This window comes from Pleurodeles waltl, chromosome 9 (genome assembly GCF_031143425.1).
Source record: "Pleurodeles waltl isolate 20211129_DDA chromosome 9, aPleWal1.hap1.20221129, whole genome shotgun sequence".
NCBI classification, from domain to species: Eukaryota; Metazoa; Chordata; class Amphibia; order Caudata; family Salamandridae; genus Pleurodeles; species Pleurodeles waltl.
The window spans coordinates 769,531,635-769,819,992 of NC_090448.1; the positions used below are offsets into that span (position 1 = coordinate 769,531,635).

Sequence of the window (288,358 nt, forward strand, 5' to 3'; positions counted from 1 at the left end):
TTAGGGGCACCATTTGTACTGGCTGTAACATGCTTTCTCTTGCTACTGTGTCCGCCATGGCGTTTCCTTTGGCTATTTTGGTGTTAGCCCCTGTATGTGCCTCGCATTTTATGACTGCTATTCTGTTGGGTAGTAGTATTCCTTTTAACAAGTTCTTTACTAAAAGGCCATTTTGGATGGGGCGCCCTGCTGCTGTTATGAAACCACAATACTGCCACAGCTGGCCAAAATCGTGGACATCTCCAAAGGCATAACGTGAGTCAGTATAAATGTTAACAGTTTTCCCCTTGGCTAGGATGCATGCTCTTGTTACATCATACAGCTCAGCTTGCTGGGCAGATGTGCCAGGGGGCAGAGCTGCACTTTCAATTATGGTGTCTACTGTTGTTATCGCATACCCTGCTCTGTAATTGGTGTCTGTTAGTCTACTGTAGGAACCATCAGTGTGCCACTCATAGTTTGCCTTTTCTAAAGGTGTCTTTTGTAAATCTGGTCTGGGTGTGGTGCATGTTTCTACTACCTCAACACAAGCATGGTCAGGGGTCTCATCAGAATCACCTATTGCAGGTAATAATGTTGCCAAATTAACAGGTGGGCATTTTTTAATGGTAATATTAGTGTTAGACAACAACGTGACTTCATAACCCATGCGCCTGGTTGCCGAAAAATGCTGTGTTGCTGCTGATGACAACAACAACTGTACCGAATGTGGCACATATACAAAACAAGGGTAGTCCATCACAATGGGAGCCGCCCTCTTTACCATCACCGCGGCTGCCGCCACTGCTCTCAAACAGGCTGGATTCCCAGTCACTGCCGAAGGCAAAGTCACAGAGTAATACGCCACAGGTCTTCTTCCAGAGCCATGCAGCTGTGTCAGTACACCATTTGCAATGCCATTTTGCTCTGACACATAGCGATGGAAGGGCAGTTTGTAATCAGGCAGCCCCAATGCTGGGTCCGTACACAAAGTCCCTTTCAGTCTCTAGAAACATTCTGCAAGTTCATTAGTCCATACAATATTGTTAGGTGCATCTTGTAATGTGCATTTCCTCAAGAATGCATCATCTGTACTGAGGGATCCACTGGCGGCAGTAGTTCAACATCCCAGGAAGGACATAATTCTGCCATTCATGCTTTGAATCATTTTTATCCTGTCAGGTGACATGCAGCGTGTACCTTTGGATACCACATAACCAAGGTAAGTCACTTCTTTTTGGCAGCACTGACATTTTGACAAAAAGGCTTTGGGGGTGATTCTAACCCTGGCGGTCGGTGATAAAGCGGCGGCCAACCCGCCAACAGGCTGGCGGTCCAAAAAATTGAATTCTGACCCTGGCGGGAACCGCCAGCACAGCCCGCCACATTAACACTCCGCCGGCCACGGCGGTACAGACAAACAGCGCGGCGGTCACCGCCAGCAGACAGGCGGCAGACAATGTACCGCCCACAGTATCATAACTCACCAATCCGCCACCTTTTCCGGGGCGGGAGCCCCGCTGATAAAAACACGGCGGAAACAGACTACGAACGGGAAAACGCTCACCTCTACGCACTCCACGAGGAAGGAGGACAGCATGGAACCCGAATTAAACATCCTACCTGCTCTCGTCTACCTGCTCATCTACCACGAGTACGAACGCCGGCGCAGACGACAACGGTGAGTACAGCACCTACGACACACAGGAGGGAGGAGGAGGAAAGCTTACGGCACACACATATGCGACCCCCACCTCCCCAAACTATGTACACACCAATGCAGAGCAACAAGTCACAGTGACACCACCCAAACCCCCCTGAAAAATGCAAAGACATAATTAAATTGTGAATAAAAATTTATGTACAAAATAGGCTCTGAAAAGTAATGGTCAACTAGCCAAAAAATCAATATCAAAATAATTCTATATACAGTGCAATGGATAACCGAGGCAATTAGTCCTGCACATCAAAAGAAAATCGAAGTGTCCGTGGGCCAAAATGTAACAACACAAGGGCAAAGCCCACACAGGAGACCTGAGTCCTCTGGAGAGAACACTGCAGGGGCATCTGATGAAAAAACTACAGGCACCTCAGGGGGAAGGGAAGGGGGGTGCACCACAGCCACATGAGTCCACGACGCCAGATCCACGAAGGGGCCACCATGCCTACTGTGCCATCCTGGGGAGTGCAAAGCCACAGTCTCTCAAGTCTCTACAGTAGGTGGGTTGCCCACTGTTCCATCCTGGGGAGTGCAAAGCCACAGTCTCTCAAGTCTCTACAGTTGGTGGGTTGCCCACTGTGCCATCCTGGGGAGTGCAAAGCCACAGTCTCTCAAGTCTATACAGTAGGTGGGTTGCCCACTGTTCCATCCTGGGGAGTGCAAAGCCACAGTCCATCAGGTGGATTAGTCTCCACTGGTCAAGGAGGAGGCATGGTGGGCACAGTGAACCGTTAACAGTGCATGCAGGAAGGGCCCAGCGGAGCGGTGGTTGAGACGGCGGGGCCCAGCGGAGCGGTGCTTGACAGGAAGGGCCCAGCGGAGCGGTGCTTGAGACGGCGGGGCCCAGCGGAGCGGTGCTTGACAGGAAGGGCCCAGCGGAGCGGTGCTTGACAGGAAGGGCCCAGCGGAGCGGTGCTTGAGACGGCGGGGCCCAGCGGAGCGGTGCTTGACAGGAAGGGCCCAGAGGAGCGGTGCTTGAGACGGCGGGGCCCAGCGGAGCGGTGCTTGACAGGAAGGGCCCAGCAGAGCGGTGCTTGAGACGGCGGGGCCCAGCGGAGCGGTGCTTGACAGGAAGGGCCCAGCGGAGCGGTGCTTGAGACGGCGGGGCCCAGCGGAGCGGTGCTTGACAGGAACGGCCCAGCGGAGCGGTCCTTGACAGGAAGGGCCCAGCGGAGCGGTGCTTGAGACGGCGGGGCCCAGCGGAGCGGTGCTTGAGACGGCGGTGCCCAGCAGAGCAGTGCTTGACAGGAAGGGCCCAGCGGAGCGGTGCTTGAGACGGCGGGGCCCAGCGGAGCGGTGCTTGAGACGGCGGGGCCCAGCGGAGCGGTGCTTGACAGGAAGGGCCCAGCGGAGCGGTGCTTGACAGGAAGGGCCCAGCGGAGCGGTGCTTGAGACGGCGGGGCCCAGCGGAGCGATGCTTGACAGGAAGGGCCCAGCGGAGCGGTGCTTGACAGGAAGGGCCCAGCGAAGCGGTGCTTGAGACGGCAGGGCCCAGCAGAGCGGTGCTTGACAGGAAGGGCCCAGCGGAGCGGTGCTTGACAGGAAGGGCCCAGCGGAGCGGTGCTTGAGACGGCGGGGCCCTGTTCAGCGGTGCTCTTCTGCACGGCGGGGCCCTGTTCAGCGGTGCTCTTCTGCACGGCGGGGCCCTGTTCAGCGGTGCTCTTCTGCACAGCGGGGCCCTGTTCAGCGGTGCTCTTCTGCACGGTGGGGCCCTGTTCAGCGGTGCTCTTCTGCAGGCGGGGCCCTGTTCAGCGGTGCTCTTCTGCACGGCGGGGCCCTGTTCAGCGGTGCTCTTCTGCACGGCGGGGCCCTGTTCAGCGGTGCTCTTCTGCACGGCGGGGCCCTCTTCAGCGGTGCTAGTCCAGTGAGTCAAGGGAGCCAGACCTGGCCTGGACTCCCTGCTCAGTCGCCCTCCGACCGTGCTGTTGCTGGACCCTTCGGTGACGGAGTCCTGGGCCCTTTGGTGTCCTCCCTAACACCCGGGATGGGGCTTGTGGGCCCCTCCTGCTCCGCGCTCCTGCTGGCTGACTTCTCCGCCCTGCTGCCCTTTCGCTCGTAAGATGGGGCTCTCGGGCCCTTGCCTCCTCTAGATGTTGTGGCTGGTGAAGTGGGCGAACTTTGCTCCTTGGGGGCAGCCGTGTCAGTCCTTTCACGGCGGCCCTTTAGTTTCCTGGTCCTCTTGCCTGGGGGGGTGGTGGCTGTCCCCTTGCTGCTGATTGAAGTGTCACTGCTGGCAAAGGGTGGACTCCAGAACCCATGCACCACAGTGACACTCGAAGCTGGGCTGGTGGTGGCTGAGGTGCTCTTGGGACTCTTTGCAGATGGAGGGGGTGGGTCAGTGGAGGGAAAGAGGTTAAGATTAGCGAGGAAAAGTTTTTTAGGACCAAGGTAAAGGGTAGGAGAAGTGGTGATGGGAGTGGAGGAAGAGGATGTGGTTGTAGGAGAGTCAGGTGTGCTGTCTTTGGGTGCAGGTGCTTGTGCTGGAGGCTGTCGTGAGGTGGATGGCTGTTGGGTGGGTGTCTGCCTGCATTTGTTTGTCTTGGAAGAGGGGGTGACAGACACAGTGGGAGAGGACACAGGGAACGTGTAAATGGTAGTGGGGGTGGTGACTGCACGTGTGCGGACTGTACTGGAGGGTGTGCTGGTGATGGAAGCACTGGCTGATGGTGGTGTGCATGCAGGTGTGAGTGTAGACGTCACAGGGAGGGAGGAGGGAGACGAGGAGGAGGGGGACACAGAGGTGGTAGTGACTGTTAGAATGTCTGCATCTGGATGTTGCTTGCGTGAATGCTTGTGGGTTCTGTGGTGCTTGTGTCTGGATGAGCTGCCCTTGGGTGTTGAGGTGTGTGCAGGCTGGTCTGATGGTGTGGATGGGATAGGCTGAGGAACAGGAGACAGAGACAGGGTGGAGGCAGTCAGAAGAGGGAGGCTGGAAACTGGGACAATGGCTGCCGTCAGTGCTGAGGCCAGAGCATTGAATGATTGTTGATGGGCAGCCTGACCCGAATGAATGCCCTCCAGGTAGGCATTGCTCCGATGCACCTCCCTTTCTACCCCCTGGATGGCATTCAAAAGGGTAGTCTGCCCAACAATGATGGTCCTCAGGAGGTCAATGACCTCCTCACTGAGGGCAGCAGGGGTAACAGGGGCAGGGGCTGAGGTGCCTGGGGCGAAGTAGACGCCCGCCTTCCTGGGCGAGCGGGCACGGAGCGTAGGCTGAGGGGCTGCTGGGAGGGCGGGGCTGGTGCGCTGGGTGGCGGCTGTACCTGTAGAGGCGGGGGGCCCGGATGTTGCCGCCACCACTAGGGAGCTCCCATCCGAGGACGTGTCGGTGTCGCTGGTGTCACCACCGGTCCCCGTTGTGGTGCTCCCCTCGCCCTCCGGATCACTGGTGCCCTCGGTGTCTGTTCCTGGGCCCACCGGGGCCTTGTGACTTGCAGCTCCCTCGTGCTCCGATGCCAATTCTCCTCCGCCTGATGATGCTAATGCACACATGCACAAGAAGATGAAGAAGAAGGGTGGGGGGAGAAAAACGAAGACCAGGTTGAGTGCATGCAATGTCAACACCGTTGGCGGAGAGGACAGACACAGGAGCCTCATGCACTAAGCCGCGCATTCGGGGTACACTACTCAGTACTTCTGACTAGGACAACAGGTCTAGAGACGACAAACGCGCACATGTGTGATGCTGGACCATCAATAGCTGTACTTGTCACCCTACAGAGGTGGGGGCCGGGAGCACAGGGCCATGCCTAAAGGAGAGGACTACACTACAGAAAGCGCCCTGGCCTAATGTCACCCACAACCCTCCTCCCCCACCCAGACGCCTCCACTGCGCAGAGAGATAGCAGAATGTGCTGATACTCACCCCCTTGTGTCTGCTGTGATGTCCTCAAGCGCCCATCCAAATCAGGGTAGGCCACCGCCTGGATCCGGGACATCAGGGGGGTCAGCGTACGACTGGCACCCCTCCTAGGTTGGGAGGCCATCCCCAGCAGTGACTCGGCGGTCTTCCTGGTCCCGCGGCGGATGTTCTCCCACCTCTTGCGGCAGTGGGTGCCCCGTCTGACGTGGACCCCCAGGGCCCGGACTTCCTTGGCGATGGCACGCCAAATGTCCACTTTCTGATGGGCGCTGACCTATTTGACATGTACAGGGTGGGAAGGAAAAATTCATCAATTTTCTGCATGTTAGATGCGATTGGCCCCCCCTCCCCAACCTTGCCATATGGCACATGCTCTCATCTGTCGTGCGTTGCACTCCTCATTCGCCCCCCACCCCACCAACTTACATCCACCCCACTCCACACAAGCATAGCCCATTCAATGTGCACCCAGTGTACTTACCTGTTGGTCTGGAGGACCGTAGAGTAACGCATACTGGGGGAGGACCCCATCCACAAGTTTCTCCAAATCCTCAGACGTGAAGGCAGGGGCCCTTTCCCCAGTCGCAGCAGCCATTGTCACTTCCAGACCGAGGTCACAGCAGCACTTGCAGTATAGGTCCTCTCCTGTGGATGATCAGGTCTCGAGTGATTAAGCAGATAGAAAATGGCGGTCACGCCCGCGGCGGTGCGTACCGCGACCGCCGGCGCACCTCGTCATTGGCTCCTGAAACCCATAGGCTTCAATGTTAGCCAATGCGGCTTCGTATAGCGGTCTTCGACCGCCTACCGCCACGGTGTGCCACGCCAGCGCATTGACCTCACATCCCATTGTCCCACTTCACAGGTCAGGCAGCCGCCATTTCAAGGGCCCACATGGCATAATTTGTACTGCGTCACACAGGCCTAGGCCTTGCATTGCCACACATACACGCCTTTCAATACATAGATAATCGTGTGCTCGGCATGCTGTGGTGAACGTACCTGTGATTTGCTTGACTCTGTGCTCCATGTTGTCCTTCCTAGGCACCGTCCGCTGGGACTTGCGAGGAGAAGGATGAATCCTCGCGTGTACCGACCGCTGGTGGACCTGTCGACAATGGAAGAACGCCATATCATACTACGATACCGACTTGACCGAGCCACTATACATGAACTGTGTGCCCAGCTGGAGCCAGCCCTGATGTCCCCCATCCGCCAACCCACAGGAATTCCCCCTCTAGTGCAGGTTCTGTCAGTCCTCCATTTTTTGGCAAGTGGCTCATTCCAAACAACAGTGGCCATGTCATCTGGAATGTCTCAGCCTATGTTTTCTAAAATTTTGTCTAGAGTGTTGTCTGCCCTGACGAAACACATGCGGAGCTACATTGTATTCCCTGAGGAGGTTGATTTGGCCACTGTGAAGGGTGATTTTTATGCCCTTGGACATATCCCCAACATAATTGGTGCCATTGATGGGACCCATGTGGCTTTAGTACCCCCAAAAGACGATGAGCAGGTGTACATAAACAGGAAAAGTTACCATTCTATGAACGTCCAGGTGGTCTGTTTGGATGACCAGTACATCTCCCATGTGAATGCCAAGTTCCCTGGGTCAGTGCATGACACGTATGTGATGCGTAATAGCAGCATCCCTTATGTGATGGAACAGCTACAGAGACAACGTGTGTGGCTAATTGGTGACTCTGGTTACCCCAACCTGCCTTGGCTATTGACCCCAGTGAGGAATCCCCGGACCAGGGTAGAGGAACGGTACAATGAGGCCCATGGGCGAACTAGGAGGATCATAGAAAGAACCTTTGGCCTCCTGAAGGCCAGGTTAAGGTGCCTGCATATGACAGGGGGATCCCTGATGTACTCACCAAAGAAGGTGTGCAGATCATCGTGGCCTGCTGTATGCTTCAAAATCTGGCATTGCGACGTCAGGTGCCTTTCCTGCAGGAGGATGGTCCAGATGGTGGTGTTGAAGCAGCTGTGGAGCCTGCGGAGAGTGAAGAGGAGGAAGACGAAGAGGACGACCCAGACAACAGGGACAGAGTTATCCAACAGTATTTTCAGTAGCACACAGGTAAGAATCACCCACGCCATTTAACATTTACTGAAAGCCCCCTGCATCTTTACTTTGTGTATTTCCCCCCAGTTCTTTTAAACTGATGTTTGATTTTCCCTTCCCTTTTCAGTGCTGTATGACCCACTGCGTGACTTCTGCTTGGTTAGCCCATGGACTAATGCTTATTGACATCGGTATGTTGTCATCACAAAAATAACAGAACATTATTGATCAGTAATGTGTTATACATTTGTAAATAATACAGGCTGACTCCTGAATGATTTCAGTGCAATGAGTGATTTATTTATAGTGCTAGATATTGGTACATGATATTAAAACGGTGATGGGTGAGGGTGGAGTTATGTCCATGGCAGAGCCCAGTTCTCAGTTTCACAGGTGCATTTTCCATATGCCTGTGGAAGGATGGAGCAGGGGCAGTTCAAGGTTGGACAGGGTGACACTGTGGGTCAGTGGGATGACATCAGGGGGTATCTTATGCTGGCGGGGGTCTTGGCATCCTACTCTGTCTTCCTGTGAGATCTCAGGTTCCTCTTGCGGGGTGGTTGTTCTTCAGCAGGAGGTGGGGTTCTGGTGGGCCGTCGTTGTGTGGGGGCCTCCTGACCACTAGCGCCGGCGGAGGTGGTAGGCTGTTCCTGGCTAGTGACAGGGGCCCTTTGTGGTGCCACATGGTCCCGCAATGTGGTTTCTATCCGGTTGAGTGCCTGGACTATGGTCCCCATAGCGGTAGCGATGTTCCTGAGTTCATTGCTGAACCCCATGTACCGTTCCTCCTGCTGTGCCTGGATCTCGGTGAACCTGACCAGTACCGTCGCCATCGTCTCCTGGGAGTGATGGTATGCTCCCATGATGGTGGTGAGGGCCTCTTGGAGAGTCGGTTCCCTGGGCCTGTCCTCCCCCCCCTGTCGCACAGCAGCCCTCCCAGTTGCCCTGTTTCCCCGGGCCTCTGTCCCCTGGACGGTGTGCCCACTACCACCGCCCCCAGGTCCCTGTTGTTGTTGGGGTGTTGGGTCAGCCTGGGTGCCCTGTAGTGGCGGACACACCGCTGATTGACGCGTCCGCGAGACAGAGGCATGGGTCCGCTGGGTGGGAGCTGTGCTGGTGTTCCCAGAGGGGGTTGGGTCTGCTGTGGCCTGTGTCTGTGTGTGGGGAACCGACTGTCCAGAGGTTCCCAATGGTCCGGGCTGGTCATCAGGTTCTAGGTCGACAGAGCTGCTGTCCTCGCTGGGGGCCTGTTCTGGGGGTGGGATGGACAAATCTGGACCCTCCGTGGCGGTGTGTTGGCGTTCGGGCCCTGCAGGGGTAAAGGAGTATGGTTATTCTTTCTGTGTGTGCCATGGCGTGCATTTTGAGTGCCCTTGTCCCCCAGTGCTGGCATTCCCTTGTGGGAGATGTTGTGAGGGTGGTGGGGGGGGGGTGTATGGGTATGTGCAATGGTCTTGCTTTGGTGGTGGCTGTCTATGGTTTGTGTTGGCATTCAGGGGTTGGTGTTGTTTAGGGTGGGCTGTGCTGGTGAGACATTGGCAGGGAGGTTGTGTGCTGGGGGGTTGAGATTGGGGGTGAGGGAGGGGGTTGGCATGCTGGTGGTTGGGGGGGTGAAGTAGTTGAGATTCGACTTACCAGAGTCCATTCCTCCGTGTACTCCAGCGAGGCCATCAGGATGCAGGATGTTTACTACCTCTTGCTCCCATGCTGTGAATTGGGGTGGAGTGGGTGGGGGTCCGCCGCCAGTCTTCTGCACAGCGATGTTGTGTCGCGACACCATCGAGCGCACCTTCCCCCGTAGGTCGTTCCACCGCTTTCTGATATCTTCCCGATTTCTGGGATGCTGTCCCACAGCGTTGACCCTGTCTACGATCCTTTGCCATAGCTCAGCCTTCCTTGCTATAGTGGTGTGCTGCACCTGTGTGCCGAAGAGCTGGGGCTCAACCCTTATAATTTCCTCCACCATGACCCTGAGTTCTTGGTCCGAGAACCTGGGGTGTCTTTGGGGTGCCATGGGGTGGTGTGGATGAGGTGTGGGGTGGTGTTTGTGGTGATGTGCGTGGTGATATGTGGTGATGTGTGCGTAAATGTGGTGTGGGTGATGAAGTTGGGTTCCTGTGTGTGTTGGGGTTTTCGATTGCTGTGCTCGCTCTCTCTATCTCTATCTCTCTCGCCTTCTCTCCGATTTCCAACTAGTGGGGGTTTGTGGGTGATGTGGGTGTGTGTTTTATTGTTGATTGGATGTGTGGGAGTGTTGTTTGTATGTGTGTCAGGTGTGTGTATTTCAAATTGTCCAATGTGGCTGTGTTTTGGAGCTGTGTGTGTATTTTGAGCGCGGCGGTGTGTACCGCCAATGGAATACCGCGGTTGAAAGACCGCCGCGTGGATTCGTGGGTCAGAATGGCATGGGCGTGTTTGTGTTGCCGTGACGGTGGAGGTTTGGTCATCTCCAGTTTTCCGCGGCCCGCTGATGAGGCGGCCTTCCTTGGATGTCGGATTTTTGGCGGTTTCACAGTTGGTGGTCAGAATGACCGTGGCGGTTTACCACGGCCGCGGCGGTAGAATGGCGGACTTCTGACCGGCAGTAAGGGCCTTTTACCACCGAGGTCAGAATGACCCCCTTTGTGTCCTCTCTCCTGGAGGTGGTTCAGCGGAGCTACAGTGTCTTTTTTCACAAGCCTCAAGTGATGGTGATGCCACAAGGAGATCATCAGCGTACTGCAAGATGACACTGCTGCCTTCTAGGTGTAGGCTGTCCAGGTCTTGCTTTACTGTCTTTGCATAGACCGTGGGACTCTCTGTGAAACCTTGGGACAGTCTTGTGAAAATGTACTGGGTATCTTTCATTGTGAAGGCAAAGAGGTACTGACTCTCTGGATGGACTCTAATACTGATAAACGCACTTGCGAGACTTAACTGAAGCGTACTCTGCTTCTGTAAGTATAGAAGATAATATAGTATTGGTGTCAGGCACAACTGGTGCTAAGGGAACCACGATGTACTTTATCTGGCGTAAATCCTGTATGACTCTATATTGCCCAGTGTTGCCCTTGGGCAATGGAATTATTGGACTATTACAGGGCTACTGGTCTTTATAATGATACCCTGCTGTAAAAGTGATGCATCACAGTTTTTATTCCCTCCTCTGCCTGAGGTGACAGTCTATACTGACACACAAAAGGTAGTTCTGCATTCTCCTCAAGCGTCACTTTATGGGGATGGCATGTTTTTAATTATCCTACCTCATTTTTCTGTTTGCCCAAACCTCTGAGTTCAGTTGTTCTAGGATCTTGTTTTTTTTTTTAGTCAGCTGCAAAGTCATATTCCCTTCAAGCTTGTCAAAAACTACAGCCCTGTCATTTCTGAGCATACACAACATTCAACACCATCCTTCTCCATCTCCCAACACAGTCACAAATCCCAAAGGAAATGTAAAATTCTTAGTTACCATGGGGCCCAAATTTTTAGGGTAGAATCCTGGTGCTACAGCTATAGGCATGTGTTGTTCTGAAGCTGGCCCTAACAGAATTGCTCTTCCTGTGGTCCTAGGTCAATGCTCACTGCTGCAGATTGTGCTATGTTAATCAATTCTAACCTGCGCTCAGGTGCTTGTAAGTAAATTCCATTTCTTGAAAGCATATACTGTTGCAGAAATAGTGGCAGATGAGGTATCTCTCCAGCAAATTGGTGGGGCACATCCACATTGAAATTAAGAAATCAACAATTTTATCTCCTACCTTAATTGGAAACATTGTATTCTCTTCAGGTGTGTCAGATACCTCCATTATAAAGCACTGAGTTCATCGTTTTTTTGCTGCTTGGGTCATCTCTCTCTCTGCGTCATCCTATGTTCCTACTTGTTTTCTCTGGAAAGCGTTCCTTATGTAGTGCTTTTTCTTCTGTAAGCCTCTTGGCATGGGCAATAATAACACTGATCCCTACTCTTGTCTCCTTGCTGGCATCCTTGTCCTACATCTTATCTACACTGTGCCCCTTGATAATGTTATTCAATAATGTAAGCCCTACCTTGCATATCTCCTACAAAGGTACTATTCCTCAAGAAAACAGGAAAAACTCTGCCCTTTCACTAACAGAATCTGCAATTCTTCCTTTATCCAATCTTCTTAGTTGCATATTGACGGTCCCTCAAGCAAGTTACAATCCAGTGAGACACTGGCTCCTTCTTTTACTTACGTTTTTATTGACACTGCAAAATGCATCATAAGGGGGTCAATTACTTTCATTCTTGGACCTAGAATGGACCTGTGTTATTCAATTTAGTTTCAAGAGGGCTGAATCAAGGCCAGAAATGTATTGCTACCACTCTGCAAATTCTTCCATTTATTAAATGTATCTAAATTACTAATGATGCTATTCTAACACAGTTTACATGTATTCAGCATCAATTTGAACCTCTTCTTACTAAGCAGAAGGGCTTTCTTTAATATATTAGCTCTTTTTACCTGATATGTTCTGGTTTGTATATTACTCGTAGTGGGTTCTCATACCATGGAATAGTTAGGAAATGTAGGAAATTAAGTTATTCTTAACCTACTCATCAAAATTACAAGCATACATTATATATTTTTTTTCTTTGGTCTGTAGTACCAATTTAGAACAAGTTGCACTCCAGTGTGCGTTTTTCTTCTTCTTTTTTTTTTTTACTTTTAGGAAATTGTGCTCATTCAGTGTGGTGAGAGCTAACATGACACTGCACTGTTTGCACGTATGTGGAAGAGAGCCGTCTCAAATGAGGACAGAGCTGCAAGCCTCCCTACACAAAGCATCTGTTGCAAACTATAAGAAATAGAAGCAAAACTGCTGAAAAGAAGTAGCCAGTCTTCCAAACTAGCTCCCCCTTTTCATTTTCTTTAATATTATTACAAGGGGTATATACTAAATGTACAAATTGCATTAGTACAATTAAAAATGTACATGTATGTATACATATGTATCTCATATTTAAAATATGGTGATGACCTGCAGTCATGCTTTCACAGTCTAATGTAGACCCTTCAGCAGTTTGCCAAGCTAAGCGTGTACATGTGTCCCTTTCAAATCATTTAGATAAAACCAGTTTAATCAGTGTACTGCTAAACATCTGGTGTAAAATAGGACTGCCACAGTTGTCATTACTTATTTGCATAACTTTGAATGAGGAAATGTTCAAAGCTACCTTGAGTATTTTGTTTTGTAACAGCAGTGCAAGTCAGGGTTAAATACAGAAGCTTAGCATCTGACACTTAAACCTGCTGTGTAAATTCACATCCCATGTCCCAGCACAGTTAACAACTGCTGTTTAGTGTTTTAGTGTTTGTCCTATGTGAGAGTCTCATCAGAGTTCTGCAGGGCCAGAAGCATGACTGCTTAACATCCACATTTTCAGTCTTTGGAAAGGTAGGATTTAAACTAGGCTGTTTTTGTATTTCTGTGCAATGCGCTCTCTACCACCAATTTACATCAGTAGGGAAAGGTAACCATCCAAGAACTGGCTCAAGAAAATTTAGAATGCCAGTATGCGCATAGAAATCCTGTGCAAAAAGCAGGCCAGGAGCTGGGGTACTTGAGAAACACTGCAGCCATGAGGCCACATTGAAACTAAAGCTCACATTTTAATTTTGTCTCTAAGATACAGGAACATTGGCATTGTTAGAGCTCAAAATCATTATATTTTGTACTCAACATATGTACCTATTTATACACATAAATCTGAGTGTGTAATTTGAGAAAAATGACACAGAAAAGTAGCAGCACCTTAAAAGTGTGCTTGAAACAGTAGAACTGCAAAATATTAACTGCTTCTTAATAAGATGTTATAACAGAATACTTATGAAAAGGATGATTTAAAATAATTATGTTAACAGAATAATGCAACTCTAATGATGTGCCTTAGCCTTTCTGTTGCCTTGCATTGTAGTACACCATGAGAAGAAAGGGGTGCAAACATTTATGGGAATTAGTTACATAGCTGATATTTAAAGTAGTGATATTAGACATCAAAAACATCATAAAAATGCAAAATCGATTTTAGTAAAATTAATTTTAAGTATCATTTACATGTGTGTATGTTGAGCAAACATTGTGGTAGTTGGCCATATTCAGCCTTGGTCATTACTGAATAATGTTTTAAGGTCTTCAAGCTGAAGCTTCACAGTGTAATAAGTGTTTATTCAGAATTTACATTTTAGGTTGATCTCTTTATTGCTGCGAAGATGATCCCTTACTAAATCCTAGAAATGTTTATTTTATCCTTTAGAAATAAGTAATTATTTCCCATCCAACCACAAATATAGTTGAAAGATCTTTTTTTTTTTTTTAAAGTAGTTTACCAAGTGCCCAGGGCCAGTAAATTAAATGCTACTAGTGGGCAGTAGTACTGGTTGTGCCACCCACAGATGTAGCCTTTCAACCCTGTCTCAGGCCTGCCACTGCAGCCTGTGGGCGCAGTTTACTGCTACTTTGACCTAGCATTTAAAACTGTTTGCCAATCCTTAAAAATCCCTTTTTGCTACTTATAGGTCTCCCCTAAGGAAGGCGCAAGGTAGGCGGGGCATGTACTTTTAAGTTTACATGTCCTGGTGGTGTCACGCACAAATCTGTTTTAGTTTTTTTCTTTTACTACTGTGAGGTCTACTCCTCTTAAATTGAGTGCAATTTTACCATTAAAGTTAGTTTTATCATCACTATGTTATAAATGTCACTCCTAAAATGTAGATATTTGTCTGCTGCTACAGTTTTGTGTGCATGTAGCCTGTCTTTAATACTCAAGGCTTTGTTACAGCTACACTCTGCGTTCCCTCTCTCTGTCCACATTAGCACACAAACTACTTTACATTTGTTAGACAGTATCTGTCCTTCTCATCTTGCTCTATGGGGCTATCTGGTCAAAACATTTCTCTCCTGTCACCTGTTTAAACAACTTTTTAGTCTATTTCCGCATTCTAGGGCTTACCACTATTACGTTTCCTTTAGAAGTGCCGCTGCCCATTGTGCCCTTCCCTCTCAATTTTACAATCTGGAAAAAATAAACACAATGGTTGTATCCAGCAAAAAAAATTGTTAAACAGGGAAAGAAAATTGTTATTCAGTGGTGGATAGACAGAGAGATAGAGAAAACAGGAGCTGTTGACAATTTAGAGGCACAACATAAAACAGTTTTTCTTGTCTAATGTAGTGCTGCACTACTTTACATGTAATTCAAAAACATTGCAATGAAACATAGTGGCACATTTACACTTAAACAACACACAATTCAAATACAGCCATTGATCAATGACAGACTATTTGTTTGTGCACATGTCAAAATCATTTCCTGTGTTCCAGTGCCAGCTGATAAAATGCCTCCCAAGCTACACTCCAAGAACGGTTTTAATTAATTAATTAATGTATATATTTTCTCTCTGGGATTCCTGTAAAAAAACAAAATTCTCTTCTTTCTGTTCAGGGTCTTCTGCGTGGAATTACAATTCGCCATACAAATATGCCACTATCATTTAAAGTAATGATACAGGTAACTTAGTTACTCCTCAGTCACCTATTTAAGAAATAAATTATCTTCTGTCTGCCCAGGTTCTCCTGCGTGGTATTACAATTCGCCGTACAAATTTGCCACTATCATTTAACGTAATGATACGGGTAACTTTGTTACTCCTCAGTCACCTATTAAATAGCCAGCTATATTTTTATTTACATCAATCCCTAGTTTAACTCTTAGCTAAGCGTTGAAAGGCCACAACAGCGAGGCATTTAATTAACTTACGGTAGTGGCATTTCACGCATCCCACTTCTGACGCCATTTGTTAGGAAACTATTTTTCAACCCTCCTCACAGTGACGCAAAGAAAACACAAACACCAGGCAAGGCTCTGGAACAGATGAAATGTTTCTTGAGGTATCAAGGTTTATTGGTAGGCCAAGGCAGAAGGCAGACGCACATCCCAGTGTTACGTCTTACAATCTGGCATCTTCTGCCTTGAAGCATATAAGTCAGGCACTTATATATGTTAATAAGTGCTGTCACAGCACAACCCCAAAAGGGGACACAGTCCAAACATGGGCATGCACATACAAAAGAAATGCTGCATATACAAAACTTAAAGTCCATAGTGTAAAAATATACATAATGCAGTGTGAGCATGAACAAGTGAACAGACAACAGGTGGTCCCAAAAGAAAAGGGGGCTGGGTTGCTGACTGGCTGAACTTAAAGTGTGAGACCGAGCTAAACTTAACAACGTGGCTTGGAGAGGTTTGTTTGTACAACTGGCATAGGTGTCAGAGAGGTCAGTAGGGAAGTCTTACTGGGATTCAGATAATGGAGGAGAGAATTGGAACTAAAGTATCATATCTATAGGTACATACATGTGAATATATATTTTTCCCAACACCATCCTCCAGAACCAGTGGGCAAGTCACCCACTTGAGAGACTGTGGCCTTGCCCTCCCCAGGATCAAGCACAGGGCATGCTGCCCCCTCCAGAGCTAGTAGGCAAGTCACCCAATTGAGAGACTGTGGCCTTGCACTCCCCAGGACCAAGCACAGGGCATGTTGCCCCCTCCAGAGCCAGTGGGAAAGTCACCCACTTGAGAGACTGTGGCCTTGCACTCCCCAGGACCAAGCACAGGGCATGTTGCCCCCCCCCCAGAGCCAGTGGGCAATTCACCAACTTGAGAGACTGTGGCCTTGCACTCCCCAGGACCAAGCACAGGGCATGTTGCCCCCTCCAGAGCCAGCGTTGTACCATCTTCCAGCTGAGGAGCCCCCCCATTCCCCGTCCCCCTGAGGTGCCTGGCTATTTTCGACTTGATACCCCTGCAGTGTTCTCCCCCTGTTGTTGCAGGAGTGAGGTGGGGCCTTGGACTATGTGATGTGGCTCTGTGGCCCACGGACATTGAGGACTGGGCAGTGTCCCTACATTTGTAAATATGTATATACTTGTTGATTTGGATGCACATATTTATAGTATTTTATCTTATTACACTCACTTTAATCAATTCATTTTGTCCTTGAATTATTCCTGAGGGGCACGGGGTGAATATATAATGTTACTGCATCTGCTTGTGTGTATTGGGTTGGGGTGGGGGTGTTGCGTGTGTATGTCACTCTCTTTTTGCTCCCTCTCTCTCCTGTGTGCTAGGCAGCAAGACTCAATGTGGTCGTCTTCGCCGGCGTTGGTGTTCGTAGTGGAGCAGAACGTAGAAGAACATGGGGAACACATGCAACTCAGGCTCCATGGCAGCGTGGTTCTTCCTTGAGTCTCCAGCGGTGAGTCGTTTCTCTTCTGTGCAGCGTTTCCACCAGGCTTTTGATGTCCTTGGTACTGCCCCGGAAAAGGTGGCGGAGTGGTGTGTCATAATACAGTGGGCGGAACATTGTCTTCCACCTGGCTGTAGGCGGTTACCGCTGTGGTGCCTGTTGATTTCGCCCTGGCGGTCGGTGTGTTAAAGTGTCTGTCTGTCTGAGCGGTTTCCGCCGTGGTCATAATTTCATATTTATTACCGCTGGCCTGTTGGCGGTATTACCGCCGCTTCATCACCAACCGCCAGGGTTGTAATGAGGGCCAAAGTATTTCCCTGCTATTTCTGCATCCTTAAAATAAGGAGTCTTGTTCAAATGTTTAAATTAAGTAACTTCTGGAAGAAATAAATCATAGTTCAGAAAATAATAGTGGAAACCTCCCTCTTGTTAAAATATGCTCAATGAAAGACTGCAAGAAATTCTATATGTCAAAGGAAGGTGATGTTAAGTGATGCCCTCAGAAACAGAAGCAGGTAATTGCATGCACACATAGCAATCCATTGCACCCATAGTGTCAATATACTCATAAAGCAATCTAAAATATACATTTGCAGAATAATCTCCTCTAGAATCATCTATGTGTAAAGCCTTTTTATCTTGCCTATAAAAATTACTATCTCTAGGACTCAGTGTTTGCAGGGATGCACTAGGTGGTAACTCTTTCTCTATAAGGGTGCAAGGGAAAATGCTGTTATTAATAGCACTACTACTACTACTACAAGAGAAATAAGCAATACTTCACCTAATATGTGCCTATGTCTACTTTTCTGATTTGCTTCCATGATTTCACTTAAAATCTGTTCTTTTAGGATTGAAAGCAGACGCAACAAGGTATTCTCTATCAGCTCCACCTGAGCAAAATTGCAAAACAAAGTCCAAATGATAAACAACAGAGATGTTTACAAAATCTTTGTGAGACTTTCTTACCCCTGCTCTGTAATTGATGCAAAGTCTTTAAAATATGCACAGTTCAAAGTCACTGATAATCGCATCCAGAATAAAATGTCTCAATCTGTCTAAAGCACAGGAACCTCAAAATACCATTTAAACCCAATGTTCTGTTAAAGGAGTTTCAGTTGGGTCAGCAGTGTTATCCCAAAACTCCTAAAACTTTCTCTCTCTGTCATTTGCAGCAAAGTATGTCCATTCAGGTGAAGAGTACCCCTGACAAGGCAAGCTTGTTCTCTTTGATCTCCTCAGTGCTAATCTTTCATTCTCGCATTCACTTTGATCAGAGTTCTCAATGTCCATTGCAATTGTTTGAGACACACATTCTTTAGGCAAACTCAGTTTCTCTATTTCTTGCCTTCTGGGCCATTGGTCTCCAGCTTTCACTCGCTTTCTCAGAGCACTAGCACCATTGTCAGGGTCTGAATCTGAGTTTGACTTGTTCACCACCACAGGATGGGATTCAATTGCTTCAGATTCAGCTGTGGTTCGCTCCAGACCCCCCCTCAGACCAATCCTGTGTTGCTGCAGGCTCAGTCTGAACCCCAACATCTTGCTTAACCTGCTCCTGTCGTCCCTCTGTCACCACGGCTAATCTGGAAGAGGAGCTGTCACATCAGGGGGACACTCAACTCTGTGAATATGGGAAGCACAAATCCAATTAGGGAGACCTCCACACTTCACAGCAGTTTGCCACCTGCGATGACTTGGCCAAATAGTTTTTCTGCACCAAGACCCAGTCACCAGGACCAAGGTCATGGCACTGCTGTTGTTGTGGATGAGCTGCAGCTGCTCCAACCTGATGAGACACTGAATGCACCACATCATCTAGCCCTTTACACTAGTCAAGGACCACATCATCTGTGATGTTCACAAGTGCATTTGCAGGAATTGCTGACAACCTCATCGCCCTCCCCATGACGATCTCATTGGGAGACAGTCCTGTCTTCTGATCAGACACACTGCGAAGTCTTATCAGAACAAGCGGCAAAACATCAGGCCATCCCAGAGATTTCTAAGCACACACATTTGACAGTTTGGATTTCAATGTCCCATTCACCAGTTCAACAAGACCTGAAGCCTCAGGTCTATAGCTGCAATGTAATCTCTGTTCCACAGATCTCTGTGCACAATAGTCTCAGGACCTCATTATTAAAATGAGTCCAGCAATTTGATTTCATAGAAGTCGGGAAGCTGAACTTCGGTATAAGCTCCCTCACCAGCAATTTTGCTACAGTGAGACTGTCATTTCTGCTGGTCTGATAGGCTTCGACCTAACTCGAGAAGATGCAAACAATCACCAGGACATATCTCATCCCCTTACACACAGGCATCTCGATAAAGTTCAACCTCATCATGTTAAAGGTTCCTCCTGGTCTCCCTATGTACACAGTATTACTGTAGTTCTCTTTCCAACATTTTTCTGTTGACACACAACACATCTGTGACACAACACTTCAGCCATAAACCTGACCTTGGGATTAAACCACATTTTCCTAAACATTACACCATGACATCTCTACCAACATGAGCTGGACCGTAAAAATGCCTAGCCACTGGGGGTACTAAATTATTCGGTAACCCTGGACTTCCATCCATTGAAAACCAAGTGTCATCCTCTCTTTTAACACAGCCTGCTCTGATCCAACTCAGCTGTTCTTCCCCTGACACGCCTTACTGAAGCCTCTCTACCTCTTCCCATGTATCTTTAGTTGTTAACAAAAGTTTGTAATTGGTCTCATCCATTCCCTCGTTTGCATATTGTCAATTAAAGGTAAAAACATTGTGAGCACAGTACTTTGCAACCTCATCTTCATAATTATTACCCAATGTCACATGATAAATCCCACTACGGTGTGCAGGGCGCTTGACCACTGCAACTTTTTCAAGTAACTGCAGTGCTTCAAGGAGATTCGTACTTGCTCGGTGTTAGAAATGGGGTCTCTAGTTGGCAGTCGGTTTGCACCCTGTCCAAGTAGGGACTCTCACTCTAGTCAGGATAAGGGAGATACCCGCTCAGATAACCCCTGCTCACCCCCTTGGTAGCTTGGCACGAACAGTCAGGCTTATCTCAGAAGCAATGTGTAAAGCATTTGCACATAACACACAGTAATAAGTGAAAACACTACAAAAGGACACCACACCAGTTTTAGAAAATTAGCCAATATTTTTCTATATAAAACAAGACCAAATTCGATAAAAAATCCAACATACAGTAATAAAAATATAAATGCTGCAAGATGTACTTAACAATACAGTTCCTTGAAGTCGATAGCTCCACCTGGAGTTATCACGGCGTTGTGAACAACAAAACCAAAAGTTCAGGCTGGCCTCGGCGTCGCGGGCCAGCTGCGGTGTCGGGAAGACCCACAAACCGTACCTTGGATTTGCAGGGCATCGTGATCCTCTCGGTGAGCTCCGGAGAGCGGCGTCGCTGGCGTCGGTTCCAGAGTCGGTGCAGGAGTCGTCGGGCCCTTGAAGTCACGCTCATCGGGGCTCAAACTTCGGGCTGATGAAATCAGGTGCGCTGGCGGGGATGGCTTCGGGGCTGCGGTGCGAAGCGGGACGATGCGATGTGCGGTGCCCACAGGTCACGGTACAGGCAACGGCTCGGTGACGGCGTCCAGCGGCGTCGGTGAGACCAGGGCTGTGGTGTGAAGCGGGGCGGTGCAATGTGCGGTGTCCACAGGTCACGGTGCAGGCAGCGGCGGCATCGTTGCGGAAGCGCTGTCGTCTGTAGGCCCAAGCCAGCGTAGCGGGAGGGGACGGTGCTTCGTGACCCTCACAAGCGGTGTCCACAGGCCACGGTGCAGGCAGGATGCCTGGTGATGACACAGGAGTCGATGGCGCTGGTGTCGGTGGGCCGGGGCTGCGGTGCAGGATGGGACGTGCTTCGTGTACCTCACGAGCGGTGTCCACAGGCCACGGTGCAGGAAGCGGCGCCGGTGTCAGCAGGAGCGTCGTCGTCGGGGATGCCCAGGCTGCGGTGTGAGCAGTGGCTCGGTGAAGTCATCCGATGACGGCGTCGGTGAGACCAGAGTCGCGGTTCGAAGCGGGGCAATGCGACTCCGTGTGGCATCGGCAGGTCACGGTGCAGGCCAGCGGCGTCATTGGCGTCGTCGCAGTGGTTTCTCCTCTTGAACAGCACAAAACACACAGTTCCAAGTGCTGCAGGTCGAGGAAACTGAAGTCTTTGGTGTCCCTGAGACTTCCAACAGGAGGCAAGCTCTACTCCAAGCCCTTGGAGAATTTTCTCAAGCAGGACACACAGCAAAGTTCACCCTTTGCACTCTTTTCAGGCAGAAGCAGCAACTGCATGCCAGTCCAGCAAAGCAACACAGCAAAGGGACAGTACTCCTGCTTCAGCTTTTCTCCTGGGCAGAGGTTCCTCTTGATTCCAGAAAGATTCTAAAAGTCTGGGGTTTTGGGTCTGCTTCTTATACCCAGTTCAGCCTTTGAAGTTTGCAAACTTCAAAGCAAAGTCGCAAGTGTTTGCAAGATCCTTCCTTGTCCAGGCCAGGCCCCATACACTCACCAGGGGGTCAGAGAAGGCATTGTGTGAGGGCAGGCACAGTCCATTCAGGTGTGAGTGACCACTCCTCCCCTCCAGGACAGATGGCTAATCAAGATATGCAGGCTACACCCCAGGCCCCTTTGTGTCACTGTCTAAAGGAGAGGTGTGAACAGCCCAACTGTCAAACTGACCCAGACAGGGAATCCACAAACAGGCAGAGTCACAGAATGGGTTAAGCAAGAAAATGCCTTTACTAAAAGATGTATTTTAAAATTGTGAGCTCAGAGACCCCAAACTCCACATATCCATCCGCTCCCAAAGGGAATCTACACTCTAATCAGATTTAAAGGTAGCCCACATGTTAACCTATAAGAGGGACAGGCCTTGCAACAGTGAAAAACGAATTTAGCAATATTTCACTGTCAGGACATATAAAACACATTACTATATATCCTACCTTAACCATACACTGCACCCTGCCATTGGGGCTACCTAGGGCCTACCTTAGGGGTGCCTTACATGTAAGAAAAGGGAAGGTTTAGGCCTGGCAAGTGGCCACTTGCCAAGCCGAAGTTACAGTCAAAACTGCACACACAGACACTGCAGTGGCAGGTCTGAGACATGATTACAGGGCTACTTATGTTGGTGGCACAACCAGTGCTGCAGGCCCGCTAGTAGCATTTGATTTACAGGCCCTGGGCACCTCTAGTGCACTTTACTAGGGACTTACCAGTAAATCAAATATGACAATCACTGATAAATCAATCAACAGTACAATTTCTACAGGGAGCAATTGCACTTTAGCACTGATTAGCAGTGGTAAAGTGCACAGAGACAATAAGCCAGCAAAAATGGACCTGAAAAAATAGGAGGGAGAAGGCAAAAAGTTTGGGGACAACCCTGCAAAAAGGGCCATTTCCAACACTCGACATTCCAGACTGTTGAGCCAGAAGATGTACAGCATATGCAGCTCTCAGACTTCCTTTACTGTTTAGTAAACAGGAGACATCAACATATATCATAAAATCAGATCCAGGTATTGGTTCATTTCGTATATCTGGTGTCAGTTTGGTGCATAAATCATTAACGTCAAGACAATCATGGTCCACTTCACACTTCCATTACATTTTCAAGATCAGGTACAGGTTACAAGGTGGAAGGATTTGGAACACCACAGCTCTTGACAGTCACAATTGTCCGCTGCAAGAATGATCTGTTCATACTTAGTGAGGTGGCTACCCATCAGATGCTGAGTTGTAGTCCTTGTACATAACAATTCCACAGAATGGGGAACATATACAGTTAATGGTTGACCCATTACTACATTTCCACACCTCACAATGCTGAAACTAACAGCTGCCACCAATTTAAAATCAAATCAAATCAAAAAACATTTATAAAGCGCTCTACTCACCCGTGAGGGTCTCAAGCCGCTAGGGGGAGGGGGTTACTGCTGCTCGAAGAGCCAGGTCTTAAGCTGCCTCCGGAATGCGATGTGGTCCTGGGTGGTCCTGAGGTTGGTGGGGAGGGAATTCCATGTCTTGGCCGCCAGGTAGGAGAAGGATTTCCCACCTGCCGTGGTGCGGCGGATGCGAGGGACGGCGGCGAGTGCGAGGTTGGCGAAGCGAAGTTGACGGGTGGGTGTGCAGAAACTGAGGTGACTGTTGAGGTATTCGGGACCCTTGTTGTGGAGGGCTTTGTGTGCGTGGGTGAGGAGCCGGAAGGTGATCCTTTTGTTGACGGAAAGCCAGTGCAGGTGTCTCAGGTGGGCGGAGATGTGGCTGTTGCGGGGTATGTCGAGGCGGGCGGAGGCGTTTTGTATTCGCCGCAGACGTTTTTGGAGTTTAGCGGTGGTTCCTGCATATAGGATGTTTCCGTAGTCCAGGCGGCTCGTGACGAGGGTGTGGGTCACAGTCTTTCTGGTGTCGGCGGGGATCCAGCGGAAGATCTTTCGTGTGAGGAAGCAGGAAGATGATACAGCGTTGACTTGTTTGGTCATGGTGAGAAGCGGGTTCAGGATGAATCCGAGGTTGTGTGCGTGGTCTGAGGGGGTTGGTGCGGTGCCAAGGGCCGTGGGCCACCAAGAGTCGTCCCAGGCGGACGGGGTGTTTACGAGGATGAGGACTGAGACGTTTTTTCTGAGTTCAGTTTCAGACGGCTGAGTTTCATCCATTCTGCGACGTCTTTCATTCCATCTTGTAGGTTGGTCTTGGTGCCAGTGGGGTCCTTGGTGAGGGAAAGTATCAGCTGAGTGTCATCAGCGTAGGAGGTGATGTTGATGTTGTGTTTGTGTACGATGTCAGTGAGGGGGCTCATGTAGACATTGAAGAGAGTCGGGCTGAGCGAGGAGCCTTGTGGGAAGCCGCAGATGATCTCGGTGGGGTCTGAGCGGAACAGAGGGAGGTAGACTCTTTGGGAGCGGTTAGAGAGGTAAGAGGAGATCCAGTCCAGGGCCAGTCCTTGGATACCGGTGGCAGGCGGTGTCGAAGGCAGCCGATAGGTCGAGGAGGATGAGGGCGACTGTTTCTCCGTTGTCCATCAGAGTTCTGATGTCGTCTGTGACTGAGATGAGGGCGGTTTCTGTGCTGTGATTGGCTCAGAATCCGGACTGAGAGGGGTCGAGTAGGTTGTTGTCTTCAAGGAAGTTGGTAAGTTGCTTGTTGACGGTCTTCTCTATGACTTTGGCAGGGAAGAGGAGGAGCGAGATGGGGCGGAAGTTCTTCAGGTCGCTGGGGTGCGCCATAGGTTTCTTCAGTAGGGCGTTGACTTCTGCGTGTTTCCAGCTCTCGGGGAAGGTGGCAGAAGCAAAACGAGCTGTTGAAGATGGTCTGGAGATGCGGGGCGATGATGTCGTCGGCTTTGTTGAAGATGAAGTGTGGGCAGGGGTCTGAGGGGGCACCGGAGTGGATGGAGTTCATGGTAGCTTTGGTCTCCTACGTGCTGATGCGAGTCCAGGCATTGAGGGTGATGGCTGGGGTTGTAGGTTCTGTGGTGGTTGGCTGGGTCTGGTGTCCGAAGCTGTTGTGTAGGTCAGTGATCTTACGATGGAAGAAGGTGGCGAGGGAGTTGCAGAGGTCTTGTGAGGGCGTGATGGCGTTGGAGTTGGCGTTAGGATTGGAGAGCTCTTTGACAATGTTGAAGAGTTCTTTGCTGTTGTGAATGTTCTTGTCCAGTCTGTCTGTGAATGAAGTTCTTTTGGTGGCGCGGATCAGTTGGTGGTGTTCGCGGGTGGCGTTTTTGAGGGCAGACATGTTTTCTGCGGTGTGGTCCTTGCGCCAGGCTTTCTCGAGGGTACGGCAGTTTTTTTGGGATTCCTTGAGGGTGTCTGTGAACCATTGAGGTTTCCTGGTGCTGGTCTGTCTTGGGAGGCATCTGAGGGGTGCGAGGTTGTCCGCGCAGTTTGTGATCCAATGCGTGAGGCTGAGGGCTGCGTCGTTTGGGTCGGTGGAGAAGGTGGGTTGGTTGTCGCTGAGAGTGGAGAGAAGCTGTTCCGTGGGGATTTTGTTCCAATGTCTGCGTGGGATGGGTAGTGTGCGGAGGTGGAGAGTCTCGCGTCTGAAGGTGAAGTGGACACATCTGTGGTCGGTCCAGTGTATTACGGAGGAGTGGCTGAAGAATACGTGGTTGCTGGCAGAGAAGATGGGCTCGAGCGTGTGTCCGGCGATGTGGGTGTTCACCAGTTGCTTGAGACCGAGGTTGGCGAGGTTGGCGAGCAGGGCGATGGTGTTGGGGTCGTTGTTCTGTTCCAGGTGGAAGTTTGAGGTCACCGAGGAGGATGTAGTCCGGCGAGGCAAGGGCGTGCGGGGAGATGAAGTATGCGATAGATTTGCTGAAGAGGGCGCGTGGTCCAGGGGGATCTGTAGATGAGAGTTCCTCTGAGGGTGGTCCTGGGGTCGGTGTGGATCTGGAAGTGCAAGTGTTCGGCGGCGAGGGGGGTGTCTTCGGTGGAGGTGGTGACGTTGATGGAATCCTTGAAGACGATGGCGATTCCTCCACCGACTTGGTTGGTGCGGTCTCTCCTGGTGATCTTGTAGCCGTCGGAAATGGCTATGGCGATGTCGGGGGCCGAGGAGGCGTTCATCCAGGTCTCAGTGATGAAGGCGACGTCCGGTGCGGTGGAGTCCAGGAGGTCCCATAGTTCAATGGCGTGCTTGTGGACGGAGCGTGCGTTGACCAGGATGCATTTGAAGTGGTTGTTGGTGCGTGAGCTGGCGGGCGGGGTGGAGTCGGGGTGGAAGGTGAGTTTGCAGGTGAGGCATGCGAAGGGTCCATGGGTGCGTTTAGGGTTGGGTTGGAAGCAGGTTCTGGAGCGCCCTGGGTTGAGAGCGTGGAGGGAGTTGGGGTCGTAGCGGTGCTGTGGGGTTTGGGAGTACTGGGGGCCAGGGGTCGTGGCGCTGGGCGCGGTCCAGGCCCGGACGGGCGCAGACGGGCTTGCCTTTGGCGTGCCAGCGGCGCGGCCGCCATAAGAGGGAGGAGGGGGGGGAGGAGGGGTCAGCTGGGGGCGGGAGGCGGGAGGTGGGGCGATGAATGGGAGCAGGGGGGGGCGGGCCGAGCAGGAGGTGGCGGCGGGAAAGCAGAGGGTGGGGGGGTCAGGTAGAGGGGAAGGGAGAAAAGATAGGGAAGGGGGGATTACAGAGGAGGAGAGGAGTCAGGAAAAACAGAAGAGGAGGAGAGAGAAGAGTTAAGAGAGAAGAGTCAAGAGAGAAGAGGAGAGAAGAAGAGGAGAGAAGAAGAGGAGAGAAGAGTCAAGCAGAAGAGGAGAGAAGAGTCAAGAAGAAGAGGAGAGAAGAGTCAAGAAGAAGAGGAGAGAAGAGTCAAGCAGAAGAGAAGAGTCAAGAAGAAGATGAGAGAAGAGTCAAGCAGAAGAGGAGAGACCAGAGAAGCAGAGGAGGGAAGCGTCCAGAAGATGAGGAGAAGGCCACAGAGGAAGAAAAGGAACACGCAGAGAAGAGTACAGAAGAAGAAAAGAACATGCAGGACGGGGTGCAGAGGAGAAAAGAAGAACACAGATGAAGAGCAAAGCAGGAAGAGAACGCGGTGAGGAAGAGGAGAAAAGAAGAAGAACACAGGTGAAGAGCAAAGCAGGAAGAGAACGCGGTGAGGAAGAGGAGAAAAGAAGAAGAACACAGATGAAGAGCAAAGCAGGAAGAGAACGCGGTGAGGAAGAGGAGAAAAGAAGAACACAGTTGAATGGCAAAGCAGGAAGAGAACGCGGTGAGGAAGAGGAGAAAAGAAGAACACAGATGAAGAGCAAAGCAGGCAGAGAACGCGGTGAGGAAGAGGAGAAAAAAAGAAGAACACAGATGAAGAAAGAACACGCAGGACGGGGTGCAGAGGAGAAAAGAAGAACACAGATGAAGAGCAAAGCAGGAAGAGAACGCGGTGAGGAAGAGGAGAAAAGAAGAACACAGATGAAGAGCAAAGCAGGAAGAGAAGGCGGTGAGGAAGAGGAGAAAAGAAGAAGAACACAGATGAAGAGCAAAGCAGGAAGAGAACGCGGTGAGGAAGAGGAGAAAAGAAGAAAAAACAGATGAAGAAAGAACACGCAGGACGGGGTGCAGAGGAGAAAAGAAGAACACAGATGAAGAGCAAAGCAGGAAGAGAACGCGGTGAGGAAGAGGAGCGGAGCACAGAGGAAGAGCAGAACACGCAGCAAGTGGGCTGCAGAAGAGGAGCAGAGAGCGGAGGAAGATGGCTACCAGAAGAAGGAGCAGAAAGCGAAGGGAAATGAACAGCAGAGGTGCGGAGAAAGGTTGGGGGAGAGAGCGGAAGGCAGAAGACAGAAGTTCAGGGAAAGAGAGGTGAGTAGCGCGGGGCTGGGCGAGCGGCTGGGCGGGGGGAGTACATACGGTTTTAGCAGGTCTTGCTGGGAGGTGTCAGGAGCCTGGGCTGGTGGAGCTGCAGTGGCACGGGGAGCGACCTACCCTAGGGTCAAGAGTCGCTAAGGCAACCAGGCAGCGCAGTAGCTATGGGATCAAGATTAGCCACAGGCCTTCTGTAAGCAGGCATTCCTACTGCAGGAGCATGACAGAGACTTCCTCTCAGCTCTAGAAAGGCGGTTAAGCAATTGTTATTCCAGGGGTACAGGATCAGACACATCCTTGTTTGTTAGCCTCTGATAAGGCTTAGTCACTAGGGAGAAGTTGGATATCAACTGGTGGCAGTAGCCCAGTATTCCCAAAAACATCCTGACTTATCTCTATGTAGCTGAAGGATTCATTTTCACAATGGCTGAAATTTTCCCTGTGACAATTTCCTTGCTCATATCTCAGTGTGATGTCCAAGATACTGAACATATTTCTGACAATACTGCAACTTTCCTGGAGATACTTTATGTCCGTTCTCAGCCAGGCGCTTCAACAGCGCAATAGTTTCTCGTTTGCAAGCTTCTTGAGTGCTCACCACGAGTAGATTGTCGATGTATTGTATTAAGTCTGAGTTACAGGGCATAAGCAGGGAGTCAGTACTTTTCTTAAGAGTCTGGTTGAAAATGAAGCGGCTCTCAGTATACCGCTGTGGGACGCAGCACCATGCCAAACTATGATTTACAAACCAAAATACGAAGAACTGACTGTTCTCATGCAATTGTATTGAGTAAAAGGCTTGGCACATTCAGTGACAGTGAACTACCCAGCCTCACATGGAATTTGAAAAAACATCATAGCTGGATTCGGTACCATGGGACAACAAGGAACAATAATGTTGTTCACCCTTCGTAAGTCCTACATAATTCAGTGTTTCCCACTGGTTTCTGTAATCCCATAAAGGGTGAATTGCAAGGATTTCGCATAATTTCTTTCAAGATCCCCTGTTGGATCATGGACTTCATCATTGGAATAATCCTAGCAATTGTTTCGGGTGTCAGATTGTATTGGGGTGTACTCAGATGCTCAGTATTTGGTTTGACTGATTCAGACAGGCACAACACCTTTGATCAGTCCGATATCTTTTCCTGAAAGATCCCTCACTTCAGGCTAAAAAATGTCTTTAAGCTTTGGCGATAAATCATCAATTGTTAACAAGGGAATCAATGTACTGTAATATCCATTGTTCGCCAACTTAAAGACAACATTCTCATCATGAGTCTGCATCTCTATGCCTGTCGGCGTACAATAGATGATACAGTTCAACTTACAAAGAAGATCCCTTCCTAGAAGACTCACTGGGCTGGAATTACACACCACAAATCAGTGATTCTCTTAAAAAGATCCTATTTTCACAAGCACTTCTGTGGTCTCTTGGGTTGTCATCCATTTATTCGCCACTCCTTTAACTTGGACCATTTTTCCCTATGGGGGTAGGTTTGTAACTTCTACTGTTCTTAAAGTAGATCACCATCTACAAATGGACCACTCTGGTCTACCTCCAAGACTGCACCAAGTACACAATCTTCCTGCCCTCTCAGTCACCATCAAGCTGACTGGTCGGAACCACAATTCTCAACAGTTTCAAACATGAGAAACTGTTGAAAAAGATAATTGTCTTGAAACATATTTGTATTTATATTCAGGACTTGGTATGAATTCAGTCTTGGACCATTTGTATTTTGCTGTGGGATCAGGGGTTGTGAAACCTTCATCACTGGAATTCGTGGCACATTGTAATTCTGTCCTCTCTGTCTTTGAACATTTGCTATTTGAGGGGGTTGTTATTCTGAGGTGGTACAAACCCTGAATTCTGAAGCTGATGAGCTAAGTTAAGACAGCATTCTCTTTTCCAATGCCCTAACTTTTTGCAAAAATGGCAATGAGTTGTCTTTTTCAAGCTATTGACATCCATCCCTGTGCTAGGATCAATTGGGGCTCTTCAACCTCTACCCTGCGTTTGATTTGGTTCCTACTGATACACTCCTTGCATAGCACAGACATTCCCTACAAATGGCTCAATATTCCTCTGAGCAGCTTTCATCTGAGCAACCATTAACTTCTCCTTCAGCTTCTTCTGCTTCATCTCAAGTTCATCACTACAATACTTTGCATACCTCAAAATCTCATCAACTGATTTATTCTGCCGACAAATAAATGTTGCTGACTCATCATGCTTCTTTATGGTATCAATCCTGTCAGACACCTAAACACAAAGGCCCTCCTTTGGAACATGGCGGTTCGGCCTGCTATGCCGGCAGTGGCGGCTGAAGCCCCCAGCTGGCATGGCGGGCCGAACCACCATATAATGAACAGGGTGATGCCCACCAGCGGCAGCCGTCACCCGCCGCCAGGCTCCCACCATCAGGCAGCCTGGCGGCAGGATGAAACACCATCCGCCAGCGTAGCGGCGCTACCCTGCGTATAATGTTTCATTTGCCGCCAGCCTTTTCCTGGCGGGATATAGCTGGCGGAGGGGGTGCCCCTGCACTGCCCATGCATTTTGCATGGGCAGTGCAGGAGCCCCGGTGCAATGCCCCATCGCGCTGGTCACTGTCTGATTTTCGGGCAGTGATCTGCGCGACAGGTACAACTGCACCTGCCGCACAGAGGCACTGACGGCGGCTCCATGTGGAGCCGCCATCAATGTCCCGGCCGAGCCTGGCTCTCAGAAATGTTCATTATCTGGCCGGCGGGTACCGGGGTCGCTGGCGGTCAGTGTTTTGACCGTCAGCATGAACACTGCGGTTGTTTCCGCCGTGTTCATAATGACCCCCAAAATGTCCCATTTCTTTTGGTTCAAGCATCTCCATTCCACTATACTGCTTAAATGCTTGCAACAATCTCTCACAGTAAGCATGAATCGATTATTTGGGGTCCTGAGTCAATCTATCAATTTCAATCCAATCTGTATCATGGGAGGGTACTTTTGAATTCAAAAATGTCATCACCTGCTAATATTTTTTCATCACGAACCTTGAAGGACTTTTTTTCATAAAACTTCTTGGCGATTCTGATTCAGGCCACTGAACAGACACTTTACATTATGCCCACAGGTCACTCAGAGCCACAACGTCAAACAGAGTGTTCAAATCAACCTACAATACCTGCAAAATGTTCACAAACCACTCAAGCTTATACCACTCCAGCGATTTTTCTCTCAGTTTTAGGAAATCATTAGTTAATGAAGCAAGGTCACTCCAAGGCACATTTACATAACCTCCACCGTGAACTTCTCTCAACAGGAAATTTGTTGCGCCCACCTCTCCCTCTACAGGAGGGGGTTCCCCTGTGGATTTCCTTGAATCTTTTTTCCTCGTGCATCGATCTTCCCATTTGTCCAACTAATTCCATTTCCGGATGTTTTGAGTCAGTTCTTTAGCTTGTGTTTTCACCCCTGGAATTCTCATATTGATTATATCCTCTTCCTTAAAACATACACCAAAACTCCTCTGTAAAGCTTTGGTCTTGTTTAAGTCTACCTCATATTTCTGACCTAACTCCACTAATTTGTCATAAACCTGTCCTACACATCGGGTAATGTCCTTACACATGAAAATCAAATTCATTTTCATGATAAGTACCTAAACAACATCTCGGCTAGTTCTATTTTTAATTTCCCCACATCTACTATATTTTCTCTTGTTGGTGAATCAACTCCATACTCATGCTTTCCGTTGAAGGGGTATTAGCATTAGAAGCTTTTGCCCACTCATCTATTTCCTTTGCACTAAGACTCTGTGTAACTAAAGGGATTTTAGCCATAGTTCCATCTCCCTGGGCACCCACTACTAAGATGTAATGATAGCTTCCGTTTGGGTGTTCCAGTAGCTGGCATTCTTGGCATGTACCTATGGAACTACACCCGGAACGATTTAAAGTCTAATCTGCACTCGCCACACGTGGAGAACGTGTGTGCATTGGAACCAAAGGAAGAAATCCTCTTCTATCAGGACTCGCTGCAACTTTATCTGCTCCACCTACTGTACCTGGGACAGCCAAATTATAAGTTATCTCTCCTGGTCCTTCAGCCTCATAAATAGGGGCCACAGGACCAATAGAACTGGGAAAGTAAGAGCATCAACAGTGTTTGGGGCAGAATCAGCTGGAGCATGAATTCTTGAACCCTCTCCCCGTGGTTCATAATATACATTCTCCAGAGTGACCCCCACAGGAGCAGGAGGCACATTTACCAGGGCAGTAACCTTTCTACTACCACCTTTCTAAAACCAGATTTCCACTCTCCTCAGAGTCTCATTATATGGGTGTGGACGTTCAGACAACACATCTAAAAGGATGTCTCCAGAATCGCTATCACTTGCCTTACTCATATCATCTTGTTCCTTTTGCTTTCCTTCTTTTTGTTTCTTGTCTTTTTTCTTTTTCTTCACTCCCTCAAATGTTTTGCTCGTCAAGGTTGGATACAATCTAACTCCCTATTTCACATCAGTCATCTGTCTTTTCTATTCAGCAACCCATCTAGCATCTGCATAAGTACGCACTGCTCTTCAAGCTCTACCATGATATTTTTCTCTCCCTAGCGTGAGCAGCATGTTCCCAAGCATTAAGTACTTCATACTGTGCAGGTCCAGGGGGTGGTTTAATCTCGTACAACATCTCCTCACGTTTTGTGAATGTATTACCACCAGTTTGATACTAGTTGTAAAGTATTACTGTTTTGCAACCGCAATTTGTTTGCAAAACAGTAATACATACCATACCGATTCAGTATTTGTAAGCGATACACTAAATAGGCCTCTTCCAAATACCGAATCGCAAAAACAGAATGCAACTCAGTAACAAGTTACCGAATCGCAATTTGCGTTTTGCACATTGGAAAAAGCCGTTTTCTGGTGGCAAATGGCCCAATGGGTAATTTGCCACCAGAAAAATGCTTTGTATGTTTGCCCATCGTCTCAAGAGAATTTGCTGTAGCCAGAGAATAGAAAGGGTCTGGAATGTGTAACTCCTATTAGACTTCATCCCACAAACCAAACATCACAACAACCTTGGGTACCTCCCTGATCCAGGAGCTCACTAAAAAGTTCTTCTTTCTTCCATTTATCAGCGCTCCTTGTCCTTTCCAACATATCCTCCCATACTCCATTTATTTTGAATATACAACATGCTTTCCATTAACTGTAGACCTGTGCTGGTGCACCTGCAAATAAAAGAAATACAACACGAGCAAAACAACGTTGAAGGTAAAGCATAAGAAAACATTTCAGGCCTTCACTTGAGTCAACATAACAAGCGGTTCAATGCACATTCAGAATACGTAGTTATACATGTATTTTTCCTCATGAGCATAACATATAGTGAATAAATGTGATTATATAACTTCCAACTGCAATACAATAATTCCTTAATTATTAGCTTGCCACCATATCCAACAAATCGGCCCTTCTGTAAACTTTCCTACAATTCAGAATTGTAACACACTAACTCTTTTTCAGTGAAAGGGTAAAACTTCTGCCAAACCAAATGATGTACTCAAAATAATCAACAATTGAGTGGAGCCACAGCCCCTCTCTCATTAGTGTTTTTTTTTTAAACTAAGGCAGGGCAGTATAAAGTACCAAAAAGCACTGAGGCCCAGCAGCAGACCAGCCCTCGCTAAAAAAGAATTGTACATAAATAATGGATCAGTGGTTTGGGGGTGGTAGTAATGAAAGTGATCCACTTTCATAAAGTCCTGACAGAGCAATAACAAAATAGTCCCATTTTGTCAACAGTAGAAGGATGCAAGTTATCAAATGAAAAACACCATAAAGCAGCAATACTCCAGGGATGGAGCAAACACAAGAATAAGGAGCTTAGTCATTAAATAAGATGTAGAGAACCGAGGTAAAAAGGAAAGCAATGAAATCACAAGCAAGAGATTGCCCAAATTTTATGTATATTCTTTTGAAGACAATAGGTCTTCATAAATAGGAAGCTAAAGTTGTTTGTGGGGCAAGTCCTAAAAATCGCTACTGGTCTACCATTTAATTGCCAATGCAATCTCTAGGTGAAGTCTATTGTACAGTTTCACTTAGAAGTCAACTGTGGGATTATTTTAGCCTGAAAAATAATATTCTGGGTGGGATAATAGACCTCCTGTGTTTCCAATTAAAGCTAAATAGAGCCCGCCTTGTCAGTTTAACTGACTGTTTTCTCTTTCCAGTAAGGAAACAAAGTCAGGTTATCTTCCAATAGGATTCTAAGATAATTGTATTCATACTGGTGAAGGCGTATACTATTTAGCCAAACCTTACCACAAATCTATCTGACCAAAAACCATTATCTTTTTTTTTAATTTTATTTTTTAACTACTTGTCAAATGGAAATCCTTCTATCTCGACCTAACTACTGCAATTCCCTGCGTTTTGGGATATCCAGCCATCAGCTTCAATGGCTACAAACCATCCAAAATGTGGCAGCCAAATCCATTGTTTTGCCACTCGGTGTTTCTTATTCACTTCATTGGCTACCACTGCCAAAAGAATTCAATTGAAATCCTTTTCCATTGTTTACAAAAGCTTACATAAAGACGCTTCTGTGTTCCTGGCAATCAAAGCTGTTAAATATATCTCCACTGTCTTTGGTCCTTCCCTGCAGCCTTCTTGATTATTCTGTCTTTCAGCAAGCAATCTGTGAGGGCAGTTTCTGCACAAATGTAGAACACCCTGCTCCGTGACCTGAAGACTGTCCCCACCTATTCTGCTGTCAAGAAAAATCTTTGAACGTTTCTTTTTAGGCAATAATTTTCTTAGCACTTCCCTATCTTCCAGTTTACCTAGCTCCAAGAGGCCCAGACATGAACCTTGCACTGTGAAAAGGATGCTTAACATAATTTGAGGTAAGGGAGATTGACTAATGAGCAAATAGTTGATTAATAATCTGTAAGCATGTGAGCGAATGCTGCACCCTGATATTGGAGAGCCTCACAAGCATAATGCTATCTGCATAATAAAGTGCTGACAACCATTTCCCACTGATACTTAGAGCTTTATGCTCCTCAACTTTTGGTTGAAATTAACAATAACAATGTAAATCTGCAATGGAGCAAGCATTCATCCTTTTTTCGCACCAAATTATGCAATAAATTACTGCAACACTCTATATAGCTGATTGTTAGATACAGCGGCAGCTGCCGCAAATCTCAAGTAGAGGTGCGGGGGCAGAGGCGTAAAATAAAAAAAATATATATATTTAAAAACTTAACTTGCCTGAGACGGCCAGCCAAACACACATGCGCACTTAGGTGCACTCCATTCATTCTCACCCCTCTCACCTCCTGTTACTCTGTCCCGCCCCTCCCTGCACTGCTGGGTGAGCCAGTAGCAGAAAAATAAAATGATAGTGAACTATTGTTTTATTTTTCTGCACCTGGCTCAGCCAGGGAGTGGCAACGTTCTTTCTCCATAGAGAAGGAGCTGCCCCTGGTTAGATAATCCTCTGCTTAATCTGTTACGATAACCAAACTTCTTTTAACAGTCAGAAAACCCATGTTTAAATGTGCATCTTGAATATTGAATCTATAATCTCGAGTCATGCAAATATGAAGGACAAAATATCGAAAGGTAAGTTTTCTAGGTAAGTCGATATGGCGTTCGGAATAATAAGTTTATACTTCCCTATGTGCACTTAGCTTTTGACATTTTGTCCCTCAATATTCTGTCCTTGATATTCATGCCTGTTGATATTCTTGTGCTCGGAATTCAGTAGTATAATACAATTCTTTTCTAGTTTTGACTAATGTACACAACAACTGAAATGTCTAAGTGCTTTGTATTGTATTGCACCATTGATATAGTGCGTACTTCCCCTATGTGAAGCACTAAAGTGCTTGCCTAAATGGGCAGCACATTACAATGTGTAAGGTGTGTGACTGGAAGGATGTATTCTTTATTCTGAGGAGAGAAGTTTTTCCATGTGATATGTGATGACCAATAGGTGCTGTGATCGTGTTATGGGACTCACCAAGTAGCAGTATGTTGAATGATGAAGTGTGAGAGACAGATATGAAGTATTACTGTTTTCTGTATGCTGGTTGCTTTAAACAGCTCAGCTGACCCATTGATGGTATTTCATACGATATAGTCAGCATAGCTGGTTTCTGTATTTGGTTGTCCAACTTGAGATGTTGTGTATATTTGTGGTCCTGAGCTGGTTGGTGGGAGAAAGAAGCAGAGTGATCTGTAGAGATGGGCATTCTATTATCAGCCCAAATGTGTGTTTCTTTGTAAAGGTGCGAAGAAATAGTCAGATTTCATAGATATTTGGGATCTGCAGTGGAGTACTACTGTATATTTAAGTCCTCCAAATTGTCCAGCAATGTGTGACACCTCATCAGCTATTCCATGACTATTTATTTGCTGATATTTATTTATTTGACTGCACAATGCTGGTGATGGACAATCCTCATAGTAGATGTGTCTTATGTTAATGCGCTTTTAGTATCTATAAAACAGTATTAGACTGGACAGTGACAGAACTGATTGAGCCAGACAGGAAATCATAAGGGTATTGTGCAACGTACAGCATTCTTTGTGGAATTCAAGTTTGGGTTTTTGGCCTGCAGGTTCTCCACCTTGCAATGGCAGCCTTAGGCACTCCATTGCTGCTTCAACACAGCTATGAGTCACCACAAAGTAGTCGGAGTAGCAGAGATGCTTGATCCCACTTAACATCTACACGAGGCAGCCCATTAGCTTCTGAGAAGGCATGGTAACCCGATAAAGGCCCTCATTATGACATTGGTGGTAAATCCCGCTTTCCGCCGCGATGACGGCCACCAACATACCGCAGCGGAGGCGAACATCCGTTCACCAGATTATGACACACACACACTAAATCGACAGAATACTGCCACAAACACGTATCCGCCAGACCAAAGTTAAGTGTCAAACTGTTGTTATGAACACCCACACTGTCACGCCAACAAAAACAACGCCCTCCACATTACGACCTACGAATCACCACGGCAGACATTCAACAGCAGCAAACCATTGGTGGTACACACCGGCACAGTCAGAATGGCCACCCAAATACAAAACAGCACAACATTGGCCAATACCAAAAACACATACCTGACACTAATACACACACACACACACACCCCATGCACTATAAAACACACACCCATATTACCCACAACCCTTTACAAACACGAAAAATAACCAAGAGACAGACACGCAAATGACAGACACAACTACACACACCACTAACACCCAGCCATCCGTCACGCACCCTACACCCCACCACATTGTTCAACACCCACTGCACAACACACACCACACAACACCCATGTCCCCACAAAGGCACCCCCATTTCACGGATGAGGAGTTAAGGGTCATGGTGGAGGAAATAGTCAGGATAGAGCCACAGCTGTTTGGAGCACAGGTATATCAAATATCCATAGCAAGGAAGATGGAGCTATGGTGGAGAATTGTGAACTGGGTGAATGCCGTGGGACAGCATCCACGAACAAGCGACGACATCAGGAAGAGGTGGAACGACATACGGGGGAAGGTATGTTCTATGGCAGCAAGGCACCAGCTGGCCATCCAAAGGACTGGCGGTGGACCCCCACCTCCTCCCTCACAGCTGACAGCATGGGAGGAGCAAGTCTTGGCAATACTGCATCCTTAGGGAGTCACTGGAGTTGCCGGAGGACTGGACACTGGTGAGTCAACATTTACGACCTATCACCACCCCTCATACCTGGATGGCATCCCAACCCCTTACCCTGACTCCCATCACTCCACTCCATCCCACACAGTGCACCTACACATATGACTATCCCCAATGCCAAGCCCTGCATGCCATACCCATTGCGTGTACAGCCCTCCCAGCCCTGCATGTACACCCACCAACTATGAATGCACAGCATGGAGAACTAGCAATCCCACAATCCATCGCCATACACAAACAAAGGTGACAGGGCACCAGCGATGATATAGAGGAAGATAGAGATGTAGAATATGTCACAGACATGATGCATAATACCTCACTTACATCCCCACAGGTGCCCCAGCCAATCCTAGCGGCAAGGAGATGCCACGGCTATCCAGTCCCCCAACAGAAGATGCCCACAGTGATGACAGTAACTCTAGACATCTGGATTAACTTAATGGCCCATCACGGACCACTGGTCAGTCGGCCACCCAAGCCCACTTCCAGTCCACCACAGAGCCTCCACCCTCAGTATCCAGCACCACATTACCCACCCAATGTCGCCACACATCTGTCCCCAGGACACGTCAACCAGTAGTGTGCCCACCTCTACAGGGACCCCAGTCCACACCTCACAGCCAAGACAACCAAGGTCCTGGGTTCAGTGGGCACACCATTCAGGGGACACAGGCACCGGGGGACAGGAACACTGGGAGAACAGGTGTGCGCTAGAGGGAGGTCAGGCTCAGGGAACCAACTGTCCTGGAGGCACACACTAATGTCCTGGGAGCTTACCAACAATCCCAGGACAAGATGGGCCAGACTCTTGACATCATGCAGGAGAACCAGCGGCTGTAGGAGGTGCACCATCAGGAGATCAGGAAAGATTTGCAGGCCCTCAACACCACCATGGTCTCCATAGTAGGGGTGCTGGCTGACATGGCCGACATAATGAGGGAATATACAGCAAACCAGCGGGCCCCTTCAACTAGCTAGTCAACTGAACCACCCACCACATCTGCTGCAGCTAGTGGACAGGAGGCCCTGCCACAGAAACCACAGGCCACCAGCACCCCTCCCCCTGCAGAAGGTGAACCACCCCCCAAACGTTCCCTGCAACCCAGACAGATGCCAGAGACACTTGCCAAGACCAAGACCACTGCCAGGAAATGAGACCCTCCTGAATGTCCCCCTTGTGTCCCAATCTGTGCTACAAACAGACTGGACCAATACCCTGGACTTGCCTCTACCATAACCCCATTCCATTGCACTATTCTGTCTATAACTTTCACTACAATAAACACCCTTGAACACAACTTGACTGATAGTGCTTTATGTGAAGGAAATGTGCAATTTTGGTAACAGTTACATCTTGTGCAAATGACATGAACTCTGTGATAGCATACAAATAATGACCTGTAACTGTCTGCAGTCACCAAATCAGTACACAGTTGTTATAACACCAACATCTGCAAAATGAGAAGGCATAGGTGACAGTCAGTTGAGATGCAAAGGAATTGACTGTCATCATGCAACAGCCACACTGAAAGGATAAATAATTAAAGGGATGGTCAGTTCCACTTTCTCACCTGTGTAATTGGAAGTACTGCAGTATAACTGATGTTCTGTTGTTGTCCACATCCTCATCCTCTGCCTCCTCATCCTCACTGTCCTCAGGGTCCACTGCTGCCACAGGGTCATTTCCAATCTCCTCTTCCTGCAGATAAGGCACATGTTGTCTGAGGGCCATGTTGTGCAACATGCAGCATGCTACAACTATCTGTCAAACCTTCTCAGGGGAGTAGCACAGGGCTCCACCTGTCAGATGGAGGCATCTGAACCTGGCCTTCAGGAGGCCGAAGGTACGTGCATCTTCATACTGATTCTCAGCCCCTGCCCTGGCATTCCTCACAGGGGTCAGGAGCCACGATAGGCTTGGGTAGCCAGAGTCAGCTGCAAATATTGAGGGACAAACATTAGCCTTCCACAATGTTGTGGGGGATGAGTCCTGAGGGCATATACTGACATACATAGGGTGGGGGCTCTGGCTCACCTATTAGCCACACCCTGTGCCTCTGTAGTTGTGCCATCACATTTGGGATGCTGCTATTCCTCAGGACAAAGGCGTCATGCACCGACCCCGGGTACTTGGCAGTGACGTGGGAGATGAACTAGTCCGCCAGACACACCATTTGCACATTGAGTGAGTGGAAACTCTTCTTATTCCTCAATACCTGTTCATTGTGCCAGGTGGGACAAATGCAATATGTGTTCCATCAATTACCCCAATAATATTTGGTATATGTCCAATTGCATAGAATCCAGCCTTCACAGTGGCCAAATCTTCCACTTGGGGAAAAGCGATGTAGCTGCACATGTGTTTGACCAAGGCAGACAACCCCCTTGCCAGTACTATTGAGAATATTGGCTGTGACATTCCTGCTGCCAAGCCCACTGTCACTTGGAAAAAACCAGTTGCCAGGAAATGAAGCACTGATAGAACTTTCACAAGAGGGGGTATCCCAATTGGATGACGAATAGCTGATATCAGATCAGGCTCCAATTGAGTACACATCTATGATTGAGGCCCTGTCCTGTCTATAGGTCAGTGTTATGTGCCTGTGCTCCAGTGTAGCCAAGTCCACAAAGTGTCTGTACACAGGGTCTTGTCTCCTCCTCCTATTCCTCTGCAGTGGTAGGTATCTAAGGGACACAAGAGTGAGTAGGGTGTCACAAATTGAACAATGATACTACCACCTCAGTGTACTGGATTGTATGGTTAATGGTGTCCTCCTGTCTGTATTATCTCTGCAGGTCAGCGCCCATCCGAAGAAGGGATTGCGGCGAGCCATTGCCAAGGACGTGCGGACCCTGGAGGTCTATAGCAGGTGGAGCACCCACTGTAGGAAAAGGTGGGAGGACCTGAGATGCTGGGCCCGGAAGACCGCGGAGGCCCAGCTGGCAATGGCCTCCCAACGAGGTTGGGGTGCCTGTCAGAACCTTACCCCCCTCATGGCCCACATACTGGCAGTGGCCTACCCAGAGCTGGATGGGTGCTTGAGGGCAGCACAGCAGCCACAAGGGGGTGAGTACAGTGAGTGTGACAACAATTACTTTTGGGTGGCATGGGATCCTGGTGGTGGGTTTCAGTTAGTGGGTGCCCCTTAATGCCAGCTCAGCCATTGATGTGTGATCCAGCTCAAGGTAAATGGGTGTATAGCAAAACCTGGTAACCTAGATAGGTAGCATTCCATGTCAGACAGGCTTAGTGGGTCCCAGGAGGGGTGCAGTTGGCGGTGGTTGGCTCTCATCTTGCTGTGGCACTTAGCCAGAGTAATGCCAGTGCGATGCATAGTGCTCAATCCTGATCCCTGTGTGTTGAGGTAATATGTATGCCAACTGTGGTGTTGGTGCTGTAATTGACCCAGTGCTCCCCTTTCTCTCTCCCCTCCCCCCATTTTCTTCTGTCATCCTGTCCATGTGTGCATTAGCATCTTCTGGCAGAGGAGAAGGGGCACTGATGACTGAGGGAGCTGCATCCCACAGGTCCCAGGAGGCAGAGTTTACCGACACCGAGGGGACCAGTGGGACGGAGGGCGAGGGGAGCACCAAGGCGGAGACAGGAGGTGACAACACTGACTCTGATTCCTCCTCCTATGGAAGCTCCCTGGTGGCAGCGGACACCTCTGGAACCACCCGAGCTACAGGTACAGCCGCCACCCTGTACCAGCACTGCCCTCCTAGAAGCACCCCACAGAGTTGCCAGTGCCTGCTCACCCAGGAGGGTGGGCATCTCCTTCGCTCCAGGCACCTCCAGCCCTGCCCCAGTGAGCCCTGCTGCCCTCAATGAAGAGGCTTTTGACCTCCTGAGATCCGTCTCTGTAGGGCATTCAACCATTGTGAATGCCATCCAGGGGCTGGCATCCCAGATGCAGCACTGGAATGCATACCTAAAGGGCATCCACAGTGGGTTGGTGGCCCTACAGAGATTGTTTCAGGCTCTGGCTTCCTCTACGATGGCAGCCAGTGTCCCTGTTCCTACCGTCCCCCCTCCAACTACCACTTCCCAGTCCCAGTCTCCTCAACCCTAACCCATCCCAGGCACAGATACAGACAAGCATGCACATGAAACATCCCACAAGAGTAGCACAGTCAAACACAGGCAGGCCACTTCAGTCCACAAGCACTCACACAAACAACAGACAGTTGCACACACAACCACATCCATTGCCTCCACTGCCTCCCCCTCCTCCTCTTCCCTTACAGTCACATCCGCACTCACACCTGCATGCACTATATCAACAGCCAACACCACCCTCACCACATGAAGCAACACACACACCTCACTTGCAGACACCTCCACACCATACATCCACATGTCCCCTTTGTCTTTTCCCACCCTGTCTGCCCCCCAAGAGAAACAAACAAACGCACTCAGACACCCAATAGCCATCCACCTCACACACGCACACTGTCCATGTACCTGCACCCAAGTCCAACGGACGTACACCTCCGACAACCACTCCCTCAACCTTCACTCCCATCCCTCCTCCCACATCCCGCCCCAACTTCCCTAAGAAGCTTTTCCTTGCCCAACTTGATCTCGTCCCTTCCCCTCCATCCCCCAGGCTGCCAGCAAGAGCAGGGTCCCAATGACCCAGCCCAGCACCTTAGCCAAACAGTCTGCCACTGCTCCCATCAAAACCTCAGCTGCTGGCACAAAGGGGCCCCAAAGTGTGACGGCTGCCACTCCTACTGAGGGCACACCTCCAGCTCAGAAAGGGAGGACTAGGGTGGTGAAAAGTAAGGGACAGGAGACAGGGACAGTGGAGGCAACTCCTAGTCCTGGAGGCAAGGGCACAAGTGACATGTCAAAGGCCAAGGGGAGCCGTCACAAGAGGGAACACATGGATTCCCCTCCACCAGCAAAGAAAGTGAAGGTTCCCCCTCCACCTGCAAAGAAAGTAAAGGTTCCCACTCAACCACCAATGAAAGGGAAGGTTCCCACTCAACCACAAATGAAAGGCAAGAGGCCCACTCCACCAGCAGAGGAAAAGGGGCCCCCACCTCCAGCACAGGCACAGCAGCCCTCATCTCCAGCGGAGACGCAGAAGCCCTCACCTCCAGCAGAGGGCAAGGAGCCCTCACCTCTAGCAAGAACAAGGAGCCCTCACCTCTAGCAGAGGGCACGGATCCCCACCTTCAGCACAGGCACAGAAGCCCTCACCTCCAGCAGAGGGCAAGGAACTCTCACCTCTAGCAGAGGGCAAGGAGCCCTCAACTCTAGCAGAGGGCAAGGAGCCTCCACCTCCAGCAGAGGGCAAGAAGCCCTCACCTCTAGCAAATGCACAGCAGCCTCCCCTCCAGCAGGGACACGGCAGCCCTCACCTGCAGCAGAGGGACTGTTGCACCAGGAGCCCCCTCCAGAACCAGTGGGCAAGTTCCCCACTTCAGAGACTGTGGCCCTGCACTCCCCACCAATGACAAATGAGCCTGGAGCCCCCTCCAGAACCAGTGGGCGAGTTTCCCACTTCAGAGACTGTGGCCTTGCACTCCTCAGCAAAGACAAATGGGCATGGACCCACCACGAGAACCAGTGGGCGAGTTCCCCACTTCAGCTGAGGTGACCCCCACCGCCCCCCTCTCTCGCCTGCCCTGAGGTGCCAGCCCATTTCCAACATGATACGCCTGACAGTGGATTCCGGAAGTTGACAGGAGACAAGTTTGGCCTTGGACTGTGCCTTGTGGGCATTTGGCCATTTTGTACTTTGGACTGGCCATTGGCCGATTCTGAACATTGTCACCTGCATTTGGACAATATGGTGGCTGTTGTCATAAATTTTTACAGTGTTTGCTGATTCTCATAGTGGTCCTTGTTTTATTTTAACGTCTGTCCTGTGACATTGGTTTAACTCTGCAGCTGGTTCTGTGTATGGTATGTGTGTGTCACTCTCCTTTTCCTCCCTCCCTCCCTTGTGTGCTAGGTGGCTGTACTCACTGTCGTCGCCATCTTCGTCAGCGTTGGTGTTCCATGAGGGCCATGGCGTAGAATAGCATTGGGAAGACTTGAAGTTCTGGTTCCATGGAGGCAGCGGAGTCCTCTGTGTACCTGTTGGTGAGTCTTTCATTTTCTGTGTCAAGTTTCTGCCAGGGTTTTGATGGTGTTGGTTCCGCGCCGGAAATTCTGGCGGTTTGCTACGTCATAATATGGTGGGCGGTACCTTGGCTTCCGCCTGGCTGTTGATGGCTACCGCCGCAGTCAGTGGTGTTAACGCCCTGGTGGTTGGTGTGGTACATTGGCTGTCTATGGGAGGTATCACCGCCATGGTCATAATTTAGGCTGGTGGTATTACCACCACTTTATCACTCACCGCTAATGTCATAATGACCACCAAACTGACCTGGATTATATGTTAGATGGGATTTTGTTATCAGCTTTGGGACAAGTGAAGTATTGACGCAAAACAATAACACCTTACCTTGAAGGAGCTTGGCATTATGTTCTGAAGATTATTGGACCTGTATCTGATAAATATGTTGATCAGAAATGTTTGTTTCCAGAAGAATAGGTTATGGTCAATGGAGAGTAGTAGTTCAAATTGTCTGTACACAAGATAGGGGAGCACAAACTCACGTTAGATTTGCCGATTTATGCCTTCTTATCAGTGATAAAAAACAGATGAAGCTAATCACACGATTTTTGGTAGCTTCACTGGATAGACAAGGGGACTCTCAGACTGTTTGTATAACAGCTAAATAGGTCTTGAAAATATTTGATTTGTAAACCTAACTCAGGAAGGTGCCTGTAAAACGTTGAAAGCTTTGATTTCGAAGCCCTACTCAGCCAAGTACTTGGAAAATGTTGAAAGCTTTGATTTGAAAGCCCGGATCAGTGAGGTGCTTGTAAAATGTTGAAAGTTTTGGTTTTGAAAGCCCAGCTCAGCGAGGTGCTTGGAAAATGTTGAAAGATGGGTTTTGAAAGCTCAACTCTGCAAGGTGCTTGGAAAATTATACGATGTTATCCACAGAACCAATGAGGTAATTAACCACCTTATAAGAGCCTGGTGGCAAATATGTAGGCACTTGCTTCTGTACTGAAACTAGATCACAGCATCCAACATGGCATCCTCAGGGCTAGATGAGCTGTGGCTTTTTAATTTGCTACCATATGATCAAGTTAAGCAACTGTGGAGCGATACAGAGACTTTTTCTTTGCCATTTGCTACGAGAAGAGCTCTTTCCTCCTCAAGGCATAGGAGTTCTTAGAAATAATAGAGGAAGTCAGGTTAGATCCATTAGGATTAAAGACAACCGAAGTCTTGCCTTACATTTAGTTTTTGTTTATTGTAAAACAGCAAAAGAAAACATTTTAGTACATAGGATCAAATGCAAAAATGGATAGGGCAAGAAATTGTAAACAATGAATATAGCAAGAACAAATTAAAATATAATTAAATATATGGAAAGAAATGCAGTGCATCTATGCTGAAGAATAACAGAATTAGAAAAAGATTAAAGGGGGAGGGGAAATGGTAAGGAAAAGGAGAAAATATCTAATCATGTTGAAAGGATATAACCAAATATACATAAAAAACTGTAAACATTAAAACAAGCTAAGTATGATCAACTATAAACGTGCAAATTTAACATATAAAGATATCAGTATAAAGCGTAGTAACACAATTGTTCAGGGTGGTTTTCTTATTTCAGCTGATAAAGTAATAATTTTGATAAAGGGTGTGGAGATTAGGGAAAGATAAATAGTTAGCGGAAGCATAATAAATCTCTCTTTATAGCCAATGAATCAGGGGAAACATAGTTAGTGTGTGATGAAAACAAACAGCATTCCACCAGGCTCAGAAAGTTACACAACTGGCTTGTTTCCAATTTGAAGTTATTAAATGCAATGCAATGCAACTGCTAACAGTATATCTATCAGTTTATACTTCAAAGTTACATCAAGGCTGTGTGAGGCCAAACTACCAAGAAAAATATTTGTGAGGGAAAAGGGAACATTGATTTTTAAAATCTTGTTAATTTGTCACCAGACTAATATCCAGAATAGGGAAATGGGAGGACATTCAAATAACATATGTTTTAGGTCTGCATTTGGATGTGAACAAGACCGACACAAAGGGCTGCTACTTGTAGGGAAGGAATTAAGAAATGTAGGAGTGAATAACAGTCTGTGGTAGACAAAATAAAGTGTTTGTGTAGTGTTAGCCGCTCATGTAGTTTTATGGATTTTAAGCCATAATTTGTCCCATAAAGCGGTTGGCCAACATTCAGCTAAATCCTTTTCCCATGCCAATTCAGTCTTAGACTTGATTCTAACGAGGTCCAAAAGTAGAGACTTGTAAATAGCAGGTGCCAAGGGACTAGTGTGTAATAAGGAAAAAAGGTTAGTTGACCAAGAAGGAGGATAAGGTACCAATGACAAAGTGGAAATGTACTAAGCAATGGAGGTGAGTAAAAGAGAGTATGTCTTTTGAAGATCTGTAAAAGATATTGCCTGATTATGAGTAAAAACTTGTGATAACCAGTGTAACCCTCTGGAGTGCCATGATTTCCAATACATAGACCGATTGCTGACTCGTATTAGTTAATTATGCCAAATAGTTTGTTGTAAAAAGTTGGCACTTGGGGGACAGGCTGAGGGCAGTAGAGGTGATAGAAGTTTGCGACTGTGGGAAATAACTGGTGTATGGAACTGGGCTAAATTGGCTGTAAAAGCAAGAGATTCTTTAAACTCAAAAGGAGAAATAAGAGATTTCTCTAGTTGTAACCATACCGGAGGGTGTAACGGTAAATTAGAGGAGATCCACCTATCAATTTGTTTTAAAGAAAAGGCATGATGATATTTTTTGAAGTCAGGAAATCTAAGACCTCCACTTGACTTATGTTTTTTAAAAGAGACAATGCGATAAGGGGGGTTTGCCTTTCCATAGAAATTTGGAAATTAAACAGTCTATTTTTAAAAATAATAGAGAGGAATATGGGCAGGAAACATCACAATTGTATATAATACCATGGGGGAAAGCATCATTTTAGTAGAGTCAAGCCTGCCCCACCAGGAGAGAAAAAGTGGATGCCAACGAGTGACATTATCATTTAATATTTTCAAGATGTTTTTAGAATTTAATTTTATAGGTTCACTAATAGTTTGTGAAAACCATAATCCTAAATATTTTATTTTAAAGGGCTGCCAAGTAAATCCAGTGGAAATAAAAAGTTGCTTATGACACAGAACATTTAAAGGTAATATCTCACATTTATCAGTATTCAGTTTATAACCAGAAAGATGAGAGAAAGTAGTAGCCTGATCGAAAAAGGAAGGCAGAGAGGACGTGGGATTAGAACAGCATAAAGGAATATTGTCAGCATAAACCGACATTTTACTTTGATGAGATACTAATTGAAAACCTGAGATATGTGAATTTTAGTGAGAAAAGGTTTGAGTGCTATGATAGACAATAGAGGAGATAATGGGCAGCCTTGACATACCCCTCTTAATAAGGGAAAATAATCTGAGAGCAATCCATTAACAAAAATGGTAACTTTAGGGCCTGAATATAAGGATATCAAATCAATTAGTTTGGGTGGGAGCCCAATCCACTTTAATGCTTGAAACATGAAACTCCATTCCATCTTAGCATCTAAGGCAATAGCTGCAATTGGGTGGTTTAACGTAGAAGCCTTGGCGAGGATACTAAAAAGAACTCGGGCATTGTTGGAGGCTAATCCAAAACCTGAGTGTTCAGGGCCTATAAGATCATGTAAGATGGGATCAATTTGTAGAGCCAAGATTTTTGCGACTATTTTATGATCTGTATAAACTACAGAAATGGGACGGTAATTTTTATAAAGTGTGTTACTCTAATATTAAAACCGGGTAAAGACCCTACGATTTGTGAATCATACAGACCAATCTCTTTGCTAAATAACGACTATAAATTATTTTAAAATATTTTGGCGAAAAGGCTCCGTAGTATGGTTGGGAATCTGACTGAGGAAGACCAGAAGGGTTTGCTAAAGGGGAGACATATGCATGAATTATCTCAGGAGTTAATTGGATCTATAGATCTGGCAACTGCAAATAAGACCCCACTGGCTATAATCACCTTAGATGCTACCAAGGCCTTTGATAAGGGCAATTGGGCGTACTTAAACTTTGGCGGTCGCCGCCCGCCTGGCGGGAACCACCGAATGACCGCACCGCGGTCAAAAGACCGCAGCGGCCATTCTGGCTTTCCCGCTGGGCCGGCGGGCGACCGCCAAAAGGCCGCCCGCCGGCCCAGCGGGAAAGACCCAGCAACCATGAAGCCGGCTCCGAATGGAGCCGGCAGAGTTGCTGGTGTGCGACGGGTGCAGTGGCACCCGTCGCGATTTTCAGTGTCTGCAAAGCAGACACTGAAAATCATTATGGGGCCCGTGGCATGGGAAAATCATTATGGGGCCAGTGGCATGGGCAGTGCAGGGGCCCCCAGTGGCCCCACAACACCCGTTCCCGCCATCCTGTTCCTGGCGGTACAAACCACCAGGAACGGGATGGCGGGAAGGGGGTCGGAATCAGCGCCGCCATGGAGGATTCCCTGGACCAGGGGAAAACCGGCAGAAAACCGCCGGTTCCCCTTTTCTGACAGCGGCTTTACCGCCGCGGTCCGAATAGCCCAGGAAGCACCGCCAGCCTGTTGGCGGTGCTTCCGCGGTCCCCGGCCCTGGCGGTCATGGACCGCCAGGGTCGGAATGACCCCCTTTATCTTGATTAATTGGAACTTTAGGGAAAAGTTACGTAGGGTTCTCAAGGACATTTGTAAAAAACCCTATGGCTAGAATATTGCTAAATGGACACCTAACTACAGACTTCAGGATCACTAGGGGAACCAGACAGGGTTGCCCACTCTCCCCATTATTACTCAAACTATATATCGAACCGCTTGAAGAGAAAATTAGGAGGGATCCGTCTATTAATCCTTTTTGATATGCTGACTGGGATAAAAAAATATAATTATTTGCAGATGATATAATGGTCTACACAAGTAACTTGAGCTCCACTTTCTAAAGTTTAGAGCATTTGACACAGGAGTTTGGGAAGATCTCAGGATATGCAGTCAATATCTCCAAAACTGAAGTCATGACTTGGAATATTGAGGGGGTGCACAGCGTAATCGAAAACTAACTAAAACATCTGTGTATTAGAATCTGTAATAGTATGGAATAGATCTAGACCTAAGTGCGGCCTTTGATACAGTTGATTTAAATATCCTTATAGAAAGGATACAAGGCTGTGGAATTGCTGGGTCTGCGTTAGACTGGATTTGCTCCTTCTTACATGGAAGGTCTTTTCAGGTACTTGACAGAGAATGTATCTCTAGGAGAACTTTTAGCAGCTGTGGTGTTCCCCAGGGCTCGGCCTTGAGCCCATTACTTTTTAACATCTACATGAGGCCTTTAGCAGGCATAGTCGAGCCCCTTGGACTGAACATAATTTCTTATGCCGATGATACGCAGCTGATAGTCTCCTTTTCCAACTCCCATCCGGATATGGGCAGAGCCCTAGGCCCTTGTATGAAGGCAGTTGCAACTTGGATGGCTGATAGTAAACTAAAACTTAATGATGATAAAACGGAGGTTATGTTTTTTGGAAACAAAATTCCTCCTTTTAACTCCAGCTTACTGAGAGGAATATCGACCCTTCCCCCCCCTAAAGGTCTGATTAAAAGCCTCGGGGTATGGCTCGATCCCCTTCTCTCAATGGCCCAACATGCAAATAGAGTAGCGGGAACCGCCTTTGCTCTGCTAAGGACCTTGAGAAAGGTCTTAACTATTCTACCTTTCGCAGCGAGGAGATTGGTTGTCCAGGCACTGATTGGGTCCCGGATTGACTATGGAAATGCGTTGTTCATTGGTTCCCCGAAATATGTAATTCAGAGACTGCAAAGAGTACAAAATGCAGCGGCTCGTCTGTTACTAGACATCCCTAAACATCACGCAATACGACCAGTAATTGTTTCTTTACACTGGCTCCCGGTAGCTGAAAGGATTCAGTTCAAGACCCTGTGCCACATTCACAGATCTATATTTGATAAGGGACCTGAAATGTTGAAAACTCTTTTTCAGGCTTATATTCCAGCAAGATCTCTTAGATCCTCATCAGCTAATCTGGCTAAAGTTCCAACTACGAGGAAAGCCAGATGGGGAGGAAGATCGGTAGCTTACCAAGGTGCTCTACTTTGGAATAATCTTCCTCTCAAGTTGAGAGTTAATTCTCAAGAGTTGTTGTTCAGAAAAGAACTGAAGACCTGGCTATTTAAAACTTAAATCTTTTGAATAATTCTTTGAGCAGTATGTCATCACTATGGCTGTATAAGCGCTACGAGGCCGTTGGCAGTTTGGCGCTATATAAATCTCTATAACATAACATAACATAACATAACATTGCTGAAACAAATATTATTAGTGTTAGGAAAGAGCTTAATAGGTCTCTCTTAAGTTGGTCTCAACTTCCACTTTCCTGCTATGGAAGATCTAATTTAATAAAAATGTAAATTTTGACTAAGGTTACTTTTCTTTTTAATATGATAACCCTGCACTTCAAGAAGACTTGGATACAAAAGTTGCAAGGGAGAATAGATTCTTTTATCTGGGCATCCAAAGGAGTTAGAATTGCCCAGAAGAAATTGAGGAAGATATATGATAAGGGGGGAATAGTGCTTCCTGATATCCAGCTGTATGGCTGGGCCTTCCAGTTAAATAATGCGAAGGATTTGCTATCTGGGGTTGGAGGGAATTGATTAAGGGACACTATGCTCAAGTAGGATGCTGGAGGTGGATTGAAAGTCATGTATAAAATTGGACATCCCAGAATCTACAAAAAAGTAAGATTAAAAGTATTGCAGGCATCTGCTCAGCTATCGGACCAGATACGGAAAATAACAAATTTAACATACTATAGAAAGCATGCCCCAGTGTGGGACTCCCCTGGAACACCAGAATGTCTCTAAGACAGTTTAGCATCCCCTTTGAGGGACACAGGTATCACCGAATGGAGGCGGTTGTTGCAAGATGGAAGAATTCTCTCTTGGGAAGAAGTAGCGGCTAAAAGCCAGGGAGCCCTATCAAAATTTAAATATTATCAACTGCTGAGCTGGGCCCGATCCCTGTGAGAAATGGGAATGGACACAAACAATTTGGAGGAGAAGCTAGTTTAAGTCCCAACTCAGACAGTTTACTGTGGTTTACTTTTGGACGTCTTGGATCAGGATAAGGACCCCGCAGTTTCTATATGGCGGAAGTTTTCCCAAATGTAGACATCTCTCAACTATGGCTGACGTCTTGGCGCTTATTATATCAAGTAGTAAAACCAGCATATTTAAGAAGGAATCATTTCTTCACTCTTCACAGAGCATACTATACTCCCAAGAAATTAGCAAAATTAAGTGAAGTGGAAAGCTTCAATTGTAGAAAATGCGGCCTCAGTAAGGCGGATGATTTACATGTGGTTTTTTTCTGCCCCCAGATCCAGGTCTTTTGGACAGAGATCAACAGGGTAAGTAAGCAGCCTAAACAGGCACACATCAAAGTTGCTGTTTTACTTGATGTTGTTGGGCAGAAGGGAAGTATGTAGGCAATGGACATCCTTCAAGGCCCCTGCTAAGCATGACTGGCTAAAAGCAGTATCCTATACTTGCAGAATATATTGTAGCTGCATTAACACAAATAAGGCCAGAATGATGTGGGCCCCCTGGTTAAGGTGGTGGGAGAGACAGGCGAGACCTGGTCTCAATACGCCTATCGTGAAGTATGGTGTCTGATGATTAGGAACGTATGAGACCAAGGTATGGCGTAACTCTGGCTCCCTCTTTCCTGAGCTTTGCACTGTGAAAACCATGAATCTTCCTAGGGCTGTTCTGTATACCAACAGGGGGAAGATCCTGGGTGGATAGTATGGAAGCATAATGAGGCAAATGAGGACACCAAAATGAAAAACAAAATGTGGGATCCTTATTATGTTTTGGGATTAAACAAATCATAGCCTCCTGAAAGGTGCCATAGGAGGAGCTGGTTTTGGCAAAAGAATTAAATAATTGAAGAAGGTTAGGTGAAAGGGATTTAGCAAAGTGACTATAAAATTCGATAGTAAACCCATCAGGACCAGGGGCTTTCCCTCTACGAAGAACAGAGATTTTGTGAGATGATTCTGAGAGTGTGATATCTGAACCTATGAGCCTAAGTCAATATGTTGTGAAGAGGGATGGGCAATTGATTGAAGTATGTTGATAAAAATGGTTGGGATGAGTGAGTATCAGAAGAATGTAAATTGGTAAAAATTAACAAATTCCTGCAGTATATCTTTATCTTTATAAATAACATTCCCAGTTGTATTTCGTAGGGATTCTATTATATTCCTTTCTCTCCTGATTTTTATATAATTAGCAAGTAACTTTCCCATTTTGTTTTAGCCCCCATACTATCTTCCACTACTTTGTAAGAGATACGTGGAATCCACGTTCATAGTCAATCTATTAAATGTAAATTTGGCTTAAATAAGAGAACCTTATGATGCTTCACTATTAGAATAATAATAGTCATATTCAAGTTTTTTAATTATTTTAAGTAATTGCGTAGTTTGGGATGCTATATGTTTTTTCTTAGAGGAAACAAATGTGATTATAAAACCTCTGGCTGCTGTTTTATAAGAGTCCCAAATAGAAATAAAAGAGATGTCAAGTGTATTATTTAAAGTAAAGAATTCATTGGTAAATGTTTCAAATTTAGAAGTGAATTTAGAATCTGAAAGGAGTGTGTTGTTAAAACACCACCTGCCTGCATGAGGTGTAAAAGGAATAAGGTCAATATATGTATAAACTAGTGCATGATCTGAAATCAAACTGGAGCCTATGTCTGATTGGAGAACATTTTGGGTAAGAGATTTACTGAAGAAGAGGTAATCTATCTGAGATTGTGAGTGATGTGGGTGTGAATGAAAGGTATATTCAGAGAGGTCTGGATGACATAATCTCCAAATATCAACTAAGGAGTTACGGTGTATGCAAGATTTAAATTGAGAGTGCATCTTGGAATGAACAAACTTAACTGTTGAGCGTCGGTCCAGTACAGGATCCAGAATTTGATTATAATCTCCACCAAATATAACATTCATCATCACATAAATGTAATTTATCTGATATATTGGACCAAAATATATTGTCTACCCAAACCGGACCATAAACATTATAAATAGTCAAAGGTATATTATTTATCAGGATTTTAGCAATAATCCAGCGCCCTTCAGAATCAGTTTCCTGATGAACTAACGAGAGATGCAACTTTTTATAGCAAAGAATTACTACTCTGTTTTCTTCCCCAGAGCATGAGAAGCAAACACATTGCTTACCCAACACTTTTTTAATTTAATAACTTCTGTCTCAGAAAGATGCGACTCTGGAAGAAGTGCGAAATCGGTTTTTAGTTTGGCTAAAAGAGATAACAACCTTTGTCGCTTAACAGGATTTCTTAGTCCTTTGATATTCCATGTAGTAATCCGGAATGTAACATAAAAACATTAGTAAGTACATATTGTATGTTTACAGTATCATAAAAATTTGTGAGAAAAGATACAAAATGGGAAGAATAAAAAAGTTGATGAACAAAGGGAAAAAAGAGGAAAAGAATGAGGGGAAGAAAATAAGAAAAGGCAAGAGATAGGTTAGAAACATAAAGTAAAAAGATAGAAAGTTGCAAAGGTCAAAGAGGCAGTACAAGTCAAACAAATGACGACTGAGAGACATACCTATGAAAATACAGAACAGAAGGGGAGGGTGGCACCACCAGAAGATGACGACGACAGCCATCAAGGTCTACAGAAACAAAAGCGCAGCCTCAACTTGGATGAAAATGTCACATGAAAAGTGACATACAGGAAACGAAACGTGAGTACATATACCTATAATAAAAGATAAAAGAGTATATTGAATTAAGATTATAGCAATGGGAGAAAAACAATAGAAACAATTAATAATCTTAAAAATAAGTCCAAATTAAGTGACTTTTGAAGTGTCCATCTTTTCTGCTCTATGCTGTTGAAAGAATTGTTTAAGTGCGTCCGGACCTTCAAAAGTGGTTATTTTCTCTTTGCATGTCACCTTGAATAAACATGGATCAAGAAATCCTAGTCTGACATTTATGGCTCTCAATTGAGGATGCATGTCCAAACATTTCTTGTGCCGATCAGCTGTAGCTTTGGCAACATCTTGAGAGAAATACAGTCTGTGACCATTCCAAATTATTTGTTTTTTAGCTTTTACCACAGACAAGGCTTGAAGTAAATCTGTGTATTGCAAAAAGAATATAATGACTGCTTGTGGTTTATTAGAGATTTTCAGACCCAGCCTTTGAGCCCTCTGGATATTAAAGGAATTGGTTGATGACAAATCCAGCAGTTTTGGAAATAAGATTTGAAAGTAGATAGTTGGATTTGAGCCGGCTGTGTTTTCAGGTAAACCATATAAGCGTAGATTGTTCATTTTCTTTCTATTTTCAACATACTCAGTAGGCTTCTTAAGTAGTGAAATTTCAAATTCCAGGTTTGAAATACGCGAAGCTGCTTGTTGAATATTTTCTGTTTTCTGTTCCACCCGCAAAACTTGTGATTCCAAGGAAGACCATTTATCATCTAAGTGCTGCAAAGTTTTTGTAGTCTCCGCCATAAAGGGTTTGAACACACGGATTTCTTCTAAAATCAAATCTATAGAGGTTTATGAGGACTTCCCTGGGGAAGGAGGATCTTTTTTAGGTTGTTTGTTTGAACCTGTTGGTTATTTGTTTGAAGAGGTCGTTTTTGGAATGGTTCATGATTGGGCTCAGATTGTGACGAGGCCGTGTCATCCATGCTGTCACTGTTTGAGTCTGAATCTGACTGAGGAATAACTTGAGGAGTGTTAGAAAACTTAAGGCTCCTTATTTTTCCCATAAGCTTCAACTTGGAGCAAAAGGATATGTAAAACAAGAGTAAATGCACTTGGAGTCAATGTTGCGCCAAAAAGATGTTAAGTAGCTGTAAAAAAAAAATCCTAATAGTTGTGTGACAGAATCCAATAAAGTAGTTAATGGTAATTCAGCGTCATCTTAACAGTCACTAAATAAATAAGAATCAACACCTCCAAGATGAAGGAAAAAATAAAGAAAATAATCCTTTTCTTATTCTCAAGCAATTGTAGAAAAAACAGATAACAAAGTGGATTTGCCGCAATTTTAAAAGCAGAAAATAAATCAAGCTGAAGCAGTTCTGAGGACAAAACACATTTGTCAGCATTTAAAAATGGCAGACATGTCTCCATTCTTGAGGAAAATCCCCCGGGCCTGCCACACAAGCAAATATAAATAAATAAAAAGTCGCTCCTGCGACTCACCGATACATCTGGAGGAGATGCATGTTCGTCTCCTCCGTGAAAGAAATGTCCAGCGGCATTTCTGAAATGCAAGGCCTCCGTCCCCAGAGCCTCGATGTTACGCTGCCATATCGGTCGAAGCCATAACCACGCCCCTTACATTTTTTAATAACTCTCCCATGGCACAAAACGCATTGGGAAGCATAACAAGTAAAAAGAATCCTAAGAGGATACCTAATCATGTTCTTCAAAAAGATAAACCAATACAGAAGTTCAGATTCGGAAATGAATGCAGAAAAAAGTCCTGCAAAAAATCATAGATTTATGACATCAAAAGTAAGACATAGAATCTTGTCAGAGATAAGTGCGGACTGTTGATGTTACATTTAATGCCACTGCTGGACTAGATTAATATGTATGGAGCACATCTGCAGATTAACATTGTGGCTCTGAAGTACATGAAGCCACAAGACCATAAGTGAGCTGAGTCTGAAGAAGAGATTTACAATATGTTTAATGGGCATCTGTCTCTTATTGAAGAGAAGGTCCTTGCAAGACAGTTGTCTAGAAACAACAATTAACTACATTATTTTGGATGTGACAAGTTGGGTTTTTAGAAACTGACAGACTGTCTTATGTGGAAACAGTCCTATAATGTTGGTGCTCTAATGAAACCTGCAAAACAGTCCTAAGATCTAAATGCTGGCTGTCTAAATGCTGGCTGATGAATTCCATTTTGACCCTTAGGTCCAAAATGTTAATTGAGGCAAAGCCAAAGCAGCCTTCCAGCCTTCTGAGATTGGTAAATTGAGTATCTTTATATTGGATACGAGTGACACTTCTTATTTACAGCACTTAGAGATGGCAAAAACTGTGACATTAATCGTTATAAGAAAACCCTGTTGCTATCAGTTAGCAAACCAGAAATGGATAGCAGTGGAACCACTGGAGCCCCAAGAAACAGGTCACTTTGGCTAGAGGTTTGATGAATACCCATGGAACACTATTAAGATAAAAAGTGAAAGTCTTCTATTGGCATCCGCTAACATGCCAAACGTTGGGATGACTGTCCTTAGCATGCCGTGTGAAATTGTGCTGCCCCACACTTGTACATTTTCTGGCCATCCTGTTGGATTTTCCCTAAGTGAGCTAGAAATTAAGGAAAGCCCACCCCAGGTATTCCTGTTTTACTGATGTGAGACATGAGAACTGTGTTCCTGTTTAGAGGGGATATTGAAATAGCCCACTATATGTGAAAGAAATTTGTGTGCTCTCATACCAGGCTAAGAGAGACTGACAAAGGTGGCAGGGTAATCTTTATGGTTGTGATATAAGCCTTTTTACCTGGACTGCTATAGATGAATGGCTTGTTAGTGCATGCCATAAAAAGACTATGGGGCTGATTTAGAATTAGGTGGAGAGCACTCACTTGCAACAAAGTACCCTCTTCGTCAAACTGAATGCCCACCTGCCTGATTTGCAGTCGGGCAGACCTTAAAAATGTCAGAGAAACTTATTACCCCAGCTCCGTTATTGACATACTCTTCTGATGGCCAGATGGTGTAAAGGCCATTGGATGTTTGGTCATTCAACTGACCAGCTGATTTAGAGTGGGCTGTAGAAATCACAGTTTATACTTTCCCCTACAGCAGTGAAAAACATGGCATGATGGACTGTAAAAACATTTAACATGGAATTTTGTTTTTAAAAATAAAAAATGTTGAAAGCGTAACCTATGACTCTGTCAAGTTGACAAAGCTGTCCATCTAACTCTCAATGCTTGTACAGGAATCACGTTATTGGTGGCTCCTGAAAACATCTCTAAATTTGGCGGGCAGAGTACCTTTGTACTCAGAGTACCTTTGTCATGCCAGGAGTAAAGTAATCCTCTATGGCAATGGTACATACTTCGTCTGCCAAACTCTAAATCAGGCCCAAAGTTTTGTTTGCCATGGAATGCTGACTGCAGAATAAATGAGGTTTAGGGAATGGACGCTATAGTTTGCATTACAATGCTACTCATTTACTATCACCTTTGAACTAGTAATATGAGTATATTGTAGGTGAAAGCATTAGCATATACGTTACATTGAGCATTCCATCCCCTGTTACGTAGGTCACCATAAATTATGTTTCTTACATCTGCTTTTTTCAGTGATAATGGTAATTCATTCAGGATATATCATATTTTAGAAGGGCTTCGCGTTTATATTTTGTTTCCTTCACCCAAAGTATTATGTTTAAACGCTTAGACTTCGGAAACATGAGCTTCACATCCTCAACGGTGTGTTTCAAATTAGTCAAATTCCTAACATCTCTAGTAAGCATAACTCCCAAGTACTTTAACTTTTGTCTTGGTCACCTGGCATTCCACTCAACAAAGTGATCCTCATAAAATCCCTCGAAAATGGGAAAGATTGCTGGCTTCCACAATTATGTGCTTTTCCAATAGGTAATGCACAAACAATGAAGGAGAAACATGTCTGCAATTGCATCAAGCAAAATAGCTGTTTCTCTTTAATGCATACCTCATTATATTCAACATTTATACCTTGATGTTAATTTATTTATCTTGTATGCCGTGATGGAGCCCCTATGGTTGCAGGTACCCCTGCAAGTACAACTTCATTCTCAGAAGTCTTGCCACTTGGGTGGCATCATTCCCTGCACAAAACACAATTTTGATTTTTTATTTTAAATGTTCAGTTTTTTACTCAAGCTTCTATATCAACTTCATCTTTTTTCAATTTTTCACAGATTTTCCTTCGGTTAATCTATTACAGCCTCAAAAAACATAGGCCGAAATGCTGGCATGTTTTGTATTTCTAGTCCACAGTCCTTCACTTGCACCCATCAATGAAAAAAGAGGAAATGAATATCACAAAATGTTTATGAAAAAGCAGCTCAAACATAATAATGAATAAACAGAGAATTTTCTAAACAACATCTTCATTATGATAAGGCTTGAAATTCCCAGAGATATCGACTACCAACAGTGCATTAATGGAAAAACTAAAATGGTTGCTTAATGAATGATCTTTTACTACAATCAGATATTCAGAATACAAATGAACTCAATCGAAAGGAATGCAAAAAGACAGAGAATTAGGGGTGGGTGATACATTTCACTCTGTTGGTGGAATTGGCGGAGTTTTGGCTACTCAGCCTTTCTCACGTAAAATGGAGTTCTGGCCAAATTCTGTCGACCACCGCATGGTGGAGTTTTTTCTCATGTGCAACCCGTAAACTCTAATTTGGCACGCGTGATCGAGAATTGGCATCCTCTAGCATGATTTCTAGGTGCTAGAAGACCACCTGGCGAGATGTTCCCAACGCGGGCAAATGCGACCATTTGCGTTGACAAAGCAGCTGCTCAAGCAGAAAATCTACTAGAGCGGCAGCAAAACAAACTTGAGCAGCTGCACCCTCTGGCTCGCTGTATGAATGTTCAGTGCAGAACAAGCCCCTGATGCTAACAAACCAGTGCAGGGACCACAACATGACGATTTCCGCCTGCCAACGGGATTCAGTGGAATCTTGCGGACCTTTCATGTAACTCTGTGGGGTGAAACTCCGCAAGATCCTCCCATCCGTACAAAGAATTACATGAAGGAAATTATGAACGCAAAGTAAGGAAGAGATTGATATTTCTAATGAGGAAGAACCCAGTGAGGTATGAAATGAATTGAGGATCTTGTTGTATGACAATTATTTAGGGGAAATAAAGAAAAGAAAGCTTTGAAAAATTGATGAATAGAAACTTAATACATCAGCTTAAAATATAAACATATAATTAAGATTTCTGGAACAAAGTTAGTAATGTTTATTGCTGTATTTTATGGTACCTGGGCAGGGAAATGAGTATGAATGAAGTTGTTGTTTCATTAACTTCATCACGTGCAGATGAAGGAGTAGGTTGCAAGGTGGTATCCCGAAATAGCGACATGCAAAATGTTGTATCCACATTACAGACTACCACTACATTGTGAAGATAAAAGGAGTAGTTCATCAATACTTGCTTACACATGCATCTTACCTTGAATATATGTGTTATTTTGTGAATGCAATATTTTAGCTGGTCGACATTGTCTTGATACTGAACGGATATCAGCGTGTTCGAAGTGATGCTGATGGCCCTCACATGTTTGAATTGTATGACAGTGGTCAAAGGGCAGAGTTGTTTGAACTGATAAATCGGGATAGCGGCTGGCACAAATTACATTTCGCAGCTCTCATGTACCTGTTGTGTTGAGCTACAGTTACTTTATGCATAAATGGATACTTATCTTTTGCCCTTATATTAGGAATTGACTAGATTATAAAACTGAAATTGCCTACATTAAAAATGACTTAATTAATATCATATGTTTCTAGATTCATACTTGCCTTTGCTTTTCAAAATCATTTTGCGTTTATAGGATACCTTGCACTGCCTTCACTCTAATCAAACCCAGCCAGACTCAAAATTGCATGCAGGCTTTTACTCTGAAAATACAACTTTGGCTGAACGTTTTTAAGGACAATTGTAAATTTGTTCACAATTCTTTGCTGCAAGTTTACATTTTGTTGACCTTTCCTATGCCTGGTGGCAATGTGCAGAAGAACATTATGAGGTCATTAAGAGGTAATTGGTAAGGAGTCCCTTCCAAAAGCCAGTTGATGTCCTTTCCACCCATCAAGCTTTTCTCCTGCCTTATCAACATGTTTGCGTCTTTGTTTCCGAAAGGAGGGCCTTAGTCAGTTCTGTCACCAGCCGCAGCAGAACTTCAGGCATCATTGGCAGTCATGTATAGGGTTTGGCTTCCAACACCATTTTTACCAGAACAGGTTTGGAGGAGGAAAAACGGATATCTGACAGATAGCTCTCGACAGGTCAGGCACACTGAACTTTCGTTTTTCAGATACCAATTCTTGTGTTGAAGGTTGTTTTTAAAAATAAAAGGTTGGCCATCCCACCATGCCCGATCACATGGCGGGCCATATAGCCATAATTTATATATGTATTTAAATTGCACATAATTATTACATAAAATAATGGTCCAGGTGACATGGTGCAATGCATGAATAATTATTACACAAGATATTAACATAAAGTATTATGTAGTTGACTAGAAGGTCCTCAAATTAACAATGGTTTTGAGGAGTTGGGGAGAAATGTTAGTTGTTAGGTTTTAGAGCTGGTCCTCGGATTTAGGTTGGTTTTAGGAATTGGGGACAGGTACTGGATGTTATAGCTTGCCCTCAGATTTAGAATGGTATTGAGTGGAGTGTCCTAAGGCTCGGATTTGAATGCAACAGTGGAGGATATGACTCCATGTTCACCAAGCAGGGCATTCCACTAGACTGATGCAAGTGACCTACAGATGGAGCACATAGTAGCTTACGCACAGATTGGTGCAGATAGGCTGCTGATCTGGAGCATTACAGAAAATATTGTGGAAAAGGAAGAGGGGTGAGGTGGTGTCTATTGTCTTGAAGGCAAGCGCTACAGTTTTGCAGAGGGATTTAGGAGATTTGCAACCATCCTTGTGGCAGTAGTTTAGGTGCTTGTGTTCAGGGTGAGTATGTAAGGTTTGATTTTGCAAGAGAAGAAAAATATACACCTACTACAGAAGATCATGCAGTCATCAGGTTTGTACTCAACATGGTGATAATACTGGATTCCAGAGAGTATTAGAAGCGTGTGGCCACTTTTGTTGTATATTCAATGTCTGGAACCATGAAACGTCCGCCCTGGACCTGATAAAGGAAACCATTTGGTGCCGGAGGCATTCATTTCTCAAAATGTAAGCCCAGATTTCCAGCAGAGGGAGAGTATGATAATTTGTCGGTAGTCAAGTTATTCTGAGTGTAAGGGGGGATGCAGGACAGAGGCTGCCAGGAAGCAGATTATTTCTGTCTTCATTGAGGTGAGGATGAGGAGTAGACAGTCCTCTAATATCTGAAGACTATGAGATAGTTAAGGACTATGGTCTGGATGTGAAAGATGGAGGAAATGGAGAAAAACCTATGAATGCCCCCAGTCAATAGGTGACAATAAAAGCCATATGAGAGGGTAACATTGCCAATTGAGGTGTTGATGAGAAAGAAGTGGAAAGCCTCAACTTTTAGGAATATCCACCGACTGAAGGGTCAGCATTTGTATTTTTGTGGAGTACTCATACAAATACCTTCTTGGCACCATATGAATACGACGTGAAGAGATTAGAAGCTGAAGGAGAAAGGCATCCGTTTAGTTACTGGGAAAAAAAAGAGGGGCAGTCATGCTAAGGCGTCAATAAAACATCATACTGAGACATTGATAAAACTTTCACACTAAGACACTGATACAACAATCCAGTACCTCCGATACACCTGGGGAGACTCACAAGAAAACACTGAAAGAGCACCAAGAGAGGTAGGAAGTGAGTCAGGTGAACCAAGTGAGTGCTGTGCCTCAAATGAGGTTAAGTATCTATCTGGGGGAAACGTCTAATAAACTTAAATGTTTCGGCTGTTTGTGGTTGAATGACTAATAGGCAGTGGGTTGCTTCCTTCTTTGTCTGCTGCTTTAAGTCTTCGAGGTCTAACACAGGTCCTAGAGGCCATGTGGTTCCTTCAGAGGTAATTTAACATTCTGGCTGAGTCATCTCTCAGAGAAGTGTTGTGTCTTCCTGGGTGACTATTGGGAATGTAACAATAACAGATGTGTCTGGTGTGTTTGCAATGCGCTGTGCAAGTGAAACACATGCTTGAACGTATGTGCAAAAGACCACACAGAGAGGTGTGCTTACGGGAGGAGAAGCGCAGTAAGAGTGATATGGGCCCTAAAGAAAGCAGGGAAATGTGCTTACCTAGATGTATATTGGGTGAGTAGTTGAAAAAAGAAGGCAGAAGTGGGGCGCAGGACCCCCACACATTGCTGGGCTCAGGTGCCACGGAACTTGCTGCACAACGGATGGTTGTGCCTCCAGTGCTTGAAAGGGGAAATTAGAAGTGCAGGTACTCTGTACCAGAGTACCTGCTTGTTTCTGAGAAGTGCTGGTACTCTCCAATTAAAAGTACTGCGTTTTTCTTGAGAAGAGCAGGTACTCTCCCTCTCAAAATAAAAAAAAGTGCCCGGTACTCCGTACCGGCCAGTACCGGCCCATTTAATGCACTGTGTGCCTCTGTATATATGCTCTCACTCTAAAGGTCCGGCGCTGACGTCTGAAAGAAACGCTCGTGCTCCGTCAGAAAGACCTACACACCCCTGCATTTTCTCTTGTTGATCAGATCTCCCCCGGACACAGCCCGGTGCTCGTTTCATTTCAAAATCACTACCAGCTGTCCGTTCCCAGTCAGAGAGCGCCTTTCGCAGATGGCCTCTTTAAACCGACGTGAGGAGGCGGCGAGGAGACGACTGCGCAGTACAAATAATCAGAACAAAGAAAGGCCTTCGTGAGTGGGTGGGAGAGCACAGATAGAGTGACCGTGGCATTCATTCCACCGGTCCGCGCCCCTCGCAGAAGCCATACATATGGAATAATAAGACGGTGCTCCTGGCGCGGATGTTATAATCGACAAACAGCAACTGGTCTAGACTTTCTAAACCTCCTTGAATTAACTTTTGCAAGGTCAGATTGGGACAGAAGAAAAGCGGCAGCACCAAAATAAAAGTGGACCCCTAATAGCGAACCAGGTAGTTAAAAAAGTGGTCTATGTTTGCAAATCAAGGCAGTTTTGGACTTGTAAATTAAGCTGTATATGTATTTTGCAAGATATGGGTGGCTGCATGCATTTGTGCTTGCTACAGGCAATGTTTGTGCTAAAACCAGAAAAAAACGTCCCACTAGATCATAAAACAGGCCCACAAACACTCAAAAAACGAGCCACGCACTGGCCTGTTAGACCAGCCCTCCAGGAACTGCCAGCTTGCCCAATAGGCCAGTCCAACCCCAAACGCTTGGCGTAATGCTTGAAGACAGAGACAAACCGGAGGTTGTCTTCAGCGGGCAGGGATGGTATATGTTTTAACCTCTGGAAGGAGTAATAGAAACTCTGTTGGATTTCTGTGAAATAACAAAAGGTGATTGGTGAATGATTGCAAAAGTCTCAGCCACAAGCAACCGCTTGGGCCTCGTCGCAGTTCATTATTTTTTGCCCGCTGCACCACTCCAGGCGGGGAACAGCAATCCAGCCTTGGCCCTGCTCCAATAGGAACACCCTAAATTGAACTTCCAGACAACACATTTCTGTGACCATGGATTGGACGCTGGATGCAGGTCAAGAGTAAACAACCCTGAACCGTATGGGCTGCCTTCATTGAAAGACAATGATAGAACAATAATTGGATCCACGTTAAAAGTGAAAATAGGACTTTATGACCAAAAAAAAAACTATAATGGCCTGCTGAAAGTCATGCTGTGCTGAATTAACATTAGGCAACCTGGATCCGTTCCAGCATGTGTGACACAACTCTGCCACATTAGACAGATTGTGCTGTCAGATTTAGAGTTGCCCACTTTTCTTGCAGACATTAGCTCACCAATGGCTCTCACATACCTGGCTGGAGCTGCGGCGTACGATGGGTTGAGACGACTGCCTGTCTGCCATGTCATGATGGCTTGCCAGATCTGTGGTAATTTGTGTTATTTCTTTAGGTAGACTTCAGTCTTCACAAATACAATAAGTAATGTCCTCCTTGAGCTGGAAGTTTTCTCCCAGTGCCTGGGGGGCATTCAATGACTGTTTTTACCTGGCATTGCCATGGTTTACACGGTGGTCCCAGTCAGACAGTGCCAGTGTTAATGCTGTCAGGGGGCCATCTTAAATTGGGTACCTCATCCTCACTATTCCCACCCATGGGAGTATGCCATAAGGGTGATCCCAAAGGCAGAATTAGCAGTGGTTTCACCATCAGAAATCCCATCTCCCACTGTACTCTAAATGTGGTGGGTTAGCCAAGTGGAAGTCGGGCAGGCCATGAGCCTCTTTTCTTAAAATGACACCATAAAACTTAGATAGCGAACCTAGGGTTCCTTGCAAGGCTGATCATTTATTTGCGTTGGAGAGGAGTGGCCAATTGCCTTCCAAGTTTTACGGTGTCATTTCGAGGAAAGAGGCTGTTGGCCTGCCCGACTTCCCCTAAGTTCAGCCTCCACATTTAAAGTACAGTGGGAAATGATGAAGCATGACACCCATCCGGGTGTGTGAGGGCTCTTGGTTCTGAGCAATCAGATTCCCTGATCTGCTTGCCCAGACTCCTCCTGACCTACTGCCTGTTCCGTTTCCTTTTTCTGGTTCTTTTAGGAACTTCATTCTCCATTTGCATTCATGTATATTTAAGGAGCTTGTATGCTGGACCTAGACAGATTCAAAGTCCCCCCATTATTGTGTCCTGAACATGGAAAACACTATGCACACAGTTCAGACTGAAACCCAGCTATAGTTAATTGTCTACTAACACAGTAATCAGCAAGTAGCTTTAATCTAACTGACAATTTTGTTGACTGTATTCTTTGAGCACTCTTCTTCTCAGTGCTATGTGTCAAAAAAACATATATTCTATGCACTTTTCTCATGCCTCTCATAATTTTAAACAATTGGCGTGGTTTGTGCATTTAGTAATAGTTATACTAACTGTACATTTTCCATATGCTGCATCCTGTTATTTCCCCTTTGTTCTGATAAATGTTGAATATCTACTATCTAATACATACATTAATACAATGTTATTTGGTTTATTTATCGAGTAGACTCGAAATTAGCACATACAAAAGATGCTCAGTGATCAATTTTAAGAATACTTTGCTTGTGCCGGTGGGGGTATTGGGACGCCCTGCTAGACCATCCTGACAGCTCTGGTGAAATTGGGGCCACCTGGTTTTCTTCCAGATTCACTTTGTAAATGTGTAAGAGGATGCTTGATCAAGCCCCAAACTCCTATCTCTGCACACCATTCTCCCCTGTGAACAGACATGGCTACAGGGACTCAAGTAGAGGGAAGAGTACAGCCGATAATAGGGTGGAAATAAAGCCAGGAGCTGGTAGTGCAGGACAGGACACCCCAGGGACAGGTGGGAACCAAGGAGGAGCAGATTACAGTTGCTAAGGTATGGTACCAGAATAACGTAACCAAAATATAATGATAGAAGTACTGTGTCGTAAATATTACCCACAATAATATGACCCGATTGAAGCTATTAAGTGAACATCTACACCCAATGAGATTATATTTTTGTAAACAATATTAAGGACTCAATATTGCTTGCTACCATATGCTATTTTTGCTAACAGTATTCTGATATACATTTAGGCTGTTGGGCTACACTCAATAGGATGATATACATGTATACGATATTTAGGGCTCAATATTTCTGTCAGAAATTTCTGCGAAGGCTATTCTAATCTATAATCAGGCTGTTGGTCTTCAGCACGTGACCTTACAAACACTGCTGTTAGAAATGGATTTCTGGTTGGCTAGGACATGCACCTCAGCCAGGCAGAACTCACCATTCTAGTCAGGGCGAGGGAGTTACACACCCAAGATAACCCCTGCTCACCCCCTTGGTAGCTGGGCACGAGCAGTCAGACTTATCCCAGAGGTCATTTGTAAAGCATTTGCACAACACACACAACACAAGTGATACAATAAATGCATCACAAAGGAAACACAACAGCATGTTATATAAAAATAAACTGAACTGATCAAAACAACATTGGACCAAACGCAACCTGTATCAGTAATACCCTGCTACTCAAGCAGTTGTCAGTACATCATGTAGGTTACTAGTACTATGCAAGAACAAGCAGTAGTTAGGCAAACATATAGGTTACTGGAACTCTGCCACAACAGCAGTAGTCAGGTTGTCAGTATCCAGAGAAATGCACATGTCATAATAAATATATAATCAGAGATACCAAGACACTATCATGAATGTACATAAAAATGAAACATTCCCCTCTGGCACATGTCATAATAAACATGTTGTCATGAATGCCAAGATTTCATTCTGAATGCACATAGAATGAATAAATTGTCCCCAGTGCAGGTAATGCAGATTCTGAAATGCTAGTTAGTACAGCAAGGCAAAATGACATCACAAATTAGAGCATATCCTCCAGCATAGGTAATGAGGAAAATAGTCCAATGGGTAAGGGCAACATGTACAGGAACCAACAAAAGCACCACCTACATGAAGGTGTCAAAACATCATAAGTACAAAACATTACTGTGCAAAGAATGTGGCTAACAAGGAGTGAGGGTACGAAAACCATCACGGGTCACCATAAACACCCCCATTGGGATAACTAGAATTAGGGGTAGGGGGCAAAACACCTGTGTGCCCTCTTCACTCCACTGAGTGAACTACGGGCAGCGAGCTGAACCAATGTCCCCCCCCCGGATGTCTTCAGAGTGGGTGGGAGGGACTCGCCTGCTGCCAACTTCAGCGGTGAGACCCCAATAGGTCCCCCTCATCTGCACAAACCGTAGAGGGTGGGGGTAGCTGCCTGCAACACACGGTGCAGCTGCCCCTAAAACACCTGGTTTGTGGTTCCTGCTCTGGGTTGGAGTGGGGTGCGGGTCGGCGGGCTTTGGCCACAGGACCTGCAGGTTCTAGTTTGTGCACCTTGAAGATGTCCCCTAAAAGTGTGAGCTCTGAGTTTATTGCTAATAAATATTAATGAATTTTGAGTTGAGTTTGCATCGAAATAGGCTAACATAAAAAATAATGGGTGACTTGGACAATGTGCCCACCTGAGTGGCCGTCATTAATCACAAAGTGTTATTATTAATTGCATATCAATGTTATTTAAAGTGTTCATATTAAGGCAATAAAGCTCCAAATCTAAGATTCTACTAAACTATCGTTCACACGTCGAGTATTGGCACCTCTTTTCCTGTTCCCATCACCAGACTCATCAGGTAACAATTTTGTATCGGTCCACATGCTGGTCAGTGCCTCCATTGCCATCTCCTAGGAACATCGCTTTCTCACACACTAAACTATACATTGTTTCTGTTACTGTGACAAGATTATCTAACAAGCAATTCTCAAAAGAAAGTTATAACTGCTATGTTTGGTCAACTCAGCTAAAACAATGCATGTATTAATCTTTCGAAGCATACATTTCTCATAGTAAAACTTTAAACAGTGCAGCTTAACATGAGACTGTGCAAGTAGGCCCAGACCTTGCTAACCTACGGTCCTACAATCATTAATAAAGCCAGATACATAACACATAATCATTAGTTTAACAAATTACTACAAATGTGGCCCGCTCACCAGGCCCTGATAGTGGAAGAGGGCCTGGGGAGCAGAGTGCGGCTGTCTCCCTAGCCCTGACTTTGGAAGGGAGCACCTGTTTGTGCCCCGGGGGCACTTCACCTTGAAGAACCAGAACCTTATGGGCCTGGCGGCGCAGGGTACGCCTGAAATCTCCTTGGATTCACCTGCCTCAACTAACAGAGACACGGGACACTCTGTCAGGCGTAAAAGATCAGATTTTATTAGCTGCAGCTAGTACAGTTGTCCAAGAAGTACACAAGGTATGTTCTCAGGAGACTGCCACTTTACTTTGTGGCGCACAATCTTATATACCGTATAAAAACCATTTATTAACTACATACACTCCCAGAACACATAGAAAGGAGCCAGTAAGAATAATGTAAAGATAGAACAGAGCCAATAGAAATGTCGGAAAACAAGACAGAACAAAGTATCAAGTGACTTAAGGTTGCCTCCCCTCCAGCTGTGTTTGTCACCCCTCCCTTGAACTAATTCATTAACTGATCCACAACGAAGTTGCATGTGGTGCGATAAGTTTTGTGTGCGTTTGGAGGACAGTTGTGAAATGAGAGAATACTAGCAAAGGACAGCGAAGGCCAGACGATAAGATAAGATCGGCGGAGAATAGTGTGAGCCCACAGATAGTTGAAACAAGGATTAGAAAACCAGACAGGGATTAGTGTACTCGGTCAGACCTTAATACCAGCCTTGTAAAGATAGAGGCAGAAGGCTGTTTTGAACACCATGTTGCAGAATAAGCAGAAAAGGCAGAATGGACTTCGTTCGCTGTGCTGCCTGAGTGAAGGCAACATAAAATGGCGGCGGGCCACAAAATGGCGGGTCGATACGATCGTATTAAAAATCGAATTTCCTCAGACCCTCCTTTTGCCAGAACTCAGGCAAGATACACAAACTCATGTTAATCTGAGTCGATGTCTATGGCCATGAGGTCATCAAGCTGTTGCTGTACCATCATTTTGATATTCTCTGCTCTTTGTGACTTGGGTTTGGGAATACATGCAGTAGCACATAGGTTGCAGATGGCAGGACCGCAGTGCATACAAAGACAACAAGAGAATATAAAAGCTAAAATTACTCCAAAGAATGTCAATACCTTCCAACCCCATTTGGACAGTAATTCCCAAAACCACTCTGAAAAGGACCAATCTCCTTCGTCCTGATGAATCGACTCGGAGATTATGTGTAACTTAGAGATAGCTTGGTATACTGTCGGAGCGTCATTAGGTATGAAAATACAGCAACTTGATCTGATCAATTTGCATACTCCACCACGGTCCGCAAGAACAAAGTCTAAGGCAACACGGTTCTGCAAGGTCATAAGACGATCAGCCTGTAGTTCAGCTGTAATGTTACTTAAAGCTCCTACAGTGATGTCTATGGTGGTTTCTACGACACGAACCAATTGCCTTATATTTCTGCTGTTGGCCATTGGACCCCAGAAGGGAAGAAATCCTTTGAGGAAATCTCCTCCCTCTTGTCCTGCTGTGTCTTTCGAATCCACAATCCCTCTGCCATATCTATTTTTATGATGGTTCGCAGGAGCGGTGTATGTAGGGGGAAGAAGAAAGGCTATATAACAAGTACCAGAGAAATCAGCTGGCAACCATGTATAAGCCCTATCGTGGCAAACGAAGTATGTACCTTGAGATGGTACTAACGGCAGTGAATTCAGGGCTGAATAAACATATGTATGGGAACATAAACTTTCTCTTTGTCCGGTGTTTGGAGTTCTACCATTTATTTGCAGACAGAAATTTCCTTGTTGGGGTATGACCCGTATCGGAGGAGATTTTCCTTGCTTAACCTTATCATTGAGGCTGGAAATGTAATTAGTTATGTTCCAATTGGTGTATGCTTTTCTTTCATCTATGGAAGCTTCACTTTTTTCCATGATTTTAGCCATAGCTACCATTCCCTTTATCAATAAACTATGACTGAAATCTGAACCAACACTATGTGAACTGACAGGTTGTTTAATTTTACTTTGATATGCATTATTGAAAATGACAAAATAAGCCCAAGCGGAACCTTCATAGGAGAATGGAAGAACTAAATATGGCATTCCTTTTTCTACCGTATGTGGTATGAGTCCACACACCCAACAGTCAGTTGTATTGATCACTAACTGATGTTGATGTAACAACTGGACGAAGGAATTGTTAAAGTATTCAGTTCTTCTGATGAGTTCATGCTGGGGAAGAGTGTGAAATAGGTGCGGAGAGATAGTAGAAGAAGATGTAGAGGTAGGAGAAGAGACAACTTTTTGCTGCAGAGTAATAATGATCCAGTTTACAGATGCCAAAAGAATACACGACAATATAATGACGCATAGAGCAATACTACAACGACTATATATTTCTTTACAATTATTCTTTATATTTTTACTTTCTCTTTTATCTAATGTAGCCTCCATCTTTCTAAGTGGATGCTCACAGCAATCTTCCTCAATCACTGTAGTCACGATTATCTACCGTCCTATGACACTGTGAGGTCCTGCAGGCCTATTGCCACTTACTCAGGTCGTAACTAAGACTCCTACCGTGACCCTGCAACCGGGATAGAGTACTACATAGGAGAGAAATTTACAAGTTCTTTGGTCTTGGTCTCAAATTATAGCGTTCCTGTCCAGAGGCAGTCTGGTTTTGAAACAATGTTCCTGGATTTGTCGTGTTCAAGCGACGATGCGATGGTATTGCTTCTTGAAGGATGTCGTCGTCCTCTTTCTCAGAAAGTGTTCCAATTAGACGCGCATCACTGAATGGTACAAATTGCGGAACTTTCTCACTTTCAGAGTCACTGATGCCTCTACGGACCCACTGATCGAAAGGCAAGGGCAAAGGCACTTTCTTGCAGTGCACGGCATGCACCCAGTTTTTCTTTCCTTCGACTTTAACTGCTGTTCTTGTGGTCAAAAGAACCAGACGTGGCTCTCTCCATCTGGGCTCCAAATTTCTCTGTCGTTGGAAATTTTTCGTGCAGACCCAGTCACCTGGTCGGATGGAATGACCTGGGTCTGTGGAAGCCTCTGGTAGAGCACTCTGAACCTGTTGATGAAGAACACGCAATTTAGTTGTAAGGTCATGCAAGTAGTCAATCAACATCGGGTATGGCAAGTCTGAGTATTTCTTAGGGCGAGGAACTCCCCATACATTAGCTGGGCGACCAAATATCACTTCGTAAGGGCTAAGCCCCAAACGAGAGTGTACTGCTGTTCTGGTGGACAGAAGAGCCAATGGTAAAGCATCAGGCCAATTAAGTCCTGTGCTAGCTTGCACCTTAGCAATTTTAAGCTTCAAGGTTCCATTGTAGCATTCTACTAAACCAGCCGACTGTGGGTGATTCGCCGCGTGGAACTTCTGTTTTATGCCAAGACCTGCACAAACTTTTTGCATGACTTGACCCACAAATTCGCTCCCATTGTCACTCCAGACAATGCGCGGCAAACCAAACCTAGGGAAGAATTCTTTCAAAAGTATTTTGGCAGTTGATAAAGCAGTATTGTCCTTCAGAGGGTAGGCTTCTACCCATCTAGAAAAAGCACATACTACCACCAGAACATATTTGAGGTTGTTGCATCGTTCCATGTGAATATAATCGATCTGCAACACCTCAAATGGATATGTCGGAGGAGCAAAATGACCTGCTGGAGTTGGGGTTCCCTTTCCCGGATTGTACATCAAGCAAACAATACAATGTTTTACTACATTATTTGCACACTTTGGGATCCCCTCATTTTGCCACACTGGAGCCAGAAGTTTACATATTCCTTTTGCACTTAGGTGAGCTGGACCATGTGCCATAGTAACTACAGGTAGTACATAAGCATCTGGTAACAGCCAACGTTGATGTTCTGATAATTCAACCCAACATCCCATCTCATCTAACATTCCTGTACTTTCCTTCCACTTTCTCAACTCATTCTCCGTAGCCTCTCCTTGAATTGATTTCACACTCTCTACTGTATCTTCACACATTCCCTTTTCTCTTACGCAGTTTGCGGGACCTGCAACATACATTCGACTTGTGTTGTCTCTGGCTGTCTTTTTCGCTACCTCATCTGCAAATGCATTTCCTCGACCAACATCGTCCACAATCTTTTTGTGTGCACTACACTTCACGATCGCTATCTGAGTAGGCATTGTAAGTGACTCAAGAAGTTCAGTCACTAATTGACCATGTTGTATCTTAGTACCATGGGAAGTAAAGAATCCTCTTTCCTTCCATAAACGCCCAAAGTTAAACGCTACACCAAAAGCGTATTGGCTATCAGTGTACACGTTTACTCTTTTTCCTTTGGATAACACACACGCTCTAGTTAAGGCTATCAATTCAGCTGCCTGAGCTGAATTATGTCTAATGCGTGCTGTCTCCACAATCGTATGCAAAGTAGTAATAGCGTAGGCTGAAACTGTATCTCCATTCGGGAGCTTGAAACAAGAACCATCTACCCATAGTGTTCCATCTGGATTCACTAATGGCGTGTCTTTTAGGTCAATTCTACCCTTAGTCTCTTCTTCAGTACGGAGAAAACAATCATGCTGTTCAGAGACATCTCTCTCTTCTGGAAGAGGCAACAAAGTAGCTGGATTCAGGGTATTACATCGTTTGATGTGTATGTGACTAGCCAAAAGCGTCAGCTCATATCCGGACAACCGAGCACTCGTAAGATGCTGCGTTTTTGTCCTATTTAGTAAAGTATCCACTGCATGTGGCACCATAACAATGAGAGTATTATCTAGCACTACTCCAGCAGACTGTCGAATAGAAATTGCTGCTGCCGCTGTCGCCTTAAGACAACTAGGCAATGCTTTAGCTACTGGATCTAACGTAGCTGAGAAATATGCGCATGGTCGCTGTTGATCTCCAAAACGCTGCGTTAAGACTGACAATGCACAACCCTCTCTTTCGTGGACATAGAGCGTAAAGGGCTTACTGTAATCAGGAGTACCCAATACAGGAGCAGAACACAAAGCAATACGCAAATCAGTAAAACTCTTCTGACATTCGTCAGTCCACGGAAGAGGCTGAGGCGTATCTTTTAAAGTTAGCGCCAACAGCGGTTTAGCCAATAAAGAGAAACTCGGAATCCACTGTCTACAATAAGAAGTAATGCCCAAAAAGGCACGTACCTCTCTTTGTGTGGATGGCACTGACATTTGTGCAATTGCCTGAATTCGTTCGGGGGTCAATCGTCGTCCCTCCTTTGACAAGAGATGACCCAAATAAGTCACCTCGCGACAGACATATTGTAATTTAGAAGGAGAAACCTTGTGATTTAGATCAAACAAATGACGCAACAGTGCAACGGTCACGTTTTTGCAAATCTCCTCTGAATCAGCGGCAACTAATAAGTCATCCATGTACTGAATGAGAGCGGCACCGGACGGTAAGGAAAAGGCATCAAGATGACATTTTAGAGCTTGACTGTAAATAGAGGGACTTTCACAATAACCTTGAGGTGCGCGTTTAAACCGGAAGCTTCGGCCTCCGAGGGAAAAACCAAAAATATCTCTACTCTCTTCGGCGATGGGAATACTAAAGAAAGCATTCTTTAAATCAATAACTGAAAACCAAGTCGCTGTAGAAGGTATCATCGTCAACAGAGCAGTGATATCTGGGACTACAGGAAACTGCGGTACGACAATCTTGTTTACCTCCCGAAGATCAATTACAAAACGATAAACAGGAGGCTGAGAAGGATCAGTGCGTTTAAGAACCGGAAGAACAGGACTGTTACATGTATTTCCTCTCGTTTCCTCAACCACACCCTTCTGAATCAAATCATGGACAATTTCCAGAAGTGCTTTCTCACCTTCAGTAGAGATTCTGTATTGCGGAATACGTGGCATTTCAGCATTGGGCTTAAGAGTAACAACATAAGGTGGGATCTCAAGACAACCAACGTCATTCGGACCCGTAGCCCAAAGCGTTTCGGGAAGAGAAAGCAATTCAGGTGGGAATTGATCTTTTGATAAGTACATTGGACTAGTCATTTTCTGTCCTAGAGTGAGGTATACACCAGAAGGTGAACAATATATCGTAGCATGCATTCTTTTTAATAGATCTAAACCCAACAGATTTTCACCACAACCATTCGTCAGAAGAAGCGGAGCTTCTAAATCATAAGGGCCTATTGAAACAGGCAAAGGGCAAGAAACTGGATTGCGAACAGGGGCGCCAGAAAATCCTACAGATACATTCGTTAAGCCAGACAAAGGTGCGCCAGGGAGTTTAGAATGAATGATAGAGCTTCTCATGGCACCAGTATCTAAAAGAAATGGCTCTGAAACACCCATTGTAGTGACATTAACATAAGGTCCATTCTGATCCACTGGAATTGACGTAACCCCCTTACTTTGTCCATGGCTGTCCTATTCAAAATGAAGACTTTCATTCCCTCCTTCAATATACTGATCCTCACTGTAATACTGTGTAGACCTAACATTTTGCTGATCAAAGTAATTTCCGGAATTTGGAGGAACAAAAGAACGCTGCCCTTGGGTTAACACACCTCGACCTCTACCTCTATTTGCCGACTGAAGACCACCACGACCTCGTGAAGCAGATGTTGCTCCATTACGCTGCAACAATGCCGGACAACTGTTCTTAAAATGACCTTCCTCCCTACAATAAGCACATTGATTGGGACCTAGCAAAGGTCTTGGAATGAATGGTTCAGGCTTTTGATACAACCTCTGAAACTGCGGAGGCTGTTGAAACTGAGGCTGAACATAACGAGGAGGATAAGCCTGTTGCAAGAGAACTTTAGTTTTTAATTCTTTCGTCTTTTTCTCTTGTTTTTCCCTTTCTTCTTTGTCTCTATTTTCATAATATTGTGCAGTAGCCAATATCTGGGCGGAAGAAGAAACTGCCCATGAACTCTCGGAGTCTTTTAGCTTGTGTGATAGTTCAGGAAGCAAGTTATATACGAACTTATCCACAAATAATCGCTGTCCCCCTTCTGTAGCCATATCTTGACCACTGTGATCAATGAATGTCTCCTCGAATCGGGTAAAGAAATCGGAAACACTTTCATCTTTCTTTTGTTTACATGCTGCTAGCTTATCCCAATTAACTCTCAAAGCAGGCATCATTGTTTTCATTAATGTAATAATCCTACCAGGGAGTTCTGAGATCAAAGCATCGGGCTTTGCACCACCTACTTGACCTCTATCTGCGGCAATAATAGCGTTCCAATCGCCGCTTAATTCTTGAGCGTGATCCTCTCTACGAATTTTAGCCCATATTGTCTGTGGAACTACATTTCCCATCAACATGTCAATATCTGCTAGATTCATAGTACATGCATCAACTGTTTGCGACAACTCTTTATAGTAACCAGCAGGATTTTTGCGTGGATCTGGTAGTGACTGTTTAAGTGCTAAAACTTCAGACCTTTTCCAGGGGACATGTATCCATATGCGCTGAAAATGCGCAGGAATAGCTGGATTAGCACCTGCTGCTGCAACTTCTTCCTTCCATATTGGAGAAACCTCTCTCATGGGATAGTTTTTCAGTGCTGTCCTAACTGAAGGATCAGAATCAGGAAAAGTCTGTGAGAACAATAGGGATCTGAAAGAAATAAGTGTTCTGACAGCGTTTTCAACCTTAGGACCCACAATAAGTCCTTTGTCAAAGTCAGCCTGAACATCTAACAGATCCTGTGGGACCGAACCCAAATTCATATCCTCCCATTCTTTAGCGAGAGTATCGCACATAACTTTAAAAACATATCTCTGCGTAGGTGCATTCCATTGCAGAAAGGTGGACATAATATCAGACGTACTATATTGGGGACCCTTCTTGATCCATCTACAAGCAAGTGAGTCCAATTTTTCTCGCTCTTCGGAGTCTGGGAATTGACTACGAGACTGTCTTCGAGAAAAAGCTGGAGACACGTTTAAAGCTTCAAAGAAAGGTGATAAGAGACCAGAGACAGTATCTAAAAATCGCTTACGCATAGATGGAGAATTTGACATAAGGATAGGGGACAAGGTATTAGGTGAATTAACTAAAGGAGCATTAGGAATTGCCAAAGGAGCAGAAGGCAAAGGAGTTAAAGGCAAAGCTGGCATAGGCAATACTTGAGGAGGCAAATGTGGAAAAGCTGGAGCAGGCGGAAGCACAACTGGCGGCTGAACAGGCTGTAACATCGGGGGTGCATTAGCACCTTGTACATAGGGCGGAGGCAATTTCAATAAGTGGGACATTAAGGAATCTTCCTCAAAATCTTTTCTCTTATCAAGGGAAGAGATAGGCAACGTCGGATAGCATTTATCTATTGCCATTCGATGCTGTCTGTCTGAAATTTCCATTGCATTATCTATTTCATCATCTTTGAATTGCTGAGCAGCCTGTATAATCGTCATTCCCTGTGTTTTCCTATCTCGTTTCGCTTGTTTAATTTCTCTCTGTTTGGCTTCCTTACGCCAAAGGCGAAAAGAGTCAAACATTGCCGGCCGGGCTTTTCTTTTAAATAACGTTGCTTCTAAATTATCTAGCACATCAGTTTCGAAACTACCATTTTCTGGCCATTTTAAAACACCATCTTTCTTTGTATATCGGGTCCATGTCTTATTAAAGGCAATAGGACCAACACCATGTTTAGAATAGAGCTCATATGTGGGAGTTCCAACCGAAGGAATCGGACAGGAGTCCTCAAGCTGGGAGTCCCTATTACAACCAAAGCAACAAAGTTTTCCAAACTTAGTCAGACCAGACATCTCACGATTTTTACTGGCTGTTCACAAACATCAAGGGGGTAAAACTTTCAGTTTACACAGCACAAATGCACTTACCCCTCGGCTTTGGCCACTGCAATGGCCAAATCTAAGGACCTAAGGACAAAACAAAGACCAAAATTTGTGGGCGCGACCCACCAAATACTTAACTAAGGATGTCTTCTTACACCAACAGAGGCCCGTCTATCGTCTCGCTTTACCATACATCATCAAAGAAAGGGCCAAGGCAGGGCGGCAGTCAGGGCAGCAGTCGTCAGTAGCCGTCAGGAAGGAGTAACCGCGTTGAAAAAGACCTTCGGACCACTTCGACATACAGGGGTCGCTTGACGTGGCTCGCGATTCCTCCAGAATTTTCTTGCGGGGTTCCTCACGACCTTCAGGCAGAACCGGTACCGCTGAAGCCGCCCCACGTTGGGCGCCAGTTGAAGAACCAGAACCTTATGGGCCTGGCGGCGCAGGGTACGCCTGAAATCTCCTTGGATTCACCTGCCTCAACTAACAGAGACACGGGACACTCTGTCAGGCGTAAAAGATCAGATTTTATTAGCTGCAGCTAGTACAGTTGTCCAAGAAGTACACAAGGTATGTTCTCAGGAGACTGCCACTTTACTTTGTGGCGCACAATCTTATATACCGTATAAAAACCATTTATTAACTACATACACTCCCAGAACACATAGAAAGGAGCCAGTAAGAATAATGTAAAGATAGAACAGAGCCAATAGAAATGTCGGAAAACAAGACAGAACAAAGTATCAAGTGACTTAAGGTTGCCTCCCCTCCAGCTGTGTTTGTCACCCCTCCCTTGAACTAATTCATTAACTGATCCACAACGAAGTTGCATGTGGTGCGATAAGTTTTGTGTGCGTTTGGAGGACAGTTGTGAAATGAGAGAATACTAGCAAAGGACAGCGAAGGCCAGACGATAAGATAAGATCGGCGGAGAATAGTGTGAGCCTACAGATAGTTGAAACAAGGATTAGAAAACCAGACAGGGATTAGTGTACTCGGTCAGACCTTAATACCAGCCTTGTAAAGATAGAGGCAGAAGGCTGTTTTGAACACCATGTTGCAGAATAAGCAGAAAAGGCAGAATGGACTTCGTTCGCTGTGCTGCCTGAGTGAAGGCAACATAAAATGGCGGCGGGCCACAAAATGGCGGGTCGATACGATCGTATTAAAAATCGAATTTCCTCAACCTGCACTCGGTGGAAGCCCCCAGGAACGACAACGGGATTCCTCTTTCTTCTGCAGCCTCTCCTCTGGAATGGGAGACGGGCCTCGCTGCCCCATCCCTGGGGCTATAGCAGACAACACTTTGTCCTTGTGCTCTTGGGCAATGCAGAGGGCAATGCTCAACCTGTGCTGGAAACTGTGGAGGACAAAGCGGGAGCACCCTTACCTCCAAGTGCAAATCACATCAGTTTATACAAGAAGTGCCCTTCTTGGATTGAGGCACATTCACATATGGGAAAATGTAAAAGATGGTTGATTTATAAATAATAATGATGCCTTTTTGATAATGCTGTTTTTATTTGCCAGTAGCTTTTCTCCCATAGCAAGCACTTGGCTTCAATGCCACTAATTGACAGGTCCTAAAACTGCTTTACCAAGCTGTTGTTTCAAATCCATAGGCAGACAGTTCTCTGCATGTGTGGTCTTCCAGTGCACGGTAACAACCCCTTTTGCCACAAAGGTGCGTATCCTTGATACGTTCCTCATTAGCGCGCAGCCTGTTGATTTAATGGAATTGACCAGCGACAGACAGGTATGAAGTGCATGAGTAATGGGATAAGGAAAGAGTTCATGGATGTGTAGTAACAAACACAGTGTCTGGCAACTGTTACTAAACTTCTACATCCTGGCACTCTCTTACTCCAGAATGTGGGTAGATTCACCTGCAAGAAAGAAGAATCAGGGCGTAAGACAACCAGGGACTTAAATAAATACATTTATTAAGTCTTCGTAGCCAAACTGAAAGTTACCACATTAAGAAGCTTCTCAAGAGTACTTCCTTCAGAAAGCAGGTGGGGTAGCTCATGTCCCTGCACTGCAGATCTAGCTCATGGGCAATCCATATTGAGTGCAAGTGAAGGTTTCATGATTTTTGTGGAAAATGAAAATATATTCAAGGAAAGAGGCCCCTGCAAAGAGTACCAATGATTGATACAGCAGGTTTTTTTTAGCTGGAAATAGTGATTTTTCACCAGAGTTGATCATACAATCATAGCTCAGTCTTCTTATACTGATACTATATTAAGAGAGAAACTATTGTTCATGTTGTGCTGGATCTTATCAGCAGGGGTGTCGCGTAGGCTCTCATTATTCTAATGAGACTACTGGATTTTGAGTGTCAGAATCGCCCTCAGCGTGGGAGACTAAGTCTGACCCACTGTGGGTGACACCTGTCGTTCCAATCCAGGTTTTGCTCCGGCTAACTAGCAGTGCCTCATCTCTACCCAAGGGCAGGGATGATTGGGCAGCCGAGCGCATGACATAATTGGTTTCTCAGTGAAGCCGTGGTCACTCAGGTCTCATCCGTTTCTCTCAGTTACCTTAGTCTCATATATAAATGACAAACAGAGGCGGTATATGTTCCAATAATGATTTTAATAAAACAACTGGATCTTAGATATCAAAGCGTGAGCTGCAATAACCAGGACGACACAACATGACAAAATGGTGACGAGAAGAGTGAAGCAGAGAAATAGCGCTATCATATTGTCACTATGGTCAATAGACTAATTCCTACCTAGGCTATAATAGAGCACAGCATGTTAAGCTCTAATTCTGTCCTTCAGGTTCCCCTGGGAAGATATAATCCCTCATACCTGAGCAAAGGCCTGCGATCTGCGTTAGCATCAATAGTGAGGCATTCGGCAATCAGCATACAGTTGTGGTTTTCTGGCTGGAATCTCCCTCTAACATGTAAGGGACAAGAAAGTGTTTTTATAACAACACAGCTGATGTTCTGAGAAAATGTCCCTATGTAAGGATGTGTATTTTCTACAAATGTTGGAGACTAAACTTCTACCGCGTTCACCGGCAATGTACCATGCTATAGCCTTGGAAGAAGCACAGAGTGAGCAAGAATGTATTGTTTGAGAACAGAGTGCTGGCCTAGGCAAAAACAGATAGATATCCAGAAAATTAAACAAGACTGTGAAAGTGGCTATTGTAACAATAATAAAATAAAGCAGAATAAAAATATATCTAGTTTAAAGTGCACAGCGGCCTAGCCTAGTATGTTAAAATAACGCGCAGGGAGCTATTGCTAAAATGGTTGCACAACATCCTCCCCTTATCGGCTGAAGGTGGTTCAAAGCCTAAAGACATATAAAATTACTGCTAAAAGCTCAACCTAAGACATATGAGTAAAAAATCAATGTCGAATATGACAAGTCGAAGAGACACGTGAGCATGTAGAAGGACAATTTCAAATTTGAACATGTGGCAAAAAAGACGGAATTTAAAAAGGCAAAGTTATTTTTGAAAACTTCCAATCGATTCTGGGACCATAGAGGACAGGAAGTCGTCCACTTCGGCTAGTGTTAAAGTCGGAAAGGCATCGCCAAGAAGGATCAAGAAGCATTCGTGTTCCATATCCTCAGCTTCACCCAAGGCAGCATTCCGTGGTGTGCCCAATGATGAGTCACGAGCCACATCCTCCAGGAAGGGCAACTCATAAGTAGCTTTCGGTAGCAAACGCAACATCAACGCGCATGTCCGGTAATGAGCCTTCAACAAGCACATCAACAGATCAGCATCCAATGAAAGCAAGCGCTGCATAGAAAGACAAATTTCCAATGTGTGTTCGAAAGAGCACGGGAGGTACCGAAACACGGGCTGCACACATTGTAAAACCAGTCTTAATGACAGAGACCAGCCATGCTCCAATTGCTCCAGGAGTGTTGCTCCAAAATACTGCATCATGCGTTCACGACACAGCTGCGCTGATGGGAGCGCTTCCATTCCTCCTTCTTGCGGAGGGACAGCCATTGCGCATAAAAAATAGCAACAGCAAAATGCCAGCTAATAAAGCCAAAGTTATTGGAAATCCCCCGAAAATACTAGAAAAAACTGAATGGATGGCCCATGGTATCAAACCAAATATGGAGGAGAAGGTGTGAATGAAACCAGAACCATCAGCCTTAAAAAAATGTGCGATTCCAGTTGTACTGGACGCATTAAATATCCGTCCCACAAGTTCACCAAAGTGTCTCGGAAAGTTTGTACTTAAAAGGGACTGTATTTTTACTGGCAACCTTGCCACCTGAAGTGCATAGGTCTCACGTGCAGATGTAAGGGCCACATGCTTTTGAAACAATAAAGCCTTGAGTCTGCTCAACTTGTCAAAATTCACATTGGAAGTAGCAACGTGAGGCCAAATGTCAGCTACCGCTTTTATTTTAGTGGGGGTATAAAAGTACATTTCCGCAGCATGTAACGACCTTAGAGACCGAAACAACATAAACTATTCCGGTCCGCATCCCACAACAGTCTTCACCGTTGAGGAGGACATTGCTGCTGTTTGAAAGCACCTAGAACGCAGGTCTAATCAAGGGGACTGGAACTCCCTTCAGATACGCCCCATGCAAGGACAGCTGTTTACAAACCATCGAATGGCTGACTAAAGTCTCACATTCATTACCACTAAGAAAGACTTCTTTCATGCCACTGAGGAATTTGTATGAGAAGGGAAGCTCCCACACCTCATGGATGTAACTATCTCCCAGCCTTTCATATCTGCCTACCAGAATGTGTTTTAAAAAGGAGGTGAATTGAAGTGTAGAAATAGGCAGATTGATGACCCTGTGTATTAGCCACTCAGCAGTTGGTATTTCAGCCACAGTAAAAGGCAACTTTTTGAATTTCTCAATGTTTAGCATGACAAAAGTTGCTTCTTTCTTAACCATTAGTTGTTGTTGTCGCGTTAAATTAAAGGAGGAAAATATTTCCCTTGCGCTGACATTCTGCCAGGGAACGCAACCCGCCTTCAATCTTTGAAGTATTCAACCCAACTGCATAATGGACCTTAGCTGACTCTGTCCATGGTGTAAAGAAGACATATCTGTTTGTATAATGTCTATAGCAGAAGAGACAATGTTATTTAAGGTGTATATTCGGTCGGACAGGGTATTAATCCCATTATCCACAACAGCTAATGGCTTTTTCAGATTTTCCAGGTCTATTTGCTTTAACCGGGCAGATGCTTCTTGTGGGGAAAGCTTCCAAATTTCATTCTATACTTCATATAAGAAATGCTTTCTGCTGTGTTTTCTGGGGCATAACAGGAAATTCTGTAAATCAGTATTAATAGACAGGAGACTGAGGTGTTCTCTAACCGCATCTAGTGAGGAAGTTCTTAACCATTGCTGGCATAGTTTCCCTGCACTGTATGTTGTAACTATACCTGCATGTTCAGATGATATATAGCGAGGGTGTGCCCTATTAGTTCTAAAACGCCCCGAGAAGTTAATAAAACGTTGGTGACACCCATTGCTATCTACTGGCCACAATAACCACCCGCCAGGACGTGTCAGTGAAACATCAAATGTACCATTCTGGACCCATTCATCGAGCTGGTCTTCAGATGCATTTGTATATTTTTGTCATTTATAAAGTTTTGCAGGGGCTGGTATACTGGGCGTATTTAATTCTTTAATCTTTTCTAAGCCTAGACAACTTGTTTGTTCTACTGTTTCATTTAAGAATATCGTTTGTATAGGAATCAGGCATTCTCTGAAAAAGGCTTCCTTCCCCCTTATTTGCCAATGTCTAGTTCCCCATACACTTTTTAAGTCAATTGACTTTAGCCACTATTCATAGCCTTCTGTAGCCAACCGGGAAACAAAGGATTCTGAATATATAAATTTCGTATTTGTCAATGATATATGTATATCTTTAGTAGGTGGTAATTTAAAATAATAGGACTCAGCATTTTTTGCATTATGCCCAGAAAAATATGTAAACTTTTCAGAATATGTTTTTGATCTCCCTTGTAGTGGAGTCGGACAATGTTCCCATTGTGTATAATTAAAAACAGCTTTGAGGCTGCTCGCTCTGTGTATGAAATGGTGCCCATAATAATTATAGCAAAACATATCACCATAATTTTCTTTAGATTGATAAAAATCTTTGTTTTCAAATACAGTATATTACTGTAATTCAGTCATCCTAGAATCAACTGTTTTCACATCCCAATCATCAGACACAATACCTGGTATTATTATAACATTCATAGATAGTTTGAACACATATGGTATTTGAATAACCTCTGTGGGATCGTATAAATCAAATATTACTTTATCCCAAACAATCCCATCAGGAATTGGTATTGCGGAAATGTTCACAAAAGATAAGTCTCTTCAGACTTTGTGTGATGAAAAATGTGATTTTAAGACCTCATCCACCAATTCAACTGTTGATTTTGCAGGAAGAAAATGGCCATGTATTAATAAAAAGAAAGTGGTAACAAAGCCAATCCAAAGCAGGAAGGCTAGTACAGTCAAGGAAAGCCATAGATAGTTCCATGGAAAAATAAAGTATGTTATTTTAAGCCAGTTCATTAGCTTGCGTGTTCTTGACTGTTCAAGTGTTGAAGAGGCGAATGAGTCTGAGACGTCGTCATTGATGTCAGTCAAATATCCAGAAGCAGTTTGTGCAAAAGCTGGAGCTGTGTTAGTTGGTGGAGTTGGTGTTTCTCGCGGTGGCACAGAAAAAATAGCACCGTCCGTTTTTGTGTTGAAGCTGTATCAAATCGATCAATTATCTCTGTATTATTCGATGTTGGTGGAACCAATGCAAGATCATTTTCCACCCTCCCCAAGCTCGGAAAGATGTCAGTGTTGCTACTTACACCTTGTAAAGGAACTTCTTGACCAATAGTGAGAGGGATTTGGGAACTACTGGCTGTTCCTTTTGGTCTGCTGTGCAGGATCGGCCACATGGTGTAGTTTGGCATTGTCGGTGGAGACAAAACGATTTTCTATGGCACCTGCCAACGGTGGTAAAATTACAGTTCTGATGCCATGTATCCCCAAGACTGGGACTGGGGCTCGGTAAAAAGGACCTAATTGCTTTTTCACAGCAACCTTTTCACGTACTAGATCCCTGATTCTAGGAATCCAGCCGGTAGGCGAAACAGGCACATCCTTGATTCCTGTGGAGGCAGCACTGATAGAAGAATTGTCATCACGGAACTGTTGCAATTCCTGTAAGACAGTAACACGTTCATTTATGTCAAAAGGTGTTTCTGCCGCCCCCACGGTAGGACCATCAAGCTCTGGAACATACATTTGAGTTCCGAACAGGCACTCATTTGAAGTACGACCCCCTAGGGACCTTCTAGGCAGATTGTTAAGTGCTCTCTGAACTCCATACAGGTGATTAACCAACTGTGACCCATACCTAAGACTGTGGCTGTTAAGGATTGCTTTAAATCACAGTTTAATCACTCGACAACACTATTTCCCTCAGGATGAAATGGAGACAAGTACTAGAGTTGGATATCCAACAAAGCCATGGTGTCCCTGAATGCCCTTGAGGCGAAAGCAGGGCCCTGGTCCGAGTGGAAAGCCACAACCGCATATGTACCGATAATGACTTTCAAATCTTTAATAACAGTCCAAACGTCAGCAGAGTGTTGTGGCCACGCCCATAAAAATCTGGAGCAGGAATCAACAGCGACTAATATATACTTGTATGCACTATCCGCAGTGGTCCAAGTACACACCTTGTAAGGGTTTGTTCGAAATCAAGAGGTGTGTCTGCGGCGGGCATTTGGCAGTTGAAACTTTAATCTGTTGGAAGATGTCACAGCAAAGGACATACTGCTTGGTCTCTTTGTAGAGGGCTGTCCACCAATAACGTGCTTGTGCAATTGAGGATGTAGCTGCCACACCAGCATGAGCAGATGCCACCCCTTCATGTGCTGCTTTAATCAATTGTGATCTTATATCTCTGTTGGTAATATCTCGTACTCCTACGCTTGGTATATTAACTTCAGCGATCAGCATAGCTCCCATTCGGTAGGAATATTTGTCAGGAAATCCTTTTGGATAGGGCGTACCATTTGCCATAGCTGTCAAAGCAGCCCATATGTCTGCGTCCGTTTTTTAAACTCAAACGAGTTACTGCAGCAACAGCAGCCACAACCACTGCTGACTTTGCGGCTTCATCAGCCAATGTATTCCCAGCAACATGTATTCCAACGTGCTGGTGTCCAAGTGCGTGTACAACATGGACATTTGGTAGCGTTTCGTTCAGATCTGCTACTTTCCCCCACAGAACTCTGTGTTTAATGGTGTTGCCTTTAGAATCTATGAACCCATTCTGGCGCCGGTAATGCAGGTATTCATTAAAGGACTGGACACAATAGTAGGAATCACAAACAATCAGCGTCGGCTGTGCAGGATCCGTGTGTTCCAGTGCCATCAACTGAGCTTTTAGTTCTGCCAATTGGGCTGTGCAATCCCCTAGGTTTTGCGTAAATGTATGTAGGGTTACAAAATGTATTGTCCTCCATATAGCCGCTTATGACTGCGCAAGCAGCAGAATATTGGTGCTTTGTGCCAATTGCAGGTTGTGCAGAGCCATCGTTGTACATGACTCTATGATATTGTTCGATAGGCAGTGTGTTTGCTGGAACTGGGTATTCTAGTTCATACTGCAAAAATTCTTGAGTTTGTAATTTTGGGTCAAAAAATGTACTCTACATCAGTGGCTGTCAAAGACATGGCCCATTGTATCCAGCGTGGATGTAATGGTTTTGCGTTTGGTACGCTGGCTTTTGTAACAGCATCTAGGGCTGGAATTGGGGAAACTATGAATTTGCCCTGGGCTAGAGGTCTTTCTTTAAGGACCACCATCTGTACAGCAGTGAGTATTTTCTCTGTGGGAGCAAAGCGTTGTTCTGCTGCTGAGTACAAGTGTGATTTGTATGCAATCGGGACTGTCTCACCTTCATTAAATGTCACATAGCTGAAATCGATGGTACCAGCAATTACTCTGATGACCAAATGAGTTTTATTGTCCCTTGTGTGTAAATGTTGTGCTGCAAGCATGTCTGTCTGCAGTTCTCTAAGAATGCATGTGTGTTCAATTGTCCAAAATTTACTCAAAAAATCAGGATGTTTCAAATCTTATAAAGGTTTTATGTGTGAAGCATAATCTGGAATGTAAATTCTGCCAAAATGTAAGAAACCCAATAGTGATTCGAGTTTTTTTATCGTGCTTGGAGGTTGTAGTTGTGCGCATTTTTCCAAGAATTGTGACGCTAGGCTCTTTCCTTCACTTGACAGTTCATATTCCAGGACACTGAGGAAGGCAATTTTAGTTTTTTTTAAAGTTAAACTTGTAGCCAAATTCAGCAAATCCAACAACAATGCGGGCTACCCATCTTAAATGTTGTAGTAATTCATCATCCGTAAGATAAATATCATCTACATAGGACAATGCTTCAGGGTCATTCTTGTGTAAAATTGCAGTAACACGTGCTGCGAACAGTCCTGGGCTGTTCTTATACCCGTGGGGTAAACAACAGATTTTTTTTCTGGGAGCTTAATGCACTGAAACTTTTTAAGTCTCTACTCTCAGGTGCTATATTCTGGCAGAAGAAACAATTGGAAATGTCCAGTGTTGTTTTGTATTTTTTACACACTATATTGTTCATTAGTGCTGTGCTATGTGAAGTTTGCATAGCATATGTGCATGTATGACTGCTTAAGTGTCTGTAGTCTAAGACTATTCTATATGAATGGTCCGGTTTAGCTACTAGGAATAATGGATTTCAGAGTTCAATTACGCCCTGGTACTCTAATTGTGTGAGTATTTTCCCTCACAGTTGCTTTTGCATTACGTTTTATCGGATACTGAGGTTGTGGTTGATTTTTAATATGAATTACATGATATAACGCAGGTACCTGGGCCAAAGCCCAATCAAAGGCATAGGATTCAGCGAGTTCCTCCAGAAGGGGCAAGAAAGAAGGTTTAATAACATCTTCTCCATATGGGCAGGTATGGACAAATTCAGGTGGCCAATCCTGTTCAGCCAACAAAACATCATATATGTTCACTACGCGATCCCAAAAGATTGTATCTATTTTGCGCTCAATGTCTCCTTCTAGCTGTAGCGTTGCTTTATAACCCTATCAGGCTTGGAGACACGCATGTCCACAGTTTCTACTTGTATAAAGTCATCAGTTGCTTTCACCTCCAAATGCTCTTGAAGACTCCGGCAAACTATTGTGACCTCTGCCGCGCTGTCTAGCAGTGCTAGTGCCCACTTCTCGTTCTTCAAGAAGACCCTCTTCCTGAGTGGCTTGTCGAATTGTGACTGCCGCCACCTTTTTCTTTTTGAATTGGGGTTTTTGTTGGGCAGGTTTTTCTTCCTTTTTAACAGAAACCTCAGATGAGCGTTGTGATTCCTGTCTCGGTTTAACGTACTCTGATCGCCCACCTCTCTCATTTTGTTTTTCCGATGAGTCCTGAAAGGAACGAGATTGGCGTGTATCAGTATATAGATATCTAGCAGGCGTTTTTATATTATCTCTAATTCTGAGATTTTATCTATTCTGCGGAGTCTCCATACGTGGAGATTCTCCCCTCTCTTTTTTAGGAGTTTGTTGTTTTTTATCCCAGCGTTTCTTATTACCCTCAGGAACTTGCATGGAAAAATCTTTATTAGATTTGCCCTAAAACTGTGGTTTAGTTGGTCTGGCCCTTAAACTAACTTGACCAATGCTAGAATAGGTGTCTGCGATAACCTTAGGCAGCTTGCATTCCTGACCCTGTTGAGAAACGTCATGGAGCTTCATGCGCACTGCTAGTGTGACCGCTTCCCCTTTAAGATTACTTAAAATAATTGAGGATACTGTGGCAAAATTGCCCACTAGTTGCATCCCCAAGTCCAGGGCCGGGGCAGCCCTGTATTCATCCTGAATTTGTTTCAACACTTCGGCAAACTGGCAAGTGTCGGTGTACCATGTGCGGTTGTCTAGAGCGCGGCAAATACAGTGCCCCAAGTATTACAGTTATCCACTGTAGGGACCATCCCAAATGGCAAGCACATTGTTAGAATTCTATGTTTACCCTGAGGTCCCGTATGGGGAAATACTTCTACCAGCGCATTTATTTTTTCTGCCAACCAAAACAGAGTTTCCTCTCGTTTGGCGGGTACTTTACCCATAATCGAATGTACAGTCACAGGGTTTATGCCTGGGGTCGCTTCATGTGGTTGTGCTGGTGAAGCACGTGCTGGGTTTGTATTTAATGTTTGCATCACAAACTGTACTAATCGTCTATATGTCGCTGTTAATTTAGTATTTAAGCAACAAACCTCAACTACTGCTAAATTTGCTACTGCAGGATTTGCTGTATAGGTGGCCAATAAAGGCCAGGTAGGACCATCATTACTTAGAGGACTTAACCTTACTGGTAATATTGTGTGGGGTAGGGCACCATCTAGCCAATTATTATGTTCCTGATAAGATAATGGTATTTCTAAATATGCATATGCCCTGTATTGTCCAGGTACGTTTGCAAGTGTATAATGATGAAATGTGTTTGTGTTCCCATCAACTGCTGGAAATGTGACCCAAGAGTAGAAGAGTTCTGTTCTATAAGCTGGATGGGCGTCCACCACAAATGTGACTTGACCCCCCTGGGCCGTAAGACCATTTGCTAGTAAATGTGCAGTCAAAGGTTGTCTCATATTGACTGCTATTGCTACCTGCTGCGGATTCGCCATGTTAGATAAAAGATATGTTCAGAGAAGGCACACCAAATAGTGTTTTTACTTTTTAAAGTTCAAGCTTGAACAACCTCCAGCCTCTGATAGGATAGCCTACGTAGCTGGAGTGGAAATCCTCAGTACCACGGATGTCTCTGTATACGGTACTGTGGTATCATTGTATATATTGAGACAGAGATACTCCAGAGGACCCGAAAACTAGAGCCTGACCAAACGTTGGAGGCGCCATGTCGTGTAGGCTCTCATTATTCTAATGAGACTACTGGATTTTGAGCGGCAGAATCGCCAGCGGCGTGGGAGACTAAGTCTGACCCACTGCGGGTGACATCTGTTGTTCCAATCCGGGTTTTTCTCCGGCTAAGTAGCAGTGCCTCATCTCTACCCAAGGGCAGGGATGATTGGGTAGCCGAGAGAATTACATAATTGGTTTCTCAGGGAAGCCGTGGTCACTCAGGTCTCATCCGTTTCTCTCAGTTACCTTAGTCTCACACATAAATTACAAACAGAGGCAGTATATGTTTCAATAATGATTTAAATAAAATGACTGCATCTTAGATAGCAAAGCGTAAGCTGCGATAACCAGGATGACACAACATGACAGTATCAAAATTGTGACAAGAAGAGTGGAGCATAGAAATAACGCTATCATGTTGTCACTATGATCAATAGACTAATTCTTACCTAGGCTATAATAGAGCACAGCATGTTAATCTCTAATTCTGCCCTTCAGGTTCCCCTGGGAAGATATCATCCCCCATACCTGAGCAAAGGCCTCTGATCTGAGTTAGCATTGATAGCGAAGCAGTCGGCAATCAGCATACACTTGTGGTTCTCTGGCTGGAATCTTCCTCTCACGTGTAAGGGACAAGGATGTGTTTTTATAACAACACAGCTGACAATCTGAGAAAATGTCCCTATGTAAGGATGTGTATTTTCTACGAATGTTGGAGAATAAACTTCTACCACGTTCACCGGCAATGTACCGTACTGTAGTCTTGGAAGAAGCACAGAGGTGGCAAGAATGTATTGTTTGAGAACAGAGTGCTGGCCTAGGCAAAAACAGTTAGATAAACAGAAAATTAAACAAGACCGTAAAAGTGGCTACTGTAACAATAATAAAATAAAGCTGAATAAAATATATCTAGGTTAGAGTGCACAGTGGCCTAGCCTAGTACGTTAAAATAACGTGCATGGAGCCATAGCTAAAATGGCTACACAACAAGGGAACTATGACCATTTGGAATGTGATTCTGTAGATACACCAACGGGAATTCCTGCAACCTTTTTGGACTTTTGTGAGTTAACAAATTTTGTAAAGTGTATAAGTTCTCCTTGTGGTCTCTAAGAAGCACTGGAGCATTATAATCAGTTCAAGAGTAGAAAGATATAGTTAGCTCGTTATGTGCTGTGTTTTGTTAAAGACAACTGAATGTGAGGGATCTTTAATAGTCAACACAAAAGTATTCCCGCCCAACCTGAATTTCTTCAGACTCTCCTCTCAGTTCAAAGCAAGCATAAACAATTCTATATCAAGTGTCTTTCAATCCTGGATCGCAACACTGCACAGAATATCCTGCACCTCTTCCATTTTCGGGATCAGACTCGACACCGTTTTCCGAGTGTGGCGCTGTCTTATGAGACCTGAAGAAGGCATTTGATATGCTTTCATGGGACTATCTTTTCCGAGTGCTCAAACTCATGGGTATTGGGTGATGATTACTTGCATACAACTGGCTGCTCTATCGGAATCCAATGTCCTGAATACGACTTGGCCCCCTTTGTCTCAGATCCTTTTCCTTTTCGTCACAGCATCCATCAAGGCTGTCCACTTTCTCCCTTGCTTTTTGCCCTGGTGATGGAAGCACTGGCTATAAGGCTCAGACGGGAGAATCAGTCCTGGGGTATTCTTTTGGTGGCCCGCACACATGCTGTCTCGATGTATGCGGATGACTTCTTATCTTCAGGGTGTGGAGACAGATCATACCCTGCTTCATGTTACCCTGTCTAACTTTGCAGCTGCCTCTGGATTATGGGTGAACTGATCCAAATCAGCAATTTACTAACTTTGCTCTAATTGACCCACGCTTAACATCTATCTTTGAGATATGCAACTGAAGTGGTGTCCAGAGGCAATCCGCTACCTCAGTGTCCAGCTATTTCATTCTCCTACAGACCTGTACAAGGGGGACTTACGTAGAGCCCTTACAGGTATTTATTTGCAAATTGAATTTTGGCAATCTCTACCACTTGCACCAATTGGCAAATTATCTTTGGCAAAAATGATTGTTTTACTCAGATTTATTTACTATTTTGCTAATCTCCCTCTCATTCCTTCACACTTTTTCTTTGCAGACCTAAATTCCCTTCTATGCACATTAATATGGGGCACCAAATGCCGTCATGTGGCTCTGAAGAATTTACAGCTTCCGGTGGGTTGTAGTGGACTTGGTACTCCCTCATTCAAGGCATATTTCCTACTAGCAGCATTACAGTGGCTTCCTCTATGGACGGCGAGACGTTACGTGGGTGAGACCTGTGATTCTCGAGGAATTTTTCCAACTGCGACTCTACAAAACCTCCTTCTTCCAGGGCTACTGCCTCCCTCCCCCTGGTCCCTCCAGATGACAGTGGCATGCACATGTATGCTCAAAACCCATTGCCTTTCCCGCGGCAAACCAATGTATGCACCCAACTTTCCTCTAGTAGGCCTTCCCCCATTTCCAGGCTTTTTATCTCGGCAGACATGGCAATGTGGACATTACACTCCCTGCCTACGACCGGGACTGTATTTCAATGGCCAGTTCCTTTCATTTGACCAAATTACTGCAGGATATAGTCTACCTGCTGGTCAGTTTCTGACATATAGACAGCTCCGCAGTATCTACCGCACCTTATGGGGCGTTCCAGATTCAGAACCACCTGCCCACCCAGTACTCCAAACTATCCTGACGATGGACGCAGGTGGCCACCTTATTACCTGACTTTACAAACATTTGCGACCTCTTGGACGTTCTTCTCACTTCACTGCAAAAGAAATGGGAGGAGGACTTTGGGAGGGCTATACCCAACAATGAATGGGAGCAGGAGTTATTACATCCATACAGATATGACGATATTCATACTTCAAGTTTAACACATTAGATACTGCATACCATACATCACTCCGTACGACTGCACTATTACTCTGATGCACACATCACCTGTCCACGCTGCCATGCCCCAGATGCAGACCTCAAGCACATCCTTTGATCTTGCACTGCGCTACAGGGATTCTGGCATTCGATACATACTACACTACAGGTGATCACAGAGCTCATGGATCTGTGAACATGGGATGCATTTGTTAATGGCATCATTAGGCGCAGGTAGAGACACAAAGTGTGCACCCGATTCACAGCCATGGCACTCCTCCTTGCTAAACGCACTTTCACAATACACTTCCTTTCTCCAACCTCGCCACTGGTGGAGGCCTGGCAAGGGGCCCCTCGCAAGTGGGGCACAGCCAAAGAGGCGCCACTCCGCTATGAGGAAGCCTGCGGCCTCCTAAGGCACCCCATCTGTCTGCACTGGGCTACCTTATTAACCGATTTCCAACAGAAAGAGCTGCCACCTTGAAACTGCCCACGCATGCTTCATTGCTGGCTGCAAAACCACAACTCGTGGCTCAATCAACATCCCTTGCATATTACTCATTTGAATGCCGTTACACCCCCCTACTTCCCTTCTCCTTTGCCCCCCACCCTGACCCTGCCATGCGCCCCTCCATATAACGTCCAATTCTATGACATACCATTGTCTCCTGTTGCATGCCTCTCTATGCCCTGAACCTCTCTCACAATGCGACGTATACGAGGTTAACGCCTTCCCTCACTCACTGCCCCTTCCCCCAGCTGTGCGGTTTTTCTGTCAGCTAGATGTTTGAAAACGCTTTGCACCCACCCCTTACCAACTTACTAAGCACACTGCAATACCACATTAAGCTGCAGCAATGCAGCATAAACAGATTTCTTGTTGTCAAATGTTTATGACTTGCTTAAGCTCCATTGTGTGCAATGTCTTTAAGTCTGTAACTGCAGAGCATCTAACATGCTCTATGCCTTCAATCCCCTTTTTCTAAAAGCCCAATAAAAAAATCAAGTGTCTTTAAAACACTGGTGATTGGGTTCGGCCCTAAGAGAGGGACTCTGACTGTAAAAAGAGATTTGGTTCTCCTAGGGATTTTTTTTCTGTGTTTCAAGTGTTTAAATCCTTTTGATTTGAGTTGTTAGGAAGTTGGCGAGAGTCTTGAAGCCCCATCTATGTTATCTAGCTGGTGAATATTCTATGATACCTTTCTAGGCGAACGTCTGTCCTTAGCTGAGTCTTGTACTAATGATGGAGGTGGGGATTCCGCCATTGTGGGAACCAGATCCTGCTCAGGTACGTCAAATATTTTCACCCAAAATACAAAAAACGAAATAGCCAATGCAAAGATAAAAGCGGTTGAGTGTGAGCTTGTTGTTGAGTGCCAAAGTAAAGCTGAATAACTATGATGTTCAACAGTAGTTCAACATTAACCGTCTCTTTGACAAATGCCTTGGTGTGAATGGTACCTTCCTGATGCCAAGCAACCCTCATGATCAAACGTTCTGATCAGCTCCCATTGAAAAATCAGTCAGAGACTTGTGGTGTCATCTCAGTTATTTGGCTGTTGGACCATGGATGCTACCTGGGTACAATGTGGGCTGAGTCCTGTCCTTCCCTAAGCCTCAGCCTGGTAATGTGATGGAGATATGTGTCTCTTTGATCTTAATGGCTCTTCCTTGGCTGTGTTAATGATGTTCACCTTAGATACAGGAGAAAGAAATTAAATAGGTGAAGTAATAAAAGCAGGTGCAATTAAGCCAGATGCCCCAAATCCATGCCGATAAACTTGTGGTCTTTAGCGGTGTCTCTTCACTAACCGTCTTACCTCCAAATGTACAATACCGAAGGCAGCTTAGACTACAGCAGCACCTTCTGAGGACAAGTGCCTTCTCAATCTTGAACATTTTGTTGGCCAAGATCTCACCATCTGCTGGCAAACGACAGTGAAAGAGAATGTGAACCAAATCTGAATTAAACAGTGTTCACCTCACAGATGGGCTAATGGGTACCTGTGGGAAACTGAATAGGACGTGCTGGTGTACGGCTTCTCCCTAGTTGCCTGGAAGAAGTCTGAGCTTTTTCCTGTGTTTCTGTGCTGCAGGATGAGGTCATACGAGCCACTGTGTGAATAGACAACAACCCCACATGTATTGAAGAGATCTTCTTATCCTTCTCCTCTGGGTGTTGTATGGCACTTTTTTTTAGCAGTGCCTATTTCCATCCACGTGGTGGTACTCTGACAACAAAATATACAATATCACCCATTTGTGCTTAACTATCACACAAAGGTTAGTAGACAGACGCCATTTTAACAGTTAACAGAAATTGAGACCTGGCTCAAGAAAAAAAGTTTACTGCGGGAAAATAGAATGTAATAACGGAACAGTAACTGGGCTTCAGAAAACAAGATGCAACGATACAACGTATAGAAACTGGAAGGGAAAGAAGACTGGGTACATTTGAGCAGTCCTTCGAGTAAGGAAAAGACAATCTCAGGTCTGGACTGATGCGGCGGATTGAGAATACTGCAGGATGGCATCCTTAAAGGTAAATCGTGCCTATTACCTATGGAACTTTTGTATTTGTGTTTACATTGCTAGGAGAAAAACCCTGAGGTAAATACATGTAAATAATATGTAGACAATCCTCTTAACAGGATGGGAATTGCAGACAATGGGCTTCGAGAGTCTCATTTCGACTTCATGTTAGGTTTAATTCTCTTCAGCAGACTTTGACGCAGAACAAGGAAGAGAAGGCAGAAAAGGAAGGAAAAAAGTGGAAGAGCATGACAGGAAAGCAGCGCCAAAGAGAGAAAGGTGGGGAACCTGAGAATGAGAGATAAAAGAAAAAAAAACAGTGAGTGTGGGTGGTGGGAGAAAAGGGTATGAGGTATACTCAAGACCAGACAGCCCTGGTATTTTCAGCAACCCTGACATTCAGCTGCACTAGCAGTCGGCTCCTAAGAAACATTTTGGGCCCCTGACCTGGACCTATTATTGTACTACATAAGCCGCGGGTTCTTCTAAAGCCCCCCCCTCCCACCCAGAACCTCACACCCACTCCCCCCCCAATAGGATTTAATTGAAGGGGAAGGTGACAGAAGTTCTGTCTTTGGGTCTGGGAAGCAGACACTGGACTCATGTTGTCCAGGGGGCAGGGGCGTAGCTTCAGGGCGGTGTTTGGGGTTTTACACCCCCCTAATACATGCATTTTCTGATTCATATTTGGGTACAGGTGCTCTCAGTCGGGTTTAGTGAGGTGTCAGTCGGATTTTATAAGGAATTTTTAAATACAGACAAAAACGCACACACACCCTCTCTATTTTAAACGTCCTCGAAAATGGTCGTCATTTCACAAAATATTGGGGGTCATTCTGACTCTGGCGGCCGGTGGCCGCCAGGGCCACCGACCACAGGAGCACCGCCAACAGGCTGGCGGTGCTCCCACGAGCATTCTGACCGCGGCGGTTCAGCCGCGGTCAGAAGCGGAAAGTCGGCGGTCTCCCGCCGATTTCCCGCTGCTCGGGGGAATCCTCCATGGCGGCGGAGCGCGCTCCGCCGCCATGGGGATTCTGACACCCCCTACCGCCATCCTGTTCCTGGCGGGTCTCCCGCCAGGAACAGGATGGCGGTAGGGGGTGCTGCGGGGCCCCTGCAGTGCCCATGCCAATGGCATGGGCACTGCAGGGGCCCCCGTAAGAGGGTCCCACTGTGTATTTCAGTGTCAGCAATGCAGACACTGAAATACGCGACGGGTGCAAACTGCACCCGTCGCACCCCTGCAACTACGCCGGCTCAATTCTGAGCCGGCGTCCTAGTTGCAGGGGCATTTCCTCTGGGCCGGTGGGCGCTCTTTTGGAGAGTGCCCGCCGGCCCAGAGGAAATGTCAGAATGGCTGCCGCGGTCTTTTGACCGCGGTGCGGTCATTTGGCGGCTCCCTCCAGGCGGGCGGCACCCGCCGCCCGCCGGGCTCAGAATGAGCCCCATTGTCTCTTCTCTAACTTAGTACCTCTACCAATCCTGTTCCTCTCTCTTACCACTGCCCCTCAGGCCCCTGCATGCACCCTGCTTGCGGTACAAATGTATTTTGACATTTTATGCCTGTGTGGTTGTTGGGAAAATCTGAAGCCCCTCCAGTCTTACTGACCAAGCTACGCCCCTGGGCAAGGGCCCCACTGCAGGCTTGACATAAGATGATGCTCGGACTCTCAGCCACCTGGGAACCAGTAGAGAGGTGGAAGGACAGACGCGCGGGGTTTTGGCCGGAATATACCTGCGCAGCTATTGTTAGCCACGAGGTCGCAGTCCCAATGGGCCCCTCTAATGAAGATGACAGAACTTCCGGTATCGGGTATTGCTCTAGTGCAGGGCTCCAGGAAACCAGCCGGCAAGAGGCCAGGAAAATTAAGGGAGACGTGAGGACGCGGCATGCAAGCTTTCGTCTTTTCACGTGCCGACACAGGATACGAGGGACAGTTCAGATATCCCCCCGTGGAGCAGCGCTGGATGGTGACCAATGGCTACCGAGCTGTCTCAGATCCAGAGAAGTGATGACATTACACAAGGGAAGTTTCCTGCTTGGGGTTTGCGCTAATCAGGGGAGTAGCTTCAGAGATGGGCGTTTGGTGTGTTGCACCCCCTAATAAATGCATTTTCTGCTAAATAGCTGTGTAAGCTGCTTTCAGTCCAGTGAAGTGATGGGTCTAGTATTTCTCCTGGAAATTTGACATGCAAGTAGACAAAAGGCACCTATAAACTGGTTTGAAAGTCTTGGAAAATGTAGGTTAGTTTACAAAATATAGTGTTTCCCTCAATTGGAACCCTACAACTCTGCATTCCTCTTCTTTTCCACTTTCAATTAAGCCCCTCTCATGCGCCCTGCTTGTCATATACTGTATTATAGCATTATATGTCTGCGTGATTGTTGGGAAACCTGCAAGCTCCCCCCCCCCCCCCCCCCCCCCCCCCCCCACCCCCAATCTTACTGTTCAAGCTACGCTCCTGGCTTTGATAACCTATAGAAAGCAAAAAGACGATCCGTAATCTGTTCTGAAGTGGACTATTAATTGGAGTCGTGGGGAGGAAGGGGTATTCCAAATCGAAAAAAAAGAGGGGCCATCCTTGATAGACATTGGCGTAGGTTTGCGGGGACCCTGGCTCTCTGTATGCAGGATCGGAGGGTTGTGCATGTGGTCTCAATACTGGAACAGCAAAGGATGCTGCAGGCCCTGCGTTGCCAGGGGACCTGGAGTTGCATTCCTCCTGACACTCTGTATCCCTTCACTGTGACAGGACATAATGTGGGCGCAGTCCAAACGAGCCCCAATAACCTTCACCTGTAGTCCCAATGCGCTGTGGACTATATCATCTGTTTTGCAATTAATCTGCTACTTTACATTTCCATCCTGTCCTGTGCTTGTTAGCTGAAGTGCTCACGTGCAATGCATTGTGGTAATTGTAGTTGTTCATGTGCTGTTCCATTTCGTGCACGATGCATCAATGTAACCTTTACTCTCAAGCTCGTGGTAATATTTCCTCACTTTTTGCCTCAATGGAATGCCATAAACATAAAAAGCGTAGCAGTTTCAAAGTAGTTAATTGTAGCAGAACAATGGCGTAGGACCTGCTCAGTAACACCTCCCAGGAAGCCCAACTGACAGACATAAATGGGTGCTTTCCATGAACAGGCCTTGTTTGCCATCGCGTTTATTTTTCACCTTTTTAGCCCTTCCTCTTTAAGGCCCCCGAATGCATTTTGGACCTAGCAGGTAAATATGTTATAGTTAAAGTGCTACATCAAAACCCATGCCATCAAGCAAGTCCAAAGCATTACGGTCATCGTCGTTCTTTATGTTGTAGTACCGGGCCTCACATTTTGTTTCAGTGCCACTTATGTTCTGGAATGTAATTATTTACAATGTAACATTTTCTTGCGTCCTGCATCAATGCCTTTGTTACTTAGACCACCATTTTTTCTCATCCAGAGGAGTGTGAAAGTGCCAGTTAAAACGTGTTACATATTTACAACATACATCCTCCGAAATGGAATGAAACCTTGATTGCCTTCAGTTACAAGGTGCTCTTTAATACCCTGGTCGCTTGCGCGGTGTTTTAAGAAAAGCACACAGCGGAGGACTAGTCATTTTGTACCGTAATGAGGTGAAAATCTATTTCTAACCACGCGCCCCAGTGAAATCAGGGACGTAGTTTCAAGGTGGGTGTGAGGGGCGGAACAACCCATCCAATATTTATTATCGGTCGGGTGACGCCCCGTTTGATTGACAGGTTGGGTCTAGTGTGTGCAGGGTGACTGTTCAACTGTCGCGGAGGATGACTTTGCGAAATGACTCAGGACTGCGAAATGACTCAGGCCATGTACTGTGTTCTGAAATCGGTGCTGTGCCCGGGCGGCAGTGCTTAATTTGTGCTTGCTGATTCCGGTGCTGAGCACCGGCACTTATTTGTGAGGGCCGGGGCTTATTCTTATGCCTCAACAATTGCTGCGAGCAAAAGACACATATGTGAAAGACGGAAAAAGGACAAACTAAAAAGAGTCATAAAGGGAGAAAGTAGAAAGTTGCATGATGAGCTGAAGGGGCAAGGGTGGCCGTAAATGGATTGAAGAGGCCCGAGATGGCTTCAGGATTAGCTGTCTCAGTATTCAGTGCTGGCAGATTTAATTACAGCAGCCTCGTGTTTAAGAGAAGGGCTTTGAGCACGGGCACCTTTTAATTTACAAATTAAGCACTGCCGGGCGGGCTCCTGTCACACTGACCCCATGTAAATGGTCGGAGTCACAGACAAAACGCTTTTGAGTGATCGAGTTTCCTCTACCTCTCACCAAAATAGCTTCAGAATAAAACAACCAGACATTTGTGCGAGCTCGATCCAGGGAGCCCTTGGCTGAGTCATTCGCCCTGCTCTGTTCTTCCTGCACCCCCTGTCTAACATTCAGTCTGGGGTCCAGCTTTCCGAGTACCCTGCTCCTTTCAATCTGTGGGGTTCAGGGAAGGCCTAGTGGTCCCCGGGGATGACGATGGGACTGCTGATCTGCTGCCACAGAAAAAATACAGCAAACTAAAAACTATTTAATGTTGTTTGTGTGTAAATGTGAGTTAGTGCATCCACAAAATAAACTTTGACTACTATTTAAAGATTGCCAGATGCAAGATATTCACCAAAATGAGTGGATGTCCACCAACTCTGTTTAGGTACATAGAAATGCATATTAAGAGTGTTTACACTTCTCTATACCAGGAATAGATTAGACAAGAAAAGTATCATGTTTTGGTGACTGTCCTTCATCCCCGATCTAAACACACCCCTTTGTTCTTCCACTCTCAAAGAGCTTTCTATACTGAGCCAGAATCTTCTACAATGACTCCAGCACGCTGGGCCTCATGTCTGGGTATTGAGATCTTCCCCGTGGTGGGCTTTGAGGGTGAGTGAAAACACATAGGATATTGTAATAACTTACCAAGTTTATAGAGTACAACACTGGGGACTCCCGCAAGTCTTGAACGGGATCAGCAAATAGTTCTGTGGAGACTATCAGGGAGGACTGAATGCCTCGCTCGTTATCAGCGTTTTTGTACAGGGGATGGTGCTGGCAGGGTGTGATGATCAGAGAAGAGGGTCCAAGGTGAATATATGTAAGCTTGTCTAAGTACACATCTGGATTCTATAAATGCCATGCACTGCTTTTAGATCTGTGGCCTTGCAATGGCCATTTTTTTAAAAACTTTGAATGGCCTATTTTAAAGAACGAAGTTAAAAAATCCAAAATTCAATTACTCGAGCAAAGCATGCACCATGGTCCTGCCTCGTGTGCATTCCTGCTAGTGTGTTCCTTATGAATCTAGCTTTGCATTGTGCCTCTTTGTAAAAGCGGCACAGTGTCATGTGCTTGGCTTATACAATTGTCAAGCACCGATTCATTATTCAATTGGTCTTGATCGTATATACTGGGGCGCAAAGCAGTTTCGTTAGCTTATGGTACAATGTATTTATTAATGCAACCAAAAACGTTCCTTACTTTTCCAAACACCAAACGAATTCCCCTAACTCAGCCACAACACAAACCATGCCCCACACCACCCTCAGTCCTTTTAGGAGGGTACACTATGTTGCTTGTTGGGAAGTCTCAGGGCCCTACTCACAAAGGTAACTTACACTTTGGAGTAAGTTTACTACTTTTCTGTAGTACAAAATGCCCAAACTGCCACTGGAATTGTGTGATTGTGCGGTCGTGTTTTGTTCCGAATGATTATAATTGTGCTGCATTTTCCACACAACCCATCATCTGTCACTGCATATTTTCAGACAACAAAACATTCACAAAATTTTTGTTTTCAAAAGACATCAAATGAATGTGAAGAATGTGCAAAAGTAAAGGTGAAAAGGGCCACATGCTGGGCATTCCTTTACAAAAAGACCCTGAAAAAACAACTGAAACAACTTCCATTGCAAGTTATGTTGGGATATTTGAGCTGATTGCTACCTTCAATGCACTGTGTGAAATTTCATCTCTGTGGAGCTGCTCCTTATCTATCACCATTTACCTCATTTCATTTTAATTATTGTTTTCTTTCTAAATACACTTAAAAATGTTAACCTCAAGCACAGATTTTTTTCATAAAGGAAATTGTAAACCTGAATTCGAGAGTTTAAAAATGAAAATACATAAAAATTCACTTAATTGTGAACAGATGCAAAAGCTGCAAGACGTCTGGTTTTCATTTATGTTTTTGTAGCCCTTCTTCATGCTGTAGCATCTCTGCGTTGTTTCTCAGAGTTTTGCTAATCCTATTGATTTTCTGCAGGCCAGGGTGATGTAAAGATCTGATTAAGGCGAGATCTCCCCCCTCCACAAACCCACTGGGAGAAGCCATGTCAGAGTCTACTTTCAAAAGAAAAGAACTTTCAATTATTAAAAGAAAACGTGGTGGTTCCGCTTCAACTATCCATCACAGATGGATCATAGAAGATTGTTGAATATCAAAAGCAGCAAGCAAGAGAGATAATTCATTCAGCAACCTGTCTCTTGCCACCCGCTGAAGTGCTGTCTCAACCAATGGGCAATCCCAGTCACTGGGGAAGGGTTAGCGTCTCACTGTGAATCCTGTTGGCGTCACCTGGTGGCGCTGTGGAAAAAAAAATGCCTTGTGGTACTAAAGGGTGCTAATGGGTGGAAGACCCTGACGTCAAGAAACATGGTGGCATTTCACTGAAGCTCTGCCAACTCCACCCATAATAAATTGAAATAAAGAAGTTTTTTGAGAACACAAACACCGAAGAGAAGTTTAAAAATTAATTTGGAGAACTGGTCAGTGCCGTTAAAGTGTGATGCTTCAAATCAGCAGTGGGGTGCTGGAGGGCAAAGGCATCAGTGCTCGATCCCTGAAACGACACAAGCATTGCGCAAGTCCGTGGTGGTGTGGGCTGGCCTCTAACACACAACAGGACATTCTCCTGCCAGGAGACAATATTGAGGAGACCTGCTAGATTTCCAGGCTTTTTACGCCCTGACACTGCAGTAACACCCCCAGTGCAAACCTTAAGCTGCATAGATGTCAGTGGTGCTACAACATCACTTCATGAGTATAGTGAGATATCAGAGGCTGGCTGTCAGTCTGCAACAGCAGACCTCACAAGACTTTACATTGAACTCTATAGTGTTCAGCATCACATATAACTAGTGCCTAGAGGCAATAGAATCTCAGAAAAAAACAACATTGCTCTCTGGAAAAGGGCATGCCAGAAAGGAATGAAGCGGGATAATACTGTCTGCCCCAAGTTTATCATCTCTCCCTCCTCCTCCCATGAACAACCGGACTCACTCTGAAATCCTCGCGATTAGGGAACTGAATGGTGTAGACTGCCCTGAAACGCTGTCTCAGGATGTCATGCCCAATCCTTATCCATGATGAAAAGATTCCTCAAATCACATTTGTGATTACCTCAGGAACAACAATATGTAACACAAGATCCCAGAAGGGTAAATAACCATTGCTTATTCCATGATATTTTGGCCTCGTTTTTAAAGATCAAGGTAGCGAGGTGATTGGTGATTCACCATCAGACATTACTTTCAAAACATTTGCAGACATCCAGACAGACTGTAACCTCCTGTGCACACGTTTCTGGAGTTACTACCACCTATGATAATGTTTAGGGACCACGTTGGGCTCTATCAATGTACAAGTTGACAACTCGCCCATTTTGAAATACCTGTAAATGGGAGACATTCAAGAGGCTGTCATCTTATTTTTATGGACTTCTCATTGACCCTACATTTTCATAATTACTAGCTGACAGGTTACACCACTGTTGGGAACACAGACATGCACTAGAGATCGGCAAAATAGGATTGGGGTAATGTATCGGTTTTCAATAATAGTTGACTTAGGGAGGCTAAAAGGAAGTTGTGATATTTTAAAATACTAGATAGGTGGCATTGGTCTCCACAAGTTATTTTGACAAATAAATGAATGTCATCTCTTTGTTGGAAATGTCTCTCCCCTCTAGGTGGCACAGTACACATGTCCTGAGATTGCCTGAAACTAGGCCACTACTGAACTCAAATGCAGGGCAGGATCAGAACATAAACATATACAGCCACAGAGTGTCATGCACAAAAATTCTTACTTCACAATACTTCTAGTCTTCTTACAATGACTTCTCAACGTTGGAGATGTTTTATGATTTTCTTGACCGAGGTTGTGGGAACCTTACAGCTTTGGAAGATGCCTCATATACCACAGTTTGATTAATGGTTGATGGGCATGTACCAAATGGCAACATATGAAAAGACATTTTGGGCACTCAATAATCAACTTGCGAAATCTGAAAATATTTGGATTCATTTTCAACAAATCTGACTCACTAATGCTTAGTCATGAACAAATAAAGATGGAAAGCATTTATTATAATGAAAGTCCGACTGAACTGTATTTTTGAGAAGTATTAGTAATACTTCAATCATAATAACAATCTATATTCGAATGTTATTTTTTGTTGCATCAAGGAACACTGTGTTGTAAATGCTGAACAGAAATTTAGGGTCATCCTACAATATAATGGTCATTTTATATGTTGAGCCATAGCATAATACGTTTCCACTGTAGATTATATGCAGGGTTTGTTGTGCTAAGGTAACCTGCATTGTTCGAAAAGTCAAATAAAATGTTATACTGCAGGTTGCTTACAGGTAGTTCTTCTAGTTAGTGTATCGTGGAAATCTTTCATAAATTTGCGAATCTGCGTGCAGTATTTTGGAACACTTTTTTGACTACTGCCAATCTCTTGCCTCTCTGCCCTTTCACAGTCGTCCTCTGTGATTGCTGTTTTTAGTTATTCTGACATTTTTCCTGGTAACTCTGCAAACTATTTTTTTACATTTTTGTCTTCTCCTCTTTTTGCTTGGTACTACCCTATGAACCTTTATTTTATTTATTTCTTTCACCCCAGTTTTCTCTCCCTCTATAACTTGCTCCATCTCCCGTAATTCTTTGCTTCTTTGTCTACACGCAAAAATAATCTCAGCCACTATTCATTAAGATTGCCTACTGTAGTGGCATTCGGACTCCTCCACCTTTTAATCTCTTTTCCTTTCATAGTTTCTTCCTTTTTCCACCATAGCTCAGCTGCATCAGTGGCTCCTCTGCAATGGTGGAGGAGTATCGCCCCACTGGCTAAGAGCCAGCAGACGAAAAATAAAACAATATTTCATTTTATTTTCAGCTGCTGGCTCAGCTGGCATAGTGTGTGGAGGGAGGGGCGGGGCTGGGCCATGGGAGTGGGGAGGAGGTGTGGAGTGCACTTAAGTGTGCATGTTAGTTTGGCCCGCTGCCTTAGGCCATCCACACTGACAGGCGCACTTAGGTTTCTCCAACGTGGCTGTGTTACACAGTTGGAGAAACTGCACAGACTCCAATGCAGTGTCAGCAGCAGACCAAGCCACTCACACAAATCTTGGCGCTGCTTTCATGATATGTATAGCATGAGAGCAGCACCAGGTTTACGTGGGGAGCCTGTACTGGTGTACGAGGGACTGCTGGGACACCATCAGAAGAGGAGCATCAGGTGGTCGGCAGCGTTGGAACTGGTATGTTTTTTTTTATTTACCCGCTATGCCGCCCACTCAAATTTGACTTCCCCCTTGAGATTTTGCAGCAGCCGCTCCTGCTCATCTGTCTGTATGATATATCTGCTCTGGTCTGTAATTCTTATGTTGTCTCATATCCCACTCTCCTACTAGGTGCTTCATATTTTGTTCTATTTGACTGTACTCTCATACTGTTCTCATGCTTATTTTCTATGTCATTTACTGTGAGCATTCATCTATGACTGCCTTCAATTATGAGTGGCCCGATGAGTAGGTCAGATATTGGAGTTACTGATGCATCACAACTATTTTTCTATTCTTTTTTTTAATGATGTTGCAAAGCATCTGGAAAAGCATTTTGCTTTTCTCCATGATGCTCTACATTATCAGGAAAATCTATTTACAAAGCTGAGGGGGTCCCAGAGGCAAAACCTTTCGGCCTTTCCATTATTTGAGTCCAAACTGTCGTTCCTCGTGGAAACTTCCACATTTGGCTCAGTCAGAAAGGAGTAGATAGCATAACGGCTCCACATCAAGCACTTCAAACTCAAAAAAGGTGAAATGAACCTTTTTTAGGTCTCGCCCACAGACAGCTTGCGTCTGTCTGTTGTCGACCGATTGTGAACTTCAGGCCACCCATTGCTTACTTCTGGTTGGCTTTCTTGTCACTCTTATTTGCTTGCCTCTGGTTTTGATGTGTTTCTTTCATCTTCTTGTTTGTGTTCCTCCCCTAGAAGAGAGCCTCTTTACTGTTATTGTGATGGAATGACTTACACCAGGGAATTACTTTTTAACCCGCTGCTTCCTCCTCATATTCGCACACCAGTCCACGCTCTCCTTCCATCTCCCAAACCCTTGCCGGACCTCCAAAAAAGCACAGACATATTTTTATTTTTTCAGGTTTGAAAAAAGTCAGACTTCATCGGGTTGGGATTCTTTTATCTCCTGAATTTCACATGCTGCATGAAAGCCCTGGTTTTGGCACACAGAGACAACTTTATGAGGATGGAAAAGCAGGGTGCAGTTGCACTCGCTCAGCCGGAATCTGAGGCAGAGTATACTAAGAGTGGCTAGATAGGAGATGCCTCTTGTTCCAGAGAGTTTACACCTACTTTCTGGGCTGCTGCAGAGACCAAATACCCTGAGTATTTATTACAGTTCAAAGTCTTGTAGAAAGTAAATGACAAGCATTTTCCTTTAAATTCTGATGTTTCTTCAGGCAGTTATTAACTTCTTCCTAGCTTACATTTATGGTGCATTATGGAAAAAAGGCTTTATAAATTATGTTCTAAGTTTATTGTGTGAAGTTTGAAAAATAAGCCAAGCCGTTTTTATAGACTGCAAATATTGAATTCGATGTTCAATTTTGTGGGACCTTAAAATATGCTTTCAATTTTCCCCTAGTATTTCCTATTTTATTCTTTTACTTTTTAAAACAATGCTTTAAAAACAAGCCTTTGCTAAAGGCAATAGCTTAGCACTCACATAATAAAGATGAGGTATGTTGGCTTTAACATCCCCATTCCCACACCAATGAGGCAGTATACAAAAATAAATCTCCCATTTCCCCCATAAATATTTTTGATTGACTTACTATCCTATGCCAATACCACTCTTATGCCTTTTATGAGCTGAAAATAAATGGTTTTCGAAACAGCAATTTGGTATAAGGATTGGCAATTTATATACAAATTACTGAAAATAGTATGATGAATTGGCTTAATTGATATGAGCCCAATATAATAACCAAATTTTCAAGTATTTAAAAGATTCAGGGACTTATTTAGAAGTGACCTTGTTGTGCTGCCCAGCGCCACAGGGAAAGGGCAGAAATGTGCCGTATTTACAAGTCACAGTGGGTGCATTTCTGTCCTCTTTGCCTGCACAAGCACACAATCGGCTGCCTAGTGCCTACGCTGGCACCCTTGCACCATGGTGAAAGTGTGCCTGAATTGCATGCAAGATTGTTTTTATGCAGGAAGGGCAACCTTCCTGAACGAAAACAATCCAGAGAGGCACATTCCTCTTTCTATGTGTGCTGCAGAATGCCGCACACATAGAAAGAGGAAGTAACAAGGAGAATTAAAGATACTTCTCGTTACGCCTCCCCTGGGACAGCGTAGCATTTTGGTGCATTTCCAAGTTTACTACTTCTTCTAAATCTGGGAATGCATCACAATCCATGGGAGTTACATGGAAAAACCCACGCAATGCCCATGGAACACCTTCCCAGGGCAGAGTAACACAATACAGCGATCTTTGCCGTGTTGTGTTACTCCAGATTTAGGAACCCATACAAGGCCACCTTGTGGCTTGAGGTGGCCTGTGTGGCTTCATAAGTTTACCGTAGCAGTTTCTTCCATCTTGCACCACATTACGTGGTACAAGAGTGGCACAACCAGGGACGTAAATATGGCCCTCAGTCTTTTTTCCCAGCAGTGTTACAGACTTCTGGAGAGCAGAATAGGGAGAAAGTGAGGATGTGGTCAGCTTTGTTCTTTTCTGGGGTTGTAACATGCAGCCCCTTTAAAAGGACATATCCTTGTTGATCTTATCCAGGGAATTTGTTACTTGTCTCTGTAAAGGGTAATTCAATGGCCTCACAAGCTGAAGTCCTGCTTTAAACTCAAACCCTCAACTAGTGCCACTTTGCTTGATATTATGTAAATGTTCCAGTATCTGCATGGCCAATTTCTTAATACTCTCTCTTTCCTCAACAATAATGCAGAGAATCAATACCTAATCTGTACTTGTGTTCTTGACAATAAATCGTCTCTAGACCCTACAACCCTATTGCCTGCCTCATTTTCCTCCAAATCACACGTAAAAAACTATAGCCCAGCTTCAAACCAATCACATCATAGATCCATGAAATTCGGCTTATGTTGGAAACACAGCAAAAGCCATTCCTATCACTTTTCGGAGTTACATCCTTCTGCCCACCAATGACACACAAAATGCTAGCTCTGCTTGATCTTTTGCCAGCATTGAATGCAATCATCTCCGTTTATCTGTTGAGTAGACTGCAAACTACGACTTTGATCTACAGGCCCTCTGGACTCTCACTTCTTCATTGGTGGAAAACAACTTTAATTAAAATTAATTATAGTTCAGATGTTTGACGTTGACTCAGTTTAATTTTATAATTTTCAGTCTTCTGTTAATTTGATTTTGTTTCTGAGTAGACTTGGTTGCAGAGGAATCTATGAGTTAAAACGGAGATTTCTGGGTGTGGTTTCTTTTTAGGTTAGTCAACAGTCTGTTCTTTTTTACTATACTTGCAGGTTGGGGGAATTAATCCTTCCGCACCCTGCCTGAGCACAGGTTGCTGGAAGCTGCCTTCCACACTCATGTTAAGACCGAGTTAATCTTAGACTACAAAAAGTTCCCAACCTGTTGCTAAATATTCCATCCGTATGTAGTTCTCAACCCAAAAACATTAACTTCCTGAAACAATTAAAAGATTCTCCAGTTTTCAGCTCCTTTCACCTCAGTCAAATTGGACTCCCACCTCTACCCGGTTGACAAACGTACTACCTTAACTAGTTCGCTATGCAGTATTTTAATTATTTCAATGTCGCTTGTTAAACATGAAACTGTGGTGCATAATTATATAGAGCAAATAGTAGATATTGCTCATATCCAAGAAACATGGTTAAAAGGTAATTCTAAAGTGATTTTGGAGAAAGCTTTACCCCGTCTTAGAATATTCTACACTGCGACTCCCAGGAGAAAATGGATAGGGGGTCTAACCATTGTCTATAAAGATTTTTCTTGGTAGATTTCTCTCCTCTCACACCTTCTAGATTCACCCAAAAAACAGTGGCTCAGAAATTTTGATAGCAGAGCTTAACCTAGGCACTGATCATGTTATAAAGCTTCTCTTGTTGTATTGAATATCAACTCATACTTGTTGGCAATTTTTTATACTTTCCAGCTTCTACTTCTATTAGTTCTATCCACCTCATTGCCTTTGATTTTAATTTTAATGGAGAGAATCATGAGGATAAGAAGGCTATCTTCCTTTTACAGCGATGCACAGCTCTTACTCTTACGTATAATTTCCTGTGTCTAGCCCACTCTAAACAATACGCTAGACGTTCTATTCTTCTCAGCTAATCTCATCTCTAATTGTCTCTCTCAATCAGTTCAATGGCCCAATAATCTGTATACATGTTTGTCATTAAATAATCCTACTTTTGTTTTAAACCCTCCCTCAAAATATGCAGGATGAAATACGGTGGCATAAGCGTTCCATCGCTGAAGTACCAGAGTTTTTAGAAAGACGTGCCAATTTATTTAAGACTCCTAGTCACCAAATGTTAAAGTACATGTTCAGGCCTTTAGCAACTGCACAACTAATGCCCTTGAAATGAATGAAGGGAAGGTCCCTAGTCTAAATCTCAGAATGTGATGCGGATAGGTGAGAAAAAGTGTCAGCTAGGACCCAAAAAGATCTCCGAATACAGAAGTTAAGCATAAAGCTTCAGAATCAAATCTCAAATATTCATCAAGTTGATCCTCCCATAAAGAAAAGTTCTTGAAACTCGGTAGTGTCTCTGAGCAGTAACAATTTGGTCAGAGAGTGAATGTGTTTGGAGATAAATAGTCTCTGGCCAAAGAGTGTGGGAAAAGTGTCCCGGCAAGAATGTACTAAAGAAAAGTCCTAAACTACTGTAGGAACGCACACTAATATAAAATGCCATACCTAACCTTTTGCAACATGTATCAGCTTCCTTCTCATCTCAGCCAATCAGCAAACGATGGTTTAATGGGAGCAGGAACATTTCACTGTCATCTCATCGTACAAACAATAGTTCTTAGACAATGTCTATGTGCTACAATTTTATAAAAAATAATTTACTTCAAAGTAGTTTCCCATTGTTAACTCTGCTTAAAGAAAACTTCAGTTGAGGGTTAGGCTTTTACATTATTCAATTAAATCACAAGCTACCTATTGATTCTAAGACTAAGCCATTGTTCATTTTGAAATATTTCACAGAATGAAGCTAATTCATTTTAATACATTAATATAATCATACAAAATATGCCTATGAGAAGGTTAAAATTAACTTTCTTACATTAAGTCATTATGTTCTCAGGATGTTAGTTTAACATTTAACATTCCTAACCTACGTCAAGTTTGTAAACTGCAGTATCAGCCTAATTTCTATTATTTTTTTAATGCTTTCTTAGTTGAGACATGCCGTGGTAGGCCCCTTCCAGAAAAAGCCAACAGCTGATCCTAAAACTTTAGCTAATTTAAGGTCAATCCTGCTGCTTGCTGCATCTTCTTACATTATCCAGTTGTATGTCTATGATCAGCTTGCCTAATTTTTGGAGTGAAAACAATATTTTGACTCTGCACAATCTGACTTTTTCCCAGGTTTTAGCGCTGAATTAGTATCACTGACATGTTAAATGAGTTGTGACTATGCCTAGACTCAGGAAGTGGGACAACCTTAGTAATACTTGATTTATAAGGTACCCTCGATACAGTATCACATACCATCTTATTTCATTGACGCAAGCCAAAGTTGTGGGTATGATGTGACATGGCTATCATTCAACTTAGCCAACAGGGCTTACAAGGTTGCACCTTTCAATCAAGCTTCAAAAAACTGAAGTGGGGTGTCGACACAGGGCTCAGTACAAAGGCCAACCCCTTTATATGCATCATCCCTCTTATGACTATTATATGTGGGCATGTATATATCATAGGCAGATATTGAATACAGACAGTACCCAATTTATTATCACACTGTATGGCGATATTCATGACATTCAAACCAGGAGCCGCCTTTGCATGTCCACAATAGCTGACTAGATGAGTCTAAATACTTTTAAGCTTAATACTTCTATGAACAAAATTAAACTCTCCAGCAACCCATCCATCTGAAACATGTGGGGCCTGACAAGCTGTCACCCCAAGCATTCCTTTGCCCAGTGCTAAAAAATCAAGGATTACTGTTTGAATTTAAGCTTACATTTTAACAAAGTGCAGCTACGATAGCCTCTACGTGCTTCTTTCTTTTATGGTGTTTGAGGAAAGATCTGCTGCATTTTCCCAGAAAGAGCTGGAAACTGTAGTCCAGGATGCAAAACCTTCCACAGTAGATTATTGCAATGTCATACTTCTGGGTCTCCATAAAAAGGCTCTCAATAAATTTCAGGTTATTCTGTTGTTAGGTATTAGAAAATTCAACTCAATAACCCTTCCTCTTCAGTGCCTGCACTGGGTTCCTATTGAGGGAAAAAAAAGTATATTATGTGCGTCTGCCTTAAAGTTCTTCACCATCATCATATCTGAGGGTGATCTTTACTAAACATATCCCATATTATATCCTAAAATCTGCAAATGATGATCTCATATTTGTTTCCAAGAAGACATTTTTTTTATATGGGGGCCGCTCTTTCTCCTTTCTTACAACCACCTTATAGAACAGGCGTTCCTGAAACCTACCACACATGCATCCCTATCTCTCTTCCCAAAAGCATCTCATAGCATATCTTTATTCTTAACCAGTTCATTATTCCACATCAATTTCTGCTTAAGTATTAAAGACTGGACACCCACTGGGTAACACTAGAAGTCATATATTCAATCAAAGACGAAAAACCTTGACTTTTGTACAGCAGATTTTACCTGTCTGCTTCAACGTTCTTAGAAGTGTGGTCTTCTCATTAATCTTATTAAACTTATCCATGAAATATTCTTTGCTATTCATAAATATTTGAATACTTCGGCCTCGGTGCTGGATACCCGAAATGATATTAACAGAAAATTGTTTCATAGAGAGAACATGGGTACAAAATGTAATACTGTCAGTTAAATGCTTAAACTGCGAACAATATTTGGCCGAAAATCTCATTAAAATTTCCCCAAAAAGAAAGAACAAGTCAAGAAATAGGGCCTACAAGCATTACAATTTACAAGAATTTTGACTCTGCTGCTGTAAGGATTTCTATAGGTCCTACACGACTGTATGGAAAAGGCCCTGGGCCCAATGGCTCCAACTGACTGACTCTTTTTGTGGAGGTAGACTTTTAATTTTATCTTCATTAGTAACCACACCCGTTACCTGTGGCGGCATATGCTCTTGAATTGATGAGGAAAAATCGATATGATTTTAATTATATGTTCTTATAACATAATATTGAGTATTGTGACAATTCAGCATATGCAATTTAAGATACTGAAGTACAGATAGGGGTATAAGTTGAGCTTTGTAGGAAAAGGAAAGGATCCTGTTGAATTTAATGATGCATGACAAAATCAAAGATGATTTCTCTGTAAGCTTTACTTCAGCTGTATTAAGGTTCAAAAACAGACGTATGTTACTCAGTGGATACTGCTTTAGGGCCTGGAGACCTGCTCAGCTCAGAGGTCAACACAAGCTCCTAACTAACACACACCGAATATTTACATGAGGAACTTTCCAGACACCAAAACTCCAGTTATTCCACAACCAATCACTAAGGGAACAGATTATACAGGATACTCCACAGCCCACCACTGAGGGTCCCATGTTAGCAAAAGCGTCAGTGGAGGGATACTTCTGCTGCAGAGGTTGGTGATGCACAGGGAGGTCTCTCAGACCGATGTTGCCTTCATTCTCACTCTTGCTCTACATTGAGATTGAGTTCACCATTGAAAGCTTCGCTATGGACTTGCTATTGAGAGCTTTTGTTAGATAAGAGGTTTCTAGTTGGCTAGGGTATGCACCTAAGCCAGGCAGAACCCACCACTACAGTTACGGCAAATTAGACCACTTTAAAGATCACCTGTGCTCACCCTCTGGTAGTTTGGTGCAGAGCAGGCAGGCTTATTGTAGGAAGTTGGCTCTGTATGTGCTATTTCAAAGTAAGGAATAGCATGCACAGAGTCCAAGGGTTCCCCTTAGAGGTAAAATAGTGGTAAAAATAGATAATACTAATGCTCTATTTTGTGGTAGTGTGGTCGAGCAGTAGGCTTATCCAAGGAGTAGTGTTAAGCATTTGTTGTACATACACATAGACAATAAATGAGGTACACACACTCAGAGACAAATCCAGCCAATAGGTTTTGTATAGAAAAATATATTTTCTTAGTTTATTTTAAGAACCACAGGTTCAAATTTAACATGTAATATCTTGTTTGAAAGGTATTGCAGGTAAGTACATTAGGAACTTTGAATCATTTCAATTGCATGTATACTTTTCAAGTTATTCACAAATAGCTATTTTAAAAGTGGGGACAGTGCAATTTTCACAGTTCCTGGGGGAGGTAAGTATTTGTTAGTTTTACCAGGTAAGTAAGACACTTACAGGGTTCAGTTCTTGGTCCAAGGTAGCCCACCGTTGGGGGTTCAGAGCAACCCCAAAGTTACCACACCAGCAGCTCAGGGCCGGTCAGGTGCAGAGTTCAAAGTGGTGCCCAAAACGCATAGGCTTCAATGGAGAGAAGGGGGTGCCCCGGTTCCAGTCTGCCAGCTGGTAAGTACCCGCGTCTTCGGAGGGCAGACCAGGGGGGTTTTGTAGGGCACTGGGGGGTACACAAGCCCACACAGAAATTTCACCCTCAGCGGCGCGGGGGCGGCCGGGTGCAGTGTTAGAACAAGCGTCGGGTTCGCAATGGAAGTCAATGAGAGATCAAGGGATCTCTTCAGCGCTGCAGGCAGGCAAGGGGGGGGCTTCCTCAGGGAAACCTCCACTTGGGCAAGGGAGAGGGACTCCTGGGGGTCACTTCTGCAGTGAAAGTCCGGTCCTTCAGGTCCTGGGGGCTGCGGGTGCAGGGTCTTTTCCAGGCGTCGGGACTTAGGTTTCAGAGAGTCGCGGTCAGGGGAAGCCTCGGGATGCCCTCTGTAGGCGGCGCTGTGGGGGCTCAGGGGGGACAGGTTTTGGTACTCACAGTCGTAGAGTAGTCCGGGGGTCCTCCCTGAGGTGTTGGTTCTCCACCAGCCGAGTCGGGGTCGCCGGGTGCAGTGTTGCAAGTCTCACGCTTCTTGCGGGGAGATTGCAGGGTTCTTTAAAGCTGCTCCTTTGGAAAAAATTGCAGTCTTTTTGGAGCAGGTCCGCTGTCCTCGGGAGTTTCTTGTCGTCGTCGAAGCAGGGCAGTCCTCAGAGGATTCAGAGGTCGCTGGTCCCTTTGGAAGGCGTCGCTGGAGCAGAGTTCTTTGGAAGGCAGGAGACAGGCCGGTGAGTTTCTGGAGCCAAGGCAGTTGTTGTCTTCTGGTCTTCCTCTGCAGGGGTTTTCAGCTAGGCAGTCCTTCTTCTTGTTGTTGCAGGAATCTAATTTCTAGGTTCAGGGAGAGCCCTTAAATACTAAATTTAAGGGCGTGTTTAGGTCTGGGGGGTTAGTAGCCAATGGCTACTAGCCCTGTGGGTGGGTACACCCTCTTTGTGCCTCCTCCCAAGGGGAGGGGGTCACATCCCTAATCCTATTGGGGGAATCCTCCATCTGCAAGATGGAGGATTTCTAAAAGTTAGAGTCACCTCAGCTCAGGACACCTTAGGGGCTGTCCTGACTGGCCAGTGACTCCTCCTTGTTATTCTCATTATTTTCTCCGGCCTTGCCGCCAAAAGTGGGGGCCGGGGCCGGAGGGGGCGGGCAACTCCACTAGCTGGAGTGTCCTGCGGTGCTGTGACAAAGGGGTGAGCCTTTGAGGCTCACCGCCAGGTGTTACAGCTCCTGCCTGGGGGAGGTGTTAGCATCTCCACCCAGTGCAGGCTTTGTTACTGGCCTCAGAGTGACAAAGGCACTCTCCCCATGGGGCCAGCAACATGTCTCTAGTGTGGCAGGCTGCTGGAACCAGTCAGCCTACACAGATAGTCGGTTAAGTTTCAGGGGGCACCTCTTAGGTGCCCTCTGTGGTGTATTTTACAATAAAATGTACACTGGCATCAGTGTGCATTTATTGTGCTGAGAAGTTTGATACCAAACTTCCCAGTTTTCAGTGTAGCCATTATGGAGCTGTGGAGTTCGTGTAAAACAGACTCCCAGACCATATACTCTTATGGCTACCCTGCACTTACAATGTCTAAGGTTTTGTTTAGACACTGTAGGGGCACAGTGCTCATGCGCTGGTACCCTCACCTATGGTATAGTGCACCCTGCCTTAGGGCTGTAAGGCCTGCTAGAGGGGTGTCTTACCTATACTGCATAGGCAGTGAGAGGCTGGCATGGCACCCTGAGGGGAGTGCCATGTCGACTTACTCATTTTGTTCTCACTAGCACACACAAGCTGGTAAGCAGTGTGTCTGTGCTGAGTGAGGGGTCTCTAGGGTGGCATAATACATGCTGCAGCCCTTAGAGACCTTCCCTGGCATCAGGGCCCTTGGTACCAGAGGTACCAGTTACAAGGGACTTATCTGGATGCCAGGGTGTGCTAATTGTGGAATCAAAAGTACAGGTTAGGGAAAGAACACTGGTGCTGGGGCCTGGTTAGCAGGCCTCAGCACACTTTCAATTCAAAACACAGCATCAGCAAAGGCAAAAAGTCAGGGGGTAACCATGCCAAGGAGGCATTTCCTTACACAACCCCCCCCCCCAAACGAAAGAGGATGAGACTAACCTTTCCCAAGAGAGTCTTCATTTTCTAAGTGGAAGAACCTGGAAAGGCCATCTGCATTGGCATGGGCAGTCCCAGGTCTGTGTTCCACTATAAAGTCCATTCCCTGTAGGGAGATGGACCACCTCAACAGTTTTGGATTTTCACCTTTCATTTGCATCAGCCATCTGAGAGGTCTGTGGTCAGTCTGAACTAGGAAGTGAGTACCAAAGAGGTATGGTCTCAGCTTCTTCAGGGACCAAACCACAGCAAAGGCCTCCCTCTCAATGGCACTCCAACGCTGCTCCCTGGGGAGTAACCTCCTGCTAATGAAAGCAACAGGCTGGTCAAGGCCATCATCATTTGTTTGGGACAAAACTGCCCCTATCCCATGTTCAGAGGCATCTGTTTGCACAATGAACTGCTTGGAGTAATCTGGAGCTTTTAGAACTGGTGCTGTGCACATAGCTTGTTTCAGGGTGTCAAAGGCCTGTTGGCATTCTACAGTCCAGTTTACTTTCTTAGGCATTTTCTTGGAGGTGAGTTCTGTGAGGGCTGTCACAATGGATCCATATCCCTTCACAAACCTCCTGTAGTACCCAGTCAAGCCAAGGAATGCCCTGACTTGAGTCTGGGTTTTTGGAGCTGCCCAGTCCAGAATAGTCTGGATCTTAGGCTGGAGTGGCTGAACTTGGCCTCCACCTACAAGGTGTCCCAAGTAAACCACAGTTCCCTGCCCTATCTGGCATTTGGATGCCTTGATAGAGAGGCCTGCAGATTGCAGAGCCTTCAAAACCTTCTTCAGGTGGACCAGGTGATCCTGCCAGGTGGAGCTGAAGACAGCAATATCATCAAGATAAGCTGCACTAAAGGATTCCAGCCCAGCAAGGACTTGATTCACCAACCTTTGGAAGGTGGCAGGGGCATTCTTTAAACCAAAGGGCATAACAGTGAACTGATAATGCCCATCAGGTGTGGAGAATGCTGTCTTTTCTTTTGCTCCAGGGGCCATTTTGATTTGCCAGTACCCTGCTGTTAAGTCAAAGGTACTTAAGAATTTGGCAGCCCCTAATTTGTCTATTAGCTCATCAGCTCTAGGAATGGGATGAGCATCTGTCTTGGTGACAGAGTTGAGACCTCTGTAGTCCACACAAAACCTCATCTCTCTCTTTCCTTCTTTGGTGTGAGGTTTGGGGACTAAGACCACTGGGCTAGCCCAGGGGCTGTCAGAGTACTCAATTACTCCCAATTCCAGCATCTTGTGGACTTCCACCTTGATGCTTTCCTTAACTTGGTCAGACTGTCTAAATATTTTGTTTTTGACAGGCATGCTGTCTCCTGTGTCCACATCATGGGTACACAGGTGGGTCTGACCAGGGGTTAGGGAAAAGAGTTCAGCAAACTGCTGCAGGACCTTCCTGCAGTCAGACTGCTGTTGGCTAGAGAGGGTGTCTGAGTGGATCACTCCATCTACTGAGCCATCGTTAGGGTCTGATGAGAGGAGATCAGGGAGAGGTTCACTCTCAGCTTCCTGGTCCTCATCTGTTACCATCAACAGATTTACATCAGCCCTGTCATGGAAGAGCTTAAGGCGGTTCACATGGATCACCCTCTTGGGGCTCCTGCTTGTGCCCAGGTCTACCAGGTAGGTGACCTGACTCTTCCTTTCAAGTACTGGGTAAGGGCCACTCCATTTGTCCTGGAGTGCCCTGTGAGCCACAGGCTCCAGAACCCAGACTTTCTGCCCTGGTTGAAATTCAACCAGTGCAGCCTTTTGGTCATACCACAACTTCTGGAGTTGTTGGCTGGCCTCAAGGTTTTTACTTGCCTTTTCCATGTACTCTGCCATCCTTGAGCGAAGGCCAAGTACATAGTCCACTATGTCTTGTTTAGGCTCATGAAGAGGTCTCTCCCAGCCTTCTTTAACAAGAGCAAGTGGTCCCCTTACAGGGTGGCCAAACAGAAGTTCAAAGGGTGAGAATCCTACTCCCTTCTGAGGCACCTCTCTGTAAGCGAAAAGCAGACATGGCAGGAGGACATCCCATCTCCTTTTGAGTTTTTCTGGGAGCCCCATGATCATGCCTTTTAATGTCTTGTTGAATCTCTCAACAAGGCCATTAGTTTGTGGATGATATGGTGTAGTGAATTTGTAAGTCACTCCACACTCATTCCACATGTGTTTTAGGTATGCTGACATGAAGTTGGGACCTCGGTCAGACACCACCTCCTTAGGAAAACCCACTCTGGTAAAGATACCAATGAGGGCCTTGGCTACTGCAGGGGCAGTAGTCGACCTAAGGGGAATAGCTTCAGGATACCTAGTAGCATGATTCACTACTACTAGGATGTACATATTTCCTGAGGCTGTGGGAGGTTCTAGTGGACCAACTATGTCCACACCCACTCTTTCAAAGGGGACCCCCACCACTGGAAGTGGAATGAGGGGGGCCTTTGGGTGCCCACCTGTCTTACCACTGGATTGACAGGTGGGGCAGGAGAGGCAAAACTCCTTAACCTTCTGGGACATATTGGGCCAGTAGAAGTGGTTGACTAACCTCTCCCACGTCTTGGTTTGTCCCAAATGCCCAGCAAGGGGAATATCATGGGCTAAGGTCAGAATAAACTCTCTGAAACCCTGAGGCACTACCACTCTCCTAGTGGCACCAGGTTTGGGATCTCTTGCCTCAGTGTACAGGAGTCCATCTTCCCAATAGACCCTATGTGTTCCATTTTTCTTGCCTTTGGACTCTTCAGCAGCTTGCTGCCTAAGGCCTTCAAGAGAGGGACAGGTTTCTTGTCCCTTACACAACTCTTCCCTTGAGGGTCCCCCTGGGCCCAAGAGCTCAACCTGATAAGGTTCCAGCTCCATAGGCTCAGTTCCCTCAGAGGGCAGAACTTCTTCCTGGGAAGAGAGGTTCTCTTTTTGGTGTTGTGTTGCAGCTGGTTTCCCAGCTGACTTTCCTTGTCTCTTGGTAGGCTGGGCCATTTTTCCAGACTCCAGCTCTACTTTTTCACCCTGTGCCTTGCACTGTGCCCTAGTCTTGACACACACCAGTTCAGGGATACCCAGCATGGCTGCATGGGTTTTTAGTTCTACCTCAGCCCATGCTGAGGACTCCAGGTCATTTCCAAGCAAACAGTCTACTGGGATATTCGAGGAGACCACCACCTGTTTCAGGCCATTGACCCCTCCCCACTCTAAAGTTACCGTAGCCATGGGATGTACTTTAGTTTGATTGTCAGCATTGGTGACTGGATAGGTTTGTCCAGTCAGGTATTGGCCAGGGGAAACCAGTTTCTCTGTCACCATGGTGACACTGGCACCTGTATCCCTCAGGCCCTCTACACTTGTCCCATTAATTAAGAGCTGCTGCCTGTATTTTTGCATGTTAGGGGGCCAGGCAGCCAGTGTGGCTAAATCCACCCCACCCTCAGAGACTAATGTAGCTTCAGTGTGACACCTGATTTGCTCTGGGCACACTGTTGATCCCACTTGGAGACTGGCCATTCCAGTTTTAGCTGGATGGGAGTTAGAAGTGGTATCTTTCTTGGGACAGGCCTTGTCTCCAGTTTGGTGTCCAGACTGACTACAGTTTCGACACCAGGCCTTTTTGGGATCAAAGTTTTTACCCTTGTACCCAGGATTGTTTTGTGAAGAGGCTCTGGGCCCACCCTCCTGTGCAGGTTTTTGGGGGCCTGTAGAAGACTATTTACTATTTTTATTTTTGGCTGTCTCACCACCTTTCCCCTGGGGAGGTTTTGTGACCCCTTTCTTTTGGTCACCCCCTGTGGAAGTTTTGGACACCCTAGTCTTGACCCAATGGTCCGCCTTCTTTCCCAATTCTTGGGGAGAAATTGGTCCTAGGTCCACCAGATGCTGATGCAGTTTGTCATTGAAACAATTACTTAACAGGTGTTCTTTCACAAATAAATTGTACAGCCCATCATAATTACTTACACCACTGCCTTGAATCCAACCATCTAGTGTTTTTACTGAGTAGTCTACAAAGTCAACCCAGGTCTGGCTCGAGGATTTTTGAGCCCCCCTGAATCTAATCCTATACTCCTCAGTGGAGAATCCAAAGCCCTCAATCAGGGTACCCTTCATGAGGTCATAAGATTCTGCATCTTTTCCAGAGAGTGTGAGGAGTCTATCCCTACACTTTCCTGTGAACATTTCTCAAAGGAGAGCACCCCAGTGAGATTTGTTCACTTTTCTGGTTACACAAGCCCTCTCAAAAGCTGTGAACCATTTGGTGATGTCATCACCATCTTCATATTTAGTTACAATCCCTTTAGGGATTTTCAACATGTCAGGAGAATCTCTGACCCTATTTATGTTGCTGCCACCATTGATGGGTCCTAGGCCCATCTCTTGCCTTTCCCTTTCTATGGCTAGGATCTGTCTTTCCAAAGCCAATCTTTTGGCCATCCTGGCTAACTGGATGTCCTCTTCACTGGAGTTATCCTCAGTGATTTCAGAGTTGTTGGCCCCTCCTGTGAGGGAACCAGCATCTCTGACTATTATTTGTGGAGTCAGGGCTTGAGAGGCCCTGTTCTCCCTAAATAGGACTGGTAGGGGGGAATTTTCCTCCAAGTCACTATCTTCATCCTCTGTGTTGCCATCCTCAGAGGGGTTGGCCTTTTCAAACTCTGCCAACAGCTCCTGGAGCTGTAGTTTGGAAGGTCTGGGGCCCATTACTATTTTCTTTATTTTACAGAGTGACCTTAGCTCCCTCATCTTAAGATGGAGGTAAGGTGTGGTGTCGAGTTCCACCACATTCATCTCTGCACTAGACATTATGCTTCTAAAAGTTGGAATACTTTTTAAGAATCTAAAACTAGTTCTAGGTTCTAATTCAAACTTTTACCAAACTTTTAAACTCTAAAAGAAATGCTAACAGGGACTAACACAAGGCCCTAGCAGGACTTTAAAGAATTTAGAAAACTTTTCAAATTGCAAAAATCAATTTCTAATGACAATTTTGGAATTTGTCGTGTGATCAGGTATTGGCTGAGTAGTCCAGCAAATGCAAAGTCTTGTACCCCACCGCTGATCCACCAATGTAGGAAGTTGGCTCTGTATGTGCTATTTCAAAGTAAGGAATAGCATGCACAGAGTCCAAGGGTTCCCCTTAGAGGTAAAATAGTGGTAAAAATAGATAATACTAATGCTCTATTTTGTGGTAGTGTGGTCGAGCAGTAGGCTTATCCAAGGAGTAGTGTTAAGCATTTGTTGTACATACACATAGACAATAAATGAGGTACACACACTCAGAGACAAATCCAGCCAATAGGTTTTGTATAGAAAAATATCTTTTCTTAGTTTATTTTAAGAACCACAGGTTAAAATTTAACATGTAATATCTTGTTTGAAAGGTATTGCAGGTAAGTACATTAGGAACTTTGAATCATTTCAATTGCATGTATACTTTTCAAGTTATTCACAAATAGCTATTTTAAAAGTGGGGACAGTGCAATTTTCACAGTTCCTGGGGGAGGTAAGTATTTGTTAGTTTTACCAGGTAAGTAAGACACTTACCGGGGTCAGTTCTTGGTCCAAGGTAGCCCACCGTTGGAGGTTCAGAGCAACCCCAAAGTTACCACACCAGCAGCTCAGGGCTGGTCAGGTGCAGAGTTCAAAGTGGTGCCCAAAACGCATAGGCTTCAATGGAGAGAAGGGGGTGCCCCGGTTCCAGTCTGCCAGCTGGTAAGTACCCGCGTCTTCGGAGGGCAGACCAGGGGGGTTTTGTAGGGCACCGGGGGGGACACAAGCCCACACAGAAATTTCACCCTCAGCGGCGCGGGGGCGGCCGGGTGCAGTGTTAGAACAAGCGTCGGGTTCGCAATGGAAGTCAATGAGAGATCAAGGGATCTCTTCAGCGCTGCAGGCAGGCAAGGGGGGGGCTTCCTCAGGGAAACCTCCACTTGGGCAAGGGAGAGGGACTCCTGGGGGTCACTTCTGCAGTGAAAGTCCGGTCCTTCAGGTCCTGGGGGCTGCGGGTGCAGGGTCTTTTCCAGGCGTCGGGACTTAGGTTTCAGAGAGTCGCGGTCAGGGGAAGCCTCGGGATGCCCTCTGCAGGCGGCGCTGTGGGGGCTCAGGGGGGACAGGTTTTGGTACTCACAGTCGTAGAGTAGTCCGGGGGTCCTCCCTGAGGTGTTGGTTCTCCACCAGCCGAGTCGGGGTCGCCGGGTGCAGTGTTGCAAGTCTCACGCTTCTTGCGGGGAGATTGCAGGGTTCTTTAAAGCTGCTCCTTTGGATAAAGTTGCAGTCTTTTTGGAGCAGGTCCGCTGTCCTCGGGAGTTTCTTGTCGTCGTCGAAGCAGGGCAGTCCTCAGAGGATTCAGAGGTCGCTGGTCCCTTTGGAAGGCGTCGCTGGAGCAGAGTTCTTTGGAAGGCAGGAGACAGGCCGGTGAGTTTCTGGAGCCAAGGCAGTTGTTGTCTTCTGGTCTTCCTCTGCAGGGGTTTTCAGCTAGGCAGTCCTTCTTCTTCTTGTTGCAGGAATCTAATTTCTAGGTTCAGGGAGAGCCCTTAAATACTAAATTTAAGGGCGTGTTTAGGTCTGGGGGGTTAGTAGCCAATGGCTACTAGCCCTGAGGGTGGGTACACCCTCTTTGTGCCTCCTCCCAAGGGGAGGGGGTCACATCCCTAATCCTATTGGGGGAATCCTCCATCTGCAAGATGGAGGATTTCTAAAAGTTAGAGTCACCTCAGCTCAGGACACCTTAGGGGCTGTCCTGACTGGCCAGTGACTCCTCCTTGTTATTCTCATTATTTTTTCCGGCCTTGCCGCCAAAAGTGGGGGCCGGGGCCGGAGGGGGCGGGCAACTCCACTAGCTGGAGTGTCCTGCGGTGCTGTGACAAAGGGGTGAGCCTTTGAGGCTCACCGCCAGGTGTTACAGCTCCTGCCTGGGGGAGGTGTTAGCATCTCCACCCAGTGCAGGCTTTGTTACTGGCCTCAGAGTGACAAAGGCACTCTCCCCATGGGGCCAGCAACATGTCTCTAGTGTGGCAGGCTGCTGGAACCAGTCAGCCTACACAGATAGTCGGTTAAGTTTCAGGGGGCACCTCTAAGGTGCCCTCTGTGGTGTATTTTACAATAAAATGTACACTGGCATCAGTGTGCATTTATTGTGCTGAGAAGTTTGATACCAAACTTCCCAGTTTTCAGTGTAGCCATTATGGTGCTGTGGAGTTCGTGTAAAACAGACTCCCAGACCATATACTCTTATGGCTACCCTGCACTTACAATGTCTAAGGTTTTCTTTAGACACTGTAGGGGCACAGTGCTCATGCACTGGTACCCTCACCTATGGTATAGTGCACCCTGCCTTAGGGCTGTAAGGCCTGCTAGAGGGGTGTCTTACCTATACTGCATAGGCAGTGAGAAGCTGGCATGGCACCCTGAGGGGAGTGCCATGTCGACTTACTCATTTTGTTCTCACTAGCACACACAAGCTGGTAAGCAGTGTGTCTGTGCTGAGTGAGGGGTCTCTAGGGTGGCATAATACATGCTGCAGCCCTTAGAGACCTTCCCTGGCATCAGGGCCCTTGGTACCAGAGGTACCAGTTACAAGGGACTTATCTGGATGCCAGGGTGTGCTAATTGTGGAATCAAAAGTACAGGTTAGGGAAAGAACACTGGTGCTGGGGCCTGGTTAGCAGGCCTCAGCACACTTTCAATTCAAAACATAGCATCAGCAAAGGCAAAAAGTCAGGGGGTAACCATGCCAAGGAGACATTTCCTTACACAACCCCCCCCCAAACGAAAGAGGATGAGACTAACCTTTCCCAAGAGAGTCTTCATTTTCTAAGTGGAAGAACCTGGAAAGGCCATCTGCATTGGCATGGGCAGTCCCAGGTCTGTGTTCCACTATAAAGTCCATTCCCTGTAGGGAGATGGACCACCTCAACAGTTTTGGATTTTCACCTTTCATTTGCATCAGCCATCTGAGAGGTCTGTGGTCAGTCTGAACTAGGAAGTGAGTACCAAAGAGGTATGGTCTCAGCTTCTTCAGGGACCAAACCACAGCAAAGGCCTCCCTCTCAATGGCACTCCAACGCTGCTCCCTGGGGAGTAACCTCCTGCTAATGAAAGCAACAGGCTGGTCAAGGCCATCATCATTTGTTTGGGACAAAACTGCCCCTATCCCATGTTCAGAGGCATCTGTTTGCACAATGAACTGCTTGGAGTAATCTGGAGCTTTTAGAACTGGTGCTGTGCACATAGCTTGTTTCAGGGTGTCAAAGGCCTGTTGGCATTCTACAGTCCAGTTTACTTTCTTGGGCATTTTCTTGGAGGTGAGTTCTGTGAGGGCTGTCACAATGGATCCATATCCCTTCACAAACCTCCTGTAGTACCCAGTCAAGCCAAGGAATGCCCTGACTTGAGTCTGGGTTTTTGGAGCTGCCCAGTCCAGAATAGTCTGGATCTTAGGCTGGAGTGGCTGAACTTGGCCTCCACCTACAAGGTGTCCCAAGTAAACCACAGTTCCCTGCCCTATCTGGCATTTGGATGCCTTGATAGAGAGGCCTGCAGATTGCAGAGCCTTCAAAACCTTCTTCAGGTGGACCAGGTGATCCTGCCAGGTGGAGCTGAAGACAGCAATATCATCAAGATAAGCTGCACTAAAGGATTCCAGCCCAGCAAGGACTTGATTCACCAACCTTTGGAAGGTGGCAGGGGCATTCTTTAAACCAAAGGGCATAACAGTGAACTGATAATGCCCATCAGGTGTGGAGAATGCTGTCTTTTCTTTTGCTCCAGGGGCCATTTTGATTTGCCAGTACCCTGCTGTTAAGTCAAAGGTACTTAAGAATTTGGCAGCCCCTAATTTGTCTATTAGCTCATCAGCTCTAGGAATGGGATGAGCATCTGTCTTGGTGACAGAGTTGAGACCTCTGTAGTCCACACAAAACCTCATCTCTCTCTTTCCTTCTTTGGTGTGAGGTTTGGGGACTAAGACCACTGGGCTAGCCCAGGGGCTGTCAGAGTACTCAATTACTCCCAATTCCAGCATCTTGTGGACTTCCACCTTGATGCTTTCCTTAACTTGGTCAGACTGTCTAAATATTTTGTTTTTGACAGGCATGCTGTCTCCTGTGTCCACATCATGGGTACACAGGTGGGTCTGACCAGGGGTTAGGGAAAAGAGTTCAGCAAACTGCTGCAGGACCTTCCTGCAGTCAGACTGCTGTTGGCTAGAGAGGGTGTCTGAGTGGATCACTCCATCTACTGAGCCATCGTTAGGGTCTGATGAGAGGAGATCAGGGAGAGGTTCACTCTCAGCTTCCTGGTCCTCATCTGTTACCATCAACAGATTTACATCAGCCCTGTCATGGAAGAGCTTAAGGCGGTTCACATGGATCACCCTCTTGGGGCTCCTGCTTGTGCCCAGGTCTACCAGGTAGGTGACCTGACTCTTCCTTTCAAGTACTGGGTAAGGGCCACTCCATTTGTCCTGGAGTGCCCTGGGAGCCACAGGCTCCAGAACCCAGACTTTCTGCCCTGGTTGAAATTCAACCAGTGCAGCCTTTTGGTCATACCACAACTTCTGGAGTTGTTGGCTGGCCTCAAGGTTTTTACTTGCCTTTTCCATGTACTCTGCCATCCTTGAGCGAAGGCCAAGTACATAGTCCACTATGTCTTGTTTAGGCTCATGAAGAGGTCTCTCCCAGCCTTCTTTAACAAGAGCAAGTGGTCCCCTTACAGGGTGGCCAAACAGAAGTTCAAAGGGTGAGAATCCTACTCCCTTCTGAGGCACCTCTCTGTAAGCGAAAAGCAGACATGGCAGGAGGACATCCCATCTCCTTTTGAGTTTTTCTGGGAGCCCCATGATCATGCCTTTTAATGTCTTGTTGAATCTCTCAACAAGGCCATTAGTTTGTGGATGATATGGTGTAGTGAATTTGTAAGTCACTCCACACTCATTCCACATGTGTTTTAGGTATGCTGACATGAAGTTGGTACCTCGGTCAGACACCACCTCCTTAGGAAAACCCACTCTGGTAAAGATACCAATGAGGGCCTTGGCTACTGCAGGGGCAGTAGTCGACCTAAGGGGAATAGCTTCAGGATACCTAGTAGCATGATCCACTACTACTAGGATGTACATATTTCCTGAGGCTGTGGGAGGTTCTAGTGGACCAACTATGTCCACACCCACTCTTTCAAAGGGGACCCCCACCACTGGAAGTGGAATGAGGGGGGCCTTTGGGTGCCCACCTGTCTTACCACTGGATTGACAGGTGGGGCAGGAGAGGCAAAACTCCTTAACCTTCTGGGACATATTGGGCCAGTAGAAGTGGTTGACTAACCTCTCCCACGTCTTGGTTTGTCCCAAATGCCCAGCAAGGGGAATATCATGGGCTAAGGTCAGAATAAACTCTCTGAAACCCTGAGGCACTACCACTCTCCTAGTGGCACCAGGTTTGGGATCTCTTGCCTCAGTGTACAGGAGTCCATCTTCCCAATAGACCCTATGTGTTCCATTTTTCTTGCCTTTGGACTCTTCAGCAGCTTGCTGCCTAAGGCCTTCAAGAGAGGGACAGGTTTCTTGTCCCTTACACAACTCTTCCCTTGAGGGTCCCCCTGGGCCCAAGAGCTCAACCTGATAAGGTTCCAGCTCCATAGGCTCAGTTCCCTCAGAGGGCAGAACTTCTTCCTGGGAAGAGAGGTTCTCTTTTTGGTGTTGTGTTGCAGCTGGTTTCCCAGCTGACTTTCCTTGTCTCTTGGTAGGCTGGGCCATTTTTCCAGACTCCAGCTCTACTTTTTCACCCTGTGCCTTGCACTGTGCCCTAGTCTTGACACACACCAGTTCAGGGATACCCAGCATGGCTGCATGGGTTTTTAGTTCTACCTCAGCCCATGCTGAGGACTCCAGGTCATTTCCAAGCAAACAGTCTACTGGGATATTCGAGGAGACCACCACCTGTTTCAGGCCATTGACCCCTCCCCACTCTAAAGTTACCATAGCCATGGGATGTACTTTAGTTTGATTGTCAGCATTGGTGACTGGATAGGTTTGTCCAGTCAGGTATTGGCCAGGGGAAACCAGTTTCTCTGTCACCATGGTGACACTGGCACCTGTATCCCTCAGGCCCTCTACACGTGTCCCATTAATTAAGAGCTGCTGCCTGTATTTTTGCATGTTAGGGGGCCAGGCAGCCAGTGTGGCTAAATCCACCCCACCCTCAGAGACTAATGTAGCTTCAGTGTGACACCTGATTTGCTCTGGGCACACTGTTTATCCCACTTGGAGACTGGCCATTCCAGTTTTAGCTGGATGGGAGTTAGAAGTGGTATCTTTCTTGGGACAGGCCTTGTCTCCAGTTTGGTGTCCAGACTGACTACAGTTTCGACACCAGGCCTTTTTGGGATCAAAGTTTTTACCCTTGTACCCAGGATTGTTTTGTGAAGAGGCTCTGGGCCCACCCTCCTGTGCAGGTTTTTGGGGGCCTGTAGAAGACTCTTTACTATTTTTATTTTTGGCTGTCTCACCACCTTTCCCCAGGGGAGGTTTTGTGACCCCTTTCTTTTGGTCACCCCCTGTGGAAGTTTTGGACACCCTAGTCTTGACCCAATGGTCCGCCTTCTTTCCCAATTCTTGGGGAGAAATTGGTCCTAGGTCCACCAGATGCTGATGCAGTTTGTCATTGAAACAATTACTTAACAGGTGTTCTTTCACAAATAAATTGTACAGCCCATCATAATTACTTACACCACTGCCTTGAATCCAACCATCTAGTGTTTTTACTGAGTAGTCTACAAAGTCAACCCAGGACTGGCTCGAGGATTTTTGAGCCCCCCTGAATCTAATCCTATACTCCTCAGTGGAGAATCCAAAGCCCTCAATCAGGGTACCCTTCATGAGGTCATAAGATTCTGCATCTTTTCCAGAGAGTGTGACGAGTCTATCCCTACACTTTCCTGTGAACATTTCCCAAAGGAGAGCACCCCAGTGAGATTTGTTCACTTTTCTGGTTACACAAGCCCTCTCAAAAGCTGTGAACCATTTGGTGATGTCATCACCATCTTCATATTTAGTTACAATCCCTTTAGGGATTTTCAACATGTCAGGAGAATCTCTGACCCTATTTATGTTGCTGCCACCATTGATGGGTCCTAGGCCCATCTCTTGCCTTTCCCTTTCTATGGCTAGGATCTGTCTTTCCAAAGCCAATCTTTTGGCCATCCTGGCTAACTGGATGTCCTCTTCACTGGAGTTATCCTCAGTGATTTCAGAGTTGTTGGCCCCTCCTGTGAGGGAACCAGCATCTCTGACTATTATTTGTGGAGTCAGGGCTTGAGAGGCCCTGTTCTCCCTAAATAGGACTGGTAGGGGGGAATTTTCCTCCAAGTCACTATCTTCATCCTCTGTGTTGCCATCCTCAGAGGGGTTGGCCTTTTCAAACTCTGCCAACAGCTCCTGGAGCTGTAGTTTGGAAGGTCTGGGGCCCATTACTATTTTCTTTATTTTACAGAGTGACCTTAGCTCCCTCATCTTAAGATGGAGGTAAGGTGTGGTGTCGAGTTCCACCACATTCATCTCTGCACTAGACATTATGCTTCTAAAAGTTGGAATACTTTTTAAGAATCTAAAACTAGTTCTAGGTTCTAATTCAAACTTTTACCAAACTTTTAAACTCTAAAAGAAATGCTAACAGGGACTAACACAAGGCCCTAGCAGGACTTTAAAGAATTTAGAAAACTTTTCAAATTGCAAAAATCAATTTCTAATGACAATTTTGGAATTTGTCGTGTGATCAGGTATTGGCTGAGTAGTCCAGCAAATGCAAAGTCTTGTACCCCACCGCTGATCCACCAATGTAGGAAGTTGGCTCTGTATGTGCTATTTCAAAGTAAGGAATAGCATGCACAGAGTCCAAGGGTTCCCCTTAGAGGTAAAATAGTGGTAAAAATAGATAATACTAATGCTCTATTTTGTGGTAGTGTGGTCGAGCAGTAGGCTTATCCAAGGAGTAGTGTTAAGCATTTGTTGTACATACACATAGACAATAAATGAGGTACACACACTCAGAGACAAATCCAGCCAATAGGTTTTGTATAGAAAAATATCTTTTCTTAGTTTATTTTAAGAACCACAGGTTCAAATTTAACATGTAATATCTTGTTTGAAAGGTATTGCAGGTAAGTACATTAGGAACTTTGAATCATTTCAATTGCATGTATACTTTTCAAGTTATTCACAAATAGCTATTTTAAAAGTGGGGACTGTGCAATTTTCACAGTTCCTGGGGGAGGTAAGTATTTGTTAGTTTTACCAGGTAAGTAAGACACTTACAGGGTTCAGTTCTTGGTCCAAGGTAGCCCACCGTTGGGGGTTCAGAGCAACCCCAAAGTTACCACACCAGCAGCTCAGGGCCGGTCAGGTGCAGAGTTCAAAGTGGTGCCCAAAACGCATAGGCTTCAATGGAGAGAAGGGGGTGCCCCGGTTCCAGTCTGCCAGCTGGTAAGTACCCGCGTCTTCGGAGGGCAGACCAGGGGGGTTTTGTAGGGCACGGGGGGGACACAAGCCCACACAGAAATTTCACCCTCAGCGGCGCGGGGGCGGCCGGGTGCAGTGTTAGAACAAGCGTCGGGTTCGCAATAGAAGTCAATGAGAGATCAAGGGATCTCTTCAGCGCTGCAGGCAGGCAAGGGGGGGGCTTCCTCAGGGAAACCTCCACTTGGGCAAGGGAGAGGGACTCCTGGGGGTCACTTCTGCAGTGAAAGTCCGGTCCTTCAGGTCCTGGGGGCTGCGGGTGCAGGGTCTTTTCCAGGCGTCGGGACTTAGGTTTCAGAGAGTCGCGGTCAGGGGAAGCCTCGGGATTCCCTCTGCAGGCGGCGCTGTGGGGGCTCAGGGGGGATAGGTTTTGGTACTCACAGTCGTAGAGTAGTCCGGGGGTCCTCCCTGAGGTGTTGGTTCTCCACCAGCCGAGTCGGGGTCGCCGGGTGCAGTGTTGCATTCTCACGCTTCTTGCGGGGAGATTGCAGGGTTCTTTAAAGCTGCTCCTTTGGATAAAGTTGCAGTCTTTTTGGAGCAGGTCCGCTGTCCTCGGGAGTTTCTTGTCGTCGTCGAAGCAGGGCAGTCCTCAGAGGATTCAGAGGTCGCTGGTCCCTTTGGAAGGCGTCGCTGGAGCAGAGTTCTTTGGAAGGCAGGAGACAGGCCGGTGAGTTTCTGGAGCCAAGGCAGTTGTTGTCTTCTGGTCTTCCTCTGCAGGGGTTTTCAGCTAGGCAGTCCTTCTTGTTGTTGTTGCAGGAATCTAATTTCTAGGTTCAGGGAGAGCCCTTAAATACTCAATTTAAGGGCGTGTTTAGGTCTGGGGGGTTAGTAGCCAATGGCTACTAGCCCTGAGGGTGGGTACACCCTCTTTGTGCCTCCTCCCAAGGGGAGGGGGTCACATCCCTAATCCTATTGGGGGAATCCTCCATCTGCAAGATGGAGGATTTCTAAAAGTTAGAGTCACCTCAGCTCAGGACACCTTAGGGGCTGTCCTGACTGGCCAGTGACTCCTCCTTGTTATTCTCATTATTTTCTCCGGCCTTGCCGCCAAAAGTGGGGGCCGGGGCCGGAGGGGGCGGGCAACTCCACTAGCTGGAGTGTCCTGCGGTGCTGTGACAAAGGGGTGAGCCTTTGAGGCTCACCGCCAGGTGTTACAGCTCCTGCCTGGGGGAGGTGTTAGCATCTCCACCCAGTGCAGGCTTTGTTACTGGCCTCAGAGTGACAAAGGCACTCTCCCCATGGGGCCAGCAACATGTCTCTAGTGTGGCAGGCTGCTGGAACCAGTCAGCCTACACAGATAGTCGGTTAAGTTTCAGGGGGCACCTCTAAGGTGCCCTCTGTGGTGTATTTTACAATAAAATGTACACTGGCATCAGTGTGCATTTATTGTGCTGAGAAGTTTGATACCAAACTTCCCAGTTTTCAGTGTAGCCATTATGGTGCTGTGGAGTTCGTGTAAAACAGACTCCCAGACCATATACTCTTATGGCTACCCTGCACTTACAATGTCTAAGGTTTTGTTTAGACACTGTAGGGGCACAGTGCTCATGCACTGGTACCCTCACCTATGGTATAGTGCACCCTGCCTTAGGGCTGTAAGGCCTGCTAGAGGGGTGTCTAACCTATACTGCATAGGCAGTGAGAGGATGGCATGGCACCCTGAGGGGAGTTCCATGTCGACTTACCCATTTTGTTCTCACTAGCACACACAAGCTGGTAAGCAGTGTGTCTGTGCTGAGTGAGGGGTCTCTAGGGTGGCATAATACATGCTGCAGCCCTTAGAGACCTTCCCTGGCATCAGGGCCCTTGGTACCAGAGGTACCAGTTACAAGGGACTTATCTGGATGCCAGGGTGTGCCAATTGTGGAATCAAAAGTACAGGTTAGGGAAAGAACACTGGTGCTGGGGCCTGGTTAGCAGGCCTCAGCACACTTTCAATTCAAAACATAGCATCAGCAAAGGCAAAAAGTCAGGGGGTAACCATGCCAAGAGGCATTTCCTTACACAACCTCCCCCCAAACGAAAGAGGATGAGACTAACCTTTCCCAAGAGAGTCTTCATTTTCTAAGTGGAAGAACCTGGAAAGGCCATCTGCATTGGCATGGGCAGTCCCAGGTCTGTGTTCCACTATAAAGTCCATTCCCTGTAGGGAGATGGACCACCTCAACAGTTTAGGATTTTCACCTTTCATTTGCATCAGCCATCTGAGAGGTCTGTGGTCAGTCTGAACTAGGAAGTGAGTACCAAAGAGGTATGGTCTCAGCTTCTTCAGGGACCAAACCACAGCAAAGGCATCCCTCTCAATGGCACTCCAACGCTGCTCCCTGGGGAGTAACCTCCTGCTAATGAAAGCAACAGGCTGGTCAAGGCCATCATCATTTGTTTGGGACAAAACTGCCCCTATCCCATGTTCAGAGGCATCTGTTTGCACAATGAACTGCTTGGAGTAATCTGGAGCTTTTAGAACTGGTGCTGTGCACATAGCTTGTTTCAGGGTGTCAAAGGCCTGTGGCATTCTACAGTCCAGTTTACTTTCTTGGGCATTTTCTTGGAGGTGAGTTCTGTGAGGGCTGTCACAATGGATCCATATCCCTTCACAAACCTCCTGTAGTACCCAGTCAAGCCAAGGAATGCCCTGACTTGAGTCTGGGTTTTTGGAGCTGCCCAGTCCAGAATAGTCTGGATCTTAGGCTGGAGTGGCTGAACTTGGCCTCCACCTACAAGGTGTCCCAAGTAAACCACAGTTCCCTGCCCTATCTGGCATTTGGATGCCTTGATAGAGAGGCCTGCAGATTGCAGAGCCTTCAAAACCTTCTTCAGGTGGACCAGGTGATCCTGCCAGGTGGAGCTGAAGACAGCAATATCATCAAGATAAGCTGCACTAAAGGATTCCAGCCCAGCAAGGACTTGATTCACCAACCTTTGGAAGGTGGCAGGGGCATTCTTTAAACCAAAGGGCATAACAGTGAACTGATAATGCCCATCAGGTGTGGAGAATGCTGTCTTTTCTTTTGCTCCAGGGGCCATTTTGATTTGCCAGTACCCTGCTGTTAAGTCAAAGGTACTTAAGAATTTGGCAGCCCCTAATTTGTCTATTAGCTCATCAGCTCTAGGAATGGGATGAGCATCTGTCTTGGTGACAGAGTTGAGACCTCTGTAGTCCACACAAAACCTCATCTCTCTCTTTCCTTCTTTGGTGTGAGGTTTGGGGACTAAGACCACTGGGCTAGCCCAGGGGCTGTCAGAGTACTCAATTACTCCCAATTCCAGCATCTTGTGGACTTCCACCTTGATGCTTTCCTTAACTTGGTCAGACTGTCTAAATATTTTGTTTTTGACAGGCATGCTGTCTCCTGTGTCCACATCATGGGTACACAGTTGGGTCTGACCAGGGGTTAGGGAAAAGAGTTCAGCAAACTGCTGCAGGACCTTCCTGCAGTCAGACTGCTGTTGGCTAGAGAGGGTGTCTGAGTAGATCACTCCATCTACTGAGCCATCGTTAGGGTCTGATGAGAGGAGATCAGGGAGAGGTTCACTCTCAGCTTCCTGGTCCTCATCTGTTACCATCAACAGATTTACATCAGCCCTGTCATGGAAGAGCTTAAGGCGGTTCACATGGATCACCCTCTTGGGGCTCCTGCTTGTGCCCAGGTCTACCAGGTAGGTGACCTGACTCTTCCTTTCAAGTACTGGGTAAGGGCCACTCCATTTGTCCTGGAGTGCCCTGGGAGCCACAGGCTCCAGAACCCAGACTTTCTGCCCTGGTTGAAATTCAACCAGTGCAGCCTTTTGGTCATACCACAACTTCTGGAGTTGTTGGCTGGCCTCAAGGTTTTTACTTGCCTTTTCCATGTACTCTGCCATCCTTGAGCGAAGGCCAAGTACATAGTCCACTATGTCTTGTTTAGGCTCATGAAGAGGTCTCTCCCAGCCTTCTTTAACAAGAGCAAGTGGTCCCCTTACAGGGTGGCCAAACAGAAGTTCAAAGGGTGAGAATCCTACTCCCTTCTGAGGCACCTCTCTGTAAGCGAAAAGCAGACATGGCAGGAGGACATCCCATCTCCTTTTGAGTTTTTCTGGGAGCCCCATGATCATGCCTTTTAATGTCTTGTTGAATCTCTCAACAAGGCCATTAGTTTGTGGATGATATGGTGTAGTGAATTTGTAAGTCACTCCACACTCATTCCACATGTGTTTTAGGTATGCTGACATGAAGTTGGTACCTCGGTCAGACACCACCTCCTTAGGAAAACCCACTCTGGTAAAGATACCAATGAGGGCCTTGGCTACTGCAGGGGCAGTAGTCGACCTAAGGGGAATAGCTTCAGGATACCTAGTAGCATGATTCACTACTACTAGGATGTACATATTTGCTGAGGCTGTGGGAGGTTCTAGTGGACCAACTATGTCCACACCCACTCTTTCAAAGGGGACCCCCACCACTGGAAGTGGAATGAGGGGGGCCTTTGGGTGCCCACCTGTCTTACCACTGGATTGACAGGTGGGGCAGGAGAGGCAAAACTCCTTAACCTTCTGGGACATATTGGGCCAGTAGAAGTGGTTGACTAACCTCTCCCACGTCTTGGTTTGTCCCAAATGCCCAGCAAGGGGAATATCATGGGCTAAGGTCAGAATAAACTCTCTGAAACCCTGAGGCACTACCACTCTCCTAGTGGCACCAGGTTTGGGATCTCTTGCCTCAGTGTACAGGAGTCCATCTTCCCAATAGACCCTATGTGTTCCATTTTTCTTGCCTTTGGACTCTTCAGCAGCTTGCTGCCTAAGGCCTTCAAGAGAGGGACAGGTTTCTTGTCCCTTACACAACTCTTCCCTTGAGGGTCCCCCTGGGCCCAAGAGCTCAACCTGATAAGGTTCCAGCTCCATAGGCTCAGTTCCCTCAGAGGGCAGAACTTCTTCCTGGGAAGAGAGGTTCTCTTTTTGGTGTTGTGTTGCAGCTGGTTTCCCAGCTGACTTTCCTTGTCTCTTGGTAGGCTGGGCCATTTTTCCAGACTCCAGCTCTACTTTTTCACCCTGTGCCTTGCACTGTGCCCTAGTCTTGACACACACCAGTTCAGGGATACCCAGCATGGCTGCATGGGTTTTTAGTTCTACCTCAGCCCATGCTGAGGACTCCAGGTCATTTCCAAGCAAACAGTCTACTGGGATATTCGAGGAGACCACCACCTGTTTCAGGCCATTGACCCCTCCCCACTCTAAAGTTACCATAGCCATGGGATGTACTTTAGTTTGATTGTCAGCATCGGTGACTGGATAGGTTTGTCCAGTCAGGTATTGGCCAGGGGAAACCAGTTTCTCTGTCACCATGGTGACACTGGCACCTGTATCCCTCAGGCCCTCTACACTTGTCCCATTAATTAAGAGCTGCTGCCTGTATTTTTGCATGTTAGGGGGCCAGGCAGCCAGTGTGGCTAAATCCACCCCACCCTCAGAGACTAATGTAGCTTCAGTGTGACACCTGATTTGCTCTGGGCACACTGTTGATCCCACTTGGAGACTGGCCATTCCAGTTTTAGCTGGATGGGAGTTAGAAGTGGTATCTTTCTTGGGACAGGCCTTGTCTCCAGTTTGGTGTCCAGACTGACTACAGTTTCGACACCAGGCCTTTTTGGGATCAAAGTTTTTACCCTTGTACCCAGGATTGTTTTGTGAAGAGGCTCTGGGCCCACCCTCCTGTGCAGGTTTTTGGGGGCCTGTAGAAGACTCTTTACTATTTTTATTTTTGGCTGTCTCACCACCTTTCCCCTGGGGAGGTTTTGTGACCCCTTTCTTTTGGTCACCCCCTGTGGAAGTTTTGGACACCCTAGTCTTGACCCAATGGTCCGCCTTCTTTCCCAATTCTTGGGGAGAAATTGGTCCTAGGTCCACCAGATGCTGATGCAGTTTGTCATTGAAACAATTACTTAACAGGTGTTCTTTCACAAATAAATTGTACAGCCCATCATAATTACTTACACCACTGCCTTGAATCCAACCATCTAGTGTTTTTACTGAGTAGTCTACAAAGTCAACCCAGGTCTGGCTCGAGGATTTTTGAGCCCCCCTGAATCTAATCCTATACTCCTCAGTGGAGAATCCAAAGCCTCAATCAGGGTACCCTTCATGAGGTCATAAGATTCTGCATCTTTTCCAGAGAGTGTGAGGAGTCTATCCCTACACTTTCCTGTGAACATTTCCCAAAGGAGAGCACCCCAGTGAGATTTGTTCACTTTTCTGGTTACACAAGCCCTCTCAAAAGCTGTGAACCATTTGGTGATGTCATCACCATCTTCATATTTAGTTACAATCCCTTTAGGGATTTTCAACATGTCAGGAGAATCTCTGACCCTATTTATGTTGCTGCCACCATTGATGGGTCCTAGGCCCATCTCTTGCCTTTCCCTTTCTATGGCTAGGATCTGTCTTTCCAAAGCCAATCTTTTGGCCATCCTGGCTAACTGGATGTCCTCTTCACTGGAGTTATCCTCAGTGATTTCAGAGTTGTTGGCCCCTCCTGTGAGGGAACCAGCATCTCTGACTATTATTTGTGGAGTCAGGGCTTGAGAGGCCCTGTTCTCCCTAAATAGAACTGGTAGGGGGGAATTTTCCTCCAAGTCACTATCTTCATCCTCTGTGTTGCCATCCTCAGAGGGGTTGGCCTTTTCAAACTCTGCCAACAGCTCCTGGAGCTGTAGTTTGGAAGGTCTGGGGCCCATTACTATTTTCTTTATTTTACAGAGTGACCTTAGCTCCCTCATCTTAAGATGGAGGTAAGGTGTGGTGTCGAGTTCCACCACATTCATCTCTGCACTAGACATTATGCTTCTAAAAGTTGGAATACTTTTTAAGAATCTAAAACTAGTTCTAGGTTCTAATTCAAACTTTTACCAAACTTTTAAACTCTAAAAGAAATGCTAACAGGGACTAACACAAGGCCCTAGCAGGACTTTAAAGAATTTAGAAAACTTTTCAAATTGCAAAAATCAATTTCTAATGACAATTTTGGAATTTGTCGTGTGATCAGGTATTTGCTGAGTAGTCCAGAAAATGCAAAGTCTTGTACCCCACCGCTGATCCACCAATGTAGGAAGTTGGCTCTGTATGTGCTATTTCAAAGTAAGGAATAGCATGCACAGAGTCCAAGGGTTCCCCTTAGAGGTAAAATAGTGGTAAAAATAGATAATACTAATGCTCTATTTTGTGGTAGTGTGGTCGAGCAGTAGGCTTATCCAAGGAGTAGTGTTGAGCATTTGTTGTACATACACATAGACAATAAATGAGGTACACACACTCAGAGACAAATCCAGCCAATAGGTTTTGTATAGAAAAATATCTTTTCTTAGTTTATTTTAAGAACCACAGGTTCAAATTTAACATGTAATATCTTGTTTGAAAGGTATTGCAGGTAAGTACATTAGGAACTTTGAATCATTTCAATTGCATGTATACTTTTCAAGTTATTCACAAATAGCTATTTTAAAAGTGGGGACAGTGCAATTTTCACAGTTCCTGGGGGAGGTAAGTATTTGTTAGTTTTACCAGGTAAGTAAGACACTTACAGGGTTCAGTTCTTGGTCCAAGGTAGCCCACCGTTGGGGGTTCAGAGCAACCCCAAAGTTACCACACCAGCAGCTCAGGGCCAGTCAGGTGCAGAGTTCAAAGTGGTGCCCAAAACGCATAGGCTTCAATGGAGAGACGGGGGTGCCCCGGTTCCAGTCTGCCAGCTGGTAAGTACCCGCGTCTTCGGAGGGCAGACCAGGGGGGGTTTGTAGGGCACCGGGGGGGACACAAGCCCACACAGAAATTTCACCCTCAGCGGCGCGGGGGCGGCCGGGTGCAGTGTTAGAACAAGCGTCGGGTTCGCAATGGAAGTCAATGAGAGATCAAGGGATCTCTTCAGCGCTGCAGGCAGGCAACGGGGGGGCTTCCTCAGGGAAACCTCCACTTGGGCAAGGGAGAGGGACTCCTGGGGGTCACTTCTGCAGTGAAAGTCCGGTCCTTCAGGTCCTGGGGGCTGCGGGTGCAGGGTCTTTTCCAGGCGTCGGGACTTAGGTTTCAGAGAGTCGCGGTCAGGGGAAGCCTCGGGATTCCCTCTGCAGGCGGCGCTGTGGGGGCTCAGGGGGGACAGGTTTTGGTACTCACAGTCGTAGAGCAGTCCGGGGGTCCTCCCTGAGGTGTTGGTTCTCCACCAGCCGAGTCGGGGTCGCCGGGTGCAGTGTTGCAAGTCTCACGCTTCTTGCGGGGAGATTGCAGGGTTCTTTAAAGCTGCTCCTTTGGATAAAGTTGCAGTCTTTTTGGAGCAGGTCCGCTGTCCTCTGGAGTTTCTTGTCGTCGTCGAAGCAGGGCAGTCCTCAGAGGATTCAGAGGTCGCTGGTCCCTTTGGAAGGCGTCGCTGGAGCAGAGTTCTTTGGAAGGCAGGAGACAGGCCGGTGAGTTTCTGGAGCCAAGGCAGTTGTTGTCTTCTGGTCTTCCTCTGCAGGGGTTTTCAGCTAGGCAGTCCTTCTTCTTGTTGTTGCAGGAATCTAATTTCTAGGTTCAGGGAGAGCCCTTAAATACTAAATTTAAGGGCGTGTTTAGGTCTGGGGGGTTAGTAGCCAATGGCTACTAGCCCTGAGGGTGGGTACACCCTCTTTGTGCCTCCTCCCAAGGGGAGGGGGTCACATCCCTAATCCTATTGGGGGAATCCTCCATCTGCAAGATAGAGGATTTCTAAAAGTTAGAGTCACCTCAGCTCAGGACACCTTAGGGGCTGTCCTGACTGGCCAGTGACTCCTCCTTGTTATTCTCATTATTTTCTCCGGCCTTGCCGCCAAAAGTGGGGGCCGGGGCCGGAGGGGGCGGGCAACTCCACGAGCTGGAGTGTCCTGCGGTGCTGTGACAAAGGGGTGAGCCTTTGAGGCTCACCGCCAGGTGTTACAGCTCCTGCCTGGGGGAGGTGTTAGCATCTCCACCCAGTGCAGGCTTTGTTACTGGCCTCAGAGTGACAAAGGCACTCTCCCCATGGGGCCAGCAACATGTCTCTAGTGTGGCAGGCTGCTGGAACCAGTCAGCCTACACAGATAGTCGGTTAAGTTTCAGGGGGCACCTCTAAGGTGCCCTCTGTGGTGTATTTTACAATAAAATGTACACTGGCATCAGTGTGCATTTATTGTGCTGAGAAGTTTGATACCAAACTTCCCAGTTTTCAGTGTAGCCATTATGGTGCTGTGGAGTTCGTGTAAAACAGACTCCCAGACCATATACTCTTATGGCTACCCTGCACTTACAATGTCTAAGGTTTTGTTTAGACACTGTAGGGGCACAGTGCTCATGCACTGGTACCCTCACCTATGGTATAGTGCACCCTGCCTTAGGGCTGTAAGGCCTGCTAGAGGGGTGTCTTACCTATACTGCATAGGCAGTGAGAGGCTGGTATGGCACCCTGAGGGGAGTGCCATGTCGACTTACTCATTTTGTTCTCACTAACACACACAAGCTTGTAAGCAGTGTGTCTGTGCTGAGTGAGGGGTCTCTAGGGTGGCATAATACATGCTGCAGCCCTTAGAGACCTTCCCTGGCATCAGGGCCCTTGGTACCAGAGGTACCAGTTACAAGGGACTTATCTGGATGCCAGGGTGTGCCAATTGTGGAATCAAAAGTACAGGTTAGGGAAAGAACACTGGTGCTGGGGCCTGGTTAGCAGGCCTCAGCACACTTTCAATTCAAAACATAGCATCAGCAAAGGCAAAAAGTCAGGGGGTAACCATGCCAAGGAGGCATTTCCTTACACAACCCCCCCCCAAACGAAAGAGGATGAGACTAACCTTTCCCAAGAGAGTCTTCATTTTCTAAGTGGAAGAACCTGGAAAGGCCATCTGCATTGGCATGGGCAGTCCCAGGTTTGTGTTCCACTATAAAGTCCATTCCCTGTAGGGAGATGGACCACCTCAACAGTTTTGGATTTTCACCTTTCATTTGCATCAGCCATCTGAGAGGTCTGTGGTCAGTCTGAACTAGGAAGTGAGTACCAAAGAGGTATGGTCTCAGCTTCTTCAGGGACCAAACCACAGCAAAGGCCTCCCTCTCAATGGCACTCCAACGCTGCTCCCTGGGGAGTAACCTCCTGCTAATGAAAGCAACAGGCTGGTCAAGGCCATCATCATTTGTTTGGGACAAAACTGCCCCTATCCCATGTTCAGAGGCATCTGTTTGCACAATGAACTGCTTGGAGTAATCTGGAGCTTTTAGAACTGGTGCTGTGCACATAGCTTGTTTCAGGGTGTCAAAGGCCTGTTGGCATTCTACAGTCCAGTTTACTTTCTTGGGCATTTTCTTGGAGGTGAGTTCTGTGAGGGCTGTCACAATGGATCCATATCCCTTCACAAACCTCCTGTAGTACCCAGTCAAGCCAAGGAATGCCCTGACTTGAGTCTGGGTTTTTGGAGCTGCCCAGTCCAGAATAGTCTGGATCTTAGGCTGGAGTGGCTGAACTTGGCCTCCACCTACAAGGTGTCCCAAGTAAACCACAGTTCCCTGCCCTATCTGGCATTTGGATGCCTTGATAGAGAGGCCTGCAGATTGCAGAGCCTTCAAAACCTTCTTCAGGTGGACCAGGTGATCCTGCCAGGTGGAGCTGAAGACAGCAATATCATCAAGATAAGCTGCACTAAAGGATTCCAGCCCAGCAAGGACTTGATTCACCAACCTTTGGAAGGTGGCAGGGGCATTCTTTAAACCAAAGGGCATAACAGTGAACTGATAATGCCCATCAGGTGTGGAGAATGCTGTCTTTTCTTTTGCTCCAGGGGCCATTTTGATTTGCCAGTACCCTGCTGTTAAGTCAAAGGTACTTAAGAATTTGGCAGCCCCTAATTTGTCTATTAGCTCATCAGCTCTAGGAATGGGATGAGCATCTGTCTTGGTGACAGAGTTGAGACCTCTGTAGTCCACACAAAACCTCATCTCTCTCTTTCCTTCTTTGGTGTGAGGTTTGGGGACTAAGACCACTGGGCTAGCCCAGGGGCTGTCAGAGTACTCAATTACTCCCAATTCCAGCATCTTGTGGACTTCCACCTTGATGCTTTCCTTAACTTGGTCAGACTGTCTAAATATTTTGTTTTTGACAGGCATGCTGTCTCCTGTGTCCACATCATGGGTACACAGGTGGGTCTGACCAGGGGTTAGGGAAAAGAGTTCAGCAAACTGCTGCAGGACCTTCCTGCAGTCAGACTGCTGTTGGCTAGAGAGGGTGTCTGAGTAGATCACTCCATCTACTGAGCCATCGTTAGGGTCTGATGAGAGGAGATCAGGGAGAGGTTCACTCTCAGCTTCCTGGTCCTCATCTGTTACCATCAACAGATTTACATCAGCCCTGTCATGGAAGAGCTTAAGGCGGTTCACATGGATCACCCTCTTGGGGCTCCTGCTTGTGCCCAGGTCTACCAGGTAGGTGACCTGACTCTTCCTTTCAAGTACTGGGTAAGGGCCACTCCATTTGTCCTGGAGTGCCCTGGGAGCCATAGGCTCCAGAACCCAGACTTTCTGCCCTGGTTGAAATTCAACCAGTGCAGCCTTTTGGTCATACCACAACTTCTGGAGTTGTTGGCTGGCCTCAAGGTTTTTACTTGCCTTTTCCATGTACTCTGCCATCCTTGAGCGAAGGCCAAGTACATAGTCCACTATGTCTTGTTTAGGCTCATGAAGAGGTCTCTCCCAGCCTTCTTTAACAAGAGCAAGTGGTCCCCTTACAGGGTGGCCAAACAGAAGTTCAAAGGGTGAGAATCCTACTCCCTTCTGAGGCACCTCTCTGTAAGCGAAAAGCAGACATGGCAGGAGGACATCCCATCTCCTTTTGAGTTTTTCTGGGAGCCCCATGATCATGCCTTTTAATGTCTTGTTGAATCTCTCAACAAGGCCATTAGTTTGTGGATGATATGGTGTAGTGAATTTGTAAGTCACTCCACACTCATTCCACATGTGTTTTAGGTATGCTGACATGAAGTTGGTACCTCGGTCAGACACCACCTCCTTAGGAAAACCCACTCTGGTAAAGATACCAATGAGGGCCTTGGCTACTGCAGGGGCAGTAGTCGACCTAAGGGGAATAGCTTCAGGATACCTAGTAGCATGATCCACTACTACTAGGATGTACATATTTCCTGAGGCTGTGGGAGGTTCTAGTGGACCAACTATGTCCACACCCACTCTTTCAAAGGGGACCCCCACCACTGGAAGTGGAATGAGGGGGGGCCTTTGGGTGCCCACCTGTCTTACCACTGGATTGACAGGTGGGGCAGGAGAGGCAAAACTCCTTAACCTTCTGGGACATATTGGGCCAGTAGAAGTGGTTGACTAACCTCTCCCATGTCTTGGTTTGTCCCAAATGCCCAGCAAGGGGAATATCATGGGCTAAGGTCAGAATAAACTCTCTGAAACCCTGAGGCACTACCACTCTCCTAGTGGCACCAGGTTTGGGATCTCTTGCCTCAGTGTACAGGAGTCCATCTTCCCAATAGACCCTATGTGTTCCATTTTTCTTGCCTTTGGACTCTTCAGCAGCTTGCTGCCTAAGGCCTTCAAGAGAGGGACAGGTTTCTTGTCCCTTACACAACTCTTCCCTTGAGGGTCCCCCTGGGCCCAAGAGCTCAACCTGATAAGGTTCCAGCTCCATAGGCTCAGTTCCCTCAGAGGGCAGAACTTCTTCCTGGGAAGAGAGGTTCTCTTTTTGGTGTTGTGTTGCAGCTGGTTTCCCAGCTGACTTTCCTTGTCTCTTGGTAGGCTGGGCCATTTTTCCAGACTCCAGCTCTACTTTTTCACCCTGTGCCTTGCACTGTGCCCTAGTCTTGACACACACCAGTTCAGGGATACCCAGCATGGCTGCATGGGTTTTTAGTTCTACCTCAGCCCATGCTGAGGACTCCAGGTCATTTCCAAGCAAACAGTCTACTGGGATATTCGAGGAGACCACCACCTGTTTCAGGCCATTGACCCCTCCCCACTCTAAAGTTACCATAGCCATGGGATGTACTTTAGTTTGATTGTCAGCATCGGTGACTGGATAGGTTTGTCCAGTCAGGTATTGGCCAGGGGAAACCAGTTTCTCTGTCACCATGGTGACACTGGCACCTGTATCCCTCAGGCCCTCTACACTTGTCCCATTAATTAAGAGCTGCTGCCTGTATTTTTGCATGTTAGGGGGCCAGGCAGCCAGTGTGGCTAAATCCACCCCACCCTCAGAGACTAATGTAGCTTCAGTGTGACACCTGATTTGCTCTGGGCACACTGTTGATCCCACTTGGAGACTGGCCATTCCAGTTTTAGCTGGATGGGAGTTAGAAGTGGTATCTTTCTTGGGACAGGCCTTGTCTCCAGTTTGGTGTCCAGACTGACTACAGTTTCGACACCAGGCCTTTTTGGGATCAAAGTTTTTACCCTTGTACCCAGGATTGTTTTGTGAAGAGGCTCTGGGCCCACCCTCCTGTGCAGGTTTTTGGGGGCCTGTAGAAGACTCTTTACTATTTTTATTTTTGGCTGTCTCACCACCTTTCCCCTGGGGAGGTTTTGTGACCCCTTTCTTTTGGTCACCCCCTGTGGAAGTTTTGGACACCCTAGTCTTGACCCAATGGTCCGCCTTCTTTCCCAATTCTTGGGGAGAAATTGGTCCTAGGTCCACCAGATGCTGATGCAGTTTGTCATTGAAACAATTACTTAACAGGTGTTCTTTCAGAAATAAATTGTACAGCCCATCATAATTACTTACACCACTGCCTTGAATCCAACCATCTAGTGTTTTTACTGAGTAGTCTACAAAGTCAACCCAGGACTGGCTCGAGGATTTTTGAGCCCCCCTGAATCTAATCCTATACTCCTCAGTGGAGAATCCAAAGCCCTCAATCAGGGTACCCTTCATGAGGTCATAAGATTCTGCATATTTTCCAGAGAGTGTGAGGAGTCTATCCCTACACTTTCCTGTGAACATTTCCCAAAGGAGAGCACCCCAGTGAGATTTGTTCACTTTTCTGGTTACACAAGCCCTCTCAAAAGCTGTGAACCATTTGGTGATGTCATCACCATCTTCATATTTAGTTACAATCCCTTTAGGGATTTTCAACATGTCAGGAGAATCTCTGACCCTATTTATGTTGCTGCCACCATTGATGGGTCCCAGGCCCATCTCTTGCCTTTCCCTTTCTATGGCTAGGATCTGTCTTTCCAAAGCCAATCTTTTGGCCATACTGGCTAACTGGATGTCCTCTTCACTGGAGTTATCCTCAGTGATTTCAGAGTTGTTGGCCCCTCCTGTGAGGGAACCAGCATCTCTGACTATTATTTGTGGAGTCAGGGCTTGAGAGGCCCTGTTCTCCCTAAATAGGACTGGTAGGGGGGAATTTTCCTCCAAGTCACTATCTTCATCCTCTGTGTTGCCATCCTCAGAGGGGTTGGCCTTTTCAAACTCTGCCAACAGCTCCTGGAGCTGTAGTTTGGAAGGTCTGGGGCCCATTACTATTTTCTTTATTTTACAGAGTGACCTTAGCTCCCTCATCTTAAGATGGAGGTAAGGTGTGGTGTCGAGTTCCACCACATTCATCTCTGCACTAGACATTATGCTTCTAAAAGTTGGAATACTTTTTAAGAATCTAAAACTAGTTCTAGGTTCTAATTCAAACTTTTACCAAACTTTTAAACTCTAAAAGAAATGCTAACAGGGACTAACACAAGGCCCTAGCAGGACTTTAAAGAATTTAGAAAACTTTTCAAATTGCAAAAATCAATCTCTAATGACAATTTTTGAATTTGTCGTGTGATCAGGTATTGGCTGAGTAGTCCAGCAAATGCAAAGTCTTGTACCCCACCGCTGATCCACCAATGTAGGAAGTTGGCTCTGTATGTGCTATTTCAAAGTAAGGAATAGCATGGACAGAGTCCAAGGGTTCCCCTTAGAGGTAAAATAGTGGTAAAAATAGATAATACTAATGCTCTATTTTGTGGTAGTGTGGTCGAGCAGTAGGCTTATCCAAGGAGTAGTGTTAAGCATTTGTTGTACATACACATAGACGATAAATGAGGTACACACATTCAGAGACAAATCCAGCCAATAGGTTTTGTATAGAAAAATATATTTTCTTAGTTTATTTTAAGAACCACAGGTTCAAATTTAACATGTAATATCTTGTTTGAAAGGTATTGCAGGTAAGTACATTAGGAACTTTGAATCATTTCAATTGCATGTATACTTTTCAAGTTATTCACAAATAGCTATTTTAAAAGTGGGGACAGTACAATTTTCACAGTTCCTGGGGGAGGTAAGTATTTGTTAGTTTTACCAGGTAAGTAAGACACTTACAGGGTTCAGTTCTTGGTCCAAGGTAGCCCACCGTTGGGGGTTCAGAGCAACCCCAAAGTTACCACACCAGCAGCTCAGGGCCGGTCAGGTGCAGAGTTCAAAGTGGTGCCCAAAACGCATAGGCTTCAATGGAGAGAAGGGGGTGCCCCGGTTCCAGTCTGCCAGCTGGTAAGTACCCGCGTCTTCGGAGGGCAGACCAGGGGGGTTTTGTAGGGCACCGGGGGGGACACAAGCCCACACAGAAATTTCACCCTCAGCGGCGCGGGGGCGGCCGGGTGCAGTGTTAGAACAAGCGTCGGGTTCGCAATGGAAGTCAATGAGAGATCAAGGGATCTCTTCAGCGCTGCAGGCAGGCAAGGGGGGGGCTTCCTCAGGGAAACCTCCACTTGGGCAAGGGAGAGGGACTCCTGGGGGTCACTTCTGCAGTGAAAGTCCGGTCCTTCAGGTCCTGGGGGCTGCGGGTGCAGGGTCTTTTCCAGGCGTCGGGACTTAGGTTTCAGAGAGTCGCGGTCAGGGGAAGCCTCGGGATTCCCTCTGCAGGCGGCGCTGTGGGGGCTCAGGGGGGACAGGTTTTGGTACTCACAGTCGTAGAGTAGTCCGGGGGTCCTCCCTGAGGTGTTGGTTCTCCACCAGCCGAGTCGGGGTCGCCGGGTGCAGTGTTGCAAGTCTCACGCTTCTTGCGGGGAGATTGCAGGGTTCGTTAAAGCTGCTCCTTTGGATAAAGTTGCAGTCTTTTTGGAGCAGGTCCGCTGTCCTCGGGAGTTTCTTGTCGTCGTCGAAGCAGGGCAGTCCTCAGAGGATTCAGAGGTCGCTGGTCCCTTTGGAAGGCGTCGCTGGAGCAGAGTTCTTTGGAAGGCAGGAGACAGGCCGGTGAGTTTCTGGAGCCAAGGCAGTTGTCTTCTGGTCTTCCTCTGCAGGGGTTTTCAGCTAGGCAGTCCTTCTTCTTGTTGTTGCAGGAATCTAATTTCTAGGTTCAGGGAGAGCCCTTAAATACTCAATTTAAGGGCGTGTTTAGGTCTGGGGGGTTAGTAGCCAATGGCTACTAGCCCTGAGGGTGGGTACACCCTCTTTGTGCCTCCTCCCAAGGGGAGGGGGTCACATCCCTAATCCTATTAGGGGAATCCTCCATCTGCAAGATGGAGGATTTCTAAAAGTTAGAGTCACCTCAGCTCAGGACACCTTAGGGGCTGTCCTGACTGGCCAGTGACTCCTCCTTGTTATTCTCATTATTTTCTCCGGCCTTGCCGCCAAAAGTGGGGGCCGGGGCCGGAGGGGGCGGGCAACTCCACTTGCTGGAGTGTCCTGCGGTGCTGTGACAAAGGGGTGAGCCTTTGAGGCTCACCGCCAGGTGTTACAGCTCCTGCCTGGGGGAGGTGTTAGCATCTCCACCCAGTGCAGGCTTTGTTACTGGCCTCAGAGTGACAAAGGCACTCTCCCCATGGGGCCAGCAACATGTCTCTAGTGTGGCAGGCTGCTGGAACCAGTCAGCCTACACAGATAGTCGGTTAAGTTTCAGGGGGCACCTCTAAGGTGCCCTCTGTGGTGTATTTTACAATAAAATGTACACTGGCATCAGTGTGCATTTATTGTGCTGAGAAGTTTGATACCAAACTTCCCAGTTTTCAGTGTAGCCATTATGGTGCTGTGGAGTTCATGTAAAACAGACTCCCAGACCATGTACTCTTATGGCTACCCTGCACTTACAATGTCTAAGGTTTTGTTTAGACACTGTAGGGGCACAGTGCTCATGCACTGGTACCCTCACCTATGGTATAGTGCACCCTGCCTTAGGGCTGTAAGGCCTGCTAGAGGGGTGTCTAACCTATACTGCATAGGCAGTGAGAGGCTGGCATGGCACCCTGAGGGGAGTGCCATGTCGACTTACTCATTTTGTTCTCACTAGCACACACCAGCTGGTAAGCAGTGTGTTTGTGCTGAGTGAGGGGTCTCTAGGGTGGCATAATACATGCTGCAGCCCTTAGAGTCCTTCCCTGGCATCAGGGCCCTTGGTACCAGAGGTACCAGTTACAAGGGACTTATCTGGATGCCAGGGTGTGCCAATTGTGGAATCAAAAGTACAGGTTAGGGAAAGAACACTGGTGCTGGGGCCTGGTTAGCAGGCCTCAGCACACTTTCAATTCAAAACATAGCATCAGCAAAGGCAAAAAGTCAGGGGGTAACCATGCCAAGGAGGCATTTCCTTACACAACCCCCCCCTCCCCCAAACGAAAGAGGATGAGACTAACCTTTCCCAAGAGAGTCTTCATTTTCTAAGTGGAAGAACCTGGAAAGGCCATCTGCATTGGCATGGGCAGTCCCAGGTCTGTGTTCCACTATAAAGTCCATTCCCTGTAGGGAGATGGACCACCTCAACAGTTTTGGATTTTCACCTTTCATTTGCATCAGCCATCTGAGAGGTCTGTGGTCAGTCTGAACTAGGAAGTGAGTACCAAAGAGGTATGGTCTCAGCTTCTTCAGGGACCAAACCACAGCAAAGGCCTCCCTCTCAATGGCACTCCAACGCTGCTCCCTGGGGAGTAACCTCCTGCTAATGAAAGCAACAGGCTGGTCAAGGCCATCATCATTTGTTTGGGACAAAACTGCCCCTATCCCATGTTCAGAGGCATCTGTTTGCACAATGAACTGCTTGGAGTAATCTGGAGCTTTTAGAACTGGTGCTGTGCACATAGCTTGTTTCAGGGTGTTAAAGGCCTGTTGGCATTCTACAGTCCAGTTTACTTTCTTGGGCATTTTCTTGGAGGTGAGTTCTGTGAGGGCTGTCACAATGGATCCATATCCCTTCACAAACCTCCTGTAGTACCCAGTCAAGCCAAGGAATGCCCTGACTTGAGTCTGGGTTTTTGGAGCTGCCCAGTCCAGAATAGTCTGGATCTTAGGCTGGAGTGGCTGAACTTGGCCTCCACCTACAAGATGTCCCAAGTAAACCACAGTTCCCTGCCCTATCTGGCATTTGGATGCCTTGATAGAGAGGCCTGCAGATTGCAGAGCCTTCAAAACCTTCTTCAGGTGGACCAGGTGATCCTGCCAGGTGGAGCTGAAGACAGCAATATCATCAAGATAAGCTGCACTAAAGGATTCCAGCCCAGCAAGGACTTGATTCACCAACCTTTGGAAGGTGGCAGGGGCATTCTTTAAACCAAAGGGCATAACAGTGCACTGATAATGCCCATCAGGTGTGGAGAATGCTGTCTTTTCTTTTGCACCAGGGGCCATTTTGATTTGCCAGTACCCTGCTGTTAAGTCAAAGGTACTTAAGAATTTGGCAGCCCCTAATTTGTCTATTAGCTCATCAGCTCTAGGAATGGGATGAGCATCTGTCTTGGTGACAGAGTTGAGACCTCTGTAGTCCACACAAAACCTCATCTCTCTCTTTCCTTCTTTGGTGTGAGGTTTGGGGACTAAGACCACTGGGCTAGCCCAGGGGCTGTCAGAGTACTCAATTACTCCCAATTCCAGCATCTTGTGGACTTCCACCTTGATGCTTTCCTTAACTTGGTCAGACTGTCTAAATATTTTGTTTTTGACAGGCATGCTGTCTCCTGTGTCCACATCATGGGTACACAGTTGGGTCTGACCAGGGGTTAGGGAAAAGAGTTCAGCAAACTGCTGCAGGACCTTCCTGCAGTCAGACTGCTGTTGGCTAGAGAGGGTGTCTGAGTAGATCACTCCATCTACTGAGCCATTGTTAGGGTCTGATGAGAGGAGATCAGGGAGAGGTTCACTCTCAGCTTCCTGGTCCTCATCTGTTACCATCAACAGATTTACATCAGCCCTGTCATGGAAGAGCTTAAGGCGGTTCACATGGATCACCCTCTTGGGGCTCCTGCTTGTGCCCAGGTCTACCAGGTAGGTGACCTGACTCTTCCTTTCAAGTACTGGGTAAGGGCCACTCCATTTGTCCTGGAGTGCCCTGGGAGCCACAGGCTCCAGAACCCAGACTTTCTGCCCTGGTTGAAATTCAACCAGTGCAGCCTTTTGGTCATACCACAACTTCTGGAGTTGTTGGCTGGCCTCAAGGTTTTTACTTGCCTTTTCCATGTACTCTGCCATCCTTGAGCGAAGGCCAAGTACATAGTCCACTATGTCTTGTTTAGGCTCATGAAGAGGTCTCTCCCAGCCTTCTTTAACAAGAGCAAGTGGTCCCCTTACAGGGTGGCCAAACAGAAGTTCAAAGGGTGAGAATCCTACTCCCTTCTGAGGCACCTCTCTGTAAGCGAAAAGCAGACATGGCAGGAGGACATCCCATCTCCTTTTGAGTTTTTCTGGGAGCCCCATGATCATGTCTTTTAATGTCTTGTTGAATCTCTCAACAAGGCCATTAGTTTGTGGATGATATGGTGTAGTGAATTTGTAAGTCACTCCACACTCATTCCACATGTGTTTTAGGTATGCTGACATGAAGTTGGTACCTCGGTCAGACACCACCTCCTTAGGAAAACCCACTCTGGTAAAGATACCAATGAGGGCCTTGGCTACTGCAGGGGCAGTAGTCGACCTAAGGGGAATAGCTTCAGGATACCTAGTAGCATGATCCACTACTACTAGGATGTACATATTTCCTGAGGCTGTGGGAGGTTCTAGTGGACCAACTATGTCCACACCCACTCTTTCAAAGGGGACCCCCACCACTGGAAGTGGAATGAGGGGGGCCTTTGGGTGCCCACCTGTCTTACCACTGGATTGACAGGTGGGGCAGGAGAGGCAAAACTCCTTAACCTTCTGGGACATATTGGGCCAGTAGAAGTGGTTGACTAACCTCTCCCACGTCTTGGTTTGTCCCAAATGCCCAGCAAGGGGAATATCATGGGCTAAGGTCAGAATAAACTCTCTGAAACCCTGAGGCACTACCACTCTCCTAGTGGCACCAGGTTTGGGATCTCTTGCCTCAGTGTACAGGAGTCCATCTTCCCAATAGACCCTATGTGTTCCATTTTTCTTGCCTTTGGACTCTTCAGCAGCTTGCTGCCTAAGGCCTTCAAGAGAGGGACAGGTTTCTTGTCCCTTACACAACTCTTCCCTTGAGGGTCCCCCTGGGCCCAAGAGCTCAACCTGATAAGGTTCCAGCTCCATAGGCTCAGTTCCCTCAGAGGGCAGAACTTCTTCCTGGGAAGAGAGGTTCTCTTTTTGGTGTTGTGTTGCAGCTGGTTTCCCAGCTGACTTTCCTTGTCTCTTGGTAGGCTGGGCCATTTTTCCAGACTCCAGCTCTACTTTTTCACTCTGTGCCTTGCACTGTGCCCTAGTCTTGACACACACCAGTTCAGGGATACCCAGCATGGCTGCATGGGTTTTTAGTTCTACCTCAGCCCATGCTGAGGACTCCAGGTCATTTCCAAGCAAACAGTCTACTGGGATATTCGAGGAGACCACCACCTGTTTCAGGCCATTGACCCCTCCCCACTCTAAAGTTACCATAGCCATGGGATGTACTTTAGTTTGATTGTCAGCATTGGTGACTGGATAGGTTTGTCCAGTCAGGTATTGGCCAGGGGAAACCAGTTTCTCTGTCACCATGGTGACACTGGCACCTGTATCCCTCAGGCCCTCTACACTTGTCCCATTAATTAAGAGCTGCTGCCTGTATTTGTGCATGTTAGGGGGCCAGGCAGCCAGTGTGGCTAAATCCACCCCACCCTCAGAGACTAATGTAGCTTCAGTGTGACACCTGATTTGCTCTGGGCACACTGTTGATCCCACTTGGAGACTGGCCATTCCAGTTTTAGCTGGATGGGAGTTAGAAGTGGTATCTTTCTTGGGACAGGCCTTGTCTCCAGTTTGGTGTCCAGACTGACTACAGTTTCGACACCAGGCCTTTTTGGGATCAAAGTTTTTACCCTTGTACCCAGGATTGTTTTGTGAAGAGGCTCTGGGCCCACCCTCCTGTGCAGGTTTTTGGGGGCCTGTAGAAGACTCTTTACTATTTTTATTTTTGGCTGTCTCACCACCTTTCCCCTGGGGAGGTTTTGTGACCCCTTTCTTTTGGTCACCCCCTGTGGAAGTTTTGGACACCCTAGTCTTGACCCAATGGTCCGCCTTCTTTCCCAATTCTTGGGGAGAAATTGGTCCTAGGTCCACCAGATGCTGATGCAGTTTGTCATTGAAACAATTACTTAACAGGTGTTCTTTCACAAATAAATTGTACAGCCCATCATAATTACTTACACCACTGCCTTGAATCCAACCATCTAGTGTTTTTACTGAGTAGTCTACAAAGTCAACCCAGGTCTGGCTCGAGGATTTTTGAGCCCCCCTGAATCTAATCCTATACTCCTCAGTGGAGAATCCAAAGCCCTCAATCAGGGTACCCTTCATGAGGTCATAAGATTCTGCATCTTTTCCAGAGAGTGTGAGGAGTCTATCCCTACACTTTCCTGTGAACATTTCCCAAAGGAGAGCACCCCAGTGAGATTTGTTCACTTTTCTGGTTACACAAGCCCTCTCAAAAGCTGTGAACCATTTGGTGATGTCATCACCATCTTCATATTTAGTTACAATCCCTTTAGGGATTTTCAACATGTCAGGAGAATCTCTGACCCTATTTATGTTGCTGCCACCATTGATGGGTCCTAGGCCCATCTCTTGCCTTTCCCTTTCTATGGCTAGGATCTGTCTTTCCAAAGCCAATCTTTTGGCCATCCTGGCTAACTGGATGTCCTCTTCACTGGAGTTATCCTCAGTGATTTCAGAGTTGTTGGCCCCTCCTGTGAGGGAACCAGCATCTCTGACTATTATTTGTGGAGTCAGGGCTTGAGAGGCCCTGTTCTCCCTAAATAGGACTGGTAGGGGGGAATTTTCCTCCAAGTCACTATCTTCATCCTCTGTGTTGCCATCCTCAGAGGGGTTGGCCTTTTCAAACTCTGCCAACAGCTCCTGGAGCTGTAGTTTGGAAGGTCTGGGGCCCATTACTATTTTCTTTATTTTACAGAGTGACCTTAGCTCCCTCATCTTAAGATGGAGGTAAGGTGTGGTGTCGAGTTCCACCACATTCATCTCTGCACTAGACATTATGCTTCTAAAAGTTGGAATACTTTTTAAGAATCTAAAACTAGTTCTAGGTTCTAATTCAAACTTTTACCAAACTTTTAAACTCTAAAAGAAATGCTAACAGGGACTAACACAAGGCCCTAGCAGGACTTTAAAGAATTTAGAAAACTTTTCAAATTGCAAAAATCAATTTCTAATGACAATTTTGGAATTTGTCGTGTGATCAGGTATTGGCTGAGTAGTCCAGCAAATGCAAAGTCTTGTACCCCACCGCTGATCCACCAATGTAGGAAGTTGGCTCTGTATGTGCTATTTCAAAGTAAGGAATAGCATGCACAGAGTCCAAGGGTTCCCCTTAGAGGTAAAATAGTGGTAAAAATAGATAATACTAATGCTCTATTTTGTGGTAGTGTGGTCGAGCAGTAGGCTTATCCAAGGAGTAGTGTTAAGCATTTGTTGTACATACACATAGACAATAAATGAGGTACACACACTCAGAGACAAATCCAGCCAATAGGTTTTGTATAGAAAAATATATTTTCTTAGTTTATTTTAAGAACCACAGGTTCAAATTTAACATGTAATATCTTGTTTGAAAGGTATTGCAGGTAAGTACATTAGGAACTTTAAATCATTTCAATTGCATGTATACTTTTCAAGTTATTCACAAATAGCTATTTTAAAAGTGGGGACAGTGCAATTTTCACAGTTCCTGGGGGAGGTAAGTATTTGTTAGTTTTACCAGGTAAGTAAGACACTTACAGGGTTCAGTTCTTGGTCCAAGGTAGCCCACCGTTGGGGGTTCAGAGCAACCCCAAAGTTACCACACCAGCAGCTCAGGGCCGGTCAGGTGCAGAGTTCAAAGTGGTGCCCAAAACGCATAGGCTTCAATGGAGAGAAGGGGGTGCCCCGGTTACAGTCTGCCAGCTGGTAAGTACCCCCGTCTTCGGAGGGCAGACCAGGGGGGTTTTGTAGGGCACCGGGGGGGACACAAGCCCACACAGAAATTTCACCCTCAGCGGCGCGGGGGCGGCCGGGTGCAGTGTTAGAACAAGCGTCGGGTTCGCAATGGAAGTCAATGAGAGATCAAGGGATCTCTTCAGCGCTGCAGGCAGGCAACGGGGGGGCTTCCTCAGGGAAACCTCCACTTGGGCAAGGGAGAGGGACTCCTGGGGGTCACTTCTGCAGTGAAAGTCCGGTCCTTCAGGTCCTGGGGGCTGCGGCTGCAGGGTCTTTTCCAGGCGTCGGGACTTAGGTTTCAGAGAGTCGCGGTCAGGGGAAGCCTCGGGATTCCCTCTGCAGGCGGCGCTGTGGGGGCTCAGGGTGGACAGGTTTTGGTACTCACAGTCGTAGAGTAGTCCGGGGGTCCTCCCTGAGGTGTTGGTTCTCCACCAGCCGAGTCGGGGTCGCCGGGTGCAGTGTTGCAAGTCGCACGCTTCTTGCGGGGAGATTGCAGGGTTCTTTAAAGCTGCTCCTTTGGATAAAGTTGCAGTCTTTTTGGAGCAGGTCCGCTGTCCTCGGGAGTTTCTTGTCGTCGTCGAAGCAGGGCAGTCCTCAGAGGATTCAGAGGTCGCTGGTCCCTTTGGAAGGCGTCGCTGGAGCAGAGTTCTTTGGAAGGCAGGAGACAGGCCGGTGAGTTTCTGGAGCCAAGGCAGTTGTTGTCTTCTGGTCTTCCTCTGCAGGGGTTTTCAGCTAGGCAGTCCTTCTTCTTGTTGTTGCAGGAATCTAATTTCTAGGTTCAGGGAGAGCCCTTAAATACTAAATTTAAGGGCGTGTTTAGGTCTGGGGGGTTAGTAGCCAATGGCTACTAGCCCTGAGGGTGGGTACACCCTCTTTGTGCCTCCTCCCAAGGGGAGGGGGTCACATCCCTAATCCTATTGGGGGAATCCTCCATCTGCAAGATGGAGGATTTCTAAAAGTTAGAGTCACCTCAGCTCAGGACACCTTAGGGGCTGTCCTGACTGGCCAGTGACTCCTCCTTGTTATTCTCATTATTTTCTCCGGCCTTGCCGCCAAAAGTGGGGGCTGGGGCCGGAGGGGGCGGGCAACTCCACTAGCTGGAGTGTCCTGCGGTGCTGTGACAAAGGGGTGAGCCTTTGAGGCTCACCGCCAGGTGTTACAGCTCCTGCCTGGGGGAGGTGTTAGCATCTCCACCCAGTGCAGGCTTTGTTACTGGCCTCAGAGTGACAAAGGCACTCTCCCCATGGGGCCAGCAACATGTCTCTAGTGTGGCAGGCTGCTGGAACCAGTCAGCCTACACAGATAGTCGGTTAAGTTTCAGGGGGCACCTCTAAGGTGCCCTCTGTGGTGTATTTTACAATAAAATGTACACTGGCATCAGTGTGCATTTATTGTGCTGAGAAGTTTGATACCAAACTTCCCAGTTTTCAGTGTAGCCATTATGGTGCTGTGGAGTTCGTGTAAAACAGACTCCCAGACCATATACTCTTATGGCTACCCTGCACTTACAATGTCTAAGGTTTTGTTTAGACACTGTAGGGGCACAGTGCTCATGCACTGGTACCCTCACCTATGGTATAGTGCACCCTGCCTTAGGGCTGTAAGGCCTGCTAGAGGGGTGTCTTACCTATACTGCATAGGCAGTGAGAGGCTGGCATGGCACCATGAGGGGAGTGCCATGTCGACGTACTCATTTTGTTCTCACTAGCACACACAAGCTGGTAAGCAGTGTGTCTGTGCTGAGTGAGGGGTCTCTAGGGTGGCATAATACATGCTGCAGCCCTTAGAGACCTTCCCTGGTATCAGGGCCCTTGGTACCAGAGGTACCAGTTACAAGGGACTTATCTGGATGCCAGGGTGTGCCAATTGTGGAATCAAAAGTACAGGTTAGGGAAAGAACACTGGTGCTGGGGCCTGGTTAGCAGGCCTCAGCACACTTTCAATTCAAAACATAGCATCAGCAAAGGCAAAAAGTCAGGGGGTAACCATGCCAAGAGGCATTTCCTTACACAACCTCCCCCCAAACGAAAGAGGATGAGACTAACCTTTCCCAAGAGAGTCTTCATTTTCTAAGTGGAAGAACCTGGAAAGGCCATCTGCATTGGCATGGGCAGTCCCAGCTCTGTGTTCCACTATAAAGTCCATTCCCTGTAGGGAGATGGACCACCTCAACAGTTTAGGATTTTCACCTTTCATTTGCATCAGCCATCTGAGAGGTCTGTGGTCAGTCTGAACTAGGAAGTGAGTACCAAAGAGGTATGGTCTCAGCTTCTTCAGGGACCAAACCACAGCAAAGGCCTCCCTCTCAATGGCACTCCAACGCTGCTCCCTGGGGAGTAACCTCCTGCTAATGAAAGCAACAGGCTGGTCAAGGCCATCATCATTTGTTTGGGACAAAACTGCCCCTATCCCATGTTCAGAGGCATCTGTTTGCACAATGAACTGCTTGGAGTAATCTGGAGCTTTTAGAACTGGTGCTGTGCACATAGCTTGTTTCAGGGTGTCAAAGGCCTGTGGCATTCTACAGTCCAGTTTACTTTCTTGGGCATTTTCTTGGAGGTGAGTTCTGTGAGGGCTGTCACAATGGATCCATATCCCTTCACAAACCTCCTGTAGTACCCAGTCAAGCCAAGGAATGCCCTGACTTGAGTCTGGGTTTTTGGAGCTGCCCAGTCCAGAATAGTCTGGATCTTAGGCTGGAGTGGCTGAACTTGGCCTCCACCTACAAGGTGTCCCAAGTAAACCACAGTTCCCTGCCCTATCTGGCATTTGGATGCCTTGATAGAGAGGCCTGCAGATTGCAGAGCCTTCAAAACCTTCTTCAGGTGGACCAGGTGATCCTGCCAGGTGGAGCTGAAGACAGCAATATCATCAAGATAAGCTGCACTAAAGGATTCCAGCCCAGCAAGGACTTGATTCACCAACCTTTGGAAGGTGGCAGGGGCATTCTTTAAACCAAAGGGCATAACAGTGAACTGATAATGCCCATCAGGTGTGGAGAATGCTGTCTTTTCTTTTGCTCCAGGGGCCATTTTGATTTGCCAGTACCCTGCTGTTAAGTCAAAGGTACTTAAGAATTTGGCAGCCCCTAATTTGTCTTTTAGCTCATCAGCTCTAGGAATGGGATGAGCATCTGTCTTGGTGACAGAGTTGAGACCTCTGTAGTCCACACAAAACCTCATCTCTCTCTTTCCTTCTTTGGTGTGAGGTTTGGGGACTAAGACCACTGGGCTAGCCCAGGGGCTGTCAGAGTACTCAATTACTCCCAATTCCAGCATCTTGTGGACTTCCACCTTGATGCTTTCCTTAACTTGGTCAGACTGTCTAAATATTTTGTTTTTGACAGGCATGCTGTCTCCTGTGTCCACATCATGGGTACACAGTTGGGTCTGACCAGGGGTTAGGGAAAAGAGTTCAGCAAACTGCTGCAGGACCTTCCTGCAGTCAGACTGCTGTTGGCTAGAGAGGGTGTCTGAGTAGATCACTCCATCTACTGAGCCATCGTTAGGGTCTGATGAGAGGAGATCAGGGAGAGGTTCACTCTCAGCTTCCTGGTCCTCATCTGTTACCATCAACAGATTTACATCAGCCCTGTCATGGAAGAGTTTAAGGCGGTTCACATGGATCACCCTCTTGGGGCTCCTGCTTGTGCCCAGGTCTACCAGGTAGGTGACCTGACTCTTCCTTTCAAGTACTGGGTAAGGGCCACTCCATTTGTCCTGGAGTGCCCTGGGAGCCACAGGCTCCAGAACCCAGACTTTCTGCCCTGGTTGAAATTCAACCAGTGCAGCCTTTTGGTCATACCACAACTTCTGGAGTTGTTGGCTGGCCTCAAGGTTTTTACTTGCCTTTTCCATGTACTCTGCCATCCTTGAGCGAAGGCCAAGTACATAGTCCACTATGTCTTGTTTAGGCTCATGAAGAGGTCTCTCCCAGCCTTCTTTAACAAGAGCAAGTGGTCCCCTTACAGGGTGGCCAAACAGAAGTTCAAAGGGTGAGAATCCTACTCCCTTCTGAGGCACCTCTCTGTAAGCGAAAAGCAGACATGGCAGGAGGACATCCCATCTCCTTTTGAGTTTTTCTGGGAGCCCCATGATCATGCCTTTTAATGTCTTGTTGAATCTCTCAACAAGGCCATTAGTTTGTGGATGATATGGTGTAGTGAATTTGTAAGTCACTCCACACTCATTCCACATGTGTTTTAGGTATGCTGACATGAAGTTGGTACCTCGGTCAGACACCACCTCCTTAGGAAAACCCACTCTGGTAAAGATACCAATGAGGGCCTTGGCTACTGCAGGGGCAGTAGTCGACCTAAGGGGAATAGCTTCAGGATACCTAGTAGCATGATCCACTACTACTAGGATGTACATATTTCCTGAGGCTGTGGGAGGTTCTAGTGGACCAACTATGTCCACACCCACTCTTTCAAAGGGGACCCCCACCACTGGAAGTGGAATGAGGGGGGCCTTTGGGTGCCCACCTGTCTTACCACTGGATTGACAGGTGGGGCAGGAGAGGCAAAACTCCTTAACCTTCTGGGACATATTGGGCCAGTAGAAGTGGTTGACTAACCTCTCCCACGTCTTGGTTTGTCCCAAATGCCCAGCAAGGGGAATATCATGGGCTAAGGTCAGAATAAACTCTCTGAAACCCTGAGGCACTACCACTCTCCTAGTGGCACCAGGTTTGGGATCTCTTGCCTCAGTGTACAGGAGTCCATCTTCCCAATAGACCCTATGTGTTCCATTTTTCTTGCCTTTGGACTCTTCAGCAGCTTGCTGCCTAAGGCCTTCAAGAGAGGGACAGGTTTCTTGTCCCTTACACAACTCTTCCCTTGAGGGTCCCCCTGGGCCCAAGAGCTCAACCTGATAAGGTTCCAGCTCCATAGGCTCAGTTCCCTCAGAGGGCAGAACTTCTTCCTGGGAAGAGAGGTTCTCTTTTTGGTGTTGTGTTGCAGCTGGTTTCCCAGCTGACTTTCCTTGTCTCTTGGTAGGCTGGGCCATTTTTCCAGACTCCAGCTCTACTTTTTCACCCTGTGCCTTGCACTGTGCCCTAGTCTTGACACACACCAGTTCAGGGATACCCAGCATGGCTGCATGGGTTTTTAGTTCTACCTCAGCCCATGCTGAGGACTCCAGGTCATTTCCAAGCAAACAGTCTACTGGGATATTCGAGGAGACCACCACCTGTTTCAGGCCATTGACCCCTCCCCACTCTAAAGTTACCATAGCCATGGGATGTACTTTAGTTTGATTGTCAGCATTGGTGACTGGATAGGTTTGTCCAGTCAGGTATTGGCCAGGGGAAACCAGTTTCTCTGTCACCATGGTGACACTGGCACCTGTATCCCTCAGGCCCTCTACACTTGTCCCATTAATTAAGAGCTGCTGCCTGTATTTTTGCATGTTAGGGGGCCAGGCAGCCAGTGTGGCTAAATCCACCCCACCCTCAGAGACTAATGTAGCTTCAGTGTGACACCTGATTTGCTCTGGGCACACTGTTGATCCCACTTGGAGACTGGCCATTCCAGTTTTAGCTGGATGGGAGTTAGAAGTGGTATCTTTCTTGGGACAGGCCTTGTCTCCAGTTTGGTGTCCAGACTGACTACAGTTTCGACACCAGGCCTTTTTGGGATCAAAGTTTTTACCCTTGTACCCAGGATTGTTTTGTGAAGAGGCTCTGGGCCCACCCTCCTGTGCAGGTTTTTGGGGGCCTGTAGAAGACTCTTTACTATTTTTATTTTTGGCTGTCTCACCACCTTTCCCCTGGGGAGGTTTTGTGACCCCTTTCTTTTGGTCACCCACTGTGGAAGTTTTGGACACCCTAGTCTTGACCCAATGGTCCGCCTTCTTTCCCAATTCTTGGGGAGAAATTGGTCCTAGGTCCACCAGATGCTGATGCAGTTTGTCATTGAAACAATTACTTAACAGGTGTTCTTTCACAAATAAATTGTACAGCCCATCATAATTACTTACACCACTGCCTTTAATCCAACCATCTAGTGTTTTTACTTAGTAGTCTACAAAGTCAACCCAGGTCTGGCTCGAGGATTTTTGAGCCCCCCTGAATCTAATCCTATACTCCTCAGTGGAGAATCCAAAGCCCTCAATCAGGGTACCCTTCATGAGGTCATAAGATTCTGCATCTTTTCCAGAGAGTGTGAGGAGTCTATCCCTACACTTTCCTGTGAACATTTCCCAAAGGAGAGCACCCCAGTGAGATTTGTTCACTTTTCTGGTTACACAAGCCCTCTCAAAAGCTGTGAACCATTTGGTGATGTCATCACCATCTTCATATTTAGTTACAATCCCTTTAGGGATTTTCAACATGTCAGGAGAATCTCTGACCCTATTTATGTTGCTGCCACCATTGATGGGTCCTAGGCCCATCTCTTGCCTTTCCCTTTCTATGGCTAGGATCTGTCTTTCCAAAGCCAATCTTTTGGCCATCCTGGCTAACTGGATGTCCTCTTCACTGGAGTTATCCTCAGTGATTTCAGAGTTGTTGGCCCCTCCTGTGAGGGAACCAGCATCTCTGACTGTTATTTGTGGAGTCAGGGCTTGAGAGGCCCTGTTCTCCCTAAATAGGACTGGTAGGGGGGAATTTTCCTCCAAGTCACTATCTTCATCCTCTGTGTTGCCATCCTCAGAGGGGTTGGCCTTTTCAAACTCTGCCAACAGCTCCTGGAGCTGTAGTTTGGAAGGTCTGGGGCCCATTACTATTTTCTTTATTTTACAGAGTGACCTTAGCTCCCTCATCTTAAGATGGAGGTAAGGTGTGGTGTCGAGTTCCACCACATTCATCTCTGCACTAGACATTATGCTTCTAAAAGTTGGAATACTTTTTAAGAATCTAAAACTAGTTCTAGGTTCTAATTCAAACTTTTACCAAACTTTTAAACTCTAAAAGAAATGCTAACAGGGACTAACACAAGGCCCTAGCAGGACTTTAAAGAATTTAGAAAACTTTTCAAATTGCAAAAATCAATTTCTAATGACAATTTTGGAATTTGTCGTGTGATCAGGTATTGGCTGAGTAGTCCAGCAAATGCAAAGTCTTGTACCCCACCGCTGATCCACCAATGTAGGAAGTTGGCTCTGTATGTGCTATTTCAAAGTAAGGAATAGCATGCACAGAGTCCAAGGGTTTCCCTTAGAGGTAAAATAGTGGTAAAAATAGATAATACTAATGCTCTATTTTGTGGTAGTGTGGTCGAGCAGTAGGCTTATCCAAGGAGTAGTGTTAAGCATTTGTTGTACATACACATAGACAATAAATGAGGTACACACACTCAGAGACAAATCCAGCCAATAGGTTTTGTATAGAAAAATATATTTTCTTAGTTTATTTTAAGAACCACAGGTTCAAATTTAACATGTAATATCTTGTTTGAAAGGTATTGCAGGTAAGTACATTAGGAACTTTGAATCATTTCAATTGCATGTATACTTTTCAAGTTATTCACAAATAGCTATTTTAAAAGTGGGGACAGTGCAATTTTCACAGTTCCTGTGGGAGGTAAGTATTTGTTAGTTTTACCAGGTAAGTAAGACACTTACAGGGTTCAGTTCTTGGTCCAAGGTAGCCGACCGTTGGGGGTTCAGAGCAACCCCAAAGTTACCACACCAGCAGCTCAGGGCCGGTCAGGTGCAGAGTTCAAAGTGGTGCCCAAAACGCATAGGCTTCAATGGAGAGAAGGGGGTGCCCCGGTTCCAGTCTGCCAGCTGGTAAGTACCCGCGTCTTCGGAGGGCAGACCAGGGGGGTTTTGTAGGGCACCGGGGGGGACACAAGCCCACACATAAATTTCACCCTCAGCGGCGCGGGGGCGGCCGGGTGCAGTGTTAGAACAAGCGTCGGGTTCGCAATGGAAGTCAATGAGAGATCAAGGGATCTCTTCAGCGCTGCAGGCAGGCAAGGGGGGGGCTTCCTCAGGGAAACCTCCACTTGGGCAAGGGAGAGGGACTCCTGGGGGTCACTTCTGCAGTGAAAGTCCGGTCCTTCAGGTCCTGGGGGCTGCGGGTGCAGGGTCTTTTCCAGGCGTCAGGACTTAGGTTTCAGAGAGTCGCGGTCAGGGGAAGCCTCGGGATTCCCTCTGCAGGCGGCGCTGTGGGGGCTCAGGGGGGACAGGTTTTGGTACTCACAGTCGTAGAGTAGTCCGGGGGTCCTCCCTGAGGTGTTGGTTCTCCACCAGCCGAGTCGGGGTCGCCGGGTGCAGTGTTGCAAGTCTCACGCTTCTTGCGGGGAGATTGCAGGGTTCTTTAAAGCTGCTCCTTTGGATAAAGTTGCAGTCTTTTTGGAGCAGGTCCGCTGTCCTCGGGAGTTTCTTGTCGTCGTCGAAGCAGGGCAGTCCTCAGAGGATTCAGAGGTCGCTGGTCCCTTTGGAAGGCGTCGCTGGAGCAGAGTTCTTTGGAAGGCAGGAGACAGGCCGGTGAGTTTCTGGAGCCAAGGCAGTTGTTGTCTTCTGGTCTTCCTCTGCAGGGGTTTTCAGCTAGGCAGTCCTTCTTGTTGTTGTTGCAGGAATCTAATTTCTAGGTTCAGGGAGAGCCCTTAAATACTCAATTTAAGGGCGTGTTTAAGTCTGGGGGGTTAGTAGCCAATGGCTACTAGCCCTGAGGGTGGGTACACCCTCTTTGTGCCTCCTCCCAAGGGGAGGGGGTCACATCCCTAATCCTATTGGGGGAATCCTCCATCTGCAAGATGGAGGATTTCTAAAAGTTAGAGTCACCTCAGCTCAGGACACCTTAGGGGCTGTCCTGACTGGCCAGTGACTCCTCCTTGTTATTCTCATTATTTTCTCCGGCCTTGCCGCCAAAAGTGGGGGCCGGGGCCGGAGGGGGCGGGCAACTCCACTAGCTGGAGTGTCCTGCGGTGCTGTGACAAAGGGGTGAGCCTTTGAGGCTCACCGCCAGGTGTTACAGCTCCTGCCTGGGGGAGGTGTTAGCATCTCCACCCAGTGCAGGCTTTGTTACTGGCCTCAGAGTGACAAAGGCACTCTCCCCATGGGGCCAGCAACATGTCTCTAGTGTGGCAGGCTGCTGGAACCAGTCAGCCTACACAGATAGTCAGTTAAGTTTCAGGGGGCACCTCTAAGGTGCCCTCTGTGGTGTATTTTACAATAAAATGTACACTGGCATCAGTGTGCATTTATTGTGCTGAGAAGTTTGATACCAAACTTCCCAGTTTTCAGTGTAGCCATTATGGTGCTGTGGAGTTTGTGTAAAACAGATTCCCAGACCATATACTCTTATGGCTACCCTGCACTTACAATGTCTAAGGTTTTGTTTAGACACTGTAGGGGCACAGTGCTCATGCACTGGTACCCTCACCTATGGTATAGTGCACCCTGCCTTAGGGCTGTAAGGCCTGCTAGAGGGGTGTCTAACCTATACTGCATAGGCAGTGAGAGGCTGGCATGGCACCCTGAGGGGAGTGCCATGTCGACTTACTCATTTTGTTCTCACTAGCACACACAAGCTGGTAAGCAGTGTGTCTGTGCTGAGTGAGGGGTCTCTAGGGTGGCATAATACATGCTGCAGCCCTTAGAGACCTTCCCTGGCATCAGGGCCCTTGGTACCAGAGGTACCAGTTACAAGGGACTTATCTGGATGCCAGGGTGTGCCAATTGTGGAATCAAAAGTACAGGTTAGGGAAAGAACACTGGTGCTGGGGCCTGGTTAGCAGGCCTCAGCACACTTTCAATTCAAAACATAGCATCAGCAAAGGCAAAAAGTCAGGGGGTAACCATGCCAAGGAGGCATTTCCTTACACAACCCCCCCCCAAACGAAAGAGGATGAGACTAACCTTTCCCAACAGAGTCTTCATTTTCTAAGTGGAAGAACCTGGAAAGGCCATCTGCATTGGCATGGGCAGTCCCAGGTCTGTGTTCCACTATAAAGTCCATTCCCTGTAGGGAGATGGACCACCTCAACAGTTTTGGATTTTCACCTTTCATTTGCATCAGCCATCTGAGAGGTCTGTGGTCAGTCTGAACTAGGAAGTGAGTACCAAAGAGGTATGGTCTCAGCTTCTTCAGGGACCAAACCACAGCAAAGGCCTCCCTCTCAATGGCACTCCAACGCTGCTCCCTGGGGAGTAACCTCCTGCTAATGAAAGCAACAGGCTGGTCAAGGCCATCATCATTTGTTTGGGACAAAACTGCCCCTATCCCATGTTCAGAGGCATCTGTTTGCACAATGAACTGCTTGGAGTAATCTGGAGCTTTTAGAACTGGTGCTGTGCACATAGCTTGTTTCAGGGTGTCAAAGGCCTGTTGGCATTCTACAGTCCAGTTTACTTTGTTGGGCATTTTCTTGGAGGTGAGTTCTGTGAGGGCTGTCACAATGGATCCATATCCCTTCACAAACCTCCTGTAGTACCCAGTCAAGCCAAGGAATGCCCTGACTTGAGTCTGGGTTTTTGGAGCTGCCCAGTCCAGAATAGTCTGGATCTTAGGCTGGAGTTGCTGAACTTGGCCTCCACCTACACGGTGTCCCAAGTAAACCACAGTTCCCTGCCCTATCTGGCATTTGGATGCCTTGATAGAGAGGCCTGCAGATTGCAGAGCCTTCAAAACCTTCTTCAGGTGGACCAGGTGATCCTGCCAGGTGGAGCTGAAGACAGCAATATCATCAAGATAAGCTGCACTAAAGGATTCCAGCCCAGCAAGGACTTGATTCACCAACCTTTGGAAGGTGGCAGGGGCATTCTTTAAACCAAAGGGCATAACAGTGAACTGATAATGCCCATCAGGTGTGGAGAATGCTGTCTTTTCTTTTGCTCCAGGGGCCATTTTGATTTGCCAGTACCCTGCTGTTAAGTCAAAGGTACTTAAGAATTTGGCAGCCCCTAATTTGTCTATTAGCTCATCAGCTCTAGGAATGGGATGAGCATCTGTCTTGGTGACAGAGTTGAGACCTCTGTAGTCCACACAAAACCTCATCTCTCTCTTTCCTTCTTTGGTGTGAGGTTTGGGGACTAAGACCACTGGGCTAGCCCAGGGGCTGTCAGAGTACTCAATTACTCCCAATTCCAGCATCTTGTGGACTTCCACCTTGATGCTTTCCTTAACTTGGTCAGACTGTCTAAATATTTTGTTTTTGACAGGCATGCTGTCTCCTGTGTCCACATCATGGGTACACAGTTGGGTCTGACCAGGGGTTAGGGAAAAGAGTTCAGCAAACTGCTGCAGGACCTTCCTGCAGTCAGATGCTGTTGGCTAGAGAGGGTGTCCGAGTAGATCACTCCATCTACTGAGCCATCGTTAGGGTCTGATGAGAGGAGATCAGGGAGAGGTTCACTCTCAGCTTCCTGGTCCTCATCTGTTACCATCAACAGATTCACATGGATCTCCCTCTTGGGGCTCCTGCTTGTGCCCAGGTCTACCAGGTAGGTGACCTGACTCTTCCTTTCAAGTACTGGGTAAGGGCCACTCCATTTGTCCTGGAGTGCCCTGGGAGCCACAGGCTCCAGAACCCAGACTTTCTGCCCTGGTTGAAATTCAACCAGTGCAGCCTTTTGGTCATACCACAACTTCTGGAGTTGTTGGCTGGCCTAAAGGTTTTTACTTGCCATTTCCATGTACTCTGCCATCCTTGAGCGAAGGCCAAGTACATAGTCCACTATGTCTTGTTTAGGCTCATGAAGAGGTCTCTCCCAGCCTTCTTTAACAAGAGCAAGTGGTCCCCTTACAGGGTGGCCAAACAGAAGTTCAAAGGGTGAGAATCCTACTCCCTTCTGAGGCACCTCTCTGTAAGCGAAAAGCAGACATGGCAGGAGGACATCCCATCTCCTTTTGAGTTTTTCTGGGAGCCCCATGATCATGCCTTTTAATGTCTTGTTGAATCTCTCAACAAGGCCATTAGTTTGTGGATGATATGGTGTAGTGAATTTGTAAGTCACTCCACACTCATTCCACATGTGTTTTAGGTATGCTGACATGAAGTTGGTACCTCGGTCAGACACCACCTCCTTAGGAAAACCCACTCTGGTAAAGATACCAATGAGGGCCTTGGCTACTGCAGGGGCAGTAGTCGACCTAAGGGGAATAGCTTCAGGATACCTAGTAGCATGATCCACTACTACTAGGATGTACATATTTCCTGAGGCTGTGGGAGGTTCTAGTGGACCAACTATGTCCACACCCACTCTTTCAAAGGGGACCCCCACCACTGGAAGTGGAATGAGGGGGGCCTTTGGGTGCCCACCTGTCTTACCACTGGATTGACAGGTGGGGCAGGAGAGGCAAAACTCCTTAACCTTCTGGGACATATTGGGCCAGTAGAAGTGGTTGACTAACCTCTCCCACGTCTTGGTTTGTCCCAAATGCCCAGCAAGGGGAATATCATGGGCTAAGGTCAGAATAAACTCTCTGAAACCCTGAGGCACTACCACTCTCCTAGTGGCACCAGGTTTGGGATCTCTTGCCTCAGTGTACAGGAGTCCATCTTCCCAATAGACCCTATGTGTTCCATTTTTCTTGCCTTTGGACTCTTCAGCAGCTTGCTGCCTAAGGCCTTCAAGAGAGGGACAGGTTTCTTGTCCCTTACACAACTCTTCCCTTGAGGGTCCCCCTGGGCCCAAGAGCTCAACCTGATAAGGTTCCAGCTCCATAGGCTCAGTTCCCTCAGAGGGCAGAACTTCTTCCTGGGAAGAGAGGTTCTCTTTTTGGTGTTGTGTTGCAGCTGGTTTCCCAGCTGACGTTCCTTGTCTCTTGGTAGGCTGGGCCATTTTTCCAGACTCCAGCTCTACTTTTTCACCCTGTGCCTTGCACTGTGCCCTAGTCTTGACACACACCAGTTCAGGGATACCCAGCATGGCTGCATGGGTTTTTAGTTCTACCTCAGCCCATGCTGAGGACTCCAGGTCATTTCCAAGCAAACAGTCTACTGGGATATTCGAGGAGACCACCACCTGTTTCAGGCCATTGACCCCTCCCCACTCTAAAGTTACCATAGCCATGGGATGTACTTTAGTTTGATTGTCAGCATTGGTGACTGGATAGGTTTGTCCAGTCAGGTATTGGCCAGGGGAAACCAGTTTCTCTGTCACCATGGTGACACTGGCACCTGTATCCCTCAGGCCCTCTACACTTGTCCCATTAATTAAGAGCTGCTGCCTGTATTTTTGCATGTTAGGGGGCCAGGCAGCCAGTGTGGCTAAATCCACCCCACCCTCAGAGACTAATGTAGCTTCAGTGTGACACCTGATTTGCTCTGGGCACACTGTTGATCCCACTTGGAGACTGGCCATTCCAGTTTTAGCTGGATGGGAGTTAGAAGTGGTATCTTTCTTGGGACAGGCCTTGTCTCCAGTTTGGTGTCCAGACTGACTACAGTTTCGACACCAGGCCTTTTTGGGATCAAAGTTTTTACCCTTGTACCCAGGATTGTTTTGTGAAGAGGCTCTGGGCCCACCCTCCTGTGCAGGTTTTTGGGGGCCTGTAGAAGACTCTTTACTATTTTTATTTTTGGCTGTCTCACCACCTTTCCCCTGGGGAGGTTTTGTGACCCCTTTCTTTTGGTCACCCCCTGTGGAAGTTTTGGACACCCTAGTCTTGACCCAATGGTCCGCCTTCTTTCCCAATTCTTGGGGAGAAATTGGTCCTAGGTCCACCAGATGCTGATGCAGTTTGTCATTGAAACAATTACTTAACAGGTGTTCTTTCACAAATACATTGTACAGCCCATCATAATTACTTACACCACTGCCTTGAATCCAACCATCTAGTGTTTTTACTGAGTAGTCTACAAAGTCAACCCAGGTCTGGCTCGAGGATTTTTGAGCCCCCCTGAATCTAATCCTATACTCCTCAGTGGAGAATCCAAAGCCCTCAATCAGGGTACCCTTCATGAGGTCATAAGATTCTGCATCTTTTCCAGAGAGTGTGAGGAGTCTATCCCTACACTTTCCTGTGAACATTTCCCAAAGGAGAGCACCCCAGTGAGATTTGTTCACTTTTCTGGTTACACAAGCCCTCTCAAAAGCTGTGAACCATTTGGTGATGTCATCACCATCTTCATATTTAGTTACAATCCCTTTAGGGATTTTCAACATGTCAGGAGAATCTCTGACCCTATTTATGTTGCTGCCACCATTGATGGGTCCTAGGCCCATCTCTTGCCTTTCCCTTTCTATGGCTAGGATCTGTCTTTCCAAAGCCAATCTTTTGGCCATCCTGGCTAACTGGATGTCCTCTTCACTGGAGTTATCCTCAGTGATTTCAGAGTTGTTGGCCCCTCCTGTGAGGGAACCAGCATCTCTGACTATTATTTGTGGAGTCAGGGCTTGAGAGGCCCTGTTCTCCCTAAATAGGACTGGTAGGGGGGAATTTTCCTCCAAGTCACTATCTTTATCCTCTGTGTTGCCATCCTCAGAGGGGTTGGCCTTTTCAAACTCTGCCAACAGCTCCTGGAGCTGTAGTTTGGAAGGTCTGGGGCCCATTACTATTTTCTTTATTTTACAGAGTGACCTTAGCTCCCTCATCTTAAGATGGAGGTAAGGTGTGGTGTCGAGTTCCACCACATTCATCTCTGCACTAGACATTATGCTTCTAAAAGTTGGAATACTTTTTAAGAATCTAAAACTAGTTCTAGGTTCTAATTCAAACTTTTACCAAACTTTTAAACTCTAAAAGAAATGCTAACAGGGACTAACACAAGGCCCTAGCAGGACTTTAAAGAATTTAGAAAACTTTTCAAATTGCAAAAATCAATTTCTAATGACAATTTTGGAATTTGTCGTGTGATCAGGTATTGGCTGAGTAGTCCAGCAAATGCAAAGTCTTGTACCCCACCGCTGATCCACCAATGTAGGAAGTTGGCTCTGTATGTGCTATTTCAAAGTAAGGAATAGCATGCACAGAGTCCAAGGGTTCCCCTTAGAGGTAAAATAGTGGTAAAAATAGATAATACTAATGCTCTATTTTGTGGTAGTGTGGTCGAGCAGTAGGCTTATCCAAGGAGTAGTGTTAAGCATTTGTTGTACATACACATAGACAATAAATGAGGTACACACACTCAGAGACAAATCCAGCCAATAGGTTTTGTATAGAAAAATATATTTTCTTAGTTTATTTTAAGAACCACAGGTTCAAATTTAACATGTAATATCTTGTTTGAAAGGTATTGCAGGTAAGTACATTAGGAACTTTGAATCATTTCAATTGCATGTATACTTTTCAAGTTATTCACAAATAGCTATTTTAAAAGTGGGGACAGTGCAATTTTCACAGTTCCTGGGGGAGGTAAGTATTTGTTAGTTTTACCAGGTAAGTAAGACACTTACAGGGTTCAGTTCTTGGTCCAAGGTAGCCCACCGTTGGGGGTTCAGAGCAACCCCAAAGTTACCACACCAGCAGCTCAGGGCCGGTCAGGTGCAGAGTTCAAAGTGGTGCCCAAAACGCATAGGCTTCAATGGAGAGAAGGGGGTGCCCCGGTTCCAGTCTGCCAGCTGGTAAGTACCCGCGTCTTCGGAGGGCAGACCAGGGGGGTTTTGTAGGGCACCGGGGGGGACACAAGCCCACACAGAAATTTCACCCTCAGCGGCGCGGGGGCGGCCGGGTGCAGTGTTAGAACAAGCGTCGGGTTCGCAATGGAAGTCAATGAGAGATCAAGGGATCTCTTCAGCGCTGCAGGCAGGCAAGGGGGGGGCTTCCTCAGGGAAACCTCCACTTGGGCAAGGGAGAGGGACTCCTGGGGGTCACTTCTGCAGTGAAAGTCCGGTCCTTCAGGTCCTGGGGGCTGCGGCTGCAGGGTCTTTTCCAGGCGTCGGGACTTAGGTTTCAGAGAGTCGCGGTCAGGGGAAGCCACGGGATTCCCTCTGCAGGCGGCGCTGTGGGGGCTCAGGGGGGACAGGTTTTGGTACTCACAGTCGTAGAGTAGTCCGGGGGTCCTCCCTGAGGTGTTGGTTCTCCACCAGCCGAGTCGGGGTCGCCGGGTGCAGTGTTGCAAGTCTCACGCTTCTTGCGGGGAGATTGCAGGGTTCTTTAAAGCTGCTCCTTTGGATAAAGTTGCAGTCTTTTTGGAGCAGGTCCGCTGTCCTCGGGAGTTTCTTGTCGTCGTCGAAGCAGGGCAGTCCTCAGAGGATTCAGAGGTCGCTGGTCCCTTTGGAAGGCGTCGCTGGAGCAGAGTTCTTTGGAAGGCAGGAGACAGGCCGGTGAGTTTCTGGAGCCAAGGCAGTTGTTGTCTTCTGGTCTTCCTCTGCAGGGGTTTTCAGCTAGGCAGTCCTTCTTGTTGTTGTTGCAGGAATCTAATTTCTAGGTTCAGGGAGAGCCCTTAAATACTCAATTTAAGGGCGTGTTTAGGTCTGGGGGGTTAGTAGCCAATGGCTACTAGCCCTGAGGGTGGGTACACCCTCTTTGTGCCTCCTCCCAAGGGGAGGGGGTCACATCCCTAATCCTATTGGGGGAATCCTCCATCTGCAAGATGGAGGATTTCTAAAAGTTAGAGTCACCTCAGCTCAGGACTGGCCAGTGACTCCTCCTTGTTATTCTCATTATTTTCTCCGGCCTTGCCGCCAAAAGTGGGGGCCGGGGCCGGAGGGGGCGGGCAACTCCACTAGCTGGAGTGTCCTGCGGTGCTGTGACAAAGGGGTGAGCATTTGAGGCTCACCGCCAGGTGTTACAGCTCCTGCCTGGGGGAGGTGTTAGCATCTCCACCCAGTGCAGGCTTTGTTACTGGCCTCAGAGTGACAAAGGCACTCTCCCCATGGGGCCAGCAACATGTCTCTAGTGTGGCAGGCTGCTGGAACCAGTCAGCCTACACAGATAGTCGGTTAAGTTTCAGGGGGCACCTCTAAGGTGCCCTGTGTGGTGTATTTTACAATAAAATGTACTCTGGCATCAGTGTGCATTTATTGTGCTGAGAAGTTTGATACCAAACTTCCCAGTTTTCAGTGTAGCCATTATGGTGCTGTGGAGTTCGTGTAAAACAGACTCCCAGACCATATACTCTTATGGCTACCCTGCACTTACAATGTCTAAGGTTTTGTTTAGACACTGTAGGGGCACAGTGCTCATGCACTGGTACCCTCACCTATGGTATAGTGCACCCTGCCTTAGGGCTGTAAGGCCTGCTAGAGGGGTGTCTAACCTATACTGCATAGGCAGTGAGAGGCTGGCATGGCACCCTGAGGGGAGTGCCATGTCGACTTACTCATTTTGTTCTCACTAGCACACACAAGCTGGTAAGCAGTGTGTCTGTGCTGAGTGAGGGGTCTCTAGGGTGGCATAATACATGCTGCAGCCCTTAGAGACCTTCCCTGGCATCAGGGCCCTTGGTACCAGAGGTACCAGTTACAAGGGACTTATCTGGATGCCAGGGTGTGCCAATTGTGGAATCAAAAGTACAGGTTAGGGAAAGAACACTGGTGCTGGGGCCTGGTTAGCAGGCCTCAGCACACTTTCAATTCAAAACATAGCATCAGCAAAGGCAAAAAGTAAGGGGGTAACCATGCCAAGAGGCATTTCCTTACACAACCTCCCCCCAAACGAAAGAGGATGAGACTAACCTTTCCCAAGAGAGTCTTCATTTTCTAAGTGGAAGAACCTGGAAAGGCCATCTGCATTGGCATGGGCAGTCCCAGGTCTGTGTTCCACTATAAAGTCCATTCCCTGTAGGGAGATGGACCACCTCAACAGTTTTGGATTTTCACCTTTCATTTGCATCAGCCATCTGAGAGGTCTGTGGTCAGTCTGAACTAGGAAGTGAGTACCAAAGAGGTATGGTCTCAGCTTCTTCAGGGACCAAACCACAGCAAAGGCCTCCCTCTCAATGGCACTCCAACGCTGCTCCCTGGGGAGTAACCTCCTGCTAATGAAAGCAACAGGCTGGTCAAGGCCATCATCATTTGTTTGGGACAAAACTGGCCCTATCCCATGTTCAGAGGCATCTGTTTGCACAATGAACTGCTTGGAGTAATCTGGAGCTTTTAGAACTGGTGCTGTGCACATAGCTTGTTTCAGGGTGTCAAAGGCCTGTGGCATTCTACAGTCCAGTTTACTTTCTTGGGCATTTTCTTGGAGGTGAGTTCTGTGAGGGCTGTCACAATGGATCCATATCCCTTCACAAACCTCCTGTAGTACCCAGTCAAGCCAAGGAATGCCCTGACTTGAGTCTGGGTTTTTGGAGCTGCCCAGTCCAGAATAGTCTGGATCTTAGGCTGGAGTGGCTGAACTTGGCCTCCACCTACAAGGTGTCCCAAGTAAACCACAGTTCCCTGCCCTATCTGGCATTTGGATGCCTTGATAGAGAGGCCTGCAGATTGCAGAGCCTTCAAAACCTTCTTCAGGTGGACCAGGTGATCCTGCCAGGTGGAGCTGAAGACAGCAATATCATCAAGATAAGCTGCACTAAAGGATTCCAGCCCAGCAAGGACTTGATTCACCAACCTTTGGAAGGTGGCAGGGGCATTCTTTAAACCAAAGGGCATAACAGTGAACTGATAATGCCCATCAGGTGTGGAGAATGCTGTCTTTTCTTTTGCTCCAGGGGCCATTTTGATTTGCCAGTACCCTGCTGTTAAGTCAAAGGTACTTAAGAATTTGGCAGCCTCTAATTTGTCTATTAGCTCATCAGCTCTAGGAATGGGATGAGCATCTGTCTTGGTGACAGAGTTGAGACCTCTGTAGTCCACACAAAACCTCATCTCTCTCTTTCCTTCTTTGGTGTGAGGTTTGGGGACTAAGACCACTGGGCTAGCCCAGGGGCTGTCAGAGTACTCAATTACTCCCAATTCCAGCATCTTGTGGACTTCCACCTTGATGCTTTCCTTAACTTGGTCAGACTGTCTAAATATTTTGTTTTTGACAGGCATGCTGTCTCCTGTGTCCACATCATGGGTACACAGTTGGGTCTGACCAGGGGTTAGGGAAAAGAGTTCAGCAAACTGCTGCAGGACCTTCCTGCAGTCAGACTGCTGTTGGCTAGAGAGGGTGTCTGAGTAGATCACTCCATCTACTGAGCCATCGTTAGGGTCTGATGAGAGGAGATCAGGGAGAGGTTCACTCTCAGCTTCCTGGTCCTCATCTGTTACCATCAACAGATTTACATCAGCCCTGTCATGGAAGAGATTAAGGCGGTTCACATGGATCACCCTCTTGGGGCTCCTGCTTGTGCCCAGGTCTACCAGGTAGGTGACCTGACTCTTCCTTTCAAGTACTGGGTAAGGGCCACTCCATTTGTCCTGGAGTGCCCTGGGAGCCACAGGCTCCAGAACCCAGACTTTCTGCCCTGGTTGAAATTCAACCAGTGCAGCCTTTTGGTCATACCACAACTTCTGGAGTTGTTGGCTGGCCTCAAGGTTTTTACTTGCCTTTTCCATGTACTCTGCCATCCTTGAGCGAAGGCCAAGTACATAGTCCACTATGTCTTGTTTAGGCTCATGAAGAGGTCTCTCCCAGCCTTCTTTAACAAGAGCAAGTGGTCCCCTTACAGGGTGGCCAAACAGAAGTTCAAAGGGTGAGAATCCTACTCCCTTCTGAGGCACCTCTCTGTAAGCGAAAAGCAGACATGGCAGGAGGACATCCCATCTCCTTTTGAGTTTTTCTGGGAGCCCCATGATCATGCCTTTTAATGTCTTGTTGAATCTCTCAACAAGGCCATTAGTTTGTGGATGATATGGTGTAGTGAATTTGTAAGTCACTCCACACTCATTCCACATGTGTTTTAGGTATGCTGACATGAAGTTGGTACCTCGGTCAGACACCACCTCCTTAGGAAAACCCACTCTGGTAAAGATACCAATGAGGGCCTTGGCTACTGCAGGGGCAGTAGTCGACCTAAGGGGAATAGCTTCAGGATACCTAGTAGCATGATCCACTACTACTAGGATGTACATATTTCCTGAGGCTGGTGGAGGTTCTAGTGGACCAACTATGTCCACACCCACTCTTTCAAAGGGGACCCCCACCACTGGAAGTGGAATGAGGGGGGCCTTTGGGTGCCCACCTGTCTTACCACTGGATTGACAGGTGGGGCAGGAGAGGCAAAACTCCTTAACCTTCTGGGACATATTGGGCCAGTAGAAGTGGTTGACTAACCTCTCCCACGTCTTGGTTTGTCCCAAATGCCCAGCAAGGGGAATATCATGGGCTAAGGTCAGAATAAACTCTCTGAAACCCTGAGGCACTACCACTCTCCTAGTGGCACCAGGTTTGGGATCTCTTGCCTCAGTGTACAGGAGTCCATCTTCCCAATAGACCCTATGTGTTCCATTTTTCTTGCCTTTGGACTCTTCAGCAGCTTGCTGCCTAAGGCCTTCAAGAGAGGGACAGGTTTCTTGTCCCTTACACAACTCTTCCCTTGAGGGTCCCCCTGGGCCCAAGAGCTCAACCTGATAAGGTTCCAGCTCCATAGGCTCAGTTCCCTCAGAGGGCAGAACTTCTTCCTGGGAAGAGAGGTTCTCTTTTTGGTGTTGTGTTGCAGCTGGTTTCCCAGCTGACTTTCCTTGTCTCTTGGTAGGCTGGGCCATTTTTCCAGACTCCAGCTCTACTTTTTCACCCTGTGCCTTGCACTGTGCCCTAGTCTTGACACACACCAGTTCAGGGATACCCAGCATGGCTGCATGGGTTTTTAGTTCTACCTCAGCCCATGCTGAGGACTCCAGGTCATTTCCAAGCAAACAGTCTACTGGGATATTCGAGGAGACCACCACCTGTTTCAGGCCATTGACCCCTCCCCACTCTAAAGTTACCATAGCCATGGGATGTACTTTAGTTTGATTGTCAGCATTGGTGACTGGATAGGTTTGTCCAGTCAGGTATTGGCCAGGGGAAACCAGTTTCTCTGTCACCATGGTGACACTGGCACCTGTATCCCTCAGGCCCTCTACACTTGTCCCATTAATTAAGAGCTGCTGCCTGTATTTTTGCATGTTAGGGGGCCAGGCAGCCAGTGTGGCTAAATCCACCCCACCCTCAGAGACTAATGTAGCTTCAGTGTGACACCTGATTTGCTCTGGGCACACTGTTGATCCCACTTGGAGACTGGCCATTCCAGTTTTAGCTGGATGGGAGTTAGAAGTGGTATCTTTCTTGGGACAGGCCTTGTCTCCAGTTTGGTGTCCAGACTGACTACAGTTTCGACACCAGGCCTTTTTGGGATAAAAGTTTTTACCCTTGTACCCAGGATTGTTTTGTGAAGAGGCTCTGGGTCCACCCTCCTGTGCAGGTTTTTGGGGGCCTGTAGAAGACTCTTTACTATTTTTATTTATGGCTGTCTCACCACCTTTCCCCTGGGGAGGTTTTGTGACCCCTTTCTTTTGGTCACCCCCTGTGGAAGTTTTGGACACCCTAGTCTTGACCCAATGGTCCGCCTTCTTTCCCAATTCTTGGGGAGAAATTGGTCCTAGGTCCACCAGATGCTGATGCAGTTTGTCATTGAAACAATTACTTAACAGGTGTTCTTTCACAAATAAATTGTACAGCCCATCATAATTACTTACACCACTGCCTTGAATCCAACCATCTAGTGTTTTTACTGAGTAGTCTACAAAGTCAACCCAGGTCTGGCTCGAGGATTTTTGAGCCCCCCTGAATCTAATCCTATACTCCTCAGTGGAGAATCCAAAGCCCTCAATCAGGGTACCCTTCATGAGGTCATAAGATTCTGCATCTTTTCCAGAGAGTGTGAGGAGTCTATCCCTACACTTTCCTGTGAACATTTCCCAAAGGAGAGCACCCCAGTGAGATTTGTTCACTTTTCTGGTTACACAAGCCCTCTCAAAAGCTGTGAACCATTTGGTGATGTCATCACCATCTTCATATTTAGTTACAATCCCTTTAGGGATTTTCAACATGTCAGGAGAATCTCTGACCCTATTTATGTTGCTGCCACCATTGATGGGTCCTAGGCCCATCTCTTGCCTTTCCCTTTCTATGGCTAGGATCTGTCTTTCCAAAGCCAATCTTTTGGCCATCCTGGCTAACTGGATGGCCTCTTCACTGGAGTTATCCTCAGTGATTTCAGAGTTGTTGGCCCCTCCTGTGAGGGAACCAGCATCTCTGACTATTATTTGTGGAGTCAGGGCTTGAGAGGCCCTGTTCTCCCTAAATAGGACTGGTAGGGGGGAATTTTCCTCCAAGTCACTATCTTTATCCTCTGTGTTGCCATCCTCAGAGGGGTTGGCATTTTCAAACTCTGCCAACAGCTCCTGGAGCTGTAGTTTGGAAGGTCTGGGGCCCATTACTATTTTCTTTATTTTACAGAGTGACCTTAGCTCCCTCATCTTAAGATGGAGGTAAGGTGTGGTGTCGAGTTCCACCACATTCATCTCTGCACTAGACATTATGCTTGTAAAAGTTGGAATACTTTTTAAGAATCTAAAACTAGTTCTAGGTTCTAATTCAAACTTATACCAAACTTTTAAACTCTGAAAGAAATGCTAACAGGGACTAACACAAGGCCCTAGCAGGACTTTAAAGAATTTAGAAAACTTTTCAAATTGCAAAAATCAATTTCTAATGACAATTTTGGAATTTGTCGTGTGATCAGGTATTGGCTGAGTAGTCCAGCAAATGCAAAGTCTTGTACCCCACCGCTGATCCACCAATGTAGGAAGTTGGCTCTGTATGTGCTATTTCAAAGTAAGGAATAGCATGCACAGAGTCCAAGGGTTCCCCTTAGAGGTAAAATAGTGGTAAAAATAGATAATACTAATGCTCTATTTTGTGGTAGTGTGGTCGAGCAGTAGGCTTATCCAAGGAGTAGTGTTAAGCATTTGTTGTACATACACATAGACAATAAATGAGGTACACACACTCAGAGACAAATCCAGCCAATAGGTTTTGTATAGAAAAATATCTTTTCTTAGTTTATTTTAAGAACCACAGGTTCAAATTTAACATGTAATATCTTGTTTGAAAGGTATTGCAGGTAAGTACATTAGGAACTTTGAATCATTTCAATTGCATGTATACTTTTCAAGTTATTCACAAATAGCTATTTTAAAAGTGGACACAGTGCAATTTTCACAGTTCCTGGGGGAGGTAAGTATTTGTTAGTTTTACCAGGTAAGTAAGACACTTACAGGGTTCAGTTCTTGGTCCAAGGTAGCCCACCGTTGGGGGTTCAGAGCAACCCCAAAGTTACCACACCAGCAGCTCAGGGCCGGTCAGGTGCAGAGTTCAAAGTGGTGCCCAAAACGCATAGGCTTCAATGGAGAGAAGGGGGTGCCCCGGTTCCAGTCTGCCAGCTGGTAAGTACCCGCGTCTTCGGAGGGCAGACCAGGGGGGTTTTGTAGGGCACCGGGGGGGACACAAGCCCACACAGAAATTTCACCCTCAGCGGCGCGGGGGCGGCCGGGTGCAGTGTTAGAACAAGCGTCGGGTTCGCAATGGAAGTCAATGAGAGATCAAGGGATCTCTTCAGCGCTGCAGGCAGGCAAGGGGGGGCTTCCTCAGGGAAACCTCCACTTGGGCAAGGGAGAGGGACTCCTGGGGGTCACTTCTGCAGTGAAAGTCCGGTCCTTCAGGTCCTGGGGGCTGCGGGTGCAGGGTCTTTTCCAGGCGTCGGGACTTAGGTTTCAGAGAGTCGCGGTCAGGGGAAGCCTCGGGATTCCCTCTGCAGGCGGCGCTGTGGGGCCTCAGGGGGGACAGGTTTTGGTACTCACAGTCGTAGAGTAGTCCGGGGGTCCTACCTGAGGTGTTGGTTCTCCACCAGCCGAGTCGGGGTCGCCGGGTGCAGTGTTGCAAATCTCACGCTTCTTGCGGGGAGATTGCAGGGTTCTTTAAAGCTGCTCCTTTGGATACAGTTGCAGTCTTTTTGGAGCAGGTCCGCTGTCCTCGGGAGTTTCTTGTCATCGTCGAAGCAGGGCAGTCCTCAGAGGATTCAGAGGTCGCTGGTCCCTTTGGAAGGCGTCGCTGGAGCAGAGTTCTTTGGAAGGCAGGAGACAGGCCGGTGAGTTTCTGGAGCCAAGGCAGTTGTTGTCTTCTGGTCTTCCTCTGCAGGGGTTTTCAGCTAGGCAGTCCTTCTTGTTGTTGTTGCAGGAATCTAATTTCTAGGTTCAGGGAGAGCCCTTAAATACTCAATTTAAGGGCGTGTTTAGGTCTGGGGGGTTAGTAGCCAATGGCTACTAGCCCTGAGGGTGGGTACACCCTCTTTGTGCCTCCTCCCAAGGGGAGGGGGTCACATCCCTAATCCTATTGGGGGAATCCTCCATCTGCAAGATGGAGGATTTCTAAAAGTTAGAGTCACCTCAGCTCAGGACACCTTAGGGGCTGTCCTGACTGGCCAGTGACTCCTCCTTGTTATTCTCATTATTTTCTCCGGCCTTGCCGCCAAAAGTGGGGGCCGGGGCTGGAGGGGGCGGGCAACTCCACTAGCTGGAGTGTCCTGCGGTGCTGTGACAAAGGGGTGAGCCTTTGAGGCTCACCGCCAGGTGTTACAGCTCCTGCCTGGGGGAGGTGTTAGCATCTCCACCCAGTGCAGGCTTTGTGACTGGCCTCAGAGTGACAAAGGCACTCTCCCCATGGGGCCAGCAACATGTCTCTAGTGTGGCAGGCTGCTGGAACCAGTCAGCCTACACAGATAGTCGGTTAAGTTTCAGGGGGCACCTCTAAGGTGCCCTCTGTGGTGTATTTTACAATAAAATGTACACTGGCATCAGTGTGCATTTATTGTGCTGAGAAGTTTGATACCAAACTTCCCAGTTTTCAGTGTAGCCACTATGGTGCTGTGGAGTTCGTGTAAAACAGACTCCCAGACAATATACTCTTATGGCTACCCTGCACTTACAATGTCTAAGGTTTTGTTTAGACACTGTAGGGGCACAGTGCTCATGCACTGGTACCCTCACCTATGGTATAGTGCACCCTGCCTTAGGGCTGTAAGGCCTGCTAGACGGGTGTCTAACCTATACTGCATAGGCAGTGAGAGGCTGGCATGGCACCCTGAGGGGAGTGCCATGTCGACTTACTCATTTTGTTCTCACTAGCACACACAAGCTGGTAAGCAGTGTGTCTGTGCTGAGTGAGGGGTCTCTAGGGTGGCATAATACATGCTGCAGCCCTTAGAGACCTTCCCTGGCATCAGGGCCCTTGGTACCAGAGGTACCAGTTACAAGGGACTTATCTGGATGCCAGGGTGTGCCAATTGTGGAATCAAAAGTACAGGTTAGGGAAAGAACACTGGTGCTGGGGCCTGGTTAGCAGGCCTCAGCACACTTTCAATTCAAAACATAGCATCAGCAAAGGCAAAAAGTCAGGGGGTAACCATGCCAAGGAGGCATTTCCTTACACAACCCCCCCCCCAAACGAAAGAGGATGAGACTAACCTTTCCCAAGAGAGTCTTCATTTTCTAAGTGGAAGAACCTGGAAAGGCCATCTGCATTGGCATGGGCAGTCCCAGGTCTGTGTTCCACTATAAAGTCCATTCCCTGTAGGGAGATGGACCACCTCAACAGTTTTGGATTTTCACCTTTCATTTGCATCAGCCATCTGAGAGGTCTGTGGTCAGTCTGAACTAGGAAGTGAGTACCAAAGAGGTATGGTCTCAGCTTCTTCAGGGACCAAACCACAGCAAAGGCCTCCCTCTCAATGGCACTCCAACGCTGCTCCCTGGGGAGTAACCTCCTGCTAATGAAAGCAACAGGCTGGTCAAGGCCATCATCATTTGTTTGGGACAAAACTGCCCCTATCCCATGTTCAGAGGCATCTGTTTGCACAATGAACTGCTTGGAGTAATCTGGAGCTTTTAGAACTGGTGCTGTGCACATAGCTTGTTTCAGGGTGTCAAAGGCCTGTTGGCATTCTACAGTCCAGTTTACTTTCTTGGGCATTTTCTTGGAGGTGAGTTCTGTGAGGGCCGTCACAATGGATCCATATCCCTTCACAAACCTCCTGTAGTACCCAGTCAAGCCAAGGAATGCCCTGACTTGAGTCTGGGTTTTTGGAGCCCCCCAGTCCAGAATAGTCTGGATCTTAGGCTGGAGTGGCTGAACTTGGCCTCCACCTACAAGGTGTCCCAAGTAAACCACAGTTCCCTGCCCTATCTGGCATTTGGATGCCTTGATAGAGAGGCCTGCAGATTGCAGAGCCTTCAAAACCTTCTTCAGGTGGACCAGGTGATCCTGCCAGGTGGAGCTGAAGACAGCAATATCATCAAGATAAGCTGCACTAAAGGATTCCAGCCCAGCAAGGACTTGATTCACCAACCTTTGGAAGGTGGCAGGGGCATTCTTTAAACCAAAGGGCATAACAGTGAACTGATAATGCCCATCAGGTGTGGAGAATGCTGTCTTTTCTTTTGCTCCAGGGGCCATTTAGATTTGCCAGTACCCTGCTGTTAAGTCAAAGGTACTTAAGAATTTGGCAGCCCCTAATTTGTCTATTAGCTCATCAGCTCTAGGAATGGGATGAGCATCTGTCTTGGTGACAGAGTTGAGACCTCTGTAGTCCACACAAAACCTCATCTCTCTCTTTCCTTCTTTGGTGTGAGGTTTGGGGACTAAGACCACTGGGCTAGCCCAGGGGCTGTCAGAGTACTCAATTACTCCCAATTCCAGCATCTTGTGGACTTCCACCTTGATGCTTTCCTTAACTTGGTCAGACTGTCTAAATATTTTGTTTTTGACAGGCATGCTGTCTCCTGTGTCCACATCATGGGTACACAGTTGGGTCTGACCAGGGGTTAGGGAAAAGAGTTCAGCAAACTGCTGCAGGACCTTCCTGCAGTCAGACTGCTGTTGGCTAGAGAGGGTGTCTGAGTAGATCACTCCATCTACTGAGCCATCGTTAGGGTCTGATGAGAGGAGATCAGGGAGAGGTTCACTCTCAGCTTCCTGGTCCTCATCTGTTACCATCAACAGATTTACATCAGCCCTGTCATGGAAGAGCTTAAGGCGGTTCACATGGATCACCCTCTTGGGGCTCCTGCTTGTGCCCAGGTCTACCAGGTAGGTGACCTGACTCTTCCTTTCAAGTACTGGGTAAGGGCAACTCCATTTGTCCTGGAGTGCCCTGGGAGCAACAGGCTCCAGAACCCAGACTTTCTGCCCTGGTTGAAATTCAACCAGTGCAGCCTTTTGGTCATACCACAACTTCTGGAGTTGTTGGCTGGCCTCAAGGTTTTTACTTGCCTTTTCCATGTACTCTGCCATCCTTGAGCGAAGGCCAAGTACATAGTCCACTATGTCTTGTTTAGGCTCATGAAGAGGTCTCTCCCAGCCTTCTTTAACAAGAGCAAGTGGTCCCCTTACAGGGTGGCCAAACAGAAGTTCAAAGGGTGAGAATCCTACTCCCTTCTGAGGCACCTCTCTGTAAGCGAAAAGCAGACATGGCAGGAGGACATCCCATCTCCTTTTGAGTTTTTCTGGGAGCCCCATGATCATGCCTTTTAATGTCTTGTTGAATCTCTCAACAAGGCCATTAGTTTGTGGATGATATGGTGTAGTGAATTTGTAAGTCACTCCACACTCATTCCACATGTGTTTTAGGTATGCTGACATGAAGTTGGTACCTCGGTCAGACACCACCTCCTTAGGAAAACCCACTCTGGTAAAGATACCAATGAGGGCCTTGGCTACTGCAGGGGCAGTAGTCGACCTAAGGGGAATAGCTTCAGGATACCTAGTAGCATGATCCACTACTACTAGGATGTACATATTTCCTGAGGCTGTGGGAGGTTCTAGTGGACCAACTATGTCCACACCCACTCTTTCAAAGGGGACCCCCACCACTGGAAGTGGAATGAGGGGGGCCTTTGGGTGCCCACCTGTCTTACCACTGGATTGACAGGTGGGGCAGGAGAGGCAAAACTCCTTAACCTTCTGGGACATATTGGGCCAGTAGAAGTGGTTGACTAACCTCTCCCACGTCTTGGTTTGTCCCAAATGCCCAGCAAGGGGAATATCATGGGCTAAGGTCAGAATAAACTCTCTGAAACCCTGAGGCACTACCACTCTCCTAGTGGCACCAGGTTTGGGATCTCTTGCCTCAGTGTACAGGAGTCCATCTTCCCAATAGACCCTATGTGTTCCATTTTTCTTGCCTTTGGACTCTTCAGCAGCTTGCTGCCTAAGGCCTTCAAGAGAGGGACAGGTTTCTTGTCCCTTACACAACTCTTCCCTTGAGGGTCCCCCTGGGCCCAAGAGCTCAACCTGATAAGGTTCCAGCTCCATAGGCTCAGTTCCCTCAGAGGGCAGAACTTCTTCCTGGGAAGAGAGGTTCTCTTTTTGGTGTTGTGTTGCAGCTGGTTTCCCAGCTGACTTTCCTTGTCTCTTGGTAGGCTGGGCCATTTTTCCAGACTCCAGCTCTACTTTTTCACCCTGTGCCTTGCACTGTGCCCTAGTCTTGACACACACCAGTTCAGGGATACCCAGCATGGCTGCATGGGTTTTTAGTTCTACCTCAGCCCATGCTGAGGACTCCAGGTCATTTCCAAGCAAACAGTCTACTGGGATATTCGAGGAGACCACCACCTGTTTCAGGCCATTGACCCCTCCCCACTCTAAAGTTACCATAGCCATGGGATGTACTTTAGTTTGATTGTCAGCATTGGTGACTGGATAGGTTTGTCCAGTCAGGTATTGGCCAGGGGAAACCAGTTTCTCTGTCACCATGGTGACACTGGCACCTGTATCCCTCAGGCCCTCTACACTTGTCCCATTAATTAAGAGCTGCTGCCTGTATTTTTGCATGTTAGGGGGCCAGGCAGCCAGTGTGGCTAAATCCACCCCACCCTCAGAGACTAATGTAGCTTCAGTGTGACACCTGATTTGCTCTGGGCACACTGTTGATCCCACTTGGAGACTGGCCATTCCAGTTTTAGCTGGATGGGAGTTAGAAGTGGTATCTTTCTTGGGACAGGCCTTGTCTCCAGTTTGGTGTCCAGACTGACTACAGTTTCGACACCAGGCCTTTTTGGGATCAAAGTTTTTACCCTTGTACCCAGGATTGTTTTGTGAAGAGGCTCTGGGCCCACCCTCCTGTGCAGGTTTTTGGGGGCCTGTAGAAGACTCTTTACTATTTTTATTTTTGGCTGTCTCACCACCTTTCCCCTGGGGAGGTTTTGTGACCCCTTTCTTTTGGTCACCCACTGTGGAAGTTTTGGACACCCTAGTCTTGACCCAATGGTCCGCCTTCTTTCCCAATTCTTGGGGAGAAATTGGTCCTAGGTCCACCAGATGCTGATGCAGTTTGTCATTGAAACAATTACTTAACAGGTGTTCTTTCACAAATAAATTGTACAGCCCATCATAATTACTTACACCACTGCCTTTAATCCAACCATCTAGTGTTTTTACTTAGTAGTCTACAAAGTCAACCCAGGTCTGGCTCGAGGATTTTTGAGCCCCCCTGAATCTAATCCTATACTCCTCAGTGGAGAATCCAAAGCCCTCAATCAGGGTACCCTTCATGAGGTCATAAGATTCTGCATCTTTTCCAGAGAGTGTGAGGAGTCTATCCCTACACTTTCCTGTGAACATTTCCCAACGGAGAGCACCCCAGTGAGATTTGTTCACTTTTCTGGTTACACAAGCCCTCTCAAAATCTGTGAACCATTTGGTGATGTCATCACCATCTTCATATTTAGTTACAATCCCTTTAGGGATTTTCAACATGTCAGGAGAATCTCTGACCCTATTTATGTTGCTGCCACCATTGATGGGTCCTAGGCCCATCTCTTGCCTTTCCCTTTCTATGGCTAGGATCTGTCTTTCCAAAGCCAATCTTTTGGCCATCCTGGCTAACTGGATGTCCTCTTCACTGGAGTTATCCTCAGTGATTTCAGAGTTGTTGGCCCCTCCTGTGAGGGAACCAGCATCTCTGACTATTATTTGTGGAGTCAGGGCTTGAGAGGCCCTGTTCTCCCTAAATAGGACTGGTAGGGGGGAATTTTCCTCCAAGTCACTATCTTCATCCTCTGTGTTTCCATCCTCAGAGGGGTTGGCCTTTTCAAACTCTGCCAACAGCTCCTGGAGCTGTAGTTTGGAAGGTCTGGGGCCCATTACTATTTTCTTTATTTTACAGAGTGACCTTAGCTCCCTCATCTTAAGATGGAGGTAAGGTGTGGTGTCGAGTTCCACCACATTCATCTCTGCACTAGACATTATGCTTCTAAAAGTTGGAATACTTTTTAAGAATCTAAAACTAGTTCTAGGTTCTAATTCAAACTTTTACCAAACTTTTAAACTCTAGAAGAAATGCTAACAGGGACTAACACAAGGCCCTAGCAGGACTTTAAAGAATTTAGAAAACTTTTCAAATTGCAAAAATCAATTTCTAATGACAATTTTGGAATTTGTCGTGTGATCAGGTATTGGCTGAGTCGTCCAGCAAATGCAAAGTCTTGTACCCCACCGCTGATCCACCAATGTAGGAAGTTGGCTCTGTATGTGCTATTTCAAAGTAAGGAATAGCATGCACAGAGTCCAAGGGTTCCCCTTAGAGGTAAAATAGTGGTAAAAATAGATAATACTAATGCTCTATTTTGTGGTAGTGTGGTCGAGCAGTAGGCTTATCCAAGGAGTAGTGTTAAGCATTTGTTGTACATACACATAGACAATAAATGAGGTACACACACTCAGAGACAAATCCAGCCAATAGGTTTTGTATAGAAAAATATCTTTTCTTAGTTTATTTTAAGAACCACAGGTTCAAATTTAACATGTAATATCTTGTTTGAAAGGTATTGCAGGTAAGTACATTAGGAACTTTGAATCATTTCAATTGCATGTATACTTTTCAAGTTATTCACAAATAGCTATTTTAAAAGTGGGGACAGTGCAATTTTCACAGTTCCTGGAGGAGGTAAGTATTTGTTAGTTTTACCAGGTAAGTAAGACACTTACAGGGTTCAGTTCTTGGTCCAAGGTAGCCCACCGTTGGGGGTTCAGAGCAACCCCAAAGTTACCACACCAGCAGCTCAGGGCCGGTCAGGTGCAGAGTTCAAAGTGGTGCCCAAAACGCATAGGCTTCAATGGAGAGAAGGGGGTGCCCCGGTTCCAGTCTGCCAGCTGGTAAGTACCTGCGTCTTCGGAGGGCAGACCAGGGGGGTTTTGTAGGGCACCGGGGGGGACACAAGCCCACACAGAAATTTCACCCTCAGCGGCGCGGGGGCGGCCGGGTGCAGTGTTAGAACAAGCGTCGGGTTCGCAATGGAAGTCAATGAGAGATCAAGGGATCTCTTCAGCGCTGCAGGCAGGCAAGGGGGGGCTTCCTCAGGGAAACCTCCACTTGGGCAAGGGAGAGGGACTCCTGGGGGTCACTTCTGCAGTGAAAGTCCGGTCCTTCAGGTCCTGGGGGCTGCGGGTGCAGGGTCTTTTCCAGGCGTCGGGACTTAGGTTTCAGAGAGTCGCGGTCAGGGGAAGCCTCGGGATTCCCTCTGCAGGCGGCGCTGTGGGGCCTCAGGGGGGACAGGTTTTGGTACTCACAGTCGTAGAGTAGTCCGGGGGTCCTACCTGAGGTGTTGGTTCTCCACCAGCCGAGTCGGGGTCGCCGGGTGCAGTGTTGCAAATCTCACGCTTCTTGCGGGGAGATTGCAGGGTTCTTTAAAGCTGCTCCTTTGGATACAGTTGCAGTCTTTTTGGAGCAGGTCCGCTGTCCTCGGGAGTTTCTTGTCATCGTCGAAGCAGGGCAGTCCTCAGAGGATTCAGAGGTCGCTGGTCCCTTTGGAAGGCGTCGCTGGAGCAGAGTTCTTTGGAAGGCAGGAGACAGGCCGGTGAGTTTCTGGAGCCAAGGCAGTTGTTGTCTTCTGGTCTTCCTCTGCAGGGGTTTTCAGCTAGGCAGTCCTTCTTGTTGTTGTTGCAGGAATCTAATTTCTAGGTTCAGGGAGAGCCCTTAAATACTCAATTTAAGGGCGTGTTTAGGTCTGGGGGGTTAGTAGCCAATGGCTACTAGCCCTGAGGGTGGGTACACCCTCTTTGTGCCTCCTCCCAAGGGGAGGGGGTCACATCCCTAATCCTATTGGGGGAATCCTCCATCTGCAAGATGGAGGATTTCTAAAAGTTAGAGTCACCTCAGCTCAGGACACCTTAGGGGCTGTCCTGACTGGCCAGTGACTCCTCCTTGTTATTCTCATTATTTTCTCCGGCCTTGCCGCCAAAAGTGGGGGCCGGGGCTGGAGGGGGCGGGCAACTCCACTAGCTGGAGTGTCCTGCGGTGCTGTGACAAAGGGGTGAGCCTTTGAGGCTCACCGCCAGGTGTTACAGCTCCTGCCTGGGGGAGGTGTTAGCATCTCCACCCAGTGCAGGCTTTGTGACTGGCCTCAGAGTGACAAAGGCACTCTCCCCATGGGGCCAGCAACATGTCTCTAGTGTGGCAGGCTGCTGGAACCAGTCAGCCTACACAGATAGTCGGTTAAGTTTCAGGGGGCACCTCTAAGGTGCCCTCTGTGGTGTATTTTACAATAAAATGTACACTGGCATCAGTGTGCATTTATTGTGCTGAGAAGTTTGATACCAAACTTCCCAGTTTTCAGTGTAGCCACTATGGTGCTGTGGAGTTCGTGTAAAACAGACTCCCAGACAATATACTCTTATGGCTACCCTGCACTTACAATGTCTAAGGTTTTGTTTAGACACTGTAGGGGCACAGTGCTCATGCACTGGTACCCTCACCTATGGTATAGTGCACCCTGCCTTAGGGCTGTAAGGCCTGCTAGACGGGTGTCTAACCTATACTGCATAGGCAGTGAGAGGCTGGCATGGCACCCTGAGGGGAGTGCCATGTCGACTTACTCATTTTGTTCTCACTAGCACACACAAGCTGGTAAGCAGTGTGTCTGTGCTGAGTGAGGGGTCTCTAGGGTGGCATAATACATGCTGCAGCCCTTAGAGACCTTCCCTGGCATCAGGGCCCTTGGTACCAGAGGTACCAGTTACAAGGGACTTATCTGGATGCCAGGGTGTGCCAATTGTGGAATCAAAAGTACAGGTTAGGGAAAGAACACTGGTGCTGGGGCCTGGTTAGCAGGCCTCAGCACACTTTCAATTCAAAACATAGCATCAGCAAAGGCAAAAAGTCAGGGGGTAACCATGCCAAGGAGGCATTTCCTTACACAACCCCCCCCCCAAACGAAAGAGGATGAGACTAACCTTTCCCAAGAGAGTCTTCATTTTCTAAGTGGAAGAACCTGGAAAGGCCATCTGCATTGGCATGGGCAGTCCCAGGTCTGTGTTCCACTATAAAGTCCATTCCCTGTAGGGAGATGGACCACCTCAACAGTTTTGGATTTTCACCTTTCATTTGCATCAGCCATCTGAGAGGTCTGTGGTCAGTCTGAACTAGGAAGTGAGTACCAAAGAGGTATGGTCTCAGCTTCTTCAGGGACCAAACCACAGCAAAGGCCTCCCTCTCAATGGCACTCCAACGCTGCTCCCTGGGGAGTAACCTCCTGCTAATGAAAGCAACAGGCTGGTCAAGGCCATCATCATTTGTTTGGGACAAAACTGCCCCTATCCCATGTTCAGAGGCATCTGTTTGCACAATGAACTGCTTGGAGTAATCTGGAGCTTTTAGAACTGGTGCTGTGCACATAGCTTGTTTCAGGGTGTCAAAGGCCTGTTGGCATTCTACAGTCCAGTTTACTTTCTTGGGCATTTTCTTGGAGGTGAGTTCTGTGAGGGCCGTCACAATGGATCCATATCCCTTCACAAACCTCCTGTAGTACCCAGTCAAGCCAAGGAATGCCCTGACTTGAGTCTGGGTTTTTGGAGCCCCCCAGTCCAGAATAGTCTGGATCTTAGGCTGGAGTGGCTGAACTTGGCCTCCACCTACAAGGTGTCCCAAGTAAACCACAGTTCCCTGCCCTATCTGGCATTTGGATGCCTTGATAGAGAGGCCTGCAGATTGCAGAGCCTTCAAAACCTTCTTCAGGTGGACCAGGTGATCCTGCCAGGTGGAGCTGAAGACAGCAATATCATCAAGATAAGCTGCACTAAAGGATTCCAGCCCAGCAAGGACTTGATTCACCAACCTTTGGAAGGTGGCAGGGGCATTCTTTAAACCAAAGGGCATAACAGTGAACTGATAATGCCCATCAGGTGTGGAGAATGCTGTCTTTTCTTTTGCTCCAGGGGCCATTTTGATTTGCCAGTACCCTGCTGTTAAGTCAAAGGTACTTAAGAATTTGGCAGCCCCTAATTTGTCTATTAGCTCATCAGCTCTAGGAATGGGATGAGCATCTGTCTTGGTGACAGAGTTGAGACCTCTGTAGTCCACACAAAACCTCATCTCTCTCTTTCCTTCTTTGGTGTGAGGTTTGGGGACTAAGACCACTGGGCTAGCCCAGGGGCTGTCAGAGTACTCAATTACTCCCAATTCCAGCATCTTGTGGACTTCCACCTTGATGCTTTCCTTAACTTGGTCAGACTGTCTAAATATTTTGTTTTTGACAGGCATGCTGTCTCCTGTGTCCACATCATGGGTACACAGTTGGGTCTGACCAGGGGTTAGGGAAAAGAGTTCAGCAAACTGCTGCAGGACCTTCCTGCAGTCAGACTGCTGTTGGCTAGAGAGGGTGTCTGAGTAGATCACTCCATCTACTGAGCCATCGTTAGGGTCTGATGAGAGGAGATCAGGGAGAGGTTCACTCTCAGCTTCCTGGTCCTCATCTGTTACCATCAACAGATTTACATCAGCCCTGTCATGGAAGAGCTTAAGGCGGTTCACATGGATCACCCTCTTGGGGCTCCTGCTTGTGCCCAGGTCTACCAGGTAGGTGACCTGACTCTTCCTTTCAAGTACTGGGTAAGGGCAACTCCATTTGTCCTGGAGTGCCCTGGGAGCAACAGGCTCCAGAACCCAGACTTTCTGCCCTGGTTGAAATTCAACCAGTGCAGCCTTTTGGTCATACCACAACTTCTGGAGTTGTTGGCTGGCCTCAAGGTTTTTACTTGCCTTTTCCATGTACTCTGCCATCCTTGAGCGAAGGCCAAGTACATAGTCCACTATGTCTTGTTTAGGCTCATGAAGAGGTCTCTCCCAGCCTTCTTTAACAAGAGCAAGTGGTCCCCTTACAGGGTGGCCAAACAGAAGTTCAAAGGGTGAGAATCCTACTCCCTTCTGAGGCACCTCTCTGTAAGCGAAAAGCAGACATGGCAGGAGGACATCCCATCTCCTTTTGAGTTTTTCTGGGAGCCCCATGATCATGCCTTTTAATGTCTTGTTGAATCTCTCAACAAGGCCATTAGTTTGTGGATGATATGGTGTAGTGAATTTGTAAGTCACTCCACACTCATTCCACATGTGTTTTAGGTATGCTGACATGAAGTTGGTACCTCGGTCAGACACCACCTCCTTAGGAAAACCCACTCTGGTAAAGATACCAATGAGGGCCTTGGCTACTGCAGGGGCAGTAGTCGACCTAAGGGGAATAGCTTCAGGATACCTAGTAGCATGATCCACTACTACTAGGATGTACATATTTCCTGAGGCTGTGGGAGGTTCTAGTGGACCAACTATGTCCACACCCACTCTTTCAAAGGGGACCCCCACCACTGGAAGTGGAATGAGGGGGGCCTTTGGGTGCCCACCTGTCTTACCACTGGATTGACAGGTGGGGCAGGAGAGGCAAAACTCCTTAACCTTCTGGGACATATTGGGCCAGTAGAAGTGGTTGACTAACCTCTCCCACGTCTTGGTTTGTCCCAAATGCCCAGCAAGGGGAATATCATGGGCTAAGGTCAGAATAAACTCTCTGAAACCCTGAGGCACTACCACTCTCCTAGTGGCACCAGGTTTGGGATCTCTTGCCTCAGTGTACAGGAGTCCATCTTCCCAATAGACCCTATGTGTTCCATTTTTCTTGCCTTTGGACTCTTCAGCAGCTTGCTGCCTAAGGCCTTCAAGAGAGGGACAGGTTTCTTGTCCCTTACACAACTCTTCCCTTGAGGGTCCCCCTGGGCCCAAGAGCTCAACCTGATAAGGTTCCAGCTCCATAGGCTCAGTTCCCTCAGAGGGCAGAACTTCTTCCTGGGAAGAGAGGTTCTCTTTTTGGTGTTGTGTTGCAGCTGGTTTCCCAGCTGACTTTCCTTGTCTCTTGGTAGGCTGGGCCATTTTTCCAGACTCCAGCTCTACTTTTTCACCCTGTGCCTTGCACTGTGCCCTAGTCTTGACACACACCAGTTCAGGGATACCCAGCATGGCTGCATGGGTTTTTAGTTCTACCTCAGCCCATGCTGAGGACTCCAGGTCATTTCCAAGCAAACAGTCTACTGGGATATTCGAGGAGACCACCACCTGTTTCAGGCCATTGACCCCTCCCCACTCTAAAGTTACCATAGCCATGGGATGTACTTTAGTTTGATTGTCAGCATTGGTGACTGGATAGGTTTGTCCAGTCAGGTATTGGCCAGGGGAAACCAGTTTCTCTGTCACCATGGTGACACTGGCACCTGTATCCCTCAGGCCCTCTACACTTGTCCCATTAATTAAGAGCTGCTGCCTGTATTTTTGCATGTTAGGGGGCCAGGCAGCCAGTGTGGCTAAATCCACCCCACCCTCAGAGACTAATGTAGCTTCAGTGTGACACCTGATTTGCTCTGGGCACACTGTTGATCCCACTTGGAGACTGGCCATTCCAGTTTTAGCTGGATGGGAGTTAGAAGTGGTATCTTTCTTGGGACAGGCCTTGTCTCCAGTTTGGTGTCCAGACTGACTACAGTTTCGACACCAGGCCTTTTTGGGATCAAAGTTTTTACCCTTGTACCCAGGATTGTTTTGTGAAGAGGCTCTGGGCCCACCCTCCTGTGCAGGTTTTTGGGGGCCTGTAGAAGACTCTTTACTATTTTTATTTTTGGCTGTCTCACCACCTTTCCCCTGGGGAGGTTTTGTGACCCCTTTCTTTTGGTCACCCACTGTGGAAGTTTTGGACACCCTAGTCTTGACCCAATGGTCCGCCTTCTTTCCCAATTCTTGGGGAGAAATTGGTCCTAGGTCCACCAGATGCTGATGCAGTTTGTCATTGAAACAATTACTTAACAGGTGTTCTTTCACAAATAAATTGTACAGCCCATCATAATTACTTACACCACTGCCTTTAATCCAACCATCTAGTGTTTTTACTTAGTAGTCTACAAAGTCAACCCAGGTCTGGCTCGAGGATTTTTGAGCCCCCCTGAATCTAATCCTATACTCCTCAGTGGAGAATCCAAAGCCCTCAATCAGGGTACCCTTCATGAGGTCATAAGATTCTGCATCTTTTCCAGAGAGTGTGAGGAGTCTATCCCTACACTTTCCTGTGAACATTTCCCAACGGAGAGCACCCCAGTGAGATTTGTTCACTTTTCTGGTTACACAAGCCCTCTCAAAATCTGTGAACCATTTGGTGATGTCATCACCATCTTCATATTTAGTTACAATCCCTTTAGGGATTTTCAACATGTCAGGAGAATCTCTGACCCTATTTATGTTGCTGCCACCATTGATGGGTCCTAGGCCCATCTCTTGCCTTTCCCTTTCTATGGCTAGGATCTGTCTTTCCAAAGCCAATCTTTTGGCCATCCTGGCTAACTGGATGTCCTCTTCACTGGAGTTATCCTCAGTGATTTCAGAGTTGTTGGCCCCTCCTGTGAGGGAACCAGCATCTCTGACTATTATTTGTGGAGTCAGGGCTTGAGAGGCCCTGTTCTCCCTAAATAGGACTGGTAGGGGGGAATTTTCCTCCAAGTCACTATCTTCATCCTCTGTGTTTCCATCCTCAGAGGGGTTGGCCTTTTCAAACTCTGCCAACAGCTCCTGGAGCTGTAGTTTGGAAGGTCTGGGGCCCATTACTATTTTCTTTATTTTACAGAGTGACCTTAGCTCCCTCATCTTAAGATGGAGGTAAGGTGTGGTGTCGAGTTCCACCACATTCATCTCTGCACTAGACATTATGCTTCTAAAAGTTGGAATACTTTTTAAGAATCTAAAACTAGTTCTAGGTTCTAATTCAAACTTTTACCAAACTTTTAAACTCTAAAAGAAATGCTAACAGGGACTAACACAAGGCCCTAGCAGGACTTTAAAGAATTTAGAAAACTTTTCAAATTGCAAAAATCAATTTCTAATGACAATTTTGGAATTTGTCGTGTGATCAGGTATTGGCTGAGTCGTCCAGCAAATGCAAAGTCTTGTACCCCACCGCTGATCCACCAATGTAGGAAGTTGGCTCTGTATGTGCTATTTCAAAGTAAGGAATAGCATGCACAGAGTCCAAGGGTTCCCCTTAGAGGTAAAATAGTGGTAAAAATAGATAATACTAATGCTCTATTTTGTGGTAGTGTGGTCGAGCAGTAGGCTTATCCAAGGAGTAGTGTTAAGCATTTGTTGTACATACACATAGACAATAAATGAGGTACACACACTCAGAGACAAATCCAGCCAATAGGTTTTGTATAGAAAAATATCTTTTCTTAGTTTATTTTAAGAACCACAGGTTCAAATTTAACATGTAATATCTTGTTTGAAAGGTATTGCAGGTAAGTACATTAGGAACTTTGAATCATTTCAATTGCATGTATACTTTTCAAGTTATTCACAAATAGCTATTTTAAAAGTGGGGACAGTGCAATTTTCACAGTTCCTGGAGGAGGTAAGTATTTGTTAGTTTTACCAGGTAAGTAAGACACTTACAGGGTTCAGTTCTTGGTCCAAGGTAGCCCACCGTTGGGGGTTCAGAGCAACCCCAAAGTTACCACACCAGCAGCTCAGGGCCGGTCAGGTGCAGAGTTCAAAGTGGTGCCCAAAACGCATAGGCTTCAATGGAGAGAAGGGGGTGCCCCGGTTCCAGTCTGCCAGCTGGTAAGTACCTGCGTCTTCGGAGGGCAGACCAGGGGGGTTTTGTAGGGCACCGGGGGGGACACAAGCCCACACAGAAATTTCACCCTCAGCGGCGCGGGGGCGGCCGGGTGCAGTGTTAGAACAAGCGTCGGGTTCGCAATGGAAGTCAATGAGAGATCAAGGGATCTCTTCAGCGCTGCAGGCAGGCAAGGGGGGGGCTTCCTCAGGGAAACCTCCACTTGGGCAAGGGAGAGGGACTCCTGGGGGTCACCTCTGCAGTGAAAGTCCGGTCCTTCAGGTCCTGGGGGCTGCGGGTGCAGGGTCTTTTCCAGGCATCGGGACTTAGGTTTCAGAGAGTCGCGGTCAGGGGAAGCCTCGGGATTCCCTCTGCAGGCGGCGCTGTGGGGGCTCAGGGGGGACAGGTTTTGGTACTCACAGTCGTAGAGTAGTCCGGGGGTCCTGCCTGAGGTGTTGGTTCTCCACCAGCCGAGTCGGGGTCGCCGGGTGCAGTGTTGCAAGTCTCACGCTTCTTGCGGGGAGATTGCAGGGTTCTTTAAAGCTGCTCCTTTGGATAAAGTTGCAGTCTTTTTGGAGCAGGTCCGCTGTCCTCAGGAGTTTCTTGTCGTCGTCGAAGCAGGGCAGTCCTCAGAGGATTCAGAGGTCGCTGGTCCCTTTGGAAGGCGTCGCTGGAGCAGAGTTCTTTGGAAGGCAGGAGACAGGCCGGTGAGTTTCTGGAGCCAAGGCAGTTGTTGTCTTCTGGTCTTCCTCTGCAGGGGTTTTCAGCTAGGCAGTCCTTCTTCTTGTTGTTGCAGGAATCTAATTTCTAGGTTCAGGGAGAGCCCTTAAATACTCAATTTAAGGCGTGTTTAGGTCTGGGGGGTTAGTAGCCAATGGCTACTAGCCCTGAGGGTGGGTACACCCTCTTTGTGCCTCCTCCCAAGGGGAGGGGGTCACATCCCTAATCCTATTGGGGGAATCCTCCATCTGCAAGATGGAGGATTTCTAAAAGTTAGAGTCACCTCAGCTCAGGACACCTTAGGGGCTGTCCTGACTGGCCAGTGACTCCTCCTTGTTATTCTCATTATTTTCTCCGGCCTTGCCGCCAAAAGTGGGGGCCGGGGCCGGAGGGGGCGGGCAACTCCACTAGCTGGAGTGTCCTGCGGTGCTGTGACAAAGGGGTGAGCCTTTGAGGCTCACCGCCAGGTGTTACAGCTCCTGCCTGGGGGAGGTGTTAGCATCTCCACCCAGTGCAGGCTTTGTTACTGGCATCAGAGTGACAAAGGCACTCTCCCCATGGGGCCGGCAACATGTCTCTAGTGTGGCAGGCTGCTGGAACCAGTCAGCCTACACAGATAGTCGGTTAAGTTTCAGGGGGCACCTCTAAGGTGCCCTCTGTGGTGTATTTTACAATAAAATGTACACTGGCATCAGTGTGCATTTATTGTGCTGAGAAGTTTGATACCAAACTTCCCAGTTTTCAGTGTAGCCATTATGGTGCTGTGGAGTTCGTGTAAAACAGACTCCCAGACCATATACTCTTATGGCTACCCTGCACTTACAATGTCTAAGGTTTTGTTTAGACACTGTAGGGGCACAGTGCTCATGCACTGGTACCCTCACCTATGGTATAGTGCACCCTGCCTTAGGGCTGTAAGGCCTGCTAGAGGGGTGTCTAACCTATACTGCATAGGCAGTGAGAGGCTGGCATGGCACCCTGAGGGGAGTGCCATGTCGACTTACTCATTTTGTTCTCACTAGCACACACAAGCTGGTAAGCAGTGTGTCTGTGCTGAGTGAGGGGTCTCTAGGGTGGCATAATACATGCTGCAGCCCTTAGAGACCTTCCCTGGCATCAGGGCCCTTGGTACCAGAGGTACCAGTTACAAGGGATTATCTGGATGCCAGGGTGTGCCAATTGTGGAATCAAAAGTACAGGTTAGGGAAAGAACACTGGTGCTGGGGCCTGGTTAGCAGGCCTCAGCACACTTTCAATTCAAAACATAGCATCAGCAAAGGCAAAAAGTCAGGGGGTAACCATGCCAAGGAGGCATTTCCTTACACAACCCCCCCCCCCCAAACGAAAGAGGATGAGACTAACCTTTCCCAAGAGAGTCTTCATTTTCTAAGTGGAAGAACCTGGAAAGGCCATCTGCATTGGCATGGGCAGTCCCAGGTCTGTGTTCCACTATAAAGTCCATTCCCTGTAGGGAGATGGACCACCTCAACAGTTTTGGATTTTCACCTTTCATTTGCATCAGCCATCTGAGAGGTCTGTGGTCAGTCTGAACTAGGAAGTGAGTACCAAAGAGGTATGGTCTCAGCTTCTTCAGGGACCAAACCACAGCAAAGGCCTCCCTCTCAATGGCACTCCAACGCTGCTCCCTGGGGAGTAACCTCCTGCTAATGAAACAACAGGCTGGTCAAGGCCATCATCATTTGTTTGGGACAAAACTGCCCCTATCCCATGTTCAGAGGCATCTGTTTGCACAATGAACTGCTTGGAGTAATCTGGAGCTTTTAGAACTGGTGCTGTGCACATAGCTTGTTTCAGGGTGTCAAAGGCCTGTTGGCATTCTACAGTCCAGTTTACTTTCTTGGGCATTTTCTTGGAGGTGAGTTCTGTGAGGGCTGTCACAATGGATCCATATCCCTTCACAAACCTCCTGTAGTACCCAGTCAAGCCAAGGAATGCCCTGACTTGAGTCTGGGTTTTTGGAGCTGCCCAGTCCAGAATAGTCTGGATCTTAGGCTGGAGTGGCTGAACTTGGCCTCCACCTACAAGGTGTCCCAAGTAAACCACAGTTCCCTGCCCTATCTGGCATTTGGATGCCTTGATAGAGAGGCCTGCAGATTGCAGAGCCTTCAAAACCTTCTTCAGGTGGACCAGGTGATCCTGCCAGGTGGAGCTGAAGACAGCAATATCATCAAGATAAGCTGCACTAAAGGATTCCAGCCCAGCAAGGACTTGATTCACCAACCTTTGGAAGGTGGCAGGGGCATTCTTTAAACCAAAGGGCATAACAGTGAACTGATAATGCCTATCAGGTGTGGAGAATGCTGTCTTTTCTTTTGCTCCAGGGGCCATTTTGATTTGCCAGTACCCTGCTGTTAAGTCAAAGGTACTTAAGAATTTGGCAGCCCCTAATTTGTCTATTAGCTCATCAGCTCTAGGAATGGGATGAGCATCTGTCTTGGTGACAGAGTTGAGACCTCTGTAGTCCACACAAAACCTCATCTCTCTCTTTCCTTCTTTGGTGTGAGGTTTGGGGACTAAGACCACTGGGCTAGCCCAGGGGCTGTCAGAGTACTCAATTACTCCCAATTCCAGCATCTTGTGGACTTCCACCTTGATGCTTTCCTTAACTTGGTCAGACTGTCTAAATATTTTGTTTTTGACAGGCATGCTGTCTCCTGTGTCCACATCATGGGTACACAGTTGGGTCTGACCAGGGGTTAGGGAAAAGAGTTCAGCAAACTGCTGCAGGACCTTCTTGCAGTCAGACTGCTGTTGGCTAGAGAGGGTGTCTGAGTAGATCACTCCATCTACTGAGCCATCGTTAGGGTCTGATGAGAGGAGATCAGGGAGAGGTTCACTCTCAGCTTCCTGGTCCTCATCTGTTACCATCAACAGATTTACATCAGCCCTGTCATGGAAGAGCTTAAGGCGGTTCACATGGATCACCCTCTTGGGGCTCCTGCTTGTGCCCAGGTCTACCAGGTATGTGACCTGACTCTTCCTTTCAAGTACTGGGTAAGGGCCACTCCATTTGTCCTGGAGTGCCCTGGGAGCCACAGGCTCCAGAACCCAGACTTTCTGCCCTGGTTGAAATTCAACCAGTGCAGCCTTTTGGTCATACCACAACTTCTGGAGTTGTTGGCTGGCCTCAAGGTTTTTACTTGCCTTTTCCATGTACTCTGCCATCCTTGAGCGAAGGCCAAGTACATAGTCCACTATGTCTTGTTTAGGCTCATGAAGAGGTCTCTCCCAGCCTTCTTTAACAAGAGCAAGTGGTCCCCTTACAGGGTGGCCAAACAGAAGTTCAAAGGGTGAGAATCCTACTCCCTTCTGAGGCACCTCTCTGTAAGCGAAAAGCAGACATGGCAGGAGGACATCCCATCTCCTTTTGAGTTTTTCTGGGAGCCCCATGATCATGCCTTTTAATGTCTTGTTGAATCTCTCAACAAGGCCATTAGTTTGTGGATGATATGGTGTAGTGAATTTGTAAGTCACTCCACACTCATTCCACATGTGTTTTAGGTATGCTGACATGAAGTTGGTACCTCGGTCAGACACCACCTCCTTAGGAAAACCCACTCTGGTAAAGATACCAATGAGGGCCTTGGCTACTGCAGGGGCAGTAGTCGACCTAAGGGGAATAGCTTCAGGATACCTAGTAGCATGATCCACTACTACTAGGATGTACATATTTCCTGAGGCTGTGGGAGGTTCTAGTGGACCAACTATGTCCACACCCACTCTTTCAAAGGGGACCCCCACCACTGGAAGTGGAATGAGGGGGGCCTTTGGGTGCCCACCTGTCTTACCACTGGATTGACAGGTGGGGCAGGAGAGGCAAAACTCCTTAACCTTCTGGGACATATTGGGCCAGTAGAAGTAGTTGACTAACCTCTCCCACGTCTTGGTTTGTCCCAAATGCCCAGCAAGGGGAATATCATGGGCTAAGGTCAGAATAAACTCTCTGAAACCCTGAGGCACTACCACTCTCCTAGTGGCACCAGGTTTGGGTTCTCTTGCCTCAGTGTACAGGAGTCCATCTTCCCAATAGACCCTATGTGTTCCATTTTTCTTGCCTTTGGACTCTTCAGCAGCTTGCTGCCTAAGGCCTTCAAGAGAGGGACAGGTTTCTTGTCCCTTACACAACTCTTCCCTTGAGGGTCCCCCTGGGCCCAAGAGCTCAACCTGATAAGGTTCCAGCTCCATAGGCTCAGTTCCCTCAGAGGGCAGAACTTCTTCCTGGGAAGAGAGGTTCTCTTTTTGGTGTTGTGTTGCAGCTGGTTTCCCAGCTGACTTTCCTTGTCTCTTGGTAGGCTGGGCCATTTTTCCAGACTCCAGCTCTACTTTTTCACCCTGTGCCTTGCACTGTGCCCTAGTCTTGACACACACCAGTTCAGGGATACCCAGCATGGCTGCATGGGTTTTTAGTTCTACCTCAGCCCATGCTGAGGACTCCAGGTCATTTCCAAGCAAACAGTCTACTGGGATATTCGAGGAGACCACCACCTGTTTCAGGCCATTGACCCCTCCCCACTCTAAAGTTACCATAGCCATGGGATGTACTTTAGTTTGATTGTCAGCATTGGTGACTGGATAGGTTTGTCCAGTCAGGTATTGGCCAGGGGAAACCAGTTTCTCTGTCACCATGGTGACACTGGCACCTGTATCCCTCAGGCCCTCTACACTTGTCCCATTAATTAAGAGCTGCTGCCTGTATTTTTGCATGTTAGGGGGCCAGGCAGCCAGTGTGGCTAAATTCACCCCACCCTCAGAGTCTAATGTAGCTTCAGTGTGACACCTGATTTGCTCTGGGCACACTGTTGATCCCACTTGGAGACTGGCCATTCCAGTTTTAGCTGGATGGGAGTTAGAAGTGGTATCTTTCTTGGGACAGGCCTTGTCTCCAGTTTGGTGTCCAGACTGACTACAGTTTCGACACCAGGCCTTTTTGGTATCAAAGTTTTTACCCTTGTACCCAGGATTGTTTTGTGAAGAGGCTCTGGGCCCACCCTCCTGTGCAGGTTTTTGGGGGCCTGTAGAAGACTCTTTACTATTTTTATTTTTGGCTGTCTCACCACCTTTCCCCTGGGGAGGTTTTGTGACCCCTTTCTTTTGGTCACCCCCTGTGGAAGTTTTGGACACCCTAGTCTTGACCCAATGGTCCGCCTTCTTTCCCAATTCTTGGGGAGAAATTGGTCCTAGGTCCACCAGATGCTGATGCAGTTTGTCATTGAAACAATTACTTAACAGGTGTTCTTTCACAAATAAATTGTACAGCCCATCATAATTACTTACACCACTGCCTTGAATCCAACCATCTAGTGTTTTTACTGAGTAGTCTACAAAGTCAACCCAGGTCTGGCTCGAGGATTTTTGAGCCCCCCTGAATCTAATCCTATACTCCTCAGTGGAGAATCCAAAGCCCTCAATCAGGGTACCCTTCATGAGGTCATAAGATTCTGCATCTTTTCCAGAGAGTGTGAGGAGTCTATCCCTACACTTTCCTGTGAACATTTCCCAACGGAGAGCGCCCCAGTGAGATTTGTTCACTTTTCTGGTTACACAAGCCCTCTCAAAAGCTGTGAACCATTTGGTGATGTCATCACCATCTTCATATTTAGTTACAATCCCTTTAGGGATTTTCAACATGTCAGGAGAATCTCTGACCCTATTTATGTTGCTGCCACCATTGATGGGTCCTAGGCCCATCTCTTGCCTTTCCCTTTCTATGGCTAGGATCTGTCTTTCCAAAGCCAATCTTTTGGCCATCCTGGCTAACTGGATGTCCTCTTCACTGGAGTTATCCTCAGTGATTTCAGAGTTGTTGGCCCCTCCTGTGAGGGAACCAGCATCTCTGACTATTATTTGTGGAGTCAGGGCTTGAGAGGCCCTGTTCTCCCTAAATAGGACTGGTAGGGGGGAATTTTCCTCCAAGTCACTATCTTCATCCTCTGTGTTGCCATCCTCAGAGGGGTTGGCCTTTTCAAACTCTGCCAACAGCTCCTGGAGCTGTAGTTTGGAAGGTCTGGGGCCCATTACTATTTTCTTTATTTTACAGAGTGACCTTAGCTCCCTCATCTTAAGATGGAGGTAAGGTGTGGTGTCGAGTTCCACCACATTCATCTCTGCACTAGACATTATGCTTCTAAAAGTTGGAATACTTTTTAAGAATCTAAAACTAGTTCTAGGTTCTAATTCAAACTTTTACCAAACTTTTAAACTCTATAAGAAATGCTAACAGGGACTAACACAAGGCCCTAGCAGGACTTTAAAGAATTTAGAAAACTTTTCAAATTGCAAAAATCAATTTCTAATGACAATTTTGGAATTTGTCGTGTGATCAGGTATTGGCTGAGTAGTCCAGCAAATGCAAAGTCTTGTACCCCACCGCTGATCCACCAATGTAGGAAGTTGGCTCTGTCTGTGCTATTTCAAAGTAAGGAATAGCATGCACAGAGTCCAAGGGTTCCCCTTAGAGGTAAAATAGTGGTAAAAATAGATAATACTAATGCTCTATTTTGTGGTAGTGTGGTCGAGCAGTAGGCTTATCCAAGGAGTAGTTTTAAGCATTTGTTGTACATACACATAGACAATAAATGAGGTACACACACTCAGAGACAAATCCAGCCAATAGGTTTTGTATAGAAAAATATCTTTTCTTAGTTTATTTTAAGAACCACCGGTTCAAATTTAACATGTAATATCTTGTTTGAAAGGTATTGCAGGTAAGTACATTAGGAACTTTGAATCATTTCAATTGCATGTATACTTTTCAAGTTATTCACAAATAGCTATTTTAAAAGTGGACACAGTGCAATTTTCACAGTTCCTGGGGGAGGGAAGTATTTGTTAGTTTTACCAGGTAAGTAAGACACTTACAGGGTTCAGTTCTTGGTCCAAGGTAGCCCACCGTTGGGGGTTCAGAGCAACCCCAAAGTTACCACACCAGCAGCTCAGGGCCGGTCAGGTGCAGAGTTCAAAGTGGTGCCCAAAACGCATAGGCTTCAATGGAGAGAAGGGGGTGCCCCGGTTCCAGTCTGCCAGCTGGTAAGTACCCGCGTCTTCGGAGGGCAGACCAGGGGGGTTTTGTAGGGCACCGGGGGGGACACAAGCCCACACAGAAATTTCACCCTCAGCGGCGCGGGGCCGGCTGGGTGCAGTGTTAGAACAAGCGTCGGGTTCGCAATGGAAGTCAATGAGAGATCAAGGGATCTCTTCAGCGCTGCAGGCAGGCAAGGGGGGGGCTTCCTCAGGGAAACCTCCACTTGGGCAAGGGAGAGGGACTCCTGGGGGTCACTTCTGCAGTGAAAGTCCGGTCCTTCAGGTCCTGGGGGCTGCGGGTGCAGGGTCTTTTCCAGGCGTCGGGACTTAGGTTTCAGAGAGTCGCGGTCAGGGGAAGCCTCGGGATTCCCTCTGCAGGCGGCGCTGTGGGGGCTCAGGGGGGACAGGTTTTGGTACTCACAGTCGTAGAGTAGTCCGGGGGTCCTACCTGAGGTGTTGGTTCTCCACCAGCTGAGTCGGGGTCGCCGGGTGCAGTGTTGCAAGTCTCACGCTTCTTGCGGGGAGATTGCAGGGTTCTTTAAAGCTGCTCCTTTGGATAAAGTTGCAGTCTTTTTGGAGCAGGTCCGCTGTCCTCGGGAGTTTCTTGTCGTCGTCGAAGCAGGGCAGTCCTCAGAGGATTCAGAGGTCGCTGGTCCCTTTGGAAGGCGTCGCTGGAGCAGAGTTCTTTGGAAGGCAGGAGACAGGCCGGTGAGTTTCTGGAGCCAAGGCAGTTGTTGTCTTCTGGTCTTCCTCTGCAGGGGTTTTCAGCTAGGCAGTCCTTCTTGTTGTTGTTGCAGGAATCTAATTTCTAGGTTCAGGGAGAGCCCTTAAATACTCAATTTAAGGGCGTGTTTAGGTCTGGGGGGTTAGTAGCCAATGGCTACTAGCCCTGAGGGTGGGTACACCCTCTTTGTGCCTCCTCCCAAGGGGAGGGGGTCACATCCCTAATCCTATTGGGGGAATCCTCCATCTGCAAGATGGAGGATTTCTAAAAGTTAGAGTCACCTCAGCTCAGGACACCTTAGGGGCTGTCCTGACTGGCCAGTGACTCCTCCTTGTTATTCTCATTATTTTCTCCGGCCTTGCCGCCAAAAGTGGGGGCCGGGGCCGGAGGGGGCGGGCAACTCCACTAGCTGGAGTGTCCTGTGGTGCTGTGACAAAGGGGTGAGCCTTTGAGGCTCACCGCCATGTGTTACAGCTCCTGCCTGGGGGAGGTGTTAGCATCTCCACCCAGTGCAGGCTTTGTTACTGGCCTCAGAGTGACAAAGGCACTCTCCCCATGGGGCCAGCAACATGTCTCTAGTGTGGCAGGCTGCTGGAACCAGTCAGCCTACACAGATAGTCGGTTAAGTTTCAGGGGGCACCTCTAAGGTGCCCTCTGTGGTGTATTTTACAATAAAATGTACACTGGCATCAGTGTGCATTTATTGTGCTGAGAAGTTTGATACCAAACTTCCCAGTTTTCAGTGTAGCCATTATGGTGCTGTGGAGTTCGTGTAAAACAGACTCCCAGACCATATACTCTTATGGCTACCCTGCACTTACAATGTCTAAGGTTTTGTTTAAACACTGTAGGGGCACAGTGCTCATGCACTGGTACCCTCACCTATGGTATAGTGCACCCTGCCTTAGGGCTGTAAGGCCTGCTAGAGGGGTGTCTTACCTATACTGCATAGGCAGTGAGAGGCTGGCATGGCACCCTGAGGGGAGTGCCATGTCGACTTACTCATTTTGTTCTCACTAGCACACACAAGCTGGTAAGCAGTGTGTCTGTGCTGAGTGAGGGGTCTCTAGGGTGGCATAATACATGCTGCAGCCCTTAGAGACCTTCCCTGGCATCAGGGCCCTTGGTACCAGAGGTACCAGTTACAAGGGACTTATCTGGATGCCAGGGTGTGACAATTGTGGAATCAAAAGTACAGGTTAGGGAAAGAACACTGGTGCTGGGGCCTGGTTAGCAGGCCTCAGCACACTTTCAATTCAAAACATAGCATCAGCAAAGGCAAAAAGTCAGGGGGTAACCATGCCAAGGAGGCATTTCCTTACACTTATCCTCATAGGTAATGTGTAAAGTATTTGTGCAACACACTCACAGCAACACAGAAAATACACCACAAAAGGTCTCTACACCAGGTTAAAAAAATTGTGATGTTTTTATATAGGAATCATAAGATCAAAACAACAAAAATTAAATAAATAGATTAGGAATTATATTGTAGAGCAAATCTGGTTGAAACAGTATCAGACCCAGGCAAGGAATACAAGTCTGTGATGATTCTATGCAGGGGTTACGATATAGCTGCACAAAAATAATTTACTCAGTGTCCCCAAGTGTGTGGGGTTCGTATTAGGGCCTCTACAGTAATACCAGCAGATGTACAGAGAGGTTATCTGACTGGGGCCATAACTGGTGGTTTTAGGTGAGGCCTCGCAGGGTGGTCTTATCAGACAGAATGCAGTAATGCTTCCCTGCCAGAGAGGAGCATCGGATGAACAATCCGGGACTGCTCAGGTCCCCCCCTTCTGCAGTCACAAGCAGGACAACCGGCTACCAACAGGTCAGTGTTCCCTGTTCATGAGACATCAGCGGCCTCTCACACAGGGTCTGTGTTAGTGGCTAGGCAGCCACGCTACACAGTGGCAGGAGTGGCTGGGGGAGAAAGTTGCATGCAGAGCCTAGTACGGCTGGTGCAGCTCACCTGGTGAACTGCACTACAATCCCAGCATTCCTTTAAGATGATGCATCAAGTCCCCAAACACTGTTGCTGCTTAGCCAGGGCAGGGGCTGCACCCCACTGGAGGTCTCCGCTACCATGCTCCCATGATGCTCAGTCCTCTGTGCTTGGGTGGTGCTGCGAGCACTAGCAGAGACCGGTCTCCTGTTGATGAGGTCGGTGTTGTTCCTGAGACCTCAGGGAAGGGCAGGGGCTAGCGGACGAGCCACCTGAGTCACAGTGGAGTTGGCCTGATGGTTCCTTGTGCTGAACAGAGGTCAGAAGTCAGCTGGGCGACTCAGGAAGCAAGGCAGCAGTTCCTAGGAACAGTCAGGCAAAGCAATGTGGTAATCCTCCTGGTGCAGCAGCCATGCTTCAGCAGAGATTCTTCTTGATCCAGTAGTTTACTGTCTTAGTGGGTCAAGAGTAAAACAAAAGGATGATGGACAGAGTGCTGACAAAGCAAAGACTCACTCCCAGTCACAGATCTGGGTTTAATCCATCGTTCTTTTGCTCACCATGCCACCCCAGCTCGGACCCAGCCATATGCAAATCAGTCTTGACCCTGTTCCTCATGGGACCAGTCCAACCCGAACTGCCAGACCAGGTCCTCCCTGGACCGGAAACAAGCATCCTGGGACCGGTTGCAGGGTATCTCCCTTCTTCAGCCAGGCTACCTTGATTCCAGTGGCACAGTGAGCAAGGGACCCACGTCTGGGCATACCCTTCCCACTTAGGGCAACATTAGTAAAACAAAAGGATGATGGACAGAGTGCTGACAATGCAAACACTCATTCCCAGTTACAGATCTCAACCATATGCAAATCAGTCTTGATCCTGTTCCTCATGGGCACAGTCCAGCACGAACTGCCAGGCCAGGTCCTCCCTGGACCGGAAACAAGCATCCTGGGACCAGTTTCAGGGTATCACCCTTCTTCAGCCAGACTACCTTGATTCCAGTGGCACAGTGAGCAAGGGACGCATGTCTGGGCATACCTTTCCCACTTATGGCAACATTAGTAAAACAAAAGGATGATGGACGGAGTGCTGATAATGCAAACGCTCACTCCCAGTCACAGATCTGGGTTTAATCCATCGTTTTGGCATCATCCATCTGGCCTAGCAGTTCGGGCTGGACTGTTCCCATGGGGAACAGGGTCAAGACTGATTTGCATATGGCTGGGTCCAAACTGGAATGGCATGGGCAGCAAAAAAACGATAGATTTAGGCCCAGATCACTGTACTGGGGGTGAAAGTTTGACAATGTTCAGCATTCCGGCCATCACTTGTTGTTTTTGCATTTGTCGCCCTAAGTGGGAAGGGTATGCCCAGACGTGGGTCCCGTGCTTCCCATGCCACTGGATTCAAGCTAGGGGTCCCAGGATGCTTGTTTCCAGTCCAGGGAAGACTTGGCCTAGCAGTATGGTTTGTTGAAATGAGAACATCCTCATCCTCAACCTCAGGAGTTCATTGTGGCCTATCTCTCCCTCTTGCTCTCCACGCTGCATTCCCATCCCCTGATCTCCACTACCTGCCATCTCACACTAGCCAATCAACTTTGTCTGTCTCAAACAGCTACTCTAACTGTGCAAGTAAGCCAATGCTCCCATCCACTATGCAGGTAATCTAGTTTCTGAGCTGTGAAATCGCTTGTTGTTCCTTGTTCACCAGTGCCAGGTTGTTTTTTTCCAAAGTGCACCATTTATTGTTGGGAATTGTGTACTGTAAATGTTAAATGCACCAGAATGTGGGAGTGCCTACTGCCTAACAGCTGTTTTGCCATTGTTTCCAATATTGCGCTGTTTTTCTTTACCCCTTGCTGTTGAGGAATGTTTTACTGGCTGTAGGTGCTATTGTGATTTCATTTTCTCAAAGCCTCTCGCTAATCTCCATACTTCTCAGAGGGGGGTCATTTAGACCTTGGACTGCACGGTGGCCCACTAGGTGGCAAGGGACATCGCCTCCACCACCATGGCAGAGAATGGCTCACCTTACTGAGAGATCCCTGCCTTCCTGGTAGGCATCTCTGTGCTGGGAGAGGGAGGCACCATTGTGGTGGTTTCCTTCACAGCACTGAAAGAATGCTGAGTCAGCACCATGCTTAAAAGATCTGCTCAGCAAACTTTTTTTATTGAGAAAATAAACTTCTAAAATTAGGAGTTTGTTTTCGCAATACAAAACTAAATGGCCCTCACATGCATACCATTTTCTCTCTCTGTGTGGGGCCCATTCTGCATTTCTCATACTTGGCTGGATGGCAGAAACATTTTGGGAAAATTAGGGCCTGAATGGGGCAGGTCGACCGATTTGCTTTCTAGTGGCCCTATGGCAAATGGGCCACTAGGTCAGAGGTTTACACTGGTAGAGTCAGTGTAGGGTCTGACAGTGTAAACTTGGTGATTTTCTTAACATGGTCACCGTGGCGCAATGATTTACGGCGGTCCTACCCTACCACCAAACTCAAAATTAACACTGAGACGTTTTTCCACTGTAAATTGGTCTCCCTCTGCCTCGATCCCTTCACCAGAGCCCCCTTTTCCAACCTAGAGGAGCTATTCTGATAGTACCAACCAGCACCACATGCCTTTCTTCTCAACCCCTCCCTCCACAAGCCTACTCAATGCTTCTCAGGCCTACTGAACCTCTCCGCTCAGAAGTGTAGCTCTGGGATCCAGATGAAGGGTACGGCGTTTAAAGGCATGTTCCTGAAACGTTGTTCCCTTATTTGACTAGGCAGGGCCTAAGGCCCAAACTCTGCACTATTTACCCGTTTGTTAGCTTGAATCATGCCCTGTCTCTTCCTCATTTATTCTATAAATTAATGATTTTCTTCCACAGAAACGCATATTATCACCCTCGACTTTGGTTTCTTAATGTCACGCACGTTACTACCACTGCTACTGGATGTTCCCAATAGCCCCATACACAATTAAGTCTGTTGATTGGGCACCCCACTGAGCAAATAATATGGCGGTCACTTCCATTGGTTGCTTACTGACAATAACTAAGTAAACCAGTCAGGTACATTGAATGGTTGATATCCTAATTGCAGCAGCTTTGTCGACTCCTGGTGGATCTCCAATGGCAAATAATCAGGTTAGTTGAGGGCCCAAGTCCTAAAAAAAGTACTGAGGGGACTACCAAGTTAGGCAGTATGCAAGTGGCATTGCCGCTTATGACATCGCACGTGACATTACAATAAATGACATGACAACCCATGGCATTATAGGAAATTACATCATAAGAAGTGACATTAGATCTAAAGACCTCATACATATATAGTAGATCTATCATGAGCCCTCATTACAACCCTAGCGGTCGGTGTTAAAGCGGCGGTAATACCGCCAACAGGCCAGCAGTAAAAAAATTGGGATTTTGACCATAGCGGTTACCGCCATCCAAGACCGCCACTTTAACACATCAACTGCCAGAATGGTAACGGCCGCTGGTCTGGGGACGTTTGTCTCCAGCCCGGCGGCCGTCACAATCCCACCCTCGGGATTATGACCCGGCCTACCGCCATGGTTTTCGTGGCAATCTTATGACCATGAAAACCATGGCGGTAGGCACTATCAGTGCCAGGGAATCCCTTCCCTGGCACTGATAGGGGTCTCGTCTGCCCCCTCTCCAGAGTCCTCCCCCACCTTTCCCCTCCCTCTCCTGCCCCCCGCACATATACACACATGCACCCATACACACACATTCACACATGCATACCCACCACCACCCATGCATGCACACATACATACCGACACACTGCAACACACACCAACATACCTTGTCACACACATGCATTCACAACACACAACACTCACAATTACTCATTCACGAATGCATCATACGCGAATCACACCCGCATGCACGCATACCAAAACATACAGCCCCCCCCCCACATGCACACTACACCACCAACCCCTCTCTCCGGTCGGAGAACCCGACTTACCTGCTTGCATGGGGTCCTCCAGCTGGAGACGGTCCCCGGCGCTGCTGTCAGAAGCAGCGTCCACCAGCAAAACACCGCCAGGCCGCATTATTGGTCATGATACAGTCTGCAGTGTTTTGCTGGCGTGGCGGTGCTGCTGTCAGCAGCGCCACCTTACTGCCGTCCGCCGCCATGACCGTCGGTGGTGTTCCGCCAGCATTCTGGCAGAAAACCGTCAGCGGTCATGATACGCGTAGACGGCTGGTAGCCACGCCGGCGGTATGTTGGCAGCCGTCACTGTGGCGGTAGGCGGTCAATACCGCCAATGTTGTAATGAGGGCCTATGAGGATACATAGAAACACTCCTCGCATGCAATGCCTACCTGACGCATGGTAATGCCGGGCAATGTGCTGCCTTACGTTCATGTTTTTTTTCAAAGAACCAGGATTTGTGTGGCACTATAAATCTCAAAATAGATTTTGCATCAGGGTGGCACCAGAAAATGGACGAAACCCTAATGCAAAATCTGCAGCTCAACTTAGGCATTTGTTTTTTAAAATTTTGCTACAAAGATATGGGCTGTATGGAGAAAGGGGGCTGTAAATCTCTTCAGCTCAATTGTTTGCAAAGACTAAAATTAAACATTTCTTATGGGGTTAAGGCACCTACTGCAGAGATCTTTGGGATCCCAGTAAATCTGAGGGAATAATAATGGTAAGATAACTTTGGTGGTTAACACATTTCCTGGGAAGATTTGTGTTTCGTCTAGTGGCCTCTTAACTCAAAGTAGCATGGATGGTTAATGTGTATTTTACAAAGTACATCATGTAACATGCATAGCACAGCTTATTGTTTTATGTAGATTGGTAAGTGGGTTACTGCTTTTAACAGAGACTCTTTCCTTTCTTGCAAATTATAAATTGTAATCCTTCTAAAATATCACAACGAGCTAAGAAGCTATGAAGGATATGTGACTCCCACACCTTGTAACCCTTACTGTATCATGTAACATATTCTCACAATGATTTAAAAACGTGTGATTAAATGTCAATGTAATGAGTGTGCTTGATTTAAAGCGCTCTGACATCCTGCATTTTGATGAGTAGCGCTATATCAGAAATAAAAAAATAGCGGTATTTAAATTGTTATTTTGTGTAAATACCGGGACAGACCAATACATCTGACATTCTTACAGTGCATTTTATTGCTTATATACAGGGACTGCACAAAGTCTAAGCATGCTTCTTAAGTACTTGTGAAGTGCTAACAAGGAGTGAGCCTTTGTTTACTCTCCACTGCATTTACATGTAAATGTTAGGCTCCAGATAGGTGCGAGGCAGGATACTCCAATAAAAGGAGTCCTGATGCCCCCTTAAATTTGGCCTGTTATAACCCCAGCTGGAGCTTGAATTCCTCATCCCCTTCACATCCCTGTACGGATCAAAAGTAGACAACGTGCAGGCGTTGCTGAATTTGTCACAGTGTCCAAAACTTACACCAAGACACGTTTAGCATTTTACTTTAAGGCCCAGCTTCTACCTTGTGAAAATAGTGAGTTGATGCTGTCCACCCGTGTGTACCTCTGACTTGTGCCCTTTCCATGTGGCCCAACTATATGGATTGCTCCCTGCTACTCTGGGAAGGTCTCCTCAGATCATGTATCATGGCTGGTTTCATAATGCCCTTTTCTTTGGGTTGGTACTCTATCGCTCCACTGTGGATCCTTGATCAATTATTGTGGATAATGCAAGACTCCACTTCCGAGGGTGCACCTTTCCACCTCTGGGCATTTCCAATGTCCATGTTCAATGTGGTTGAAAATGTGTAATACAGACAAGTTCTAACCAGGTCTGAATCCATTTCCACAAGGTACCATTTCTCAAATATGTCTTGTACACCCATGCTTAGCTGTATGTACGCACTTACTGCAACAAGGTTGAACCAGTCTCTGCCAAACATATACAACACAAATACTTTCCATAAAGCCACGCTGCACTCTTTCTATGCATTCACAGACCAGCATGCTAATGCTGAACTCTCCTATTTCTATCTTCTTGCTTTAAATTCATGCATAGTGACAAGACACGAGAACAGCTAAACTCTTGCCCTCATATGTGACATCAGCAGAGGCCCAGAGGCAGACACACAATCTTGCTTCATACCACTTCCACGAAGTAGCATGGTAGTCATCCGAAAATGCCCTTTCATGCCTCGTCAGGGGTATAAAGCACTATATAAATGCAAGTATCGAGCAATACAGAACATCAAGGGGTATAAAAATGCCCCTCTTACAACTGTACACAGGAATTTTTCTAAAGAACTGTTGAGGCCTAAAACTAACCCAAATAAATGTTAAGAATGGTTGAACATCCATTTCCTCCCTGAAAGCCTCAGACCATATGGAATAACATATAAGATTTCTCTAAAAAAACAAATCTGCACAATGAGGGAAAGTCCAACTGCGCCTGCTAAGCAAGATACAGACCCGACAATTGCCCTCCTTGGCTGACTGACAAACTTTCTTCGAGACCACGCTAGGAAAAAGTAATGGCCCAATCAAACAAAACCACATTCCCAACAAAATACAATGAAAGGGTTGGCTGGTTGGACCATCAAACCGCTTATGGAAAGCAGCGTCTCAGGAAACAAACATGGGTAATGGCGGTAAAGGATTTGTTTTAACAAACTGTAACAAAGGTAAATTATTGGGATTACAAATCACATTGCCGTGAAAAGTCCCACCCTTCAAGATTAACACAAAAATTTAGCAAAGAAAAATCGCACATCTTCCACTAACACATTTGATTGTATTCTAACATGTAGACAGCATGAACAACAGAACCAAAACAGATTTATTAAACTCAACCACCCAAAAAAACACAAAGAAAATGTACAGCTGAGAACCGATCCATGCGCTATGTTCATTCTTTAAAAAAACTCACGGGAAGATGCACATGAACAAATAAATAATGATTGTAAACAGGCCCGCATCATCACAGTGAAGACCACTGCGAAATTATGGTCACAGCGCAGTATTGCACAGCATTTTGAACTCATAAATACCTTTAGACAAAGAATTACATTACCAAGAACAACCAACTGGTGAGGAGAGGTAGGAGGGATCGGCATTGTCCTGCTTTGAATGCATCACCATATTTCTAGATGTTTTCGGCTGAACTGCTTAGAGACTCGCGCCCGATTCACAAAGAACCTTCGCAGTCACGGCGGAGGCACTACAGTCCTGGTGGAATCTCCGCGATGAAAACTGCGGTGCGGAGATTCCGCCACTAGTGTGGAGACTCCGCCATGACTGCGGAGCCCCCACCATCACTGCAGAGGCTGTTATGAATCGGGCACCCAGGCGGACCGGGTTGTACTTGTGAGCACACAGGGGTGCACTGGTAATTGGTTACTTTTGCTGTCTAGGGCAGGTAAGTGCCTGCCATCTCAAACAAATGCTATACCTATATATAAATGAAGTGCTTACACTGCAATCATAGAGCACTACAAATCTCCACCAACACCACTAGACTGTGAGGTGACGTCTCTACTAATGTTGTTCTGGGCGTACCACAGGCACCTGTAGGTCCTTTGGAGCCTCGAAGCCTTCAGGGGCTCCTAAACCCTTCAACGCGAGCCCATCCTGCCTAAAGCCAATGAATATCTGTAAAATATGAGAGACTTAGTAGCCCCTCTTCACACTCTTTAGGGGGCCACATATTACCTTACACCACTGAATGCTGTCACTCTGACTCCTTTCTGTATCCTAATTATTCATTGTAAGCGAGCAGGAAACACACAGTGCTTGCATCTAACAACATTGATCACCTGATCTGTGGAACTGTAGTTAATCCATTGTGTTGGAAATGTCCCTTTTTACAGGGTTATCCCCAAACTTTTTGCCTTCTTCCTCCTATTTTTTGAGGTCTGTTTTTGCTGGTTTATATTGTCTCTGCGCACTTTACCACTGCTAATCAGTGCTGAAGTGCAAGTGCTCCCTGTAGAAATTGTTCTGTTGATTGGTTTATCCATGATTGGCATATTTGATTTACTAGTACAGTGCACTAGAGGTGCCCAGGGCCTGTAAATCAAATGCTACTAGTGGGCCTGCAGCACTGGTTGTGCCACCCACATTAGTAGCCTTGTAAACATGACTCATACCTGCCATTGCAGTGTCTGTGTGTGACGTTTTAAACTGCCACTTCAACTTGGCAAGTGTATCCACTTGCCAGGCCTCAACCTTCCCTTTTACTACATGTAAGGCACCCCTAAGGTAGGCCCTAGTTAGCCCCATGGGCCGGGTGCAGTGTATGTTTAAGGTAGGACATATACTAGTGCGTTTTATATGTCCTAGCAGTGAAATACTACCAAATTCGTTTTTCACTGTGCAAGGCCTATATCTCTCATAGGTTAACATGGGGGCTGCCTTTAACTATCCTTAAAGATCAGATTTTCTTTGAGAGCAGATAAAAATGTGGAGTTTAGGGTCTCTGAGCTCCCAATTTAAAAATACATCTTTTAGTACAGTTGGTTTTTAGACTGTTAGTTTGAAAATGGCACTTTTAGAAAGTAGGCATTTTCTTGCTTAATCCATTCTGTGACTCTGCCTGTTTGTGGATTCCCCATCTGGGTCAGTTTGACAGTTGGGCTGTTCACACCTCTCCTCTAGACAGTGACACAAAGGGGGCTGGGGTGTAGTCTGCATATCTTGATGAGCCATCTGTGCTGGAGGGGAGGAGTGGTCACTCACACCTGAAAGGACTGTGCCTGCCCTCACACAATGCCGTCTCCGACCCCCTGGTGAGTGACTGGGGCCTGGCCTGGACAAGGAAGGATCTTGCAAACACTTGAGACTTTGCTTTGAAGTTTGCCAACTTCAAAGGCAGAACTGGGTATAAGAAGAAGACCCAAAACCCCAGACTTTTAGAATTTTTCTGGAATCAAGAAGAACCACTGCCAAGGAGAAGAGCTGAAGAGCTGGAGGAGGAGTACTGTCCGTTTGCTGTGTTGCTTTGCTGGACTGGCCTGCAGTTGCTACTTCTGCCTGAAAAGAGTGCAAAGGTTGAACTTTGCTGTGTGTCCTGCTTGAGAAAGTTCTCCAAGGGCTTGGAGTAGAGCTTGCCTCCTGTTGGAAGTCTCAGTTTCCTCGACCTGCAGCACTGGGAACTGTGTGTTTTGTGCTGTTCAAGAGGAGAAACCACTGAGACGCTGCCACCGATGCCGCTGGCCTGCACTGTGACCTGCCGACGCCGCACAGAGTCACATTGCCCAACTTCGCACTGCAACCCTGGTCTCACCGACGCCGTCATCAGACGACTTCACCGAGCTGCTGCATGCACCACGACCTGTGGGCCTCTCACTCTGACATCGCCTGCTCACACCGCAGCCTGGGCATCCCTTGCGACGCCGCACCTGCTGACACCGGCACCGCTGCCTGCACCGCGGCCTGTGGACACCGCTCGTGAGGTACACGAAGCACCGTCCCATCACACACCGCAGCCCCGGTCCACTGGCACCAGAATCATTGACTCCTGTGTCGTCACCAGGCATCCTTCCTGCACCGTGGCCTATGGACACTGCTTGTGAGGGTCACGAAACACCGTTCCGTCCCGCTGGCTTGGGCCTACCGATGCAAAAACAACAAGTGATGGACGGAATGCTGAACATTGTCAAACATTCACCCCCAGTCACAGATCTGGGTTTAATCCATCGTTTTTTTGCTGCCCATGCCATTCCAGTTTGGACCCAGCCATATGCATATCAGTCTTGACCCTGTTCCCCATGGGAACAGTCCAGCCCGAACTGCGAGGCCAGGTCTTCCCTGGACTGGAAACAAGCAACCTGGGACCGGTTTCGGGGTTTCACCCCTCATCAGCCAGGCTAGCCTGAATCCAGTGGCATGGGAAGCACGGGACCCACGTCTGGGCATACCCTTCCCACTTAGGGCGACAAATGCAAAAACAACAAGTGATGGACGGAATGCTGAACATTGTCAAACATTCACCCCCAGTCACAGATCTGGGTTTAATCCATCGTTTTTTTGCTGCCCATGCCATTCCAGTTTGGACCCAGCCATATGCATATCAGTCTTGACCCTGTTCCCCATGGGAACAGTCCAGCCCGAACTGCGAGGCCAGGTCTTCCCTGGACTGGAAACAAGCAACCTTGGACCGGTTTCGGGGTTTCACCCCTCATCAGCCAGGCTAGCTTGAATCCAGTGGCATGGGAAGCACGGGACCCACGTCTGGGCATACCCTTCCCACTTAGGGCGACAAATGCAAAAACAACAAGTGATGGACGGAATGCTGAACATTGTCAAACATTCACCCCCAGTCACAGATCTGGGTTTAATCCATCGTTTTTTTGCTGCCCATGCCATTCCAGTTTGGACCCAGCCATATGCATATCAGTCTTGACCCTGTTCCCCATGGGAACAGTCCAGCCCGAACTGCGAGGCCAGGTCTTCCCTGGACTGGAAACAAGCAACCTGGGACCGGTTTCGGGGTTTCACCCCTCATCAGCCAGGCTAGCTTGAATCCAGTGGCATGGGAAGCACGGGACCCACGTCTGGGCATACCCTTCCCACTTAGGGCGACAAATGCAAAAACAACAAGTGATGGACGGAATGCTGAACATTGTCAAACATTCACCCCCAGTCACAGATCTGGGTTTAATCCATCGTTTTTTTGCTGCCCATGCCATTCCAGTTTGGACCCAGCCATATGCATATCAGTCTTGACCCTGTTCCCCATGGGAACAGTCCAGCCCGAACTGCGAGGCCAGGTCTTCCCTGGACTGGAAACAAGCAACCTGGGACCGGTTTCGGGGTTTCACCCCTCATCAGCCAGGCTAGCTTGAATCCAGTGGCATGGGAAGCACGGGGCCTACCGATGACAGCGCTTCTGCAACAACAACGCCGCTGCCTGCACCGTGACCTGTGGACACCGCACTCTGCACCGCCTGCTTCACACCGCAGCCCTGGTCTCACCAACATCGCTGGATGCCGTCACCGAGCCGCTGCCTGCATCGTGACCTATGGGCACTGCACGTCACATTGTCCCGCTTCGCACCACAGCCCCGATGCCATCAATGCCGGGGCACCTGACTTCATCAGCCTGAAGTTCAATCCGCAACGCGTGTAAATTCAAGGGCCCGATGACTCCTGCACCGACTCCGGAACCGACACCGCAACGTCAGCGACGCCGCTCTCTGGAGCTCACCGTGAGGATCCCGATGCCCTGCAAATCCAAGGTACTGTTTGTGGGTCTTCCTGGCACCGTAGCTGGCCCGCGACGCCATGGCCGACCTGAACTGTTGGTTTTGTTGCTCACGACGCCGTGATAGCCCCAGGTGAAGCTATTGACTTCAAGGAACTGTATTTTTGAGTACATCTTGCAGAATTCATATTTTTCTTACTGTATGTTGGATTTTTATCGTATTTGGTCTTATTTTATATAGATAAAAATTGGCTATTTTTCTAAAACTGGTGTGGTGTCCTTTTGTAGTGTTTTCACTTATTACTGTGTGTTATGTGCAAATGCTTTACACATTGCTTCTGAGATAAGCCTGACTGCTTGTGCCAAGCTACCAAGGTGGTGAGCAGGGGTTATCTGAGCGGGTATCTCCCTTATCCTGACTAGAATGAGGGTTCCTACTTGGACACGGTGCAAACCAAATGCCAACTAGAGGCCCCATTTCTAACACATAGGTACCACCTTTTTCCTGAAATCCTGACCACTATCAAAGTACGTATCCTTTTAGGTATTCTCCCCTTTGCGATAATTCACCGAACAGATTGGTGGTATCTTGTTCTTAACTGCATAGAATTCTTAACTGTGGCTGAATTGAGCTCTATCCTGGGACAAAACACACTTCCCTTCCACTGTTATGCTAAACACATTAATATAGGTGACCTCTGAACATACTCATCTCTCACTCCTTAACCCAACCTGTCAGCCAAAGAAGTGTTGGCCTCCATTGTGTTTTGTGGTACCACATCTTCAGGAAATTTTGTGGCTGCTGCGTGCTCCCAAAGCGACAAAGTTAGAACTGATGGTTGACCCCTGTAACTCATAGTGCTTACGTGAAAAGACAGACAACTCAACGTGGTTGAGAAGCCATTATGCGTTCCTAAATAGAGGCACATCAAATGCATAGATTGTGTTTATGCAAAGGAGGATGACAACTTACTAGTGATGAGCTAGAGGGAGGCAGTTGGCATGCACAGAAATCCGCACCAGTGAGAGATTATAATGCTTGCTCTATTATGCCATTACTGACGTGATATGCATTGGGAGTGCTGGCAGCCTAATTGTTGATGAGCCCACTTTTTGCACATCACACGTAAAGTCATGATTCAATGTGCAATTTAGTTTAACCTGCATACACATGTACATTTTCTCTAGTATAGGTACATCGGGGTCCGAAGAACCGGAACCTGGTCTGGTTCCAGGCCACGGGGTGCAGTGTCCCATGTAGCTGGTTGTCTCCATTCATGAAAACCTAGCTAATTGCTTCTCATGTTGATTGGTTTGATCGGGTACCCTTGTGTTTGTCCACTTTCAGTAGTAGGTCTGTAGAACAACTTATGTTCTTAATGAATGTACTTTTGGTGTACAGTTGAATGTATAGTGGAGAAGGGCTTCAGTACAGGTGCTGTTCTTGCCACAATAAAGCAGTGTGCACACACCACTTCTGATTCTTCACACTACATTTTGCCCATTGTAGATGGTCTATGTTCCAGTTTTTTTTTTAATTGAAGATGACATATTAATATTTTTTTCATTTTTGCCCAGGGTATAACACACCTAGGTCAAAGTGGATCTTGCCCATTTGTAAACAGCTGCGGGTCAGGCAATGTGTGGTGGCTTTAGGGATTTTGAGAGCTGAGACTAAGGAGTCTATATTCTGTGCGATTGCCAAGAATCTCCATTGGAGCTGGAGATTCAGATCCAGCACGCTGAGACAACCCTCTAGTAACCCTTAAACACCAAGGGCAGGGATAGTCCTGGTTGCTAATATGCATATTCATACTTCAAAATCGTGGTCCTAATCTTTACGATCCAGTATTTTGGCCCTATAAACCCAGGGGTTAATTTAGTATGTGCACCAGTGAGGACCGTGATGGGGCAGTGTATGTACTTTTGGAACTATAAGGGAGGCAAAAGTGCTTTAGAGGCCCTAAGACATTTTTTTTATTTTTACCTGCATTTTATCTGTTTTTTTGGGCTGATATGTTTTTAACTGTATTTTAGCACGCATTATGGACAGTCTATTATTTATGCAGATTTGATGCTTTATAATATGTGTTTTAATGTTTTTTTATTGTGTGCTGTGCTTTTATGGCCTAACGAAGGAATAAAGTATTTATGGCATATTGATGAGGCTGTGCTCATCTTAGGTGTAGTGTAAACAGCATTCTAATCAGTAATGCACACAGTGGTGCTGTTATGCGGATCTGTTTCATGAGTGGCGTCTTAGCTTGCACTTCACATGCCCTTTGTCGCCTGCATATTCATTTGATAAACAAAGCTGTATGTTTGACTTGTGATTGGTTGTATTCAAAATTATTTTTGCCAATTACAAGTTCACATCAGATTTTATTTCAAACATTGCTTGATTAGGCTATGCTGTAGATCATATTACTCTATGGCTTATAACAGTAAGCAACTGTTCGTCTCCATCTGGGCATTGCATGTTTTGTAAACTGACTTTGATCTAGCCTCTCCCAGTATTCAAGTAGCCCCACATGTGTTACCCACTTCATGACTTCTGCTTATATGGCAGAAAGTACCAAACCATGATGCACCATGGGGCAAATATATAGTCACAGAAAGGAGCCTCTTGAGAGACTGGCCCAGGGCTGCAGCCCGAACCTCCTGAGACTTTATCAGTTCATCTTCCTCCTGTTTAGAAGCCAAACAGCATAGGTATGGCAAAGTTGGGCCTCTAACTAGAGTCGTACAGCCCTGTCCTGTCTGCCTGAGTAGCAGGAGGTCCCAAGAGGAGCTTTAATGGAGTTACTGGATATCCCGACACTTAAGCTCCATAGCTTCTAAAGCTAGAATCAACAACTCTCATCATTTGTTTCGGGCGGCCTGGACTTCCTTATTCCCCTTGAATCCCTCCCCGCTTAACCAGTTGTTTCAACATATAATTATTTCATCGTTGGTTTATATGATTGTCGGTCTTTCTTTCAATAAAAGAGGAATGAATGCTCTCTTTTGAGGTACCAAAAAGGAGATTTTAACCAGTTAATTCTGTTATATCCCAAGAGAAATTTATTAACAGTAACTGCCTGTACTTTATAGTTTTCTCTCAGATGTGCTGTAGTTGTTAGAATAGCTTAAAGTGTCCCTGCACACTTCGACAGTTCATGAAGTTCTGTGGATAAAACTGGGCCCGTTCAATTTTGTTAAGCCTATAAATGTAAACTCCCCCAGGCCTTGTTTTCTGAACATTACTAAGAATGCTATCTGCCGAAGGGCAGAGTGTGGTTATGTATATAGAACAGCAGGACTGTTTTAGGTCTGCTGTTAGCCATGGTTTTTTGATTTTTATTTTCTTCTGCCCTCCAGCATACATCATGAGCCAATAGGTCATTGAATTCAAACATTGACTAACTTCACCTTGACAGATAGCCTTAAAAAGACAACCTGTGTAGGACCAGTTTTGTCGTAGTTTTACTCTTGCTCTAGGCAAGACTAATGGTTTAAGGAGGACAGTTCTTATGTTTGTAGGCGACTAGGTCAATCCTACAACAAGTCGCAACTGTCGTCCAAAACCCTCCTGGCTCACAAGCAGTACCTCACCAGAAACCTAAACAGTAAAAGGTGATTTGTGGCAGCCTTTACGTATGGAATCAAGAGTGCGACATCTCAGAGAGGTCGTGGTTAAATGGAGATTACCCCTTTCTCACTTGAACTACAGGTCTCATTAATCATCATCATCAAATATCTTTATTTCGGCCTCAAGGGTTATGAAAGCACATAGCAACGACAAAATAAATACACAGTCAATATATAAAATATATACAGTACATATAAAAGAATAAAGCCTAAGTGCTCTTCTAGAGAAATTTTGCTACATTATTAGTAAAACCAACATGCAGATAAAAACATTTCTTTAAGAATCCAACTTGCCCCAAGGAACTTGGCGACAGCGTTTAACAGAGTCAAACGAGTGTCTGATCTAAGAATTCGAAGGGCTGCATTGGACCTGTGGACTCCCAACAATCTACAGGCAGGGGCCAACTATTTCCTACAAGAGGCAGCATAGGCAGGGCAAACAAATAAAACATGAGGGAGGTTTTCAGTAGGTGCTTTACAAGCTGGGCAAGTGATTGGCCCCTCAGGTGACTAACTGCTGGTAAGTGATCTTAGTGGCAGAGTACCTATGCAAAACTGGAAGTACAATTTCCTTTCTCAAGGCACCGGGATTATGTCCAAGAAAACCTTGTATTTGCAGATCTCTTTTAGGGAGCAAAGTCACATGACAGTGTAAAGTGAAGTGCTAACCCCAGTTCCTCAGATTCTACCATCTTCCAATACTGTTTTTAGAGGTTGATTTTCGACAGAAAGGAAGCAATAGTCGGAGAGACACAGAGTTCATTAATCCCAAGCGAATAAAGTAACTCTTTGAGATGTCTGAGCCAGGGGATACTAAGAGAGCAGTCAGTTTCTAAAATGACCTGCAGGGCTGCAGTAAAGGAGGCAAGCTCTGGGGTAGTCCAAAGAAGACAATATTAGAGGTGATGTAGGCGAGTCTTGTAGCCTATGCGCTTCATGCCTAGGTCCTTAAAGAGGGGAAACAGCAGAGTGCTTGACGGGAGAGACACAAGATTTTTTTTTTTTTTTTTTCAGAAATTGATAGTTTTTGCGCTTTGGCATAACCCCAAAGTTTGGCCCCATAGAGGGCAGAGCTCACAGCCTTAGCTTCGTAAATCTGGAGTGCAAGGCGTGTTGGCTTAGTGTATGAAAGATTAATTAAAATCATTTATTAAAACCCACATAGTTTGCTTTAGTTTTAATGCCTGCTTTGCAATATGTGAATTCCAAGATATTTTCTCTGTTAATATTAAGCCCAGGTAAGTAAATGTGTTCACCTTTTTAAGTGGAGTGCCTTCAAGCATTTACTTTCCTCTAAGGATTGAGCGTCATTAATTTAGTTTTGGAAGCGTTGATTGCAAGGCCCCATCCAGAACAAAATTCCTCAAAGCACGTAAGGAGTTTTCAGAATCCGCTTGGGGTTTTAGATGTCAAAAGCGAATCGTCTGCAAATAGTAAGGCTGGGATTTTGTGTGTGCCTAATGATGATGCGTCAGCCTCCACTCTGAGTAAAGAAGAAACAATGGCCCTCATTCTGACCCTGGCGGTCTTTGACCGCCAGGGCGGAGGACCGCGGGAGCACCGCCGACAAGCCGGCGGTGCTTCAATGGGGATTCCGACCGCGGCGGTAAAGCCGCGGTCGGACCGGCACCACTGGCGGGGTCCCGCCAGTGTACCGCGGCCCCATTGAATCCTCCGCGGCGGCGCAGCTTGCTGCACCGCCGCGGGGATTCTGACCCCCCCTACCGCCATCCAGATCCCGGCGGTCGGACCGCCGAGATCCGGATGGCGGTAGGGGGGGTCGCGGGGCCCCTGGGGGCCCCTGCAGTGCCCATGCCACTGGCATGGGCATTGCAGGGGCCCCCGTAAGAGGGCCCCTAAATGTATTTCACTGTCTGCTGCGCAGACAGTGAAATACGCGACGGGTGCAACTGCACCCGTCGCACAGCTTCCACTCCGCCGGCTCGATTCCGAGCCGGCTTCATCGTGGAAGCCTCTTTCCCGCTGGGCTGGCTGGCGGTCTGAAGGCGACCGCCCGCCAGCCCAGCGGGAAAGTCAGAATTACCGCCGCGGTCTTTCGACCGCGGAACGGTAACCTGACGGCGGGACTTTGGCGGGCGGCCTCCGCCGCCCGCCAAGGTCAGAATGAGGGCCAATATCATTAATATGTAAAGAAAACAAAGTGGGGGCAAGGACACACCCTTAACGTACTCCCCTTGACACCTGGATTCTGTCAGTGAGCTGCCTCTTGTCATCCCACCTAACACGTGCATAATTGACCTCATGAAGCCGTATTAGTAATGCAAGAATATGGTCGGGGATTGCCATCAGAAAAATAACTTCCCACAGCTTATTACGGGGCACTAGATCAAACACAGATTTCAAGTCCACAAAGGCGACATACAAATTCCCTTTGCCAATGAAAACTGTCTTCCAATATAAAAGCAAGATTTCTGAAGGCTTGTTCAATAGTGGATATTTTCTTATGAAAACCAGCCTGTGGTGGACTAAGTATATCAAGTTCGGTCATCCAGTCTTGGATCTTGTCCAGAAGGCAGTGACAAATCTCTTTCTGCACACAGTCTAATAGGCTAATTGGCCTATAATTAGAGGGGAGGGGTCTATCACCCTTTTCAAAAAATCGGTACTACAATAGCACCCTTCAGGACCAGGAGCCCTACCGCGCTTTAGAGTACCTAATGAATATACTATATCCGCATGGGAAAACAATTGCATCAATGGGGGGGGGTAGTGATTGGGTTAACAATCGAGCAAGAGACCTTATGTTCAGGAGCCATACTGCAGTGGTCAGGAGAGTACAATCTTCTAAAATGGTCTACCCGGTCCTTATGAGCAATATTCGTTGTAATGTTCAATTCGCTATTTTGAGGGCCACGTGCTGCCAGGGACCAAAATTCGCTACAATTCCTCTCACATGAAGCGTCATTAAGCGCAGCCCACCGCTTGTCATCTTGCTCACGCTTGGCTTTGCAAACAGCTAATTTATAAAGCTTCCTAGCTGAACGAATGGCATCTACATCCTTAGATTTAATGACTTGGATTATACGCTTGTTTAATGACCCACAATCTTTATTAAACCAGCAGTGTCTACCCTTGGTCCCCTTGCCTCCAGAGACTATGGGGGTTATTCCAACTTTGGAGGAGTGTTAATCCGTCCCAAAAGTGACGGTAAAGTGACGGATATACCACCAGCCGTATTACGAGTTCCATAGGATATAATGGACTCGTAATACGGCTGGTGGTAAATCCGTCACTTTTCCGTCACTTTTGGGACGGATTAACACCTCCTCCAAAGTTGGAATAACCCCCTATATCTACTGTAAAATGGGCCGCAATACCCTCAAAGCATGAGGTGTTAGTTAAACTTGTTTGCTCATTGGGGATTGCAGAACCCACCTCTAAACACCTTAGTGAGGTCTTCAAAACATATTTCACAGCACTAATAATATCTGGTCGGGCCAGAACCTTATTCCACTGCAGGTGACATTTGTCATTAGTCAAACCAATTCCCTCAGGTGCTGTAGCTGGGGCTTTAATCTTAAACATATGGTTGCACAGAACAGACATATGGACCGAGAGTGGGTTATGATCGCTCTCAGATCTCTTAATGACTGTTATATCAATAACTAGGGGCCAGAATCTTATGTCAACCAGGCAATAATCAATTCTGCTAGTGTGGTTGACCTTGTTATAAGTATGGGAACCCTTCATATCAGGTTTGGTCCTGCCATTGAGTGCCCTGAGCCCAAATTCAGTAGTCAAAGACTTTGCCTGAACAGCAACTTCCGACCACCTTTTGATGGGTGGAATGTCCAAGGCGGGAATAGATCATGCCTGATCCTCCTCATGAGTAAACCCAAGATCATCCCAATCGATAGGTTCAAATGTGACATTGGAATGACCTGCCATAATGATTTTATAATGCAGGGGACAATTCTGCAGAAATGTCTCTAGGACAAAAAGGATTTTGGAAGCCCGGCCCCCCTGACGCCTCTAACGTAGATGTTAAAAATGATCAGAACTGCGTTAGCCCCAAATAACAGTCGAAGATCTAATAAGTGAGGGGAATTGATGGATAGCTGAGATATGTGACAATTTAATGATGTTCTGGCCCAAATAGTTAAGCCACCAGAAGGTCTACCCCTGGTGCTAGGAAGAGCAGGAATATAGAAATATAAGTAACCAGTCCAAAAAAGTGGATCAATCGACCATGTCTCCTGGAGGAGACATAGGTCATGTTCCTTGATAAAACAAGTGAAGGTTGGGAGAGGGAGGACAGATCTCAAGCCAGCCAGGTTCCAAGAAACCTATCACACCCCAACGCTTTAGGGAACGGCCCTGACCACAGATGTGATATTCACAGGATTGGCTACCATATTTTGCTTTGGCAGGTGGAATTGGTGGGGAGGAGGTGCATTACTATCACAATTGCCCAGTAGGTCCTGAGTTGGCTGGTGGCATCGATCTAGGGGAGCTGACCTGACCATAGATGTAATGTTCTCACAGTTAGCTGCCGGATCCTGGATTGACAGGTGCAGTTCATGAGGAAATGAGAGTATGATGTTATCACAGTTGAGCAATTGGTCCTGTGTAGACTGATGGGGTCTATCAAAAAGAGGAGTGTGAGTGCTGTGTGGCGTCAATGTTAGAAGAAGAAACCAGACCAGAGACAATTGTTTCATTTGAGTCAGAGGGTAATTCAACAAGGGTTTTAGATGGTACTCCAAGTCAATCGTTCTCATTGAGAACAGATAGATTACCTGCTGAATAGTAGTAAACCGAGCCCCATGGTACGAGGGAAGCCTAGGATATTTGAACTGAATGCAAGATTGCCTAGGAGCATTTGTCCTCACGTATAGGGCCACCAAATTATCCACCATGCTCCGTCCATAAATGTCCGCCTTATCATATCATATTTTGTTTCTGGATTGGGCCTTCTAACTGCTCTAATTATATCTTCACATATTACAGAATAGCAAACTCTCACATAGCGAATCCAAGAGATAGCGGACATTTTCTGCCACAGCTGCTCCCCCTCGCCACAGCAACGAGCGCTATAAAGTGCTAGGGAGCTCTTCGCAGCACAAGACACACTAAATCCAGGAGGGGGACTACATATCCCAGACTGTTCTTTGTCCCCAGGAGGCGGCCATGTTCTGCCGCAGCTACTCCCACTCGCCACACCAACAAGTGCTATAAAGTGCTAGGGAGCTCTCCGCAGCTCGGGATGTGCTAAATCCTGGGGCCAAAGAGCAGTCTGGGATGTGTAGTCCCCCTCCTGGATTTAGCACATCCCCCATGTTTCAGGCAAACACACAGTCAATGAAGGAGATGCAGTAAAGTTTTCAATAGGTTTTATTAAGAAGACTTCAATCTACGATAAGTTGCATGGGCAGCAATGATTAAGATAATGAACAGTGCAAGAAACAAAATTGTAAATATGAGACTCATTAGTACAAAGACCCCCACCATCTTGCAACAGCATGAAATGACATGAGATGTGAAATATGTCCTAATACCCTGATATGATCAGCCTGCCTTCTAACCTAAAGAGAGCTATGTGTGTTAAACCTAATCTGCCAATGCCGTGCCCTTGAGAAGAGCACCCCCAACCCTTGTTACCTTGGAATGAGGTCTCTAGATCAGACTCTGTAGGGACACAAGACTGGGTCAACATCAAGGCAACATGTAGCAGTGATAGCGTTGATGGCATATGGTGGGACTCCCTTTAACTGTCTGTGTGAGATGTATTTATACAGATCTGATCGGACCTGTTAGAAATGGGGTCTTTGTTTGGCAGTCAGTTTACCCCCTGTCCAAGCAAGGACCCTCACTCTAGTCAGGGTAAAAGAGAATCCCCGTCAGCTAACCCCTGCTTACCCCCTTGGTAGCTTGGCGGGAGCAGTCGGCTTAACTTCAGAGTGCTAGGTGTAAAGTATTTGTACCAACACACACAGTAACTTAATGAAAACACTGCAAAATGACACAACACAGGTTTAGAAAAATAGAGAATATTTATCTAAACAAAACAAGACCAAAAGAACAAAAATCCACAATACACAAGTCAAGTTATCAATTAAAAAGCAAAAAGGGTCTTCATGTAGTTTTAAACACACATTAACACTATTAGGGTGAAAATGTACCTTGGGTGTGTCAAAAAATAACCCCGCACCGGTGAGTGTGCGTCAAAAAGGGCTTGAGATGCGTCGATTTCACTCACGAGCGAGACCTTGCGTTGTTTCTCCTTTTGTCGGGGTGCGTCATTTCTTTTCTCCGCAGGAGAGCGATGCGTCGATCTGGTCAGCACTCTCGTTTCCGGGCAGGCCTTGCGTTGTTTTTACACGGCCAGCGGTGCTTGCGTCGGAAATCCAGCCGCACGATGATCCAAAAACCACGCAGCGCAGGTTGCGATCTCACCAGCCTCCGTCAGCAATGTTGCGCGTCGTTTCTCCACTCCGTGCATCGATTCTTCGGTCCTGTTGCAGGCGAGTGTTGATTTTCAGCCATGAAGCCAGCGGCGCGTCGATTTCCCAGCCGCAGATCGGAGTCTCGTCAATCTTTTTACCACAAAGCACAGTCACAGGCAGGGAAGCTCTTCTTCCTCAGCTCTTCAGCTCTTCTCCAGGCAGAGGTTCCTCTTGGTTTCCAGAAGTGTTCTAAAGTGTGTGGTTTTGGGTACCCTTCTTATACCAAATTTCTCCTTTGAAGTAGGCCTACTTCAAAGCAAAGTCTCTCTTTAATGTAAAGTCCTGCCTTGCCCAGGCCATGCCCCAGACACCTAACAGGGAGTTGGAGACTGCATTGAGTGAGGGCAAGCACTTCCCTTTCAGGTGTGAGTAACCACTCCTCCCTTCTCTCCTGGCACAGATGGATCATCAGGATATGCAGGCTACACCCCAGCTCCCTTTGTGTCACTGACTAGTGTGAGGTGCAACGAGCCCAACAGTTAAACTGACCCAGACAGGGAATACAGAAACAGGCAAGGTCACAGAAATGGTATAAGCAAGAAAATGCTCACTTTCCAAAAGTGGCATTTTCAAACACACAATCTTAAAATCAACTTCACTAAAAGATGTATTTTTAAATTGTGAGCTCAGAGACCCCAAACGCCATATGTCCATCCGCCCCCAAAGGGAATCTACACTTTAATCAGATTTAAAGGTAGCCCCCATGTTAACCTATGACAGTGAAAAACGAATTATTTAGCAATATTTCTCTGTTAGGACATATAAAACACATTACTATGGGGGTTATTCTAACTTTGGAGGAGGTGTTAATCCGTCCCAAAAGTGACGGAAAAGTGACGGATTTACCACCAGCCGTATTACGAGTCCATTATATCCTATGGAACTCGTAATACGGCTGGTGGTATATCCGTCACTTTACCGTCACTTTTGGGACGGATTAACACTCCTCCAAAGTTAGAATAACCCCCTATATGTCCTACCTCAACCGTACACTGCACCCTGCCCTTGGGGCTACCTAGGGCCTACCTTAGGGGTTTCTGACATGTGAGAAAAGGGAAGGTTTAGGTCTGGCAAGTGGGTACACTTGCCAAGTCGAATTTACAGTTAAAAACTGCACACACAGACACTGCAGTGGCAGGTCTGAGACATGATTACAGAGCTACTTATGTGGGTGGCACAACCAGTGCTGCAGGCCCACTAGTAGAATTTGATTTACAGTCCCTGGGCACCTCTAGTGCACTGTACTAGGGATTTACTAATAAATCAAATGCCAATCATGGATAAGCCAATTACATACACATTTTGTAAAGGAGCACTTGCACTTTAACACTGGTTAGCAGTGGTAAAGTGCCCAGAGTAACAAAAACGGCAAAATCAGAGTCCAGCACACCTCAACAACCTGGGAAACAGAAGCAAAACGTTAAGGGAGACCACGCCAAGGATGAAAAGTCTAACAGGACCCCTGACGTAGGCATGTTCCCAAACAATAGATAAGAGGACATGCTTGGGGCGGCAATTACATAAATAATTCCCTGGAAAGCACAAAGTGGAAAAGTACCTAATGTGAATACCTACATCCTATTTATATTTGATGCTGATAGTGATGCCTTTGCAGAGTGGCACTGATAATGTGAAACGAAAACATCTTCCTAACTAGAAACAATGCAGCTATCTGGGGAAGATATAATTAAATAATTGCACTAAAACAGAGCAAACTAAGTAGGGGGGCACAAGTTTGCAAGCTGGAAAGCAAAGCTAACTCCTGCTTCCCATTAAAACAATATAGGATTCACCAGAGTTTGCTTTGTTTTTTTCCTATTTTCAATGGTAGTAAATAGAACAGATGGGAAAAATAATGAAGCTCTATGTACTTTAAAAAACATTTGAACTTTTTGGTTATTTTTCGATTTTGCATGCACTATGACAAAATCTCTTATAAATAAAAATGACTAAAAGCAGGTTTAGAGCTCGCCCATTACTTACCTTTACTTACCATTGGTTCACTCCGATGTAATTTTCTTTTGCTTGCTTATTGGGCAGCGCCCTCTTCTTCCACTTTCTCTTCAGTTCTTCCGGTCTTTCATTTCAGTTCTGGTCTTCCTTAGAGCTTGGACTAAGTACAGTTTCCTGCCTGCAGCTACTGGCCTTCCACTGGGCGCCCACTTGCACTGGTACTTTTTTTTCATTTTCACACTGGCACTCCAAAAGAGAGCTAGTCTTTGGAGGCCCTCTCTATCCTTTCCACGAAATCTGATTCTGCAGATCAGGGCGACTTGCCACGTGTTATGTTTGTCTTAACATGGATGAACCATACAGAATCATTTGCATAGGCAATTAAATATATAAAGACAATACTGCCACAGGTTCTCAGTTCTGAACTTTAACTGAGACAAGGAGAATTAAAAAATCTACATTTTACACATTCTATTGGGCAGCCGAGACATTATTATTGTGTTTCAGTGGGGCTTAAGATTTGTCTGTTTCTCTCACCAGGTTTGCAGAACTTTTTTTAGACATTCCTTATCTTTTTTAAGAACTATGTGTTAATTTGGGTGTATGACACAACCACACATGCCTGAACCACGCATGCCTAAACAACGCCGTCTGAACCGTGGCCGCGTCTTTGTCACACATGTCTTGACCATGCATGCCTTAACAATGAATTTCAATCAGTTAGCAATCCACCATGCCCCAGCCCTTAAAACTGTCCCTTCCCCCTGCCCTGAGCCCTAAAATGACCCCACCCTGCCCTTAAAACTACCCTGATCCCAGCCCCCCGCCCAGTTCCCTAAAACTGAACCCCACCCCTTAAAACTGCCCCTGATCCTCCCCCTCCCTAAGCCCTAAAAATGACCCTGCCCTTAAAAGTACCCCAATGTCCCCCCAACCTGAGCCCTAAAACCGACCCCTTGTCCGCCCTTTAAACTACCCCTTCCCATCTCCCTGCCCTGAGCCCTAAAACTGCTCCCCACCCCTTAAAACTGCCCCTTACCCTGCCCTGATTCCTAAAACCCAGCCCCTGACCTTAAAACTACCCCCACTCCAACCTGAGCTCTAAAACTGACCTCGCCCCACCCTCAAAATGACCCTGACCCTCACCCTGAGCCCTAAAATTGACCCTGTCCTTGAATCTACCCCTTCCCCGCCCCCGCCATAAGGCCTAAAACCCTGCTGAAAACTACCCAACCCCCCCCACCCTGAGCCCTAAAACTGACCCCCACCCCTTATATCTGTGTCTTACCCCCTCTGCCCTGAACCCTACCTAAACCCCAGACTCTGCTCTTAAAACAACCCTGACCTGCCCCCACCCTGAGCCCTAAAACCCTGCCCTTTACCAAAACAAAATACCCTGACCCCTCCGCCCTGAGCCATGAAACCACTCCCCACTCCTAAAAACAACAACCCCCACAAACCCAGCCCTAGCCCCACTTACCTCTCCCGATACTTCCTGTTCTTGATCCGCCCTTCCGCATAGCTAGACTGCTCTCTGCCTTAACCACATATGTGGTTAAGGCATTAGCGTGGTTAAGGCAGACTCCTGGCAGAGGCATGGGTCAGGCAAGCGTCGTTCCTCTTGCGGGGAAATGGCACGCATGGCTCAGCCAGCATTGAAAAGTCTGTTTTCTGTTAATTTGGTGTCTATTTCTATCATATTAAATTATGCAGGCCAACTGTTTACTATATAAACCTGGATGTCACCAACTCAAAGTTCGAACTCAGTTGATATCAGTGTACTGACCATCTTGAAATTTTGTATTTGCATTGATTTTTACTTGAACTCTTGAAATAATGTGCTAAATTGGGACTGCTTCCCATTACAAAACAATATCCCATTAATAGTCTTGTTAAAATAGTTTCTAATAAATTGGTGAATTTGCTTGAATCCGAGAAACATGGCCGCTGTGTCTCCGTAGTAAGTGTTGGATCATGTCAGTATACTGTGGATGTCATGGCTAACACATTTCGCAATTTACAGAGGTTACCTATTCTACACACCCACCTGAATTAGTGCCCATCTTGTCTTTTTCATCTATTAAGCTCCCGTTTTTAGGTTTCCCCTGCACAGCGTGATATTACCAACAACATTGTCTGCAGCAAGCACACATGCATGCAATCTCTCATGCCGTGCAAAGCACGTATATAGCTTGTCTTTACTAATTCAAGGCTGCCATGATTTATATATGTGCACCCTTTTGAAACGATCTGATTGTATAATGGATGGCACTTCAATTTTGGTGCCCAGACATATTTCCTGTCCCAGTCTGACCCCTCCCACTCATATGTTTCCTCAGACTCGCCATAATGGCATTTTGTGGTTGTTTGGTGGCCTGCTATGTGGCCTGCTGCACTGTTTTTACTGTTAATTTCTACAATATTACCTACAACATGGTCTGCAGCGAACACACATGCATGCAGTCTCTCATGCTTTGAAAAAGCACGTAAATAGCTTGTATTTACTAATTCAAAGCTGCCCTGATTTACACATGCGCGTCCCATGTTTAGCTATCTGATTTGAAAATGGGGGCCACTTTTATTTTGGTGCCCGGCCATATTTTCTATCCTAGTCTGACCCCACCCATTCATGCGTTTTCTCAGACTCTCCTCGCCACACAGTGCAGATGTACCAGAGGCTGGTGCACCTGTCAGGCAAATGGGACTGGGGTCACTCAATGCCACCCGGCTTTTCATGGCATCTGGCTGTTAGCAACGGGATTACTCAGATCACCCCATCCCTTTGGTGCCTCCTGGACACCCACGTGTAGAAAGAAATCTCTCCCGATCCCTACTGGCCTTACTGACTGCTTGGGAAATGTGATCATGCTGACATAGCCATAGCCCTCTCGGTCTATTGGCGTCACTTTGCCTCTCTGCAAGTTTTACTCCATCTGATCGAAATCTATGTCATAAAATAGAACAAGCATTGGAAAAGCCAATAGGTTTTGCCTATGTAAAATCTATTGGCGTTATCAATGTTATCAATGTTTTTTACATGTTGCACATTCACAGCAGTTGACTGGCTATGCCACATGACTTAAATTTAAAAAAAAACGCTATGACATGGGCAGCTTTGACCGTGTGATAGCGTTTTCTTTTTATTTAAGCCACGTTGCATAGCAGCTCAACTGTTTGCCAGTGCTTGTTTTAAACAATGTGCTGATTTCCCTAAAAGATGAAAATTTAACAGAAAGTGTTACCTTTTCATGGGCATTTTTTGTTTATGGTCGGAGAGATTCTTTTCTTCTGTTTTCGGGTCCAGCTCACCAGCGGAGCTAATTTAATGTTACTTTCTATTAATGAATTTATGGTGATGGAAAACTATGTATAGCATGTAGAAAAACGGTAAAAAGTATCCTCCCAAAGTTTAAGTGTGTACATAACCTCATGCTTTATGTTGATTACTCTGAGGCACAAAGACCTAGAACTCGCTTACTCACATCTTCCATATTATGGCAACTAGAAGAGCCATTTTACAGCAAAACAGCCTCAATTTGCAAGATTTCATTTAATTGAAAGGCTTGTACATCAGCCTGGCCAGAACCAAATTAGAGTCCGGGAAGTGTCAGGAATCCATATTAATGGAGTAAGTTCATTATACCTATTGGATGCCCCTTGATGACCACGTTATGTGCAATGGACTCCATGGGCTTTTCCTAGTAGGCTATTATTATTCACCAGTTTGGTCTTGCTGGTATCCACCTGCACATGTATCTCAACCAGGTGATCCAAAAAGGACTTCAAATGATCTGCTGAACATGTGAACGTGTTGATGTTCTGCACCAGTGCAGTAACAGAGACCCCAGCTGCACTCTGAGGTATCAGTGGTGCCTGCGAGCTGCAGATGAAATAGGTGGAAAAGACATCTCAACAGGAAGTTGAGAGCGTGCCCTCATCAATCGAAATGAGGACCAAAGGTAGATGGATTAGGGCACATTTCATCTACTTGGCACACATCTGCACCCAGTCCTGTGCCAAGTAAATTTGCAATGCAAGTTTGTATAGGGTTCCTGCAAAATACAGGGCACATGTCACCACAGAAGCTTCAGGAAACATCCTTGCTTTGCTGGTCAAGAAGTGGTTCAATGCTTGGCTGATAGACCCCTCTTTGGAGGAGGGAAGACCTTATAAATGCCAGTACCCAAAACTGCCGTTAACAACAATCCTTTTGCAGGGGACCAGAGAGGATTTTGTGTCGTTCACTGAGATCCCAAATTCAAAGAGCAACTCCAAAGTCAGGGCTAGACCTGACTCTGCATCCTCCCTACTCCCCTAGATGCAGTTTGAATGAGACTCATCTGACTAAGGGTAGTTAGTAAACCCTCTGCTGACACTGAAAGTCCTCTAACTGGACCAGGATCTTGGTTAAGGCCAATACTTAGTATTGGCATGGAATAATAGTTTCCTGTAGAAGTAGCCTTAATTTCCCACTGTGAACTAGAAACATCTCCTCTGCTCCTCCAGAACGGAGACACTAAAGTAGGTGTTTGAAGATCACTTGAGAACATCCAGTCATCGCTCTGAAAGGCTGCGCAAACCGGGACCCTAGGGATACCTACATGTTGACAGTGGAAAAGAGAACGGAGTTAAATGTGTGTGTGAAATATGTGTAACTTTCAGTGTAAGAAACACATGGTTTGTAAAATTTCATTCTCAGATACAGAAACATTACTGAGCGGCTGCAGCAGATGTCACTTTAGAGAATTTTCCTCAAATTCATCAATAAAATCCCAATAACTTCAGATTGAGACTATGTTTGCCTCGGTTAAAAGTGAGCCATCAACAAATTCACTGCTTCTCAAGTTGAGGTGGGCAGTTATACGTCCCATTTCTAAGTATTTGCTGAAAACTGAACTGCAACGCATACCCAATATCAGTCACTGAGCGACCAGACCATGTTTCGTCTCCGGTACTTAATGAGCCATCAGCCTGCTTGGTACTGGACGCAGAGCAGGTCACAGTAACACCACCTGGATAAAGTAAGATGCCAGAGGCTGTGTTGCTCGATCTTTCAAGTTTGCACCTTTGACCTCTTCAGAGAATTCATCCCCGATTTCAAAGATCCTTATTCCAAGTGGCACCAATGCTGATGCAAAGTAATTTGACACATAGACGTAGGCCAATAAACATAATGGCCTTTCTCTAACATTTCCTGCATGTCCACACTCAAGGGGATACACATAGATGTTGCTCAAGAGCAGCACGTAATAAAAACAGCAGTTATTTCAATCCTCTTTGTAGCTTTACTGTTTCTATGAAGACAGGGCCTTGAGGCTGTAATTTATGTTTTTTTAATTGCTTAGAAGCTTAACTCCTCTTGAGGGAATTGCAGAAAAGATTTCCCTACAACATACTGCGTTATTCTATTCTATGTCAGGACCGGAGGCTCCGATTATGATGATGGGATTATGATGATGGGCAATCTAGCTCATCTGAACAAAATCTGGTACCGGCATTAGACGCAGGAGTGTGCCAGGCTCATAATGAGGCCTAGTCAAGGCTATTGCACCTTTGAAAAATCACCTTTATGGGTTTGCTCAACAACAAGGTTGGCTACCTCTCCTAGAAGGCATGATAGATGGGGGCAAAGACAAACCTATGGCCAAACAAAATAAGGTACCTCATTCTGAGGCATTCGAAAAGTAGCAGCTTCTCTGGCTACTTAGCACCCCTACAGTATCCCCTCAGGCTCCTGAACTGACGCAATCGCAGAGCACTCTGACTCGGTGTCCTCAGAGCTCTTCTCTTGGGGATGCTCAGGTTCTGCACAAGCGTAAAGCAAAAAACACCATGCCACCATGAGCAAGCAACTAAAAGTCTTGACTTTTGACCTAGGGGACAGCATCCATCCCAGGTCAACTGCACGGATGCCCACTCAAGAAGTGGTGGACTATGTCAAAGCCCACATCAGGCAAGATTTTGGAAAGGAAGTGCAAGCTCACCTACGCTCTGAGTGCCCCAGACCCTAACTGCCTGACAAAGTGGCAGAAACCCCTGAAGTGGACCCCACCATGGTGACGTACCTAAGGAAGTATACTAAATATCCAAAAAAAGGGCCTGATAGAGCATGGAAAACTTGCCAATATAAATTACTGGACATGTCAGGCCCTTTGACTAAGATCCTCAAATTATTCTACCAAGCTAAAGAGTCTGAGGTCCCGTTTAATGCTGAGGTTCTAGTGGGATGGGCCCAACGAGTAATTTGCCAACTATGTAATACAAACTGTTCAATTCCTAATGAGAGACTTCACTCTATCCTTATTAAGTTAGACCCTAAATTGGCATACCTTGCTTCTTCTGAGACAGGACCAGTGGCACAAGGTTTATTGTTTGGGGCCCGTTCCTAAAAGAACTATCTAAATTCATTTCTACTTACTCCAACCTAGGATAAGGCCAAGTTTCAATTAAAAAGGCTCTACAACCACTTTTTGGAAGGGCTGGTCAAGCCAGGGGCGAGCGTTCGACCGCGGATACCAGGGCTTGCCAGGAGACAGCTTCCAAAGAGACAGCTTCCATAGAAGTAGAGGTGGCTATCAAGAACAAGGATCCACTTTCTACCCCTCAAGGTGTTTATTCAGAGGGCCCTTCCAGAAAGGAAGAGATAGAAGTTCCGAAGTCTCTATCCAGGACTCTAATCCCTCAGGTGAGAATTATTCCTTGGGCAGAATTTTCTTTAGGTGGACGTACACAGTTCCTTTTTCTCAATTGGCAAAAGATCCATGGGTTCTGGAAACTGTCCAGGGTTTCATACTAGAGTTTTGCTAAACCCTTCTACAGTCGACTCCTCCTCACTTGCTGGATTTTTCTCAACTAGATCGGAGTTTCATTCATTCCAAAATTGAATCTCTTCTTTAAAATAATGTGATAGACGAGTCCGATTGTCACCCCTGTGGTTTCCTAAGCTCCATTTTCAAGAAGGGAGGTGGCTCCCAATTAGTTCTCAATCAGAGAGAATTTAACCAATGGATCATTTACCGTCATTTCAAAATGGAGGGGATCCATTTGTTATGGGACATTCTTCAAGTGGGGGATTGAATGGTGTGTTTAGACTTGAAGGATGCCTACCTTTCCATCCCAGTATACCCGCCCCACAGACATTTCCTTCAATTTCAATGGATGGGCAAGTTTTTTACAAATTCAAAGTTCTCCCCTTCGGCCTATCGTCAGCCCCATGGTGCTTCACAAAGATAATGAAGCGGTACTGAAATCTCTAAGAACCTGGAGCGTTCATCTCATTATATACCTCAACGACCACACTGCACTTAGATTGGTTGATCTCTCTCCTTCAGGATCTGGATTTGTTAATAATGTCCAAAAATCCATTCTTGTTCCTACCCAATCCATAGAATTTCTGGGGTTTCTAGTGAAATCCCAGTCAGCCCATCTTGTTCTCCCTTCTTCAAATGTGAAGAGCATCAAGAGAGAGTTGAGGTTAGCTTTGTCCAAGAGGACTATATCTTTGAGATCTCTATCCCGAACATTGGTACTTCTGGCCTCCTCCATTCAAGCAATTTCCCCAGGTCTCCTGCACTACAGAACCCTTCAGTGCCTGAAGATCATGCATCTGTACAAGGGACTGTTTTATTCTCAACAGATCTTTCTTTCCGAGAATGTGAAAACAGAGATCTCCTGGTGGTTGTCCCACAAGGAAGCATGGAACGGCAGGGCCATTTTCCCCTCAATAGAAGCAGATGCCAGCCTTTGGGGTTGGGGAGCCCGTTGCGGTCAGATGTCCAAGGGGGGTTGTTGGTCCCAGAGAGAGTTGTCTCTTCATATCAATTGCCTGGAGCTCTTAGCATGTTGTTTTGCAACTTGGAGTTTTCAGCAGGCACAGCGAAATTCTGCATCCTTGTCTGCATGGACAACATATTTTCTATTTGCTAGATGAACAAGCTCAGAGGAACCTGATACAAATTATTGATGGAAATTGCCAAAGATTTGTGTGCATTTTTGCCTCCAGAATCACATTTCAGTAACAGCGGAATACCTTCCGGGGCAACGGAACGTGGTAGCAGACTAGCATTTTCCTCATTTGAGGAATGCCAGCGATTGGAGACTTTACCCTATGGTCTTCAGATCTCTCATGCGCAAATTGGGTCCTTGCAAAGTCAACCTGTTTGCATCTCGCTTGAATAGGCAACTCCCAACATATTTCAGCTGGTGCCGGGATCCGGGAGCGAGGGTGATGGATGCTTTCCTTCAAGATTAGAATCCTTTCCACTCCTATGCCCTTCCCCCTTTTGTGATGAGTCCCAGAGTTCTAGTGCAGTTGCGAAGACAGGAAGCAGAGATAGTGCTGAACTCTCTGGTTTGGAGGGCTCAACCGTGGTTTCTGACTATTCTGGAACTAGTTTGTGACCCTCCTGTCCTCTTGCCCTAGCACTGGAATCTCCTCCTGGACTAGTGGGTTTCCGCACCCATTGATTTAAACAGGTCAGCTGTCACTAGTGTCTTGGTGCCTTTCAGGCAAAGTTGGAATCTCCCAGGCCTTTCGAGCGAAGCTCAAGACTTCATTAATCAGTCATGGGCTCCTAGTACCCACAAACTATACTCCTCTGCTTGAAGACGCCAGTGTTGTTGGTGCAATTCACGGGGTGATGATCCCTTTAACACTGATTGCACCATGATACTGAATTTTCTTTCTTCCTTAGCAACGTCAGGGATGGCATATAGTTCCATCAACAATTTCCGTTCAGCGATATCTGCCGGGCATGTGTTTATCGAGGGAAAACCCGTGGGCCAATTACCCAATGTATGTAAATTGGTACGTGGTATTAGGATGCTGAATCTTCCTCTTCCCGGGTACTCAGAACTTTGGGGCGTCAATGTGGTCCTCAGGTTTTTGGACGCCTGACCAAGTAACAAATATTTGTCCAGTCTAATTTGACTATGTTACTCTGTCTTATATCATGTAAAAGAGAATCAGATGTAAAAGCCTTAGTCTTAGCAGGGAGACTCTCCGGAAGAAGTATCTTTTGTTATTTCTTAAAAAGCAAAGTGTAATACCAGGTTGGTATCCTATCCTGCTTTTCTGGATAACCCTAAACTGTGCTGGCTACAATGTTTGATGGATTATGAGGTTAATGCAGCCGAATTTCGTTCAGACTTGTTGGGCCCTACTGAAGTCATTTCGTCCAGTTTCCTCAGCTACTATAGCAAGATGGAGGAGATGGCTTTTGTCAGAAGCAGGAATAGATGTGTCAAAATGTGGAGCGTATTCAGCAAGAGGAGATACGGCATCCAAATCTATGTTTTGGGATCTTGTTTAGAGGATAGCTTAAGTGCCTCAGATTGGTCTTCAGATTCTACTTTTAAAATGTTTTATTATAAACCTATTATGAATATATCTTCTGTACTTATGGCACGACTTCAAACTAGCATAATCGGAGCCTCCGGTCCTTAAATAGAATATAAGATTTTCTAGCTTTCATGACTAGAATTTTCAATTCTATTAAGGACACAGATTCAAGGATTATCCCACCCGGTGACGTCATTCATTGGTATTAATGCTTCCATTCATTTGTTATTTGTAAATACTGTTGTGCTATTGTACTTTCCCTCCCTTGGCAAAATGTTTGTATTATAGTTATGATTGTCTTCCTTAATTCTGGAGACAGTGTTTATAGCTTGTCCTTCTCCATTGCTTTATTCATAGGCCAAGAGGACAAATAATCGTCTTCCTTCAAGTTCCTTTGGGATCCACATCGTGGGACTCTTCAGCTACATCCAGATCGATGTTCAGTTGGACTCTGACTCCTGGCTTCTGGAGTGTGTTGTTCTCCTTGAGACTAAGGTTCTGTGTTATTGTTGGACTATCTGGATTCAATGAATTATCTGTGTCTGTTACGCAAAGAAAGAGGAAGTGTGTTGTTATCCTCTGGTTTTATAGGGCATGGCTTTAAGGTTGGTCACATGATATTACTGGTTTGATGGGATATGTAGTATTAAAAATCTTCTTTCTAATTGGCTGCTGAAAAAATAAATCATAGAAAGAGAAGCATAATCCTTGCATCCCTGTCCTTAATAGAACTGAAAATTCTAGTTGCGGTAGCTGGAAAAAGTTATATTCTTCAGTAAGAGCATGAAAAAAGAAGCAGTTATTATTGCTAGAAGCATGCGAGGGTCTCACATGGGCTTGTCACTGCTTAATGTGTAAAGGAATAAGCGCTGGGGTCCAGTTTTACTCAGAATCCAGCAGCGCTATCGATTGACAGGTGCCGAACACCAAGTAGACCTCGTCTTGATTCCACTTTCTCGTCTATTGTCCACCAGACACTTCCTGCCACTTTGTCTCACTATTTTTGGTTCTTTCTACCTCACTTTCCTTTTTGTTACTGTTTTTCAGCTATTTCAGTATTTCAGCTTCCCCCTTTTGTTGTTTTCTCTCTTGCTCTGGATCAAAGTCCAATGAGGAAAAACAAGTGTTTGTCACCACAAAACGAGTGCCGGTGGGCCCAAGCTGCAACCATCAGCTCAAGTTAAGAACTGAGGTTTGCTGAAAATATAAGCAGCAAGTATTTGTTGCTTGTTTATTTAAAACTGACTCTAGACGTGCCTCTTGAAAAATAACCGAGGACATGCAGAAAAAATTTCAATGGCTCATACAGAAATTATTCATTTCTTTCTTTTTTTTTTTTAATATGTTCATGTTTTTCTCTGTTTTTCGTATCGAATGTTCTTGAGCGTGTTGTCCTATTTGATTGAATGGAGGGGCCTGCGTCTGCTACATTGTTTGTTTTGGTTGCTAAACAACTCCTCTCCCAACAAGGGACTGGGTGTACATGTACTGCGTACTTGAGGAATGAGTGGGCTTCTGTCTCTTCTATAACCTTACAGCGTCACATCAGATAGCAACGTTTACGGCATGGCAGGATTGTCAGAAGCTTTTGTGGGCCCCAAGGCAAAACCTTTATGTGGACTCCTAACCACGTAACACTGCAGCAAACCTGTACATTTTGGACAAATGCCCAGCCTTCTCATAGCACAAAGAGAGTCAGAAAGAACAGTTACAAGCTTTATCGGCATCTAACAAGGTTTTTACCATGACTTGCCTCTCTGTGCAAACGGTCCTAGTATGAAGGGAAATCTACATGTGTGTCTAGGGCCCACATAACAGAACCATTAACAAATAAATGTGCTTTTTGTGAGAAAAACACGAGCATCACATACATACATATTACTTATGTAAGGGGGAGTGCATCAGTGTATGGGTGGTTTAATTGTGTGTTTAGAACACTGGAATGTCGAGAGAGCCAATGGAGTAGCCCAGGGCCAATAACGACTCGTAAAGGCCTTCTGCTCCAACACTCCACTGTTTGTTGTTATGTTTCTCTTTATGTTTAATTAGAATATTCTAGCCTCGGTGGGTGGAAAATTCAGCCTTTTATTCCTTCTTCCTCAGCCTGCAAGGTTGTTAATGGCCCGGGGCCCTTAACAACCGGTACAGCCCTTGGCAGTCTTCGGAGCAGAGGGCTGAGGTAAGTGATGATCCTTTACTCCTGGGTGCTTTATACCCATACACTGGACCAAGTAGACAGTCAAGACTTTAATGTTACACATGCACACAAGCAGTTGCAACCTCTGTCACAGGCATGACAGTTACAGCATGAGCAACAGCACTACAAGTTTCATTCACATAGATAATGGTATCCCACATGCAACAGAAACACGTTTCTCACAAAGTTTAGCTATAGCCCAAGCAGCTGCACATTAAACTTTTCGCTTTCACACAAAATAGGTACAGCAAAGGCATTGGTAGTGCCAGCCGCTCTACCACACTAGCAACGGGCACAGCATGAGCAGCAGCACCGCAAACGTCCTTCACATGGAGAACCGGCACCACGCATGCAGCAGCAATGCCAGCTGTCCACACAGAAGAAGATAGCATTAGCAGTGTAAGATTCTCCCTCTCAGCTCAGCATGGGGAGCAGCGGTGCTCGCGTTGCTCACACTTAGAATAAGCCACGAAGACAACAAAAGCACAGGCGTCCCTCTGACACTTGCAGCTACAACGCAGGAATCAGCAAACAAGACTCTCTCGGGCACCACAGGTACACGACCAGGGGCACTTTGCAACCTTCCCACACACAAACAGCAGGTCTAGTTTAGTTGTGTTCTTGCTCTGTCAGGATTGGTGAATGTTGTGGTTCTAGAGACACCACTGGCATGATGAGAGTCAACGAACAAAGAATACATATGAATGCTCCATCCTGTAGAGGGTATACTGGTGCCGGAATATATAGAACTCACAGCGGCCTTGTCATTAGATGTTATCTCATGACCTTCACGAAAACGCAATAAAGTTTGCTTAAAAGAAATAGGTCAGTTATGTTATGTTGATTTGTTGACAGCACTTGTCACTCGAGCGTATCTAGATGCTTGAGCAGGTGTGTACGTGGAGCGAGAGCAGGAGTAGGTCATCCGAAAGAGGTCTGCGGAGTTAGTTGCAGAGCCAGCTCTTCAGCTTCTTGCAGGAGTCCAATAGTGAGGAAGAGGTCCTGATTTACTGGGGAGGTCGCCCCAGGTCTTGGCGGCGATGTAGGAAAAAGCACAACTTCCAGCTCTGTTTCCGAGGATGAGTGGGATATGTGCGAGAGAGAGCGATAGAGGTAGTTCGCCGTGGTCTGGTGATTTGGTAGAAGTGAAGACTGTGGCTGGGGTAGGCAGGGCCGTGAAAGCGTGAGTGAGAAGCTTGTCATAGTGGCATAGCAGTAGCCATTTAACCGTGAGCAACGTAGACACAAGCGGCTCAGTGCAGCACTAATGTAAGATTCAGAGGTATAGCACAGCGACCGTCCCTCACATAAACAAAAGAAATACAGCCAGGTAGCAGAAGATGAGGCTTTACTGACCACATTTTACAGGGACAGTGTAGGCAGAAAGCCCACTGAAAAGGTTCCATCCACACACATGACTGGCTTAGAATACACAGCAGCACTGCAAGCCTCCATCACACACATCAAATGAAGAGGTACAGGTTTCTTACACAAGAAGTTGCTTTGTTGTAGGAAAAGCAAACTTCTTGAGGCATGACATGCAGAGCACGAACAGCAACAATGCAAGCTTTTCTTTCACACATGCACACAACATGTACATCACAAGTGGCAGTCTGAATATCCACCAAATGTAACAGGTATGGCGTAGACTGCAGCAAAGCTGGTGAGATGTTTTTAAACATAACATTTAGAGAATCTGACATACCAGGGCCTCATTTACCAACTGCCACGCTCAAGCACATAAAGAGCAAATGTAGATATCTCGCAGCACGTTGCTGTACATTAGTGTGACCAACAGATCACTGTTGGTGCCTACATTTCATGAACCCTGCTTGCGCAGATGTCATAAAAATGAATGGCTAGACCAATATCAAATGTTTAGCATCAAGGAGTCATGGGAACCTAAAAAAATCAAAGGGATCTATAAACACCATCACAGGCACACAGTTTATTTTGCTATAAACAATGCCTACACACTACAAACACAGGCACACGATTTATCTTCCTTATTATCCCTCACCCACCTCATACTGTTAGGACAGAAATGTCCTCTGCATGGTAATGACGTGTACCCATGCCAGATAAACTGTGTGAGAAGGGGAAGCTCTGCAATACTTCTACCTGTGACTAGGACTGGGGCAAAGGCCTGCTAGTCTCCCTGGTGTGTGAGGGGACATCGCCCAGGGCACCAAGTTCACCTGCCCTGGAGCACCATTGACTAGCTGCTTGCCAAGATCCCTGTGCCCTTTGAGGGAGACAAGAGTGTTGGAGGAAGCAAGGTCCAGTGGGGAGCCCTGCACGAGAATTCCCTGAGTGAGGTGTAAGGCTGTGCACTGATTAGGCCTTTGCCCATGTGTAGTATTGGCTATGCGACCCTCATATGCCAAGAGAGGGCCACATTGTTCTAAGCCATACCAGAAGCACTGGGTAGGAAGCACCAGTCCATACCACCATGCTGTGGTGACTCTGTAGGCCAGAAAGGGGGTCACCAGTGAACTGATTTTGGACGAGGTGCATAGGACTTGTGACTGTTGAAATCGGTGACCCCGTATGTCAAGAGGGCTTGCTGGTACCGATTTGGCCTAGGGTTCGGGTCATCACTCAGACTGAAGGGGTACTGCGGTGCCCAGCAGGTCAAATCTGTATGCTGCGATCTGCACCTAACAAAGTCCTCAAGGTTCACTGAGACACCATCAAGGACGTCACACTTTCGTTGGGGCTCCAGTCAAGAGCTGGAAGATCACAGCAGCACCCCTTCTCTACTGGGAGAAGAGCAACTTGCCTTTGATGCCTGCAGAGCGGGAGCAGCTCTCATCATTGGAAACTGCCCGAAAGAGCTACTCGACAGGAAGAGCCTAGACATGCCTAGAGTTAGAAATAAATTACTTCTGTTTTTTCCATTAAAAGAAAGTGTTGGACTGGACATTGACTTATTGTGTGCGCTGTTTGCATTTTGAGTCATGAGTCCAATTCACTGACCAATGTCTACACCCTACCCTGAGGGAGCCTTGGCTGCTCGACCATAGTTACCACTGAAAGACAAGTTCAGAAGGACTACTAGGTCCAGTTGTGTAGGACCCATATTAGGCAGGGACTCAGGACATCAGGAGTAAAAGACCTTAACCACAACAATTGGACCCAGTAGCCTCTGCATGCCCCGTGGCCCTCTAAAAGGGATTCTGACAAACGGTGGCAAGCGATGGGGCACCTTACACTTAGGAGCAAAAGACAAGGGGGCACAAAGGCGAGACGCATAGGTAATGGAAAACACAGGTTTGGGAATTGACCTCAGTCCCATGTCTATAGATCAGATGAAGGACTTATGTGGGGATAGAGGGTAGAGGATTTCCAGGAGTAGGGACAGAGAGATCCTTGCTAATTTTATTAGGGACCTATCTGAGATACTGGGTGAAAGGGAGGAGGCTGCAGCTGACTCTGGGAAGGGAACCATGGTAGGAATCTAGGAAGAGAGTAGTGTGGACTCAGGCTATAGGATCCCCTAGGCACAGATATATCACAGACAAATGCCGAGTGTGTCTCCCAATGTATTTTCCAAAGTTTCACCAAGAAACACACCACCTTTAGGCCCTGATTTCAGAGGGCTAGCGCCTCTTTAGCGTTGCCTTAGCGTCTTTTTTTATGCTAAGGTGGCCATTTCCCATCACCAAATTTACAATGCATGCATCGCGCCACTTTGTAACCCTTTGCGCTACATTATGCCTGCACCAGGCATAATGTATGCAAAGGGTGCGTTCCCCCGTTAGGGGGGCTAAAAAAAGGGCCCCTTTGTAGTGTTCAGGGTTAGCGCCAACATCTTGGAGCTAACCCTGAACAGTACTTCAATAGCGTAAAAAATGTTGACACTATTTCCCCCTACCCTGTGCCATGGTGCAACGTATCTTAGATACAGCGCACACGTGGTGGCGGTGGGGGAGGTGAAGGGGGACAAGGAAAGTGGCGCTGCAGTAGGTGCAGAACCACTTTCCTTAAATCTGCCACTTAGTTTCTAGAGAACCTTGAATTTCTAGAGTACCATTGTGTCCAGTTCCAAGATGAAATCACTTGGGTGTGGTGAGTTTAGCAGAGACCATGAGATTGCAGTGGGCACTTTAGAAAGCTAAGGCTGTGGAAGATGTTAGAGCCAGAGAGTTTAAGAGGGAGACGCTAAGACCAGCTCACCCGGAACAAGAGGAGCGAAGGAGGGAGAAACAGGAGGAATGGGCCCAGGAAGAGAAATTGTGAGAGAGAGAGAGAGAGAGAGGAGAAAAAGAGAAACATGAAAGAAATAGAGAGAGGGAGGAGAAACAGAAGGAAAAGGAATGACAGCTGGACGGGGAAAGGATATCCCTTGAGAGAGAGAGGATGGCAGCAATGACAACTCCATGTGGGATAAGTGACTGTACTACTAATTCAGGCCAGGTTGTGGCCAAGATTCAAAACAATCTTGTGCATGTGTATGCGGAATGTCAAGATGTTTTGGAATGATTTGTGAGTTTTGAGGTCACTTATAAAGTGCATGCCTTAAATGAGGTGTTTAAGGTAGCTGCCTTAAAGGGATGCATGCCATTGGAAGGGGCAGCTGTCATTAGGAGGGTGCCTGTGACAGACCAGATGGTCTATGAGCGAATGAAGGAAGCTCCCATTAGGCTGGTTGGGCTGAAGCCAGATCAATAACTGCAGAAATTCTGTGACTTCAACAGAGCAGATCGTGTTCAGTTTGAGACTTGGATTCATGGTGTACTGTTGATTGGGATGACTGGGCAAGATGTAAGGAGATTAAGGATTTTCAGTTCCTTAACCACTTGATGGTGACAGAGTGACTCATGGAGGAATGCTCTTAGGCAATACCTGTCTGACCTGACAGAAAGGGATCGAGCAAAACTTGCAGTGTTAGCTAATGAGTGGTTGCCTAACAGGGTTCAGAAAGGGCTGGAAGAGCATGCTACAAGGCCTATGGGAGAAGAGAACTCCCCATAGACTGGTTCCAGGCAGGAGGGTAAGGGCCAGAGTAATTCTCCTGGGACTGGAGGAGGGCCCAGGAAATGTGGCTCTGGTGTGTTTGAGAAGGAGCATCATGAGAAGGGAAGGCACGCAAGCCCTTCTATGTCCAAGGTGGTGAATTGTTCTATGTGCCACAAGGTGAGGCATTTCAAGAGAGACTGTCAAGAGAAGGAAATTGGCACAAGATCACCCATGAAGGCAAGTATGTTACACATGAAGGAGGGTACTAAAGAGGGCAGATTGCACTCACCCTAGTAGCTATGGACATTTTGGAGAAGGACCCAGATTCCCTGACGCACAGCCACCTTCATACAATAGGATTTGTGCAGGAAGTTAGTATCATTTTGAGGAAACTATCTGCCCTGAGGGATACTGGAGCCTTCTACACTACAGTCAACCAGAAGTCCCTTAAGCCTCAGGAGATGTTCCCTGGAACCAAGGATACAGGATTGGTAGCCAATGGAAAGTGCATAGAGTGTCCACTTGCCAGAGTTGAGAGTTATCTCAATTGCAAGGTGGCCCTGATTGATGTCAGGGTGAGGGAAAAGCAAGGAGCTGGATGACTCTTGTGAAATGATCTGATTGCTCCTGGCTTTATGCCACGCCCAGAAGGAAGCCTTTATGGTTTCAACAACATCAGCTGTGTTTACCAGACCACAGGTGGCACGTCAGTATAAGAGTGAAGCTGGGATCATGTCAGATTTGCAGGCACCAGGACAAGGTCGTTTGCTGGAAAGGGCACACTCCAAGAAGGCAGTGCCCATGGAGGTCATCGCTTCTGCTCCAGAGGGAGAGGAGGAGGAGGCTCCGGAAGCAGACCATTTGCTGGAGTCTGGGTTGCTTCCAGAGACGCATGGTTTGTTTGGTGCTGGAAGGCCTACCCAAGAAGATTTCTGCAAGGCAGAGCAGGAGTGCCCTACGCTTGTGGGGCTTTGAGAGGAAGACCAGGAACAGGTTATCAAAGGAGTGGTAGGGAAACACTATGTTAGCTGTGAGGATGGTCTACTCTCTAGTGAACCAGTTAATCCTCTACCAAGTACCTGCAAAAAGCTATTGGATCCATTAGTGCACAGGAACGTTCTGTTGTCGCTAGGCCCTGGCAGGACACTTATGGATTAGAAAAAATCAGGATAAGTTGGATTTTGAATTCTACTGGTGAAGGATGTGCAGAGACACAGAGAAGGTTGTAGGACCTGTCCATCTTGCCAAATGAGTAGTAAGACAGGAGTGAAGATTGAGACACCATTAGTGCCTCTACCTGTTGTATGTGTTCAGTTTGAGTGGGTAGGGATAGACATTGTTGGTGTATTTGACCTCCCCCTCACAGTCAGGCAACAAATTATATATTGGTTGTGGTGGATCATGCCACCAGGTACCCTATAGCTGTAGCTCTGAGGAGCATGACTGAAAAGGTGGTAGTGAGACCTCTCCGCAGGATTTGTTCTATGGTCAGATTTCCAAGGACAGTAATTTCTGACTGAGGAACCAACTTCATCCCCTCTTACATGAGAGAGATGTGGGTGCAAGATGGTATGATCTACCACTTCTCCATGGCATACAACCCACAAACCAATAGTTTGATGGAACGGTTTAATGAAAAACTGAAGAGCATCATGGGAACTCCCAGAGAGTCCTCAGAAGGAAGTGGGATCTCCCCCTGCCGTGTCTCTTGTTTGCCTAAAGAGAGATTCCACAGAAGGGATTAGTGTTCAGTCCTTTTGAACTTATGTATGGACACTCAGTGCTGGGTCCACTCAACTTATTAAAGCGAAGGGTGGGAAGGATTTTCAGAATCTCTACAGGAGGATGTGTTGGACTATGTGATTGGCTTCAAGAAGTTGATGGCATAGTACATGAGTCAGGTAAAGGCTAGCCAAGCGCTAGTGAATGAATAGTACAACCTCAAAGTTACGCTGACTGGGTATCAGAAAGGTCTGGAAATGTTAGTGCTAAAACCTGTTTGTCCTTGGACTTTGGAGAACAAATGAAATGGGACATACAAAATAGTTCAGAAGCCATCTAAGGTAAACTACTTGTTGGACACAGGAGCAACAAGGGACCCTAAGAGAGTTTTCCATGTGAGCAGGCTGAAGCCTTACCTCCGGAGAAACTGCACAGTGAATGTCATGGCTATGGCAGATAAAGTTGAGGAAGACAGTGAGCCTCATCCTGACTTACTGCTTAGTGACCTAAAGGATGGCACTGTGGAACAGGGCCCAGTTAGCCTCTGAGTTAATGCCTGAGCAGCAGAGAGTTTAGAGAGGGATTGAGTCGGATTGCCAATCTCTTCTCGCAGACTCCAGGGTGGACACCAGTCTGTGCGCATGACATTGACGGGTGACAGTCTGTGAAGGGCAGGGGGTACATAATGTCTGACTGGGTTCAGGAATGCATTATGGTGAAAGTTGCCAAGATGTTTGACCTGGGAGTCATTGAGAGATCTCATAGTCCTTAGTCTAGTCCTGTGGCTCTAGTACCAAAGCAACAGTCTACTGACTTGTGGGTCTGTGTGGACTACCGAGCCCTCAGGTAGCCAAAACTGATGCCCATCCAATACCTAGAGCAGACGAGCTTGTGGATCAGTCAGGTGAGGCCAAATACTTGAGCACCTTGGATCTGACCAGTGGATTTTGGCTGGTTGCTTTGGCACCAAATGTGAAGGAAAAGAATGTATTTTCTATGCCAAGGGACTGTATCAGTTTAATGGGATGCCCTTTGGGTTCAAAAATGCTCTTTCCACTTTTCAGTGCCTGGTGAACCCTGTTCTCACATAGCTGGAGGAGTTTGATGTGGCCTACTTGGATGATATTGCAATCCATGGGAACAGGTGTTGGCAAGGATACAGGAGGCGAAACTAACCAAACATGTTGCATGAAGGAGGATGGGACAGAGAGTTGTCTGATAACTACTAGAGGCTGACCTCCAGGGGGATTTTGGTATTGCTTCTGAATGTCATATATCTCTGAAAATGTAGAGTTAGAAAAAACACTTATTTGTTTCTATAAAAGCGAGTATTGGAGTGGACATTGATTTGTTGCGTATGCATATGCATTTTGAGTTGAATCATGTTCACTGACCTGTATCTACATACCCTGAGGGAGACATGACTGCTTGATCATGGCTATGACTGAGAGTCAAGTGCAGAAGGGGTAATTGGCCCAGTTACTCAGGACCCATAGTAGGCCAAGCCCTGGGACATTATGAGTTAAATGCCTCAAAAAACACGGTTGGGCCCTGTAGCCCCTGCATGCCACATGGCCCTCTGAAAGGGTTTTTGACAAATACTATCTTGGTTACAGCATCAATAAGCGCAATACTCCAGAATTAGGTAAGAGACTACAAATTTGTTAGAAAAATAATAGAGTGGTTTTATTTTAAAGCTTCCTAAAGGTTGTTGCTATCAAATAAAAAAAACTACGTTTTCCTGATTTCTGCTTGTAAATCTCACTTAATAGCTGACATTTAGCAAGCTCAGTGGGAACGGAGCTGTTCCTCTGGCACCAACTTAGGGGATGTGGCTGGAGAGGGAAAAGCACGCATGTTAAGGCTTGAGGCAATGAAGCTCAGCTCGTGGACTAGAGTTTATAGCCTAACTAGCTAGGCTGGGGTGGGTACTCCAATGACATGTGTAAGGCAAGGCAGCGCACTCTAGCAGAGGGTTAAAATTAACTTTCTATTGGGTACAAAGCTTTTCATTTACATGAAAGCAGGTGGGTGCCCTCGAAAGAGCAGGGCATGGGGGAAAGGATGCTGTCTGTCTCCACTGAGACGGCCCTGAAAAGTAGTAAGCCCATAGTGCCTCATTTAGAGTTTTTCAAGATATCTGCCAAAAAGAGTTGGAATGTTCAGTCCATCAAACTAGTGGTTCACTCACTTTGGGGAGAACACTATGTTTGTGATGGAGGGCCCCATGCTGGCTCCTATGATGGAAACCTTAGACCAGTGAGTGACCTGTCAGACAACTGGCCATTTGTCAATGAACCTCAGACGGTCTACCCTATTTAGGGACACATTCCAATGTTCACTTTTTCTTTTTGGGATGCCAGTCAAAACGTAGTGGTCTTGTACAGAAAACCAAAGGAACCTTGTGCTGAGAAAAAAAACTTACAGCCTGGCAGGGGTATTTCTGTTTTGTTTTTCAATTACAGGTTATGTTTTGGGTGAAGGATAAATAGGTAGTCTCACCGGAAAGGAGGCTGGTTGGAGATACCCATGCTGGGGAACAGGAGATTCAAGTAAGTAACTAGTTTATTTTCCAGCTCTGGATCTTTCATAGATTCACATACTTTATCAGGCTAGCAAGCAATATTTCAACCATGTAATTAGAGGGAAGCAGGCTCACGTTTATTGAAACATATTGCACAGGACTTCTTAGCCCGCTGACAGACTGTGCTGGATTCAAGTGCTGCACTGCAGAAGTTCAGAAAAGTCACACTTGCAGAGAGTGCTGCTGTTGCCAAAATACTTCTGGATGAGAGCCCCTTCACCTACCTACCAGGGGGGGCCTTGCTTCTTTGTGGCAGAAAGTGATGCAAAACTGGGATCCCAGTTTTTGACAGAGGACAGCACATGCCCTCACAACCAAAAGAGACAAAGAGTTGGTCAAAGGTTCTCATGCATTTGATTCTGTCCATGTAACACTTAATACATCTGTGATCTTCTAGTGAATGTAGAGCCCTTCCAGCTGACGTAGAAGGGTATGCAAAAAAATAAAAAAGTTTAACGGATTAATTTTAATAAAAGTCTGAAGGTATCTTTAGCATGGACGTGGGTTGTATGTAGGATCATATTGTCTTCAGAAAAGTGAGGACAAGGTTCCGTTATTGTAAATGTTTGGTGCTCTCCAAGTCTTCTTACTGATGTCAAGACCAAAAGGAGTACCGTCTTCCATAAGAGGAACTTTAGTTCCACCTTACGGGTGGGTTTAAAAGGAGGCAACATAAGTTGGCTAAGCACAGTGCTCATCTTTCCTGGCACCGTGGAGTGGTGAATTGAGGGTAAAACGAGGGTAAAACTTTGAAAGACTTTTCATTAATTGTTTGATGATTCTCTGGATAAAAAGGATGGAGAAACAAAAGACCTTCAAAATCTGGATATTGTGGCCAGGCAAACTTTGAATGAGGTGTATTTCAGCCCCTCCCAAGATATATAAAGGAGGCATGACAGAATCCAATATAACTGTTCTGACAAGGGATTTAGGCCTTTTCTCTCACACCAAATGCATAGATGCTTACTCTGGGTTTTGCAAGTTTTGGCTGGAGAAAGAGTGCAAGCTTGACTAACTATTACTCTGCAACATGGAGATATGTCTAAATGACTGAATTCTAGGTTGCCAGGAATCATGGTGTGAGCTTCAGAGACTTCATATTCAGCTGTATGATCTGTCCACTGTACCTGAAGAAAAGATTGAGGTGTATTTTCAGCATCATCCTTGGACGTTAAGGTAGGCATACTAAACTGGTGAACCAGCATTGGGAAGGCCATGCAGTGGTGTTAGCATTAGGGGAAGTGAGTTTGACATGACCTTCCACAGAAGCCTAAGAGTGAGGGTAAACAGTAGAAAGTTGTAGCAAAGACGTTCAACCATATCATCGAGAAGCAATTGCCCATCAAACCAAGGTATCAGTACATGTTAGCCCTTTAATGGTATTTTTTGTTCTGGAGAGTGTTGAATAAATGGTAAACAGGGTGGCCGTCTTTTCTGAAGATTTGATGAAGTTGACATTGGTGAAGTTCTCACTCCAATATTAGTGGGGCCTTCTCTGAGAGCGGGACCTCTTACCTTCTCTGCTTCGTAACATAATAGATGAAAGTCATGATGTAATTTCTGTTCAGAACAGCTTGGTTTGGAATTAGCAGTATGAATGCCTCCAGACCCAGGTGGATACGTCTCAACACTAGAACGCTGGTGTGGAGAGATTTTTCATCCTCAGGCCACCAGCCCCTCACATTCGAGCTTCCAACTGTTGATCGATGTATGTACTGTCATGTCTAGACTGGGCTGTGCTGACTGAAATGAAAGACATGCTTTTCAGTTGTTTTGAAATCTCCAGCACAGCAGAGCTTTATCGGGCATTGCGTGATTTTGATGGTGTTGATCCATGACCTATTTGCTTGCTACCACTTGGTGATCAAGCTGTTGCTGAGTTGATCTCATGCATTGGCAGCAGAATGGTATCGGCACTATACAGGACATCATACCCAGAAGCAACTTTTTCATTCTCTTCAGCTTTGCAATGTGTTCTGTTGACGTAAATGCTTTAACTAATCATATTCCCAAGATTGCTGTCAGATAATCGTCATGTAGAGGAGCAGAGAGAAGTTTTGCCCTCACTGACAGCCAAGCCCAGGTGGGGGAGCAAATTGATACACACTATTGGGGAAGTGTGGGATTCCTGGGCAGAAAAAGCCAACATCAGCCCATCATCTAGGTATGGAAAACCCAGGTAGAGATAAAATGCTGCTACTGACACAAGACACTTGTTTAAGAAGGGTCTAGCTCCAGTTATTGCTACATTAGCGTAATTTCTTTTACGTTAGTGAGGCGATAGTGTGGCAAAAACGCTGCATCTTATTTACAAAGTGGTGCACTCCAAGAATTGGGCCACGTTGTAAACCCTTGATCCACTTTATGCCTGCACCATGCATTATGTAAGCAAGGGCGGCGTTACCCATTGAGGGCCTGCAAAAATTGCATAGTGGAATCTAAGAAATTCCACTGCGCCATTTTTAACGCCTGTACGGAGCAGGCGTTTAAAGAAGGCACACTATTATTTTTAATGGGCCTCTATGTTCTTTGCAGGATAAGCACCAATTATTTTGGCGCTAATCCTGCAAACTATAGCAATAGCTTCAAATATTAGGACGCTATTGTCCCTAACCTGTGCCGTGGTGCACCATATATTAAATACGGTGCACACATGGTGGAGTTAGGGGGCGCAATGGGCCACAAGAAAAGTGGAGCTTCACGACATGAAGTGCCATTTTTCTTCAATCTGGGCCTTACTGAGGATCAGGGGAATAGATTTCACGCCACTGGGGAGTGCTTTGAATTTCAGAAATGCCCCACCATTGAGAACCTCAGATATTATCGGTAGTCTGATTGAATGGGGATGTCAAAAGAAGAATCGTTTAGAGATAAGGAACTCTCCTTCCTGCAGCAACAGAAGCATTTCTTCCAATGTGAGCAGATGAGTCAACTGCCTCTTGGATACCTTATTTAGCTCCCAAAGGTCCAGGATCATTTTCCGCCTTCCTTTCTTTTTGCTCACCAAAAAGGATCTTGAAGTAAAGCTGAAAGTTCTTTTGACCTCTGGAACTTGTTTGCTTACTTCCTTGAGAAAAAGTGGTTTTCTGCTGGAGTTTCTGGATGTGCAGGCGGTGTTCTTTCATAGATGAGTGACAACATGGTTTTTGTTTGAACTCCAGGTTGTATCCTAGTTCCACAATTTTGAGGATCGAGTGGATTTGATTTTGTTCCATTCAGGGGTTTGCCCCCAATGGCTTGAATGACAGGGATAATGGCAGCATCAGAGAGTCAGATGAGTAAGCTGATTGCAAGTAAAGGTACTGCTGCCAGTATTGGTATCCATATTGTGAATGGGTACCTCATATGTCTGAGCTGGTGAAGAGGTGGCTCCATGTACTGGAGATCGTCCAGGGAAACAGCACTGCCTGTGATTGTTTTGAGCTAGGAACGCTTCAGTAGTATGCTTCCCAACAAGCCTTTGCCATCATAAGTCATGTTGAGTATTTTGGCCTGCACCTCTAATCGGAAAGAGATGGATTTCATCCAGCCTTGCCTCCTCAGTTTCATGACACCACCAATTGGTGGAAACCTGTGAGGTGAAATGTAATTCTGCATCTGGTGGTCATACCATATGCGAATGGCTAGGGGTTGTTTCCCTTCGGAGTGCAATGAACTCCTTCTGTTCCTCACCCTCCTGATGCTTGTCTTCCTTCCTGGGGATACTCACCTTCTGTGATCTCCCCTTCCTCCTCTTATGATTTCATTTAATGGCCACTATCCCTGTGCCGCTCGTCCCCCATTTCTGGAAGTGTGGGAGATACTAGGCATGTTAAAAGGGGTGGAGCCTGCGTAAGGGAGCAGAGGCTCCTGATATGATGATCAAAAAGATTGTCGAGGCAGTTTGGTTAGCAGCTGCTGAGGTGGCCTCAAAAGAGGTTGTTAGCTGGACAGCACTGGAACTGGAACTGATACCTGGGAAGCAAAGATGTTGTTGGTGGTTGAGTAATTTGTTTATGTAAGGGAATTTGATGCAAGGTGTCAAGAATGTAGAAAGGAACCTGCTCATTGGTCAGTCCATATGTGAGAACCCAGTGGGCCGGCAGCGTCTGAAGAGCACTCACAGTGAAGCATAAACATAGCTGTCCACCTACAACCCTAGGGCCGGCAGCATTGCGAAAGAATGTTTGTATTCTTCAGTTAACCAAAAACATGTCCCAAAATATGGTGAAGACAAGCTTACCCCCTCCCCTCCCAATCCTCCTGTAATCATATGCAAGCTAAAGCAGTCTGGCTATCTGATGAGTTAAGGGCCCTGTGGGAAAAAGGGTACTCTGGTAAGATGCAGAGGTGAGCATGATGGTCACTGGTCGGATATAGGTAATAGTCCAAGAAGTATGAGGTAAGATAACACATCAGTTCGTGGACCTCGGACGACAAGATGCAGATGATTGAGGCCCGGTCTGTAGCGTAGTCCTCTAGTTGCTGGGCCAGGGCGAGCAACTGGCAGTCGGACATCTTCAGAATAAGCCATTTTTCAAAGGAGGAAATATCCGATAGAACCTGCTTATCCAGAATGCTATAGTTAAGGGAGATGATTTGGGGGAGTGAGCTGGCCGGTTGGATCTCTAAATAGGCTATACGCGAAGAGGCCATTCAAAAAAGAGGCCCCTCATAGCTGCTTTGGTTTGGGCAGATAAGGAGAGGTTCAGAATAAGAAATTTCTGCATATTTACTTTAAAGCCAGAGTAAGCGTCAAACGTTTGGAATTCGGAGACCAAGGCAGGGAGGGAAGTCAGCAGCTCTGAGATGGCCAGAATCACATAGTCAGCATATAGGCCCTCATTCCAACCCTGGCGGTCTATGACCGCCAGGGTGGATGTCGTCGGAAGCACCGCCAACAGGCTGGCGGTGCTTCATTTTGCATTCCGACCGCGGCTGTAAAGCCGCGGTCGCCCAGCCGGGTCCGGCGGTTTCCCGCCGGATTAGCCTCGGCTGGGAGAATCCTCCATGGCGGCGCTGCAAGCAGCGCCGCCATGGGGATTCCGACCCCCTTCCCGCCAGCCTGTTTCTGGTGGTTTTCACCGCCAGAAACAGGATGGCAGGAACGGGTGTCGTGGGGCCCCTGGGGGCCCCTGCACTGCCCATGCCACTGGCATGGGCAGTGGAGGGGCCCCCTAACAGGGCCCCAGCATGATTTTCACTATCTGCATAGCAGACAGTGAAAATCGTGACGGGTGCAACTGCACCCGTCGGACCCCTGCAACACCGCCGGCTCCATTTGGAGCCGGCTTCTGTGTTGCAGGGCCTTTCCCGCTGGGCCGGCGGGCGCTCCCTTGGCGGGCGCCCACCTGCCCAGCGGGAAAGTCTGAATGGCCCCCGCGGTCATTTGGTGGTGTAAGTTTGGCGGGCGGCGACCGCCGCCCGCCAAACTTAGAATGACCCCCATAGTCTAATTAGATGGTGTGCGCCTCCGAACAGGATTCCGGTGATGGGCCGAAGCCAAAGAGCTACATGGTCCGATGCATGTAGGGCCAACAGACCCTATTGAAGGCCTTCTCTGCATCTATGGAGAGGAGGAGAGCTTCTTTCTGAGATTGGGCTACTTTATCCATCAAGTTGTAAAGGCGTCTAGTGTTATCCCCGCAGTGACACGATGATATGAATCCTGCCTGATCAGGAGTGATCAGCTCCAGCACAAGTGAATTGAGGTGGTGGTTTACGATACTGGTAAATATTGTGGTGTCAATGTTAAGAAAAGATATGGGCTGGTAGGACCCACAGAGCGTGGGGTCCTTGCCAGGCTTGGGATTGATTGACATGGATGCTTCAAGCATCGAATCTGTGAGGGTACCGGAGGTTGCAAAGGAATTGAAGAGGAGTGTTAGAACTGGGGCGAGTTTATGACAGAATGTCTTGTAAAATGCAGGAGAGAACCCATCAGGATTGGGTTACTTTAGTGGCTTAAGGCGGGCGATTGCGGACGTCACCTCTTCCTGGCAGCTGGGGGAGTTGAGTGAATCCGCACAGTATGGGGGAGTGGCGTTGGAGGGTGTGAGGACAAGTAGTCCATGGAGTCACCGGGGTACCTGGATCCCCAGCGTACAGGGATTTATACAAATGGTGGAAAGCTGCGGCTATTTGCAAGTCTGAGTGAGCTTCCGTCTCGGGAGAAGGGAGAATGGAGCGCATGGTCCTGGACAGTATCTTGGTCTTCAAGCAGTGTGCCAGAACGTTACTGCAGTGTTTAGCCCCCAGGTAGTATCTATGCTTTAGGCAGAGTAGTGGGTACTCTGCTCTGTCTAGGTCCAATCATCTAAGGAGTGTGCAAGTGCACTCAAGCTCTCTCCCACGCGATGGGCCCCAGTGCGTTTATGAATCACTTCTACTTCAGTAACCGCAAGTTCTGTCTGTTTTTCCTTACGGAGATGATTTTCAGAGGCTGAGAGGGTGATGAGTTTTACTCTGACCACCAGCTTCAGGGCTTCCAATAGGAATGACAGGGCCACCTGTTTTGAGTCATTTGTTAGCAAGTAGTCCATAATTGTCTTTCGTATAGCAGTCATGGTCATAGGTTGTTGGAGCAGCGAGCCTCTAAGTCACCAGTGGGAAGGGGCAACGTGCGTATGGCTTAGGTGTAGGGTAAGACTGAGGTCCAAAAGGGATCTGGGTTCGAGAGTGGCGTCACCAATGCATTGTCAGATGGCGGGCGTTGCCCAGAAGTAGTTGATTCAAGCGTACGTCTTGTGTGCCGCAGAATAGTGTGTATGTGTGGTCCCTTGTTGTGGGATGAAGCACACACTAGACGTTGGCAAGGCCACAGTCGGCGAACCAGCGCATTCTCTGCAGCGTAAAAGCTCCTATTTGGTCAGAGCGCTGGACTGAGCAGTCCAAAGCGTTGTCCATCACCAGGTGAAGGTCACCGCCTATTAGAATTTCAGCATCAAGCATCTGGAAAAGGAGTGTCAATGCGTCCAGAATAAAGGGTTTCTGTCGCTTTTTGGGACCGTAGATACATGCTAATGTGAAATGGAAGGTCCCTAGTCAAAGAAGATAGGCCAAGAGTCGACCCTGTATCTCTGCGATTTTGGAGACAATGTTGTCCCTGAACCTGGAAGAAAGTAGGATGGCCACCCCCATTTCTTGGAAGGGCCTGAGGACCACAGCTATCTAAGGAACCAGGCAGAATGCATGCGAGGGATGTCCCTAGCTAAAAGGTGGGTTTCTTTGAAGAGGCATATGTTGCTGCCTGAGCATTCAAGTAGGGGTAGGACTGCCCGTCTCTTTATTGGGTTGTAAAGGCCTCTGGCATTTAGGCTTATTATGTTTAGGTCCGCAAGCATATCTCAAGGGGGGGTGGTATAGGTGTATTGAAGTTGAACCCAGGGATAGATAGCTGAAGCAATTCACCACCCTCTCAGACCCCCTCACTCACCTGGCCCAGGCAGTGATGGTGTCCTTATGTAAGATGGAGGAATGGAACCCCAAAAACATTCAATAACAGGCGACAGAAAACCAAAGGAAACACAATGAAATAGTCCATCAGCAATGGTAGTCCTGTGGTGTAGTCGAGCCACTAGGAGAAAGGTGGCAGAACAGCGGGAATAGTGGCCAGTGAACATGTCCATTGCATAGGGGGTGGGTCCCCATCCCTGCCTGCTCTGTGCCCTGTGGCCTGCTACGACGGGAGAGCAAAAGGTCTGAGCGCCTGCAGTGTAGGGTCCTCTATCACTAAGCCTCCGCAGCCAAAGGCCCTCATTATGAACACGCCGGGAATCCCCGGTGTTCATGCTGGCGGTCTGAACACAGACCGCCAGCCTGTTGAGGACCCCGCCGGTCCAATATAGAACATTCCTCAGGGCCGGCGGGCGGAAAAAGTGTTTCCGCCCACCGGCTCAGCCGAATGCTAGCCCTGGACATTGCCGACGGCTCCACATGGAGCCATCTTCAATGCCGCAGTGCGGAGGGTGCAGCAGCACCCGTCGCGCATATCACTTCCCGTAAATCTGGCAGTGACCTGTGCGGCGGGCTGTGCACAGGGGCCCCTGCACTGCCCATGCGAATTGCATGGGCAGTGCAGGGGCCCTCAGAGGAAATGTCTGGCGGAACATAGGTTCTTTATTGGTTTGAGAACTCTGCCATCGCCAGGCTGCCTGGCGGCGGTAGCCTGTCGGTGGCGGAGGGCCGTCTGTGGCGGTCTCCCCTGTGTTTATAAAATGGCGGTCCAGACCGCCATGCCGGTGGCGGTAATTTCTGCCGGCATGGCAGTCTGGACTGCCGTGTTCATAATGAGGCCCAAAGTCTGAAGGACCGATTGCTGTTCTCTAGCCATGGTGACAGGATTCGGCCTTCCGACGGCAGGGCCCTCTCCGACCTTGCGCCAGCGTGTAGACTTGTGCTTCTTGCTGTCCTGGGGTCCCTCTGCACCATCCGTCAAAGCTTTTTTCAGCTATGCCCAGGAGGTTACAGGCCTCAGCGAGGGACCTTAGTTGGACTAGTGTGCCATTGTGGCAAAAGATGATTCTAAAAGGGTAGCCTCAGGAGTTGGAGATTCCTGCCTGCCGGAGGTGAGTCATGACAGGGCGGAACTCACTATGTTTTTGGAGTCTGCCGTCTCTTTTTTTGCCCTGGCGACCACCATTGGCACAGCACTGAAGAGGGCGGGGCGTCCATTCCAGGCAGGGCACGGACGAGGCCGTGCGGTCAGAGCTGAGTGAGGCATGCAGGTGACCTGGTCCTTAAAGGATGGAGAATGCAAAGCCTTACAGCCCTAAGTCCGGGCCTCAGGTCCCACCCAGTCCACAGGCCCAGATGGAGGCAATGACCCAGCTGCTCCCGAAAGCCAGATAGTCGTGGGGCCAGGTCGATGTACTAGGCCGCTGTGAAGGCTGCCTTTGTTGTCACTGGGACCCAAGGCTCAGTAAGGAGTGGCCGCCAGAGGGGTCCCCCGGCCGCAGACCCAGGGAGAAGGTCTTTTACCACGCCAGCCATAGGCCTCCAGGGACCATGCCCCCCAAAATCCAGCAGGAGGCCGGCTCCTCACTATGCGTGACATGAGGTAAAAGGATAGGGGGGACCCCCGATTTCTCCACAGGCCCCCCCAATCACAAGATCCGTGCAGCCACCAGGCATGTAGAGCGTGTTCTATGAGGTTAGTTCGCTGCTAGAGGTGGTGCTACAGATGGTGGCCCTAGGGGCCGTACTCACTGTGCGTTGGTGCCTGGGAAGGCAGTTCAGTGTGCCCCAGGATAATGGCAGCTAGCAGGAATCAGCATTGGGCTGCATGCTCGCTGCACAAAGGGACCAGGCCAACGCCCAGCAGGGGGCACTCATGTGGGCAGGCCCAGCAGGTCACAGTTCCAGCCTCACCTGCACCGCACGGTAGGACTTGGGCCAGACGGGGGGTGTACGAGTTGATGATGCGGCGCTGGCGGGCACATAGGCCAAAGTGCCACAAAGTCCCCGGGGGGCAGCATCGTCCAGGTGAGCCCCCCAACAATCGTGGGCTTCTGGGGGCCCTCCACCGAGCCTGGCAGGTGAAAAGGCAGGGGGGGGTCTGTATGAAGAGCGATCCTGCAGTCGGGCGCCAAGCTTTGCAGGCCCTCCCGCTGTCTCAGGCAGCCACACCCGCCATGTTAGGCACCTGCAGGACCCGGGGCAGATCAGGCTGCGGCCACAGGGGACTCACCTGGAGGTTACAGGAGGCAGGCCGGCATCAGCGAGGCACTGGCAGGTCCAAGAGAGCACTGACACCCAGGGGGGAAGCAGTAACTGGGCTATTGGGGCTCTTTTGGTATCTGTAGAGGTGGTAAGAAAGGAGCGCCATGATGCACATCTTACTCATGCACCATTTTAGCCATGCCCCCCTTGGGGGTATTTACAACCTTGTTGGCAACTTTCCAGAGGACAAATTTGTGGGTCAAAGACATTGTCATCCTGAGGGTCCTCAATCGCTCCTCTATAATCCTTGCCACATGGAGAGCCTTCAATTACTCCTCTTTATAGTCTAGTATTGTGAGAAATTGGGTTTCTGGTTGGCAGAGGTATGCACCCTGTTCAAGCAGGAACCACAATCCTAGTCAGGGTAAATGTCAAGCAAACCTTAAATTAAACTGTGATCACCCTTTGGCACAGAGCAGTCAGGCTTAACTTAGAGACAATGTGTAAAGTATTTGTGCAACATTTCAACAACAGTGAAAGCACCACACAAAAGATACCACACCTGGTTAGGAAAATACAAATTAATTCAATAAACAAAAAAACACCAAAATGACAAACATCCAATAAGTAGAACTTAAGTTATGATTTTCTAAATAATAAACTGCAAAACAGCGCTTAGAAGCAAGAAGCGCCAACCAGGGATATCTGGTTATGCCCGACTGGGACAAAGTCAAAAGTTCAGGCTGACCGTGATGAAGCGTGGGCTGGACATGGAACCCCAGTGATGCCTGCTGAACAAGAGTACCTTAATCCTGGTTGTGTCAACAAAAAAGATGAAGGGTGCAGCTGAAGAGATGCACCAGTGTTGATTCCCACTGAAGAGGAGATGCATGGATTTTCTCCACACAGTAGACGAGATGCATCGATTTTCGCCATGCAGCAGTGGCTTTGCCTCAGTTCCAGGATGCAGCAGGTCCAAAGGCAATGCATCAGTTCTGTTCTTGCAACAGTAGTGTTGCATTGGACTTGATCCTCACAGCAGATGCGATGTACAGGTTCCGATCAATGCAACTGGGGCAGTGCGACCGTTCCGATCCATGCAGTGATGGTGAGGCATTCGGTTGACAGAGTATGTGTTGGTTTGGCTGCAGCAAGCACCTAAGGCCTGGAGAGGGAGAACATGGCGGGCTGCGGTGTTCACGCAGCGCGCTAGGGCGCTTCCGGTTCCGGTTCCTGGGGGACGCGGCAGGACGCGGCTGCCGAGCGGATTGCTGCTGTAGGCACACGGATGTGCGCGCCGTGTTTTTTGGAGTCTGAGGCAGACTGCAGGGCAGCGGGGGCTGTCTGGTGGCGCCGGGCTGCGCTGGAGCTGCGCCGGGCGCGGAAAGGTGTGCTGCGAATTCCCCTTCGGGGGAATAGCGGCAGCAGTAGCTGCAGTAGCGGCTCGTATGGAGCAGCAGCCGAGAAGTTACGGCAAGGAGCACAATTTAAAGAAAATTTGGAGAAGGGAGCCAGGAGAAAAACGGTGAGGCAGTGTGGGGGGGTGATTCTCCTTCCCCCCCGCTTTTCTTAACAAGAGTGGAGGGGACTGATCAGTGGCTCCGGGACAATTTGGTTGCGACTGCCGAGGAGAAGGGAGACAAGGGGGGGTCAGCCAAAAAAAGACCGAAATCTAAATCGGGGGAAGGAGGAAGGATTGCAGTGAGGAAGGTGGGGGAAAGCAAGCTTAAGGGGAGATATAAGTTGACGCCCTCCCTAAGGTCTTTTTTTAAAGTGAGACCAGAGGTAAATAAGCTAACCCCTGGGCAGGCCAGATTGGCAATGGAGGTTACCACCAGGCAGTCGGATAATGCTGCTGGTGAGGGCAGGGGGGGGGCGAGGCCCCCCCCGCCACTGTCAGGAGAGGTACAGATGGCCCCAGTACAAGTTCAGATCCCAAACGCTATGCCCGCAGAGGCTCAAGACTCCGCGTCTAAGTCGGTAGTTGTGGAATCCCCTCAAGCCGTTCCTGTTACCTCCCCTTCATTGAGTTCTTCGTTGGAGGCGTTAATTTTGTCTATTTCCGAGGATGTAAAAAAAGGTTTTGCGAGCTCAGAAGTAAATTAAGGGGAGATAAGAGAGGTTTGTGCTGTTTTAGAAAGGAACATTTATGGCGTAATGGAAAGAACACAGGCCCTGGAAGAAGCGATGGGGGGTATGAAGGAGGAATTGGCACAACATATGGGTGAGATCGATACACTGAAGGAGAGCGAACAGGCATTAAAAAACAGGGTTGAGCAACTGGAAAATTATTCAAGAAGAAATAATTTAAAACTTTTGAAAGTGCCTGAAGGTATAGAAGGGAACGATCTTAAGGCCTTTGTAGTATCACTAATTAAATCAGCAGTGGATCTGGAGGAGACTGAGGAGGAAATCGGAAAGGAAATTCAGAGAATCCATCGAGACCCCTTCAAGCTGCGAATGAACAGTAGTAGACCTCGGAAAATTTTGATAAACTTTTTGACATACCAGATGAAAGAAAAGATCTTATCTAGAGCATTGAAACAAAAATCTTTAAGAGTGAATGATATTGTCTTTGAGATCAGGTCTGATTTATCCAGGGTTACTATGGATAGGCAGTGGGAGCTGGGGAAACGTTTGGAGATTTTCAAATCTTTGGGGGTCTCGGCCCAGTTGAAATTCCCAGCCTTCCTCCGGGTCATGTATAATAACAAAATGTATAATATCAGAGACATAAGTGAGGCGGATGAATTATTGGTAGTGGTAAAAAATGGGCAGTCCACTGAATAAGGTTGCGTTTAATGTTTAAATTCCCCCAGGAACACGGGGGCGCTCTAAAATTTGGGATCATTATGGTCCTTAGTCGGGGGGGTTCTCCATGGGTGGGGTATGGGGGGGAAGGGGATGGGGAAAGGGGGGTAGGGTCAGGGTTGGGGAGGGAGAGTGGGAAAAAAGCAAAAATTAGTGCCTCTTTCAACCCAGTTATCTGTTTCCTAAGTTTGATCGATAGCTAGCAAGGAGAGGAGGCAGGGGGTGAAGAACATATCATTGCAAATCCTTTCATGGAATATTAATGGCTTGAGGGTGCGAGGAAGAAGGGAGCGAATATTACAGTATCTGCAGGATTCTACGGCGCAAATTTTAGTTTTGCAGGAAACGCATTTAACAAAGGCGGAGTGCATTAGCATAATACAAAAGCTGAGGTGGGTTCAAACATTTTCATGTACAGAACACAACTATCATAATAAAGGGGTGGCAATCTTAGTTAAACCAGGGGGGTGTGGCAATTTTGGAATCTAGATCAGATATAGCAGGGCGATGGGTGATAGTTAAAATACAATTTGGGGGTCGTAATCTGGTTTTAGCAGGTTACTATGGCCCCAACTGCGACGATATAGAATCTTTGAAGCATCTCTTTTCTCAGCTTCTTGAATTTTCAGACCCGGTTATTTTGATGGGTGATTTCAATGTGGTGTTAGATAATGAGCTGGATAGGCATAACTGCAAGTCATGAGGCACGCCTAAGTCACAACAATATTTAAGGAGGATGATGAAGGAATTTGGCCTGTGCGATATTTGGAGACAAAGGGTGGGGAATAGCAGGGATTTTTCTTTTTTTAATAAGAAATATAGACATGCCTCTCGAATCGATTATTTTTTATTAGACTCACGTTTTAGAGAGGAGGTTAAGAATATAGCGTATCTACCCTTGCATCTATCAGATCACTCTGCTTTGGTGTTAAATATGAGTCTTCGGCAGACAAGCTTCAGTAATCGGTGGACGATTGATCGGTCCTTGTTATTAGATCAGGAGGTGTTGCTAAAGCTGCGTAAGGAATCCGAATTCTTTTTTAGTGTAAATTTGTGTTCGGCCCCATTATCAGTAGTATGGGGCACGTTTAAAGCGGTTATTCATGGGGAGATTAGGTGTAGCTCCGTCCAGAAACATAAATGGCAGAGAGATGAGATTAATTCGATAGAGCAGGAAATGCGAAAATATAAAGTCGAAATAATAGAAGCAGGGGAGACTGAGGCTTTGAGGGCCTGCTTGGATGGGTTGAGAAGTCAGTTGGAGAAGATACTACAGGGAAGAATTCAAAGGAAATGGGAGGCAAGCAAATTGGCTCATTTTTAATATGGGGAAAATGCGGGGAAGTTGTTAGCCTGGAAAGGCAAAACATATTGTGTTAGGAACCACATCAAGGAGGTTGAAATGGAGCACTCAGGAGAAAGAAGAACGGATGAGGCGGCAATAGAATCGGCTTTTCAAAACTTTTTTTCACAATTGTATTCGGAGGGATTAGAGGTGGATGAAGATATGGTAACAGATTGGATGGGGGCCGATATATCTTTAGGTATATCGTTGCAGGAGAGGGTAGCATTGAATGCTCCAATAACGGCTGAGGAAATTAGGAGAACCTTGATTAGTAGTAAGTCGGGGACGGCACCGGGTCCGGATGGTATCCCAGTGGAAGTCTATAAGGTATTAGGGGACTCAATTATCCCCGTACTGACTGAGCTGTTTGGGGGGATTCTGGAATTTGGTAATGATATTCCTCTTTCGTGGAATGAGGCGGTGATCTCGTTAATTTTGAAACCGGAAAAAAATCCAGCGAAATGTGCTTCTTACAGGCCTATATCATTGCTGAACAGCGATTATAAATTACTAGCTAAGATTCTAGCGGATAGGTTGAGTAAGATAGCTAATAATTGAGTGCACCCAGATCAAAAAGGCTTTTCTAAAGGCAGATATCTGCATGAATTAACTTTTGAACTGATCGGGGCAATAGATATGGCTACAACGTTTGGGGCACCATTGGCAATTATTATCTTAGATGCAATGAAAGCCTTCGACCAAGTAAATTGGAACTTTTTCAAATCGATTTTGAGGCGGGCCAACTTAGGATCCAAATTTTGTGGGGTTATTGACCAGATCTATACATCACCACGTGCCAAGATTCTGGTGAATGGGAAACTTACGGACCCCATTTAAATTTCAAGAGGTACTAGGCAGGGTTGCCCCCTGTCGCCTGTATTGTTTAATTTGTATATTGAACCGTTTGCTAGAAAAATCAGACAAAACCCTCTTATCTCGCCCTTTTGCTGCAAGGGTTTGGAAAAGAAAATCTCTTTATATGCAGACGATTTACTGATATATACTAATAACCTGCCTTTAGCTTTTAACACAGTTAAAGATCTCGCCGAACAATTTGGAAGGATATCAGGGTATCGGATTAATGTGGGGAAAACAGAAACTATGCAGTGGAATATGGAAGTAGGGTCAATATCAAATAAGCAGGAAATACAGTACCTGGGCATTTTAGTGACCCGAAATCTGAAGGATTTAGTGGAAAGGAATGCACGAAAGTTATTAGGTGAATGTAAAGCTATGCTACAAAAATGGGCATATCTCCCTTTGACGATTCTCGGGAGGATGAATTTTATTAAGATGTTTATTCTGCCCAAATGGAATTTTGTGTTTGCAGCTATACCTTTGGCAATGCATAAGGGATACCTGGATAAAATGCAGCAGGCGATTAGTAGTTTTATTTGGAATTCAAAGGGGCCGAGGATATCATGAAAAAAATTATGCAGAAGAAGGGAAAAGGGAGGACTGGCTCTACCTAATTTGACATATTATGCGTGGGCTTTCTTGTTTAAGAACTCAAGGATGTTGTTTCTGTGCCCAGACGGTTCAGCAGTGGGCAGAATGTATAAGGCAATGGTTTCATCTGTGAAAGGGGCCTCAAAGTCTTTTCTATTCAAATTCGGCGACCCTAAATTTTTCAAAAAAGTTAAATTAAAAGTGTTGCAAGGATTGGCAAGGAGCTGGTATCAGTTGAGACGACGGTTGGATGCACACTATTACAGCTATCAGGCCCCTATCTGGGATTCCCCGGGCACCCCAGAATGCTGTCAAGATATCTTAGCATTACCACTCAAAAGGGCAGGTGTGGAAAGGTGGGGTGAGCTTTCGCGAGAGGGTACTTTACTTTTATGGGATGAATTGATAAGGATAACGGATGGATCTCTGTCCAGGTTAAAATATTTACAGATAAGAGAGTGGGAAAATGAAATTAAGGGGGGATTGGGAGTGGTAAATGCTTTGGAGGATTCTTTTTTAGAGCTGGCGGGCTCGGCACCTGTGAAGAGGTTGGCGGTTTGGTATTGGGAAATATTAGAAACTCTGGATGAGAATTTTGTCCTACCAAACAATTTATGGGGCAAGACGATGTCAGGCGACAAGATTGGGTTATGGTGGAAGAAGTCGTTTGTGACTCTGTATGAAGTAGTGAAGCCTGCCCCATTAAGGAAAAAGCATCTTTATACTCTACACAGAGCGTATATATCACCGGCAAAACTTGCCAAGTTTAAGAAGGGGGAGGTGACTTAATGCCCAAAATGTGGCGGGCCAGGAGCAACGGATATACATATGTTCTGGGATTGCCCCGCTATTCGGTTGTTTTGGGAGGAGGTTTTTGGGGCAATATCATCTATGCTAGGCTGGAAAATTAATGTATCACTCCCACTGATTATATTTGGGCAGTTACAGGAAGAGGGTATATGGAGCAGGGTGAATAAAGCTGATCATACATTTTAGTTTTATGTAATTGTGCTGGGCAGGAACGAAATTAGCAAAAATTGGATGAAGGAGCACCCACCGAGCTATACAGATTGGCTTAATGCAGCTCTCCGGGCGGGGAATATGGGTTTAAATACGCAGGGCTCTAAGAGAAACGCAGAACTGTGGTCATCATTTTTAAAATGGGAGGGAGTAGTTTGAATCTGTTTTTCTGTTAATATCTGCTACTTTGAGACTATGTGAAATTGATCTGGTTATTTTCTCTCTTTTGTCCAATGATTAGTCACTGTTTGATGCTACGGCAGGTTTGCGTAGACAGACCGGGAGATACAAGGGTGCATCCCCTGGCTAGAGTCTCTCTCTTAGTTAGAGGGTGAGAAGGTTACAGAAACTAAGAGGTGGCTCAGTAAGCGGGGTTGAATGAGGACTAAAAAAAAAAAAAGCAAGCACCTAAGGCCCACTTCCAAGGGTCTAGGACTGGGTTGATAACACTTGGCAGGGCAGATTCACACATGGTAGAGTCCGGGTGCAGAGGTAGGTTGGCTGGAAGTCTTTTATGTCCCTGAGACTCTAGATCAAGAGACCAGTCAGTTGGCCCTTGGAGTCACTCTAGGCTCTGGGTTGGAGAGATGCAGGTCCAGTATTTCTCACTCCCAGGGAAGAGGGCAGCAGGTAGCAGGTCAGCACAGCAAAACAGGAATCCAGCAGAGTAGCAGTCTAGCAGAGTGTCAGTTCTTGTAGCAGCACAGAAGTCCTTTGTGCTGGCAAGTTATCATGAAGTGGTACAGTCTGAAGTCTAGTTATTGTAACCAGTGGTGCCTTTAAATTGGAAGAGGTTTCAAAGAAGGGTCTTTGAAGTGCACAGAGTTTCTGCCTTTCCTGCCTGCCGTGGCTCCATGCCCCATACGGGGGGGGGGGTATGTAGCCCTTTGTGTGGAGACAGGGTGCAGCCTACTCAGGTGTAAGTGAGGCTGTGGCTAGATCCTCCCTCCCATCCTGCCAGGATGGCCCATTAAGGCCCATCAAGTAATATTCCATTATGTATGGCTTTCTAGAGGAATATACAAATCTCAGCTGTCACCCACCCCAAACATGTAATCAGAGTCGGACAGCAGGCACCAAATGGCTAAGGCAAGAAAATGGCAAACTTTCTAAAGGTGTCATTTTCAGAATTGTAACTTAAAATCCAACTTCACTATAGATTGTGATTTTAAGTTGTGATTCCAGAGACACCAAAGTTGAAAGGTTCATCTCTTCCAGATTGTGAATTACATGTATAATACTTAGGCCAATATTTATACTTTTTTAGTGCCACATTTTCGTCATTTTTTGACGCAAAAGTGGCACAAACTTACAAAATCTAATTATATTATCTAAGTTTGCGCCACTTTTGCGTAAAAAAATTATGCAAATGCGGGGCTAAAAAAGTATAAATATGGGCCTTAGTAAGGTAACTCTAGTATTAATCTGTGGGAGAGATAGGCGCTGCAGTAGTCAAAAACAAATTTAAGTTCTTTCAACGTAAAACTTAAAAGTACATGTCCAACTTTTTAAATGCACGGCACACTGCCCTCGGGACTGTCTAGGGCATGGGTACTCGCAAACATTTTCCCAGGGGCCAAAAAGTTTGGTCTGTGATGTGCCCGGGGCCGCATTAATGCCAGGGCAGTGGCGGTCGGGTGGGGTGGCTGGGGGGGGGGAGATTGGTGGAAAGATAGGTGTAGGAGAAGCGAAGGATATACATCTAGTGGCTGAAATAAACAATGGGAAACCAGAAAATATGGAATTAATCCTGGCTTAGCCACTTTTCTAAATTTGTGTGAGCTTTGGCAATTGTTTAATATCACTTCCTCTCCTTTTTCTGCATTATCACATATAAGAGGACCTCGAATTACATGATTTCATGGTGTGCGCTGCTTCTAACCTGCTTCTATGTTTCATGTATTAAACTATGTTGTTCATGTATGATAGGAACCCAGCCCACCCATAAAGTGCACATACCAAGTGACTTGTCTCTTTAATTTACTATTGGTGCTGTTATCAGGGTAAGGGGAAGAATTAATGTTTCCAAATTTATGTTTGAAAACTATCACTCTTAAATAAATACATCTCAATGTACTGATAAAATAAATTGTTCGAAGGTGAAAAGGTTCTGCATGTTAACTCAATACACTTTTTTAATTTTGAAGAGACTGTCTTAGTTTATGACACTTATGCTGCAAGATGTCTTTAAAAATGAAGGTGTTTCTAAAGTTAAGTGCAGGAGTCCCTAGTTATTTCCTTTCTTTCAAGTTTGAAATAAATGATTCTCTCTATTTAATATTTTTATTGTTAGTGTGGAGTCGAGCAAACAGCTGCTCAGTGCTCCTGTTGGCCTGGGGGCCGCATGTAAAGGTCAGAGGGGCCGCATGAGGCCCGCGGGCCGTACTTTGAGTATCCCTGGTCTAGGGACTACCTTAGGGGGTGAGTTATATGTTTCAAAACTAAATATTTGGGCCGGGCAAAAGGGTTTTTTGACAGGTTGACATAGCAGTTTAAACTGCACACACAGGCTCTACAATGAGACATATTTAGAGGGTTAATTATGTAGATGCCATAATCAGTGCTGCAGACCCACTAATAGCATTTAATTTACAGGCCCTGGGTCCATGTGGTGAACCTTACAAGGGATTTATAGGTAAATTTAATATGACAATTGGGTATATGCCAATCAAACCATGTTTTAGCGAGAGTGCACAAGCAAGCTTGCGCTTGTGAGCAGTGGTAAAGTGCAAAGAGTGCTAAGGCCAACAAAAATGAATTCAGCAAAATTGGAGATAGGCACGGAGAAAGTTTGAGGGAAGACCACCCCAAGGCTCACAACTCTAACAAGTATGCATTGAACATCTAGTTGAGTTGGTTTGTATGTATTATCTAAAGAATGATCCTGGTCACTGATATCTGTTTCTGCTTTAGTGTTATGCAAATATGTGTATGCTTCCACCGGCAATGTATATGTATGGCTGCGAAAACAGGACCAGAACCTTCTGTGAATGTGAAATGGAGTTTTCAATAGGATCATCAACAAAGTTGCAGGCAGCATCACTGATGGTCTTATGAACAAATGAGTTATTGCCTTGGGGGAGTGTGGCCAACTGCAGTGGAAGATGGCTGCTAACTAGAGAGACTCCTGAGACATGGCTGCCTAATCCCTCAACATCTTTCACAATATCCATCTCCTTGCCGTGAAAGCCTGACATTTGGAAATTACTGGCAGCGGGGATACCAGGCCAGGTCACCCTTTATATCACCCAAAGACGCACTCTTGCCCTGTCACAAAGCAGGGCCTGGAAAGGGGAGGCGAGCCACGGCCTCAATTTATGGATGCAGTGTTTGCCGCTACCCGCAATGCAACACAAAACACTGCAGCAGCACAGTGGCCCAATGAGGCTGAGGGAGGATGATTGCCGTTGTAGTGACCTGAGGCAGAGGTATGCAGCCACACCCCCAGCGGAGGGAGTTGTCCCATGGTGTTTGCCTGCGGTGACCTGCCTGATGGCCAACACCTCTCGAACAGCCCAAGGGTGACCTAACCCTGAGACATGGTGGCGCCCCCCGAGATTGACTAAAAGCTATTGAGCCATAGGGGGCCTAGCGGACCTGAGTGATGGCTCCTAAGCTCTATCCATGTGCTCCTTGTCCCCATCTTGTGTCAGTGGCTGTGCGACGCCCCACCATAGGACCAACGAGGCGCGGCCCTGAGTGGCTTTGCAACATCAGAGGTGGCCCCTGGGAGTGATCAGTACCTGCGGAAGGTTTCAAAAGTGCTGTGGAGGAGCCCCAAGTGGTGAGAGAGGCCAGCGCACTCTGACCGTCATCAGCAGGAAGCCCACAGATTTATACTGCTCTGTCAGAGGTGGACTGTGTCTCCTACCCCATGACACTTTGCGGACTGCATGCCTTCAATTGATACCTCATTGTCACAATGACCCATTGGTCCCATAAGTGGCCCATACAAGAGGACTGCCAGCCCAGCATCCTCCCAGCCACTCCCAAGCTTGATGCTTAATGAGATGGTGCAACGGTGTGGTCTCCCCTATACCTGCAGTGGCTGCTGTATACCTCAGTAAGAGGGCTCCCATCGGCCAATAAAGGTCTGGGTTCTGGCAGCTTTTGCTGAGCAAGACACAGCCTGATGAGCACTCCAGTGCCACCTCATCACTGCTTGCCCTTCATGGCACTTGATTCAATGTAGACTACCAGTAGTGACCCAGGGGGCTCAAGGGGGAACACAGTGGGAAAACTGGCAGGCCGCAGGAAGGGCTGTTGACTCTGCTCACTCCCCTGGATGGCAGTGGGGAGTACTGCAGCAAACCCTACCCCTCTTGTGATTGCTCTCTAATACAGGACACAACATCTCTCATGACCTGGATCAATGACTGGTGGCAAACATGCGTGTGGTGCTCTCCAAACCAAACTGGATAAATATACTCTGCCCAAAGATTCAACTCTGGCCACGGTGACAGTGAGCTGCTGACTGTGATGGACAAGGTCTCGTCCGATGGTGGCAAATGGAAAGACCTGGGCCTGGCTGGATGGCTGGAGACAGGTCAGTGGGTCAAGGCACAGAGAACACTCCCAACAGCAGCAACGTAACAACAGCACCCCGGAATGCCAGTACGATTCCGACAATCCACACCAGCAGCTAAATTTGCTACAAAGCCAAGAGTATCAAGTGACACAGCAGAACTCCCACAAAGACTGGTTCGAGACTGCAGAGTGAGGTCGGCAACATGGCAGTTAAGGATATTTAACACAAACATTTGCAATGGGCTGTGATGTCTTTAAGCGAAGACCTTGGTCACCTATACTTTGAATTATGGTTTGGGGCGAAAAGCACTCTGCAATTTTGGCGGATCAGGCTGTTCAAAGTTTGCCGTGCAGGGAGACAGGGTGGGAGGGCATGGGTTTGTTTGGGTATTTTGTTTGTTTTCTCGTTATGTTTTGGTTACATCAAGGTGCTTGCAACACACTATCACTGACAGGGGCACATAGCTTCCAGTACTAGCTCCCATGCCTGGCCTCCAGACCCCACCAATGTAATGGAGGGGGGAGCACACTCTAGACCTTCACCTACACAAGCCCTTGCAATAGATAAGACACACATTCAATGGTTATCCTGGAATGTCAATAGCCTGGGGGACAAAGTTAAAAGAGGGGTGGTTATGCAGTACATAAAGCAGCACTCCCAAGATGTTGTTCTCCTACAGGAAACTCATCTTATGGGTAATGCAGGCCGGGCACTGGACAGGTGGGGACAGAAAATATTTGTTAATGCAGGCTACACTACAGGCTCCAGAAGGTTAGGGATCCTGATAAAAAGGCAGCTGCCGATCACCATCCAACACACCTTGTCAGTTACACATGTAAAATGTGTGTCCCTAGCTGGGACCTGAGAAGAGGCAATCATAAACATTGTCCCCATATATGTCCTGCTGGTGCTACACGGCACCATACTCCCTGACTTAAGTGCTCTCCTGCTCCGTTTACTGGACGGAGAACTGCTGATGGGCGGAGACTTCAACATGGCACTCTGTGATATAAATGCCTGCTGGCTACCCAGGCAGATAGGATCTTCGTTCTACCCGCTAGCTAACGTCCTATCTGCCCTTGGTCTAATAGACCCATTGCATGCCCTCAACCCCATGACACACCACTTCACATTCATTCAGGGCCCCCTGGTAGTCTCTCTCACATCAATTATATCCTCACCCTGGTCCGTCAGCTCCCTTGGGTACGTGAGGTCCACCATTTAGCAACAGTATTACTGACCACTCCCCGCTTTAGGTAATCTATGATCTCAATAACAGGCATGATCATTGAGAAATAGCACTTAATCCATGGTACTTAAAAATACCTAAAATTAGAGAGAGCCTTGTGGAGACTACAGAACGTTACTTTGCAGAGAATAATTCCTTGGTGGGCTCTGCGCAGACCCTCTGGGAGGTATATAAGTTAGTGGTTAAAGGTCAGGGTCTTTTCTTAAAAATCAGCCAGAAAAAAAGACAAGAGGGCTAAATTGCAGACGGTTGACCTGAAGGATAAAATTACCAACCAAGATCAGGTTGACTCTAAGCTTACCTTGGACCGCAAACAAAAAGAATATTGGGACGTGTCACCTGAAGCCACCAGGGTGAGACATAGGGCTTTATGAATTAGGAGACAAGACTGGGAAACTCATTGCATAGCTCAACAAATGGGAGCGAGCGGATAGATGGGTGCGGGAAATTCGTACGGATGAGGAAAAGTGAGTAGGTGAGATGCAGGGGGTGGCAGACACCTTCGCCACACACTACCCCCAGTTATACTCCTCAGCAGTGGCTGCAAGGGTGACAGAATACCTGGAACTCTTAGCTGACATACAGCTCCCCAACCGCACACCTGAGGGTAGAGAGCTCCTACAAAAAGAAATCACTGAGGACGAAATTGAACAGGCAATATGCGACTTAAATTTGGGTAAAGCACTAGGCCTTAATGGCATACGATCAAGCTATATAAGCTCACTGCCTCAACACTCGCGCCCCACCTGCTGCAAATGTACAAAGAGACTTGGAAACTGGGCTCACTTCCTAGTGACCAAAGGTTAGCCTCCATTGTTTTCATACGCAAGGAGGGTAAACAACCAGAAAGCTGTGCTTCATATAGGCCTATCTCGCATCTCAACGCTGAAATTAAAATACTAGCCAAAATATTGACCTCTCTGTTTAATTTAGGTCATCACCACGCTTGTTCATCGGCTTCAATCTGAATTTATGCTGGGGCGAAATACTGCTCTAAATTTATGGCACCTCCATGGCATGCTGGGCAGGGTCGGCAGGCTCAAAGAAGACACCCTCGTCTTCTCTCCTGATACCTGAATGACTTCGACATGGTCGAGATGGCCCTATTTGTTTGAAATGTTGGCTAGAATGGGTTTTGGTCAATGATATATAGATTGGATAAGGCTCCTCTACACCAATCCCCTGGCGCAAGTAACAGCCCATGGGGAGCCTCTCAGTGTTCAGTGTCCAACACAGTACCAGACAGGGATGCCTGCTCTCACCGCTAATTTTTGCTCTGATATTAGAACCCTCTGCAGCCTGGATCAGAACAGACTCTCTGATCCGAAATCTGTGATGGACCAAACATTGGGAAGACAGAATATCTCTTTACACAGATGATATTCTGCTCTATGTAGCAGACCCGGTCCATATATTTGACAGAATCATGCACTTACTCACCCAGTTTGATCAATATTCAGGTTATACAATATACTTGACAAAATCCCTGATCTATATCCTGAGAGGGCAGACGCTGAATTTACCCCGAGGGTGTGAGGCAAAGATAGCCAAAGACCGGTTCCAATACCTTCAAATCCACATCACCTTTGGCCCCACCCTATTCAATACATCTAACCTGATGCCACCTCTGACATGATCAAAGCATGATCTCCAGCAATAGAGATCCCTACCAATGTCACTGCTAGGCAGGGTTGCACTCTTCAAAATGATGGCCCTACCCTGTTGCCGCTACGCCCAACATATTATGTCCTACCCAGTTCCAGTGACCTATTTTAAAGCAATAGAGAATGAAGTAAGAGCATTGCTCTGGGATGGGGATTCAGCACGAATAGCACTCAACAAACTGTCAAGAGGGTGGTATGATGAGGGGATTGCCCTACCCAACATTAAAAAATATTGTTGGGCGGCGCAACTCATTGCCCTTAATCACTGGTTTACCTCCCTGCAGACAAACCTGCGTTTCGTATGAATAGGCAGGTCATGCACCCAGGGGGGATACCTTAGGTCCATCTATGTTGGCCTGAAATACTATACTTTCATGTGCCTAACAGAGGTGATGGTTGGCCTCTGGCACACAACACTTCATGCACTTGTTTGAAGGGGCAAGATAACACAGGCCCGCTCCCTTTTGGGACTCTGAGAAATTGGGTACACTAGGGACACAGCTTGGGTTTGCTAAGTGGGATCTCATCTGCCTTTCCAAGGTGGAAGATCTCTGGTCACAGTGAAAGGTAATCCCTTTTATTGACTTGCAAACAACTAGCCCCCATGAAATCTGTTGATACCTACAGATACCGCACACACTGCCTCAGGGAGCTGCCTAAAGGAGCAGGACTCCCTGAGTCTTTGTCCCTTAAGTACAGATTGCTAGATGAACACATACCCTGTAGGGTAACCTCCCTCACATATCAAAAGTTGATCAACAGGTCACCAGATACTCTGAAGCATTTGAGGGAACAATGGGAGTGCAACCTAGAAGATCTTGAGGACGATGAGTGGCTTGAAGCCCTGGCATCCCCAAGTGAGGTGGCCATTACGTCTTGGTTTTGCCTAGTGCAACTACAAATACTCCACAGGTCTTATTTTGCCTGTACCACCATAGTAAAAATGGGTAGGGCGACTGATGCGGGCTGCTGTAGACAGTGTAGCCAGGAAGGGACCTTCTTCCACATTATACGGAGCCCCCTACGCTACAACACTTTTGGGAGTCAGTGGTAGCCTGTATGATTGATCTATGTGGGAGTGGCATGGGGACCTCTGCCAAATAGTGTCTATTGGACATCTGGGATTATATCTACACCACATGGAGAGGATCAACATGACCTTAAGACTAGCAAAAGCCAAACATTACATTGGTATCCTTGTGCTTCCCTCAGTCTGACTTGCTCCAGCGTATTGCTCTCTAGTCATTCCATTCTAAATACCATGATCGGATTATGCAAGGAGTCGGAGAACATGAGTATTGTTTAATGCTGCGAACCCCTTAATGATGCCAAGTCAATATATGATGATGTATGCTCTACTTGCTTTTCTAATTCTTGCCATGGTTCTAATGAACAGATCTTTTTAAAAAAAGGAGTCATTGCTTTTGACATGGCAGTCACTGATGGGGTAATCATCGTCGTCGAAGGATGGGTGTTGACAACAGCTTAACATCATCTTCTTACTCACAAATGGGACAGTCTGTGTGGTCAAATGAGGTCAATGGTGTGTCATCAGCTGTCTTGTGAATTCCGATGAGGTGTTAATGGTTGGAGTTGTCAACATAGGGAAAGCCATGGACCCTATCCTCATCAACGTGAACAATAGTTTAGTCAACCTGCTGACAGAGCATACGACTTGGATTATCACACTATCTTGTGTGCAGAGTGATTAGGAAGTTTTGGTCTTGTTCCTTCATTTAGGAGAAAGCAGACAGTCACTTAGAGAATTCCAGGTCTGCAAGTGCCTAGTGATTTCTTATTGATGAAACCTTCATGGAAGTACATGGTAGAGCACTATGGAAAGAATCATTCCCCAATGAGAGGGCATCCCTCTTAGATGGAGACATCTTTCTCATTAGGTGAAGGGCAGGTCTCCTCTTGGTCCTTGATGGTTTTGGGATGCAACGTCACAAAAATGTCACAATGAGACATCTTATGGTAGGGAAGTAGGCAGTAGAGACATGATGTAAGGGGGTCACACAGATCTTTTTTACCCACAAGAAGGAGATGTTTTCAAGAGTGATATTTTCTTCTTGTCTGTCAGGATCAGAGCTGAAATGCCTCCCCTCTGCCAAAAAAGTCAAAAGGGCTCGAGAAACATTTGCACTTGGGTACAAATAAAACTACTACTGTCTGTAGTCCAAGAAAGACAAGGAAACACCAAAATCTTGTAAACACTCTGAGTTAGACGGTAAGAGCTATGCTTTTAGAGGAACTCCCTAACACATGATGTGCTTAGAGCTAGAAATGTGAGCTAAGGTGGCCTCAGTGGGGAGTAGAGAGCTCAGCACATCCACCACAATAATTGAAGATTGGTTTGTTTAAATTGAGGTGCAGATGCAACAAATACTATTGGGAATATGACCATTTAACACTGTTTGTTGCTATTTTACAAGTACCAGAGATTTCCATACTTATGACAGGGAAAGATTCAGGCATGTGAATCTATGAAAAATCCAGTGCTTTAAAATAGATACATCCTCAGGAATAGCACTAGCAATGCAAGTTTACATCTTAAGCAAAAACAGGTAAAAACAGTGCTGAGCTGTGCAAGCTTCCCAGAATCGCAGAAGAGGTGTTGCATAGGCAGAAGCAGCAGTGAAAGCTTCCCCTCACCAAGAAAAGATACAGCATTCACAACATAGGTGAAAGCTTCCCACACATACAAGAAATCAAAACAGCACTTGAAGTATAGCTGTAACCTACCCATACACAGCAACAATGCAGGTTCCATATGAGAGAGTTGCTCTATGCTGCACAAATTTGGCCGAGGTAGGGGCACGCACAGATTGCAGCAACTCACTGGTGGCAGCCACAATATTCCTCTTTCTCCCAAGAACAATGATCTTCTTTCTGGAATCTGCCTCTGGCAACATAGGGGAAGGCAAATGCACTCCTGACAATTATCCCTTGAGTATGGAGGATGTGATGGTCACAACCTCCACACCACGTTCCCAGTATAGACATTAACATCCCACTAAGGACAGGATAGCCATCTATTGCTCATACCAGAGGGTTTCACTCATTAAACAACTGGAATGGAATAGCTTTCCAATAGACACCAAGACTGTTAGTAAAAGGTGGGAAGAGTGGCCAGTAGGCAATGCCAAGACCCACAACAGTCTTTTTGATATTTGGAGTTGACGGATTGGAGGATTTAGCCCAATCTGCCTACAAAGAGTAACTAATGCCAACTAGCACCAGGGAAGCTTAAAAAATGAATGAGGTGGGAGCATCGGGCTACGTCCACACCTCCACATTCAAACGTTTTACTGTCCTAAAGGGGTGATTGGTTGATTAGCTCCAAACTGTGCACGTTGGTGGCAGAAAGCTCACAAGACACCAGGGAAGTCAATTTAAAAAACATAAAGGAATGGGTTGGTGGCTGGCCCAACCACCAATGGGGTGCCCTTGCCCCACCACCATAGGCCCAAACAGTCTTTCTGCCCCACTGATGGACAAAGTGTGGGATATGACCCAATATACCCATCCAGGAAGGCAGATAGCCCACAAGACACCAGGAAACCAGTTGTAAAAGAACTGTGTAAGAGGGATGTCCTCTCTAGCATTGTGCTGTACATCACTCCCCGACAACCAAGTCAATCTTTCTGACCCTAAGCATACTAGACACCAACGATTGTTTAACAAAAAGAAAATGAGCTGGGGGAAGGCTGGTCCTGTCCACAGTGTTTTTGCCTCCTGTGGGGCTGAAAAAGGGATTTCTCAGGCGGGGAAGGGATTTGGTTAGAAATTGCATGAGACAACATGAGTTGCATTACAGAACGTGCTTTAAAGGGTTCAAGGGCATTTGCTCCCACTCCTTGGACTACCGTAGCACTTTGGTATTAAAGAAGGGGCCCCAGCAGCTTTCTTCTATAATATGGATTAAGCTGACACACATCTTGCAATGGCATAATCACGAGGCGCTGTTTCCTCATTTGTGCTTGTGGTCCCAATCAAACGAGGGGCCACTTTGCCAATGCCAATGCCATATTACAGATGCGGGTGTAGTGGGGAAACATAGTTGGTAGATGTACTGACTATGCAACAAAATAAATGTAGCACACAGTCAGCACCACCACCACCTCAAAGATGTCCCCTGAGAGGGAGAATCAGTGGTCCCAAAACCCCCAGTCATCCCTTTCTTCAAAGAGAGGCAGGTGCCACTTCAGTGAAAGATGTCACTGCGGTTTCAAACAACAGCCATGTCTTTTGCCAATGCAATCTTCTCAGCGCAGGTGCGAACCATCAAAGTTTGCACCTCCAATGACTGCAGCATTTTTCAGTTTTGAATTAGGACACACTGCCTCTGTTTGTCACTGATATAACTAATTGCGCCGCAACCCAACACAGGAACAGTGTGGCCAATGTGCAGTTCAACCCCAGAATTTTGTTTTCAAATAGAATTGGGTAGGGGCTGGTCCTTCCTGAAATTAGGCTATATGCCCCACACCTGGAGCCAAAAGAGACTATGGTGGTCCTTATGAACTCGGCGGGAAAACCTGCAGAGTTCGGCGCTGACGGTCAGCAAAAGACCGCCAGCTCACAGAACCCCCCGCCAGCCATATAATGAACATTCAGCTCGGCCAACTGGCAGAAACAGTGTTTCCGCCAGCTCTCCAAGCTGAATGCAGCACCTGAACATTGACGCCGGCGGCAATATAGCAGTGCGGAGGGTGTAGCAGCACTCGTCACGCATTTCACTGCCCGTAAATCGGGCAGTCAAATGCGTGACGGGGCTGTGCATGGGGCCCCTGCACTGCCCATGCCAAGTGCATGGGCAGTGAATGGGCATCCAGGGGGGCCCCGAGGCACCCATTCCGCAAGCCTTTCCCTGCGGGGTAAACCACCAGGGAAAGGCTGGTGGAACCTGAAACATTATCCGGCGGGCAGCACTGCTTGCAGCGCTGCCCTGTTGGATATGTAACTCCACCACCGCCAGGCTGCCTGGTGGTGGAAGCCTGGCGGTGGCGGAGTTACAAAAGTGGCGGTTCTGCTATGTTTATTATATGGCTGCCTGGACCGCCATGCCATTGGCGGTAATTACCGCCACCATCAGCATGGTGGCCCAGACCGCCATGTTCGTAATGAGGGCCTATATGGCCTTCCAGGGACCAAAGTTTAAATACTGAAGCCATTTCTATGGCAAGCAAGAGGATATTTCAATTCTTTGGGTGTAAATGTGAAATATGGGCTTGCAGAGAAGGGGTAAACATAATCCATCCTTTGGCCTCACCTGGGTGGTAGCGGTTTGGTCTGCACAACATTCTCGGTAAGAAAACGTAGTGGGATCCATATAAGCTTCACCCTAGTGTCTATCTTTAAGAAATGTCAGGGGTTGGAAGATTTCCTCCAATGCCGGTCAGCCCTGGGCACAAATACCTCAGCAACCCACATCCAAAGAAAGATTGAGGGCCTCATTTACAAGATTACGATGCATCGGCTCTGATGGGTCACATTTTCAGCGCTGCCCTTCGACCCCCTAACAATGCCATGGATGCACTGTATTTACAATACAGAGTTCCATGGCGCACGTTTTCTAAGATGCGTCAGAAATTCAGACACATATGTGGCGCTTAACTGAAACATTGCTGGACTAGTGTCAAAACAATTACGCTTCTCCAGCAGTGCGAGGAAGGCTTCCATAGAGAAAAGCCCTGCGTCAGTTTAATGCCTGTTCTGAGCACGCATTAAAATTCTGACGCAGTGAAGTCGCAGAACGACACAGTGAAATGTTTTAAATTTCACTCCGTCAGTTTGTAAATGTGGAGCAGTTAAGCACTGCTTGCCCCCCCCTTGCGTACAAAAAAAATGGTGGGACAGGGCGCAAAGGCCTTGAAAATGAGGCCCTGAATTTCATGGAGAAATGCTGATGTTTCCATGTTGCAATTTGTGCCTTTCCCTTTGCGGGTACAGGCCAACCCAAACAAGTGGCCACCCTTTAATTCGGGATAAGTAAGGGAACACAGCAGAATAGAACATTTTTTTATTATCTATCGAATTTCTGTTTATTTTGGGTTCCAAATGTACCTCAGTGTGCAAGAAAGAACATATTCGGCAAAACACCCTCTGAATCACAGGATATGTGTAAATCAGAAGTCATAATCTCAGATTCTTGAGCACATTTCAAAAATGCACAGCCGTTTTTCATTCGTAAAATGTTACCTTATGAATTGATGCATGGTCAGTATCTAATGAAAAATTATTACAAGCTGCAGGTCGATACATGACTTTGAGTACTGCTTGTTTCTGTACAACCAACAAGCACTATATCATATATATCCTTGCACCCAGGGAAGTCAACTAGAAGCAGCAGTATACTACCTTTGTAGATTAGCTATTGAGGCAAAACATTTGAATAAAACACTGTCACTTATTTTTGTTTTCCTATTTAGTTTCATTAGTCTTTTTTATTTTGACAATTAGTTTCTTTGGGGAAATTCATGAGGGGCCTACTCAAATGGCCCCAGGCAAATTTTAAAAGTTTGCCTAATTTTTCAGAAATGCACAGCCTTCTGTGTTAACGCATGGGTTTCACATCTCTTTCCTCTACCATGTATATACAAGGCAGTGGAAACCGAAAAATAAGAAATACTACCACTTACAAAATTGTATTTCTTGGATCCCAAAAAGTGGGAAACTGAGGCAAGTTTGGCCCAGATATCTATTCTGGGAAAAACCTACTGACTGCTTTAGTGGGTTCAGCACACGGGTGACTCCATTCTTAAGAGGGTTAAAGTAGAGTACAATGTGTAGATTTACCGGAGCACAGGAAGCATGAAGCATTTGGGAGATGTCGCTAACAGACTGTTACACTAGAGGGCCCAGAAGTAAAAAAGGAGAATCTTCTTAATCCCACGATGGTGAACAAAGTCTTATTAACTTGGTTCGTTGTCACGATATTGCTGTTGAAAGATCGTCCTAAAAATATATCATTTTAGATAAACATAAGTATACAATATTTATTTATTTATTATTTGCGCTGCTCAACATGGCTGGGTATGCGCTCAAGAGTACAACAAGTATTAAGCTGCAAGGCAACCCCTTCCACAAAACAAGTGGCAAACTTTTGCCAAACAAATTCACCCATAAACTTTGCAGGTCTGAAGGCAAAATAGAGGATTTTTGGAAATAGATCTTAAGGGATGTCTGAAGAAGAAGGGAAGGCGTAGTAGAAGAATTTGTGGAATGATATGCTAAGAACACAGAGAAAGAGGCAGGAAGATGCCCATCAAGGAGGATAGCATAAAAGGAGAAGGAATGTAAAAAGAGAGGTACATATCCTCAGAGTTGGGAAAGGAGAGGGTTAGGGAAGAGACCTAAGGAGGGAGAGAGTGGCACCTAAGCGTACAGTAGTTAGAGAAGCTGTAGTAGCAAAGGTAAGAGGATAGAAGTGGATCATAAATGGAATGAAGATGTTGCAAGACAGGAAAGGAAGATATAGACCATTGTGTATCATCTTGAGAAGGAGAAAACCTCATGTGTGACCAGAAAGATAAAGGCGAAGCAAAATATCTTAGTGACAGACGAGGACATAGAAGGCAAGCTAAAGAGGTGATTCTAGGCAGATTTTAAATATATGATTTTTTTGTCCATGTGAAATTGGAGAAGATGTTTAGCACATCTTAGATCAACTCAAAGTGAAATCTAAATGGAGGGGGCTGCTCCAAAGAAAGATTGTGAGGCACATTAACAAGATTTTAATTTTTAAATTTCCAGTCTATGCTTCCGAATGATTCTTACATTCTTGCACCTTCTTGAAGTGGTTAAAGAAAGTGGTGAGTTGTTCCCCGTGATGGCTGTTTATGGATTTACATGTGATGTTTGCCAGCCTGAATTTTGTCCTGGCTTCAATAGAAAGACAATGTCACTCTTTCTGGTTCCAGAGATCATCTTAACTGCACTGTGGAAAATAGCTTCCATTGCCATTAAGAAGGGTGGGTGCTGCGTGCGAGAATGGAGTTGCTGTAGTCCACTGTCCCTAGGATCATGGCAAGGACAGCTGTACGAAAGTCACTAGAAATCAAGGACATGTTTCAGATTTTTTAAAACACAGAGGGGGTCATTACGACCCTGGCAGGAGGCGGAGAACGGCGGTAAGACCGCCAACAGGCTGGCGGTCTTACCTTGTGGAATTATGACAGCCCGGCGGCCGTCACTATACCGCCGGCGGTATTTGGACCCGGCTTACCGCCGTGGATTTCCAGCGGTTCGAACTGCCATGAAATCCATGGCGGTAAGCACTATCAGTGCCAGGGAATTCCTTCCCTGGCACTGATAGGGGTCTCCCCCACCCCTCACCACCACCCCGACTCCCTCCCCTACACCCCCCACTACCCCTGCCACCCCCCAAAGGTGGCAGGGCCCCCCTCCCCACCCCGACCCCCAACATCACATAACTCACACACACCCCGACATACATGCCAACATCCACACACACAGTCAGACACACACACCCACATTCAAACATACACGCACACATCCATACAGACATACACGCACTCATTCCCAAACACGCATCACCCCCACAAGCATACACGCACTCACACACCCCCTCTACATACTCAGACGCACACCCCCATGCACGCACACAACACACAACACCCCCCCACCCCCCTCCCCTAACGGACGATCGACTTACCTGGTCCGTCGATCCTCCGGGAGGGGACGGGAGCCATGGGGGTAGCTCCGCCGACACCACACCGCCAACAGAACACCGCCACGGCGAATCACAGGACGTGATTCGCTGGGCCGTTTTCTGTTGGCGTGGCGGTGGCGGTGGAGGTGGAGCAACCTCCACTTCCCCGCCTCCCGCCAGTATGGCTGTTGGCGGCTCTCCGTCCGTAAAGGGGCGGAGAGAAGCCAACGGTCATAATAGGCCGAGCGGCAAACCGCCTGCACTGGCGGTCTTCCGCACGGCAGTCCCTCGGCGGTCTTGAAAAAAGACCGCCGAGGTCAAAATGACCCCCAGAGTTTTTTTCAAAGCCCACCCATACAAAAGGTTTGACGTTGGACCGCCTACTTCTAAAAGAAGAACGAATTTAAACTAAAGTCCCCTATGCAGCTTGACTGGTCAGATCACACTTCATTCCATTCGCTTTCCCATTCTCCAAACGTATACAATGGACCAACCTCTAAATCCAAAGATCTGGGTGATAGACTACAACAATATGAATAGATCCAATCTGGAATCTAAGTTCACCTCTTGCAGGAGAATATACAGACCCGAATGTGAACAGTCTCACAGCCCACTACACTACAATCATCCTGACAATTGCTGACAACCTTGCTCTCAGGAAGTTAAAAAGAATTAAAAACAATACGTCAATAAAAGAGTTGTCAAAAAAAATCTCTATGAAGTACAAAAATCTTTCAGTTATAAGCACAATATGGAGCAAAACCCCTTCCAAGTAGAACATGAACTAAACACCCTCTAGATGACAGATGAAGAAGCTATAAAACGTATTTTTGAAGCTCAATCGAGGTTCATCTGAAGCAAAATAAACAGGATTGAAAATCACCAGAAGGAGCTATTCAACATTCCCTGAAATACCACAAACCCACGATCACCACAGATCTCTTGAATACCATTGGAAACTATGGGAGTGTTTTCCTCTTCTTCAGCGACAAAATAAAAAAAACTAACCGTCTCATTCTCAGAAAAACAATGAACGCCCCCCGGAAATTGACTGTGACCTGGTCATCTTTTAAACAGAAAACTCAGAATGACCTCCCCAAATGAATTGCGGGCAGTGGCCTTCCTCACATGGTACTACTGACCATCGTAAATCTACTTGTCCAGTCCTCACCACATATAGGACGACTGTTCTGAATGCCTCTCTACGGCAAGAAACTGTTCTGACTGCCTTGAAATAAGGCAGTTTCACCGTCCCTAAAAAAGCCAAATATAGACCCTGATTACCTAAATAACTCCACCCCTATGTCTTCAATCCCACTAGTAAAGGTTGTAGAATCATGTGTAGTGATGCAGTTGAAACAATTTATTGATGTAAGCAACCCCCTTGATGATTTTCAGTCAGGTTTCAGATCTGGCTGCAGAAAGGAGACCATCATTATCAAGATCACAGTTGATGACCTTCGCTTTAGGGGAGAAAGAGCCTCTTGTTTCCTTATCCTTCTAGACCGGCCAGCAACCTCTCCCACTAATAAGAATTTTAAAAGAACGGAGGGACTTCAAAGGTACAGTTTTAAACTACCATATCTAGAGAACCGTTCCCAACAAATCAATCCTTCAAGCTCTCGCCAGAGGTAATCTAATATTTGTTTTTATCCTGATTGTAGACAACTATATAAAAGTCTCATCATAAGAAAACCTCACCTCCCTGACTCAGGCACTCACTGGCCTGTAGACATGGATGGAACTCCATCATCTCAAATCAAATGAGCAGAAACAGATTTCCTTCTAATATATTCCCTTCAGAGCTGTCAACCAGTATACTCTTGATTGGACGACATTAATCTTGTTTGATTGCAAGTCATCTATCATCAAATGCACTAAAATCCTTGGGTTTCACTCTGGAGAAGATCCTTAATATGAAGGTTATTATTACTACTTTGGCCAGAAGTGTTTGTTTCGAATAAGACTCTTCCATGGAATAAAATCACTTTAAACCAGATGAAGATTTAAAAACAGTAGTACAATTGCTTTTTCTATAATGAATTGATTGTGGAAATTCATTACTGATGGGCATCTCTAAATTCCCCTGGGTCTGCTGAATGCAGCATGCGCCCAATTTGTTTCTGAAACCTAGAGATCAGAAAACAAGACACCAGTTCTGACTGCCCTAAAATAATTCCTGATTGAAGTTAGCAGCCTCTTCAATTTAACTTGCATAGCATACAAAGCCATTCATGAAGGAACACTAAAATCCCTCTTCAGTAAATTGGCCATCTCAGGAAGCTATTGAGCTCTCCAACTTGCAAACATACCAAACTGAGGCTGGGAGACTCTCTTTTAAAAAAATAAAGAACTTCAAAGCAATCTTTCTCAGGAAATGCTCCAGCCTACAAGAATCACATATATACAAATACATACTACATGGGGCTTAAAAAAGGACTCAATGCTTGCTGGTCCAACAATACTCTCTCCTGTGACTGTTTTCCCGACTATGCTAATCCATTTGACAAAAATAACTCATGTTTATTACCCATTGCTAAATGTTTTGTGAAAAGATAAATACTCTAGATCACCATACGCCCTAAAGACCATATAAAAAGGACTCTGTTCTCCTATACACCCTCTAGTCCTTCGACTTTTCTGTTCTAATGCAGAACATACACCTGAATGTAGAAATAAGTTTCAACGTTTGTGCCACAATTTAGTTTCTTGTGCTGTTTTCTGTATCATGAATGATTGACTTATGTATTATTTGACATATTTGATCAAGTATTTTGTTTCTTCCTGTCTCTGTACATGGTGCATGAGCTTCTGCTTGCACTCTGTTCAGGCCATTTGAGTTTTTTTTTTTTTTAAACAGTAGTTGTTTAAACAAATGTATTCTAAATGCGTAGAGTATCCCTTTTACGATCCCCCAGCCTTTTTCTTCTCCATTGTTAAACTTGTGAAAGTCACATTCAGTTGCTAATGTCCACAATCAGGTTGCAAAATATTCTATTGGCTTTCATTCACCTTGGCAGTCAGCGATGGATGTCTAGCTCTCAAATTCTAAATTTCTTTGATTCAAATTGTTCATTCAGACATTATAGTATGCCTTCATCGGTCTGACTTTATTTTAGGTGAGATAATAAAAGCAACACTTTACTACTAACTGCAACTACTAACATTAAGGGCCTTCTTAAGAGTTTGGTGGTCAGACCGCAAGACCAACATGTTGGTGGTCTTAAAAAGACCACCATGTTGGCGGTCTCACAGACCGCTGTATTACGAGTCACACAGGGAGGACCCCAACCACCAAACAAAAAAGGCAGACCACCAGCAGGGTGGAGGCCTGAAAATAGGCGGTCGACCTCCAGCCCCAACAGCACAGCGACTAACCACTGACTGTATTACAAGTCCAAAGTCACAGTGGAAGGCACCCCTGGCAGTCAGCCAATGGTGGTCTCAACCACGGTGGTTTGCGGTCACCAAAGTAATACACCTTGGCAAATTTGATGGATTTGAAAACCACACAGCTGATACACATTGCCACACTGGATGCACCTGCAAAGGACACTATAAGACACACCCTTTCACACACCACAATCTTCTGTATTTTCACAGCAAGACTCAGGAGGACAGAGCAACTTTTTCCTACACTGCTTAGATACTACACACCACTTTTTTTCACCATCCCATACCGCACCCTGCACACAATTTTGTTAAGTCACACCCTTTTGCACAGACCCTCTTTAGAAAGTCACTGTCGCCCTATTTTTCCCAACATGTCAATTTTTTTTAAAAATCACCATTTTTCAGAAGATGAGTTATGAGTCATGGTGGAAGAAATCATACGAATAGAGCTACAATTGTTTGTTTGGAGCTCAAGTTCAGCACACTTCTCTCAGTAGAAAATTGGAAATGTGGGTGAATAGTCCACAAGGTGAATGCTGTAGGCACCACCCACCACACAAAGGAGGACATTAGGAAGAGGTGGAATGACCTGAGGAGCAATACTGTCCCCTGGTTTCCAGGCACCAGCTGCAAGCCAAGAAGACTGGCAGTGGCCTTCCCAGTGCCCCATTACATCTCTGTCTCTGAGAGGAGAAGGTCTTGGCCATCCTGCATCCTGAGGGCTTGACATGAGTACCTAGGGGAGTGAAGTCTAGTAAATTACAACACAAATGATGCCACAAAAATGCCATGTCATGCATGCTCATTGCTGACCTATTGCCACCTCTACTGTCAATCCACTCACCATCCCAGTGTCCACCAGTCCAAAGAGCCCTGTTTGGCATCTCACAATTGAAGTGTTCTTTACCAGGCAGGGGTAAACATTTGTGTATAGTTTGTGTATCACAGGGAGTTACATGACTATAGCACCCAGCAGGCACTGTTCTACAACTCCAAACACCAGACCAGTGTTTACTTCTCCAAATACCCCTGTTTGTGAATTCCCAATTGAAGTGTACTCACCAGGGAGAATAACATTTGTCAAGTGTGTGTACTACGGGTAGTTACACGACTACAACTCCCAGCAGGGACTGTATCTGTAACTCCAAACACCAGGCCAATGTTCTCTTCTCCAAACACCACTGTTTGTCAATTTCCAAAAGATGTTTACTCACCTGGGGGGACAACATTTGTCAAGTATTGCGGAGTAGTGAGAGTGACCTGACTATAACTCCCAGCAGGCACTGTTTCTGCCACTTAAACCACCAGCCCAGTGTTTCCTTCTCCAAATACACCTGTTTGTTAACTCCTAAGTGAAGTGCACTCACCTGGGAGGAGGACATTTGAATAGATTGTGTAGTACAGGGACCGACATGACTGCTAAGGCCAGGAGGCACTGTTAATGTTACTCCACTCAGCCATCTCTGTGTCCTCTTCTCCAAAGACCACAGTTTGTGAACTCACACATGCAGCGTACTCACCTGGGGGGATAACAATTCCCAGCAGGCGCTGTTTCCCAAAGTCCAAAAATCAGACCAGTGCTCTCTACTCTAAGGACCACTGTTTGACAATTCCCAAATTAAGTTTACTCACCCGGGAGGGACCAAGATACAGATCATGCTCAACTCTGCGATGTGTCTTGCTACCTAGCTCCATCTTGACTTGCTGACCCAAGATGAATCTATTGAGGACAGGAAGGAAACCTTACCCACTGTGCAAACCAATGATCTCAAAGGCCTCAAGCTGCATCACCAGAATGGTCTTGGCAAGAGACACATTCAGAAAGCACCGACCACATGATGAGTCCAATCACATATACAACAAAGTTCTGAGTCTACCTGCATAACAATCAACTGGGCATCAAAATGGTCAAAGCCATATCTTGCCTAGCCATTGTTTTGCCTGCACTGGTGGCAAGATGTAAGTCTCAGTCCATTGTACCAAGTGCTAATGACCTACACATTTCAGCAACTGCTTGACTTAACTGGACTTGGCATGCTCCACAAATGTCAGGTCAATACAACCAACACCATGGGTACCTGTCACAATAGGATAACCTACAAATCAACTATGTACATGGTTTTAGAAAAATGTCACTGTAAACTTTTGGAGGTAGCTGCCACAATAAAACCAGCAACACTGTACGTTTCACATCAACAGGTTGACTTGCCACTGGCCACAAAGAGCCCAGGTTGACTTGCCGACTGTTGTACAACCACCTTCCAGTTCCATTAGGAGGAGTACAATGGAATTTGGACTTCCAGTGGTGTGACATCTGCTCCAATGATTTCATCCACCATGACTGAACCCTTCATTGTTCATTTCAACCATGCCCCAATATTATTTTATGCACAATTTTCAAATAATTCCACCTATCACAAAATCTGTGTCTGCTTGCTTCTGTTACACATTTTGCTATGTAGAGATGTAAGACTATGTAAAGCAAATTAGGAACACACAGATAATAATGCAAGAAGGGAAATGTTACAGGTAAAGTGTCCTGCTAAGGATTATTACCAACACACACAAACACATAGGTACAAGTGTCTGGTCACATCAAACATTTTATTCCAGTGTACAGTACATAGGCTGTTGAAATGTCTGGACTGTCATAGCCAAGATTGGCTGACTCATATTGCATCAAGGTACACATACCAAGGTACAGCCTCCAGACCACAGAAGGAAGGGCCTTGTCAGACCCTGTCCTGTAGAAGAGGCAAACAGAAGAGTGGATGGTGTCACCAGCTTGAGCCTCATCATATACCAAACCAAAGACATCCAACATATGCATACGCCACTCGGAGTATGTCATTGTAACACGTGTCAGACAATAGTGGTGATTACCCTGGGGCTTGCTGAATCATTGTGCTCTGTATTTTGAGGACATCTCTACCTGACATATTGCAATAATATCTACAGTGTCCATTTCCATGTCACATGTGTGGCCTATCTGAGCAACATTAATACTACCTCCATGATGCTATTGGGACAAATATTACTTGGTGAAGTGTGCATTGTTGATATGTTTCCACTGTGAGGTGTTTCCATGTCACCTTCTCCAGGATATTGTACTTTTGTCATAAACATGGCATGATTTTGTAGAATCATTTCTCATTGTTGGGTCATTATGTATGTGAGAATTAGATGTGTGAATGACCTTGTGGGGGATCTATGGAAATGCATTTGGCATTGGCCTACTATCCTATGCCAAAAGGTCACTGAGGTCTGCTCCATGGGGCAAAGGTTTGAGGGTGATGGTGTCTCCTACTTGTTGAATGGGTATTGTGATTGCACAACTTCAGCCATGCAATTGTAGATGTTTGAGTTCCAGATTTTATTGTGGGCAACTGTTGACAGTTCATATGGCATGCATGAATATGGTATCGCACATGTATGGGCCACTTTGGTCGAGTTTGCTGCTGGCCCCTACTTGACATCATAGTAATGTATGCTACTCAGAGCTGTTGTTCAAGTGTGATGATGGGCATGTGATGACCCTATTTCTCGTCGCATTTGCAGCATCTGCATCCGCAGATGAAGGAGACAGGGCACAGCTGGCAAGACAACACAGACACAGAGGGACCCAGTTTCCTGGAGGGCGAGGGAAGTGCCACAGGGGAGACTGGTGCATCATCATCATCATCCAGTGGACACTACCTACTGGGGGCGGAACCGTCGGGGCATCCCCCTGTATCATCTTTGTCAACCACCCTCCTTTCTAACACCACCCTCCCTGTTGCTCCCCACTCAGTTCGCCATGCCCGCTCACCCCAGAGAGTAGGCGTCTCCTTTGCTGCAGGCACCTCTTACCCCTGATGTCCTCAGTGAGGAGGCTATTGACCTTCTGAGAAGTATCTATGTGTGTCAGTCAGCCATTGCGTATGCCATACAGGGTTTGGCAACTCAGCTACAACAAACCAATGCATTCCTGGAAGGCATACATGGTGCAATAGCTGGTCTACAGAGATCTTTTTCGGCTCTGGCCTCCTCGGTGATGGCAGCCAGTCACCCCCCACCTTCATCCCCCTCCACCTCCCTCTTCCCAATCCAAATCCCCCTTTCCCTTACCTACCCAAAGCACACAGACAGATCCACACACATCCACATCCACATCAGCACACAAGAGGAGCACACACAACCACAAGCACCAGAAAACACACCAGCACACAAGCAAACAACAGACACCAACAGACACTACAACAGTCACCTTTTCCTTAGACACCCCAACCACCCCCAGCATTACACACACAACAACCAGCATACCCACAAACACCACACCAACCGTCAGTGACACTCCCACCACAGCCATCATACCCGCAAATACCACCCCAGCAGACCCATAGACATCCACCACATCCAACATACCCACAGTACCACCTCAACAGACACACACATCGACCATTCTATTCCCCAGCACCTCCACCTCCCAGATCCCCAAGAAACACAAATGCACTCACTTGCCCACCCAACAGACTCCTACCGAACACAAGCATACCTTCCAGATGCACTCACCCATGACATCCAACACAGCAGACAACCACTCCCTCAACCTCTAAATCCCGACCCCCTTCTGCTGATTGTCCCTGTGTCCCTAGGAATGGTTTTTGTTTGACCTTGACCTTTCCCCTTTTCCCTCCACCCCTGTGTAAAACCCAAAAGGCCCCCACCCAGTTCCCAGTCCCTTCCTTCCACCAGTAAAGCCTCCCCTGCCCCTCACAAGCACCCATACCACTCCCCCCAAGAAGAAGTCCACCCCTCCCAAAAAGCAGACCACCCCTCCCAAGCACAAGACCACCCCCCCTCCCAAATCTGATCCCCCATCAAAGATGATCCCTGAGGTGTCTACCTGCCTCCTTGATGGTACTTCCTGCGGAGGTTCCATGGCAATTAGGAGTCAAATGAGGGCAGCATGAGGCGCCTATGCATTAGACTATGGACTGGCCAATGGCCTTGAACTTTTAAAGTTTACCATTAATAAACCCAAACATTTGGTATTTTTTTGGGTACACATTTGTCCTGCAATGTCTTTACTACCCTAATGTTGTTCCTGATTAATTTGTGTTGTGTGTCTGTAGTTGTGTGTGTTTTAGCCTGCTTGCTGAGCCATTTGCAGTTTGCAATATCTGATTTTGTGGGCAGTGTTGGTGTTCCTCAAGACAAGGGTATATGTTGAGTGTAGGGATATGTGGGTGTAAATGCAATGGTGGTGTCATGGCATCATGTACTGTTTGTTATGGGGAGTATTTCATCTTATGTTGTTTAATGTGAGCATGTATCGTGTTAGACGTGTCCCCCTGATATGGATTATATATTCATTTGATGTGTGTCAGCTTGAATTTTGTTTGTGCAGACTTGGAATGTGCTCAGTTGTGCTACCTCTGTTTCCATTTGACTGTACATGTGTTCATTTAGCTGTGTGTGCCTTGCAGCTAGTTTTTGTAGAGGTATATCCCATGCAGTTGGAGTTGTATGTGCTTTGTTGATTTGCACTTCCACATTGTGAAGATGGGCATTTCAACTGGGTATAGTATTGTTTGTCTCTGAAACACATGTATGGTCATTTCCTGTGCAAATGTTGTTTAAGGAGCATGTGCAAAGTGATATGTGTTCCAGGGCAGCCTCTTTCCCTGAGTGTTCCTGATGCCCCCATCCCTATTGTGCAGGTATTGCTAGCATAATGATCTTTGTATATTTGTCTCTCTGTCTATTGTGCATGCCATTGTCCTTCCATTGTGCTGTGATGTGAGTGATGTTTGTGTCCATTGCAGGGCTGTTTCATGGGAGTAACAGAAAGGGAGCACTCTGCCTCACGCTCCAGCATGTAGTCAGTCCTAAAGGATCATGGTAAATGCAGTACAAGTTTGTTTTGTATCCATAAAGTAATCTCATGTTTTTCACCTTAATAGACGTATCTGTAAATCTCTGGACACGTGTTTCAGGGTTCAGCCCTTCATCCGCAGAGAGCAGCTCTGTCTGTGGGGTTGCTGGAAATGCTGCCAAAAGTCCTCTCAGGTTTATGTACGACTAACTGGCATGCAGGTGCTTCAACCAGAGCTCGTCAGCTCGTTGGCTCAAGGGGGCCTTCTTAAACAGGAGAAACAGAAACTCACACTCCAGCATGTAGTCAGCCCCAATGCATTGTGGTAAATGCAGTACAAGTTTGTTTTGTATCCATAAAGTAATCTAAAGTTTTTCACCTTAGTAGGTGCAGCAAGTTCTGTAAATATCTGGACACATGTTTGTGGGTTCGGGCCATCACCTGCAGAGAGCAGCTTTGTCTGTGAGGTTGCTGGAAATGCTGCAAAAGTCCTCTCAGATTTATGTACCACTCAATGGCACGCAGGTGCTTCAACCGGAGCTCGTCAGCTCGTTGGCTCAAGGGAGCCTTCTTAAACAGGAAAAACAGAAAGGGAGCACTCTATCTCATACTCCTGCATGTAGTCAGTCCAAATCCATCATGGTAAATGAAGTACAAGTTTGTTTTGTATCCATAAAGTAAATCTAAAGTTTTTCACCGCTGCTATCTGCTGATGAAGGGCTGAACCCGGAAACACGTAAAATTTCAACTGTGTATAAAATTAGATGTGTACTTGGTGCCCGTAGCCTAACCCCCTATATAATGTGGACGACGGCGCAACAATCTGTTGTTGAGCGTAATGACACAGCTGGTGTGTGTACTTATGATAGGTTGCGCCCACACCGGCGTGGATTTTGTGCTCCATTGATGATCAATAACGGCTACAGGACATGTGTGATGGGCTCCATGGTGGCACTGGACATGTGAGGCAGCCTGCAGGTGAGTGTCTTGTTTTATAGTCCCCGTTTCCACCTGCTGGGACATGGTGGGTGGACCACCACTGTCACATTGGCGGTGTGCAACCTCACAATGTATCTGGCAAATACAGACTCCACCGGTTTGTGCTGCCTCATGACCGTGGCAGTCTGTGCTGCCTGGTGGTGGCAGTGGGACCACGGCAGTCTTTGCTCCCTAGGCCTGCCTGACTCGTAATCTGGTTTCCGACCACCAACCCCATGGCGGTCAGACTGCTGCCATTGCGGTCGTTGGACCACCAAACTTGTAATGAGACTCTTAGACTATTTTCCTGATTTATATCCTGGCAGTCGGCCTATTCGTCCTCCGTGATGGAAGTTTAAATTTGTCCTTCATGCTGGTGGAGGTTCTCCTGCCAGATTTATATATTTGACGAAGGCACTTCCTTCTTCTTTAACAAAGGTTTACACATTCGAACAACTCATGTGCCTCACCAGCAGCATGTACTTGCTGCCTTTGGAACGTACTCTGTGAGTGCTAAAATGGCAGTCAACGGCCTGCCGTATTTATGTGTCCATCATCATAGAGGTGTTGCAAGGGTCTTGTGACGGAGTAATTTTATCACTGACATTGTTGGACCTGGCCCTTTTTACAGGGTCATCCTTAAACTTTTTGCCTTCCTCCTCCTATTTTTTCTGACCCCTTTTTGTTGACATTAGGACTCTAGCACTGAACCACTGTTGATCAGTGCTGAAGTGTATGTGCTCTCCCTTCTAAACTTGGTATGACTGGCTTAAACCTAATTGGCACATTTAATTTACCCGTCAGTCCCTTGCACAAAGGTATCCCTATACCCAGGGCCTGTAAATTAAATGCTACTAGTGGGCCTGCAAGTGCAGCTTACACCACCCACAGAAGTAGCCTTTCAAACCTGTCTCAGGCCTGATACTGCAGAGCCTGCGTACGCAGTTACTGCCACATTGACTTGGCAAGTCACACTGCGTGTGAAGGCCTAAGCTCTCTTTTTGCGACACCTAAGTCACCCCTACGGCAGGCCCTCGCTAGCTCTATGAGCAGGATTCTGTGTATGTAAAAGGTAGGACATATATCTTTATGTACTACATGTCCTAGTAGTGACAACCTGTTTTGTTCCTCACTATTGTGAGTGCTACCTCTCTCACTACCTCTCTCATACGATTGCATTGGAAATGTCCTCACATATGTCTAAGTGGTATTGTCTGATCTATGAGGGGTGGCGTAGGCATGCTTGGTATGGTTGGAATGGTAGTGAGAAATACTGCTTACTGGTGTAGGTGGATTTTTTATTGCCATTATAGAAATGCCACTTTTAGAAAGTGAACATTTCTCTGTGCTTATGACTGTGGTGTTTTGCAACTTGACTCCAATCCATGTCTGGGGCAGAGTGACAGCTGGGCTTTGTGCATACTTCTCAGACAGCCTTGACACAGGGAGGGTGGAGGTGTCATAAGAGTGCATCTGTATACTGAATGGTCTTCCTGGACTGGGAGAGGTAGAGGCGGGGCACACCTGCATCTGTAAAGGCACAAAGGGCTTGTTTACCCGCCACTGATGTCTGTAGCCAATGCAGGAGGAGAGTTGGGTTGGTTGTAGCCCCCTCCGCCCCTTTTGTGGAGGCTGTGCAAAATGAGTATTAGTACAGGAGGCTGTTCCCCACAATAGGAGAGCACTTTTGGGAATGGGACAGACCTCTGCCGGAAGGAATACTGGACTGCACAAAGGACTCATCTGAACTGCTCTTCTGTTTGTTGCCCTGCTGCCTAGTGTCTGCTGGGTGGCCCAAAAAGGACTCATCAGGATTGCTTTTCTGCATGTTGCCCTGCTGCCAGTGCCAGTCTGTTCCCTGACTCTGGACTCCCAAGGTACTGTGGCCTTACAAGGAGGGACCGCCACCGGAACATTGTGTGCTGGCTTGCCTTTTTGCCACGGTGGACCCCCTTAAGTGTTTTCTCAGGGGCCAGCGTGAGATTATTGCTGTGCCTTTGCTGCCCCAGCCAAAAGTATATACAGCACCTGGAGAGTGCTATACATTTGTAGCACATGAAGAGTGCTGTGCGTTGCCTTTTGGGACTCCCCCATATATGAGGAACGCTGCCTGAGGCCACATAATTTTCTATGCAAAGCGCGTTGTGGGCTACAGAGTCTAGCGCTTGGGCGTGCTTCTCTGAGCCCCCCTTGATCAGTGTGTGGGGGGCGTGCTGTAACTGTCCCGGAGGCACGGTGGGTGCTGTGACGCTGTGTGTCCCTCTACTTCTCAGCAATGGAACAGGAGTAGTCCTGCGGCAGCCCCCAGAACTGTACAATGCACGCAGATGAGGCGCGCACCAACTAGTGCCCCTGGGGCTCAAGCAGACAGCAACTCTGGTGCATCCACGCTGAGACCCAGCCGGGGCAGGATGAGGAGCACTGAGGTCTTCCAGCGCGTGTCGGGGAGACTACCCTGCACCGCCACGGGAGGGCCTGAATTTTCCAGGCAAGACTGAGAGAGGTCGTGGGAGACCTCTCAGGCTCACGCTGAGCCTTGTTCGAGCCTGGACCAACTTGAGTAAGGCAAGGTGTCAGTTTCTGTGCCAGACGAGGCGCCCGAGCCCGGAGGCTCTTCCAGGATACTATATTTCCCCCAGTAGGGGGGAAACCTGTAGTCGCCACAAGTGGCCCGCATGTGTTTCCAAGGTAGGGGGGCCCAGTGAGAGCTCCCCACCGAGGTGGAAGGTGTGTGCCCTCCACCTACCCAGCAGTGTACCTCTATTTAGGTGCATTTTTCTTCGTTCTCGCCTTCGTGGGATGGAATGGAGGCCTCGACGGAGGTCCTGTTCCTGCTGGAGGAGAAGTACCACATCTTGTGTAATAGGAGTGCAGGACCTCCTGTGTGGACAGAAGGTGTCCCAGTTGCCACATTTCAGGTAACAGAATAGCAGTTGTGCTGTGGTT

General features: G+C 46.7%; 1 long non-coding RNA gene across 1 annotated transcript; it reads left to right on the forward strand.

Annotated features, from left to right (window-relative positions):
- Positions 1 to 61,725: 61,725 nt before the first annotated feature.
- LOC138258717 (uncharacterized) lies at positions 61,726 to 232,021 on the forward strand. The gene is made up of 3 exons (XR_011198522.1): positions 61,726 to 61,967; positions 91,411 to 91,491; positions 231,695 to 232,021. It is a non-coding gene; the product is annotated as an uncharacterized lncRNA (long non-coding RNA).
- The last annotated feature ends 56,337 nt before the right edge of the window (positions 232,022 to 288,358 follow it).